Source organism: Condylostylus longicornis, unplaced genomic scaffold (genome assembly GCF_029603195.1).
Source record: "Condylostylus longicornis isolate FDR11 unplaced genomic scaffold, ASM2960319v2 ptg000020l, whole genome shotgun sequence".
Taxonomy (NCBI): domain Eukaryota; kingdom Metazoa; phylum Arthropoda; class Insecta; order Diptera; family Dolichopodidae; genus Condylostylus; species Condylostylus longicornis.
Genome location: NW_026577989.1, coordinates 2,710,793 through 2,930,853, shown reverse-complemented (window position 1 = coordinate 2,930,853; position 220,061 = coordinate 2,710,793). Strand labels below are relative to the sequence as shown.

Sequence of the window (220,061 nt, the reverse complement as noted above, 5' to 3'; positions counted from 1 at the left end):
GAGATATCAAATAATTGTGATTTTGCTCAAAAATATTATTTATACGTTTAAATGTATATATTGTAAATTTTGACAACAAAAATAATGTACGATATAAATTGAGTTAACATCATTTTATTAGAATGACAAAATTGTTGTAAATGTCATATTCTCGTAAACATTATGACATATAGTTGTCAATGAGTGCATTATTTGACAATTAAAGAATAATAATATAATGTTGTCATTTATTTCGAAGAAACTAAGAAGAAATAAATTTTTAATTTGTATAATTAAAGAAAATAAATTTATAAATTTTATTTACGATATAAGAAAATTTATTGAAAGAAATTTGCATTATTTTATTTTCACTTGTAAGTATGTACATATATATTTCAATTTTGGACTGAAATTTAAATTTTTCAATAAAATATCTCAATTTTTAATATTTTTCTCTCAAATGTTTATGATTTCCATCATTTGTCGTACTAGTAATATATTATTAAAAAATTAAACAAATATTTTCGGTATATATGTAGATTTTTATGAAATTTAAAATAGTAAAAAAGGAATTTCAATAATTTTAAAAATGAAGTAAGTGGGTACAATATTTATTTTTATAATTATTTAATTTCATATTTAACTACAAATTAAAAAAATCAAGTTTTCATATTCAAATAAAAATATTTACTTTAAAATTGAAAACATCGGCACAGTATAAATGCAAATTGTATGCCTATATGATTAATTGTTGCAAAAATTAAATACATAGTGTTGTATTCGGACTATGTATTTAAATTGCGCATCTAGTACATATGTCCGAGCTACGGACAACACGCCGCCCCAATTAAAATATTTAAAATATTTAATTGATAATTAAAATATTGGAAATTTTTCATTTAATTTTTTTTTATATTATTTAATTTATTAAATTTTTAATACATATAAAATGTGTTCTATATTATAACGTCATTAGCTCTATGGAACAATTTAGGACAAAATAAATATTTCGTATAACAATAAATTCTCCAATCCAATTTATAAAATATACGCTTATAATAAAATTAAAATGTCATTGAAAAAAATAAAAGCCTATTTAATATTTTATAAAAATTGATAAAGAAAACACTAATAATTTTTTTTGGTGAAATTTAAATAAAAATAGGTCTTTCTTATAATTTAATAGCAAATAATTATTAAATAAGTTTTTTTGTATAATATAAAGTCTTCTTAATAAAATAAAATATAAATAAATTTAAATGTAATACCTTTTTTGGTAAGAATTAAAATATAAAAATTTTATTGTAATAAATATTGATCTCGAATCAAATATTATTTAGATAATATGTATATTTTAGCTATAAAATTTATTAAATGTTCTGTTTTCCGATTTGCTTTACAATCATTTTTTTTATAACTAAATAAAATCTATCTATAATAATTTGTAATTTATAATTGAGGCGATCAGCCTATTAGTTTCCTACCTGCAAAAATACAATTTCGAGTATATTGCGATTGAAATGTTGAAAAAATGAACTTATGTTAAAATAGAGTTAAAAGAGAAGTAAATTAAGCAGCTATTTTGAAAATATGGAACAATTCTTTAGGCCATATTACATTTCTATTAAACATAGTAACTCTTTGATATGCCCCTAATGTCCTGAGCGCCTTAATTATACTTCAAATTTTTCAAAATCAAAATATAATAAGCATAAAATCTAAATAAAAAATATTTTCCGTTAATAAGTCCAAATATAATATTAAAATTTTACTATATACCTTGCAATACTGTACCTATGTGTGAGTTTATATAATGTTCAAAAATATTTCAATTTAAAACAGGGTTTTTTTCATAACAATTTTCTATATATTATAATAATACCTATACATATTCAAACATATCTAATTCTTCAAACATGCCTCTATAATGTCTTTAATATAAACAATATTTTATATAATACCGATTATAAAATATTTGAAATTTAATATATTTGACATTTTATGTATAACCTTCAAAAGTCAATTTTATATTAATTTTCTGGAAAATACACATATATATATATATATATATATATATATATATATATATATATATATATTTATACTATAGATTATATAACATTAAAATATAAAAATAAAATGATATATGTATTGTCAACCTTTCTTGAAAAAGGACTTATTCTTCCATAATAAATAATATATATATGTATACGTATATATATAATATATAAATATATTATATACATATATATATATAATATATATATATATATATATATATATATATATATATATATATATATATATGTACGAGTATATATCCATATATATAATTTAGGATTATAAATTATGAACGTATTTAATTGAAAACAGAATTAGTTTTTAATTTAAAAAATCATATAAAAAACTAAAAAAACAATGATGGATACTAAAAAAAAAAATATAATTGACTGTTATAATCAAAATTCATCATTAAATTAAAAATATATAAAATAAATACATACTTAAATAATATAGAAAATTAATAAATAAATTATATTTACATAATATATTATATATATTATATATATAGATATATATATATATATAGATATATTATATATATATATATTATAGATGAAATTGTATTTATATAATATACGCAGATAAAAATTGAAATATTTAATTAATATATACTTATACTTACATAATATAACATATACATACATTTATAGTATTAATATTATATTAAGATATTAAAAATTAAATAATATTCAAAATTAAATTTGAATAAGTTCTAAATGAAAACTTTAAGGGAAAAATAATAAAATGTGACTTTAAAATATTAATATATATATATAATTTATTTAATATATTTTTAATATTTCAATAATAATATAAGCATAATATAACAATTATATAAGTAGAAATTGTTCAATATCACATACAATACAAAAATTTTTACCTATAATATATAAATATCCAAAATATATAAATATAAATATACATAGATTTTATCGGACATTATATAATATAAACTTTTTAATTAAAATCTGATGTTAATTTGATCACGTTTTTTAAATTCCATTCAAACAAAATTTGATATCAAACCACGGTTCATACATGTATATGTATATCAGACTTCAATAAATTTCAACAATTAATTAATAACATTGTTATAAACTAATATTCAATGGAATATTTATTATTTTGTGTGTTATATACATGGATCTACAATATGATATATATATACACAAAAGGATTAGTTCCAACACGATTTACACATCAAACATAATTCATAAAGTAAGTTTAATTTGATTGAAATTTGATGATTGTTTTGAGTTATAATCGCTCGTAAACCGGATTTTGTTTGATAGAAAAAAAATTAACCGGCATCCAATTGTATAAAAATGAACAGTGTTTGATATCTAAACTTTACCTTACAACGTATCTTATATGTACATATATAAAAATTTATGAGTTTCATATAATAGTTTCAGTAATAATATGTTTTTTTTAATTCAAATCAGCTTATATAAAAATAAGTATTATCAGCCTTAAGATTAATTGTTTGAATTTAATTTCAGAACTGTGTAGCATTAAGGAAAATGCAACTCAAATAAAATTATTTTGAATTACGAATACTAGTAGTATTCGTATTGACGTATTACACTATTTATAATCAAAGTTTATTTTCTATGTATGTACAATTGGGGACTGCTATACTATAACATAGAAATATTTGTAATATAAAACAAAATATGCATATATAACATAAGCTTGCCATATAGCGTGTATAAATTTTCTTCATAAATATTTTATTTAATTTAGGAAATTATTTAAAATTCCTTTTATTTATTCTATTTTAATTACTTTCCTTATTGCGTACAAATATTCATATATTCTTTATTAATGATAGTGTTCCTTGATTTCCTGGATTAATCACATTTGTATGAAGGAAATTAGCAAATTAATTTTTAATATTTTGTTTTAGTATACAATTTTCACATCTTCTTGTATTCGAAATTTTGCATAAACTATGGATTATATCATTTAAATTGAAAATCTTATATGATTGACAATGATTCATTGTATAATTAAAATAATTAATTCTTAGGTAAAGGTATTTCTATCATTATCCTTTTTTATTCATACCTATAGTTTATGATAACTTATATGTATGTTATTTCTATACTGTACCAAAAAAATAAGATTCAAAAGTTGTGGGTGCCTTGATATAGGCAAAAAATTTTTATATTTCTTTTAATTTAAACTGTTATACTTATTATATTTAAATTTCTTCTCGTATTTTCTCAATAATTACATAATTCTTATGTTGAAAATAAATTTATGACGCAAAGTTTCTGTTCTCGAAAATGCTATTGATATTTAATTATACTATTTAAAAAAAAAGATCAAAATAAATTCAGATTAAATTTAAAAGGAAATATTATATTTCTTTTGTTATATTTAAAATGGCTCTTTTATTTATAACACTTGAAATATTAAAAATCTAATTGCTTATATAAGGTTTTGTAATATGATATAAATAAAATATTAGTATATACAGTATAAAATAATTTTGATTATCACAAATTATCTTAATTTTATGGAAGGCTTTTCCTTGAATTACAGCAATATAGTTATTAAAATTTGTTTTCGAGGACAGCTACTCTCTCTAAAATTTTTCTCATTATTCAATATTTTTATACACGCCTACGTTTCTATTATGTAATCTGAAACTTAGAAAACCTAAAGAGTTATACTCTTATTATTTATTATTATAATATGAACTATACTTTAAAATTATATAACATTCATATTTATAAAACATAAATTTTAAAACACACATATGCACACGTGTTGATGGTTTATTTTGAAAGTGACTTAAATCCATTTTATGTAAAATAAAATATTATACACCGTTTATGTTTAGAGTAACTAAAACTTTAGGAAACTTGACTGAGAATAATACTAGATCATTATTCTTTGAGAATAAATCGATTTTGAAATGAAAATTGGACTTAGATCACTTTCAAAATAAGTAATATGTTATTGTTATATTGATATATACATACTTGATATATGCATTATCCTGTATAACAGATTATATATTTAATAATTCAAATATACAAATATACTTATAAAATATCAATAATTAATATTAGTTCTTTTCATCTCTGCAATAAACAAAGAAGAAAGCAAAAATTTTATTTACAAAATACAAAAAAAAACTAAATTATAATTATACATACAAATGTACATATGTACTTGAATATAAAAAATATTTACATACAATAATTAAGATGAAAAAAGAAAATAAATAAAAATCAACAAAAAGCATCAATATATTAGTAGTTTAATAAAATTATATAGTAAAACTGTAAAATAAGTAGAATATCGGCCTAAAATTCTGTAGGTGTTAAAACCGTATTTTATAATTTTTTAAATTCTATTTTTAAAAATTTTATAAAACAAAATTTCTTTAATTCATTTTCTAATCTTAATCAATAAAATTAATTAATTATTTCTTAAATAATTAAATAAATAATAATTTTAAATTATATAAAATAAAACTGAGTGTGAGGCTTAATTTTTTTTTTTTGATATTTTAAATTAATTTTAATTTTCATAAAATTTTCAATTTCATTTTTATTTATTGATTTAAATAAAATTTCTAATAAATATGCCATATATGTATGAGACAGTAGCTTCGATCAGTTTGGGCGGTTTTACTTTATTTTAGAATTTTTCCTTTCATTATGCAGCAAAAAGGGCAAGCGATTATCCGATATAATTCATTCGTTGTAAAATCGCTAAATTAATACAGCTGTTGTGAATATTTCAATATGGTGTTGACTACTTTATAATAAATGACAAAAAATATTTGGAAAAAACTTTTGATTTCATAAAGATTTAATCAAATAAATTTTCAAACCATCAAAATATAGAAAAAATTGGACAACTTTTCAAGAAAAGATTTCAAGAAAATCACAAGAAAATATCTTAAAAAATAAATATTGCTAATGAATGGCATACACTTTGCCACTTTGCCAATAACAGTATTTTCGATTACTTTTATTTTAACACATAGAGGGCTCTTAATGCGTTAAACTATTGTACTATTCAATATTTTTCTCAACAATATTTGTATAAAATATCTGAAAATTAAATAAGATGGAAGTTATTACCCTCAACAACATATATGGAAAGTTTATTAAAATTTACTCTACTAACGCTTATATTCAATAAATTGACTTCTAATACCAGCTATCGCCTTAACAAAAAATAAAATAAAATTAAATAAAAATGAAAAAATTCTCGCCTCCATTTTGAATTTTTTCATTTTTTTTTTTCAAAACACATATGTACATATAATAAATAAATAAATAATTTACAAATAAATGAAATAAAAAACAAATTCTATAATAAATGGAAATTATAATTAAATTAAGAATAACATTGTAGAATATCAAATAAAATTTAGCTATAATAATAATTAATTATTAGTTATTTTGTACACTATAAGTATAAAATGTTTATAAATTTAAAACGTAATATTATGGAAGTACTTGTTTGTATGTCAAAATTCTAAATATTATGTTTGAAAATTATTATTTATTTAATATGAAATATAAAATTATTATTATATAATTATTAAGGAAAAAACTGATTTTGAACACTTATCTCATATACGAGTATTATTCTCTAAAATCTCATATTACATATTTTAAATTCTTCTTGTCACTGTACAGTAACTTAAAATATATTTTATGTAATAATATTGTATGTGCAATTCTTTGTATAATTTTATTTTATTTAACTGTATCATTCGATGTTGTTGAATTATATAAATTTGCTATTTGAGAATAATGCCATACTACAAATTCATAATATTCAAAAATTCTTTACATAAAACAGAAACTATAAATTCTTGAAATCGAGAACGTATAAGTGCATATCCAAACACAATATAAGTGCAAAATCTATTCAAGTTGTGACATTTTATTTGTAAAATGTATTCAAAATCATTGTTTGTCAAATATTTTCATTTCAAAATAAATATTATGTGAACAATATACATATGTATAAAAACTTTTAAGAGTGACTAAATTCAAAAATTCAAGCTTCAGTTTTGGTACTATGACATCTATTGAAGTATTTCTGTATTAGTACTGGGTAGATTTTATACATAATGAAAAAGTGCTCGCATACATATACGAATACAAATATTCATTTATTCTCATCAATGTTCGTGACATAAAATTTGTTAAATACAAAATTTATTAAATATATGAGCATATTCTATATTAATATTATTATGAATGCAATAAATTGCAAACAAATTCACACATATATTTTGCATTTTTATGCATGTATAACAAATTTCTCGACTCCCATCGATTTTACTTATCCGTTCTCAATTATATTGTAATTTGTATTATTATAAATTTTAATTCATATTATTTAATAAATATTTGAATATTTTGTTTATAACATACATAAACATAGGAAATATTCCGTATTGTCAAAAACAAAGTTTTCAAATCGAGTTTAAGCTGTATACTTAAATCCAAAACTGCAATGGTACTGCATAGTCAAACAAAATCAAAGGGTTTTTTTTTTTTACATTTCACGATACAAATTTTAATTGACATTATCATTTCTAGATATAATTTTTATAAAATTCTATTTATTGCATTTATTTGCCATTATCTTTAAAATTACTAGCTAATTATTGCCAGTTCGGTTACAACAAATTTCAATGCAAAAACTCATAAATTAGCGTTATATCAATTGGAATATTAAATAACACGCCGTCAAAATTTTTTCAAAATTCACAATATTTTCGTTTTTCGTTTTTATACAATTTAAAAAGTTCAATATTGTAAAAATTTTTTAAAAATGCAATACGGAACATGATTGATCATCAAAGATATTGCGTTGCTTTTCACAATACGGAATAATGGCATATTCTTTTAATATCATTATTGTGAATTTTTTTTTTTCATTTATGAAAATATAAATTTTGCATAATTTCTACATGAAATATTTTCAATAATAATTGCACATTATACATAATTAACTTATATTTAATAAAATTTCATTTAATGCTATATTTAAAAAAAACAACTATTTAATATAACTATCTCTTAAAATTCATAATATTTTTATATTCAATGAAAGACAATCATTATAAAATGAAAAAAAAAACACAAAATTGTGTAAATATTATTTAATATTTTCTTCTATACATTCATACATACTTATATATATATATATATATATATATATAAATAAATATATATATATATATATATATAATATATATACATATATATAATATATATACAAGCTATGTTATATTATCAATTCATATATTAATAATTAAATTCTTATTAAATATTTATATAAAAGAAAAACTATTTAATATTGAATTTTATTTAATAAAATAAAAATTCCATTTGAGTATGCAAAAAAAAAATTTAAAGTAATTAAAATTATATGTAAAAAAAATAAAAAAAATTAATGAAAATTTTTTGATTTAATGAAACAAAAAGAGAAAATATGGTTTTTGTGTTAAAACTTAAGGATCATATCTTTAAAATATTTATTCATATATAGAAATTAAATAAAATATTGTAATTATATTAATATAATTGAAAATTTAATATAAAAAAGAAAACAGAAAATAAATAAAATATTTACATACACAAAATGAATATAGAAAAAAATTAATAATTAAAAAAACCTTATATCTGAAATTCACAATGATGAATTTCATTGGACAAAAATATATACAAATATAATTAATTTCATTATTTACATAATATGCATAAACATTATGTATTAAATATTAAAGTATTATATATACATATATACTTCCAAAAAAAGAAATGAGAAATAATTTGGAAAAAGTAAATTGATATACATAGCTATAAAAAAAAAAATAAGGAAATTATATTTATATAACTATAAGCTTCCAAAATATAAAAACAAATTGAAACAAAAAAAAAAACAAAATTTATAAATGTAGTTTGTTTTTATTACATATATACTTATATAATTTTTAATACACGTATAGATATATAGGAACTGAATTTAATATAGACTAGTGAATTCGCACATGGACATTAAAATCTAATAAATGGTACGTATTTTTTTTGGCCAAAAGTATAAAACTAATTCGGCATTGGATATATTTTCCCGGAAAAATTACAATCATAAAAATTACAATAGGACGTACACAAATAAAATGCCAAATATTTCAATAATATTATTATTTATTTGATTAAATATGCCTCACGTTCGAATATTGTTTACAATATTTTATAGATTTTAGAGATTTTCATATACAAAATATTACAAAATTATAAACAGATGGCAATATTCAATATATTTTTTTGGACAATTTTCGTAAAAGCAAAAAAAAAGTTTATATAATTTAACTGTGTGACACAAAATAACAAATATTGCGGATAATTAAGGAATGTTTATGAACAAACTTTGCAACATTTGTTTATGAGCACGAATGTAGCACAGTTTTTACTATATTATGTATCACCATGCACTGCGATCATTGAAAGGCTTAATATTATAAAGGAAGAATATATTTTAAAATAAGTGTTAAATATTCGCAAATAACTATTGTTTTTCCTCTATTTGCCCTATACATTGCTTCAGTCGTTTAGATATTATTATTCGTAAGGTGTGTACACAAGTCCCAAAACTTTTTTGATTATAATCCCCTCTATTATGTATATCGGTATCGGCCGATAAACGATAATTTATCGGCAAAATTTTGTGTTTGTATTACCAACATTGTTTATCGGTAAATTTTATCGGAGTCGGGAAAGCTTTTTTTCCCTGTATAGGAAACGTATTAGCTGATATTATGAAAACGATAAATAGTCGGGTTTTCACCGATTTAAAAGCGGGTACAAATTTTTAGACGACAGATTTTTTTTTTGTAAAATCTTCATTTTATCAAGGAAACTGGTGTAATAATTGCTTTTTTAAAATGTAAGCATTTTTTCTAAATTATTTTCTTTCAAAATGTTATTCATATATTTTATTTAGGAGTAAAATCGTAAGCAACAAAAAACAAATTGCGCGGTTAGTAGAAAAAATGGAAGAGGACTTAAACCTGGCAAGGAATGATAATCTGAAATTCTGGATAAACCTAAAAAATGTGTACATATTATATAAATAATAAAATAAAATAGGTACATAAACATACAATTTGTTGTCTGAATCCAATGGATTAGTTGAATCTCTTATATGTCGTCTTTGAATAGCTTGCGTTTCTTCACCTACCGTTTCTTCACTTTCAAAATATAATGCACGCGACATTTTCCCGATATATGTATATTTTTATTTTACAAATTTAACAGAAAATAATTTGCTTACAACAACTTTTTAGCACATCAAAACCAAATTCAAAATAGTTTTAAAAATTTTTTGAAAATAACTTTTGAAAGAAAACAAATGTCATTAGAAAAAAAAAACTTTTTCTCCAATTTACAAAAACAAAAATTTGTATGACAAAGCTTCTTTTAATCGGTTGACATATTTTTATCGGTATCGGTTCATAATACAGAAGAAACCTAGAACCGATTAGAACTGCCGATAATATATCGGCCGATACCGATGTTCATAATAGAGGGGAATATAAAAATATCTACGGGTTTTAAAATGATTGCTTCGATAAAATTTATTCTAAAGTATTTTAAAAGATTTTACAAAATGTTAAGTATTATAAAACCTTCAAAATGAGAACACATTGCCTCTATTTCTTACAAATGAGAACACGTTGCCTCCATTTCTAGAACATAGATATTGATTAAAATATTTGACAAATAAACAAATTTGCGAATTTTAGTTCATTGCTGTCAAATTGTTATCTCAAATTTTTTAAGTTGCTCTATTAGAATTGCTGTTTACATGGACAAAACTATCATTTTTGTACACTATCATTGAGTATCCAATGTATTACTAAAATGAAACAAAGTGTATTACAAATATTTAAGAAAAAATTGAAAAGGTAAACAAATTTTTAATATTAAAACTTAATCCAATAATTCATTCCGGTATGCTGTTAATATTTTTCTGAAAAAAAAAATATTAATAAAAAATTTTTTTCTATAAAAAGATTAAAAAATAAATTATTTTATTTATTTAAAAAAGAATTTAACCAAAGCAAGAAAAAAAACATTTAATATAATAATTTACCAAAATAATTTAAATCCTTATACCTTTACAGAAAAAAAAAATATTAGAAAAGTTTTCCAATTTTTATTAATCCTTAAAGAATGAAAATCAATAAATTCTTAGCAATAAGAGCACTAAACAAAGACTTTCTAAATAAATTTTAAAAGTTCGAAAAAAAAAACTTTATTTTATATTTTTCACTTTAATAATTTCAATAATTATTTTATTTTATATAAATATTTATAAAGCATATATCCTGAAACGAACTACATATACATATACAGAGGATTTCCTGAAAAGATTAAGTTTTAAGAAGCTTTAAATTTTAAAAATTTACAAAATTTTTGTGATGAATTAAAAGAATTTTATATGAATATTTTTTTTGTATTTTAATTGAATTAAAACTACTTTTGTTATATAGTAAATAGATTATTAAAATATTATAATATTAGAAAAAAATCTGTAGTAACTAAATTTCTAACAAAATTTGAGAATTCTCACGGATGTTTTCTTAAATTAATTAAAAAGAATAGTAAATATTAAATCAACACCGCCTATCACCGATTTTTGACGGATAGAAAATTTATAAACAATCACTGTGCTTTTCATGTTTTATTTTGTATAAATAAAACTTTAGATGTCTTTTGAATCGTCACGGAAGTGATTTCCGAAAATGGGGGTTTTCGTTTACTCAGTTCTAGAATAGTTCTAACTTGTAGTACGTTCGAAAATTCATGCTACATACTCTGAAAATATAGATCGTTCGGAAATTACTTGCTGCAATAAAGTGCATTCGGAAATTCAATCTGCTTTTAAGAAATGTTAGAAATGTAGCGCAGACCTTTAATATTAATTTTGTTGCTGCTTCATGAATTTTTTTTTTTTAATTTAAAATACAAAAAAAATTTTTAATTTCAAAATGTCCTATTCAGATATTAAAGGGTTATTAAAGTAAGTTTTCTATAAGTTTTCAAATCTTGTTAAAATTTCCTTATTTTGCAGCGAATTGGGAGACGAAAAGTATTGGGATACAATTTCATAAGCAATGTCATTTTTGTTATTTTCGAACGAAAGATTATTTAGAAGTTTCAGAATTTGTAGACTGCGTAAAAAAAAAAAGCTTAGCTAAAGTTTTTGCATACTATTTAACGCTGCAATTTAAAAATTTTAGTTCTAATGTAGAACTTTCAGCGCAGCGTGCATAAACGAAAACCTCCAATGTTTGTGAATAAAAGCTGTAAATAATTTTTAAAAGTTTTTTTTTTTTCTTAAAACCTACCACATTTTAAAAGTTTTGTTGAAGTACTTTTTTCAATTCTCCAAACTCACAGAGCCGGTTGCGAAAAATTAACCTTCAATTCTAAAAAAAAATACATTTAAAAGAAATTTAGAAGCATTCTTAAAGAAATGTTGCTCTTATTTGCGCTGCATATGAGAAATGAGTTAAATATGTTTTTCCGTGTACAATGAGGAGTGATGAAACGTCTCGGTGAAAAATTAAAGTCTATTTTCCCTGTAATGAAAGTTTGCTCCGTGCTTTTAATTAAGTTGGTCATCTTGGTCATCAATAAAAATTTTTTAACATGAAATTTTCAACTTTTTTTTCTGGGTGAATAAATTCCTAAATAAAAATAGCTTAGAAACATTTTGTTTGCACAATATTGCATACGTTTCAGGCGCAATATTAATTGTCCCTTAACTGGATAGTGCATACATCATTTATTCTTTAAAACGAATTTAAAAATGAATTAAAAAAATTGAATAAAAAAACAAATTCATTTAAAAAATAATAATTACTCTTTTCCTTTTTCCGACACTCTACCTAATGTGTATACTTACTCAGTACAAGTATGAATGGGTTATTCAAAAAAATTTCTTGTATGAATGTTATGTGCGGTTTTAATTTCTTCAATTATGGCTGTTTTGTTAAAATTCATTTAAAATTTTTATAAAGTTTATAAGCTATAATATATTTAAAAATTTTATATTTCAAAAAATTCTTCATAGCTAGCTAATATTAACATTTAAATCTGTTTTTATAGAATTGATGAATAAATTTTTGAAAAAATATTTTGTTATAAAATTACTCGTAAAATGTGGAATATAAAATTTAATTATATATGAAATTTTTTATTATGCGAAGTATATGAGTTTGTTATAAAATGTTAATTTTAGAAGATCGTCATCTTAAATCTTTAAAAAAAAACAAAATAATTAAGATAAAAGCCTATAAGTATGCAATATGCATAAAATATACTTTAAGATAAAGCAAATTTTAAATATTATCCTCATTAATATCATCTTTAATGGCCGAGATTTAGAATGAAAATAATCAACATCAAAAGTAAAGTTCTTACACTTTTTATAACTTGTTGCTTTTATATAAGAACCTAATATTTTTATATTGTCTGTAAAAATCTACTAATTTTCTTACGTGTGCTGTTCTAAGTCAATTCTCTTTAAAAACGTAAAAATGTAATAAATTAAGACATGAAAAATTATTTATGTATGCAATTTACAAAATACAAGTATACATGTGTACATGAATATTAATACATAATGTACATACGTAATTATTTATACACACACACATATATGTAATTCAATATAAAATTCATTTAAAAACATATTAACTGGCTTTTACGCAATATTTGTTAACTTTCTTAATTGTTTATAGTTGTTTCTTTTTTTTTTTTTTTGCTCTAAATGAATTTAATCTCTCTCTATATGAAAGTAAAAGTTTTAATTTCTTTCCATATATTAAATGAAATTAGTATACAGGGCCGGATTAATAATAAATTTTTTGACGATGACTCAAAATTTAATATTTGTTTTGTATAGACGGAAAAAAATTTAAAAAATTGACACTACCACTTTTATATACGTAAGAAACTGAACACAAAACGACTCGACTATTAGTTGGTACAACTTAAAAGAAATCTTGCACCTGTGTAGTGTGCCAAACGCCATCTCAGGCATTAGGAATGGTTTTTGTCATATTACATCAGAATAATTACCATAAGGTTGTAGGTGATATTTCGGAGTTGTTTCATATTTCACATGTATAATTATGGGGTAGAGAGAAATACAAACATTGTTTACCCACCCAACCATGGTAAAATCAATTATATCGGGGCAGGAGCTAATAATAATTATTTGATTCTCATTCGAGCTAAAAACAATGGAGAAATTTTTGAGAAACCATATTAGAAATTGAGGCTAGCGTTACATGTATACATATTTCGTTTAATTATTAAGTCTCTGTACATCTATTAAGAATACATTAATATCATAAGCATATGTGATATAAAAATATATACAAAATAACTGTTTTATCCTAGACATAATTTTATTGATGACAACTATTTAGTTATGTACATACATACATACAGGTGTAAATAATATAATATTACCTAAATGATACCTAATCTTAATATTAAATTTCAACATAATATTCATGGTTCACCACTAATATAAGGTTAAAACGTAAAAATAACAAAAAAAAAAAAGACAAAAAATAAAAAATAGAAATAGAGAAAAGAAAAAAACTTTTCTCTGTTATTTTCTCTCTCTCTCTTGCCTTTATTTTGTTGTAATTCTCATTTAAAATCAAGTTTTTGAGTAAAAGCAGAGTAACATCAAAAAATCAACAGGAGATTTGATAATATTTAGGTAAATCCCTTTGTATACTGTTATTATATTGTGACAGTTTATTTCCTTGTTAGTGTCCTTTATATAATATGTACTTATATTAACACCAACGGCATATCTAGTTTACGTATATATTGTTTAAATAAATTATATTTTACCCAAATAAAAAAGAAAAAAAAAAAAAAAATCCTTTGATTTTTAAGGTCTATGAAAATTTTTTTGCTTCTAGGTAATGAAAATTTACAAAGCAAAGAATACAAAATAAAACTAACGAAAAGAAGAATGAAAAAATAAAGGAACAGAAAAAAAAAAGGATTTCTAATTAGGTAATAACTGTCTGAACAAAAAAAAAAAAAAAAAATAACCGAGAAAATACAAAAATTTAATTTAGTAATTAAGTTTTTATATTTTAAGAGTTGTGGTTTAAATGAAAGTTATTATTTTTATTATTATGTTTTCATTTTTCTTTTAATTTCGTTTTTATTATTACCCTTTTTATAATAAAATATAATTATTATTCCATATATACATTTATAAAATTTTTCTACTTTACGAGTATTTCAAAAAAAAATTAAAAGAAAATTTGTTGGTGTATTTCTCGAATCTCATATAATAATTTAAAAATAAAATTAATTTGAAAAAGTGAGAAAATTATTATGAAAAGAAAATGTAATTGAATAAATTCATGAAATGATATAGAGATTTAGGTTTATTGCAGTGCCTATTACGTGTAAGTAATTTAATACTACATTTTTTAATAAATTTGAGGATATTTCACGCGTTTGTTAATAAATTATAAAAATACCCTATTATTAATAATACCCTATTATTATTATTATTACCCTATTATTAATTATTAAAAAAGTACCCTGTAAATAATTTATTTTAGATTTTAAAAAAATTCGACACTGTTTTATTTATTAAATAAATATTAGGTTTGTATGAGAGTAGAGATAAAATTTATCAAATAAATTTAAATATACAAAATTTCTTGTTCTGTACATAATTGAGAAGTAATAGATGGACGATGGTATGTGCACGTGATGAGCAAAAGTACAATAAAAATTTATTGTATTTCAAATGAAGCAATAGTAGGGAGGAGACATTTTAAAAATCATAATTACTTTCATACTCTGCACCTTAGTTATAAATATACTAACTTTATGGTATAGAGAATTTATAACCACTTGCAGGATTCTTCAGCAGTATTTATACTTGGTATAATAGTATTCATACTTGGCATTCATACTTATATATTATTGCTTGACAAAAAATTCTGATTTGTCTTAATAATGCAAACACAACCAAATTTAAAAAAAACTTTTAGAAATTTTTTCTTTCTTGCTAAAATTTTCTTTTATTGTAATTAGATTAATTCGAACAATGGGCAATCGGGTAGCTGCAATACATGTAAATGTGCCCAATTACATTTTATATATATATGTTGAAAATTTTAATGGAGTAGCTCAATTGGCTCGGATAGCTGCCCTACAACCTCAAAAGCTAATATTTTAAATGTTTGTAAAAACAATAATAATGCTATAAAGCCCCCGAGAAGTTTATTATTAAATTTAAATCAAAATTTTTTTTTAAAAATAATTTTATATTTAAATTATTGTTTTAAATTTAAAATTCACTTTATAGATTTATTTTAGGTTTTTATTTAATTTTTATTTGATTTTTAATCAATTTAAAAAATATTTTAAAAATAAATGAATTAATTGCAGTGCAAAATTCAAGATCGTTTATGTGCTTGGGAGTGTATTTATAAAATAAATGAAAAATTATTTTGATAATTAAAAAATACCAAAAAAAAAGACATATAACATATAAGAAGAGAAAATTCAAAAGAGAATTTTTAAAAAATGTGTATTTTTTGCTTTCTTTATCCTTTCGCAGTTTTCATTGAATTGAACAATATAAAAGAGATATATGAATCTTTTGTTGAATAATTTCGATTACAGTTGATATTACATATGTGAAAAAAATTTATTTCTTTTTTTTGGTTTCCTTCTAGATCAAATAATCACCAATTCTTTCAAGTATACACACAGTAAATCTGATGAGCTACTCAATTTTTTATATCATGTTATGCAAAGAAAATTATAAAATAAAATTGAAACACATATTGTTACACATTTTTTTAAAATGTTAAATTTACGTTATTAGAATGCAAATGATGTACAAAAAGGATTAACTGTAGCAATGCCACAGACTATGTATGTTATTTATAGACTATACATATCGTCGGTGCTTATGGAAGAGCAAGAAAATTGCTTTTTCGTGAGTTTTGTTTTACGTATACAGAAAAATTCGGAAAAATAATGTTGTAAATCTTATACGTCTCTGTAAACTGACATTATTGTGTATATTTTCAAATGCGTTTTTCTCGAAACATAAAAAAAGTTGTTTTGTGACTCTTCCATAATGCCGACGATATATATGCTATATGTGTTAATATGGAATAAACCTAAAGGTATCTACCGCAAAATGGATTCATCGCATAAAATTCACATATGTATTATGTAAATTAAGTAATCTAATATAAAGTCCTTTTTAATTTTGAAGATGCGCTCGTATATTATTGAGGCTCACGAAAAAATTTCCTTAATAAAAAATTTTCTTACGTATAGTAAACAGATTTAAGAATATCTACTCTAACAAGTCGGAGAATATCTACTTTCTGCTGCCGCAGTCCTAAAAGAATTTTACATAAAATTTTATAATTTTTAAAAGTCATTTTAAAAATTATTTATTATTTAATTTTCAAATGTCAAAAATTAATGCAAATTAGAACAGATTTCACCCTTACCAGCCCTTACGTATTTCCCTTGCAATAATGAGAAATTCAATATAAAAAAATGTTTTCTAATATTTTCTTATTTAAATTTTTTTAAAAATTTTGCCGAATTATATTTCCCCATAATATTTTACAAAAATAACTTTGTTTTAATAAAATATAACAATGAAATTTTAATAAAATATGACAATTTTGTCAAAAATGGTGAAAACAAATTCTGAGTGAATTTGCAGTGAAAGCAAAATGAAATGAAAATATTTGACATTTGAACTAAATGGTTACGAGTGTTGTTATATACTTATTTATTTTTCGATAAGAATTTTAAAATTGATAACAGATTGAATATCAAATTTTTTTTCAAAATCAAGAGCTCAATTGGATTAATTTTATAATTCTTGGATTAATATTTTGTTTTTTTTATTTTTTTTTTTTTTTTAGAGAATCAATGACCACCAGCAATCAACTTATCAACAAAAAAATTGAGGTTATATTACTAATATTAAAATCAATTAATAAAATTCTGTTGATTAAAGTTTATTTTTTAATAATTATTCTTTTATTTTTGCCTCTTGTACTTTTTTGTATATATATATATATATAAATTATAATCTTATCATAATCCACGCATAATATACACATAAATTTTATTTTTAGTACTTAATGTTTTTATTTATTTTTATAGTACTAAGTAACAATAATCATTTTTAATTTTATGCATTTGAAATTCATATACAAGTTTTTAAATCCTATATACAAAATTCTGTTCTTTTTCAAGGATTAATAAAATTTGTTACTCTTTAAACTTTTTATACTGATATTAAAAAGTTCCACTCATTGCATCTAAAACACAACATTGCATTGAATACGGCAGGAATGAAAATTAAAACTTTTTCATTATTATCCAATTATAATAGTGTTTTATAGAATTGTTAAATTATAAAATTATAACTATTAAAATTAAAAAAATAACAAAAAACCTTCATAACATTATTATGGTTAGCAGATGTTTCGCTTATATAATTAGATAAAAATTTAATATCCAATGATTGTTATGCTTAAATGCAAATGATATAAATTTTAAAAAAATTCATAAAAATTTTATAATTAAATCAGATTTTATGCACTTCACATATTATTCTGAAAATTTTATTCTTTCATCAAAATCCTCTCGTCCAATATGTATGCAAGTATATTCTATTCACTTCTGCATATATCCATATTTGTTATTCACTTCAAAATTAATGATGAAGAAAAAACAGAAACCATTCTTTTCATTTCAACAACTTTTTCTACTACTTTAAAAATGGAACAGTAGCACCTTGTTTACACAGTAATTCAAAAACTTTTTCATTTTCAATATCCATATTATTATGTATATCTATATCGGAACGACTTCTATCAATATCATTATTAAAATTTTTACTATTACGTTTCAAATTCGATATAATTGTAGTAAAAGTTTCATTTGTTATATTTAAAATTGGTGAATTTAATTTTAAACCATGACTATATGAATTAGATCTTGGTATTCCATAACAATTTGTATCATTGAAAATATTTGATGTATTAATTGATAATTTTAATGTTGAATTACATGAATTTGCTCTTAATCTTGGACTATCATCATTAATAACATTTAGACTGTAAATTAGAATAATGAAAAATAAAATTTATTTAAATAATTATTAAAAAATTCGAAAATATTATAATTATTAATTTAATTTTAAAATTGAAATCATTCCAAATTACAAATTATGTATGACTTACAAATTAGATGACATTTCAGATGATGACGAATTACACATTTTAATTATGACAATTTTTAATTTATAATTTTATGTAATATTTTTTTTTCTTCCTATTCGTACTGAATTTAATATTATAATAACTATTCTAAAATCTAAATTTCTTCTTTTATACTATAAACCTTGTATTGATTGTGTACCTATATAATATAAATCGATTCAAATAGTTCAATTTTACATATAAAGTAACACTATAATAGTTCTATAGCTTATATTCTTACATATAATGAGAGAGAGAGTACGAACAAGCTAGGAAATTTATAAAACGAATGCGAAATGAAAGAAAAAAAAAACTTAGAATAAGTTTATAAAATAATCTCAAAACAAAATAAAATTTAGCTAACTTAAAATAGTTTTTAATAAGCAGGTTTCTTCCAATCTACAAGTATAATAGTTTATAAAAAAAAAAAATTATATTATTAGTACCCCACATTGCAATTGAATGCTATTTTTGTTTATTTAAAAAATTTTCAATACAAGTTTTTATTAATGGAGAAAATATTATAAAAATTGTCAATATGTTTTGTAATAGTTTGTGAAGGTCAAGACTTTCAATGTAAATTATTATGTGGTATGTATATTGTGATTTTATTATTGATTAAAAAATATTTACCTATAATAATTTATTTGTTGTTTACTTATTTAAAATTAATTATCAAATCTAGAATTAAAACAAAATAGTTCTATTTAATTTAATTAAAACAAAACAGTGTCTAATCGACTCTGATTCTACTCTGATTATAATTATGGCATATTTCAATTTATTATAATATATTTGAGTAGACGCTCTCTTAATAACAACATATTTCTCGTATTTATTGAGTGCAATTTATTTTGACTTCTCGTCTTTTAATAAAATTTCGAAAATTTAAATCTTACATCGCTCATATCTGATACAATTACAGATATAGAATTCCGGAATGTCAAATATTAATCATAATTTTAATATAATATTTTTCTTAAACGGCAAATCTAAAATATTTAAAATTTTAATATAATATGTTAAATTCTCATATTATAAGAGTATAGTATTAGAACAAAATTAAGTTCTCCCTCGTTTCTCTTTACTATTGTCGGTTTGCAGAAAATTTTTCGAAAATTTTTCGATACTTCAAAATATTATTGTCGAAAACTAAATTGAAATTTTTTATTCAAAATTTTATTTTTGAAGAATTCCACTTAAATATATGCTACAATATTCGATTATAAGTGAATAATTGTTATATAAAATGTAATTTTCATTATAAAAGTGATAATTTTAGACTCAAATTTTTCAAATGAAATATTTTAATAAACAAAATATTGATTTGTTCAACACTATATGGTAGTTCTGTACTCAATCTACTTGGCTATGTCTCATAATTCACAAAATTCAAAACAATTTTTCTTTCATATTGGGCTTCATATATTATGACAACTTTTAGTCTGTGATGAGTACAAAATTGTGCATAACCGATATAAACAACATGCCAAAACGTTTTATAAGAGTTTTTTTATAATTTTGGATTATGTAGATTGTAAACTGTTATATGGAATTATTTAATATAATCCTCTATTTCTGTCTTATTGTTTTCTTATCATTATATACAACTACTGTACTTATGCTATATTAAATCATTTTGTTTTAGTTGACCTATATTTTTTTTCACTCATAATTATTATCAGTCAAAGTATGCAAAATATATATGTATACGCAATATATAATAATGACTTTGAGATGACGTAGATGATCAATGTTTATAAACAAAATAATTAATATTGAACGTACGTTCATAAACGACAAAAAAACAAAAGCATATAAAAAACTTCGTGTGTTCTAGAATGCTATGATTTGTTTCTTTTCACGTAAATATTTATATTTTATATATTCGTTAATTTAATTTTATTACATTTTATAAAATATATTTTATATTTTTAATCTTACTTTTCTATTTTTATAATATAAAATTTTTCACATATTAATTCTAATTTATTTTTTAAGTATAAGTAAATATTATAAATTTCGAAAAAAATTTTCCATTAACAGTTTTAATTTTAAAATGGTTTAGATTAAAAATTTAGATTGATTTGCGTCAATGGAAAGAATCAATATTGAGGATGATGCCCTAATTATAAAAATTAACTCATATTTACATATATATACATATATATTTAAATAATAGAAATTTTAAATACTTTACGAGTATAAAAATTTTTTAAAATTTAAATAAAATAATCTCAATTTCTGTCGGCAAGGTGGCGATAATAAATAACAAATTTTGGCTTCATGAGTTATGACAATTTTAAGAGAACTATTAAATAAGAGTAAACAGAATAGAGAATCGAAATTTTTACAAGAACAGCGTTCGATTATTCAAATTTAATTTAAAATGAATTTGAAAATTGAGAAAAATAAAGGGGCAAGTAAATGAGCCCTATTTTAAATTTTTGATGCAGTTTTTGTAAATATAATACAGTAATTTCTGAAACATTTTTTAAATTCAACGCTATGTTGTTAATGTTATATTAAATGTTTAATAAATGTAATCCAAAAAACTTTTAAAAGAAAGCTGTATACAATATGAATCTGATATCGTAAATAATTAATGCTTCTAAATTATTGTCGTTAATTGTTAATTTTTCTCAGTTCCAAATATTTGTTAGAACCCACGTTAATTCTAAAAAAATTTGTATGCCAATTTTTTGAATATACAAATTATTAATTAAATTATGATCATTTTAGCTAATTTATCTATTAAAAATTGTGCTCTGCACACTATTAATAAAATTCTTTTCTTATTACTAAAGCAATGTTTCCCTTTTTTAAATTTAAATTTATTATATCTAGTATATCCATTATCCAGTATAGCAAACTAAATTGTAAATATTTACAATATTTCCACTAGTATATGGATGATTGATTCTATTGAATTATTTCATAGTATAATCGAATTATATTCTATTGACCGTAAATTACCAATTAAAATCATTTTATAGATTGTTAAAATATCAAGTGAAATTCTATAAACATGTAAATTACCTACAAATTTGTTTCCTATTAAAACCATTAAAATTTTTACCAAAATAAACTTTTATATAAACAGTAAATATTTTTGCAATATTATCAAATACTTATTAAATTCATTTATTCCGAAAAAAAAATTCATTTAATTTTTTTTTTAACACCTAATTATCGTAAATTATTGTTTACATATTAATTAAGATCAGAATTCATTGAACCATATAAAAGCAAAATTAATTTCCTCGGAATATTATTTTATGTATATATACATATGTACATATAAGTATACATTATATAATATTATATATTTTCGTTTCTCTTTTTTTGTTATACATCCTAACAAACAAATTTGACTAAAAATGATAGGAAGAATGATGAGCAAAAAAAATTGAAAGTTCAAAATGTCAAACATTCGCACAATAAATTAAATATAAAAGTCATTTACATATACATACATACATATTATATATGGTTTCATTTTTTGCTCTTATGAATTTGTTTCTTGTTTTTTTTTTTTAATTTGTTTTGATTATCCTTTTTTATAACTTTATAATTTAATGTCGTTAACTTTACTACTTAAATATTTACTACTTTTTTTCCATTTTTGCTTTGCTATTAACATGGATTGAATTTTAACTATTTTTTTTTTCATACTATTTATAATTTATTCAGTATTTATTTAAAAAAAAACACACACACACAAACATAGAAACAATGAAAATCAATAAGTTTATGTTGAAAACTCTAAGGTCATTAATGTGAAACTTAAATTCAGCGATTAATTGTTAAAATGTCGTTTTTATTCCGAATGATGAAAACAACTATTGTGGGAGAGAAATAAAAGTTAAGGCAATTATATATTATGTTTAAGAAAATTCAAGAAAAACCTTATTCATTATAATAAAAATCCACCAATTGAGATACAAAACAGACTGTTAGAAGAATGTAAAATTAATATTGAAGAAAATCTTTATAAATTTCGAATATAAATAAATTAAATAAATTTCGTTAAAATTGCATATTTCTAGGCAAATCATGAAATATTTTTTTTTTGTGTTTTCGTTACACTTTATATGAAATAACTGTTGTATAGCCCATATTACCTTCATTTGCACAAACAACAGCAGTAGGCATGTTTTTCTCTGCAAATCTAAAAATTAGGCAATAAGAAGCGTTTAGGAAAAGAATTCTTCAGACTATTGAAAGTAGACAATTTCTCTTCCCTTACAAATGTTACTCTCTTCATTCAAAACAAAAAGAGCTGATAATTCATCCGATTCACCAAAGAAAAACTCTTCCAATACACTACTTTCTGTTTCCCATTAAGATCTTATACTTATACAGAATAAGTTGTAGATGAGAACGACCGTACTCTGTTATAGTATATCGTAGTATAGCATGTACTAGAATTTGAGAATTTTATAACAAACCAAGCCACAGTATGGAAATTATCTACTTACTTTGCAATTACTTCGCATTTTCGTGTGGACTGAGTGCTTTTAATACCTATATGTGCCACTTGCCATCACTCTTACTCACAGTATATCGCCTCTTCTTTTATTTTAATTTTTTTTATAATATATTTTGATTACTTTAATTTTGAGTGAGTGCATTGTCCATTCATCCGATGACACATTAGTTACAGTTCTTTGGCACTCATATATTAGCTCTTTCTATTTTTCTATGTAAGAAGAATGAACAAAATGAAAATATTTTGAATATTAATATAATCAAAATAAAATTTATTATCGATAAAGTATTATAAAATGTTATTTAATTTTTTAACATATCACAAAATTTAAACCATATATGAAAACACAGGCATTGTTACCAAAACAAAAAAACCACAAGTAAATAAGAACAAGAAACAGCAGAATTATATACACACATATATGAATGTATAATTTTATGTAAATATAAGAAAACAAGAATAACATTATGTAGAAAAGCTGAAAAAGAAATTATTATTATAAACATTTTTATAAAACCAAAAAAAAAGGGGGGCACACGCTTAAATAATAACAAAAATGTTGCGATTCTTTATCTCTTTCTTCTTTGAGAGAATTAAATTCGAGCTTTATTCATTTTATATATATATGTATGTAAGTATTTGAAAATAACAAGATCATATAATTTTGGGTTTTTTTTTACATAAATATTTAAATATTGGTTTAATAATACAACATTTATAAATTAACAGTATACTTATGTATATATATAATGTATAAATCAATTTCTGTATATATATCCATATACATTTTTATTTAATTACTAAACATTTACTTTGCAGTAGGTTTATATGTGTATACACACATAATATATGTACATAATTGAAATTAAGAAAAATAAAATAGAAATAAAAAAACGAAATAAATTACAAAGAAAATTAGATAAGAATACCTAAATTTTTGTGATTAATAATAACCACCTTATTGGCCACAGCACACTATATATAAAGACAATAATAAAATATTTAAACATTCTTAAAAATCACTTCCAAGGAACAACATTATTTTTAAAATTTCAAAAATATAATAAAAATTAAAGAAATTTTAAAAATAAACAAATTTCCTATATCAAATTCTAAAATTAATTGAAATTATAAAAATGGTGTCATTTGGTGAAATTTCAACAAAATTGTAAGTATATATATATATTAATTTAAATATTTTTATCAATTCCAAATTGTTGTTAAGAGCCACAATATAAGTCAAGCAGCTAAATATACTCGTAAACTAAAATTAAAATTTTATTTATTTCTTTATAGATTTTCTTATGACAATAATAAATGTCAAAATTATAATCAGCGTCGTAACAGTATTATATTGACAAGAAACAGTATTAATATGATAACATCAAATATAAAGGTTATTATTGATCAAAAAAATAATGAATTCAAGGACAACACAAATTATATTGGTTTGAAATCTTGTACAGCTGATAATCATAATGTTTTTAAATTACTTTGTGAACAAGGTACCACTGTTCCATTTGACAAATGAATTAAATAAATGGAAGATACAAAAAAAAAATAAAATATTAAACAAAAAAAATTTTAATTGAAATTTGGATATTTATGTATGTACATACGAGTATATACATAATAAAAATAAATAAGAGCTGGAAGATATAAAAATCAGATGATTTTTAAATAACGAAGATTAAATATACTTAATGGTTCAATAATTATAAGTAGATTTATGCTATATATCTAGAACAAAAATAAAAGTATATTTTACTGCAATATAAATACAGTAATCAAATTTTAAAGATACGAAATAAATAATTAAAATAAAAAAGTTCAAAATAATTTAAAAATTTCATTGACTTTTATTTATAAAATACAAAAAAAAAAATTAACAGAAATTAATTTATTTAATTTTATTATTTAATTATTGCTATGTAATGTAAATTTTTAATATAGTATTTGTTCCCATAATGATTACTCAAAATATTTGATTTAAATATAGACTTTTGCAATATACTCGCTTTAGTTTCTTTTAATCTTATAAATCTAGAGACTTGAAATCTAACTAAGACTATTATTTTTACCGTACACAATTTCATTAAAATCAGACAAGAAAAATAAAGTATCTGCCATACAAATCTTTAAAAAGGTGTCAATCAGAAAGCATTACAACTTTTATTCGAGAACTTTTTCAAGAACGGGAGTCCGAGTTTTATAAAACTCAGTTACGCCTTTAAAATTTTAATAATTTTCTGTTGTGAGAAAACGACATATTCAACATACCTTTTTAAAATCACCAAATTCATTAAAAATAACTTTGAATATCCAAGTGGTCTTTTTCATTGCTTTTCTTTGTCTGATTAAATTTTTACAATATTTGAATATTTGAATAGCGTTTGAACCTCAAAGATATCCTAGTGAAAGAAAAAGTTTACATTTATTTTAAAAATCTTATGTACAGTTTCATATTTTTAATATGTAAGCGCCAATTACTCTTATGAATAATAAACGACAATTATATTAAAATAATTCACTACATGAGATAGATTTGTTTTGAAAGCGGAATTTTTTTTATAAAAATCTATTATTTTTATTAATCTTTGAAATACTTTTAAGTAAACATTTTTAACAAATTCATCGAATTGGTATTAATTTTTTGCACTTCTCTCCAAACCTCTTTCTAATTGAAAATACGCAAGAGAAATTTAAAGAAATTTATTTACAAAATAAAAACCGGAAGGTAAAAAATTTACTACCACCTCGTCGATTAAAGGTTAAAATCTATTTGAGACTGATTGGACGAAAATTAATTTAAAGTATTGCGGGAACAACTAATCATCTTGATATTAAATTTTAATATCAACATGATTAACTAATTAAATTATAATATCAACATAATTTAAACTAATTGTATAACTCTAGTTTTGTCAAAATATACAATGAATCCGTTTCAAGACACAATGAAAACATCAATACTAATGCGTATCTCAACACTATTTAATTTAAAAGAGAGTTTTTTCATATGCTTATCATTCATGAATTCAATAAATTTTTCAACTACATTCGCAACGCAAGATTCTTCTTCTTGATATGATATAGGCAAATCCATTTACTCTTAAATATATTTAAATATTTAATAGCTCCAGTAAATTGTCATTCTCTGTATGTCTATGCTATAACAAAATCGATAGAAATATTTGCTTAAAAGAAATTTTAATTTTATTTTGAAAATAAATAAATTTCAGTTTTCTAACAACACTTTTAAAAGAGCTTGTGTTATATCAGTAGCTACTATTGTATTAGAACATATAAACACTTTAATTAGTGGCTTAAAAACTATATATGTATGTATATTCCAAAATGACGCAATATAGATGAACAAACAAAGCATGAATAATTAAAATAAATAAACACAATTGTTCTCAAGAGCGTCAGGAAAGTTGTTTTCACATAATATCAAATTGCTTGGTAAACAAAAAATGTATGTGTGTATAGAAATGTTGGTATTTTGTTGCAGAAAATAAAAATAATTTAAATTTAATTTTATAATAATATTTTGAATGGAATTTGCACTTTTATTATCATAACTTAATTCTAGATATTATACATTCTTAATATACGAGTATGTTAAACAGTTTAATACTTTGCTATTTCATACAATCATTGCATTACAATGTATAAAAAATTTAATAAATTATCAATTATAAAATTTAGTATAGGTACTTAAAAATAATATTTAAGAGAATTTCAATTTAATTTATAAGGCTTCCACTCTTCTTGAGAGAGCATTAAGTTGATCAAAAATTTCATATGGTAAATCATCAGCACTCATTTGATTATGAAAATATTTTTGAATATTTTTGATTTCTTCAATCCAAAAATCTTTTGGTATTGAAAATATTTCACTAATATTAACATTATATTCTAAATTATTTAAATTAAGACCATTTATAGTTGGAATTCTTCCAATTGCTGAATCTCTATAACATTCTTCACCATCAATTCGTCTTACAATCCAATCTAAAACTCTTGAATTTTCACCATATCCGGGCCACATAAATTTACCATCACTACCTTTTCTAAACCAATTAACATGGAAAATTTTTGGTACTTTTCCACGTTTCTCCATACTCAACCAATGTGACAGATAATGACCGAAATTATAACCAAAGAATGGACGCATTGCAAATGGATCATGCATTATTACTTTTCCTTGATGTTCAGCAGCAGCTGTTGCTTCACTACGCATACAAGCACCAATAAAAACACCATGTGTCCAATTATTTGCTTCATATACCAATGGAACACCAGCTGGTCGACGTCCACCAAATAGAATTGCACTTATTGGTACACCTTTTGGATCTTCCCATGCTGAATCAATTATTGGACAATTTGATGCTGGTGTACAAAAACGTGAATTTGGATGTGCAGCTGGTTTACCAGAATTTTTATTCCATTTTTTACCTAACCAATCTGTTATATCAATATTCTCATCAATTTCATTTTCCATTCCTTCCCAATAAACACCACCATCAGATGTAGAAGCAACATTTGTGAATATTGTATTTTTAAAGATTGATTGCATAGCAATTGGATTTGTTGAATTTGATGTACCTGGTGCAACACCAAAGAATCCATTTTCAGGATTGATTGCACGAAGTACTCCTTCGGAATCAAATTTCATCCAAGCAATATCATCACCAACACATTCTATTTTATAGCCTGGTAATGTTGGTGTCATCATTGCTAAATTTGTTTTACCACAAGCTGATGGAAATGCAGCAGTTATATATTTCTTTTCTCCTTTAGGATTTGTAATACCCATAATTAACATATGTTCAGCCAACCAACCTTCACGTTTAGCTATTGTACTACCAATTCTAAGTGCAAAACATTTCTTTCCCAATAATGAATTACCACCATAACCAGAACCATATGATACAATTAAATTTTCTGATGGTTTATGCAATATAATTGTACGTTCTGGATCACATGGCCATGATTCCATTTCAATAACACCATTTGCTGGTGATCCAACCGAATGCAAACATTTAACAAATTCACTATTGTTTCTTAAAGAATCTAATACCGGTTTTCCCATTCTAGTCATTATTCTCATTGAAGTAACAACATAAGCAGAATCAGTTATTTCAATACCAATTTTTGAAAGTGGTGAACCAACTGGCCCCATCGAATATGGTATAACATACATTGTACGACCTTTCATACAATTAGGAAATCTTAATCTTATTGCCATATTCATATCATCTGGTGATATCCAATTTCCTAAATTACCAGTTTCAAATAATTTATGAGTTGGAACAGCATCTTCTTTACGTTCTGTACAAATAAATGTTTTTGATTCAACACGTGCAACATCTCTTGGATTTGTTCTAGCCAACCAACAATTCTCATATTTTGGTAATGGTAATATAGTTCCATTTTCTTGTAATTTTTTTAATAATAAACGATTTTCACGTTCACTACCATCACATATATGTATATCATCTGGTTGACATAATAGAACAGCCTCTTCAATAAATGATTTAACTTCTGGTATTAAATCATTTGTTGTTCCATTGGTAACGATTACACCACGAATATGGTTTGTTAAACCGAAATCAGTTGGTGATTGATTACGTTTCTTTTCATAAATTGGAACGCTGTTAAAAAATAAAAAATTAAAAATGCAACTTTAATATTTTTGTTATAAAGAAATAAGCAAATTTCGAATTAATAAAATTAATATACTTACAAGGTTTGAATATTTTCATGAAATTCTGGCATTTTGTTGAGTTTAAATTTTATTTTTTTATAAAACTTTGCGATATTCTAGAATTTATTGAATTTTAAAAACTTGTTTAGAATTCTAACGAAATTCAATTTTTAATTTTTTTATTTAAAATTTTAATAATTATTTATTTATTGTGAAGCTTTATCAATATTCTTAAATTATTAACTTTAAATTTTTATTTTTGTTCCGCTATTTTGTCCCGTATAAAATATATTTCAATAATTTCAATTATTTCATTAGAAATATTAAAATTAATTTAAAAATTATTTTATTATAATATTATTGATTTAAAGCTCAAATATAAATGATTCTTAACAATTAGTTACTGGCCTTTTTATACCAAATATTCTAAGAATAAGACGCTTATTTTTCTTTCTTTTTTGTTTTGTTTTTCTTTCGCAAAAGAAAATTCTAAAACAAAATATTGAGGTATACAGGGAAAATAATTTTGTAAACATTCTTATCAATTAAGCGTTTCTAATAAAAATTTTTTCTTGTTTTGTATAAAAAAAATTTTAATGATAAGAGAAATTCGATGATGAAATAAAATTTTTAGTATTAGTATTAGTATTTTAGTATTAGTGCTAGTATTTTAGTATTAGTATTAATGTTCTTCTATACTTTTTAAAAATTGATAAAGAGGCTTGCCCAATTTTATAATCTAAAATTCTCCAAACTAACATTAAACGTTCTATAAAATGTTCATGTCATTGTAGATAATATTAAATTTTCTATTAATAAATTCGTTAGTAATTAATTTCGAATGTGTAGTGTCGTCATAACTGAACTTAGATTAAGTACTACACTATATTTTATGAACTTTGATTTTTTTTCCCATAAAATAGAGAATTATAAGTATAAATGTGAAAATATAAAGACAAAATTCCTAGAAGTGTTAAAATTTTAAGAAAAAAAAATTAATTTAAATTAACTATAATTTAAAAGTAACAACAACTTAATTTATTTAATAATTATACATTTGGATATACATACATTACATACATATGTAGTTCTAATATTCTAAATGTAAATAATTATGAAAAACAAATCAATTGTTTTCAAATTAAAAAAAAATAAATTTTTAAAAACGTGTAGAGCTATAAAGTTTATTGTTTTAAGCGTGTTCATTAAAAAAAAAAATCAATTAGAAACTAAAAAGAGTAAACAGTAAACAAATTGTTTATTATTTATTATAAGAAATTATCAATATTGAAGGCATAGTTTTTACAAGGACTTGCTATTTTCGTAAACACAATAAGCGCGTGTTATAGATTTCAAACGCATTTAAATTAAAGGTGCTGACTTAATTTGCTCATGCCTTACTTATACTATCAAATTTCTAAATAAATAATATTTTCTCGTATTTCTCGAATGTCCATTGATCATTTGATAAATCGAAATTTTCAAAAATAACATTTTCGGTAGATAATGAATAAGTTTTTTATAAACGCCCTCATAGTTCAAAAAATAGCTTTCAAACAATGATTTTGTTCTATAATATTGAAATACAGGTACAATATGATATGATATGAATTAAAAATTGCGTTCTATTTAATTTACCGGAAATGTTACTATTTAACTTTCTATATCTTCAATAGGTACTTCTTATAGAAAATTTAAACAATTCAAAAACACTTAAATATTTTGATAAGTATCAAATTTTAATTTCTTAAAATTTTCAAGTACCACTTTAATATTTGTATAAAAAAATTAATGTTCTATTACAAATTAAGGTATAGAGTTGTTGATAAACCGGTCGGATTATTGTAAAATATATTCGCATGCATTATTGTAATTTATGCAAAGGTGTTTTTTTTGAATAGTAACCAAAATATTGGTATTACCTGAAATAAAATGTGATAAAACTGTTGTTCAAGTTATACGCTAATATCATTATATAAGGAGTCATTTTTTTTTTATCCTATTTCGTTCCTAGGAGGAGCATAGGACTAGTGTATGATTATTGTAAATAACCATGAACCAGTTTCTGACTTCATTGAGTTTACTATAGGTAGATGACGAACCTACCGTAGTTTTTTTCTTTATACCGTATATAAGAGTCACTATTGACGACTCAAATACTTTTTACGAAACCCTATTACCATTTTTATTCAGCGGCTGCATTAAATTCAACACGTAATGTTAATATTTTCTAAAATTTGAATAAATAACTTTTGTATATCTAAAACAGCGGTTCAAAACACTGAACACGTAGTTTATTTGTTGAGTTATCGTGGGAATGTAAGAAAGATCAGCAGATATTACAGAATCGACTTAGAATCGTAATATATACTGGTACAAATTCTTTCTGAAACCGACTTTCTATTTAAATTAGAAATTTTAATGTCCCATAAATACTTTTACCTTTTACTGATCAACTCGCCAAATAAACCAATATTTAAAATTTAAATTATTATATAATATTCAAGTTCATAACATAAATTACTCTCACTCTACACCATGATTTCTACCAATAACTGTTTTCTTTCCTCTAAAATCACATTCAAAATTATTTTCAATTATCAATTACTAAAACTCCTTAAAAAAAAAGAAGAATTTTCACAAATATTTTTAATCCACTTTATTGTACATACATATGTATACGATTATGTGTGTACAGTTTTCATCCGTTTGCTCTTTAAATCAAAATACCAACAAATTTCACAGAACATAACACATAAAAGAGAAACTTTTTATTAAAATTTTTCTACGAATTCCTCGAAAAAAAAAAATCTAAATTCTAATCATAATTTGAATATTTTACAATATTATTCAATTTTAATTTTGCCCTAAATTGTTCAATCTCGCAAAAGGCAAAAATGAAATATAAATTCTATATTGAATAAACTAGGTTAACCCTAAGGATATTAATCTCTTCAATAAAGCTACTATTATTCAATATTTGGAATTTTTTTATCTTGTTATTCAAAGTGATGTTAGGCAGAAAAAAGGAACATATGTAAATGAAAAAAAAGGAGAAATCTAATGCAAACTATAGGATATCTTTAATATCTTACCTATAATACTAACTTTTCCGCCTTTAGATTCTTTCTAGTGCCTCTATACATCATCCATCTAATATTGTAAAATGACTTTCATTTAAGTGTCTAACATCATTCATTTATTATTGCAGTAATACTGTCGTTTATCGTAAAAGAACATTTAATTAGAAATGTTTACAAATACAAAGGCAGTATTCTAAGTACAGGGTGATTAAATTTAACTATAGCCGTCGAAATTTATATAATAAATTTAATTTTAAGTACCTACTATTTTAATCACATTTTCGGAAAATTTGATTTTAATAACATTATGTACAAAAATGAGTTTAATTTAATCTTTTTATCAAATTTTTAAATCTTATAAACTAAATATGACGCTTTTCATAACACTCATATACGAATTTTTCATACTATTATGATTACACAGAAAATAACACAGTAATCCTTGGAGTCTGTGAGTGATTTAAATATTTTATTCATCGCTTTTTTTGCTCAAAACTTTTCATTTTCATATTTCTGCTCTGTGGATAAAAGACTAAAATCAAATACAGTGGAAAAAAAAAACTTCTCTTTGTTTAGTACTGAATTGAGGTTATGAACTAAAAATAAAGTTGTGGGGGAAAAAATTTAAATATAAAAAAGGCGAACAAAAAAAATGTGAACTAATAATTGGAAAATTTGAAAAAAAAAATGAGCAAGCATATGTATACAAATAAATATATGGATGTATGCATTCTTGCAATTTTTGCAAATAAAAAAGCAAATTAATTGAAATACAAATTTACGAAAATTTTTATTCACATATGTATGTATGTGTTTTACAAGTAAGGAATCATAATATTTTAGACAATAAGCCATTAAAGCTACAATCTCTTTCTATTCAGAATTAAAAAACTTTTTACTTGGAATTTTGAAATTATGTTGATAATTTGTAATTAATTATTAAATATTCAACTCGCCAAAGAAAAAAAAATTAAATTCTAGCAAACTTGGATTTCCCATAAAGTGGGCGCATAACAGAATTTGGCAAAGTTATTGAGGGTATTCCTAATCCTTGCGCAAGTTATTTTAATTACTCAAATAGGACAAAAGAAAAATTAAAAAATTCAATAATTTAATTAAATTTTGTTTTATTTTTTTTATAAAAAAAAAATCTTATAAGCTTAAATCTAAATAAAGTCTTAAGTGTATTTGCATAATATACAAAAATTTTATATAAAAATAAAAAAAATTAACTATATATTAAAAATTTATTTATAAAGCTTCTATTCTTAAACCTAATTTTATTAATTCTTCATTAATTTCACTAGGCAAATCTGTATTAATTTGTTCATTAAAATATTTTTGAATATCTTTAATTTCTTGATTCCAAAAATCTTTTGGTATTGAAAATATTTCACTAATATTAACATTATATTCTAAATTATTTAAATTAAGACCATTTACAGTTGGAATTCTTCCAATTGCTGAATCTCTATAACATTCTTCACCATCAATTCGTCTTACAATCCAATCTAAAACTCTTGAATTTTCACCATATCCTGGCCACATAAATTTACCATCACTACCTTTTCTAAACCAATTAACATGGAAAATTTTTGGTACATTTCCACGTTGCTCCATACTTAACCAATGTGATAAATAATGACCGAAATTATAACCAAAGAATGGACGCATTGCAAATGGATCATGCATTATTACTTTTCCTTGATGTTCAGCAGCAGCTGTTGCTTCACTACGCATACAAGCACCAATAAAAACACCATGTGTCCAATTATTTGCTTCATATACCAATGGAACACCAGCTGGTCGACGTCCACCAAATAGAATTGCACTTATTGGTACACCTTTTGGATCTTCCCATGCTGAATCAATTATTGGACAATTTGATGCTGGTGTACAAAAACGTGAATTTGGATGTGCAGCTGGTTTACCAGAATTTTTATCCCATGGTTTACCTAACCAATCTGTTATTTCAATATTCTCATCAATTTCATTTTCCATTCCTTCCCAATAAACGCCACCATCAGATGTAGAAGCAACATTTGTGAATATTGTATTTTTAAAGATTGATTGCATAGCAATTGGATTTGTTGAATTTGATGTTCCTGGTGCAACACCAAAGAATCCATTTTCAGGATTTATGGCACGAAGTACTCCTTCGGAATCATATTTCATCCAAGCAATATCATCACCAACACATTCAATTTTATATCCAGGTAATGTTGGAGACATCATTGCTAAATTTGTTTTACCACAAGCTGACGGAAATGCAGCAGTTATATATTTCTTTTCTCCTTTAGGGTTTGTAATACCCATAATTAACATATGTTCAGCCAACCAACCTTCACGTTTAGCTATTGTACTACCAATTCTTAGAGCAAAACATTTCTTTCCTAATAATGAATTACCACCATAACCAGAACCATATGATACAATTAAATTTTCTGATGGTTTATGCAATATAATTGTGCGTTCTGGATCACATGGCCATGATTCCATTTCAATAATACCATTTAGCGGTTTACCAACAGAATGTAAACATTTTACAAATTCTCCATCATTTCTTAAGTGATCTAAGACTTCTTTTCCCATTCTAGTCATTATTCTCATTGAAGCAACAACATAAGCTGAATCAGTAATTTCAATACCAACTTTTGAAAGTGGTGAACCAACTGGCCCCATTGAAAATGGTACAATGTACATAGTACGGCCTCTCATACATGCAGGGAATCTATCTTGAACTGCTTTTTTCATATCTTCCGGAGAAATCCAATTTCCAAGAGTTCCTTTAACGCCATCTTGTGGTGTTGGAATTGTATCATTTATGAAATCAGTGCAAATAAAAGTTTTTGATTCTACACGTGCAACATCTCTTGGATTTGTTCTAGCTAACCAACAATTCTCATATTTTGGTAATGAAATAATTGTCTTTTGATCACATAATTCTTTAATCAAATAACGATTTTCACGTTCAGTTCCATCACAGATATGTACAGCATCTGGTTGACATAATAAAACAGCATCTTCTACGAAAGATTTAACTTCTGGAGTAAGATCATTTGCAGTTCCATTGGTGACGATTACACCACGAATATGGTTTGTTAAACCGAAATCAGTTGGTGATTGATTACGTTTCTTTTCATAAACTGGAGTTCTGTAAAATTAAAGAATTAAATTTAATTATTTTCGAATTTTTCTAATTTAATCTAAAATTTCTAAATTCTGAAATTTTACAAAATTTTTGTAATACTTACAAGTTTGAAACTTTCTCTATGAATTCAGGCATTTTAGAAATTTATTTGTTTTCTCGTCAAATTAAAATTCTTTAAAAAATTGTCTTTTTTTTTAAATTTGGAAATTTTTTTGAATTTCACTGTAGCTTCTACAACTTTGAGTAATTTCAAAAATTCAATATCCTTACTATTGAATTTTCACTTTAGTAATTTAATATTTCCTGTATTATTTCCTTTTCACTATTATTTCCACTAAGAAAAATTTTCTTTTCAAAATTTTTTATAATATTCAAATTCTTCAAATATTTTTTCGTTTTAATAATTTACGTAATTTCTCTTGTTGTTGTTGCTTACTATCCATACCTTGCTAGACGAATTGCTAATGATCTTTCCTAGTTGTATTTCAGTCTTTTTATACCAATTATCAGGCGATTAGTTGCTATACGAAAATAAAAATAAAAAATCGCTTTTTTTTTGCCATCATACTATCTATAAATTGTTCAATTGCCATTAGTATACGATCGTTTATACCATAATCCAAAAAACTTATCTACACACATACATATGTATGTATAATATAGGAACATAAATATAAGCTATAAACGAAACAAATTATCTACTACTAAAATAGAAGAACGAATTTGTTGGATGAAAGAAAAGAAGTGTAAGAAGAATGGAATATTCTTATAAAGAGAATAAGATAACGAACAATAACGTAGCATATTTTAGTAAAGCTACTATAAATTGTGACGTTTCTATATATACATTCATATATTATAATAGAAACATCAGAACAGATATCACCACGCGTTTTTCATTTCTATTCTTTACCAATAAATTGAACAAAAGCTCTTTTGGTTTTAGGGGGCTTGTCTTCTACTAGTACAATCACGAAACACAACGGCGTATTATCCATATAATATTATTTATATGTATAAATTGTGTGATATGTGTACATATATGTAACTTCAATTATATGGACATATTTAAAGATAATTATGTACATTTGTATGTACTACGTCGCCTATACAGTCGCAAAAATGAAATATAACGCAATTTTATATAAAAATTTTACGATCACTTTTAGAACATTTAAGAATCAACGAGAAAATATAAAACCAGTTTAGAGGTTACCAGTTTTATCTGTATTTTGTTTTCAATTTCAATTTTTATCTGACATATTATGTATTTACATACATATGTATGTTCGTTATGTTTTATACTTACTTTTGAAGATATATGTGTATTCAAAACTGTATATTTGCATTTACACAGAGACGAGAAGAAGTTGATATTTTTTAGAGAACAAAATGTTTTAATGCTTCCTTTTAAAAATGCAGTAATGATTTGTATTATGTATTTTCAATTTATATACATACATACATATTATGTATGTGTATTAAATTTTTGTATATAGCACAATAAAATTAAGCATTCTTTCTCAAATACAATGAAAATACTAGCTTTGAAAGAGTTATCAAAATTTTGACATTGGTGGTCAAAAACTTGAGGATATTTGGTAAACACAACTTGTAGAGTACGCATAACATACATATACAAATCCAAATATATCGGCTATAGAGTATCTAGTTCCGTAGACTACAAAGTTTTGTACTATTACGAATATAGTATAGATAACAGCGAATTCGATTACCCTATCATCGTTACAGTTTTGTAGGAGAAAGCTAGTTGATTACACTTGATTACACTACTTCGAACTGGTGAAGTAAGTACTGAAAATGCAAATAATATAGTGTAAGATAATTATGAAATTAATTTTATGCAACCTTTTTTGGACAACATGGCAATTTTTTATTGTTTTATTTATTTCAACCATTTTCCGGAGAGAAAATCAATCCACATCTTTGCAACTCTACATTGCTATATAGAAAAACAATTTTCAAATGTATGAAATTAACAAGAAAATTTAAGACATTAACCTTTTCACCTGGTCCATTTAACATGTTGATACATTTAACTATCGATTTTACTTTTTTATATACATATATATATATATATATACATACACATTCATATGGAGATACATAAATATTTTGAAATGCATTTCTATTTCAATTTAATTTTTTTTTTACTTTTATAAATTCATGACGTAAAACCGCAATTTTCTTTATTAATTTTTTAGCTATATTTTCCTATAGATTTTTGCCCCATATATGATACTAATGTTTTTTTTTTTGAAGTAAAAGATGAAAGAAAAAAAAATATCATCTCGAACATCATAGAAGATATTTACTATTCCATTTAGTTTGTAATTGGTATTGCACTTATTACGCAGAGAAACTCAATGATTACAGGTAATTTTAAAATAAAATCATGGTTTAAAATCATAGAATATTTATATAGAGTGAATTTTTCATAATATCCTGATTTTTAAAGGGTTCATTTCTGAAATTACCATATGATTTTAATAATTTAATTAAAAAATTATATGTTTGCCAATATAATTTAGCTTTGGAGTAAATTGTGGGCACAAAGAAAATATTAAAGTAAATGGCCCTTATAAAATTGTTATAAATGAAGATTACTAATTGCATAAGTATATATGTATGTACATATAGTAACTCTTTTTAATATATTATGATAAAATATTTACTGAAATTATAAATTTACTATGGATTTAAGGCTTTACCCAAGAAAATTGGCACATCTTTTAAGATTATTTCACTTCCGTCATAGCAACTATTCCATATGTTATGCATTAGATTCTGTTTCTTATTTAATAAAATACAACAAACAATAGTTAGCTTAAATTATTTTTGTAATATAGAATTTCAAACTAAAATTCTTTGCTTCAGTTTCCATTTTGGTGTAAAATATTTTTAAAATAAGCATTTCGGTTATGTACCTACGTCTATATTTTCTATAAAACCATATGCTTTCTGGTAATTGTTATTCACAAAAAACCTACTTATCAATTTCTGCATATACGAGTATGAATTTTAAATCCAATCAATCTTTATGCTACAATATTGACGGAGAACAAAATGTACATATACTCGCAAAAATTTTTACATTTTTCTGATAACATTCTATTCAAATATATTTGATAAATCCCTTAGAAATAACTCATAAGAATTTGGCACGTTATTTCGTAAGCTTAGAAAACAAAAATAATGCTATGGTCTGATAATTCATGACGTACACATAACGTTAACCAATAAAAATTTCACACTTTACAATTTCTCTCTAATTAAAATAGCAAAAAAAAAACAGAAAACAAATTTAATTTTGTGACTCTTAATTGACCGTAGGTACGAAAAAATTAGCTTCAGGAACGTTCTTTATTTTGATTCAGAGAGCATCAATCTTTAAATTTGTCTTTTTTTTTTATCAATTTTTGCTTTCAATACTTTTAATTAATATTTTTATAATTAATAATTGACGTCAATTCTATTGAAATGTGTGTAGTTACTAGTAATAGAAGAATAAAATTGTGATAATTTTTTCTAAAAAAAAATTTGAAAAATTTCATAAAATGTCACATAAGGGTCGCAAAATACCAAAAAATAATATCAGAATACCAAAAAATCAAAACAATTGAAATTCATTTGGTTGTGCATTAAATATTTTTTATATTCGAATGACTTACTAAATAAGTTATTAAATAAATAAATATGGAAGTAAATTATGGATATGGAAATTTTAAAACAAAAATTATATTATTTTTACCAGTTTTTTTAATCAGCAGCTCCACTCTTCATCTTTTATACGATACATAACTTAAAAACTTAATTTACAAAAAATTATAAAATTTGTGAATTATATTATTATTGTTACTTATTATTACATATGTATATACATACATGGGAATAGAAATGACAAATAACTATGTTATGGAATAAGGAAGGTTTTAAGTAGCACTACCAAAAGAGAAGATTTATATTTAAAATGAAGGTTTTTTGGTCATATTTTTTGTGCTAAACTTCATAATAAGATTTTTAAAATTCTTAAATTTTACATACAAAAAAATTTTCAAAATTAAGATTTTTTAAGTGCTATACTGATTTTATGGAAAAAAAAACATTTTGACAAAAAAGTCAATTTAATAGCCACTCATGGTAATACTACTTTCATGACAGCAAATTTTTAATATTCTCCGCTGCAATTTATTAATTCTATATTAATTAAGTTGTTGCACTAACTAAATGCTCATACGGCTTATTATATCATATGACATTGTGCACATCATTAATTATGTGGTGTGTAATTTGGTTCGAATTGAAATCGTGATATTTTGACTTCCTACTTTTTTCACTTGAACTTCAATTGAAGATCTGCGAATGGGTTCACGATGAAAACTTTTTTTTTATCGAATCTTCAAAATGAAGATTTTATTTTAACAAAATTAAGATATTTTAGACTATTTGGCAGTACTAGTTGTAAGTAGAAATAATATAGAAAAAAATACTCAATTAATCTTGTTTGTTCAGATTAAATCACAAAGCAAAATATAGTAATGATTTCAATCATAATCTTAAATTTTAGGTCTTGTAAAATATAAACACTAAAATTTTAAGCATATTGTCATGTTTACCTATCCTTGCAACCAATAGATGTGCATAATACTCGTATCTTTACTTTGCCCAGTTATTTAGGCTATATTAAATAAAAACTTTTAAAGTAAGTAAATAAAAATTTCACTTTTTCAAATTTTTTTTCTAAAAACTCTTTATAAAGTTCAATGTTATAATTAACTAAATAAAAGTGGGTAATTTTTATTTAAAACTTTTCAACTAGTATAATCTTCTCTGTATTCTAAGGAAAATATAAATCCCTAACACATTCATGAAAAATATGTGCACAAAACAACATGATTGTAATTATAATTACCTATACACTTCATTTAATAATTTTTTGTACTTTGTACTTAATCAATTTTTTGCTAATCATTATATTATAACTTTTTATCAAATTCATTTTATAGGTACTATCTAACAATTTATTATTTTCATTAGAATTATTAATTTCATTAAGGAATTGAAATCGAATCATAATATCAAATTTCCCCAAACAACGAACGAAGGCACGTCTATATTTTAAGTCATTATGTACATTATTATCTATTTACCTATAAACCTTAAAATATGTTTACTTAAAAATATTTTAATAATAATAATAATGACTCACAACTTACTTATTACATAGCAGGCATACTCAATACTCAATAACATTCAATTAAATTGTTGACTAATTGAAGAGATTGTCGATAAAAAAATCACGTTTTAAAGTCAACACTACAAAGTTTTTTTTTTTTATTTTTGTTAATTTAATTATGCAGTTAGTTGGACTTTATTCTTTACATGATCTAAATAATTATAACTTAGAACATTTATTGTTAGCGTAAAGGTATACTCACTAAGTACAAAGATTACTGAAACAATTGCACTTTTGAAAATAATCCCGTTTATTATAATTAAAGGAATTGCTTTGTTTTATTTTCCTTGAATTTGGAATACTGTTAGTATATTTAAACTTTATTAATTTAATTATTATCTACATTTTATTATTAAATATTTAAACTAAAACTAAATAACAATCTCTTGGAAAGTATTTTTCTAGTATTTAAGTTCAGGCTTCAAACTCCAATTTATGGCAAAAAAGTTGTTGTTTTTATTTTTTATTTTAACATTTATATTTTGACAGTCATTATGACATAAAAAATGTCATGCATTTTACATTATGACTTTTTATGCGGCAGCTTAAATATTTGCAATCAATCAAATTCTCATTTCTATTAGAAATGTTCAAAACTGAAAGAGATAATATTGTAATATTATAGAAATAATATTACTCCAGTGAGCGCTCAGGCAGATATACAACTTTTAGGTTTGCAACTGTTTGATTGCTTATTTGTATACCGTCGTACGTTTATATTCAAGCGCACATACAAATGCGACTGTATGATCGCATGCAATTAAGTAATCAAACAGTTTGTAATTTTTTACCATCTGATTGAAATTTAGTAATTTCATATAGTTTAATTGCTTAAGTCTGCCCCCAATTAATTTGCAATCAATCAGTAATTGCAAAATTAAAAATTGCATGTCTGCCTGAACTTTTACGGTCAGCTTTAAAATACAAATTTTCGATAACAAATAACTTGATACCAGCTGGTAAAAACTTGAAATTGTTTTGTCATACTCGTATAAAATAAAACATTAATTTCATTCTTTATTTACTAATTTATGTTCGTATTGTAATTAATTCTATCTGATCTACGTATATGTATGTACATATTTATTAATAATACAATATAAACATTGTCTGTATGTAATACAATAAATATTGTCGTTACTGTTACTTAATACTTACTTAAACAAAGAAATGAACTTTGTAATCACTGTAAATGACAAGGAATTTCCTTATAAAGTCTTGTAAAAATATCAAGTTGACATAGAAAATAAAAATTAAACAAACATTCACTTACTATGTATAAGGCATGTACATGCTTACATACATATATTTATTTTACTAAGTAATTGTTAAAATAGAATTTTTTTCTTTAACCTATTTTACCGATTTTAAGAATTTTTCCTTTATTACTTGCTGAGTATTATTGTAGAACAATTATTAAGTTGAACTTTGACAATTCTAGATCTTTATTAATGATAAATTATATTCAGTTAAATATTATATTTTGGATTAATGCCCTTTTATATGTATGTATGTGTACTTGTACTATAATTTGAAATCGTCTATTCTTCTTTTTTTAAAAAAAAAATAAGTCTTCCACATAATTCAAATATGTATGTATATGTGTCTACTATTTAGTCTAGAATTTAGAAAATATTTCTAGTATATTGTAGTTTGAATCGGCACCAAATAGTAATAATATTAAATTAGCATTGATATTTTAATGATAATGCAGAATCTGTTGTAATGTACAAATTATAATCTGTCTGGACAGAGGTAGTAAAAAATTTTAATGAAAAGCAACACAAAAAATTTTGCCTCATTTTATAATTATAAAAAATATATTATAACGCCTTTCAAATGTTATGTGTGGGTAGATTAATCTGAGCGAAACAAAATAAAACGTCTAAGGTACCAGTAATGACAGACGAAAAAGATATTAAACTGTATAAGTGTTATAGCTTACATTACGCTAAACATGTAACAGTACAATACATTTCTTAATTCAAGAAAATTTACAAAATTTTTATAAATTTTAATATTATAGCTCAATTCAAGAATAAAATAATTTTATATGCATAGTTTCCAAATTCTTATAGACATATTGCAGACTTCTGAATTTTTGGTAGGGAAAAACCATTATACAATTACAAAACTTTGCTAATATGGCTTGTTAAATTATTAAAAAAATTTAATAGAAGTGTATTCTATAAAGGTATGTTTTTTTAAATACATATCAGACATCACAATTGAGACACTCATCTACAAAATTATTTAAATTTTTTATTATCAGTATAAAAAAAACAATATAAGTCAGACATTATGAAAAAAAAAAATTAATTTAAAATCGTCAATATCATTATCACAAAAGTATTTTAAAAAATCTCGTTCCTTTTCCATATGATAGCATTTTTAAATAATCTATATAAATTTAAACTACAAAGAATAACGCTTCTTTTATTTGTATCAATTCATTTTTAATTTCTGGCGGCAAATCCTTTCCAAATTGTTCTTCAAAATATTTTTGGACTTCCTTGACTTCTACGAGCCAAAAGAATTTATCTAAAGTAAATAATTCCTTGAAATCTACTTTTTCTTTTAAGCCATCAGTTCTAATTGAGTCAATACGTGGCATTTTTCCAATAACAGTGTCAACATAACAATTTTCACCATCTATACGTCTTAAAATCCAGTCTAATACTCTTGAATTTTCACCAAAGCCTGGCCATAAAAATTTTCCATCTTCGCCTTTTCTAAACCAATTAACATGGAAAATTTTTGGTACTTTTCCACGTTTCTCCATACTTAACCAATGTGCTAAATAATGTCCAGCATTATAGCCAAAGAACGGTCGCATTGCAAATGGATCATGCATTATTACTTTGCCTTTGTGTTCAGCAGCAGCTGTTGCTTCACTCTTCATAGAAGCTCCAACGTATACTCCATGTTTCCAATTATGTGCTTCATAAACCAATGGTACTCCTTCAGGTCTCCTTCCTCCAAAAAGAATTGCACTTATCGGAACCCCTTCAGGATCTTCCCATGCTGAATCAATTATTGGACATTGAGAAGCAGGTGTACAAAAACGAGAATTCGGATGAGCTGCTGGTTTTCCAGAATTCGGATCCCAAGGTTGACCTAACCAATCTGTAACTTGAACATTTTCAATTTCTTTTTTATTCATTCCTTCCCAATAAACTCCTCCATCAGATGTAGAAGCAACGTTAGTGAAAATTGTGTTCTTAAAAATTGTCGCCATAGCAATTGGGTTTGTTTCTTTTGAAGTTCCTGGTGCTACACCAAAAAATCCATTTTCAGGGTTAATGGCACGAAGTACTCCTTCGGAATCAAATTTCATCCAAGCAATGTCATCACCAACACATTCAACTTTATATCCAGGTAATGTTGGAGTCATCATAGCTAAATTTGTTTTACCACATGCAGATGGGAATGCCGCAGCTATATATTTTTTTACACCTTTCGGATTAGTTATACCCAAAATCAACATATGTTCAGCCAACCAACCTTCACGCTGGGCTATTGTACTTCCAATTCTAAGAGCGAAACATTTTTTCCCTAATAAAGAGTTTCCACCATATCCAGAACCATAAGATGCAATAAAATTTTCTGAGGCTTTATGTAAAATAATTGTTCTTTCCGGATCGCATGGCCACGATGGCATATTCACTTCGCCATTTGATGGTACTCCAACAGAATGTAAACATTTTACAAATTCATCTTTTGATCTTAATTGTTCCCAAACTTTATTTCCAATTCGTGTCATAATTTTCATTGATTGCGCCACATATGGTGAATCTGTGATTTCAATACCAATTTTCGATAACGGTGACCCTACTGGACCCATCGAATATGGTATAACATACATTGTACGATTTTTCATACAACCTGGAAATCTTTCTGCGATTGCTTTATCCATATTTTCTTCAGATATCCAATTACCTAAGGAACCAGTAACACCCTCTTTAATCTTTGGAATGGCTTGACTTTTTCCTTCAGTGCAAATAAAAGTTTTTGATTCAACACGTGCTACATCTTTTGGATCAGTTCTAGCTAACCAACAATTTTCATATTTTGGTAATGGTGAAATAGTACCAGCTTCACTTAAAGTTTTTATGAGTAAATCATTTTCCGTGTCGCTTCCATCACAAATATGTACGTATTCAGGTAGACATAATGAAACGGATTCGTTGAGAAATTGTTTTGCATTCAATGTTAAATTATTAACATCACCATAAGATAAACTGACATGCCTTATTTGTGGTATTAAATGCTTGTACTGTAATTTATATGCAATACCAATCAGGTTTAATCTGTAAACAATTAAGATAGTGGCATTAGTTTATAATTGACAAATACATATTTATTTTAATTTTAATAATATTAATAGTTTGCTGTTTATTATTTAATCAATGTAAGTCGAAACTAGAGACAAGTGCTTTAATTTTCTTAAATCTGCTTTTATATACGTTATGTATATTGGACGAGATTTTATTAAACAAATTACTTAACGATTCAATTGAAAACTTAAACGAAAATTTTACTGATTTCAATATTTTCGGAATAGTTTTGCATATTTACCAACAAAGTAATGATAACCAACAAAAATATAGTGGCAATATTAAATATGTATTTAGAAATTGGAACTATTTTAAAAACCACTCAAGGTCAACTAGCCGGCAAAATATTTGATAATACAATTTTTTTTTAATATTACAAAATTTCAATATACGAATGGAAAATTTTTACTTTAGATTATTTTGTATCGCTTTATTTAATAAACTAATACAAAGAAAGCAAATTAATACTAATCTATACAAAATAAAATATAAACGCTATAGGAGAAGCATCTTTTACAGAAAATATGATGCAATTTTTCGTTATACATTTCATCATGCTTCTTATTTTTTATGGTATTTCTCTTCAACATGTAACACGAATTTTCTAATTTACATTTCTATCGTTCAGTGTCTTTCACAATTTCTGCTTTATTATGCACTTGCAGATCATTTCTATTATTTATGTATGAGTATAATATGTACATATGATAATATAATTGAGTGATCGCACTTGTGAGTATTAAAAATTTTCAATGAAATTGTGAATTAAACTGTGAAAAATTAATATTTATACCTACATCTATAAATACACTATAATGTTATATAGTTAACTTATGTTCTGACGCTCTGCAGAATTTTCAACATACAGATTATTGATGTACATTAAAGAAAAATAATTTCTTGGATAATTTATATTATTATAATAGAGCAAAACATTTTATGCTGATATTCGTATGTTTGTATAGATAATATGGCAAAGATATTTTACTTTTTTCTTAATTATACAGATTTGTAATTAAATTAAAATAATTTAATTACAATAGTGTTCCCACATGTATGTGTGTATGGTACATACACGTTTTATATCAATAAGAGATACATTATGTACTACTATTAACGCAAACATTGGAATTAAAAAGTAGGCAACTAATATTTATTTCAGTTGAAAAGTAAAATAACAAAAAACAAACATTGTTTTTTTAGAGAAACTTAAGACATTGAACTTTAAAAAATTTAAACTTTGACCTACACACAGCATAAAAATTTTACAAACTTTTGTGTTTGAATAAAACACGTTTGTATACAAAATAGAAAATAAGTTTGTAAAATATTTAAGAACGTACATACATACATATACATATATGAAAATGTTGATTAATTTCTGCTTTAGATTCCAATAAGTACAAGCAATACGTAAGAGAATCTTACTCTATGAATCTGAATGAGTAAATTCATCTGATATAAGACTCAGTGTAAAAAATTAAATACCAATTAGGAAAAATATTATTGAAAAAAATTATTTTCAAAATGTAGTGAAAATTGAAATTGTTTGAAATTTTTAGCGTGTCCCCCCAAAATATCCCAGAACTTTTATTACTGACCAAAAATGCCTTCTAAAAGGATAGGAATGGCAAATATTTGACATAAAAATAAAATGGCCTTACTTTAATGTCAAATTTAATTAAATAAAAATTGTTTTTATTATTCACATATAAATTTAAAATAATCACACTAATTTTATTTTAATAAAAATATATGTGAATGAAATTTTAAGAAAAAATTACGATGAAAGAACATTTTGTTTTTTTTTTTGTTATTTCTTCTTGTTAATAAAGAACAACGCGCGAAAATATCAAAAAATTCCTGTTCTTAGATAATAAATTATATTAACGTAAAATTTGGAACAAAGAGAAACAAAGAAATTTTAAAAATAGAAATTTAACAAATTTTTATATATTTTTTTTTCTTAATATTATTCTTATCTAACGAGAAATTCTGATCATAATATTGTATGCATAAATTATAATATGCTATACATTAAAATATAAACGAGAAAAAAAAACCAAAATAAACCATACATGACATATATATATTAACTATAATCATTCGCGACCTTGACTATATTTGTGTATACATACACATGCACTATATAAAAATTTAAAAGTAGCAAATCTAAGAATAATTATAAATGAATTTAAATATTTTAATTATAAAAAATTTCAATTATTCATATTATAGGTCAAGAAAGTCTACTAAGCCTAAATGATATTATATTTATATTCTATCTGTAATACGACTATTCAAATTATGTTCTATAAACTAATATTAGGTCATTTTAATGACAGAAAACATGTCTTACTAGTTTAATTTTCCATAAATACTAAACATAAATAAATAAAATAAATTACTTATAAATTAAATTTTTATGAAAAAAAAAAACGAAATATGATTGTGACATAAAATTAATTTGACTTTCTCGACAATATACTAAATGTCAAAATAATAACCTTACATATTTTAAATCTATCATATTCGTTTGTTCAAAGTCAATGTAAAAATTTAGTATTTCCTCAGTTTTTTTTGTCAAAGCTATTATATTACGCTTCAAACTACCTTAAATCGTTGGAACACTTCTTATGTACAGGATGTAAGAAACTTTATAACACAAAATGTAAAGTTTCTTACATCCTGTACATTTCCATGTAAAAATAAAAAGCTATTCACCAGAATTAATTACCGTAATTATTCATTTCAACTGTATGCAAAAAGTAGGCTTCAAATAAATAGACCTATTTAATATTTGCGTTTTAATATACCTTAACATTACCGGATTAGCTGAGTATAGTTTGCAAATGGAACTAATTAAACATATTGCTATAGTTTTGATAAAACGTATCCAGAAAAATTTTAGACAATCGGGAAAAATACGCAAAGCGTATTTTTTTGTTAAATTTGAAAAAAAATTAATTTTTAGACATGAGTGTACAATTAATAATATTGTTTTATTAAAAAAAAAATAACATGGTAATTAAACAAGATTTTAAAACGGTGTTTTTTTTTTTTTTTTTTGCGAATATTAAAGATGAAATATTCTAAATTTAGAACAAAAATTTATTCTTAAATCTAGTAAAGAATGATTTCAAAATGAATTACCAGAACATTATTAAAGAAATAAGGAAGTATTCTATGAAATTTAAACTATAATCTTACTGACATAAAAAAAATTTTCAATTATGAAACTGATTCTAGAATTTCAACAATCCTAATTATTCTATCGTATACATATATACTATCGTATATATACTTAATTTTAATTCAATTTTATAACTTGATATTCAATTTAAAGTTAATTATGATCCGCAATAAATATAGTTGATCCCCAATATATTCAATAAATTAATGTAACATATACAATTTTGCATACAATATTTTATATATATATATGTAGTATATTCTATATATATAATATATGTGCTGTATTTAGCTCTGTCAATTCTTTTTATGAACCAACAATATGTCATTTTTATTACTCACAAAAAAATTCTTAATCTTGTTTAAATTCTACTTTGTAATTTCGAAAATTCTCTCTGCACTCAATTTTTTTATAAGTGCTTAATAAATTTTAACCTTTCTGCAGGACACAAAAAACCTCTACTTAATTAAAAATTTTTATTTCTTTATTAATTTTATGATTTTAGAATAATAAACTTTTTTTTCACATATTTATAGTTTACTATGTTAGATAACAACTTTTTGCTTACCATTATTATATTAATGATTCAATATAAACATTCAAATTTTTCGGAAATCCGGTTTCCTTTATTTATAAAAATTCGAAATTGAAAGTCAAAATAGTTGATGATTTCTTAAAAATATTAAAGTAAAAATCCAAAAAATTATAAAACTTTTTAATTTTTTTTAAATTAATTTTCAAATACATTCGAAACACGCCTCCAAACTTGCCTCCGATTTTATAGCCAAAAAAAAAAAGAATAATAAAATAGAGTGCTTTCTTATAGAACAAAAACTTGTTCACCTTGGAAAATTCCTTGAAAAATTTCATATAACAAAAATATTTACTGCAAAAATTCCAATTTTATTATAAAGCAAAAATATATTTTCTAATGAAAATAAAATTAATATTTAAGTAATGTATATGAATACTAAAGTAATAATACATGGTGTTCCATTATTATTCTGAAGTTCGACCGACTTTTTTGAACTACAATATATTTTTATAATGGTTCATTCCCAATTTGAAGTTCGACCGACTTATGTCGCATTAATAATAAATTAGTAATAATTAATATTGCTCTCAAAGCAAAATGCGAATTGCACTATGTACTCAAACTTGTTTTCAATTTATTGTTTAAAAATCGCTTTTTATATTTTCGAAATTAACTTGTTTTAATTTGAATAACTCTTTATTATGAAAAACCATTCCGTTACAATTACAAAAGGGAAACAGTTGCTTTTATTCACTCATTATCCTTTAAATGACATTAAAATTTAATCATGAAATACTCTGCACGATTATTTTTATAATAAAGTAATAACACTTATAGCCAATAAGATAATTTATATACGATTAAAGTTTAAGTAAAGTCCAAAATTTATTTGAAATTAATATACAAAAATTTTATCACAAAGTCATAAATAAACAAGTAAACAAACAAGTAAATAAAATTATACAAGTAAACAATAATTGTATGTACGTATGTAAAATGGCAAAAAAAGTATGTGTATTAGGTGCACAATTAAGAGCAATTTTAAAATGATAAAAGATGATTAAAATATTTTGCAATTAATTAAATTTAAAATTTTATATAAACAGAAAATTTTCTTTTGATTTCAATAATTTTAAAAATCAATTTGTAGCAACACTTAAGTAAAAATAATATAAACAAATTATACAAACTCTCATACAAATAAATTTTTTCTAGAAATTTTAAGACAAAAAAATGCAATGTGGGTTTAAATCCTGACAATGTTCTAATTTAGAGGCCATACTAATAAGAAGTAATCCAGTATTTTATATGTTAATCCAGTACGATTCCCAATCAGTAAAATCATAATAAATTCAATTTTATGTGCTAAAAGTTTCGTGTAGGAAGTCATACTATTTGTTTATATCATATTCAGCTAGCATAATTTTCTATTTATTGAATATTTTATCTTCAAATATCCGAGAGCAGTGGCAAATTTACATTTTTTTTTAATATTAATCTTGAAATATTATCAATAGTAGCTAAAATATTAAATATTTTATCATTCTTAAATGATTTCATATAGTTAAGGATTTCTTTGATATTAACTTAATTAATGGGATTAATGATAGAAATTGAATATTCCTGATTCTATTCCAATTATTTTTTTTATCATTTTCATAATGTAAACAAAATTTTATTTTTTCTCTTCTGATTTTATTTATAATAACTTGTTGACAATATTGCTAATTAATTCTTTTGACATTGATAAGAGTTAATTTCATATATGTATGTATGTTTACTATATGTTTATATGTACATGAACATATACGTATATAATAAGTAATGTCAAATAAGAAATCAAATAACCAGAGGGCAAGATCCCCTATGAAGTTTTCAATATTTTTGTGTTTTTGATTTATTTTTAACTCCTATAGATACAAAGAAAATAGATTGTGTAGTTACAATGTGTATACCTACATAAGCATACATACATCACATATTTTTAAGTATAACATTTTGTATAAAAATTTTTATGATTTTGTTTTTTAATTAGTAATTATTTAATTTGAAATTCAAAAAAAAAAAACTCATTTTTTTTTTTAAATAAATTAATTAATTTTTTTTTTAAATAGTACTCGTATTATAAATTTATGACGTTCATTGACCGTTATTTGTTTTTTTTTTTTCTAAAATTAATTAACCGTAATAAATATTAAGAGAAAATATATACGTAGCTAACGCCATCTGTTTCCTTGATCTTCTGATTTAATTTGACTTTTACTTTCGTAACAGTTTGTAAAATCTAGAATTTTGCACGTAATTGTAATTACGGCAATATTATTTACGTACATATTTTCAAAAAATATTTCGCAAATATATGTACATAATTGCAGCATTTCTAATATATTGTTTCCTTAAACAACTTTCTTCTTAAAATATATATACGAACTTATAACTGTAATATATTATATTTGAGGGTCTCAGAAGCAGAGTGGCGTAAGCCATAAATAAAAAAAAATTTTTTTTGCTGCAATCGGTTATGTACATCTTTTAGAATCAGTATAATATTAGTTTCCAGTTTCGAAATAGTTTTCTTCCTATTTGTTTTTCACAAAAGTACTTTTGCTTTTATAAAAATTTTCTGATTTTTAAAAAGCAAAGTGACTAATCCACATTGTGGCTTACGCCACTCTGTTTCTGAGCCCCTCATTTTTATTTCTAAAAAATGCAGATCTATAGATAGGCATAGAGATGTAATATATTCTTGCATAGCATTAAGTTCTGCCGAAATCTAACAATTTTGTTTGTATCCGCCTTCCTTAGTGATAATTTGAAAATTTATTGATTAAATTTATTAAATATAGCGTCCTATTAATAATATTAAATATTATTCTGTATTAAATGGCGTCCTAGCGTCATTGAATTATAGACGCTAGGACTCCATTCTAGTAAAAATTCATTCTAATTTATTTAATGTAGGAAATTATTTAATAAATTAAGTAAATGATGTAATAATATGTAAAAAATTTCTTTTAAAATTTATTTTATAAAATTTTAATTTTTGTTCCATATATCATATTTAAAATCCAAATATCTTTAATATGATTATTTGTAATTTGCCCCGTAAATAAATGATTATCTAAAATTCTAAATAGTATATGTTAAATAAAACAATACCCAATATATTATATTATTATAATCTCGAATCGCTTAAAAAATTAAAAACCAAATCCGCTTTATTATTTTTACCTAAATTTTATTTGCTAATTTACTTTTCTTTTTATCTATTTTGATAATAAATTAATTAAGAGGGAATTCCATATAATCTTGTTATAGAATATGTACATATTTGTATATAATATAAGTACTTTTGTAAATAAATAATATAATATATGTATACGTAATATTGTATTTGTTATGACACATTTCATTCTTTATACATATGTATATTATGAAAAATAGAAATAAAATGTAACCTTTGAACAATATTATAATGTGAATATGTAAATATTTATTTTAATATCAATTAAATAATATTATGTTAAATGTTATTATTATTTTACAAATAAATATTATAGTTATTTGTTATAAAGTTAATTATATGATTAACTATTATAAGGAATATGTGTATATGTATGCATATGTAAATAAAATTCGAATTTAATTAGAATTCTGAATTACTTTATTGTAAATACTTTATATAATTTAATCTTTATAATGTTATAGAAATTAAGCGGTACTATTTGGCACATATGAATATAATAAGGGTTTGTCATTATTGTGTTAAGAATCTTTTTTGCTTAATTTCGATTGTAATTCCGTATAACTGATTTCTTTGTAATATTTTTTATAAGAGAATCATACAACATACATTATTTTAATTTTAGCTGGTAACATTCTTTCATATTTATAATTATAATCAAAATATTATACAAAATATTAATTAAATTATTTATAAATATTCCATTATTTTATAATAAGAAATGAAATATATCATATTTTATAACTTACACTGATTGATTCAATAATATTTTCTCATAAGTTTTTCTACATAAATTATTAAAATAACAAGAATTATTTTCTAAACTTTCTTTTATATTTCCATAGATATTAATAATGTGTTATATATGTATGTATGCATGTGCACAAGTCTATATATTGGGATTGTATAATATCATATGTGATAATATATTATATCTGTATCCGGCAATTATTTGGTTATATTATAAGGTAATTTGTTATATTTTTTTATTTTATAAAGCATCGTTGAAATTTTCTTTCTTGTTTGTATGCCACTGTGTTTATTAGTTTATCAATCAAATTTTATGCGAAGCTATCGCCATTTAAAAGATAAAACTAAACCAATTTTAAGGGGTGTAGGGCGGGGGCGAAAGCTTAGCAATATAAAAATAATTCGATTATACTTGCAAAAACTCTTTAAAGTGTTTAAATTGGATAGCACTGATCAACAGTACATTGAAATAGTAATAGAAATAAACTGAACAACGTGAATAACTAATATCAGTCGATAAGTCTCCTCCCGGAAAGAATATTAAATATTTGGTAAGAGACTACAGAAATATATAATACAAACTTCAAGGTATAGTATACGTAATGTTCATACATGTAGGTACTCTTAACGTTACTTTAAATAGTACACGCCTGTAATTATGCAAAAAACCAAATTATTTTAAATAACTAAAGTTTTTCCGTCTGATTTGTATTAACTAGGTCTAGTCTGATTTGTATTTTGACTAGTTATTAATTAAATAAAAAAGAAATTTTTTTTTGTAAGTATGCGATTACATAAGTATACAAATATGGACAAAACTCTTTTCGAAATTGTTTTTTGTTTATCACCAAAACTTCTTTTTTCCCTCATTCTGTATGATTGTTTAAATATAGTACTGCTTTGATAATATTTGCAATTATAGTATCTATCTGTAGAACCGGCGCCTTTATTTTTTTATTTTTATTAAATAATCTACATAAGCTAAATTCTTTGAATAAAATGTTATTTATATATATGTATGTACATGTATACATAACCAAATTTAAAGGCACAAAATAATAATAATAATACAAAAAAAAGTGTTAATTTTCATTTATTTATTTTTAAAATATTCATTCGTGTTTCAATATTTTTTAAGCTCTTGGTTTTTGAATATGCCAAAAAAACAACAATAATAATAATAAATAAACCGATAATAGAGTCGTAAAAACACATGATTATAAGAAATAAAAATAAAACAACGAAAAAAATAAAAAATGTGACGACAATTTTTTATTTTGTTATTATTTACTTTTAAAAACGGTAAGTCAGTAACCACCAGCAAAATTAATATTTTATAAATTTTGTTGCTATGCCAAAAACGTAAATTTTATTTCGTTCTCATTTGTATCTGCGTATCAGTTTTAAAATAGTTTTATATTTAGTAAAATTGAAGAATTATTTTTTTTTTTCAATTTGTTATAATGAGCGCCTATACATACACACATATATTTTCAGTACATGTGAACTTGTTAATTATTACTACTGCCCTATGCATTTATAAACCCTTAAATATGAATAACATTCTAGCCTGGTATCGAATAGTAAAAATGTTCAATATTAATATTCAAATCCTGCTTTCAAACTACTTTTTTAAAAATACTTAAAAATCAAAAACATAAAAGTGGGTAATGAAATTAAAATAAAGATAAACGAAAATATCTACTATGCATGTAAGAAGTAATTGAGTGATAAATGAATTAAATTTCAAAAAACGTCTAATGTACATCTATAGAAAGTATTATTTCTAGTTTGTTTCGATAGCGACATATGTACGTCAGAATAATACTATAATAGTATCTGCGTATATTAAATAATCGGATGTTTATATATGCCGCACGAGTCCTGGTTAATGCGTTCCATACTTTAATGTTGCGTATATATAAAGAAAATAAAATTTTGGCACAAACATTTCTTATTTTAATACGTTTCTCTCTTAAACTGCGTGAAAACTCTACGAATTTAAAAATATGTTTGTTTGTATGTATGTACATGTATAGAGACAATTCTTATCGATTTATTGATAAATCACAAAAGAATCAAACATATACATAAGTTTTGTTTTGATTTTTTATACACTTAAATTTTTTCCCTAAAACATTTTTCTTTCAGGATTAATCTTAATTTTGTGAATGCTTATTCGATTAAATGAGTAAACCACGTGAATAAAAATAGAATCTGAATTTATCCGGGAATTCTCTCTAACTATCAATTGCTTCAAGTGGCAATTAAGATAATATTATGACTAAAAAAATAAAATTACTACTCTTATTAGGCAACAGATTAATAATAAAATTTAGAATTTTATTTGTTTATCAAAATTTCAATTTAAATCTTTGATCCGATCGGATATATTTTATTAATAATCTACTATTTTCAAAAATTCTTTATTATGTTATACATACTTTAATTTAATACCATTCTTTAGATTTTTGGCTATTAAAATCGATAATATGAACAATTCATTAGTTTAAATCTTAATATTAAATGCAAAAAAGTATAAAATTTTCTAACAAATATCATTTACTTTTGAATTGTCATAAATCTTTTAAAACTTTGCTATAAAACTCAAACTCTAGGTACAAAATTTTAAATACTATCTACATACCTATACTTATACTTTGCATTACTTAAATAATACAATAAATAATTCTTAAATCAAAAGCTATAAATTATTGAATGTAAAAATTTCCAATAATAATTATTATTATAGTCCTTTAAGCCGTTATTGCTTTCTTACGAAAGAGCATATATACATACATACATGCATATATAAACTTATAATAAAAAAACACCAAATAATCAACTCTGCGTTCTCATTTTTACCTAAACAAAAATAATAATAAATATGTACAGTATGTACTCGTATATAAGGTAAGTAAGCGACGAGCGTTTCATAAAAATGATGATGAAATATCGCTTAAATTTAAAACATCAATTACCAAATACATAAGTATGTATATACAAAATTTAAATATAGTTATCAAAACAAAATATTTATTTACATGTAAAGTATTCATACACCTAAAATATATAAACAAATTGTATAAAAATATCTGCAATTTCATAGTATATTCGCCTACTTACATATACGTAATAATATGTATATTATTATGGAACAAGCATACGAGTATAACATTATCAGACTTATTAAAAACAAGTTTATTTTAGAACAACTGATTAAACTGTGAAAACATTGGAAAGAAAAAGCAAAAAAAACTCATTTTTTTCCTCGATTCAATTTTGTTTTATTTTTTTTATTTTGAAATTCTTTATTTAGCGTTCAATTTTGTTGTCAGGCTTTAAAATAAAATAAAATGTATTGGTGGTGTGCTTTAAAATACAATCTATACATATGCATTTTGTTTCCATCACACAATCATAATACAAAATTTTAATTCAAATAACAAAATTTGTAATATAAAATACAAAAACAAAACAAATAATGACGAGCCCCCCAAAACAATCGCACACATTGATCATTTTTAATATAATACCATCAAAAAACGAAAAACAATTTTTCTTATAACAAAGTTGCGATATTTTAGTCGCGTCGTCGTTCTACTCTAATTTTAGATTCAACAAAACAAGTTTTCTGAATAATATTTTTTTTTTTTTGCTTTTGTTAGATTTTTATAATAATACATACATATAAAAATATAGTTTAAAAAAAAAAAGCATTAACAGCCATTTAGTGATTGCATACAAATCTTATTTAAGAAAAAAAAAAGGAAAACCTACAAATATAAAAGCTAATTTTTGTCAGCTGGTTTTTTTGCTTTTATTTTTCATTGAATTTGTGCCAAATAGAATCAAAACTGATATTTACCTTCAAGTATATGCACATAAATATACGACACACGTATATATTTTTATTGAATAAAATTTTAATTTAAGGAAAATGTGAAAGATTACAAAATGTTTTGTTGAAATCATTCTGAAAATTTGAAGACAAGACAATTAGGTGACGTGTATAATGGCAAATAAGTTAATATTATGTTTACAAAAAAAAACACAATTGATCTGACTTTTTCTGCACTTTCATGACATAACTCGATACATTATTGACAGTATTTGTTGAATGAGTCATTCAAAATAGTTGTAAAATGTTCACATTTAAAATAGTACAACAAATAGAACAATTTATCAAGATTAGATAAAATTAATCAAATTAGATTAAAAATTTATCTATTAATTTAAATATCAAAAATTTGACGTTCTTTATGCATACGAATGTTAATTTTCTTGATGAAAATCTTTCTACCTACAGTAAAAAATTGCAGGTATGTAAAAGTTTCTTTCATTTCAGTACCATTTATGTAGGTGTATAACGTATGACATCCATAGATGGCGCTATGTATTTTGTCATATGGAAAATATTCTTAATTTTTAATTTGAAAAGCTATTAGTTTTTATTCCTTCATATTAGAATATTCATACAAACCAATGTAAATTCATTAAAATTTAATTATGATTATTTTTATTACACAATAATATTAAATTGTAAATTCTATTTTAATATAACATTACTAACCCCAAATATTTTGTTTACATTTTTAGTGTAATTTTCAATTTTAATTTCATACCATATGCTTCTTGATCAATACTTATGAACTAATTATTTTATGTACTAAGAAATTATTTTTACCACATTAGTGGTTTCAACTTAATTAATTAAATTTTAATATTATAAAAAAATTTTCAGAGAACATATAATAAAAAATAATTTAAACCGCAAAACATATTTATAATCAGATTGATGAAACTTTCAATCTACTTTCATATTCAATTACTCATATACACACCATGCTAATACTAATTTTCCTCATTTAATATCAAAAGTTATCAAAATGACTTCTTTTACTATTATAAATAATAGCTATAAAAATTTTATCCGAAAAATATCTGTTAAGGTTAACATGATATCAGTATGTTTAATATTTATATACGAAATAGTAATGTAAATATGTAATATTTTAGTAAATGCAAGAGTATTTAATTACAAATCTATAATTATAGATTTTATTTAATTAAATAATTTAACTGACTGATATATAAACAATAACCTTTTATATTGAATATTAGCGTTAAAATAAAACTGCATATATCAATATTATTATAATAATATTTTTAGAGTGAGAAGAATAAAACACTTGTTAAAATATCATTGACCGTACTACAAAGGTTTATAAAGTAGCACTTTTTTATTTTAACCGAAAAAGGGTTAAAATACTTATAAGATGTTAAAGACTAAAAAAATGAATAAGATATTATATAACATAAAAATATATTCGCCTTTAACAATATCTTGTTGCATACACTCAGGAGGAATATTATATGAATATTTTTAAATTATAAAAATAGGATAAAGATCAAATTATATTCGCAGTTAAGCCAAGTTATATTATGGAATAATAGTTTTTAACAAAGAATTCATTTCCTTTTACTTTTTCACAAAAAGTTTGATAACGTTCGTAATTTCTATGAAATAAGAGGGCCTATAAATAATGACATTTTACAGAAATTCGATGAAGATTTCCACAGAAAAAAAAAAAACGTTTCGTTATATCGTAAAAATCATGAAAAATTACAAATAATCCAATCACTTATGCATTTGAATAAAGTACGAGTATAAATGAGAAATTTGAACAAGAACAAAAACTAAAAAAAACAAAACTAATAATTGTTACAATGACATCTTTCGGGATTTCGTATAAACATTTATTATATGCATAATATCATTCAAAAGGAGCTTTTTCTTCCTTTTTTTTCTTTAATTATTTTAAGTTTATTATAATAGTTCAAGTTCAAGTTTAAGTTATACGAAGTTTTATACCATAATTTACCGTTACTTTTGAAAATTTAATTTTAGCTCCATCTGCCGGAAAAAAATTTAAAACAAACTTCATATTTGATAATACAATTAGAACTATTCAGTGAATTAAAAAACTTCAACAACAACAAAAATTCAAAAATTTCCAAAAACAATAAGATTTGTGCTGAACAAACTTTAATTTTTGAAATTCAAAGCTTTTTATAAAATTCATAAACTGATACAAAATTTTTTTAAAACGTTTACAAATTATTTCTAACAGGTATGTTCACTAGTTGTTATTGTTGTATATTATACATATAATATATATGTATTTAAAAATTCATGTGTGTATGTACGTGATTGTATACACGCGTGGTATACAAGCACTTAAAAATTTTATACAAAAAAAAAAGAACTGCTGATAAAATACTAGAATTAATCTGTAAGATTTTAAAATTTTGTTAATTTTTTGAAAGTTTTGAAAGAATGAAAGAAATTTAAGTTTTTGACAGAAAAAATACTGTTATCTGTGGATTTAAATTATTTTTTATCGCTATATTATATTTTACTTAATTGTTTTTGTTTTAAATTTGACGTAATGCGACGTCATTAATGCACTTTGACGCTAAATGACGTTCTTTGAATGCATTATGACGCTAAAGAATTCCTTTTCATCTAACAAAGTTAAATAACAAATTTTTATAAAAAAAAAAAATAGTAATAAAATAATTTTAAGTTTAAATTGCATTTTAAATTTCCGATACACAAAAATTTTAATTTAATGTTGCATGTTTATATTCTTCTTTATTATACATTTATACAAACAATAATATGCCTACATGTGTATGTAAGTGCATATTTTGTTACATAATAGCAATAATAAAATTTGATAATGGGAAAATAAAAAACTTTCTCCCCAAATGTTAAATAATATTATTATTCTCTTTTTATGTCCATTAATATTAATCTATTATATTTGATTACGAGTATAACTCACATTACACTGTTTATCTATCATATATATCATATATATTAAATTTATATGTTATATTTGTATTAATGTTGAGAAGCTACACTGCTACACATATGCATATTCAAATATCGACATTAAAATACTACTCGTATATATGAATCAAATTTCCTGTTCATCAAATTACCATAAGCTAACATAATACTGACACACAAACAAGCATAAAGTAATGAAAAATACTAGTATATAAAGCAAGATAAAAATAAATGAAAAAAAATAGGTCAACTTTAGGTCTTCTTTTAGAGATACTAATATACTAGATATGATAATATAAAAACCACCTTTATAAGAAATTGTTATATGTACGAGTATATAGGAATATACTGGTTTTCTTTTAATTTTTATTATATGTTTTTCAGGAAGAAACTCAAATATTGAAATATTCCATTGAATTGTTCTATAGTACATAAAACTTTTTAAATCCAAATCAACCTACGTTGTTGTTTTAAAAAGTTTCATATTGCGTTTTCAAATATTCAAAACTTAAAAATATCAAAGATTCAAGCAACTCTAAGATCTGACCAATGTATGTCCGTTACATTTGAACACCATTTAAGAGACAGCAAATTGAACTTTTATATGTGGCTCGACTTATTTCTTAATCGAATTTATTTCTCTAGGAGAAATAATTTTCCCCTGCTTTAAAAGTAATAGCCATAAAAATATCATTTCTTAATAACCACACACATTTTTTGAATTTCTCAAACGCAAAAATGTAGCGATTTCAACCGACACGCTGCATAATCAAACAATACAACGACAAAAACAATTCCTTTATTTCAAATCTTTGATATAATTTTTCTCTCACAGTATAAGACTTTTCTCTTAAGTTGTATAGAAATCTAAAATAAGCAGTTTCTCGACATAGATATATGATTTACTTCGTAAGAAGAAATTTTCTTTTCGTTTTCCTTTCAAATTACTTCCCCCAAAACAATTAAAATTTCAGTTCCCGATTTCTCATATTTCTGGAATTGTATAAGCTTTTCACAAATTTTATAAAAGCAAAATTGCTTAATTTATTAATTTATAGCTTAGTAAATTTCCATTAAAAAATATAATTGTTATATATGTACAGTGTGTTTGGCAAAATAATTCACCTAATTAGCCATCGAATTCGACCATCATATTAGCACATTTTTGAATTCTTGTTTATTCTCCAAAAAGTATGCAATAATTTTTTATTTCATAAAATAATTTTAATATATTATAAAGATTCCATTTTAAGTAGTAGATTATATTTTTTTAAAAATAATACATAAATATAAATAAAATTAGTTATGTTACGAGTAAAAGTATTTCAATAAACGAATTATCATTTAATATAAAATTTACTTTAAATTTCTTCTCTGTTTTATTTGTCTTTCATTAACGTTATAAATACACTATCAATAATATTTTAATTATCATTTATTGTATACGCTTCTCCATTATAAATTACAACATATGCGTATTAAATTATTTGAATATTTAAAAAAAAAAAAAACAAAAATTTAATAAACAGTGGTTATCGGTCTCAAGTCTACAAAAAAGTATTTACTTAAGTGTTTATTCGCACATTTTGCATGCAAGAATCTTTAACTTTTCTCAATTTTATTTGAAAGTTAATTTTATCTGGCAGATTCCAGAATCGTTATAGTTAATTCCGTAATCACAAAATATAATTAAGATAAAACTAACAAATTTTCGCATTTTTATGTTTATTAAAAATGTTATGTAAAATATTACAACACAAGTATAAATTTAAAAAAATCACATTTCCTTACCCTTTATAACCACGAACTATTGATGAAATCATCTTTATTTATTTATTCTTATATTTAAATTTATTATATAAAAGTACTATAGCAATAAATAATTAGTTCGATTTTACTACAATGTTTTCAAAATTAATAAAAATAAAATACAAAATTCAATTTCAATTCTAATCAATTTTTGTACTAATTTAGTCAGCTTCCCGTTTCTTAATTTATTTTAGTGTTTTTTTTTTTTTGATATTTTTCCAAAATGTTACCAACCGAATTGTTAATTCAACTAGATTAATAAAAAGAATAATATTTGATTTTTTTTTTTCAAATTATTTAAAAAGAAGAACACAGAATCATAATTAGTTATAATTGTGTTATCAAAATAACATCATTTATATAAAAATCTAATAGTATAAACAATAATAAATGAGATTATATGGTATGTATTTTAGAATAGTTAGAAAAATTTAAAAACAATGTAACAAATTTTAAATATAACAATATTCTAACAAAAAATAATGTTATCATGTTTACATGAGAAATTAAAAAATTCATTTAAAAAATTTAGAATTGTTCTATTTTTATATTATAATTGAGTTTATGTAATAATTAAATAATTTTAAAATAAAATATAACCATAACAAGTAAAAAATAATTTTAATAATTAATTTAATTTATGGTTAAATTTGTATTAAGATAACAATTACAGATTTAGCTGAAATTATAACAAATTCATGTGCCTTTTTACATATAGAACAATTGATCAGAATCGAATATAATATATGATTACTTAAATTCTTTAAGCATTTTTGAATAATTTTCAATTCAATTTAAATCCGCGACATTTAAACATTTAATTGAAATACATGTATTTATATGTGTACATATTTCATAAATCAAATTAAATTATTCGGGAGTTGTATACAATTTCAGTACAAAATTTGATATCAAAAAATTTAAAATAAATGATAACAATGTTTTTGTTTTTTGTTGATTTTCGAAACTATATATTCAATATTAAAGTGAAATTGTTGTTAGTATTCGCTGATATTATTTTATATTGGCTATAAAAAAAATATTTTGTCAAATTTATAAATTTTTTTTTCGTTCCCCTTTTCTATATTAATTTGTTTTTACATTTATTATACTGGCAATCCGCACAATTTTATATTGTTATTATAAAAATGTTTCTTAATATATTTTAAACTAAATTCAAAAAAAAAATTGAAATTATAGTTAAGAGCAACAAAAAAAAAAAGTAAATCGAACCGTAAAGCACTAGCTAGACAGTATTACTACCATCTCGTTTAACTTTCAATTTCATTTTAAAACAAAAAAGGGAACTAACGAAACAGACCTAAAAATATTTTTAATCTCGAAAAAAACAGAAGGAAAATAAAAATAATGAATACGAAGAATACTTGCACATACTTAACTAGTATTAAAAAGTAGAAATAAAAAAAAAAGAATAAAGAAAAGAGGAAAAGAAAAACAGACTCAAATATAATACTTTTTATAATATACCACATGATAAGGTATTGTTCTCCACATCATTCTTCTTTTAATAAAAACTTGTGTTTAAAAATAAAAAATTGTATAAAAAAAAAAAAAACAATTTTTGTTTTTAAACTTTTTAACCAAAAGCAATATGTTTTTCACAATAATAGTCAAATAAATTTATAAATTGTTATACACACAATAAAACAATTTTAGCATTAGAATCTTCCAATTAAATCTTAGAGTAAAACTTCATGAACTAGCCGCGATACTGTACTGCCATAGTTCTTTCTTTATGTTAAATTTTAAAGGTTATTAATAATAATTATTTATTGCTTATTTTTGTTAGTATTCATTTTCGAACATTTTGGTCATGTACATTTTATTTTTTAATATTGTACATACTTACTTATATTAAACTATATAATATTTAATATAATAATAATTATAAGATTTTGACCAGGTTTCGAACCCAAGACCCTTTAGATTAGAGGACCATTACCATTATCATTGCGCCCCATTGGACAGATCAGAAAAATAATTGAAATTACAGAAAGAGCGTGATAATAAGATTGTTTTGCATTTTTATTTTTAACATATTCTACGTGATTTTCTTTAGTTGTTAATGTCAAATATCTCAAAATAGAAATATAATAAAACATAAAGTAATAAAAAAAATTACATAAAAATTCTTATACAATATATATATATTTCGTAAGAACCATCCGTTTCGAAAAGTACATGATAAAATTGATTACCATATAACCTATGTACATTATGTATTCTCATGGTCAATTTAATCATAATACTTTCACAAATTGATCCAATACTTATTTGATAAACTCTCAAAATAAAACTCATTCATAGTAATGTCATACATAACATTTCTTAAAATAAAGTAAAATGGTCAAATCAAAAAGAAAAATATAAAACGAAAATACCATTACAAGAATTTTATATGAAAGAATTCACTTATTGTAGGTCTCAATTCAACTCTCAGTGAAAGAAATATTCTGCTTCATGAACTTGATATTAAAATATAGTTTAAACGTAGAAATATGTATATGTATATATTGCAACTATAACTATAGTAATTGTATTATCTACTTCATATACCTACTGTACGCATAAATTGAAATCTCTTATTTAATATTTCACTTTATATTATATTGTTCTAAAGTAATTTCTATTTATATTATATTGTTCTAAAGTAAGATTAGCGCAAGTTAATGCTTCTTCAAATATTAAATATGAATTAAAATTTAACTTGAATTATTTTAATACAAATATTGTAGCATCATTTCTTTTTAATTTATTCAAAATATCTTTATACTTACTTATGTAATTTATAAATTTAGAAACACTGCAATTATATTTAGTTTTAACATGCCATTACAAATTTCTTATTTAGTTTCAAATAAACTTCTTTTGCAAAAAAATTATACAAGAGTATAATATATGTATATAGTATTGTTCACGTTTTTTTAATGATATATATAAATCATATATATTAACTTCTGTAAATTGCAATCCAGACAAATGCATAATAACTATACCGTTTGGTTTAAGAAAAATATGTCTGATTTTGAACACTATAAACAAAATAATTGTTATTAAGTACTTAACTTACTTAAGAAACAGTAAATTTGACAACAATCATTTGTTCATGCTTAGTACTAACCACAATGGAAGCGTTATTCGACATGCGGTTGTCAATAAAAATTGGTGAAAACCGCATCGGATTCGAATTTATAATTTCAAAAATACGATGTTGGAGCTAAAAGGTTATTTTCATTCATATTTTTATAACGATAAGCATAAAATGCAATTACGTACGGTACAAAAATGCAATCCGCTACAATTTTGTTTTGCTAGAAGAACAATGCGGTCATTTTAAACAACAGAAACCATAATTTCTGACTGTCAATTTTTAAATTGCAAAAATTTAAAATTTTATATATTTGAGATGGCTAATTGATATAATTATTTCCTGAACGGTACAAAATAACTTGCCGGTTATTTTTACATTTTCATGCTGGCCTGAGGAAATTTCGTTTTTATTGAATGTACTACACACATGAATGCATAACATAATTTCTATTTGGAGCTCTCTGAACTTAAAACATTTTACAGTTTACGAAATTTAAATTTTATAGTAAAAAAAGCTCTAAACCTAAAATTATTTTCTATAAATTTCCGTCAATTGAAAAGCTTTAAGTTTTTATAATTTTATGACAACTTCAGATGTTTTCAAACATTGCTTAACTGTCAATTTGACATTCTCTTTCGAGTCAAAAACAACAAAAAAAAAAATATATTTGTTTACATTTGTAGTTCTGGTTTTCTGTGAATAAAATATATAGAAAATTTTTTTTGATTTCAAGTTCATATCTCTTTTTTAAAAGGCAAGGCAATCATTGTAAATTTTCTCTTTTCCAAATTAAAAAGCTTATCTTTGTAAAAAAAAAAACAAAATGGAAAAATAATAAACATACTTAATTTAAATTATTCTAGGTACATATTTACAAAAAAATCGCACCACACAACGTGATCATGAAAACCGCAAAATATGAAACATTGATGATTTTTAATAGTTTTCCATAAGGTGTGAACGTGCAAATACAATATCTCCTCAACTGCAATAACAAAAAACAAAACAAATAGTTTACAAATATGTAGTTATTTAATAATATTGGACTTAAAGAATGTTTAACTGATAAGCTGAACAAACCAAATATTCATTTGAGAATCATTATCGTGTGCTTGTTCTCTAAAGTGCTTTATGCCAATCAATGTAGTAATATAATAAAAAAATTAAATAACGAAAAATAAAAGCAAAAAGTATAAAAATCATTTGTGAGCGTAGATACAAATATTCATAAAGAAAAATAAGCTGAGTTCTCTTGAGAACAACCAGTCATCATATTCTAGTTGAACCGAATCAATATATGATTCTGGTTTTCTGACGGATTTTAGAATAATATTTTTGGAAGAACAATTTCAATTTTTTTCCGTTTTTTTTTTATTATTATTATTCTTAATTTCGCGATCATTGTCGCTGTCGACGGTCAAAATAATTTTCTCTATATAGCTTTATTTTCATTCTTCAAAGTTGATAAGGTGCATAAAAAAAAATTTTTTTTTTTTGGTTTTTTTTTTTTGAAAAAATAAATTACCTTAATATACATACGTAAAAATTGTAAATTATAAATTTTAAATAAGTTTATGACCTCTTGGAAAAAACAAATAAAAAATATAATTCTAAAATTTGTATGATAAAAAATCAAGGAGATTCAGAATAAGAAATTTAAAATAAAATAAAAAAAAAGAAGATGACTCAAACTGTGTTAGTTACCGGTGGTGCTGGTTATGTCGGGTCACATACTGCAGTTGAACTTTTAAATGCTGGATATAAAGTAATATGCCTAGATAATATGTGTAATGCTTTCAAAGAGTCAAATACAAAATTGCCAGAAGCATTAAAAAGGGTCGAAGAACTAACCGGAAAACAAATAAAATTCTATGAAGTTGACATCAGAGACAAAGATGCATTACGACATGTATTCGCTAAGGTAATATTATACTTGTAATACTTGTATAATTTTGATCATATAAATATATTTTTTTATTGTTTTTATATTGTGTGCTATTTGTATTCTCTTCTTTTTTTCTGATCATTTATTATTTTAAGATCAGAATTTATATTGATGATGCGATAATAATTATATCTACGTGGAAGTAAACATTTCAAAAACTTCAATTGAATGTACAATACAAAAGTAATAAACATGTGTAAATAACTATATGACGTACAAAAAATATTTTGTTCTATTTGTACGTGTGCTTGCTTTCGAATTTTAGAATTCTATACTTTTACATTACTTTTTATCAAAGCCAAAAAACAATTTCATAGATAGATTTTCTCTTTCCAATATGATTAAATCAAATAATTTTGGGTCAATATTTAAATTAGATACGTGATGCATATGAAATATTCAAAAGTTTTGTAATTATAATATGATTAAAAAGCTGAATAAATGTTTACTTTTATACAGTAAATATTTATTAGAAAAATCCGGCCTTATTTTTTAATAAATTAAACTTGTACCGAAATTCATTTTTTAACTTTTTAAACAAGTTTGTTTTCGAAATGAAAATTAATCTAAAAAATTATAATTATTATCGATTTAAAACAAGTAAACTTTTCTAATATAATATTCATTATTAAATAATAGTTAGTATTTGTTATCTTCAACTCATGATTATTGAAAAGAAACTTAGTTGTTTATTATATTTTTGAAAATTTTATGTAAGTGTGCCAGTTGAAAAGTAACTAGATATATTCTTATAATTGTGAAGATTTTGTAACATTACATAACAATTTTGTATGTAACCACAAATTAGATTAAATTTCATTGAATTTCTGATCCGGAAATTATTTTTTTGTTCCTAACAATATGGGTAGAACATTATATTTAATAGCTCATATTTTAATAATTTTAATTTAAAAATAGAGATTCAATTCAAATATTAATCAATAAATTGCTATTAAATTATGTTGATTCGCTGAATAATTTTTGAGTATTGTCTCTCTATTTTTGCTTTTTCTTTTTTTTATCTTCTTCTTTTTTTAAAAATAATTTTTCTGAATTTAGATAGTGACAATATAGTTACTTATGCTTTATTCAAAACTTGTTTAGTTATAAATTTAATCAGTTATTTTTTATAACCCAATTTGTAGAATTTCCTGTATCAGAAAAAGCTACGAGGAGTAAAATTTATTTTTATATATAATTTATCATTTTTTTTTTCACATTATCATGAGTATAGCGTTTTTTTTTTGTAACAAAAAATTATTGATAAAAGAATTATTTAATTATAAGTACGTTATAAAAATTAAAATAAAATCGTTTATAGCTTCGTGATTTCTATAATTTTTTGTTGCTATAATTTTTTTTTTCCTAAAAAAATTAATTTATTTAGTAGAAAAAAATAAAATGTTTAGAACTTTTCAATGGTATTTTATTATCAGTTGAATTCCCAAATCATTAAAGCTTATAATTTGTTATCTTTTAATATCTCATAACGTTTTAGGTCAAACTTGAGTTTTTTGATAAATAAAAAATGAAAATTTTACTGTGCTTTTTGATTACATACCTAGTTTTATAAAAAAAAAAAAAATATGTTTAAATATATTTATACAAATCAAGTACCTAGGTACATAAATTATATAAGAAGAGCATAATATAAGCAGTAAAATTCAATATTTCAGTCAAATGATTCAAGTGATCATGTTATGCTTGCAAATATTTAACTTTAAATCATATTCTGTATTCCTTATAATATTAAAAAAAAAATTGTTATCTTTAATTATTATGAATTCAATTTGACCTCAAAAACTAAAAAAGGCGACTGCGTTTTACTGTGCACTTTAAAAAGCCTTATTTCTTATCAGACATTTTGCGTTTTAAGTAAAAACTTTAGAATAAATTTTTATTTTGATTTATAGAATAACTATGTAAATTGTGAACTGAGATCTTGAGTAAAAAATTTTAATAAGAAAAAAATAAAAAAATGATAAATTCTCACTTATTACTATGAAAATTTGTAGGTATTCATTTTTGAGAGAATTAATCATTCAATAAAGGTAGACTATGTAATTTCAAAGCTTTTTTTTTAATATTCAAATAAAAATAAATTAAGTACAGTATAATTTTTTTGTTGAGGATGGCTCAAGGTCGTAATTATAATTAGGAAGATATAAGGTTTTTAAATATCTTTGTTTGAATTGATTGAGTTCAATAATCTTAAATAATAATAATTGTTAAATTTATTTAAAGTTAAGAAAATTTTGTTTTGGGTAAAAAAATAACACTATATTAAAATATTGAAGAAAAAAATCTCTATATTAAAATATATTTTTTTTTTCAAATTTTTTTTGTGTATTATGCTCAAGACATCTTAATTTTCATAATATATATTTTTCAATTATTTTAGGAAAAGGTTGACTGTGTTGCACACTTTGCGGCTTTAAAAGCTGTTGGTGAATCATGTAAACAACCCTTGACTTATTATCAAAACAATATTACTGGAACGAGTATCTTACTTGAAGTAATGGCTGAATATAATGTATTTCATTTCTTATACAGTTCAAGTGCAACAGTTTATGGTGAACCACAAAAATTACCATTAACTGAAGATCACCCAACAGGACAATGTACCAGTCCTTATGGTAAAAGTAAATATTTTACAGAAGAAATTTTAAAAGATCTTTGTATATCGGATCCAGTAAGTTTTATTTTTGATTTTTTTTTTATAAAAAGATATTAACTTAGGATTTTTAAATTAAAAATAATTTAAGAGATGGTCTGTAATTTCACTACGTTACTTTAATCCAGTTGGTGCACATCCAAGCGGTAAAATTGGTGAAGATCCAAATGGAGAACCAAACAATTTAATGCCATATATATCACAAGTAGCTGTTGGTAGAAGACCATTACTGAAAGTTTACGGAAGTGATTATCCAACTCCTGATGGTACTGGTGTCCGAGATTATATTCATATTGTTGATTTAGCTGAAGGTCATGTAAAAGCACTAGATAAATTAAAAACAAAAACAATCAAAGGCTTTGTTGCATACAATTTAGGTACAGGTAGCGGTTTTTCTGTACTTGAAATGGTGAATGCTTTCCAAAAGGCATCTAATCGCAAAATCAAATATGAATTAGCTCCCAGAAGACCTGGTATGTATTAAAATAACAATTTTATTTCTTTGTAATTTTTTTAATTTTTTTCATAAAACAAATATCTATGTATATATTATTTTAATACTCATATCTAAATTTTTGTTTTTCTTAAACTTGAATATTAATATTTTTTTTTTATTTTAGGTGATATTGCAACAAGCTATGCGGATGCAACGCTAGCAGCTAAAGAATTAGGCTGGACCGCTAAACGGGGTATTAACGAGATGTGTGAAGATACATGGAATTGGCAAAGTCAAAACCCCAATGGATTTAATTTAAATCACAAGTTATAATCTTATACATAATAGTTTTTTTTAATCCAACCTTCTATCTATGTGTTATATTATGATCTTCTTATCTTACGACCTACATGACCAAAATTTCCAATCAAAATACCTTATTATTATTATTATTATTATTATGGTTGTAAACTTTGAAATTTTATTAGTTTTTAAGTATGAATGTAATTTCAATATTGTTGAAAAAGTATTTTCGAAGGTATTACAATTATTATATTTATAAAGTTGTGACATTCCTAATTTCTCACAAGAAAAATTTCAATCAAAAAAATTTATCATCACTGACTTCAAAGAAGGAAAAGTTTCAAAGTTAACACCAATATTTAAAAAAAAAAAATAGTAGTTAACGAGAGAAAATTGTTAAAGTTATAGTCTAATAAAATTAAAATGTTATTACTTTCTTCGGGATCGCACATTTTAAATATTTAAAGTAATAACTCGCAAACATTTATATTTTTTATATAGTATGCATTTTTTCAATGAACTTGGAGGTATTTTTAAAATTTTGTTTTATATTTTTAATTGGAAGTATTAATTTTGTTTTATAAAAATCTTTGGGAAACTTTGTTAAAATCAACTCTTTTCCCTTAAAAGTATAAAACGAAATTATTCCGTTAAATAGTATAAAAATAAATAATTTACAATAGTGACAAAAACACACAAAATTAAGCAAATTATGCTTTGAAAAGTTCGAAAATTTAAAAAAAAGATTCAAATTTTTGAGTTTTCAATAAAATTTTTAATAGCTATTTGTATTGTTTAAAATGAAATCAAAACGAGAGTAACATTAAAAATCATTTTTACTTAAACTATAAATCTAACAATTTTCAAAGTTATTTTATTTTCCAAAACTTCCATACATTCTTTTAAAGAAACAAAAACCAAAGCATTTTATTTTAATTATTTAAAACATTTAATTCTATTTTAATAAAAAGAATAAAAATTATTTAGAATAATATCTTAGAAAATTTTAAATAATAAATAAAATTATTTAATAAATAATTTAAAAAATTTAAATATTTATTATCTTCTAAAATGAATGATGAATTTTTGGGTTTGCATTTGCACATTATATTTAGTATAAATAAGTTGAATTGTATTTTTTAATTTTCAGAATAGTTTAATATTTCAGATAAAATTTTCATTTTCAATTAAAATTTGATGCTTGTTGATTATCAATTTCATACAGAGCTATTCAATGTGCATCCCTTTTTTAGTTTTTAAATGAAAATTTCCATTGTTTATTTCTTTTTTTTTTTTGTTTTTTGAATACTTATAATATTTGAATATAAATATTTGATTATATATATTTTATAGTAAAAAAAAAATATACTTATTATTAAAATTAATTTTAAACATTAAATGTATTGTTATTTACGTGTCCTGTTCCTTATTATACAGAAAATTTTGTGTTTTTAAAAAACTTATATACATTTATTTTCACAATGTTTTTGTAAAATTTTTACATTGTAATCATAAAAGTTAAATTGTCTATTTAAATGTAAAATAATTTAGAAATAAATAATAAAAATAATTTATTTATAAAATATAAACAACAACAAATGTTTATTTATTAAAATTTAAAAAATTTTAAACAATGTTTAATAATAAAACTGTGACCAAAAATAGTGGTTTGTTCCCTCATTCATCGAAAAATTTTGATATACGGCCAATAATCATTTCAAAATGATCACGTTACATAAGACATTTTTAATTATTAGTTCCACGTTTCCATTTACATTTTAAAGCAAAATTTAAATATTTCAGCAAAATATAAATATTTATATTTATTACTTACGGTGGTTATATAATTTTATAAAATGAAATTACATATTATATCATAAGTGCAATGCTGATTGAAATGACTACGTCTACGAATAGTTATTTTTTGTTATACAATGTAAAATTTGAAGCTTAGTCAAATATTATAACAATATAGAACACAAGGATATACAAGTATAAAAAATCCTAAAAATTTTTACAACGTTTAATATTTTTAACGGTTTACTATTAAATAATTGTTATAGTAAAAGCCTTTTCCTTTTCATACGTATAAACACTATGTATAAGAGATAATAGGAGTGAAGTATAGATACGTATCAAACCTAAATGATTTAATGTGTTCTAACTATTCGTTTTTATATTTTATTGTCATATTGTATATTATTATTATTAGCTATAGTCATTAAAATATTGTTATTAAGCCTCAGACATAAGAAAAAAACTATTAGTTGATTTAGTTGAATAGTTTAATTTTAGTTTTTCCATACATAATATACAGTCTTCTATATAGTATGCATATAATCGTTAGTGTCCTTCGTCATAACAATCAAATGTTTTGAATAAAAATCATAAGTAAAAAATTTAATAGATAAAAAAACCACGGTAAGGAAAAAGCATAAAATGACCATTAGTATTGCGTGTCAATAATAAAAAAAATAATAAAAAAAAAATATGTACATACATAAATTATTTGTTTCGATTGGACAATAATTCTAGACAGATAGTTATAATGAATACGTACTTGCCTACATACATACATGTATGGTATTTTATATGTAAATAAATCTACTTTACGAGCTTAGAGCACAAAATAGAAGGGTTTAATTTTAAAGAATAAAAAGGGTTTAATTTTAAAAAATCTTTTTATTTCTAAAAAATATAAAGTTATTAAAAGAAAAGCATAGTAATTCCGATGCAAATTGCCATAAATAGGATATAATATGTATCCAACATAAAAAATTCCGAGATATGCTCTGTATAATACAATCTAGTTGTAGGATTTAAGAATATTATAATATTAATCCTAAAAATTGTACGCAGCAGTAATTGCCAGATTCATTTAAAAAAATTTATTTGTATACTTAAGTACTTTAGGAGAATAGCATAAACTTAACGAAAATTAAAACTAAATTTACAAATCAAATTAAAATAATTTTAGTAACTGATTTAAGAATCAAATAAAATAACAGTCAAACTTTCTAAAGATGGAGCTAGTATTTTATACGTATGAATTTTAAAAAATCCCTACAATATTTAACAGCATACTAAGCATATTATTATATTAGGTAAACGAATGTATGCATGTGTTTGAATTTATATTCTAATAAAAATACCAAAGGGACAGTTATTAATGTGTTGTGATCCTGAATAGTTCAGAAAAGGAAATATTTTAATTTTGAACTTTATTCATAACAGTATTATATAATCAATAAAATCTTATAATTTAAGACTTTATCTACAAAATTGTAATTATAAATTAAACAATAAAAATTTAAGGAAAATAAAATGAATATAATATGTCGCTGTTGTCTAAGGAAGAACTATACTGATAATGATGAAAATGGCACAACAATGATGCACAATATATTTGAAGAAAAAATCAATGAAAAATTAATTAGATTATTTAATATTAATATAAATATTAATGATTCATTACCTCATACTATATGCATTGAATGCAAAAACAAAGTTGAAGAATGTTATTCTTTTAAAATACTTTGTACAAATTCCGACCAAAAATTGCGTGCTCTTTGTCATTATCAAAATCAAAATAATGATTTTCAGCAATATCAACAGGAAGCTAACATTGAAATAACTTCCGATTTATTAAAAGACAAGACAAGAATTGACAATTCATCTTTAATTTTAACAGAAACTATTGATTCCTATTCAACAAGTTTATATGAATCATCATCAACATTGGTTAATAATAATGGTATTAAAAATAGTACGTCAGAAATTAATTTAAAAAATAATTATCAATATTGGGAAGAATTAGCCAATTCTTCAAAAGATTATGTAATTACTAATGATAAAACACTTATTGAAAATTTCTATGAAAACACTAACAAAACAGCAATCATCAAAAAATATAAATGTAAGATTTGTAATAAAATATTCTTAGATAATGATTTAATAGCACATCATATCGAAACAGTTCATATGCAATTTGAAAATATAAATGAAGCAAAAACTCAAAAATTTTGCAATAAAAATGAAAATCATAATGAATCTAATTTAATTAAAGTTCAAATAGAAAATTTCGATAATCAACCTGCAGTTAATGAACTGACCAATTGTTTAAATAACATATTCCAAGACGAAACAGTATCTCTTCAAACTGTTGAACTTGTGCAGTTGTATAACAGTTCTGAAAATAATGATCCTTTAAACACCAATGGTAATTTGAATGGCATCGTTTGCATAAAAAATTTGAATGAGATGACTATAGAAGAAGAAGATAACGGCAAAAACATAAATTTGGATGAATATTATTCTAACAATAATTGTAATTATAATGAAGAATGCGTAATTGCAACACAAGACAATAACTTTGAATTTGATAACACTATTTCAATAGATAAAAATGATTTGAATATAAATTTCATTGATGAAAATGATAAATTAAATTCAACAATTAACAATATTTCAAAAGATGTAATAATTAGAGATGAATTAAAATTTCAATGTGAAGTATGTAAAATTGAATTGAATAGTATGACTGCATGCCATGAACATATTAAAATAACTCACCCTTATATAACAAATAGATATTTGTGTAAATTTTGTTCAAAATCTTTTAAATCCGCTAGTAATCGTAATCAACACGAAAGACTTCATCGTGAAACGAAGGACTACCATTGTTTAGATTGTGATAAAGATTTTAAAACTGCATCTCAATATATTAACCATAAAAAAACTCACGCATTTCGATATGAATGCCGTGAATGCGATAAAGTTTATGTTTATGGACAATCGCTAAAACATCATTATAAAACTATCCATCCTGAATCTTATGAAAATATGATGAATACATGTTCCCTTAAACGAGGTTACGAATGCGAAATTTGTTCTAAAGTTTATGAAAGTCGTTTAAGTTTTTTGGCTCATAAAAGGTTTGACCATAACTGGGCAAAAATATTTAAATGCCGTGAGTCCAGTTGTAATAAAAAATTTTTTAACAAAGAACAATGTGATTTACATTATAAGAAAAAACATATTAAAGAGAAATCATTGAAATGCCAATACTGTAATAAATCCTTTTTTATGAAATGCCACTTATTGGTTCATGTTAAAAAACATACAAATGAAAAAAATTTTAAATGTGAATATTGTGGAAGAGGTAAGTATGTACGCATGCATGGCTTTGTCTATTCATTTTATAAAATAAATTTTTACATAAATATTTTATTTTTTTAAATTTAGTATGTATAATCAAGTACACAAGTATGTACATATATGTATGTATAATTAAAATTAGAAATTTGGATTAACAGAATTTCTAAATTTTTCTAATTTATTTAGGATTTATTCAAAAGATTCATCTAAAAACTCATTTGGCAAAACATACAGGCTTAAGGGAGTTCATCTGTACTCAGCAAAATTGTAATAAATCATTTACGTCATCAACATATTTAAAAAAGCACAAATTTATGGCCCATTCAGAGGGTTTAATGAAATTTAAGTGCAATATTTGCGGGGAAGGATTTCCAATGTTATTTGTTTTAAACAAGCATAAGAAAAAACACGAAAAATAAAACTTCAGGATTATGTACTTTTCCAAAAGAAAGCAGTTATTAACATTAATGTTCTCTTATGTGCTTATATAAATAAAACTCTTAAGAGTTAACAATCATATTCGGTACTTATCCTGTAATGTACTACGTATTAATGTGTTACTAATAAAGACAATCGATTTAAATTTAAAACATGTTATAATTAAAAAATAAAAATATATTTTAAAATATTCTGTAGGTGTAGAGTATTTTAAATAATTTTCTACCTGTTTATATTTGCATTTTCGTTTTAATTCCATATTTTGTATTTAGCAAAAACATTATGTACCCCAAAGCAAGATACAACATCTTCAAATTGACGTTTTAATCAGCATTGCTTTTTGAATATCAATTTGAGACTTTTTATATGTGAATTAAAATCAATGTTTTCAAATCTATTGTAAAGGTAAATTTTCAAGATTGCTTTATAGAAAATTTTTGTAATTTTTCTGCTTTTAACTCGTTCCTTTGATTACGTCATCCATCTGTTCTGCAGTTGCATGAAGAAATTTCCATTAAGTTAAAATTATTAGTGTAATAAGCACATTACTTATTAATTTCACAACTATGATGTTGTATTAGTAAATTCATAATATAATTAGTGTTATAGGCACAATACTTATTAATATGTATGCCTCTAAATTTCTTTTGATAAGTGAAATTTTTAATAAATAGTGTATATAATTATAATTACAATGAAAATTGTGTATATAATTATAATTACAATGACAATTGTGTATATAATTACAATGACAATTAGCAATTACTAATTTCAAACCAAATTTTATTAACGTAAATTTAAAAAAATTATTTTACATTTACATTTTTCAATGTTTGAGAAACAACATTTCCTTTTCCAGGTACATGTAATGGAGTTCCTTTAAAACAGGCCACTAAATCATTGTTAGTCATTAAATCTGGAGCACAGGTTTCAAAAATCTTTTTCTTTGGGTTTAACTGAGTATCAGGAGCTCTTTCATAGCCTTCACAATAAACTAAGTCTCCAGGTACAGCATTAGGAGGTGGACTTAAGACTTCTACTTTTTCAGGTGTTGATGCACACATTACCATTGCCTCAGAAGTAATTCCCCTCATTTTAGCTGGTTTCAAATTGCACAAAACAACAACCATTCGATTTTGCATTTCTTCTATCGGTACAAATTTCACTAAACCTGACACAACGGTTCTTGGTTGAGGTTCTCCAACATCAATTTTTTCTAAATATAAACTATCTGCGTCTGGGTGTTTTGAAACCTCCACAATTTTTCCAACTCGGAAATCTAAACGTCCAACATCTATTGGTGCCTCAGCAGGCGGATTAGACTCATTTTTTACTGGTTTTTCTTTCTTTTGTTTCTTTTCTTTTTGGGGCTTCTCGTCTTGTTTTGTTTCTGCTTTAGCTAAAGTTTGGCTTGCATCAGAATCATTATTAACAGTAGTACTTAAATGCACAACCGGTTCTACTGATTGATACGGGATTGGTATTTGCTTTTTACCATTTTTAATTTCCAAAGCAATCAACTGAGATTTCGCTATATCTATTTGACTTGTTAAAGCAATATTTTCGGCTAACAAATCGCGTTTTTTTTTCGCTATCAGCTCAGATCGAATTGAATTAAGCTTGGGAATGAAAAGAATTTACCGCAGTCATTTAAAAATTTACGATAAGAAGTTATAATTGCTTACCTCTTCTTTTAAAGAATTTAGCAATTCCTCTGCTGTCTTGTTGTTTGAAATTATTTTTGGTAAGCTCATTTTTATGCTTGAAGTTAAACGTGAGTTAATTATTCGACTAAAACCAAACTCTAAACCGAGAAGTACTGACATTTACAATCAGAATATTTGTACATTTATGAATGAAATGAAATTTACGTGAAAATCCACACTCTTCAAATAATTTTTTCTCAGCTGATTTCTGTTGTTCACAATAGAAACTTTATAAAAATTTGTTTTAACAATGTTCAATGTAGTTAACAATAGGTCTTCTTGGTATAAAACTTGAAAAAGCTTTAAAAAGGTAGGAATGTAATGTTACTTGAAGCAAAAAGAAAAAAAATATGTACAACAGGACAAACTCAATAAGTAAATACACTTTCAAATTACACAATTTTAACAATTTTCAATCAATACTATATCTAACTCACACATAGAGTAAATTGAAACTTAACTATACAGTAGTGGAAGCCCATTAGTGTTGTATACCCTTCTTATCAGAAAAGTTAAACATCAGAAAAGTTAAACATCTTTTTTTAAACGAGGTTGAAACCTTAGTAATAGTAAGGTCATCATTGCCAACCAGCATTAAGAAATACTGGACGAATTAAGAAATGTAGAAGAAAATTTAGATGTTATTTCAGTCTTTTCCGTTATATCAATATTTTATAGTTTAATTTTTAAGAATCATTGTGAATGAGCTTATTATAATCGAGTCTTCTTCTTTTATTCCTGTCAAGTAACATAAAAATAATTTGTTGAACTGAAAAGGGGATTTCTCAAATAAAAATAAAGAAAACAATTATAGATTTCAGATATGACGAATAATAGTGAAGAAGACATGGAACAGAATAAAACGATTGATTTAACTGTTGGAGATGTTGAGTGTCCGGTTTGTTTGCAAACTGCCGTGCACCCAACGAAATTACCTTGTGGGCATATTTTCTGTTTCTTATGTTTAAAAGGGGTAGTAATTATAAGCCATCGTTGTGCTTTATGTAGAAGAGAAACTTCTAAGGAATCCATTGACAATCCGCAATTAGTTTATGGAAAGGGCAGTGTTAAAAATTCGAAACCTCTGGAAGATGGATATCAATGGTTCTACGAAGGTAGAAATGGTTGGTGGCAATACGATGAAAGAACAAGCAATGAAATTGAAAATGCGTATAAGTCTAATAACAAATCATGTACTATTTTTGTGGCTGGTTTCATTTACATAGTTGATTTTGATACAATGATGCAACGTAGACAAAACGATCCAGCAAAAAAACGAGGCGTTAAAAGGGACTTAGCAGTTGTTCCAAAAAAAGGTGTTGCAGGAATCCGTTTAGAAGAGAATCTTATTTCAAAAGGAAACAATTCTTCTAATACTGTGACAAATACAGGTCTAGCAAATCCACCACCACCTCCGCCGTCATCACCACCAACAATAACATCAGCACCTTCAACATCATCAATACTTCAATTACTTCCAAGAACATTCTCTTTTAGCGGAATTATTGATTTAACAAGAAATCGAAATAATGGCTCAATTAATACTCAACCAGGCACCAGTAATGTCAATAGCATCCGTAATTTTAATTTTGTAAATGCTGCTACTACTACAACGACTCCTACAACACCTACTGACCAAAATGTTAGTACAATTTCTTTAAATACGTCTTCAGATGATCAAAATGATATCGATTTTGACAGCGAAGCCGCTCAATCAAGGACTGTATCCAATTATATAGAACAACTACGACTTATTCAACGAAATGTTCATCAAATAACTGATGATAGTGACAGTGATCATGTTTAAAAAACAATTTAGATAAGTACATTATTTTGTGGAACAATACATATTGCAGAGATATTTTAATCAAAATCAGCTATAGTTCAAAACGCAAATAAACGAATTGAATACTAAATTTAATAAGTAGCATGTATGTATATGAAATTGCAGAAATGAAAGACTACAAAATCCTTTAGACAAATAAGAAAAAATTAATAATATTCATATATGTACGTACATATATATGTAGATTAATTATACAAAAATTTCCGAAATTCCTTTAAAAAAATGCAGTAACTAAACAATTCCTTCAGAAAATTTGGTCAAATATTCCTAACTGTTCAATATTATATTGTGTAATGGGAAAAAATATGTGATTTAAAAAATATTGAACAAATTAGTTAGTTAAACTTGAAAGGACATATTGAACATTTAAATGGTGTTGTATGTACTTATTAGGCATATATACAGAAATATATATATACATATTTTGTTAATTGCAGTTACATACTTACCTACATATATTGAAATTGTAAATAGCTGATAAAATATACAAAAAAAAAAAACAAAAACATAAATAAAAATGTGATAGAAGAAAAGATATTCAAATATAGTTTTCTTGAATATTTCTTTCATCATCATAAAATGAAAAATATTTAATTTTGCAATACATAACTTTTATATTTATCATTGTATTTTTAATTTGTTATTCATTACATTAGTATTTTCACACAAAGATTTATTTATTTTTTACATTTCATTATTATAAATTGAAAAAACATATAAATTATATTAAAATAAGTTTAAAAGATTTTCTATCGATCAAGCTAAAAAAAATATGTGGATATAAGTATAATTTTAAATTTCGTTTGATAAAAATGTATTTTATGTGCAAAGTAAATTTTATTACCGCTTATTTTTAACACGAATATTATTTATTTTATGTTTATAAGATTTAAAAATGGGGAATTCCTGAAATTGAATATTGGGCTGGTACATACATATACGTATGTAATTATGTTTGTAGGTGATATACATTTGTACATATGTATATGCTTACGTAGGTATACATATGGTAGATAAATAGAGGCATGTACCCACTATACTTATCAAAAAAATAATAAACTAAAGCCAATGGGAATCAACCGAATTTATGATACGATAATGATTAACTGAAAGCATAATGAAATGATGGGCAATAAATTGAAATAAGCCTATTTAAATTTTTTTTTAAGCGAAGTTTAGTTTTTTTTTTTTTACAAATACACACGTCACAGATTGTTAAGTAAAGAATAACTTTTAAACAAATTTTAAAATATGTATATATAAACATTTTTTATTTTCAAATAAAAAACATTTCCAAATTCAAATGCAGGTATATACTCTAAAACTTATGTGAATTTTTTTTCTGAATTTTTGCAAATTAACATTTGTTTATGTTTCAATTTTTGTAACCAATAATAGTTATTTGTAATTTGTATATACTTACATTGGTTTCTTTATCTGGATCCAACATAATATCGTATAAGAAAAGAGAAACAAGATTTTATGTTAACATATTTTAATAGAGTTTTATTTTTTTACATTTTAAGACATATTTAATTACCTATACTGATAAACTCATAATCAAATATATTTTTTATAAATCTTTAAAATATATTAATTTTTTAAATAATCTTGAATTTTTCTTTTACATTATAGATGAATGTTATAAATGCAATAAAATACTTTGATTGATTTATAAGTGTATTAAAGAACTGCATGGATGAAAACTATTTTGTTTTTGAAAAAAAAAGAGAAACTATATAATATGCTTATAAAACGTTATTGATTGAAATAATTGAATATTATTCCTAATTTAACGTTTTTAATTAACTTATTTTTTATAATTAAAATAAATAACAATAGATACCTATCTACCAACCTATCTAAGCAATGAAAGAAGGTAGGTATGTACCTATTATAATTTTAATGTAGTTTAATATATATATATAGACAAAATATTATGCAATTGAGTAATTAAAAACTATTATTAATTAAAAAACAATATACTAAAATAATAATTGTACTGTAATTTGTTTGTATTTCAAAAATATTGTAATTTTAAATCTTAAAAACAATATTAGAAATAATATAGATTTTAATCATCCGTGCTGTTCTTATATTTTATTAATTTTATATTATTATCAATTTTATTGTAATTATATAGAGGAAATAAAATGTATTACAAAAATATATTGCTTTCAAAGAATTTCGCATGTTAATTTTCCTTATATTTCTAACAATAATTATTATATTTAAATTTATAAAATATTAAGCAGCAATAAGTGTTTACAATAATTAAACATTATTTAAATAAAATTAATGAATTTTAGATAATTAATATATTTTTTTTTTTTTGTTTCTTTTTTTCTACGTCAATATACTTAAAACAATTCAACAATTTAATTTTTTTTTTTTATTTTTTCTTATTCTCAACCTTTATTCTTTGCAAAATTTTTTTCAAAGAAAAAAATAAAATATTGTGATGTTAATAAATTTATGTATATATTCAATCAAATTTAATAACAATAAAACTATTTACAATTAATTATATGCATGTTAAATAATTCTGCAGATATATATGAATATTGCATGACCTTCTAAATATTTTATTAAAAACAAAAAAACTAAGAGCTTACATACATAAATATTTAAGACGTTAAAAGTGTAGATGAAATAAAAAATAATTTTAGTGAAAATCCTTAGTGTATCACACATATCTTATGATAATATTCATATTTTACTAAAATAAATTAAATGAATCTATAGTCAATCGTATGATAAAATGTTTTAATTTTATTCTTTTTATTTTATGGAATTAAAATTTTAATTATTTATCTGAAAAATGAAATTTGATATTAAAAATTGCATCGACCATCATGTTACTTGCAATCTTTTAAAATGCGTTACTATATTTACAGCCTCAAAATTTGTTTTATTTTTTTTCTGGCAAGCACTTAGTAAAAGTAACACGATTTACATTACATTATAAATTTTCTTATAATTTTTTTGCATATTTATTTAAAATATGTATTATTTCCATAACAATATTTTATTTTTTCAAAAACAGAGACAGCTAAATAACTTCGATTAAGAAAAAAGAAATTATTAAAACTTATTTCAAAACTATTTAGAGATTTAGTGATTTTTATATTTGTTTTCATTAAAGCAGAATAAAGTTTTACCAAGCGTATTAATATTTTTAATTAAACTGAAACTGTCAAAATTGCATATTCTTTTAACAATCATGTATTATTATATATTTTATTTTCAATAATTTTAACTGATTCACATATAGATGCAATGTTTATCTGATATAATGTTTTTCTATATTTAATTTTCGGATATATTGCAGTTAGATATTAATATTTTTTAAAGTAAGATCAATAGAGCTTTTAATCAAATAATTTTGCTGTTTTGAGAAAATAGAACAAAGTTGTTAAACATATTGTATACTACAATTACTGAATCATTACTGAATCATTACTATATAATTCGTTGTAAAAGAAAACGTAAAGAATTTTAAATAAAAAAAAAATTTTCGCATGATTTTTCTAATTAGATTAGTTTTTTTTTTTAGGAATTTTAAATAAAAGTGTGTAAACTATAAAATTTAAATAAGCAATAAATCTTATCGAAAAGAGAGCTAAAAAATTTGACTAATTTCTTATAAATAAGATAAATTGCTTTTATTTTAATAATTAAGCTACACATAATATTAAAATACAATGTGATTTCGTGCTAAATTTGTAAAATCACTTCTTAACCATTTAGACATAAAAATTTTACAACGATCATCACGCATTCCAGGTGTGTATTTCCCTTTAAGTAATATATTACCAAAAATTGTAGCTAAAACAAATATAATTAATGATTATTTTAATTTTTGCATTAAATCTAATATTTCCTACCAATATCTCCGGCAATAACCATTTTTTGTTCAATGAGCTCTCTTAAAAACATACTGATATGTAAAAATACATTTTTACGGGGTGTTGAAAGTTTATTCAGGATAATAATACAACATTCAAAGTTTTCTTCATTCATAAAGGCTTCCTCATATGGGTATAATAGAGGTTTTTCCGGTGATTCTAATATCATTAGCAATGCTTCAGCGGTTGTCGGAAGAGTTCCAGCTTAAATAATAAACCAAATTGTAAAAAAAAAAATGATGAAAACTATTAAATTGAAATGATGAACTTTATACATACGAAATTCTAATGTTGACCATGTGTCTAACCAATCTCTAATTTCATTTATATTAGGACTTAAATAATATTTTCTATCAATGGTAAATAATGGTAAAGGTACATTCTTGTAGTTATTATACAAATTATCAATCAAAAGAAATATTTCCCTCGGCATTGTTACTTTACATTGGGATGATTCAACTGAATTTTCCTAAAATCAACAAGTTTTTCATAACAATGGTAGTATGGTATAAATACATTGATTTCTTATTAACATGTTAATTTTCTTACAATTTCCATCAATTCCTTAAAAGTATATTCAGCGATTGGGCGTTCAATTCGGCACAAAGTTTCAACAGAAAAACCAAAACAACTTGCTTTATACTCTCCCATAATTGTAATGAAAATATCACGACCATCTTCAACATGCAGTACTAATATGTCTAGCGGTATTTTACCCACACTATTTTTTTGTTTATTATGAAGATGATTTACAAATCGAGAATCCACTGTTAATTTTATACGTATGCTTAAACTTGTACCTATATAATTGCAATAAAAATTTCAATAAATATAAATTAATCAACTAAACAGACAGAAAAAAAAAACCTGTTATCAGATGCCCCTTTTGTGGTTCAACCGTTAACCAATCTTCACAAATTTTTTTCTTATCTACTTCACTTTTTGGTTTAAATGAAAACTTGACCGGTAAGTGACAATTATTTGCTACTGTGAAATCGCGTATCATCGGTTCATTGAATGTTACAATATCAAAATCAATATCAGTCTTTTCTACAGTTATTTGTGGTTGATTATCATTTTCATATTTATCAACTCGCTTCAATACTTCTTCATGAATACGTTTGTATTTCTTTTCATCTTTTGTTTTAATCTGCAAATTTTTATGAATATTATAATTTAAACATTGTAAAAATGACAAAGATTTACCCCTGTGGAGAAAATCGCGTAAACCGGTTTATGGTCGCTCATACGAATTTCCATCACACTGTTATAAATCAGTTGCTCTATTTTGTCCCCTTTCCACAGTATTCGATCACACCAAGCCGGGGCACGATTTTTTTCACTGCTATCCCAATTATCTGTTCCCGGATCATATTTATAAGTAGGCCGAAAATTAATTTTTCCTTCTGTGAAACCTTTGAAAACGTTATATTCTGCCATTTCTCTTCGTAGTTGATCAAATTTGAATAAGGAAGTATTGTCATTATAATTTAATGCTATGCCAGTATATTCCGTTATGCGGTAATTAAGATCGCCAATCCAAAATATATGACTAAAAAGAATATTGAATGAAATAAGTGATAAGCATGTACATATAGAGCATACTCATGATCCTCAATTGACTTCTTTGTACCATCATGTTCTGAAAATAGACAGTAACGCATTATTTCTGAATAGTCTCGATTTCGACGTTCAATTTCATTCATGTGAGCGGCCAAATGAGAATTTACAAAACAAATTCTAGCTTCATTCAATGTCAAGCTAACTGCAACACCACCTTTGTTTCCCATAAAATTTAAAGCTCCAGTACCGACACTTTGAGTAGAATATCTTATAACATTTTGTCTTAGTTCTTTTTTCACAAAAATTGATAGCATCATTCCTACCAAACGTACAGATGTTAACTCTTCGTATTGGGCATCTGAATGTAAATTATCTTTGAATTTTCGACTAAAAATATGAGTAAAATGAATAAAAAGTACAAAAATTATGTTATGAATTTTACATCCAGATAGGATCAGGTCGGCTCTCACTAAAAGTGACAGCTTTAGGCGACAGATCCATTTCCTGTAAAGCTACAGCGTAGATATCTGGTGCTAGATCAGTTGCTGCTAACCACGCCTTTAAGGGATCATCATTACATGGTTGCCCATTTATATTCCATGTGGCACAATATATCCTTTAAAAATAGTTTTAATTACAAATGATTTAAGTTTTTAAAATATTTAAGTGTCACCTATAATTTTTAAAAACTATGTATTCATGTTCATGTTTTTTTAGTTCATCTTGAAATTTGGATTCGCCTTTTTTTAACGGTTTTGAACCATCGGCAATATATCTGTCGATAGCTGTGTAATCTTGAGTTCTATACGATTCAAGCCAAGAAAAACTGATTGTTTGCGGTTCCGAATTAGATATTGCACCCACGGTTGTTGGTGATAAAACAACCCCTGTTGTAGCAGCATTATTCATTATTTCTTTTTGTTTTCTACTTTTATAATCTAACTGAGCACTTTGTACTTTTGAATAAAATAAATTAAAAACATCCATACTAGTTATATAATAACTAAACTTCGCTCTACTACATGTTGTCACAAGCTCAAATTGTAAATTTGAAATTTTACCTTTAACATCTAAAAATTTTCTAGTTTAGTAAAATGTGGTACAATAAAAGATGTATATGTATATAAAATTTAACCTGTAATTAATTGAAAATCATCGTTAATTGCGTATATACAATCAATAGTTAAATCAGAAAATGTACGAGGTGGTAGTCTTGTAGTTGCAAATGAAAATATTCCGTAAGTACCAGTTGAGGAGACAAGAGCGAGTAATCTATCAGCCATTTCATTAGCAATCACTTGATAAGCGTCCAAGGCCTACAACAAATGAAAGATAAAAGTTTATTTATGTTTTAAGAAAGTTAATTGCAATTTTATTTACAGCTAATACAATTTCTCCCCGTTTAAATTTTTCCTGTAAGACTTCCATAGTCAAATCCATAAATTTATTATCTAGCTTATTAGAAGCTCCAGATATTGCATTAGGTATATTTGTTTTATTTAGAGTATCTGAAAAATACGATTCATCAACTTCAGTAGCCGAAGTAGTAAAAAATGTTGCTCCTTTTGTTTTCTCCATTATATCGATCAAAATTTCTAAAACAAAGTAAAATATTTTTAATATAAAACTTGTCATCAACTAAATATTTTTATTTATATCTAATTTCCATCTCACCTTGAATTTTTTTTTGTTTTGTTCTACAATTTCACTAATTTAATTTCGAATCTGTTTGTTTTGATATGATAGGTGTCATCATATTTCAAGCTCCCAAATACATTTAATTTTTAATAAAAATTTATTTTTTCTTCTTTCTTGTTTCGTTCTTTATCTTCCTTTATTCCAAAAAGATAATTTTGGCAATTTTAGTTTTAGTTAATTTTAGTTACGAAAAATAATCTAATTCTATAAAAGCGATTGTTCACTAATTTGACGTCAAAATTAAAATCGACACCTTCAGTTTTTTCGAGTCTCAAAAATAGGTTTACAATTTTGTTATAGGTACGTTAGTGTTATAAGTCTGTGCGTGCACACTTGTAAAACGACAACTAAAAATGAAAACCAGCCGTTCAAACTCAGAACAAAGATATAGTGCACATTATAACAATTAATAAATTATTTAAAAATTATAAGCCTACGTCAATTAAATTTTAGATATCAACAAACAAATACTCTAAAGTTATTTTGTAGTGTATACATAATTATGTAGTCCATGAAAACATATTCTGTTTTTTTAATTATATAAAAACAGAATATTTTGTGAAATTGCTAATTAATTTTAGATCACTCGTGGATTAATTTTAGATCTTTTCGTTTAAATATCTCTATTAAGTGAAATTACTGCTTGAAAAATAAATGTGTCAAGCTAATATTGGTGGAAATTATTTTATTCACGGTATTTGATCAGCCTAATTAGAAAAAAGCAGTTTTGTATTCGACACTCGCTTTATTTAAAAAGTCAAAGCAATTGTAGGAAGTACAAAAACAAATGTAAAATGACATTGACAAATTAGTTTTACAATTGAAGTGGAACAGTATTTTTAATTCTATTTTATTTTTACATTCAAAGGTTATCTACAGTTTCTTTTTTTCTATCTACCTATACAGACCTATCATAATTAATTTTTAAATAAATATTTACAAAATGAGTGACGACAGTTCAGAAGAAGATTTTGGATTTGACTGGGTCCCATATAGTCAAAGAAAAGAATGGGCAGATGTTGTTCCTTTAAAGCAAGATGATGGTGACAACCCAGTTGTTATGATAGCGTATAGTGATCGCTTTAGAGATGTTCACGATTATTTTAGAGCCATCCTTACATCTGGTGAAAAATCAGAAAGAGCTTTGAATTTAACAAAAGATGCTCTTAAATTAAATGCGGCAAATTACACAGTTTGGCAATATAGGCGAGATATTTTGAAGTATTTGCAGTATGACTTAAATGTTGAATTAAATTATGTAGAAGATGTAATAAGACAAAATCCAAAAAATTACCAGGTATGGCATCATCGTCGCGTCATAGTTGAATGGTTAGGTGATGCTTCGAATGAGTTAGCATTAACAGAAACTATTTTAAACATGGATGCAAAAAATTATCATGCTTGGCAGCATCGCCAGTGGGCAATAAAAACTTTCGATTTGTATGAAAACGAATTAACATTTGTAGATCGTCTTATTTCTGAAGATATACGAAATAATTCAGCATGGAATCAAAGATTTTTTGTGCTGAAGCATTTGGGTTTAACACCAGAGACAATAGAACGTGAAATAATGTATACAAGGAATCGAATACAGATTGTGAAAAATAATGAAAGCTCATGGAACTACTTAAGAGGCATATTAAAACATAACAATGGAAAGCTAAATGAATACCCCGAAGTTATAGAATTCTGTGAAGAACTTTTCAACAATCAAGTTAAGTCACCGTACCTATTAGCATTTTTAATTGATTTGTACATTGAAAAATATTCTGAGGATGAAGAAAAAAGTTCCGCTGATGCCGATAAAGTCTTGGACTTATGCCATATAATGGCTACACAATACGACATTATAAGAAAAAAATATTGGGAATATATAGCAGGAAAATTTAAAAAAGAATTTAAAATAGATGCGTAGTGTTAATAAGGAATAAAGTAAATCAAAACTTAAAATGAATTTTATTAGATTGTGTGATATGAATTATCAAAGTTTATATGTAAATTTATAATTTTAATATCTTATTTGTATATCATTTAAATAGATTTATCATCACAGATAAAATTCTTATGATAACAAGTATTTTTTTAATTAAAACAATATCATTTTAAATATAAAATTCATATACGTGCTATTATAACAACAATAATTGGATTTAAATCAGATCTTTATCGTATATTTGCTTTCTTATTTCTATAGAAAAACCAAAATCTTTATGCAAAGCAGTCTTTAAAATAATCGTTTGTTCGACTACTTTTTGTAACTATCAAATCATTTTGAGTTTTAATTTTGCTTCCTTCCGAGTTAATTGAAATAAGTAGGATGGTCGCCAGGGTTGCTTTTTTTTAATTTTCCATAATAAACAGATTTTGAATGTAATACCACCAAATTATTATTATTGGGTAAAAAAGTTACACAAGCGTTTTCAAGTGAAATTAATCGTGTTAATACCTCACAAGTTCATTTTTGTAATCTATGTATATATCTTTATTAGCACTATATTATTATTTAATTTTTGTGTAGCGAGGAAAGTTATTATGTATTTTATTTTCCTATATTTCGATAATTTTTTTCATTATTGTAAAGGCTATTTTATTATTTTTCTGACTAACATTTTTTACTAAACATTATTATGATTGTACGTAAGCAATCCATACGTTAACAATTTGTCGAATTTGGTTCTCTCAGTATTGAATGATTTAATGAACAGTATTGCATGATTTTATTTGATATTAAAAAACTTTGTCAATATATTTAGTTAATATTGAAATTGTAAAAATTTGTTTTTATAAAAATTCAAAGATGGAGAAAAAAAAGAAAATGATATTACTACGTTTGTATCTTGTCAATGATTCTACTTAACCTTTCTTTTAATATTGAACAACTAAACCTAATGATTTGATTGTTACTTGACCTTTTGTCTTATTATTATTTAAATACTACAGCTTACGTGATGTAAGATCACGTCAACGTATTTGCCAATATCCAATGAAATATGTTTTGCCATATTATGGAAATAACTGCAAAAGTAAAGTATAGTGACAACGGCAGCTCTGTTTATTATTTTTAATTCACAATAGAATTAGATGAGAAGCATTGTTACGTCATCCATGACAATTAACAATTTTTTTGACATATTTGATTGAATTAAACTTCACTTTGTACATTTATAAAAATAAAATTTTATTAGTCAAGCTCGAGATTTCTTTGGATATATAAATGATTGTCGCGGTATATTCAAGACATAAATTTATAAATACATATAGTGGTTTTCATGTAAAAATAAATAAATTTAATAAGTTCTATACATAAAAATATAAAATTCTAATTGAAATTTAAAAAAAGAAATTAAAAGTTCTTCTAAGAGAAAAAATACAATTTAAAATAAAAATTTATGTTCAAAGTGACGTCACTTTTTGGTGATTGTCGTCTCTAATGTTTGGAATGGAATTCTCTAGTTTTGCAAAATATTTTTTAACTTCAAGGTTAAATGAATTTTTGTAAATGTATTTATAATCATAAATTTAAAAAAAAATATACTTATTTAATCGTAATATATTCTATTTCTAAATAAAGAAAATTTTGACAACTTCTTACAAGTAAATTTGTAAAAAAGTTAAATTAGAAAGATACATAGGTAATATACATGTATTATGTATTTATAACTACCTACGCAGTGAGTTTACAAATTTTCGAGACTACACAATAACTTTATGGTACTAATAACAAAAAAAATTGAAATAAAATTTAAACTCATTATAAATACATATTTATAATAATGTAAAATTTAAAATTAGTAATAAAAGTAAAATGTATTAAAAAAATTTAATGCGGTAAAAAATTGAAAAATCTATAAGATAATTGAGTAAATTTAAAAAAATATTTTTAGTATCAGCTGTGAGATAGGTCAACCAAGTACCTACGTAGTTCTAAATTATATAAGTGTATCATTAATTTATATATTTGTAGAATTATTAAACGCTCATTCATACGAAATATCCTACAAGCTTAATATGTATAAGAAATTTTAATAACAAATTAAAATTTTTCTTTGAATATTGTGAATAGTTTCATGATTTTGCATTTGTCGTTTGATTGTATTTACGAACGCTTTTAAAACGCAAATAGTACGCTATTTTTTTTTTTTTTTGATTTTTTAAAAAATTAAAAATAATATTCGATTAAAAAATTAAAATTTTATACCCAACTAATACAAAAGTAATAAAATATGGGAAGTGTTTGGAAACGCCTTCAAAGAGTTAATAAGCGTGCCGCTAAATTTCAGTTTACTGCCTCATATCATGAATTGAGAGTGGAAACAACAGCAAAATGGTAATTATTCAATTAAATATATTATATAAGTTATATTATATAAATACTTTATATACTTTTAAACAATATTATTCTGATGTGGTCGTTGAATGTTAGTTCATAACATACATAGATACTTATATATTTAATATTTAATACAAAAAATTGATTAGGTAGGTATATAAAATTGATAAGATAATTTACACCTTACGTGTTAGGCATATAAAATACCTTATTAAATTAGGTTTAAATACCTTATTAACTTAATATTTAAATTTATTATAATAAATAATTTGATAATCTAGTAAATTTAAGTAAGATAAGTTTAATTACTTATTTTCTTAATTTACCTTATTTTGAATTATAAGCCATTTAGTTTGTTTAGTTTGTTTTTTTCATAGTTACTTGAATAGAAAGAATTGCATTAATTGTCTTTAACCATCAATGAAATTGCTCAAACATCTAATAAGAGGTACACCTTCCTAACTAACTGATCTTTCAAACAAATAATCGAAAGTAGTTTTCTTGAGTTGATCATTATGGAATTTGTAATACATACTTAACTAACTAATTAGTTAAGTAACGTAATAGTTTAATATACTTAATTAACCTACCTACCTACTTGTACTTACTTTTATAATAATTATTAGCTGAGCACAAATATCATCTAATTAAATAAATTTATGGTAGTTCGATATTTTTATTCGAGTATTTATATATATATATTTATATCATAATATTGATTAAATAATATAAAAATATAGATAGATAGGTATATAGATACTCACTTATATAAAATTTAATATAACCTAATATAATCTTTTCATTACTACCCCTAGTAAGTGTTACTTCGCTAATATAATTAGGTAAAATAGATATTTATGCTTAAGTATCTAGTGTAAGTATTTAGTGTATTCAATTTTTTCGGATTCTTAATCTTATAAAGTATATGAAAAATAATGCAAGTATTTACTTATATACTTCTTTAATCTTTTTACAAAAATCCTTAATATTAAAAACTTTCTTTAGAATGGTTATCTTAAATTTTTGTGGTCTGTATAAATAGCACAGGTACTATTTACTAGAGTTTTTAAATAAAATATAACAATGAGTTTCTACTAAATTAAGTATTTCAATTCACATTAAAGTTTTCTCGGGATAAATTTTAAAATAAAAGTTCTAACTTTATGAATTGAAGATCCATAAATTATTTTCCATTATTAATTGATCAGCAATAAAATGTACTTAAGTATATAAGTATAACATATCTTTTTTGTGAGTAAATTTACCTCACAAGACGTTTTTGATCTTGAATAAAAATTTGGGCACCTACTTACCTAGGTGAATAAAAAAGTTATTTTGCTTAATAATTTAAGTTAATTATTTTTCATTGTTTAAGTATACCGCTTTTAAACATCCACTTAGAATTTTGTTTCGGTATAATTAAATAATGAATTTCTGAAGTTAAAATATCAAATTTTCATTTCTATTTAGTTTAAAATATTTGTTTAATGCATAATAAAGTAAATGAATGAGTTTATGATAAAAAACAAAACAATATTCTTACATTTAAAATGCAAAACAAGTTTTTGTTAATTAATAAAATTTACATACTTACTTACTTTCAATTAAATTTTTATATAAGTACTTAATAGAATATTTATTTGAAAACTCATAAAAGCGCTTACATTAACTACATTCAAATAGTTATGAATTTTTGGATATAGTTTTGCCGTTATTTGTCATGTATTACTTATTTACCGAGTAGACTTAGAGTATTGTAGAACAAAAACATGGGCATAAACTCTAACGTTATGGGGCGATTTTTAAAATATTTATAACCTTATTGTTCTGTGCAATGTAGTCGCTTTTATTAAACATTAAAGATTAAATAATAAAATATAATTTATTTATATTAACTTATAACTCCTGTATGTTCATAAAATCTAATTTTATTTATTAAAAATTGAAACAATAACTCAGACTAGTCAACTTATTCAGAAAAGAAAACCCTGAAACTACAGCTTATGTGTACTTATTTAGGTATAGAAGTACTCATAAAGTCATAATTGTATGTAAACACCTACCTACATAAGTATACATATGTATGTAAATTTTTTCACACTACAAGGAAATAAAAATCGCTTTAAGATCTTTCATAAATGAACGAGACTATAAATGAAAAAAAAAATGAGCTCCAAGAAATAAGTAATTAAAAAGCGTAACTAACTAGTTATTATCCTTTGTTTACATATGAATAGAGTGAGTGAAACTCAATTTAATATAATTTATATACCTATACTGATCTACGTGTATGTAATGTAAGTACATTTATTTGTATAATTTTTATGTGAATACTATTAAATATACTTGCCCATATGCATACTTTGAATATATAATTGTAGTTGAACTTATAGTATATAAAAATACAAATTTGTAATAATAAAGTATAATTCTTATTTTAGTTATTTCTTAATTCGCATAAGTACGTATGTGTGTATTATATGAACAATAAAAACTATTTATTATTTTAGGTTATTCACAGGCATTTAAGTATGTACCCTGTTTATAATAAAAAACGGTAACAAAGACAACGGTTTTTTAATTTTTATTTTATTCTTTATTTATTTTTTTTTTTTGGAAAATTGTTGAAGCGTTAACTACTTATACTGCTTTATTATATAACTAAGTATTTAAATATTTTATATATGCAAAAATTTTAGATACCGGTGTTATAAGCATAATTTTTTAATTAAAATAAAATTTTGTCAGGATTTTCCACTAAGTATATATACTTACGAGTATATACATATGTATAGCGTATTATAAAAAAATATAAGTATAAATATATAAAATTACTCAGAAAGCAAGTCATTGTCCTTAACCTTGAGATATTGTAGTACATAGATTTGAGATATACTCACTTACTTGTTAAAAAAAATAAGTAAGTAAGTATATAAAATTTTAATAATATTAAATTGAATTATTTACAATAAAGGTTCATAATTCATATTTGAATTTTTAGTGTACAATATTAAATGTGGGTAGGTACCTACCTACATACATACATATATACAATAAATTATAAGTATATGGCGTTAATGGAATAGATATGTGGACAAAAAAAGGTTATTGTATTAATTAAATTAAATTCGGAATTTTTTTTACGTAGACATAAACTATAACTTACTTTCAAATATTTTAGGCTAGGTACTTTAGTGAGTTCATAATAAATAAGTATTAAAAATATTAATTGCCTTTTTACATTAAAAAAGCTCAATTACAATATTTGATTTACTTACTTAAGTTATTTATATTTATTTTAGTGAGTCGAAATATAAGATCTTAAAAATATTTTAGATTTAGAAATTTTCAAACTCTACTAATTCACTTAATTAGCTAAAGAAGTTCAAAGTGGAAATTCTTCCGTACAAAATATATATAGTTTAAATGAGCTACGCCATACAATTTGGTATAGGCTGCTTAGCAGATTCGCTTTTACAAAAATAATTTTGAAGTGTGGTAATTTGGTCCTGCAGTTATAACAGCAAGAAAATATGCAATAAGAGATATGCATATAATATATGCATGTATGTAACTGCACTAAATTTTAGAAATAAATGTCATTCGAAATTTTTTGTATTTTTATTTAAAATTCAAAATTTCCTCGTATTGATAGTATTGTTGCAATGCAATATATTTCCCTTGCTCAATAAAATTTCCCAATTTTTTTTTCTTTTTTTTCAAAAATTGAGTAATTGTTTTGATAAATTTTAATAAGTTACGAGTATACTCAAATCTTTTCCTTTTGAACGTGTTAACCAAAAAAACAAAATGTTGTATAAAGTTGTCAAATTATGTAACAATTTTTTCTCAGCGAAAATGAAACCTAATAAGAAAACGGCACTCTTTATTGGATTAAAAATTGATATTAAAATATTTTTTTGGTATACTATTTACTTACTGAGCAGAGTTTATAGAAGCACAAATATTTTCTTAATATTTGAGTCATAAAATATTTTTACATTTAAGTATGTCAAATAATCGACTAGGTGTATACTTACTTATTTTAATTAATTAAAAAATTAGACCAGTAATTTAAGTAAAAATTTTATGGCTTATCAATTTTCATTAAAATTCGCATTTGTTTTTTAATTAAGTAAGTACCCAAGTAATTACCTACAGAATTAAAGAAAATTTATGTACATAAGAACACTAATTTATTTTATACTATATCGTAAGCAAAACCGAAGAAGGTGTTCTAAGCAATTCGTAGTACAGGTACCTAAATGTCAATAAGTATACGTATAAAAGCTTATTGATCGAGTATAAGAATAAATATTGTACTCATACTAAAATAAATAATTTTTTTTTTAATTTTTTTTTAAATTATAAAAAAAAACCGAAACTTTCTGTTATAATATAAGTTTAATTAACGTTTATTAATGTATAACTAAATTTCATTCGCTTGCAATCAATTCAATTCTCATTCCATTCCATTAAAATCCAATTAAAAAATATACCGTTGAACATAGGATTTTTTAATTTTTGTATCCTCAAAAAAACAAAATTTTTAACCTTTTTCTCTTTTGTTACAAATCCAAACGTACGTTACATCTATTTATATATACTTACTTACATATAATCATATTTATGAAACTGTAAATTAATGAAAAATATTTTCATTTCTCTTTCATAATAGCAATGCCTTAATGTTTGCTCAAAAATCCATTAAGGGTTCATAAATTTCTATTTAAATTGACTTAATTTTGATAATGTACGATATAAAAAGTAAAGAATACAAAAATTCAGTTTATATTTCAATTTATTTCTTAGGGATTTCTTTGATTTTACTTTTATACCTACTATTTACCACTATACGAATATAAAAAGGATATTTTATATATTCTTTGGCTCCATCCAGGGCCACGGTCAAAAATAAGTAATGCCTTTTATATTTAAATTTTAACTTTCTTTTAAGTACTTACGCCAAAAAGAAAAAGAAATAATTTGTTGGTATTCGTAATTTTAGTACCAATATAAATATAACAATTTGATTATTAGAATTGTAAAATAAGACATTTACTAAGTAATATAAGAATTTATTGAATTTAGTAAGTGTGTTGGAATTTCAAGTACATTAGAAAATACTTATTTTATTAAAATATAAGTAAGTAATTGAAATTAATAGAATTCGTAGATGAAATTACTTATGCACTCTCACTTATCTATCGAAAAACGATGTAATACTTACTGGAACATTTTGCAACTAATGAAACTTTATAATATATAAAATCTAATTTTCTTGTTAATCTAGAAGGGATAGAGACTTTTTTGAGCAAATACTTATAATATACTTACCAAATAATGTATATGGAAATAACAATGGCGTACTATACAGTGTATCTTATGCGTATTGAAAAAATTTTGTTATTAATTAAGTTTTCTCGGTAAGCAGGAGCACATTGCAACATTTTTAAGGGAAACTTTGAAATATTTAATTACTTATAATTAAAAAAAAATATTTTTTAATACTTCACCTACTTATAAATAAGTAACTAGCAACTACTAACAATAATTAACTTGATATTCCCATTTTACCAAAATTTTTAAAGTTTGCATTTTAGCCAAAATCTTTATGTATACTTTTTTGAATAAATACACGATGTGAAATTTTGAAACGAAAAATTCTCTTTCAAGCATTTGACAAATTTTCGGGGGTTTTCTTTGTTTAATACATACATAAGTATTCATATATTTTACATACTTATTTAATATAAGTTGTAAGTATATATTGTATATTAGTATGTAAGTTTATGTACCAAGCTTTGTACAAAATTAAGAATATCAAAAAATAATTTTTAAATCACATATTTATTTATTTTGTTTTTTCGCCTTAATTTTGTACACTAATAAAAAATTAAAAATATTGCGATAATTTCAGGGTATAAACAAAAATAAGAAAATTATATTTAAAAAAAACCATTCAAAGACTAGGTAATAGAAAAGAAAGAAAAAACTCACACAGAAAAAGCAAATCGAAACAAAATTAAAAAATCGTCGCAAAATTTTGTTGAAGTAGAAGGGGGTTTTGTGGGAATGAATGAACAAAAATAAATAAAAATGTTCACAATAAATTTCTTTGTTTATATTTGCATTTTTCTCTATGGTAACGCATGGTTAAATTCAATTCATTTTCTAAACTCACCCTAACTCTCCTTCTTTTTGGTTTTTTTTTAACAAATAAACTAGTTAGATACTTATGTATGTATAAATATTAGAGTGGAGCGTTTTTATTTGCATTTCGTGTTTGTCAAACACGGGGAATTCCGAATTTTTGTGCAGTATGGTCTAAAAAAAAAATAATTTTGAAATTTTTAAATTTAAAATAAACAAAAATTTTTCATTGTTTGACTAAAAAGTAGTGAGGAGAAAAGACACTGCCCGACCAAAGAGTGTGGTCAAGTGGTTCAATGGATTTTGAGTCAACGAGTTTAATTTATATTTTAGCAGAGTATGTACATATGTACATATATGTATATAAATTCCTGAAAGTGAAAATATTAAAATTAAAGGCAAAAGACAACTGCGAGTCATGTGAACACTTGCAAAATACATTATTCTTAGGACCTAGTAAATTTAGTCTTTTCTCGAACCATAAATGATTTTACGAAAACAAATTTTTCGCGTTTTTCCTAATATGAGATATACATACACACATACAAATTGTGTATGTTTAATAATTATAATATGAAAATTTCTTCATGTATTTTTTTAAAATATGTATGTAGAAGTTCTTATTGTTGTCTACTGAGTATACTAAAATTTTCCTACACAACAGTATTGTATATATATATATGTATGTATGAATAAGTGCTTACCGCATTTCTCCATAACTCTACTCAAGTATGAAATTGTATACAAATAATCAGTAAAAAGTTCAATTTTTTTGGATTAAAATTGAAAAAAAAAAGTAAATAATAATAGAACCTAAAATAATAATATCAAAATCAAGGTTAAGTCGAAAGTATATAAGTACATATAGATTTATATGTAAGTATGCACATATATTTTTGAAATTATGCAAAAATAAAATTTTTTGCTTATAATAAATTGCGGTTTAACTCACAATCGCAACAACAAAATACTTACATACATATTTATAGAAAAAAAAACAGAAAAAAAAAATTGATAGTTCTTTTGACCTTCGAGCTTAAATTATTCCTTGATTCTTGTTAAATATTTCCGATTCAAATTCATATTTTGTTTGTACTTTGGGAAATTTTTTTTTTAAATAATTTCCTTTTATAAGTATATACAATAATTTATTTATTTATTTATTAGCAAAATATGTAATTTTGTCTTATACTTTTGTAGGAATTTTGTATCTAAGTAGGTATTTTATATTAAGAATGTGAGCCCTTATTTATTATTTATATTCAATTAAAAATTAATGCAAATGCACAGATGTTTTTTCAAATTACAAGAGCATAAATTTGATTTTTTTTTCTTTGATTGAAAGAATTTATAAACAACAAGTAGAATATTTAGGCGAAGATGAAATATTTGAATTTTTATATTTTCAACAATGATTGATTAGAAATCAATTAATATTGTCCTTACTCCTTGGGTTAATAAATAACTAGTAATTATGATATATACATATGGGCATATACGTATTTCAATTAAATCAGAGTTTTAAAATTATGGATTTAAAAGTGAGGAAAAAATTTTGATTTATAATTTTATCGTGTTAGCATCTTTTAATTTTTGTTTTTAAAATTTAATTTTGTAGGCACTGCAATATAGGTCTTTCTTTCGAAATTCAAATTATATAAAATTTTATGATTCTTTTTTAAGTTTATAATAGTTACTGAACTGAAATAATCTTTTTTTTTGTTTTCGCGGAAAAATTCGGAAAAATTCTGAGAAAAAGCGGAAAAATTGTGATAAAATTCTCAAGAATTCAAGAAAATTTTCTTTCTGTTTTAAAATTGGTATATGTTTAGTTCGAAAACAGCCCTTAATATGAAGTATTCTATTTCCTAATAGATGGCAGTCACACATTAATTTTTATTTTTTAATAGAAACATTTAATTGTGAACAGTTTATTTATTCAAAGGTGGGTCCTATCGTTCCAACTACTTTTTATCAGTATTAAGATTATGTTCTACATATTTATTAAAGATTCTATTTTTGAATTAGTATTAAAAACTTACATAAATCCAAATTTCTGTGTTTCATATAAAAACTTACGATTTCCCAACCAAATATTTTGTTTTTTAAAACATTTTAACTTTTAATAAGTAAACGGGATTTAATAATAAAATTAATTATTTAAGGATGAGCACTCTAACACAATATTTAACGTTTATTTGAATTTTTTTTTAATTTATCACTCATTCTAGAATTTTTTACTTTTTAACAAAAGTTAATATTGTGTTTTTATCGTGGTTATCAGGTTTCTTAATCTGGCTTTTTATTACATTTACATTCATGTAGTCTTTTATAATTAAATAAAAAAAAAACAATAAAATTTCTGTGTTCTTCTTACATTTATGTCCTTTTTACATGCAATTTGATTAAATGTAAATTATTTTCTCGTTCTTGTTTTTTTTGTATTTAATTATTTTAAAATTTCTCACTTTATTAATCAAAAGAATGGAATTTAAAAAAAAAAAAAGAAGAAGGTTTTTTTGCTTTTTTCCTTTTAGATTCCTTTTTTAATTACTTTTTATCACGTTTAATGTGATATTATTTTTCTTTGAACTTTTTCTTGCTGTTCTTCTCTTTCTTTTATTTTTTCTTTTTTCTTTAAAGTTAGCTTCATAATTTAAAAGTTGAATGCACTGATTCTCTATTCTATTTAAGCAAGTATAATCCTTTTTTAGGATTTTTTTGATTCTTATGATTTCAAACCAGTGATTTTTGTGTAATAACAAAAAAACATACACAAATATACACACATTTATTCATTTATATAGGTACTTTTATTGGAAAACTATAATACTTATGAATGATTTTCTCAATAATACCACAAGGATTTCTTGTTTTTGTTTTCTATTGTAAATATTAAGAGTAAAATATATGAATGCACATTATCATATATTAGAGGTCCATATCCTTTATGATAAGATTTTGAAAAATTCTTTAGGGAAATATGAGATCTGAGGGAACAAAATAAAGAAAAACTAACTAACTATACTTGTAAATTTAGTATATAAGTGATTTTGAGGGATAAGGGGATAAAAAACGGGTATTATATAGAATCAATAGATTTTTTCAATGGTAAATGCGATGTCTGTTAAGGAAGAAGTTAGTTATCATTTTCACTTTATTCTTCTTTTTTTTTTTATTATTATACTTTAAAAGAGGTAATAAAGGATATTTTCCAAAGTGCTATATATATATATATGAATGATATTTATCAGCATTACATACATAATAAATATATATATATATTTACTTCAATGCATATACTTATAAACATAAAATTAAAAATGAAAAAAAATAAAAATGAAAAATTTCAGGATAAAATAAAAAAAAAAATGAAGGAAAAATAAATTCCTTTTATGTAGTATTTTTAAGAATATTAAGATTATATTGGAAAATATTTGAAAAAAAAAAATGATCATAAAAATAAAATTTATGTTCAATGTTCACTCCTTTTTTCCTTTCGTTTGTTTTTTTTCTTGTAGAAGCTTTAATTTATTGGTAGTATAAATAAATAATTTTTAGGATTTTACAATCATATGTACAACTTAGGCAATTTTTGTTTTTTTGTTATATTTTCATATTTACATTAATAACACTATAATTCAATTATGTAATTTATGGTACTTACTTAAATATAGAAGTATATAGTGATTGTTTTAGTTATTTTACGTCCAATAAGTCAAATAATTTCCGGCTGCTTTCCCCTTGCAATCTTATTATAGCATACATATATGAATTTACTTTTAATTCCAAATTGTGCATATGGGTTGTACACAATGATAAAATCTTGTAACTCGTTATAAAAGGAATGGATTTTTAGCTGAAATAAATAATCAAAAAATTATATAGATTTTTAAGGGAACTGAGTGGGGCAGAAGTATTCCCCGGGCCATCGCAGCCATTCGCGACTTATTGTAGCCTCACAAAATTACATATAACTTATATATGCGTATAATATGTATGTGTACTCATATAAATGTATGTTTTAAAAAATGTAAATGAAAATTAAATTTTATTATCATTTTTTTATCATAAATTTCTTGTTAGAATCAAAAGAAATACGAGTAAATGAAAAATTCGAATAATTTGCAATTTCATGTATAAATTAAATGAATGAAAATGATCCTTTCATTTTAAAATTTAATAATATTGGAAAAGAAGTCAAATATATTTTTATTATGTATTATTCACTGTTATTCAGCATTAAATGGAATTATAATTTTAAATTAATTTTTTTATTGGTTGTACTTGATATTTTACTATTTTTGAATATTAATAAAGTTTTGCGAGTTTTTATTGTAATAACGAAAAATATTTTGTATTTCATTTAAAGTATGTCTTAAAAGTCTTTGAATCCGAAATATTTCGGATTACAAGCCCTTTTACAATATCAAATTATACGAGTATATCAAATTCGCCAAATACAATATTAAGAAAACCAATTAAAATTTGCGAAAAATTACCTTCTTGCTTTTATCACTTAATGAAATTCTAAATGCTTTTGAATATTACAGGTATAGTAAGAAGAGGCTTGGAGATATTCTAAATATTTTAAAATAAGTATTTAAGGTAAAGTAAGGTAATTTCGTCAGTGCATTTAATTTCGTCATAGGTCGCACTTCCTTCACATATTTGTCAAATATTTGGAAACCCCATCTATTTTCAATAAACTTTAAACATTTTTGTTTTTAAATATACTTGAAGTGAGAAGATTCGTTCTTAAATTTTAAAAAATTAGAATAAATTAATTTTAAAAGACATTCTTAATTACTGAAAAAAATACCGGGGCAATTTTTTGCTTTTTCTTAGTGTTTTCATTAAGAAAAGTAAAAAGTTTCTTAAGGGTATATCTGTTGAAATATGTGTAATTTCTTACATATTTGCTTATATTTAGACAAATTAAACTTAAAAAAACATTATTAATAAGAAAAAAATTGAAAAAGTGAAATATTAAAAAATAAAAGTTAAGTGACGAAATTACCAACCAAATTTTTTGGAGTTGGAGATTATTTCGTCAGAATGACAAAATTGAGTGGTTTATTAAAACGTTTTAAAATATGAATATTTACTTTTGAAACTTAAAATATTAAAAAAAATTTAATGCAGAACTTTTATTTACAGTGTTTCTAGCCAAAATATAAAATTTCGTCAGTTATATTTTATTCAGGCATCACCGATACAATCTATTTTAATAGTAACGAAAAATGTAGATTGGCAAAGTTTTTCTACAAATAATGATAAAAACACGAGAAAAACGGAAATTGAAATGTTAAATTTGACAAATATAACAGTTCTGTACAATATCTAAAAAAACTATTAAATTTAAAACTAATTTTTACTAAAATTTTATTTACAATCATATTTTGTGAGGCGGCGGAATGTAATACTTAAATAGGGTGCTGACGAAATTAAAATTTTACATAGTTTTTGAATTGTTCAAATTTTGTCATGCTTTTTTTTCAAAATTGTTACCGGATAGTTATTAATTATGATATACACAGTTTAAATTTGCATTATTTTTTATTTTAGTCCAATGAACTGTATTAAAACCTAGTTTTTTTTTGCCATGACGAAATTAGCAACTCCACATGACGAAATTAAAAACTCAAAGATTTTGCTGACGAAATTACATGACTTTTAGAGATATTTTAAAATTTAAAAAAATATAATAATTCACAAAGTAACTGTCTGAAAATGTTAAAAATAATTTTGTCAACGTTCCAAACTAACAAAAAATGATACTTTTATTGAACACATATTAACTCTTCGAAATACATCGTTAAAAAACCGAAAAAGTCCCTTAACATGACGAAATTACCTTACTTTACCTTATATTTTCAAAAAATTGACTTATTTCACACCAATTTTGTATAAGTAAAGTACCGCTATATGATATTTTTGGAACAAAAAATTAATAAACCTGGATTGAAAAACATGTATTTTTCAACTATGTTTATAAATATTTAACCATCATGCCATTATTTCGAGGCCAAAACCACCTTATTCAGAAAATTGATTCACAATTACCGTCCTGAAAGTTTTATTGCTTCCCTTTTCATTGTGTGTAGTTTCTATATTTTATTATTTTTCCCAAATTAACGGGATTATTTGGTTTTCTTAATGTAGAGGGCAAAAAATTATCCGCTTTATATTTAATATAATAAAAACAAAAATTTTAATACACCTAAAAGTATGCAATTTTTTGAAGGATTCAATTATTTAAGAAAACTTTCATAAACGTAAAAATTGATTCAATTCTTTCAATTTTTTTTTTGAAAATAGCAAAACTAATTTAAAAGAAAATAAGTACCTGCCTGTACACATAAACCAAAAATAGCAATTTTTATGTCATTAAAATTCAAACAAAATAACTTTTTATAAATAAAGCCAATAAGTAGGCAATTTAATTTTTCATCACGTCAAATGCATTTTTCATTAAAACAAAATATATTTATAAGTAGTAAACAAAAAACAAAAAAAAAAAGAAATAAAAAATGAAGAGAATTTATGACAACACTTTTTTTTTTATTACCAACTTTGTTGTGTTTCATGTTTGAAAATTTATATGGAACTCATAGCTGAAACGAACAAATTAAATGGTATCGAAAAATAATAAAAACGGAAACATCAAGAGTAAAAAAAAAACAAGTATGTGATTTCAAAGTTGTGATTGAGTAAAGAAACTCTATGCCTTTTTTTTCGAATTTCCTTTAATGTTTTTGGATTTTGTTTTCCTTATAACTTTGAAAGTTTTGAAAATAGCTGTATAAAGAAAAACCAAAAAATAAAAAATCTACGATTTCGTTTCGAAATCAAAGTAAAATATTTTTATTTTTTGAACCAAAATATATGAAAAATAATCTCTGGTCTATAAGTATGTGTATATGTATATGAAAAATGATGTAAGGAATTTAAGTACAAAGCAATTTGGAAAAAATATTTTTTTCCTTATAGATGATGCGGTTTTAACCTGGTTTGAATGGTTGAATTGAAATGGATATGTTGCCCATTTCTCTAGTAAGTTTCATGCTCATGTAGTTTAATAAGTGAGTTCAATAAGAATTTCTAAGTTAAATAAGCGAGTTTTTCCATATAATTTTCTTTTTGGAATTAAAGTTTTTGGGATTCTATCGATTTTTAATTATAAAATTAAGTAATTTTTCTCTTTTAATAAAAAATTTAGTAGTTGTATTGATGACAAATATTTGAAATACTTGTAGCATTGTTCCTTTTACAATTTTTTCAATCACATTTTCCAATTATTGACAATTGACAAATTTAAAGCCACAGTAAATCAATAATATACTCGTACATTGCACCTTATAACTTGTATTTAAATATTGTACAAGTCTTAATAATAATACGGACTTTAATTTTACATACGACGTCTTAATTTATGACTTATGTACTTAGTTATTGATTATGTAAGTCGCGAGGTATTTTATTTTTTTTTAAATATTATTTAATTATTCTTAAATTTGTCATATTCCAAATCAAAATGTAGGCCCGGAATAAATTCTTTAATTAAATAATTGTGATGCAATATTAAATATTGTATAGGATGTCTTAAATTCTCTTATCTAAAATTTTAACAATATTGTGTGTTTCTTTTTAAAAAAATTTGTTGATCTACTAAAGTAATAAAACTAAGAAAACATAAAATATGCATATTAGATGAAAATATTTTATATAATATGCTCTTTTCATATCCCTATCAGAAAATGCTTTGATTTTAAATAAGAAATTTATTTTTATTATACTATTTTACTCTTATAACCATGAATGTCATATATTTGTACCTATATATTTGTATATGTTCCGTTACCTTTTGCAGCATGTCCATAAATAAGTACTACAGGATTTTTATTTCTTTGCAATTTAATTGTGATCATTCAGTTAAAAATATAGTGTAGTGGCTGTACTTTTGACAAAGTATATGCAAAAATGAAGTTTTCACACTTAATTTATTTGAAATTTATTTTTAATTCGAAGTCAAATTATACAAATTCACCTATAAATGGAATGTGATTATAAAAACTTCGTGATACATTTTGTATATCGTGATATAACAATTTGTTTCACTATATTCAATTTAACACTATATTCAGTAAAAATTTTTGAAGATGCCTGCGAAGTATTTAACTGACTTTTATTAAACATTTAAAGATGCACATATTTACTTATAAATGTATATATATATATATATATATATATATGTATATGTACATAATGTATTAGATAAAGTATAAGATGGGGTGAAGATTAGTTCAAATTTTTTTGATGATTTTTATTTATTTAAGTTTGTTTCTTTTTTTAATACATAAATATAACAGTATACATAATACATATACATATGTACCTATATATTATATACAGTGGTCTTAAAATATTCAGAAGGTGTGGAAATTCTCATGTGACTCTTCTCTTTGATTTTATTTATTTATTTTATTATATACTTATTTATTTTTTTTACTTTTTTCCAAAGGATATTTTGTACATGTACAGCAAAACAAACATAAAATGTACGCATACATATATATACATTTATGGGAAAAGAAAATTGTTCAACTCATAAATTTTTATATGATTTCAGATTTAAAATAAATTTCAAGAATATCAGAGAAAAGAAGCCAATACAAAAAAAATAAATTTAAAAAACTTTTATAATTTATATTGAAATTTGAAATTTTGACAAGAATAAATTATAAATATTTTGTATAAATTTTTTTTCAAAAAAAAAAAAATCTTCAAGAGACTAATAAATTCTCTAAACAAAGAGTTTCAATAAAAATAAAAAATTTTTTGAAATTCAAGCAAAAACTGTGTAAGATAAGAATAATCGAAATTAGTATTATTATTGACATTAAATGTAATTTAATTTTAATAGAAGATTGTTAGAATTTCAAAACTTTTATAATAATTTTAGTTGCATATAGACCATGTATATAATTATACTCCAGTCTAATAACCTATAAATCTACAATTCCAATTAGTACAATAACAATAACCAAAATTTTTAAAATATGGTACTCTTTTTCATAAAATGTAAAGGGTTTCGTTTCCACTGTCATGTTATTCTAAACTTTAAATGTTATTTAACAATTTTAATATCCTTTTTCAACAATGAAATAGAGACATTTTTTTCTTATTCTTATCTTGATTACCCATCTGAACAAACCTTTTATCTTAACTAATTTTTTTTTTTTTGTTTTTCATGTTGTAAATGAAATGAAATTTCCTTTTAAGATGATATTTTTTGTGGAGCAAAAAAATTCAACGTTAAAAATTTTAGTGTTTCCCTTAATATTTTAATTTGATAATAGAATCGTATTACGATAACTTATGTTTCTCTTTTCAGAGTTCCTCTAACCTTTTTGGAAAAATTTTTAATAAATAAATAAAACATTTATGCTCGTATTATAAATTTTTCAGGCATTTATATATACTTTAGTATATATGTACATGAGTATTTTAAATTTATTTTGAAATCCGATTACTTTAAAATTGTTTTATATTGTTTATTCATTTATCTTTCAAATTGTTTGTTATTGTTTATTGGAATTGCACTTCCTTTGGGAAATCAAAATGACGCAGAAATTAAATTCAAAAATTGAATTTTTGTAGTTCTAACATAAGTTTCTTGGTGTGCAGCGTTCTGGGTCGAGTTCAGATTCGAAATAAGGTACGTTCGGATTAGGGTTTCATCCGTGTTCGGTTTTGAGTTCAAGCTGAAATTGTGATTTCCGATTTCGCACAATATAATTAAAGTAAAAACCTTTAATTATAAAGCGTTTACTCATAAACTACAGAAAATTTTTATTTAAAACAAAATTAAGAATTGAAAAATTTGGTTTGCCGACAAAATCATTTTACTTAAAATTATATTTTAAAAAAATATTCTTTTATAAGTACTCGAATGTTATTAAGTTGTTGTAAATTATAATTATTTATTGGACTGTCTAATATTAAAATAACTAATATTAATTTTTTATTTTATTTACAAAATAATTGTTATTTTATTTAAGTAAATCAATTATACAAATATTTATTTGAAAATTATTTTTTTTCATCTCATATATAATTTCGTTAATATTAAGTAATTTTTTGCTTTCAATAAAAATAGATGTACGCCCAAAAGTCATTTAATATTATAAGTATGGATGGGTTTATTTTATTATTTTATTATATACTTAAGTAGATAATATATAAATCAAGAATCATAATAGACTTTCTGACTATTTCATTTGATTTAATTTTATTCATATTCGCCTTTGCCGCTTTTGAAATGCTTTGTAATTTTGAGATATTTTTATTTCGCCTACATTTTTGATTTTTTATGTCTGTTTTTTGTTTTTTCCTTCTAATGTATAATTTTAAATATATGTTATATACTGATTACTTCTTTATTTCATTTTATCTAAATTATAATTTTTTTTTTCTATTTTTTTTTTTTACGCATAACGCACATACACAAAAATAAAAGTGAAAAAAAAAAATTACAGAGAAGACATGAATAAGTATATTAAGTTAAAAGAATTATTTATCCTTTAGCTTGTTTTTGCAGTTGTTTCCATTTTCATTCATTTAATTCAAGGATATACATATACAAGTCTACTTCTACATACATATACATATATTACACAATTTTGTAAAGTTATAATATACAATATAGTTATTGTGAGTGTATATATAAAATAGATTTGAATAGGGCACTGACAGGGCAGCATATACTTATATCATCTAATTGTATATATATAGATACATGTATATATATTGTGTATATAATTTGATAAACATTCAGTCGTTACCACACAGTCCTCATAGAAATTGTTTTTAACAATTCATATAATGACGGTCATATCTTGTAAAAGATAAATAAAATTTATTATAGCAGAATAAATAAAATCGTTTATATATATACAGTATAACAGTTACGGTATTGTAATATACATATGAGTATATATGTAGTTTTATAAGTAACTATAAATTTAAAATATTGAATTAACGGTATAAATAATAGAAAATAGAATAAAAATTTATTCGAAATGTATATTGGAATATCTTTATAGATAAAGGATGCAAAAATAACTATATTAAATAGAATAAAATGAGCATGAAATGAAATTAAATAACAATATAGAGAATTTTCTCATTTTATTATTTAATGGATTTTTTTTTTTAAATATATATGTATATTTATATGTATAAGCATGTAAACGAAAATACGTCAATTTATTTGTTTTATTATATATTTTTGAGTAATTGGTTTTTTGCCCTAAAGTATGCAATTTTTTTTATATTTTTCATTGAGAATTATTCATTTGAAGAGAAGAATATAATGTTTTCCAAGAAAATTTTATTTTCAAGAAATACAAAAATAATGGATTATGGAAAGGGGAAAAAAATTTTATTTTCTTAAGTTGCTAAAGCTTGAATTATTTAATTATGATTATATAATATAAAAATATGCTTGAGCTATTTTATTTTTTAAAGGTAATTAAATTATTAAGATTGATTTATTTTATTTTTGAAATTTCTTTGAAAATCAGTGAAAAAGAAGAAGAAAAGGAACAAAATTAATTTTATTTCTGAAAATTTTCATTGTTGTTAAGAAATTTTTCTCATTTAAACAAATAACTAATTATTTACATTATAATTTGTATTGTAACGTGTGCTAGGTTAGAACGTTTGTTTTATTATATACAAATGATTTTATCTTGATTTTATTGAATTATAATCAATTAGGTGATTTTTATCAGAATTTAAATTTATAACCTTAAAAGTATTTCAAAAACATTTAACTCATTTCATTAATTTGAAAATTAAGACATAATACTCAATACTTAAATATTAAAGTTTTCAATTCCTTTTATTAACTTAAGCACATTTTTCTCTTGATATGTCATTCTTAATATAAATTATAATAAGAAATTTAAAATTTAATCGAGTGAAACGAGCAAGCATATCCGCTAACATCGCAATCAGCAGAGCATCATCGAATCGTTAACTAACATTATCTCATAAAACCCAATTGTGATTGCCCATCAGATTCCGATCGCTCATCACAGATTGTCTATTTTTAAAGTCTTTCTTCATCTATTTCCATTCTTAATAATAGTCTTCTTCCAAATATATTTTCCAAAGGATTTTGAAGAGTACAAATCTAAGTTATTAATATTCATAAATCTATTCATACTTATAAATAAGTTATTAATTTTAATTATTGTTTTTTAACAGAAAATTTATAGGCTATTAATATTTTTAATTACTCATCTGCGACTTCCTTATAAGAGATTGTTTTAAATAATAGATACATATATGTATAGTCCCTGCATGTTTCTATACGTAACTGTGTATTTGTATGTCAGAAATATTAGAAAACAAAATTAATTTTGATTTTATGTATTTTGCAATTCATTTATGTTTTCCTCTATTTATAGTTTACTCAAGTGGAACATAGTTAAGGATTAATAATTTTGTTTAATTTTACATTATCTTTATATTTAAAGACTATATAAACTGTATATATGTAAAACTAAACTATTTCATCATTTCATCATTTAAAATAAGTTTTAATTTACGTAAAATACCTATACATATGTAAATATATTTCTTTTTAATTATGTAGGCAAGTACAGCTTGTAAAATACTTCCAAAAATGGCTATCATATACATTTCTTCTTACATTGTATTTAGTTGATTAAAATTTTGTACTCATTTAAAAAAAAAATCTCATTCATTGCGTATCTCTAATGACACTTCAACAATTTTGTTTTCTATTTTGTAAGTATTTTCATACATATCTCATTTAAACATCACATTATTCTCTTTCTCTTTAACATGAATATAGAACTGCAATATATTCGTCTTATCTCATTAAAAATAATTATTGTGCTCAAAATTTCGTATTCATATAGGTATGCTCTTTTATTTTTTTTTTTAATTTTCCTAATCGATTACAATGTTGTGTTATGTAATTCGCATGCAAGTTGCTATTATAAAGAAAACAAATCTCACTGTACTATATTATGCTTTTATTAATAGTTATGCATTATTTACATTTATATTAATTACTTGCATGCATTAATTATCTTTTAAAATTCAATACTCATTTTAAATAAAATTCTCACATTATATATACATAAGTGTAAAGTACTTTATATGTACCTATATGCTGATAATATTGAAAAATAAGACATTATTATTGAAAAAGAAAAAGAAAACAAAGAAAAGAAATGCTCTCATACTCTTATTTAAGTACTTTCTTATACTTATTCATTGTGTTTTTGAAACAAAGAGAATGTTATAAAAAAAAAAAAACATAAAAACAAACCAACATATTTTTGTTTTGTTTTTTTCTTCAAGGATTCACGATAATGGATATTTGAAAATAAATATATATATATATGTATGTATATGAGTAAAAGTAAAGGATAATGTAATGAAAAAGAAAAAAGAAAGGGAAAAAATATTTTTTTTCTTAAATATTCAAAAAACAAAAAAAAAAAAGAGAAAAGAAAAACGATAACAAAATATTAATGCTTTTCAAGTATCCTTTTCCTTGTATTTTATAATTTTTTTTTTTACTCGTATTTATTTCCATTTTCGTTTTTATTTTCTATAACAATTATTGTGTTATGTAAAATAACTAGTTGAGATTTATAGTCCGTAAAAATATAGGAAGTTAAACTAAAGAATTTCCTTTTATAATATTATACATAATATATACATATACTTATACGGATGATGATGAGTAAACAAAGTATAAATGTAAAAATAAAAGAAAAACATAAAATAATTCAAAATAATATGACAGAAAAAGAGAAATGAGGTTAAATTTTACAAAATGATAAGTAGAGCAAAATATTTACCTAAAAAAGCAAAAAAATAATTTCAAATTAAAAAAAAGAAAAACAAAAAAGATGTCGGAAGAGTTGATATACTCTTTTTTTATTCATCTGATTTCTTTATACTTACTCAATGATTTACTTTTTTTAATTATAAAATTCTCAGTATAATAAAAAAACTATAATTTATTTCAAAGTTTCAGGCTATACCTATAAGAGAAGGAATTTGTTATTAGCTTTTGTGAAGTGCGTATAAGTATTGAAAAGACACTAAAGATAAATAACTTTACTCTTGTTTGCATTAATGATGCTTTAAGAATATTGCAGTTTTTGTAAATGAAATATATAAATACATGTGCTTTATCTAACAATATTTCTGAAGAACTACGACAACAACTGTCATAAATATAAGTATATAAATTTGTTGAAGTTTAATATTTCTATTATAAATTCCTGAGAATTATTTTGATTTCTTTCAGATCAGGACCATAACTATAAGTATTTCTTTTTAAATTCTTTAAAAAACATTTTGTTCTACGGTATACTAATGATAAAAAATATATTGGTATTTAAATAATGTTTTTTCTTTCTAATATTCTATAGCAATTTTGATTTTAGTGCACAAATAATTAAAAATTCTTTAATATAACAAAAAAAAAAAAATTAATTTCAAAGAAATTTCAATTATATCAATGCTATTCTATTAATTATTATATGAAAAATATTGCAAACTTTTATTGGAACATTGAAATATAAAAATGTTATACAAATTGTAATATAGCATTTAGTTCAAAATAGTATATAGAAATAAGGCAGTAATTATCTATATACAAAAAAAAAAAAAAAACAAAAATCTCATTATGTTAACCCCAATCGGCAAAAGACACACAATTTTTATTTTTATACAAAAATATATTTTTCATATTAAACACATACAAAGAAGCGTCCTCGTTATTTATTTTATTGTATATATATTAAAATATTGTCCTTTTTTACAAATACAAAACTGTCCCTGAAAGGATATAATGAAAGGATAAAAGAAAACTTTACTCTTGAGTGTAGTTTGTTGCAACTAAAAGCGTTTTCTTTTTATTTATTTCTCTTTCCCTTTTATGTTGCTCATGTATATGTATTGGTTCGCCTTTTTATTTGTTTATGATTTTGTTCTCATACCAACGATATTGTGACAAAAAAAAAAACATGTAAAATGTCTAAAGAATTGAAAATTATTTTGTTATTTTTTTTTTGTTTTATTTGTCTTGGTTTTTTGTTTTACTGTAATCAATAACTGTATTCTTTTGTTTGCTTAAAGAGTTTTTCCGTCTCTTAAAAGAAATATATGAAAATGAAAAACTTAGTCTAAGTATATAAAGTTTTATTTCAAAACAATTAATTAAGAAATTGTATACGAAAATTTAATGAAATGTTAAAATACTTGTATTATTAACTTTGATTATGTTATCCAATATTTTATTTTAAGTACAATTTATTAAAAATTTTAGCACACTGTTGTCCAGATAATCAATTATAAAAATTCAAGGCTAAGTTGGAAAATTTTATTAATATTCAAGTTAAAACCGCACACTTATGGTTTTATTGATGGAGGCAATACAGTTAAAAAAAGTTATGAAAAAAAATATTAAATTAAAATGTTTATTGTTATGTTTATTATGTGTATGTGTCCAGTTCTGATGTTTATTAATGTCTTATAATTTTTTGTACATAAAAATCAGAAATTAATACCCTTAGAAATATTGTTAATAATTACTATTAAGTTCTAGTTACGAACTTAAATCAAATTTCGTTCAAAATTCGTTGCATAATAAATAAAATATACAGAAAATATTTAATATACTTACTTCTTTGCACATAAAGATAATAAAAGAGATTTGTATATTATGCAAAGAGGTGATTGTAAGAGGTCGGGCGAAATGTATGATGTATTACAAGGGAAATATGATCATAAATGGGAATTTTTACGAATTATGGTTCGGAACCAAAATATAAAGTAAAAACTGTAGAGTTGGACATGTTTATCGCAGAAAATTCAACTATATTAGTTAAATTTGATACAATTAGAAATCAAGAGTTATAATAAATCCAATAATGTATAAAAAATAATTACTTACTTACATGTTGTAAATTTTCTTGAATTCAAATTTTATACTAATTAATACAGTACACAATTCAGGATATAATTTATAATTGGTGATTGTGCATATAAGTACAATTTTGATGTCACGGAATAACTAAATAAATAAATTTAAATATTTTATGTAAATATCAAGGACAAAATAGTTTATTTTAAAATTTTATTGTATAATTTAATCCTTTTAGTTTCATTTTATACTCTCTAAATTTGCTCATATTTATAGTTATTTCTATAGATTTCAAGTGACACAAGAATTATACTTTATTGCTATGTTGTTAATTCTCTTAGTGTAGTGTAAAACTATACTACGAGTTTATTACATTGTTTCTTTTTTGTGTCTACCAAATTTTTATTTAAGTGGTTTTGGTTGTGGGTCAGAAATTTATTGTAACTGTAATTATAGGTAGTATTTTTTGTAATCTCGTTTTGTTTTTGAAATTTTACAACTCAAAATTGATCAATTTCACTCGTTATTTAATTTTCATTTCGAAAAAATTTTTTTATGTATTTAAAAGTTATATAAATTTACGACATAATAAGTTTTATAAATAAAAAAAAAATTTATTGATTTCTTTATAACACGCAGACTTTTAGTCGCTTATAGTTTTTGCTATACACTTCAATTTTTATAGTTTGTATAATTAAAATATTCTGTCGTTATTAAAGTTTGTTTGTTTTTATTAAACATAAACCTGTATTTATTTAGGATCCTCTCTGAAAATGTAAACAATATAAACTTACATATATGTATGTATGTATATTTTTTGTAGATTATTCAAAAGTATGAAATTTTTAATATTAAGAATATTTTTTAATACGAACAAATGAATTATAAAAGGATCAACAGGTCAATTAATTGATTGATTTTTAATTCAACAAAATGGGAAAAGACTGATAGAGAGAAAGAGAATGACAGACAACACAATAATAACTCAATACTTAGTGTTATCAAATTTACAATACTCTTCTCAACTTATCGTTATTTCTGTTAATTTAAATTCTGGTATACTTACATAACTTAAAAAAAAATAACAGTGATAAGTTTAAAGAAAAATATTTAATGGTTTTTACTGAAAATCCCAAGAGCTACACACATATTTAATAAAAGTATCACACCTTTTTGAATATTGTTTTTTTTTTTTTTCATTTTATAATTGAGTGGATGGAGAAGAGGTGTGTGTTGTTTTATTACCAATCGATGATAATATTAAAAGAATTAAAAGCTATTAACACGATTAGGCTATATTGATATTTTTAATGTACACACGTACAATATAACTACTTATATACATAAATACTTTAAATTTAAAGTGTTGAGTTCCTAGTATTTAAAATAATTTGTTGAATATATTTCAGGATATTTTTTTGTTTTAGTCTTAATTCATTTCATTAACTATTTCTTATTTTAATTAAAAAATAGTCGTTCCCTATTGTCAAATTAATAGAAGTACGGATATCAATTTATAAACGATTTTTGAGAAATGGCGAATAAACTCATTATTACTTGCTCATGAAAGTTAATGATTATGGTTTTTAGGTAATAATTCTATGTGAAATTTGATAGATTTTATAAAACATTTTTAACTCTACTAAACTGCAAATCTATGAAATCCTTTTAAAATAGTATTAAGTATCTCCTATATTTTTTTGAAGACTTCCCACCTTTTCTAGACTATATCACTTCTTATATTTTATCACACATGCATTGATATTTTTTCAAATGAAAATTCATTTTTTCTAGTAACAAGTTTGTAATATATTAAGTCATGAAGTGATACGCCTGCAATTTTTTATAGATGTCATTAGCAGAGTTTTTGGTTTTTCATTTGCGATTTGCATTTAACTTTTTAAAATCTCATGAAGAAATGCAATATTCTAATAATAAATTTTGCATACTTATAAGTAAATTTTATTTTTTGTGCATGTACAAATTTTCGAAATTCTTATTAATTCTAAAAATTGTTATAAAATATTTAATTTAAAATTTTCAGGGGAAAACATTTTTAGTCAAATTATTTATAGAAAAAAGAAAATTCAAAAGTGAAATTTTGTTTTAAAAAAAAAAATAAACAATTATTTTAAAACATAAAGTAAACAAAAATAGATTTTTGATTTTACTTAGTTACAATTTTTGTGTAATTGAAATATACGAGTACGAAGTTCTTCTAATATAATTATATCTACGTATATGTGTATACTAATGGGTAATTGGTACTTCTTACCTTAGAAATTTTCACGTTCTAAAATATTCTTTTAAGTATATATATTTTTTTTTCTAAAGAAATTTATCCCACACAATATTCAAATTTTATACATATTTTATTGAAAAAGGGAATTTTAAGGAATTCGTTGCTATTGGTAAATGTAAAATACTTTTCATTGTGTAATATTAACAAAATTATGAGAGCATGACAGCATTATTTTAAGATTGCAATAATAATATAATTGTATTGGGAGTGTAATTTTAATTACATAATAAAAGTAATTTTATTTCAAAGAATAAAACTTCAAAGTAATTGAACAATACAGATTTAACAAATGAAAATTCGAATTTCTCCAATTAAATTACTACTTCCAATGTTGTATAATAACTGGAATTTCATTGCCGTGTTACAAACTAAGTGGAAATTTTCATATACACACTGTTACTTGCATGTGCATATATACAATTTACATTTATTTATATATATAAATAGATTCTCAAAAATATGAAATAAAAATAAAATCTAAGTATAAGAAAATTTTGTGGGAAATTTTCTATTTTAAAAATTAATTGCGACTGCAAGTATAAATTATATATTTGTGAGTTTTACGCTTAAATAACTAAATATATATACACAAATATTTATACGTAAATAAGATTTCACTTCAATCAATAAAATGAAACGAAATAAGAAAAGTGCCAAAAATAAATTGAATTCATCATAGCGAAAAAAAAAAATTTTATTCTATTTTTACATAAAAATTAAAGTACTTAAAAAAAAAATTTTTATTTTATTATAATTATCTTTATTATATTTACTTTATTTACTTGTGTATTTATTTCGAAAACTGTTATATAAAATAAAAATATCATAAGTCAAAAAATACGACGGAAAATACAAAAAAAAAAATGAATTTTCACTCGTATATACCTTTTCTCTTATAAGCTTTTACTTTATTTAATGGTAAATGTCATGCAATATACAAAAATATACATTTAGTTTTTAAGTGTATATTGCATAATATTTATTATTGTGGGATGTGTTAATGTAAATACTTTAATGTACATAAATATACAATCCTTCATAAATTTGTCAAGGAAAATTTGTCAATTTTTAAAGGTTACATATTTTATTTTTAATATCATATTTTCGGATTTTATCGAAAATTTATTTTTGGATAAAAGTTTAAATCAGAATTGTTATTTACCTACTTAAGAATTTTATATGATTTGATTAGCTTTTCGTGTAAGTTTGAAATAGTAAAATCAATGAATTATGTTTGATTTAAAACAATCATTCTCAATTTTAGAAATATTCTCAAATTTTATGTTAACGTTAGAATTCTTGTATATGTATATGCACTTTATAATTGTACTATAGCTGATTAAATTTTCTTTAAAAATCCAGAAACAAAATTATAATTTATTTTCGAATTTTAATGTCTAAATATACCAAACATGTGCCCTTTAGTATTAAACTGCAATAATCTTAAATTAAATATTAAATAAGTAAGTATAAAAATTTAATTGTAACTCAAACGGAAGTAAGTTTAACATACAATTTTGTTGAACTTCGTTTGTCAAATTGAACAAAAATTAAAACTCAGGCAGACATACGAGTTGTGCGCACATTTAAGCAACTGATAAACTGTTGCGTCAATTCAAATCGATTGCCTTAACTAAAAAGTGTAAAAAATTACAAGCTGTTTGATTATAAACCTATGAAATACAAATAAGCATTCAAGCAGTTGCAAAATTAAAAATTGCATGTTTGTCTTCTTAAGATTTATGAAATACAATTTTTGATTTATTAATTATTAAAAACGATTAGAGTAAGTAGTGTTTTCTTATTTTCTCCAACATTACTATAGATTTAAAAAATACAATCATCATTTTACTTTTTTCATTATTTCAAATTTTTTCTTTTAAGTCTTTCAATTATACTTATTTTTTTTTATAAATTGGAGTAATTTAATATACAGCTTATTGTAGAGTTCAAAATACACAATAAAGGCTGAGATCATACTAAAAATTTAATAGCATAGACGAAAGACGCAAATTAATTCTCTTTATATAAAAAAAAAAAACATAAATTAAAGCCCTGGAATTGGATTAGATAATTCTTGAATCAAATCGACTAATCACAATAGTTTGATGATTCAAAATATGAAAACAAAGAGAACAACAAACATTTTTGTTTTAATTTTAATGACGTTATAATATACGTTTTGTGGCAGAGCGAAATAAAATCGTAGTAAATTTAATTATTTGCAAAATTTTTAATATAGTATGGTGAATTTAAATTTAATATTTTATTGTTTTCTCTTTTGTTTTTGTAATTTCGGTGAAATTATACTCGTAATTGAAAATTTTATATTAGAGTATAAAATGATCATTGTTATTATATTTGTTTCTTAAAATGCTAATAAATTTCATGTGAAATCGTAATAATATTATTATTGTTATACTACATATAGGTGACTAAAAAGCTGTTATTACCAAATATTAAAGGAATATAAATTATGAAATGTGTGTAATTCATTAATTCCGTTCTCTAAATTTAACAAAATTTGACATGCCATTCTTTGTTATACAAAATTAAAATTTTGTATAACAAATAAAAACCTATAAAAATTGTTATACATGTATAAGTTGAAATATAGACAAGAAATATGTACTTAAATTGTATTTAATAAATTAGTCCAGTTTTGAAGTTAAGTTTAAGATTTCGTATGATATAGCGGTAGCTCTTATTTTGCTTTTAGAATTTAAAATAATATGTAAATGTAACGATGTTGGCCATATTGCGTATAATGTTCAAAAAGCTCTTAATAAGTTTATTAATTTAGAAATACTGATCAGTTCAAATATTGGAGTCATTGGTTTTGTTGCTACACTCTCGCAATTTTTTTTCTCTGATAATAATTCACCTAACTGATTCTTACAAGGAATTCACTTATATATTTCACAGCTCTTATCACTCCGAGGCAACAATAGCATTCCGACTTTGAATTGTTCTTTCAGTCTATGCGCAAATACATCAAAGAGGAGTGCCTTAATTTCATTGCCTGATAGCACCAATTTAGGAATAAATTTCTTACAATTCTCTTATTTCTTATTATTCTCTTATTGAAATATTAATGATATTTTTATATTTATTATCAAGTTATTTAATTAATTATAATCTAAAAATTCACTAAAATAAATAAATATGTTATAAGTATTATGCATATAAAGGTTCCTTGGAATTCTAAGTTAACTTTTAGATATCCTTTTTTTATACAAAGTAAATAATGAACCTTATAAGAATTTTACTTTATGTTTGTTTTTAGTTTATGTACATATATATATATATATATATGTATATGTATGTATGTAAAATGTATGTAGTTAAAATAAATAAATTTATGAAAAATAAAATGAAAAAGCGAATGTCTGTAAAATAAATTTAGTTTTATTAATTATGACCTTCAATTTATTGACATTTTATTATATAACATTATACATATATGAAGTGTTCAGTATATTTATGAATATTTTTATGACAAATAAGTATGTCAAAAAGAAAATTTTATAAATTCGGATAATTATTCGAAACTCGATACTATTTCAGAAGCTCATGGAAGCTTCATTCTTTCAGTCTGTTTCGGAAATATCATCAAAATCTGTTCGCTTTGCATATGACCTTTCATGTTTATAATTTTAATATTTGAATAAATTAGAATAAGTAAATGTATTTTTCTTTAAATATTTACTTGTAATACAAATTTTTGTAATTTTATTCGGTGAATACCGTACTTGACATATTTCATATGACACAACTGTACTAAATTCCAATTTCTTTTCTTTATATTTTTTAATGAAAGTGATATTTCATAGTTTATTATGTCAAGTTACTTATTCCAAAAAATTGTATATTAAAAATTGAAATTGATATTTAATATTAAGTATTCTTTTTTTTGTTTTTGTTTAAAAAATAGGAATTAATTACAATAAAATTTAAAAAATGTGAAAATTGTGTCAAAACCATATCAAATCTGGTAATACTTATAAATCCAATTTGGTGCTGATTACCTTGAAAATTATAATAAAAAAAATAAATTTATTATACTCGTATTATATTCTTCGAATTATATAATTAATTATAAATTATTTTACGGAATTTATATAATAATTTTTGTTATTAAAATATCTGAGATTATTACAATGATTTTGCATTAAGTTTAGTTATTTTTGTAAAAAGAGGAAAATTAATTAAACACCTTGAAAATATGATTTATTCTGAATTAATAATAGCCGTATAAATTAAACCATATTATAATTTGAGCATGATAAAATATGATAAAAGGTGATAAAGGAAAAACAATCGACAGATTTCCGATTTACATTGGTTAATAAATAATTCTTTATTTTCCAAAATGCTTAAAACAACTTCAAATTATGCTTATGGAAAACTGAAATTTTATATCAGGTTATGCAAAAAATGCGTTGCAAAAACGAAGTAATTTTACCACATAAATGAATTATGGCAAAAATTAAATTATGGTTAATAAAAATAAATTACAAACTCATCTTCTTAATTTAGTTCATCGCTTCAAATATAGAACAATTTTTTAATTGTTCTCGGAGTTTATACTTAATTAAAAAAATTTTAAGCTTAAAAAGCCTTATAACGCTATTCTACACTATCGTAAAAAGGCATTTTTTTTTATCATACTTCACTCCTAGGAGGAGCATAGGTCAGGTGTATGTTTATTCTAAATAACCATGAACCAGTTTCTGACGTCATTGGGTTTACTGGGTAGGTGACGAACCTACCACAGTTAGTATGAAGGTATATAAGTTTATAAATTGAAAAAATTTATGCTGAAGTGTTAGAAACTCTTCTATTTCCTAAATTAAAGAAAATACTAATTATTAAATATATCATGTTGCTTTTAATTTTTGTTAAGAAATGGATCGATGGCAATATTTGTACATTTGTTAATTGAAATTCATCCACGGATTCAAAAACAACAAATGCATTTTAAATATTTTTTTTAAATTCATAATACGAGTACTCCATTAAGTACCACAGATTTTGTATAACATTGAAAAGAATAATATAGCATTTTGCTAGCAATTAAAAATTTTAAAAGAAAATATCCTACAGCAAAAAAAAAAAAATTAATAATATTTTTTTCATCAAAGAAAGAATTAAAAACTTTTTCTTTTATATTATTTAAGATTGTGTGAGAATGAGTATTTAAATGTTATAAGATTAAATATTTTTTTTAATGTCAGGATATTGTGAAAAAATATTAAAATAATTTCATTTGAACTATAAGGACCTTTAATAATACTTTTTTTATTTGTGAAATTAAAAAAGTTCATTAAACTCGCAATTTGTTCAGAATTTTAAAATTTTTCTTGTTTATTTAAATAATTTTTAATTAGAAATGGTTTTTTTTTTGTGTTCAGTATAATATTCTAGCTAGATTGTAGAAATTGAGATGATAACGTGCCATCATTCACATAAAACATTGTTCTTTGCACTCTGCCTAAAGCTCTTCAAACTCTTATGGGGTTTATACTCACAACAAATAAATAGCCCAAGTGTTTTCATTGTATTACAAAATTTTTTTATTATTTTATACTTACCATATTGTCACAAATATTAAAATACATAAAATTATTATTCTTTTGAAATTCCCAATAAGTATAATAGTTAAACAAGTATACTTTAATTGGCAAATTGTTTGTTTTCCAACAAATTTGCGTTCTGATACTGAAAATTATTTCAAATTTATTATAATGAAATTACTTTTATTATTGTGAATATTATTTATAATTCATTATAATATTGACAATTCACAATAATTTATTATAAATAATATTAACAAATCACAGTCACAATTCATATTTTTTTTTTCAATTTTATTGTTATTATTGTACATTATTTATTAAGTTTGTTTACAAGCAATTCATTTTGCTTGATTTTTGAATGAATCTTTTGATTTATATATGTATATAGCTCTCAAACAAAATAATATATCTTGTCTTAAAAAAATAAATATATGTATGTATGTACATATGTATATGCACGTATTATTTAATGATGTAGAAAATTTGTTCATTCAATAAATTCTAGAAGAGAAAAAATTTTATAAAAAAGTATGTATACACATACATACATACTTGAATGTTTTATGTTTTATCTGTGTAATGCAACACTTTCCGGAATAATATTTAAAATAAATTATTACTTTTAAAATATGTATCACCTAATTTTTATGGCCCTCCATCAAAAGAAAAAAAACAGAAAAACGAAGAACTAAATCGAATAAATTACAGATCTAAATTTTTTTTTTACGCAGCATCTTCGCAACAAAAATGTTGTAACTCAAAAAATTCAATTTTCAAAGTTTCGAGGCTGTTTAAAAAATTTAAATACTTGCCAATCAAATGTAACTACTGGCATATATAAAATATAGGCATAGGTTTAAAATCAACCGTTCACGAAAATTGTTTTAAATTTATATTCCCGGTTAATTTGTATAAATGTAAAGTGTGTTACGTAGCAAAACAGGAAGCATTTTTTTATAGGTCTCTGGAAATTGATGTTTTTTTGAGTTATTGTCCTTTTGTCGTAGGAATGCAATATGTAAAACAGAAATACCGCTTTTATACTTACGTTACGGATAAATTTAGTTATGAGTTTTTTTTTTTTTGTTTTACTATAATATCATTAACAGAAACAGACATTTGAACTTCTTCAATAAAGAATGCTGAATTCTAACGCATGCCAACGCAATTTAAAGATAATTATTATGAAAATAAAATGAAAAAAAAAAAAAAACAAAAGTGGATGATGAAAAAAAATGTTTTTCTTATGAACACAAGGAAGCAACAGTACCAAAAAAAAAAATAATAAGTATGTATAAATAAAATTTATCTTCCTGATTTTTTCTCTTTTACAACTCTTACGTTTTCCTTGAGTACAAATTTATATAAGTATATGTACACTTTGTATCTACATAATGTATAGGAAATATAATATGTATATATATGCAATAGATAGTAAATTAAAATAAATAACAACGCATTCAGCCACCACGCCACACAGATGCATATTCAACTAAGTGATGCTGTAAATGAGGAGAGAAGAATATTTTAATTTTAAATTTTTTTTTTTCGTTTCTTTTGTTTGTGATTTATTTTAGGTCGTTTGCTTAAAAATTAGTGAATGAACCATCAATTCTAAGGCATTTCCAACTGAAGGAAATATTTTGTTGTTTTTTTTTTTTGTTTGTAAAATAAAAGGAATGTTTTCTGTAATTTCCGTCTTTTCTATACTTTATGTGTACAATATCTACATTCATATATGTAAGTATATGTATATATACATATGTATATAATATAGCAAAAAAGATGTATTTGTGTATTAGCGCTTAAAGACACATTTTGCTTTTTTGAAGTTGCTCGCAAAATATCCCACAATATAAAATTATATGTATATATACATACAAATACCTTTTACATACTTTACATATCTGCATATCTTATGTATGTATACACTTGTATTTGCACATAATGTATACGAACTTTAGTCGAAATATACAATATTATTGTGTAATATGCAGTGTCATTAAAGTATCGTAATTGTTCATCGTACAATGTTCATTTTATGCCATTCGAGAAAATTAAAAAAAAAAAAATAAAAAAAAAAAAACCTTTAAGAACATCATCTGCAGTCTGCTATGTCAAGAATTTATACAAAAAAAAAAACTTTGTTACATATGTTCGTACGAAAAATGTGTTTCTATATACATACATACTAATGTAAACATACTTATTCACAAATAATAAAATTAATGTTATACTTTATATGTTTAAAAACTAAGGTACCCTGTTGTGAACATTTCAATTAGTATGAAGGTTTTATTTATATATTTATATACAAATTGTTCGATTCGTAATACTTGTAATAAATAAAGTAGTAATTATTATGTATACAAATTCTTTATAATAAATTTTTTTTTTGGATCAAAGAAATTTTAAAAAACATTATTAAATACAAATCTGTATTTTTTTAAAAAATAATAGGGAAAATACAAGTTTCATTTAAATAGTCGGCTGTAGTTTAACATACTTATACACAGTGCAATACACATGTAGTTTAAACGAAGTATAAATATTATTAATAAATGAAGAAAGTATCATAAAACACAAAAATACTGTGAAAGGGCCCAAATGATATTCGACTATCGCACAAAATTTTTGTACACGTTCTCAAGAGAATGTACATTTACAATATGGCAAAAAATTTAAACAATGGGAGTTGTCCTATGCTGAATTAAAAAAAAAAACCCAAATTTTTTTCCAAAAATTAAGTGCATACGTAACAGCTTCTAATCGTTTATTCAATAATTAAAAATTGTGTTCGCTATAAGTACTGTTTCGTTTAGTATTTTATTCAAATGCTGCGAATAAACTTTTATAAATAGTTTAATGCTTTTAATAAAAAAAACAGGGAATAAATTAATTAAAATGATCTGATGAAACTATATAAATTTATCAAACGTCATACCAATAGGTACCACCCTCTCAGACAAGAAATTTAAACAGCATGTTTTCAAAAATTTGAAAAAAACAAATACGCATTTAGAGCAAACATAAGTTTTCATTCAAATTCTATACCGATTTGAAGGGTCTTAAAATTTTCGAGTAAATTTTTTTTCTTATTCTGATTGTTTCTTAAATAAAATGCAACACTTAAAATTAAAAACAAAATAAAATAAAATTATTTTTAAAAATTGTTGACAAATTCGTAGCCAATTTGGCGACATTTTCCATTATTTATGAATATTTTTTTTAAGATTTAATTATTTTCATTTTAATGTTATTTCCTTTTTGTTTATATAGAAAATATTTTTAGATACACTTATTGTTAATTATGTAGTTGAAGAGATTTTTTTTGATAAATAATTGTCACACCTACAAAATATGCCATTAATCTTATTCTAAAAATTACAATTAAAAAAATATAGAAATATGAGGATAATGTACTAATTGTATAACATTGTGAAATATTTTGTCTATATAAAATTATGCCACATTCTTTATAATTCTCAAATACCGTTAGAATAAGTATGAAAAATGACCTTTAAAGTATTTATAAAACATTTTTTTAGATATCAATCTTAATAAATGTCAATGTTAATATAACAGAGTACATATAGTACTAATGATAAAGTACAGAGGCATGATTTTATAAGGGATAATGCCGTATGATCTAAGCTTATGTTCATAACGGCAATTTGAATTCTCTTTTCCAGTCAATTGGCCTATTTACACGTGTATACATTGAACGCATGTATATCGTTTAATTTGTGTTTCTCACACTCTTTCTTCTACAAATTAATTTTATTTTTATAAGAAAGACGGTGTTAGAAACATGAAAGGAGGGTTGTCCACACTTGTGAATAAACCCAATTTCATTCACATAGCAAAGAAATTTCAATATGAATTTAAAACTCTGAGTAATTGTATACTTAATTTTAAAAATTCAAGATCATGAATTTGTTAACAATGTATACTTGCACACTTCCTTTATAAGTTGTACTATTTTCAAAAACCTTTTCAAATGTCATGAGAATATTTTTGTTTTTTTTTTTCTATTTATCTTCTATACTTAATTCTGAATTACAATTTTATTTTTAATTTTTTTTTAATTTTCATTCAAATATTCCATTTTATTTATTTTTTATTCAAATTTTTTTTTAATAAGGTGTTGTGTGTATACGAGTATATAGCGGTACAAATAATAATAAAAAGTAATTTTAATTTATAATTTTTTTTTTTTTTGCAAAAATTTTTCTCAATATACTCGAATTTATTCATTAATTTAAAATTTTTTCAACTTAATTGCGCTTTTCAATGCCATACTTTGTAAAAGTATTTCATCTTTCGATATTGTTTACTTCATAGTTCAGACAAAATGACCGGTGCCATTTTTCAACGAAACAAAAAAAAAAAAAACAATAAAACCTTGCCAAATGACCGTGAAAAATAAGAAAATCTTCGTAATTAATAAATAAATGAAAGAGATAACAAGATTGATAATATGAGAGTAAAAAAAAGAAAAGAATTAAAAGCTTCAGTATCTTATATTTTTGAATTAGTTCATTAAATATGTATGTATGTATGTATATTCGTATAAAAATCCACATTTATGTAGGTATGTGCGAGTATTTGTAAAAACAACATAAACATTTTAATATTATTTCGTACGTTTATTTTTATTTTGACGCGATTTTTTTCTACACAAAATTGAAAGAAAAAAACAATTTTGTTATAATGATGTTGATCATCAATAAATAAGATCAGTCATATTGTTGATTTATTTGCGCAGTGTAAAAATATGTTTTAAGGACCATATCGTCAACAATAATAAAATGTCCAAGTAAAAATATCATCAGCATTAGGCGATTTTTTTGTTTGACAATCAGCACGTGATTAGTTACGGATGTCAAAACTACTTAGTTTAAATTACTATTTCACTATACGGAGAAATACGGAGTGGCATAACACTTCTTATTTGTGTATTAATAATTTGTCAACAGATATTAATTAAGAATTTGAGCACATTTTATACCTTACTTCTTAGGGAAGCGTATATTAAATTTAGTATGGTGTATGGAACCACTTAAAAGTGTTGTCTTCGGTTGCGGTATGATGAAATAAAAAATGTCCGTCCGTCTATCCATCATAGGATAATTCAAAAACGGAAAAACGCCAAAGGCCGCCAAAATAATACGCAAAATAAAGTAATTCGAGTAGATGCCATTCAAATCAAAAATGTTATTTTAAATATTCCAGAAACCTAGATATTGTAGTTTTGTTAACGTGTGCCCAATTATACATATGTTACATGAATCCTGAAAGTTTTAATAAAATGTTTTGCTTCTAGCAGCTGCCATACAATCGGCGACGTCATAAAATCAATAAGCTAAAAATGTACCACTTGCACTTATAAGTCTTACAATGATCGTCAATAGCTCTGAAGGCGAAAGCTTCTGCGAAAAGAAGGACAAAGGTTGCCAATGCTGAGGAAATTCTGGGTTTGTTTGACAGAGCATGGTGCCGAAAAATTTTCAATCGCCTTACTCTTATTTTTCGAAGGAAAAATACGCGGCATCTGGTCACGACAAGTATGTAGTCAATATATACTTAATAGATATAGTCAATATACAGACCTTCGCAAAAGGTTACTCCCCTTCCAGTACATGACATAGGAATATACGATAAAAATTTATTCAAATTAAATGAAAATATAAACATATATATACATGTGATTATTTTAGGAAAAGTTTCAAAAAATTTAAAATTTTAAGAAAAAAATTTGATTACGACTCTGTCATCGATTGTGACACCCTTTATGTCCTTGAATAAACTCCCATCTCCCGTATAATTCCTATGAGAACTGCTTTCATTGACGGTCGCTGGGTTTGATCATTGACGACGTCAGCCGGTTTGACTCTATTGATTGATCATGGTTTTGCCATTCACATGTAATACAAAAATTGCTTGCAAAGACATTTAACGACCACCTTTCCAGTCTATTTGCATAAACCTAATATTCACACCTATCGATAACCTAAGTAATCCGAGAACCAGGGAAAGCAAGCAAATTATGAAAAAATATGAACATTGAATAGAATTTACTTAATTAACCTAACATGTCTAAACTAAACGCTACACAATCTTTAATTTATATCGATATTAAAGAATCAACCACGTTCAACTTCTTGCTCTTTAAATTTTAATACTAAATTCAATCTGGATGTCGTTCTTATTTTAAATAATTTGGAATTTTCCATACACTGGCTAAATATGTATATACATATATAGGTATCGAACATTTGTACAAATATATAGCTGTTGTATATTCTGATTTTATTAGGAAAATATTTGAATTTCACTATTATCATACATCGTTAATTAACAATCGGAATGATTTTAATTTTCACAATTTCATATAATATGTAAATATAGAAAGGAATAAATAATGAAATTTTATGTACATATAAATAATAGTATGTATGTATGTAAGCCAATTTAATATAATGCTTATGCATGTTAGTATAGGCATAACAATCAAATTTTATGAACTTTACAAAGTTGACACTTTTCAAGGGTTGTTGTTTACACAAAATAATTACTTGTACAAAATATATAAAAATTTACATACTTATAGGCTTACTTGTTTTGATTACATGAAATTCGAGTTTATCATTAAGTTTAACTGTTTTTAAAATTTGTTTTTATAGTTTTCTTATTATATAGTACATAACACGCAAACATATACACTTATGTATGAACTTTCGTGTTTACATACTTGAGTTTTATTGAATTTAACCTACCATAACCATATCTATACTTACATAATGTGAGTATTTTTTTTTTTTTTTTTTGTGGAAATTATCATTATAATTTTAATTTCATTTGTTTTTCTTTTTGTTGATTTTTTGGTAATGATAAAATGTAAAATTAAGGTTTTTGAACTCTTTTTCTTGTTTTCTTTTGTTTCCGAAATCTGGTTAATAACTATAGTGTTTATAATTTATTCATATAAGACAAAATATAAAAAAGTTTTGATATCACCTGCTTTACTTTATTTAAAATGTTGCTACGGAAGAATAAACGCGAAATGTTTTATTATAAGTATTTGTACATAATAAGAAGCGTATGTGTAGTTTATTGCCAAAAAATATTGAAGGTTCTTTTACTTATACAAAAATAAACTAAAATTTTATGATAAAACTAAAAATAGAAGAGGAAAATTTCAGAAGTGAAATTTTTGTTATAATAATAACGTTAATGAAAAATCATTAATTAATTGAATAATTTTATTTATTGCATTTATTGAAATAATTCCAATATTGCTGTGTAATGAGTCACAATAGAAAAACCAGAAATAAGTATAAGTAATTATTAATAAAATTTTTGATTTTGAAAAATTAACTACATTAATATTGTTAGAATAATCGGTTCTACAAGTATATACTAGCTATCCGTTTAGAAATTTAAAGTTTAAAAGCCCTTCATACTTATGTCAATTTTTATTGAATAAATCGGCGAATTCCTTTAATTTTTTTTAAAAGAAATTTCATAACGAAATTGGTTTTGAAAATCTTGAATCCGATATAACAATAATCTTATTTTTAAATTTGATTCTGCTTTGGCATTTACTACTAAATTTTTAATTAAATTTAAAAAAATATGCTAACTATTGCACCACAGAGCACAAGAAAATTTTTTTAGGCATTGTTTTGTCCCCCCTGTATAATTTCTAACACTATAAATTTTAAATTTATTCTAACAGTACATTCTTGAATTCAACCAAATGCATCACATATAGGAAATGTAATAAGTTTTTTCTTTAAAGGTTTAACATTTCCCATCTCCTATCCCTAAATATATGAAACATAATCACAAGGCACATTACACATATTATTAGTTGAAAACATCACTGAAATGTATTTATATTAGATTTTTGTTTGTTAACATGCTGATTATTTTACTCAAATTACATTAAAAAAGTCAAGTAAGCGATAATTTTAAAATTACACTTTTTTGTTTTCTAAAATTTTCATCAACGCAGTAGCATAAAAATATTAACATAGGCGTGTAACTAAAAAGAGGTAAAGTGTACGTGGTTTGTTACGGTATGAATTTTTAAAAAATTTTCCTTTACCATGTAATATTAATATTTTTTTGCCCTCTATATTTTATTTTATAAAAATTACGCATTAAGTAATAATAATTCACATGTTATAGTTCAAAATGATGATAAAAATTCTAACCAACCACTGTTCAAATAAAAAAACTGATCCAGTTTCATAACTTTCTTCTTCATTATTATGAGGACAAAATATACCTATGTACACTAACTTGTACAGTTATAACAACAAATTTTAATGAAATTGTCATACATATAACACATATATACAAATAGTTGAATTTTTATTTATATAAAAAATTTCAAAATTCTTGTAAGGTTTTTTTTTATATTAAGGTTTCATCCTTGAATAGAATAAAAATGTGATATTGCATGCATAATAATATAACACGAACAGAGAAACTTGATTGTGTCCTTTTTCAAAAATTTTTCTTTATAAACATGCACAGCACCCTTGTATACATAAACCTCCTTTTTCAAATCTAATTTAACAAATTTTTATTATATAAGAAATATTTGACAAATTATTAATTTTATTATTATTAGATTTTTTTTTCGTGCAAGATGTTCAATTTTTCGATCAATTCAAAAATATTTGTTAAAAAATTCACAAAAAATTATTTTTTTTTTCAATAAATTATATAGATTTAATTCATGTATGTATGTGCTTGCCATGTGATTTAATATGAAAAATAAAATAATTTTCATTGAATCCTTTTCAAAAATAGGAGTGAATGAGATAGAGAAAAATTATATATAAGAAAAATTTATTATGGATTCGAAATAACAAAAAAAAAAATATGAAAAAATAAGGATTCTGCACTCGTGTACTCGTATACATATATAAATTAAAAAAATGTAGAGCAGAACAACGTGAATGCGCTTTTGACCTAATTTTTTAGAAAAAAACATCCTTTTCACATACATTGCTAATTTTTGTTATTTTTAATTGTAATTATACCTTTAGTGCGGTAATTTTTTTTTTGTATGCATATTTTGTTGGTAATTCTCATGTATTTATAAAGCTAGATAACCTATGTATGCAATCACAATGTTTAACTTTTCAAAGAAAATTCAAATAAGTGTCCTTTTAACAATCTTTAAATAAAAATTTAAATCACTTTCGAAGAGAAATCACAAAACTGCTCTGTATCAACAATTAAACATCTTTATAAATGTGCTCTGAAACTTTTGTAAAAACAATGATATTTGAGGTAATAAAAAATTGTTGCATAACTTAAGGCGTTATTTTCATAATGGTTTCAGAAATGCTTTTTTTTTTGTAATTAAAAACTCATGTAATTTTGTAAATAAAAACTTGGACATAAATATTTTAAGCTATTTACGAAAAAAAAAATTTAAACTTAAAGAACGAATTAAAAATTCGTATGCAATTATACTGTAAATTAACTGTTATAATTTATTTTTTGAAACAAATTACTCTGAACGGTTCAATTATGAGCCCGTCCCGTTTTCAGCCGGAGTACTGACAATTATACTTTTAAAATTGTTCATCATAACTGTAATCGGGTGATTTAATAAAATCAATCTACTTAATGAAAAAATTTCACGTACCTCCAAAAATAAATGTTCGCATAATTAAAATCCAATGCAAAATTTTTATGATCATGTTCACCCTATACAGTATGAAGCATCCAATGAAGTTTTCTCTAAATAAAATCGATTTAATTAATTTTTTGATCTTCATTATCAATTTATATAACATTGAACTCGCATATCAGCCTGGCTTTTTTCGTCGGATTTCTTGTAGAGGAGTTTACATTTCCTTGTTTATATGTTTTCTAGGCTAACAGATTCGTACAAACATGGTATATAGGAAATGTTTGTTGCATGTAAAAGTTTAATAGTTTTGCCTCGACATACTCAGTTAATGTTCGATTTATATACAAATACATTAGTATATGTGTGCATGTGTATACATTTGAGTGCGCACACTTTATATAGAAAAAAAAAAGAAAAATTAGGGCAAGTTTTATGAATTTCTTTGATTTTTGATTTTGTAAAATTTTGTATACATATAAATTTTCCTTTTGACCTTTATTTTACAAGGATTTAAAGTACATAATTTACTTATGTACATAAAATATAATTTAGCAAAATATAACATAATATTATATACTTACATAGTCAATTTTATTTATTTTTTATTGATCCTATTTATTAAATAAATTTGAAAATGTGGGTCAAAAACTCAAATATTAAAATATAAAATTAAATTATATACAAAATATAATTTTTAGTTTTTTTTTTTTAACAATTTTAAAATAGAAAATTTTTTTGATTTTTTAAAATATTTGTCTGTTTGTTTTTTTCTTGTAGGCGTCCAACAAATTTATCTGTAGTATGGACAAGGCGTTCAAGACGTGTTGCATCAGTACCATTAGCATGGGAACCTGATATGATGAGTCCATTAATTGGTCATGTATCATGGCCAGTACCAGATAATCATGCAATTACAGTTACTTTATTTAAAGATCCAAGAACACATGAATTAGAAGATAAGGATTGGACTTTTGTTATAGAGGATGTAAGTATATTATGGACTCATAAAGAAAAAATTAACAATTATGCACAATTTATTTATATTTAAATAATAATACAATGAAATTTATCGGAGAGAAGAAACGAAATTTAATTTTATGAATTTTATTTAAAATAATCTTTTAAAGAAAAGGGAAAATAACCAAAAGAATTTCTGATAATTTCTAAAAGAAATTTTAAAATAGATTTAAAATGGTTTTTTTTCTAGTTTTTTTTTTATTTTTTAAAGAAATTTATCATTATTATTGCACACAGAACCATAAATGGGAATTTTTATGACTAAAGCATTATTTAAGATAAAAATTAAGAACAATGTTTTTGGAATCAAATGACAAACATTAATGATAACAAAATTTTTGAAATGCATCAACATTTTGTTAGGCAACATATAAAGAAAAAAGTAAATTGCAATATTAAAATTTAAAATGTGAGCCTAACTTGTTGTTACTATTTAATTAACTGAAATTTATATGTACATAAAACCATTTTCCGCACCTAGATTTGTTATTGAATTACAAAATAATCCGGCTTCTCTTCTTGACGGAATTTTTATTTATACGCACAAATTCTTTTCATTTATTGATAATTTAATATTATTGAAAATTTAATTTCCAGTAAGTTTATGAGTATATAAATTCAATTTTCAAAACAATAGTTAATAAAACCCATGCTTCTTTTCTGAAATATAGAAGTCAAATTTGGTCGCCTAAATATTATCGTGATTAGATTTGAAGTATTTCATAAAATAATATTTTTTTTCACATTTTCATTATGTTTACTTGGCATGATTTGTTAAATAAATTTGTTAAAATCGACTTAATACTGTTATACACTTAAATATTTTAAAAGCCTAGTAAATTTTTGCAAATGTTTTCATTCATACTAGAATTTAACACATTGATGCTAAGGGAAAAAAAATACAGTCTTTTATATAGATTCTCTTACTTAAATGAAACCATGAATAACCATGAATTCGCTACTGAGAATCCTGAATTAAATTTTACATACATATACAAATCAAAACCATTCTATCTCATATAGATACAGTATTACGTGCGAACATTGTATAGAATAAATTCATTTTGTACTCATGTATATACGAAAAATTGAATTACCAAAAATAATCTAATGAAACAGAAACCACATAGTAATTTCAACCTGCCAAGTATAGCAAATTTTACTTCATAAATTTTTTGTAAATCTTGTTAAAAAGTAACATCTGTTTAGAAAAAATTTTTTTAACAAAAATTTTCCTTTTAATAATTTATTCAATAAAGAACAATTAATTCTCTTTGAGCTTAGATTTCAAAGCGGCCCTATAATCAAATAAGCCACAAATCAGTGCTCTTGTTTTCAGGAAAAAATTAATTTTTGTATATAAAACGTTGCTGTTTTAACGAAAATAAAAAGAAAAAAACACAAGAGAAAAATAAAGTTGTTCTTTATTTTTTTTTTGTATTTTTTTTTACAGTTTCCGTTCTACATTAACATATTTATTAAAAATTTAACATTCACTGTTGATTTCATCAACATTTTCATCAACAACAGCAGTAACAGCTTCATCGACATTTTTAGTATTGAAATATGTGTAAGAAGAAAAATGAATAAATTTAAAAAAAAATAATTTGATACTCAGATGTTGGATGAATGGATTTATGAATAGAATAGGTTATAAAAATCGGTGTGTTATTTATACAGGAAAATTCTCGACATAAAATTATCAATTTCGTTATTCACATTCAATACACAATCATGAATAATATCATTTACATACCCATATATTTTAAATCCAGATTAACTTACTTTTTGTGGTTGTTTTGATACTGTATAATGACAAAAGTATATAGTAACAAAACTGAAAAGCTGAAATTGAGCATAATATATGTATACCATTACTAAGCATTTAGATACATAAATGGTGAAATAAAATAAAAGAATGGTAACTTCAGTGCGTAATTTTCCGGATTGTTTCAATTTAATATTTTCTATAATTTTTCTTAAATTAATGTCCAATAATAATTAACAAAGATTTAAAATTTCTTCCCCAAGTATTTTCACGAAGGAAACAATGAAAAACTTCATCCTTTCGCTAATTGTGGGCGTTGGGGCGAACATGAATTTTATACCATCTGTTAATAAACACGATCAAATTTTTTTTAAAATGAAAACTTTAATATTTACGCATTTTTCTTTTAATTGACATCCTTTCGGATTTAAGATGGAAATACAGGAAATATACATATAGCAAAATATAAGTGTGTGCTCAAAAGCTTAATAATTAATTAATATTCACAAAAGACACAAGCCAGTTTTAAGCAGAAATTCATCAATAAAGCCAACAGCGCTTTTTGTAATTTCAAAACTAAAAAACTATATCCGAAATTTGAAATCGCCCTGAATGAATTTGTTCGTTTCGATTAACGTCCCGAAAAAATCCTCAGATTCAAACCAAATCTCAAGTGATTTCTTGTGCTAAGCTCTCAAGATGGAGATCAATATAAATACCCGGAATTCATCAGGAATACGATGTTCTCATCTCAATTTTTAGTCTTATCTAATCTAGTATGTAATTCTTTTTACCACACTTATCTCAAAAATGATATTCTTGACATAACATTTTTCATAATAACAAAAAAATTCGTTTAGACAAAGTAGTCGGGAATCTATGGTAAAAATATTTTTATAATGTAATGCATTTTAATATCTTACTATGAAATGTGTGTGCATATAGTTCTGAACGATCATGTAGAAAGAGAAGTTTGAAATTTATGGTTTTTATTTTTTTTTTTTTAATCTTTACTCATATACACTTATCATGGTTTATTGTATGCTTATCGTAATATGTGTTTATTGTAATATACATATACATAAATTAACATATTTATGTGTATGTACAAAAAATTATGCTTAATAATTAATATTGAAATCGTCTATTTATAAGGGTAATTTGAGATACATATATTATTTTAGTGGGGATTTACTTTATATATTTTTTCTTATTTTTTTTTTTTTTTTGAAAAATATTGAATTTTGTAATTTTATATGTGGTAAGGTGTAATATACAAGTTTATAATTGAAATATTTTTGGTAGTTATTGATTTTACGATATAATTAGAACGAAAGCAATATTTGATTAAAAGGAATTTGGTGTAACGTTTATGATTCATTGTAATTCTGAGATCTCGTTGTTTATCAGTATATACATTTCAGAGACTCTCTTTGTAAAATCCGTAAGTTCAAACTGGCTTAAACATTTATTTAAAAATAAAATATTATTGTAAATAGTCGACTAAAATCCCATTGTCAGGAATCACTTGAACTTTCAATATTACTCGTCAAGATTAAATCATTCTCTCTTCTCTCTTTCGATTAAGCCTTATTTGAATTGAAAGTGAAAGTGCCTATTTTTATATATAAGTTAAACATCATTTTGAAGCTAATTAAACTTCAGTTTCCTACAAAAAGCAAAAAATATTCGGACAATATATCAGTGTTTAATTGAATAAAATTTTAAAGTTAAAACAAAACTGTTTATTTGAGCGTTTTATATTTACCACTTTATACATACTTCGCAATTTATTTATAATATTAAAATAATAATTGCATTAAAAGTTCATATTAAAAGATTAAAAAGTTCATATTGAATAACAATGGAAATTAATAAAATTAATCTTTGTTTGTATTTTTTTTTATATTACAAAAAATTTTCTATTTAATACAAATCAATTAAAATATAGTTATATATGTATACATATATGCATATATATATTTATAATAAAGTTTTAATTTAATTTTCTGTTATTATTTTATTATTATTTATTCATATAAGTAATATATTATAAAATTTATGAAATTGTTAGACTTAAAAGAATTAATTTGAATATAGGAATCGATTAAAGCTTTGTTAATAATTTAAAATGTGGCGCCTTTATATATTGAAAATAATTATTGTTTTGTATTTGAAATCGTCACTCGTTACATGCAGTCTTTTATATCAATTAATTCAATTTTATGGTCATTATAGCCTTATAGGTACTTTTAAAATCTAATAACGTAAGCGCAAAAATAATGTGCTCAAACCAGTTGTAAAATAGTTGATTGAAGATTTTTTTTCGAATTATAGGAATGTAAAAAAAAAAATATATGTAAAATTCTAGAATTCCATCCGCAGAAATACATTTACCGTTTATTTACAAAATTGTTGATAAAAAAGCCGAGTTTATTCAAAATTTGTAAACATTTGATTGTTTATTAAAATTTTACTATTTATTACTACTAAAATTATTTCATATTTTCAAAAACATCTTACATATGCATATTTATATTTATTCTCAATCAGTGAGAATATAATTTTTAATACATCTATATTAAAATTATATTTGAGAGAATTTTCAAGGTATACTTATAGATAGTGATGTAATTTTATACTAAAAGTAATGTTTAAAAGTAAATATATTTTTAGAAATTAATTTAATTATATTTAATTAGAATGTAATTATAATTTTAACATATACAAATATAAAAAGTTGTTTTTTTTTCCAGCATAGTTATTGGTTGGATATCGTATACTATCAAGTACATGCACACTTAAAAAAATTTTTTATATGTATATGTGTGTATATGACTGTGAATGCATATATATGACTGAAATTTCAGTATTTTAACCTAGGCGGTTTACCGCGACAATTTTTACTTAAAAACAACATATTTTTTTTTCTTTTTGGTTTGTTTCTCCTTCAAATACTAGAATTTGATATTTTTCATTTAAATTTGTAAATTTTGAATAGCCTAAATATATGTATTAATTATAATATAAATTTTAAATAATATTTCATATACTCAATTGCATTACAAAATTTAGTAAAGTTTTTGAAGTTATGAGATGATACGAATACTGAAGAATATTATTAATGATTAATGAAGAATATATAATGCAAGTCGGTTAATCAAATTCAAAAGCCTAAGAATCAAAATGTTTCTAAAAATAAATTCATAGTTATTGCATTTATAATTGCATCTTATTACTAGTAGAACTCTACATAATGTTAAAATTAATATTTATTTCTACAAATATAAATGACCTTCAAATTGAACTGTTCCATTAAAATGAATTTATTGAAGCCATGAACTTTTTGTTTTTGAAGTGATAAGAGATTGTTTTTTTTTGTTATCTCTTAAATATTAATCTTTATAGTAGCCAATTTTTAACTATATATTTGATACGGTTTTAAGAATGATCTACTACATTGTTTTTCCAAAAATTAAATTTTTGCTTAGTTTGAAATTCTTAATAATTTTAATGTTATTAGGTTTGTATGCAATTCTTTTAGTAGAAAAATTATAGAAAAATTATTAAAAAATATAAAATATTTGAATTAAAGTAAAAGTTAAAAATAAATTTTTCATAACAAAACTTTTCCAAAATGACTTAAGTTTGTTTAAAATTAAAATTTAGTTGTTAAAAAAAAAAAATAACTACAAAGAATAACTTTAGTATGTGGATACAAAAAACTACATGATGCTAATTAATAAAAATGTTGCTGAAACAAAATATGTACTCTATTTTCAATAAACTACAGTTGGCATAGACTACAATAAATTATTCATAATAATTAAAAAAACAAAAATCAAATTTTTAAAATGTCATGGACATAACATTTTTTTTTCTTTGCCTTTTGAATCAATTAAATATTGTCATTCAAACAAGTAATAGAGCAGTTGATCCATCATTTAATGTGGTTTATTATCATGGCTATCACAGTTGATTAAAATAGTAATTTTTGTGATTATAATAATGTGTAGCATTTGATAATGAATATGAAATTATGTTGTATACATCTTCTATGTATAATATAAGTACATTTTATGTAATATGCACGATACGAACATATGAGATATGCATATTTGAACTAAAGAGATATGTTTGATTAAAAAAGTTCTCATGGCACTGTTAATTTCAATCTTACAATATTTTGTTATCGCAGCAAGTACTTTTACTGTATTGCTGAAGAATACATTATCTATTATTATCGCATAAAATAAGTTGATTTTATATTATTATTACTTAAAAAGAGAAAGAATAATAATTTCTTTGAAATATTGTTGGCTTGGCATAATTGTTAAAATATATGTGAGCGTTATGGACGTTGAATTAATTTTTAAATATTGTAATTAATATTGATATTATCTATTATTATGGGATATAGTATTTTATTTATGTGTGAGTAATGAATGAATTTTTTTTTTTTGATTTGAATAGTAAAATAAAATAAAAAACAATTATTGCGGTAAATTTATGTGAATTTTGAGTATAAAATTTTTGGATAATAAAATTATTAACAAAAACCAAATGGTCAAAGTCCTTTAAACAACTTGACTAATTTTTCATTTTTTTATTTTTTTTATTGTGTTTATGAACTTGTAATGATTGAATGAAAAAAAATGACTAGCTACATACGCTTTTACATACGTACATACATTGCTTTGAAATTGAATAGAAAATACAAATTTGTATACAAAATAATAAAATATTTTTATATACCAAATTTATTTCCAGAAGCATTTAGTTTTTTGCCTCATTTTTATTTATTATTTACGTTTATATAATAAGCTCTTGGTCCAATTTGTATTTATTTCAAAATAAGAAGTGGTAAATTAAAATTAAAGTTGTAAAATTTTAGTTTCGTTTTAAAAAAGTCTATTAGTTTTGAAATTAATTTAAAAAAATTTTTTAAAATATTAACTAAATAATTAAAATTTAACTTATGAATGAAGTTTGGAAAGAGAAATTTTAGCAAGAAATATGAAATATAATTATTTAAGAATATTTATTAATTAATTTTCTTAGTTGCAATTTTAAATGACAAGAAATGATAAATGAGAATATAATCATTTGGATATTTAATAATAGAAATAAAAAGGAATTTATTCAGAAATATTGGAAAATTCTGAATTTTTGTTATCCCCATTATTGAATTATTGATAGCCTCAATTGTATTTTATTATAAGTATTGTTGTATCAGCATATTATGCAAGATACCTACACAAAAAAATTTTGTTCTAATTTTGTATTGCTGTCGGAATCTTTTCTTCGATCATATTTAAATTTTGAATACTATTTCTTTTTCAATGTAAACATGTAGATTTTATTTACAGCATATATCACATAGCATATTATATACGTATATGTAGTAATAAATAAATTTGTAAAGTGAATCAAAATTCATTAGTCTAATCATAGTTTTTATTTAGCTTAGCGTTCAGTAAAGATAAAGGAATTTAAAAAGTGCTTATTAATATAAATAAATAGAAAATGTTGTTATATGAAAATTGTAAATCAAAATAAAATAAAATTGTATAATATGCACATGTATTATTACCGTTAATTGTGTGCATAAATAATAATTTATTGTTTAGGTTTTCTTAAACATTCTTGTCTATGTATTCGATTTTATTTGAAGTAAAAAAATTAAACTTTTAAATTAAAATGTGTTCGAACCAATGCACATACATATTTACAAATTGATTAATTTTATTTTAATATTTATGAAGTTTGTTAATAATTTAGGTAATACGAGTATAAAGTAAAAATTACGAATTTTTAATATTAATATGTAATTAAAATATATTCATAAAATTGTAATTTTGAATGCGAGTCTTGCAGTATATCGAATTTAACTTAAGTTACGTATACCTACATAACGTAAGTCAAAAACGAAAAGTTGGAAAGCTAGATAAAGAAAATTATGAAAACCATTAAATTTTTTTTATATTTTCTTAAAATGAACAAATCTACATTATAACCGATTGCTCATTCTACATGTATACGTATATACTGTCGTTATTGTCTTCAAAATTCATTCAATATTAAGTCGTTATTGGCCTTAAAAATACAACCATTTTTTATTGTTAATAAATAGATTTATAAATAATTAAATATAATTTTTTAACTATGTATGTATGTATGTGTATCTCTCGAAGTTAAGTACAAATAGAATCGCAGCTTTAAATTTATTTCAATAATCATAAATGACAATCTAATAAAAAATTTTTGCATTTAATTTACATAGCGCAATCATTTATTGAATTTAATTTAAATATTCTGCGTTTTATTATAAAAACATGTTTTGTAAACAAACTCTCGTATTTTATATTGAAATCTAAGTAATATATGTATGTATGTAATTTGTGTAAAAAAATTACATACTCGTATATGCATATAAATATTTTATCAGGGAGCAGAAAATGTAATTGAAATTTTCTCTACTATCAACACTTTTAATTTCAATTAATTTAGAAAGATTAACATAATTATATTACAGTAAACAATTGTTATATACATATACGGAATGTATTTACATATATGTATGTATGTACATATAAATATATGCATAAATATTACTAGTAAATTTTATATATAAATAAAATTCAATTCAATGAGCAATTAGGTAAAGAAAAGCATGTGCTTAACAACAATCACATTTTATATCTTGTAAACATAGAGAATATATAAAATATTGCTGTTGTTGCACCATATACCTACCATACTCTAAGATTAAAAACGTGAATTACTTTTCCTATTTTTTTTTATTTTATTTAGATCATAAAAAAAAATGAATCGTTAATTTATGTGGTTTGATGTTTGCTGTCATAGCATAAAAGGGAAATTGGAAAATTTTTACAATAAATATTTTTAGCTTCTATTTTCTATTTTAAAAGTAGGTTTTAAATTATATTGCTTTGCCTTCATTTATCTGTTATATATATCGTACACCATATAGTACAAATCTATACGTTCAATTATGTGCTCTTCTATATACATATACATATATGTATTTCTGGGTATGTAACGATAAACGAATATTATATTGGTAAATATTCAATAAAGACTGAAATAACGTATCTACAGTAAATGCATATACAGTTTTTAAAATTGTATGAAAAGAAAGCAATATTTTTTGATTTAATATATTGATAAATTGACAAGTGAAAAGTCAATACCTGCAGAATAAATAGTAAAGCTTTTAAAATCATAAATTTTCTTGATCAATTTTCTTATTTTTATATACATATATACCAGAACATGGAAGCCTATTTATTTTACTACATTTGTTTATTTGACAATACAAATAAAATCGAAGAATATTTTTTAACCCTTACACCACAACTATTATTTTATTGTTATCCATAATTAAAAAATCTCATATAATACATAAAGTATTAATTTTCAATTAAGGGTACCGTATTGTAACAAAAGTCCTAAAGAGTTAAATATAAATAATATAATTGAGATATAACAGTTTAGCGAACAGTATGCAATTAATCAGTAATGCGAATTAAATAATTTTTAAATTAAAGGCTTTTAAGATTTTTCTTTAGAAAACAATTTTATTTTAATTTAATTGTAATTAATTTATTTAAATTGTAGATCTATAATAAATATATGTGTGCAATACATTTTAAGTGAATTTCCACTCAATTATTTCAATGATTTCCTTCCTTTTCGTTATTTTATGGTGTTTTTTTTTTCTTTTCAAAAAAGGTGAAATTTTAATTTATTTTTATAATTATTTTTTTATATGAATTAACGATATATTTGCTTTCTTTGTTTTTTTTTTTACTGTAAACTGGTCATTACAAGAATTACCAGTTAACTACTATGTATAAATATAAAAGGAAGAAAAAAAAAAGTTCAAGGATTAACTGAATCATACAAATATGGTAATAATTCAAACCCCGTGGAATACATAATATATGTATATATGTACATAAAAATATAACGAATTAAAAAAGTTTTTTCATATATGTATATAATAATGGGTGATTTTTTTAAGAGTTTAGTTTTCAAATTTAAAAATAAAATCTAACAATTAAATTGAAAATTTGTTGAATTTTTGACCAATCAATTTGTTTTTAAAAATTATGACTTGATGTCACATGTCATAACATGATTTATCGTGTTTTGGCAGCTGGTTCCTTTAAATGACCATTTTTTCCACATTTCCGCCGGAATATCATTTGATTACTTGTTAAATATTCTAATTTTTTATTAAATTATATGTTCAATATTCTAGTTTTATACATTTACATATGATACTATAGAGACGTCTAAAACGTCATATTGTTGTTATTGACCTCACATTTAATAATTTAAAATTTGGGATGTATTTTTCGAGCATCCTTTTTTTCTGTGGTTAAATGACAAATCAAATAGAGTTGACTATATGTTGATAACTGTAACAAATCAAACATAGATTGTCAAACATATATAAAAAAAACGAGAAACTAAATAGTATAAAAAATCACCCGTTACTTATGCAATATATTTTTTTAAATTTTTTATGTATTTTATTTTTTTTTTTTTTAGATGTACAGTAGTCATCATCATATACTAATAAAAATCGATTTCAAAATGGAATTCCATTTTGAAATATGAAAAATAAAATTGAAAATTGTTGTGCACTCTTAAAACATGCACGATTAAATATTTTTTGTAGCACGTAAACATAAGGTTTATGTTTTTACTTTGGTTATTCAATTTTCAAAAGTATCTATATATATATATATATGCATTTTAGTGAATTATGCGTGTATGTATAAAATTATGTCTAGATAAAAATATATTCAGGTGCTCATTGTCCATTTAAAGGTATCGCGTGATTTCCAAGCACTTATTTCTCTTAATATTAACAATAACAAGGCGCAGTTATAATATGTATACATACATACATATTCATACATATGGATTTATGTACATTAGTAAAATGTTTTAGAATTTATTAGTTTGTATGTGTTAATTAGAGTTCAAAAAAGGACTTCGGGTTTATTCCAATCGATTTGAAAGTTTTTTGTTGTTTATTTTCGTCCTCGCAATATTCTCTTTTGTTCTTATTATAATTGTACAAGGCTAAAACCTTCAGACCTTTTTATTTTTAAATTTGGTGGTGTTTTTTTTTTTTTTTGAATAATTTTTGGGGAATTTTGTTGAGTCTGAAATATTAGTAGAGGAGGAAATTAATTTTACTATGAATATTTATATATGCATAGAGAGCTATGTATATACATACTTATTTTAAAATTATACATCTATGAGGTTTTTTAAAATTAAATAATGAAAATTTTCCTAAGAACAATTATAGATGGTTGTTTTTCTTAATAAATACAATAACAAAGATAATAATTACTACAATTAATTTTGAAATACAATACAATGTCATTATAAATTTCAAAAATTTTCCATAATTTAAAATAAAAAATATTAATTTTTTTTTTTAAATTTGGTCATGTTTTTTTTAACCTTGTGAGGCTCCGGAATGCCAGAAAATGGCAGCTTTAATTTCTAAAAGTCTTAATATTAAGAACTATATGAGAACATTTTTTTAATTGGAAGAATTTTTCAAATGACCCTTGTATGCTTTAATATACATATTTGAGTTTTTATCAATGAAATATAATTATGTATTTAAAAAAAAAAATTAAATTCAAAAAGATAAAAGAAAAACTTCATTATTTTGTTTTCATTTTCAATTCATTGTTGCATATAAAATCGAAAAAAAATCCAGTTTTCAATCAGGTTCTTTCATATAAATAGCATTTTATATACGGTGGTCTGAATTATTCAGAAGAACGATTATTATATTTTATCAGATATGGTATATTTTCAAAGCAACTCCCACATTTATGTATACATATACGTACATACATGCATTCATAGAAAAATGTGAAAATAACAATAAGGTAATATTAAAATTGTCCAGGTCGAAGGACTGGTCTTTTGTATTTAATATTTTAATCATGTTACTTTCAATTCAATATTATTAATGTAGTACGATGACTTCACCGATTTATACGAGCTATAATGAAACTTTATACTTCATTTCACACCATATTTTCAAAAAAGAAATGTAAAGTTTTCAACGCGTTTCCATCCAATTTAAAACGACATTGGTTAATTCATTTTACAAAATTCAATGAATTTGAGAGTAAAATGAAATTACAATTTGGTTATTTATGTTTGTGGAAATTTATTTCAATATAAATTATTCGCAAATATTAATGTTCTAATTTTACACCGGAAAATAGTTTCTTTAGTTGCTTGTTGAGATTGTTTCTATAAAAAGACATCAAATTATTTAAACTGCACAAACCGTTCTAGTTTTGTATTCTCTGAATTATAAAAAACTAAATATGATATTTTTCTTCCGAAAAAATGCATTTAAGCCTCTTATCATTAAAAATTCCATTAAGAGCTGTAAACATTAAAGGACTTATTATTTACATTCAAAAATTTTAATAAAAAAAATTGAAAAAAAAAAAAAGAGTAGAAACAAATTATGTTTGTTGAATGATGTCCTCTTTCTCATTTAGCACATGTCCTTATTATAATTTCTTTTTTTTTTTCTTTTCTATTAAACACTTGTCCTTATTTTCTTTTAATATAAAACGAGGAAGCTATTATGTCTCTTCTTATTAAAAATTAAGTGTCACCATTCTAATTAAAATCATGCAAAATAAAATATTTTTCGTTATCCTCTTATGGAAAATTGCATAAACGGATGAAATGGATAAATTTATACATATTTTTCGTACAATTTCAATGATTAAGTTTAACATTATTGAAATTTGTTCGTACGTCAATTATGCTTTTGTAATAAAAAGTAATTATGTAAAGTAAGTAACTAAAAAGTGAGTTTCCACAAAAAAAAATCTATAAAAGTTCGTTTCTTGCTCAGTTTGATTCTTAATTTATAATTAACTATAATTACATTATTTAATTAACATTTAAATATAGCAAACATTTTAAAAAATTTCAAAATTTTAAAATTTAATTTTAATTCTTTTTTTTTTTTCTTTTAAGATCACACAAATGGGCAAAAAGCGGGTCTTAGCCTCAGCTAGTATTAATATGAGAAAATATGCTAGTATAGAATCAACACAACAAAGTTTTACATTAAATTTGAAACCTTCATCGAGGAAAATTACTTCAGCTAATTTAGAATTAACAATAAGTTGTGTATTTTTAAGAGAAGGAAAAGCAACGTAAGTTATCCGAATTTTCATTTTTTCAAAAAAACAAAAAAAGATATTCTTTAACATTCTATTCAAATTTTAGAGACGAAGACATGCAAAGTGTAATATCTATGATGTCTGTTAATAATAATTGTGATGTAGCACCATTAGATGATCTTGAAGATATACCTGATTTAGAAAGTGATATATCTGATCATGTATTCGATTTTACACAACAACTTGAACAATTAACAAATAGTTTGAATGGTCCAATTGATTTACCAACACCAATGAGTGTTCCATCATTATCAGAAGATCCAACACCTCTAGCTGAAAGTAATAATGTAGGTTTTGAATTAGAATTAGATAAAAGTTCACCAAAACAACAGCAAAAACAAAGACAACAGCAACAACAACATCAATCTGAGTTGATAGAACAACAAAAAAATCAACAAAAAATACAAAAACAACAGCAATTATACCATCAGCAAGAGCATCAAAAATCATCAAATACTTTAAATCCAGATCAAAACATAAATCAACAGCAGCAATTATTAATTACACCAGTCAATACAAAACCACCTGATGAACTAGATAAAGTTAATACACCGATAATAAATACAGAACTAATTGAAGACTCTAAATTAAATAACAAATTTAAGAGTAAAGAACCAGTTAATTCATCATCTATTGTAAAAGATGTGAAAATTCCAGATGATAAAATTGAAGTGATTGTTAATGAAACTAAGAATTCTGATAATAAAAAATGTTCAGAAATTCAAATTAATTTAATAACCAGTGATAAACCTAGTCCTGTAATTGTTACTACAAATTCTACTAATATTACGAATCCTAAAATAATTAATAATTCTAATCCTCCTAATTCAGAAAATATAACAGAAAACCGTAAACAATCAATTCCTGAAGCTCGTGATACAAAACGATCTGAATTATTACCATTGAATTTACGAAAAAGTTATGAAAATACTGAAATTAATAATAAAGTAGTTGAAAAAATTAATTTAAAAGAGAGAACACCTGGTCAAGATTTATTGGAATGGTGTAAAGATGTAACCAAAGATTATCCTAATGTTAAAGTAACTAATTTAACAACAAGTTGGAGAAATGGAATGGCATTTTGTGCAATAATTCATCATTTTGAGCCGGAATTAATGTAAGTTTTATTTGTTTTATTATTTTTATGAAATTTTTCATTGTACTGATTTATATACATGTATATATATATATATGCTCAATTAATTCGTTGCTTCAATATATTTATTGTTTTCAAATAAATAAACATAAAATTTTTTATTTTACAATAATGCAATATATTACGAAGGATATTTAAGTATATATATTTTTATGTAATTATATTTATTTTACAGAGATATGTCGAAGCTTTCAACGCATGATGTCGTAGGTAATTGTCGTATTGCATTTGACGTTGCAGAAAAATTAGGTATACCACGCGTTATTGAACCTCGTGATATGAGTTTGTTAGCAGTACCAGATAAATTAGCTGTTATGACATATTTACATCAATTAAGAGCTCATTTCACTGGCAAACAATTACAAATCGAACAAATTGGTAAGGCGCCATACCCAATTAAAATTTTATCTTTTTTTAATTTTTTTTTTTCTTTTTGCTTTTAATTCATGTTTTCAATATAAAAACCAAATATTGATTAATTTGCACGTACTAAATCTTTTTTTTTTCAATTTTGATTTTAGGTCAAACATCAGATGAATCAAGTTATGTTATTGGAAATTATAAAACTGATAATTTATCACAAAATATTTTAAATTTGAATATGAATCATTTAAAAATGCATTTTCAACATAATTCATTAGATGAAATTGTTCAAGTTGGTGAAAATGGTGATAATAAATCACCAACATCTAAAAAAGATGTAAAGAATTTAATATTATCTGGTTCCAAGAATTTATTGGTAAAAGTTTTATCACCAACAAAAGACAAAAATGCCACGAATGCCTTGCATCAACAACATCTACATAATCAAGTAAATCAACAACAGCAACATCAGTCTCAAAATAATCGTAATTCTGCAACAATAAATAATACAGGGACAGCAATTCCGGCCAATAATAACGATATAAATAATAAAAACAAACCAATTTTAATGACAAGACGACAATTAACGGATCCGTTTGGTAGCGATGATGAAGATGATAAGAAGGAAAAGATTATTACAAAAGAATATGGACAAATTGACAATCAGAAAATTAATTCAGAGAATTCATCGGAAATTGTAAACCCACAGTTAGATCCTCTAACAGCAAATGTAAGTCAAAAACAAAATCTAATGCTTTGGTTAACTAAGCTTGGAAGATCAAAAGAAATAATTTTTGAGTTTTAAAACAAAAAAAACTAAGAGCTTATTGAATAATAAAAATAAAGTTGGATATGTTATGTATGTTTGTTCAAAAAAAGAATTTTGTGATTGTTGAAAATAGAAGGAAAAAATAAAAAAAGTCAAATTCTAAGCAGAATAATTAATGTTTCATAAAGCATATCCAATTTATTTTTTAAATAAGAAATCATAAAAATTTCATTCCATCTTATTCTAGGTCAATTTCTTTTTCAATTCGCATAAATACAATTTGCAGAAAAAGCATTATACACATATATTATTAAAAAATTAAACTTTAAAAAATTAAATAAATAAATATCCATTCAATAATTACAATATTTCGGAAGTGTACAAAAAAAGTATGCAATCAATTCTTCTGCAATCAGTTTATTGCGAATTGAAATATCAACTTCATTTCATTCAAAGTGCAAGTTTTACATTTTTCATTTTCAGTTTGTATTTTTCGTTTTCTTGTTGATTTCTTCAAAATTTATTTTATGATCCCATATCTTTCTAGCTTACTTGTTTTAATTATCTTTGCTTTAATATTTTCCGTTGAAAATTTGTTTTTTTGATTTTTGGTTTGAAAAATTTAAAACAAAATTTTAGAAATTACTTTTGCGACATAAAGAAATGACTGAAAAAGCCAAAGTAATGATGGAAAAATTAAGAATTTCCCAAGAAAATGGAAAAAATGACAACGATGTAAGTAAAAAGAAATAAAAACTTCAGTATGAAGTATGTATGTATTTGACAAAAACCAAAACAAGAAAAATGTCATAATTCTAATTTATTTTAATCTTTTTAAATCCTAGTAAAAAATTATTGAAGGCTCATGATACATTAAATTGTTTCTTAACATTCATAATTTTGGAATTGTGTATGTTACAACTACAAAAATTAGCAAATATTTTTTTGTTTTTGATCCGTAATTATTTTCAAGTTAACAAATCTAGTTTTGAGTTCGATTAATTGTAAATATTGAATTTTGATATTATTTTTGTTTTGGTATGTAAAAATTTTCTTAAAGCTTTACAACTTATAAGTTTTCAATTAATTTATGTTTGTTTGCCTTTTTATTTCTTTTTTTGTTTATGTTTTGTTACTTTCTTGTACGATTTTCTTATTTTTTTTTAATACATTTCATTGACTATTATTAACAATATTTTGTTCTTATTATTAAACAATATTTCAGCATTCTTATTTTATTTGATATCTATTGTAGGAGGAACGGCAACAAAGATTACGAGAACATGCTCGGCGATTGATAGCTGAAACACGTCTAAAATCTCACAGTTTAGATAGCCCAACTTCACCGATTAAACAACGACCAGTATTGTCACCAGAACGTACTATTTCACCTATAAATGTTACTGAAGGATTTGTGTTTAATCAAATAAATGGAGTTGGTAGTCAACATAACTCACCACAAAAATCGCCAACAAAACGTATTACACCACCTCGAGACGGTAGTGTTGGCAGTCAATATTCAATAGAAGTTAACAACAAACATTTAATAAACGATGACAACTCGAAATTAAGCCCTAGTCTTAAATTAAATAACAATAGTAATAATAATGAATTGCAACATAACAACAGTCCCTTACAATCATTTAATTCTATACTAGATAGGATTTCACCAAAGAATGAAAAAAGAGTATGTCTTAATATATATTTTGTAATATCAATAACATTTGAATATATTATAATGCATGCATACGTCTACAAAATTTTTGTTTCTTAAAAACGTAAATATATGTACGGTATCTCTTTCTTTTTAGGGTGATAAACTTTCATACATAGAGAGCGAATTAGAAGCTTTAGAACGTGAACAAGAAGCAATTGATCAAAAAGCTAGTAGTTTAGAAAAGAAATTACGTGCTGTGATGGGTGATGGAAATTCAAGTAATAAAAATTATTCAAAATATTTTTTAAAATTATTGCGTCCTGGTAGTAGTTCAAATAGTGTTGGTGGTGGTGGTAGTTCTAGTTGTGTTAAACCAAAATATAATAATAGTAACGATAATAGTAATAGTTTAAATAATAGTGAAAATAATTATTATAATAACGATGATAATACTGATGTTGATATTGATATTTCGAATTCAGAAGATGATGATGATGATGAATATGGTAGTGGTTATCATACAGCTAGGAATAGTCGCGCGTCAATATTTGATGAATATTCTAGTGATTCAATGTTTTTAAGTAGACGTCGTAAATCAAGAAGTCGTTCAAAATGTGGTCAGTAGTTTAAACTGTCACTTTCTTAAAAAAAAAAGAATTAAATGCATTTTGACTAGCTTAAATATTGCAATAACATTTACAATTTTTTGATGCAACTGAGAATTAAAAAAAGTTTCTAAAATAATTTATTAAACTTTTATTGCTTTAATTCAACTTTTGCTTTTTTTTTTAATTATTATTAAAAGAAAATATTTTTTTTCGACACGTTTCGTTAAAGAAAGATAGAATAAATCCGATGTAGAAAAATGTTATAATTATTACAACATTTATTTATAATATTATGATTATTTCAACATTAATAAATTATTTGAAAAACTGATATTTGAACAAAATCCGTCATTTTGCCACTTATTTGGTCTTTATTTGCAGATTACTAAATTCTAATGTGGTCTTTATTTGCATATTAAAAAATTCTTATAATAATGAATAATAATAAGTAGTCATTCTTAAAATGTAACCTAATTCATATATTTAAATTATAAAGAGTCAATTCTTTAAGTAAATAGGCTATAACAAGAAGAAACAATTTTTAAATTATCAATATCAATAGAATATAAATTAATGTTAAAAAAAATTTGCAATCAAGCTGTTAAAATATTATCATCATTATGGTATTTGAATGAAACCTCTTTAATTCAAGTGATGTAAATTAAAAATTTTCAATATCATATTGTAGACTAAATAATTCATTACATTATGTATTCAAATTTTTTATTCAAGTGTATTCAAATCAAGAAATTCATTTCAAATTATTTTCATATATATTGGATTAAGCTTCAAATTCATAATGTTAACTTTTATGAGAGAAGTTTCGTATGGCAATGGGCTTATTCTATCTACTAAAATTTGTTATCCAACTTTTTATCAAAAAAAGTTTTTTTTTTAACAATTCTTAAATAACACCAAAAATTACTTAAAGAAAGCTGTTGTATACAGTATCAAAAAAGTAAATTAAAATTTCCAAATTCATACCTTATAATGAAATCTTTCTTTTATGTATTTAAATACTTCATGCACATTTTAGATTATTTTATTTATTTAATAATATTGTTACAACACTGAAATTATATTTGTTGATTATTGCAAAGTTTTTTATTACAAATGTTGAGTAAGTTATCATTATAAGCATTCGATAGGAATGAAATCGGTTAACATGTTCTTTAATTATATCATTAATGAAAATTATTTAATTGTAAAGTCTTAAAATTTTCGAATTATTTTTGTGCATAATTAATGATTAATAATATATTTGGAAATTTTACTTTGATTTTAATTCAATAACATCTAATTATTTAATTCTAAATATATTTAATTTAAGGAATTAATTTTTAAGACAAATTAGAGTATATAGTTTTTGTAGATTTGCTTTAACCATTTCAAAATCATCCTTCCATTATTTCATTTAATTTTAATTTGGACATAAAAAATTATGATTTTTCGGTGATAGTTCTTCTCATTTTTAATTGTGATATTTTAGATTGTTCATTGCAGCAATTCATTGCAATTATAATTCTATACAAAGTATAAGCACAATACTTGTACGTTAACTCAAATATTTTTCATATTAAATTGAAAGTATTAAAATTGTTATTTGTAAAAAAACTCAAGATTTTCATGTAGAACTTTAGTATAACTTTTGGGGATCCTTTTAATATCGCTAAATGGAAATTTAATTATGCAATATAATTTTGTTATATGTAAGCTTTTTTCTTTACCATTTCAATTCATGTTGAATTTAATGGTAATATTCTATTGTATGGGCTTTTTAATATTTTCATTAATTATTTAATATCATTGAATATGTGGGATCATAATAGTTTCATTTTATCCCGGAATACCTTAAACGCTTGCTTGGACTAAATTTTTATATGGTGATGCTAATATCAAAACTGAAAGATGCTTAAAGCTAAATTATATAAAAATTAATATAATGAAAACATTTTCAAAAGTAAATAACTGTTACGCTCAAATATCTACAATCTATATTTATTTTAATGTTTGACAAAAACAAGACAAATAAACCTATTACTTTTACTTTTAAATGAACTTTTATGAGACCAAATCAATTATGTATATAAACAAGTTAAACAGTTTCAAAGTGTTCTGTGATCCATAGAAGAACATATACATGTAGAACGATCAAACATTTTTAAACAATATGCCATCCATTTTATAATTTTAGTCAATATTTGATAATTCTTTGTCCTCCTTAGATTCAAATTAAAATACATTAGGAAGAAAAAATTTGTAGATATGATAAAAAGCTGATTGTAGATATTAATTGTATTCTGGAATAACCAATATTTTAAATATATTGTCATACTAAAAAACTCAAATTAAGAACCAAACATTCATCTGTATTTGTTTTGAATGTGAGATATTCATTTATTTTTAATTTATAATTTAGCTTTAAGTGAGGAAATGGGGAATGTGTTTATAATTTTAATCCATACATTTGAAATGATGCAAATATTTATTTTAGCTATTTTCTCCAACGGAAAATTGATGATGGTTAATACTGGCAGTGCGTACGATCCAAAAGAACCAATAGGTATTTTAAAAGTTCTTATTATGTTTGAAACGGATGTATTCTAAGTTTTATTTAAGGTTTTAAGAGAAATATTCTTTAATTTGCTAGATTTCACAAAATTTATATTATGTAAATTTTGAAATAAAATAAATCTCTACGTAGATATTAGGTTTGTTAGGTCAAATGTACATTATTACATATTTGATTAAAAAATTCATTTTGATATTATTTTATCGAGTCATGTAGTATGTATGCATTCAATATATTTATTCATAAGAAGTGATATTTTGATAAAGAGAATCCAGTTAAAAATCTTTTGAAAAAATCTTTTGTATTAATAGTAAAAATAAAAATCAACTATACACTGTATTTTAGCTATTACTAATTAAAAATTTGCAAATACATATATGTACTTTTATGTTTTTTTTTTTTTTGAAAGTATTAAATAACTTAGCCATTTATGTAATTTAAAAATTATATAAATTTCCGGTTACATTTACCAATTTAATGTAGTAATATAAAAAACTTGATACATTGTACTTATTTAATTTATTATAATTATATTGCATTTTCTGGCCAAGTTTTTTAATATTTTAAGAATTATTATAATATAATTTATCTTATTAATTTGAATCAATTTTTAATTGATATTGTTATTTTTGTTAGAAGAGGAAGAATCAGAGGAACAACTTTTATCACAATGGTTTACATTGGTGAACAAAAAGAACGCCTTATTGCGAAGACAAATGCAATTGAATATTTTGTAATTTAAATAAAAAAAATCTATTTAAGTTTTCCAATATTTTCATGAAATTATTTTATTGTTGTACTCTATAGAGAACAAGAAAATGATTTGGAACGTAAATATGAGTTGCTTAATCAAGAACTACGTGCTGCATTATCTGTTGAGGATTGGCGTAAATCGGAAGCACAACGTAAACGAGAAGACTTATTACTTGAAGAATTAGTAGAGATTGTAAATAAACGTGATCAGTTGGTGCAACATTTACATAGTCAAGAAAAAGCGTAAGTCATTATCTTCATATTATACTTACTACATTATTACTAAAAAAAAACATTTATAAATTTGGTTTTAGAATCGAGGATGACGATAAAATTGAGCGCGAATTGGAAAATGTTGATATTAGTGGCAAAGACAAATGTATTTTGCAATAAGTTTTTATACGTTCGTCAAAAATATACAAATGGAAGGAAATGACTGGAAGGATTTCAAAATTTAAATGCAAAACTATTGAATTCTACTTAAAAATTAATTTGATGAAACTGTAAAAACTACAGTAATTTAAGAAAAAAAAAAGACTTTTTTTAATTTTTAAATGAGCTCAGACTTATTTCAACTATAGCTACTTTTATTTTGAAATATTTTTTTTATAGTTATTGAAAAATATTTCAAAATACAAATTTGTCTAAATAAACAAACATAACATAATATTTTTTAATAAAATTGCTAAACTGCTTTATAACGAAGAAACTTTCAGTTAATTTAGTTTAATTTTCTTTTGCATAGCACAACCATTATTGGTATTAGAAATATGTACTAGCTGTGTATCAGATGTGATTTATTTGAGTTAAGATTCTTTTCTAAGCTTCTTTTATTAATTTTTTACTTCTATTTCAATTTGAAAAGTAATTATGTTGCATTATAAAATTTCATTGCTTGGTACAAAAGAAATTTATTGCGTCAATCGTTAAAATTCTCGTTTCTTTTCTATAATATTGGGAAAAATTAATAAAATTTTAAATTTTTATTCATAATTTTAAACAATAAATAGATTAATTCTATGAATATTCAGAAATTTATGGCTAAGATAATACATTTAACTAAAATTTTTTTTAACTATTTTCAATATTTTAGTATCCTAACTCAAATATATCAAATTTTTTACACAGTTTTATATAAAATATTATTTTTTATGAATAAAATTAAAATGAAAGTAAATAAAAAAAAAATTTTGATAAAAATTCTAATAAAAATAAAATTAGCTATGATATTTATTAAAAAAGTAAAATTGAACATATTTTTGGAAATAAAAATGATAAAAAATTTATAAATACAATATTTAAAAAAATTACGTCCGTTAGAATTTAAGAAAAACACAAGTTTGACAACACTATTAAAAATTTGGAATTTAATTTTTATTGCAAATTGTTTTTATGTAATGTTATTATATAATTATTTATTTAATTTAATTAAATACTCCCCTCAGTGCCATTCAAATTATGTTTTATTTTTTTAATAAATTTTTGATCAATACCATAACCCTAATTACATAAAAATTTTTATTTAAAATAATTATTATTTCGTTGAAATGAAGTTAAAAAATATTTTGTGAATAAATTTAATACTTTCAATATTTAATTTTATTAGTTAGACGAAAAAAAAAAATCATATTACAGTCATGTTGAACACAATTTGCTAATAAAGTAAATAAATTTTAAGTAGTTTATAATATTTACAATATTTAATAGGTGCTACAGTGTTTCGATATTGATTGTAATACTTTGTGCTAGTTTGTGCTATTTCCTTATATTATCAAAAAAGCATCAAGACAGTACTCAATCTCTTATAAAATTTCATTTCAACAAGTTTACCTATTTCAAATCGTTACTGTCTAGAACAACTTATTGTATTTTTGTATTAGTTAAAAAATGCTTTACGTTTTAATATTAAGAAAAAATTTTGGAGCACGTTACTATAAAATATTAGACAAATTCAAATAACACTATTAATTATCAAATTTGATAATGATATACAAGTGAATAGTGAAATTTGACAACGAAATCAACAAATAGCGCTTCTTATGCGTTAGGATTACAAAATTTTGTTATTTATTTAATATAAATGTTTTCAAAAGCATTCAAACAAATTTATGCAGTGCATATTTCAAATAAAAATTGATCTAATTCAAGTATCTAAAAGTTTATTTAAATTTTTTCATGTGAAAATGATATAAATTAGGGACTACTTTTATTTTTAATTTGAAATACAGAAAAATAATTTAAAAAAAAAAAAATTTGCGAACAAATTAATTTTGTATTTTCATATGGTTTTGAAAAGCTTTAAAATAATTTTTTTTTAGTTAATTATATTAAAATCAGAATAGGATCTTGGAATTATATGTATAAATTTTGTAATTAATTATAATTTAAACTTTTTAGTATGTATTTAGTTATTTTTTAGTACATTTAATTGAATATATTTTTAATTTATTTATAAAATGAAGTAAATAGTTCAATATAAAGAATTGTAAACTTTATTGAGGATATTTTTTTGAGCTACACTTTTTTAATATAATATTTTAAATATATATTAAATAATAGTGTTAAATTGGAAAAGTAAAATATTATACAAATATTTTTAAAGAAAAATATATAATAACGAAGAATAAAATTGTAATCTGAAAAATTTAATATTTTCGGGTTCAACCAATTTCGAAAGTAGTTTTATATAAAGATATTTAAAAGTTTAATCATATAATTTTGAACGTTATCGTACCGATGAAATTTTTTATAATTTTGTATGGTAGTAAAATGTATTGAATGAAAATGGTGAAAACGACTTTTTTTTTAATAATTTACGCGAATTTTCAAAATTTTTGTGCATCTTTCAATATTTCGCACTAGAATTTGAAACATTAATAAATTCCTAATTATTTTTATTAATAAGTAAACGTTTCTAAAGTATATCCAAATCATTATAGTATTGCTCAAAAAAATTTCCTTTTTTAATAAAAAAAAATATTAAAATAAAGTCTAAATTTTATGTATAGCTTTATATTTTGAATGTTGAAATAAAAATATCAATATCTCAATAAAACATTACTGCGTTATATGTTTTCGTTCTTTGTTTGTTTAATTTTTTTTTTTTTTTCAAAATTAAGATTAATTTTCTATAGGTTATGTATTGGCATTTTTTATAAAAAAAAAATATATTAATCTTTTTTTTCAATATATTTTAATGTTTCTGTGTAACCTATTTTTTAGGATTTAATCTAATTGACTCAATTTTAAATTTCTTTTTCAATTTTCGAAATGGAAAAAATTGCATTAGAATTTACGTCAATGCAGTGTTCAAAAATGAACTTGACAAAAAAAAATTGTAATAGAAATCTACAATAAAAAATAATAAAATAAATTCAAAATAAATTTAAAAATTAAAAATGCGTAAGTAAAAATATTTTATTGATTGTTTACAGTAAATACTTTTATATTGGAATTAGGATATTTCCGAAACATGCTTGTACTATGGAATAAGATTTACTTTTTTGTGACAAAGAAAATTCGTAGTATGGCAGTATTAAATAAATTCAGAAAAAATGATATGTGCGTTAATCATTTTAATCATATTAATTATTTAAAAATAAAGTTTGTTTAACGTTTGATCTTTGTATATACATATAAATCATATATACTGCAATACAGATCCTAACCTTATCTAATCAAAGTGTTGAATCTTTACAATGAATATTATTAAATTAAACTAAACATCTATTTTGTGTTTTGTTTATAAAGCATCATAAAATATTGTGCGCTCTATTGAAAACTAAATTAAATTTTTAATCTTCTGTCATTAATGATGGATTAACTATTCTTACACAATATAAAAGAAATTGCAAAATGAGCATTACTTTGATGTCCATTAATTTCACATTACAGATATTGTTTTAATATTTCAAAACTCTTCAAGCTTCTTAAGACTTCTATTTTTCACGAAAATTAATGGCTTGGGAAACGTTGAAATTAAAGATTCTTGTGGATCATATAAATTTATATTATTAAATTTAAAGCAAGGTTGGCTGAAATGACAAAAGAAAACTAAAAATGATTTTAAAAAATCTTTATATTTCATGGAAGATGCTATTTGCCATGTACTTATTTAGCAACTTTTAAATGCACCTAGTGAAAAGATAAGCTATTTACAAGATTATTTTAGGTAAATGTATTATAATAATAAAAAGCTAACTACTGTATACCACCAGTTAAGGTAAGTGCATTTCAGATAAATTTGCTTATAAAATAGAATATGTCACTTTTAAAGAAAAACATTATTGAAACATTTAATTAGAATAAAAAAAATTTAAAAGAACTTGATAAGTTTCTGTTTTGCTCAGTTTGGATATTTGTTTTATAAAATGATATACATATAACTACTTTTATTTAGAGTATCTGTTTGAACAATGATTTTTTTTTTAGACTTTCGAAAACGAAAAATAGTATCACATAACGCAATTATTAAAAGTGTTAGACTTTTAAGAGAAGAAACAGTCATAGGTTATGTTAAAAATTTGTTCCATTTTTATAAAATACAACTGTATATAATTTTTTAGAGAGAAAATTCAAATAACTAAAAAAACTCTCTTTTATGTTTGCTTACCTCAATATATAAATTAAGTTTGAGAAAATATTGTTAAAAGAAAATTGAAAAAAAAGCGGTTACTAGCGTAGCGACCATACAACAATATTATTTTGTAATAAAGTTGTTTGCTAGTTATATAGAGAACGGTAATTAATAAAAATTGAAAAGCAAATGGGAAAAAAAAGTTCATTTTAAGTAGGTATTTGTTTTTTTTTTTTTTTGTTCTTTTAGCTTATGTATGAAAAAACCTAAGTTAAATTTTTATGTTTTAGTTTAGTTCGAAATTCGTAACTAGTTGGTTGTTTTTTTTCTTTTAATTCGCTTTAATCGGTTTTAAGGTACGTTTCGTTCCTTTTATAAAATTATATTTTAATATTTTGTATATAAAAATAATATTAAGTATTGATTAGATTTGATGATGTGTTGCTATAATAATGCATCAAATTAGTGATTTTTTATATTTATATGTGAAATTATAAAACAAAAAACAGGATAAATATTAAATTGTGGGAAAATTTTTAATAAAATATTAAAATTATTAAATAAATAGAAAAATCAATACAATATATTTATTCATACTTTATTCATAAACTAGTGTGTTATGCATTCATATATACTATACATATTTACTATGTTCATATTTACTATGTGTACCAACGGATGAACATAATAATATAAACTTAAATTGTTTATAAAAATTTCTATGCCAATCTTTGTAGCATACAATATTCATATTGTATACAAAAAAATGCATTTTATTAAATTATAAATTTTTTTAATGAAAAGAATATTATGTTTCTACTTATGTTTTCTCTCATAAATTATTTATAATTTTAAGTGATCATTTTTCACTGTACAAGTTCAAATTATTTACAATGACTCATTAGAAGCTTTGTTTAATAATTGTATTTTTTTTTCTAAAATAAATTCTTTTCTCCATTGAGTTCTTTGTAGACATGTGATGTGCGTACAATTTACATATATATAGTTGATATTGTGATAAATATACGTACAATTATTGCATATTCCGTACATTTTAAAGAGATTTATTTTACAGAACTATAGAGTACAGTTTTACAAAAACTAAAATATCGAAAACAATTTTAATCGTTCAAAATTATAAGTTTAATATTTATTAATTCTTTATTTAAACACAGGGTACCTATATGCATTACCATTGAATTTTGAAAATTTTTATTGAAAAGTCGAAATTTTTTCATATCATATTGTGGTAGGCACCTACATATTGCTGAACTTCTTGTATGTTACGTGTACTTTTCCATTGAAATGCATCTTCATTAATCTGAAAGAATAAATTATGAAATATATATGTATTTAAATAATATTTAATATGTATTAAATACCTACCATTTAATAAAGATGACTAGAAATACAATTTTTCTAATCGCTTAATATTGTTATTTTTAGTTTTACAAAAAACAAACAAAAATTAAAAGAATGATGTACAAATTCTTGGGTCTTTTGGCTGTTATTTCAGTTTGCAGTGCAACCATTAAGGTAAGTTTTATCAAATATATGTGATTTTATAAGAAACATAAAAATGATTTGAAAATAGTCAAATGTTTGGCAGGAAGAACGTTGTAAACTATAATTTCTCAAAATTTTCAATTTGCACAAAAAAGTTTTTTTTTTTTTCAATTTCATCAGTTGAAGCTTGCGCCCCACATCTTAAAATTAATAATGAATTTATGAACGAATTTATTGTGAATATTAGTAATTTTATACGTTCTTTCGAAGATATTAGAAATTTATAATATCTATGGTTCTACATTATTTAATGGTGAACCATTACTTAAGTACATATCTGTTTTATTTTAATATTTTCAATACGATTCTTAATGCCTTACTACATTGTATCTAATGGAATAAAACAGAAATTTTTAATGTCTCATCATAAAAAATTATAATGACAACTTAAAAATATTGAATATCGAATTTTTTTTTTAAATAAATACATACACGTATTATATACATATAATATATATAAGTAAGTATGTTAAGAGTACACCTGTGCTGATTCGTTTTTATTATATATTAAGTCAAACCGGATTGCATTTTAATTTATATATTGTTAAATTTGAATTTGATTATCCTAAAGTAAATTGTATTTAATGAAAAATCTTCTATAATATTCTTGTTTAATATATCATGACGGTAGTTAAATTGTAATTACTTATAATGATTATGTGATGGGAAATTTATTTAGAATACATGTACAGTACCGCAGTCAAAAAATTTATAATTTTACATTTTCTGTTTTAAATTTAATGAAATTTGATATTGCAATATAAACTACGAATTTTAAAATTTTGTTAATTTTTAATGTGTAAGGTATATTTTTAATATTTATCGAAATCTTTTAAAAATGTTTCATATATGTACATATTTTAATTTGAATTTTAAAGTTTTGTATAGAAAATTAAGTTTTTAAGACAAAATTTTAGATAGACCTAGTACCTAGGCTCTCAATTTATGAAAATTTGATTACTTTTTTAGTAATGATAACAATACTTATATAATATATGTATTTTATTTTCATAAACTTACCAAATTTATTAGTAATTAATACCACATTAATAAATGTGGTAAATTTTATGATTCATTGTGCGTGGTGGTATAAAACAATTGCGACATTTTCGAATTTTAAATTCAAATTAATATTCCAAGAAGCTCAAACATATAATTGTGAACATCTACCTACAGTAAACTAAAAACTATTAATAAATTTTTTTTAATAAAAATTATTTTTTTCCATTTCATGAAATTAAATCAAAAAACAAAGTTATAGAGTAAAACTCACCTACGACTTCCATACTAAATTTTTCATTCAATTCAAATGGAAAATATTATTTTAAAAGTAAAAACAACATAAAAAAAATAAAATGAAATTAATTAATCATTCAATATAAAAAAAAAAAGTAGCAATAAAATAAAGAAAACCAAAAAATATAAAAAAATAAATTTTTAATCTCTTCATTGCTATCGAGAAATTTTATCAGATTGATCAGATTACTTAACTTGTCATCTGTAATTTTACTTCATCTATGGTTTTGTTTTTTTTTTCTCAAAAACCATTTTATGATTTTACTTTTCTCCCACCAGAGAAAAATTTCTTAAATATTGCAATAACAAAGTGTAATGAAATAATTGACATAATTGACTTTTTCATAACACGAAATTGATAGATGTATTTATAATTTGATAGGATCAAAACCAATCTGAAAAATTAATCATTAATACCCTTGAAAAAATAAGTTAAATTAAATTTAGTGTTTCCATTTTATTCTTTAAGTTTACAATATTTTTCAAGTAATTTTTTCATAATTTTACTCCAATAATTTTATTTGAACCTTCATTCTTTTATTATAAGTACATATGTATGTATTTATCTAGTATGTATGTAAATAATTTAAGTTTTTTTATTCTCACCTTTAGTTTGGAGCATTTCAACTTATTATTGTCTATCATCGTGAGTTAAATTTTTACGAACATTCAATTCTTTTTCTAACTTTCAAAGTTTAGTGTAAGAACTTTGAGAAGACGGAAATATAAAAGAAAAAAACAGTTTTTAAAATGGCAAAACTGATAAAAACTATGGAAAAAAATTGAAATTTAATAAATTTTCAATACTAAAATAGATTTTCAAGTTATAGCTTTTCCCTACTCAACCATAGTTTCATTGCGGGTATACTTAAATTTGGTAATAAATTTTAAGTAAATAATATTTCTCCATATATGTAGAAAATTAATTAAGCTAAAGGTACATATACATATATGTGTATATTTCGATTTATTCGAATAGATATATAGGCGTTTAACAGAATACACATTACCAAACAAAGTTAAATACAGATTAGTTTCCCTTTGAGTACAAATATACAAAGCTTGTTTTCCGTAAAAGCCGAAATTTTATACAAGATATTATTGTAACACTGTTCCCACTTTATATTGCAACACCAAAATTTCACGAAATTTGATTATTCGGTTGATTCAAAGAAATTGATTTAATATTTTTTTTATTATACTTACAAGTTTCATTAACGAAAATAATTTACGAATTAAAGTAATAAATTTTATACAATATGTGAACTAGATATATACAAGTTGTAGACATTTTTGATGAGTTTTTAATAGTTCATTAAAAAAAATCAAGTACATGTGTATGTGTTTAAGTATGTGAAACGCATATATGTGAGCCATTAAGCAATATTGTGTTTCTTACTTTCAATTGAAAATATTTTTTTATTTCAAATAATAAAATTTTGTTTGTCATGTACTCTGACCTTCATATTGGTAGTTAGTTTTTTTGTTTATGAAAATTCGAAGCTCTTTTGCCAATAACAAAAAAAAAAAATTTAACTTTGATCATTGCTATTATTGATGTTATTTTATCATCATCATAAAATCAAAAGTTGACTCATTTAATTTAAATATATAGAGATTTAGTATCCTCCTTATTAGTTAAAAATATATATTTTTAATATTATTACATAACAATATAAATGTTTATGTACCGAAATATATATACATACATACATATATCATACATTCGATGCTTGTATATAGGTATGTGAATACACATATGACATAGGGCATAATGACATGAGTATAGTACCTATTAATTAAAATTATTGCTTACAATGAAAATTCACATAAAATTTTTAATATATTTACATTGTTTTATTTTTAGATTTTTTGTTTTGTTAAATTTGTAAATTTTAAAAAGTACCTTTTATCGAATAATCTCAGTTTACTACGGTACTATTATTTAAAATTAATACTAACTCTAGTGCTAGAATTCAAATTGGGATTATGTTGATCATAATAAACTCAAATAATTTCATACATGTATGGATATTATATAATTTTTTTCCTAAAAATTAAAATTCTATATCTACATAAATTCTAAAAATTACAATTAATATTCGTAGTGACATATTATTTTTCATTAGATTATTAGATCTGTTGAACCCACTTATACCTGAAAAAGAAATATGTATGTATATAAGTGTTCAAATTTCAGAATAAGAAATGGAAACGTAATTTTTTATACTTACATACATATCGTCGGTTCAATGCTGAAGTGACCACAAATACGTCATGTTTTACATTTCAAGTAAATCGAGTTTAAAGATTGAAATTACATTATTTTTTAACTAAGCGATACAAGTTTTTTATATTATACTCGTGCTCGTAAGAACGTGCCTCAAACCCTAAGAAGGTGTTGCTAATTCCAAAAATCCCAAAATGGCATATGGATCACATCAACATTGGAGCAACGATACATAAATTTTTTGAAATTGTAATGTAAATTGAACTTTATCCAACTACAATTTTGTTATGTTCGTAAATTTGTATGTACATATCCATTTGTATATCATTCAAATTTTAATTGAAACTAATTAATCAAATTTATTGCCAAAGTTCGGTCGTTTATTTCGTATTAACTTTTTAATGAACTTCATTACAAAAAAAAAAAAAAAAAACCTGCAAAAAATATAAAATACTCTTTTAGTTACGAAGATTTGTCTTAGATTTGTTAGTGTGAAGAATCAAGAGATGTGAAGAAATGTTATATATAGTGAATCATCCCCAATAAATATCACATGTTGTGTTCAATGAAGTTTTAATATAATTGAAAATAATGCATATGATCTTCAAAAATTATTACCAAATTTAATATAAAAGATGAGGTCAAAAAATATTGCATGACAATATAATAAAACTGCGTTTTAAATTAAATTATGAAAACTTATGAAATGATGAAAGCAAAAAGGTTTTAGCATGTCATGCGTTATTATTGTAGGAATTGCCGTCTAAACGAAATTTTAAAGCAGTAATTTTGTTTCTCAATTTAAAAACTTTAATTTTTTATGATTTTCTACACAGCACTTTTCTATTAAATTTTTATATTCACATGCTGTCATGCACCACACTTACATTTTGTACAAAGACAAAAAGAATCCGAAATGTTCCTATGTATATATTTATCTAAGCTATTGGAATTTTAATTATGATCTTCGTGAACGGATAACTAAATTTTTGTTAATTAAGAGTGAAAAAAAAAAAAACTTTCTTTTTTAATTTTTTTGTTTTTCAAAAATTTCATTTTGAATTAATTTATAATATAAAAACTTTCCAAAATGACAACTTTTGTTGAATTTATTATTATTGAACACCTGAATAATAATAGCAATAACAACAATAATGATAATATCAATAGTAAAACGGAGAAAATAAGAGTAAAATTTTAATCTCATTTAAAGTTATTCACCGGGTCAATTTATTGTTACGTACATAAATGTATATTGGTATATGCCACATTGAAATATTTCTGTTATTAAGTTTTTCTTATATTATATATTATTCATGTACTTATATATAAAAGTGAATTATTGAGTTCAACTTTAAGCACACATAATTTCCAGCGATAGTTTTTTTTTTCGATTTAATCAAAAGTAAAAGGAATTAAAAAATTCATGTATAATTAATGCTTTAATTTATATACTATACAAGTAACAAATTCTAATAAACATATTATTTATTTTTATATACATATACATTTATGTATATAAGTAGAAAAATTAAAAGTCTTTTTCTTCCCAACTTTATGTTACTATATATATTAAAACGCTAGCTACCGTTTTATACCGTTCTAAATTTTGTAAGAAAATAAAATGAAATAAGAAAAAGGCACAGCAGGTTTTTTGGTTTTTTTTTATTTTTGTATACCATATTTGCCACACCTAACAACTTTTTCAAAATCCAACAATAATTTTTAAAATATTATTAAATTTCAATTGAATTCTATGCTTTACCTACATACTAACCTAAAGCAATAAAATCCGAATACTTTTATAGTGATGCTTATAAAAAGAACTTCAAAATTGAAATTCAAGTGTATTTCAGCAACTTTTATGATTTTTAAATACACAAGATTTTCATTAATAATTCATTGTACCTATATATGTATATACGTGCATACATGTTATAAGTTGTTTCTTGATTGGTTTTACTTTTGATATTATTTAGTTACATGATTTTTTGTATAGGTATACATTCAGCTAAATATATACATATAATACAAACATGTGTACAAACTAATTTATGTATAATAGATTACTGCACATAATATTAAAATTATTCACCGTTGTAAAGGTGCACCCCATACAGTAAAGGTGCATTATTGTAGAACAAAATTTTACAATATATAATAATAATATTGGATGTGTGTACATATAAACTATTATAATTGTTTTCTGTATATATATATTTTGTATTTTTACTAAATATGAGTATATGTAGTACATTATATATGCATTTATGTACTAAGATATTTATTCGATATTTATATATAAGTAGTTGGTAAAGTCATAATTTAGTGAGGCATAAAAAACGTATGACATATACTTATATAATACACAAGCATACAAATGCTGTGGTTATGTAAATTTTCATAAATAAGAATTTAGTATAAATAATTATACAGTATACTAAAATGCTTACGTCATTATAATAATATCTTAAAAAAAATTAAGAAAGATGTATTTACATACGTATAAACATATTTTATGATATGAATGAGATTGTATGGCATTACCGAATGTAAGGTAAATTGTCACGTTATTGGCAATATTAAAAATTTGTTTTTTGTGTTGTTTTAATAGCTTTTCGCAAATGATGAATTATTATGTTTTTGTTTTATTATTTCATTTAAGTATACACATTCATATATAAATGTATATATACTTTAAGTGTTATACTGTAAATTGAATAAATAACCTTCGTTTTTTTTTTATTATTCCATAACTCGTTTTTCTAAGACAATTCGAGATTTGAAAATAAATTTGAAATGAACCTATAATTCAATTTTTTTTTCCAGCGATTTTTCTTATTTTATTTTTTTGTGTTGTAAAATAGTTAAACCAGAAAATTAATGTTTTTCTATGTTTTGTGAATAAGCCGGAGTATATATGTGAATATATAGTATTAGTATAGATTTTTAAGCATAATTTTTGTTTTGTAAACATAGATTATATTTTTTGGAAATTTTTTTCTTATAAGCGTTTTATTGTTGTAATTATATATGGAACAAAATTTCCCATGCCTAGATTATACCTATTCAGGTTTCATTGCATTATATTTTTATAATTCAATAGGTATGTAGGTAAATTTTGAAAATTATGCCTTCGGGTGTCTTTTATTTACATTTTTAAATTCAGTAAATATACATCAGTTTCTAAAAAAAAGAAAAAATATTCATTTATTGTTACTTATACACTCATATATACAGTGATGTATGCATACTTTTGTAGTAATGAAGTTTGAGCTTAAGTTTTAATAAAATTATTTACCAAATGTGTAATTAAGCGTAGCTATGACCGGATCTCCCTATAATATGCTAATGAATTTGAAATTTAAGGCACTCATAGTAATATTATAACGTCTTGAATGTTGCCATTCTTCGTTAAATAACTTTTATTTAAAAAATTTTCCGGATTCTTAAATATATTTTTTTATTCCGATATATTTCAGCTTTCGGCTTTGTAAGAACATATTATTATTGAATCAAATCGGTAATCATAATTGCAAAATTTTAAATTTAAATTGTTTTGTTTGTACTCGTATAACTTTTTCATGTTTGTTAAATGATACCTTCACAAACTTTAATAGCTAACGCAAATAAATTAATTTCCATTAATTTGTGAAATAGTTTCATTTTGCAAAATAGTCTGGCTATTATTATATATGTATACAAAATGTTTTAATGGTTGCATTGTGTTGTAATTCAAATGTAATCCCATATAACAATTTTGTAAATTTTCTAATCCTAACTGAATAGTGTTGCAATTCTAATCAAAATACTTTCATATTTCAAAAATTCTATTCAATTTAATAGAACAAGACTGATTTTACGTTAGCCAAACTAATATTAAAAATTGAGTTAAGTTTGAAGAGCACAGCACATACTGTAATGTATAAATTAATTTTTTTTTTTTTTTTCACTTTTTGTTTTTTAAATTTCATATTCAAATTAGGTCTATAACATTTTGAAAATGCTGCACGAAAATACAAAACAAATTAATAATAAACATATAATCTATGCATGTATGTGTGTATGCATACCATTAATGGAAATAAAAATGTAAAATGTGTGTATGTAAATATACCGTTACTGCAGTTCACTAATTTAATTTTCATGATGCGATTTAAAGTAAAATTGATTTTTAAATAACTGTAATAGGTACAAAATATGAATGAAACTTATATTTAAAAGAAAGTTAAAGAAGTAATAAAGGTATTCGATTACTGGTGTATATTTTCGATATATGTATGCATGTATACATAGGCGTATGTATTAAATTATATAGTGAATGTTAAGTGTACGCTTTCATGTAAATTAAAATTTGACATTTGATTGGGTAGGAATTGCTGTTAAAATACCAAGTGAAGTGTAAAACATTGTAAAAATTTTTTTTTTGTGTTAAATTTAATGTTTCACTCTCAATATGAAGTAACCTCTTTGATTTTCGTTTTTATTATTTTTAATACCATAGCCTTTGATTTTTTCTTAGTTATTTTTGATTTAATTTGAAGTTGTTATACAACAACAACAATATCATACCACAAACAATCGATGCGTTAGTTATTTTTTTTCTTTAATGCCTTTTTATTTAACAGCAGGTCATAACCTTCGAGTTCATTGACACTTTTTATTTCTATTGTTGTTTACTCTGTAACTTTAAAAAAAAAACTTTTAAGCTTCAAATTATTTCTAATTTAAAAATAAAGTTAAAAATTAGGGTTAATGTACAAAACATAAATGTATGAAAATTACCTGTAGATATGTATGTATATAAAAAGTACATAATAGATACGAGTACATATATATTTATATTATGTACATAGGTATGTCATGAATATTTTATTTTTAATTTTTTTATTTTTTAACACTTACCAATTTTAATTTAACTACAATTTCATATCATAGAATACAATGGGGTCTAATTAGGAAAATTTTTATATTGTGTAAAAAGGCAACAAAAATCTCCCTACCTTTTAAGAGATTGAAAGAGAGAAAGAGAGGAACGCAAAAACAAAAAAAAAAACACAACGCATAAGGAAAATGTTATTGTGGTAATTCTTGTTTCACAATAAATCAAATTGTTGGTTTTAATATTTTTCTTAGAGCTTTTTCTCTTAAGCAAAATTGTAATATTATTACATGCGGTCCATTATAAACAATGATGTAGGTGATGTGATGGCACCGAATTTTGTCGGATGTCGAGTTTTTAGTGGGAACGCACTAAATCCATAGTAGGAAAGCAAAAATAATATACTTTTAGAAAGATGTCAGTTTGTCGGTTTGTATGTGCAAGCGTATATCTCGGCTGAACCGATTTTGATAAAATTTTATATGTAAATTTATTTTGGCTATGTCACGGATTCTAAGATCAGGGCTCGGAAATCAAATTGGTGGCCAATTTTACATTTTTTACCATATCTACGGAACGGATTGATGGAATTTCTTGAAATTTGATATTTCAGTTGTAGTTCTTACTGAGATTTATTGGTGAGGGATTCGGGTGGAACAAAATGAAATTCTATTAAGAGACAAATTTACACTTTTCTAGTTAAGTTAGCTAAAAGCTTGCAAACTTACTTAAAATTGAAAGGAAGTGTTAAAAATGCATTTTCATAATTTTCTTGTAACACTTTTACTAAGCTAGACAATATATATTGCGGTCGGTTATGTGCTGATCACATTAGATTTTTTATTTTAGATTTTGATCGCAAACTAATCAATTCCAATTTGATATTGAAAAAAGAAAAACAAAAATTTAAAAAAAAAAAAAATATAATGCTTATTATGAAAATGCAATTATGAAACGAAGTAGAATACAGAACAGCAAGAATGAATAAGGCAAGGTATAAAGTAATAGAAACAAACTTAAAATTTAAACAGTGGAAATTTTTGTCAAAATTATTTTTGATATGAGAAAATTTTTAAATTAAATTGTTTATTATGTTCTTCCTCTTCTTATTATGTACTTGCATAAACTGGTATAACAGAATGGTAGAAGAGTAAAGACCTTTATAATTTAAGAGTAAATAGCATCTATAATATGAACTAGTTAATTGCTTGTACGCTCCAAGTACATAATACCAAGTAGTTTAATTATGTATTTATAATTATTAATATATGTAGGTAACAGTTTTTCGAACTAATTACACTGATGAGAGAGTAATTATAGTATTTTTTTGTTAATAATATAAAATAAAAATGAAATTTGAGAGAATTTTGTTCTAAATAATATTGAATCTTTATGGATAATTTGTATTGAGTACATTGCATTTTCACAAAAAATTTTATAAGTAGAAATAAAAATGATAATTTATTAAATAATAAAAATTAATATAGAGTTTCCATCCTTGAAAATTAGTTATACAATATGTACATATGTACATACATGTATTCATAATGAGCAAAACATGAGAGTATAAAAAATGTTTTTGAAAAATATTGCCTAATTTTAGTACGATTTATATGGTAGTTCAAGTATCATTGCTAAATTTATAATTATACTCGTACTTTATATACATATAAACAATATAAAATCAAAGAAAACAAAAAATTAAAATTAAATTTTAGTTAATAATAAAGGTTAAATGGCACGTGATATTGTGATATTTTTCATATTTCGAATGTTTTACCCCACGATATTAGTTTAATATTAATAAAGGTTTTAATACATTTCACGTGAAAGATCACAGACAATTACAAATAAAATTATTACTAAATATATGCAAATCAGTGTGGTACTATAAGAGAAAGATATGTCAGCTAATTATTTTCAAATGATTCAGAACTTAAAATCTTATTAAAGAGAAATGTGATCAAATTTATTTGATCATTGCATTTTATTGGTCATTTTAGGTGAAATGTATTTAAAATTATGGTGATTTATTGCGGCATTCCTACAAAATATATAACAGATATATAATATTACCAAATTTAATTACCAAATTTAATTACCAAATTAAATAATCAAATCATAGTTTTAAAGTACAGTCATAATATACAATATTGGAAGAAAAACAGAAATAAAATTTTGTAATTTTCCATAATTATTTCATTTTGGGTACATGTATACCCAATACCCATATTAATTTTAAATAGTCATTGAAAAAAAAAACAACACAGGTATTCATAAATAACTACATATATTAAAAAAAAATTAACAATTTTAAATTTAATTGAGTGTAAATTGGTTTTCAAAAGAAAAGATATAAAATTTTCGCTAATTATTGTAAATTTTTGCGTATTTTTTTTTTTTTTTTGTTAAAAAATTATTTGTCTCACATGTATATGACACATTATGACTCAAATTTAATATTTATATACATTATATACTCGTATATATGTGCAAATGTACACATTAGTGCAATTTTATTTTCTCCATTTTAAAGAAAACAATTGAATAAATAAATTTTATTATTTGTACATAATGTATTTAATGTCAATTTAAAATGCATGTGTATGTAAATATATTTGTAGAAATTGTATAACACTTACAAAATGTATTCACCATAAAGCACAAAAACAAATATTTAAAAATTAAATTTGTTGGCTCTATTTTAGTGAAATATTGGACAAATGATAAAAGAAAAAACAAAAATTTTGTGTCTATAAAAAAATTTACAAAAAAAAAAAATGAATTTATTAGATATTTCTCTTATATGATAATTAAATGTTAATTTTTGTTTATAAATTCCAGGATCTAATCATTTATGTAAACTTTTAATCAACAAAAATCGAAATCATCTAATTGGCTACAAAATATACGAAAAGAATTTTTTTTTTTGCTAAAAAAATATTTTTATAATTTGGACAGCAAGAAAAGAGAACAACATGACATAATTTTTATTACAAAATCAATTTTTATTCAAAATATTTTAGAATTTTATTTAAAACCTTATTTTTTGTTTTTATTTAATATAAATGGAAAAGGTTTTTGTTTTAAAGGAATTTAACTTAGGATTACGTCACCATCATCGCATAAAATCAAAAGTTAAAATTTGAAACTTAATTTTTGTTTTCATCTTCTTTATGCTTTGCAAGAACTTTTATGAGATTTTACTCTTCTTTTTGTTTTTTTTTTTCTACAAAATTTGGATAATCCAAAATATTTGAAATGATCTATGCTGTGCGTACGTATTTGCTATTTGTATAGAGTTGTATACAATGAACAACCTTTGCGAGAACTGCAGTATGCACGTTTCATGGAAATTACAGTAAAAATTATATTTTAATATTCAATATTAGTCTAAAAAGTACATTACATATTTTTAACAGAATTGTTATTTAAATGACATTTAGTATCAAAATATTTAAGTTTAGTATCAAATATTTCAAATTTAAATTTTTGATCAAATTCTTGGTCAATCACAATCATTATATCAAAACAAATGAGCCTCCTATAGAGCCCGACTATAATACTTTATTCAATTCAAGCTTATATTTTCTTACATTTGGCCAAACTATTTGAATAAAATCATATTTTTTAAAGTCCCACTTGAAAATTGCAAATTCAACTGCACTTATATCAGATTTTGGAAAATTTCTATAGAATTATAATTGTAGTATATTAGAACTAATAAACAAGACCTTGAATTCTTCCCTTTAATAAAAAAATTTTCAATTTCTTAAAAATTTAAATAAGTTCAATACTTTTTTTTTAATGATTTCTCGATTATTCGTGGCACAAACTGAATTCATTTAAAATTTTAAATTGCCCAATGATTTTAATTTCATTGTTCAAGTTTTTTGTATAAAATTTTTCTTTGGTTCTTAACCGGTTAGAAAATGATAGTAAGTATATTGAAAAAATAATTCTGGCAAAAAAAAAACCTAAATATATATATATATACATATTTACACACATATGTACATTACTATACACATATATTTATTTAAGATAAAAAAAAAACTACCAATTTATTTGAGAATTTCAAATAAAAAAAAAAATTTTTTTCTACCAAATTCTCGTCACGTTTAAATCCTTTGCTTATTATGTTATTTCTTTTTCTGCGAAAGTCTTTTTGACTTTATTAGAAAATATTCTCATATATAAACAAGTCAAATAGCCAGCCTTCTTCTTAGAAGAACCGAAATAATCATAATCTATATATATATAAAATTAAAACTGGTTTCTTTTTTGTGATAATTTTTATAAAAAAATAAAAAAAATTTACATAATTTTTATATTGCCATTTTCTACCAATATAATTATAAAAGAAGCTTGACGTCAGTAATTTTTACTTGACCAAATAAATCCAGGTAAAAGTGGTTTGTTGATTTTATATACATATATACATAATAAGGGTTCTCTGGGAAATAAGTGTAAAAAAATTTTCCATTCTTAACCAAATATCTTAAATTATGCCGCGCCAAAATAATAAGAAACTAAAAATTAGCTAAAATACACAGCAGATACGAAAGGTACATATAACACACAGCAGATAAATGTGCATTCAAAAGTCATATAGTGGGTGTTCGATGTTCATGTCAAATCAAAGAAATTCTGCAGAAAATCTTAAGTTAAAATGATATAAAATTTATACTGAAATTTAAATAAATTTCTGATTAGTTCGATATTAGTTGTCAATTTTTTGAAAGCTTGTTGGCAACTAATGTCACACTCACTTTCTAATAAATTCCAAGAAAGTTTAAATTTATTTCTAATAAATTTAACAAATTCACAGATTTTCTTAAGAAATAAGAACTAACGAAATTATTTAGCGAAATTTAGAACAGTTGACAAGTATAATGACGTTTTTATTGGGCTGGACATTAATAGTTCATATATATAAACAAATCTGAAACTCTTATTTTTTAATATTTCAATTTTTATAATATTATGGTCTAACAATTATTCTAATTTATATAATTACAGGTTAAAATAGATGTTTATTATGAATCATTATGCCCGGATAGTGCTGCATTTATAACCGAACAATTATATCCCGTTGTTAAAGAAGATCTAAAAAATTATGTTGATATTAATTGGATACCATTTGGCAAATCAACCGTAAATACACAAAAATTAAAATAATTTTTTTTTTTTTTTTCTATAATTTGTTCAATAATATTTTCGATTTATTTTTATTTTTTTTTTTTTTTTTTTAGTTTGAAACTCGTGGCTCTGAAGTTTTATTTGAATGTCATCATGGTCCAAATGAATGTTATGGCAATAAAGTACATTCATGTGCTATTGATAATATACAAGCAAATTCATATGAAATTGAACATACAAAAGCTTCATTACAATTAGATTTTATAAATTGTTTAATGAAAATTGGTAAAAATTTCCCAGATAATAAATATCCAGGTGAAAAATGTGCACGTGAAAATCATATTAATAATTGGGAAAATATTCAACAATGTGCTAATAGTACAGAAGGTAGTCAATTATTAAAAAAGAATGGTGAACGTACTATGGAATTTCAGAATCCATTAAAGAGTGTACCAACAATTGTTTTTTCAGAGGTAATCATATTGAAATAGCCATTTAGAAGTAGCACAGTTTTAGACTTTTGTCACTTATACTTTATTCTTATCTGCTCTGTAAATTAATTAAATTAAATAAATTACGAACTTTGTTAAAAATTGTTCAACCACTCGAACTATTTAATACATTTTTTTTTCTTATTTTCTTTTAGCAATATGATGATGATCGTCAAAGAAAAGCTTTAACAAATTTCCGTGGATTTTTATGTCAATATATTGCACAATCACAACCATCACCAAGAGTTTGCCAAGGAATTAACAGTTCTGGAAAAAATTATATTGCACCAATTTTAATTGTATTAGGTTCAGCTATATCAAGATTATTTTAATTATTGATTATCAATTATTATATTTGTATAAAATGTAATTTAGAGTAGCGATCAAGAAGTAAATAATAATTTTAAAATTTTGTAATAAAACAAACAACTTCCATTCAAAACTCCGTCCAGCAAAAAAATAAAAATAATTCAAAAGAAAGTTAACAAAAAAAAAAAAAGAATTAAAATGTTTTCAATTTTTGAACATAAATTTTATAAAATAAATTGTAGGTTATTATAAGTGTATAAGAAAATTTTTAATAATATAAAAATAAAATTTCAAAAATAATTTTATCGAAAAATAAAAACCAAAATTAATGATATTTTAACAAAAAAAAAACGAAAAAACCTCCTTAAATGTTACTTAAATGTCTTCTGCTTTCTAAATTATAGGGATTATCAAAATTTAATTGGTATGATTATAATTATAAGAATTTTATGAAATATTTTTATTAATATGTAAAATTACATTTATTATTATAAGTACATTATGTAAGTACTATTGTATGTATTTTTGAAATGCAAATTTCCGAAGGTTAAACATTAAAATTTTTTTTTTTTAATTTTAACCATTGCAGCGTTACTAAAGTTTTTACATTAATATACACAAATACATATATATTTTTTTTTTTGTTGAAATAAAAATCAAATATTTTGATAAAACAAATCCGTTTTTATAATTTAAAGAATTTTTTATTGTCCTAAAGTTGAATGTATAACAAACGCGATAGAACCAAAAATAAATTTTATTCAAAATTTATAAATTTCGAATTGTTATTCAGATTTGTCAAACAAGAAAATTACTCATATTTTAATTATTCAATATTTAATTATTCAAATTTCTGAAAAAATTCCAAATTTCAAAATGTAAATGATGCAAAAATAAAAATCTACTCCTTTCTTGGACCATATTGTCATAAATATGCTTTGTAACTATTAGACTGACCGCCTGATAAGGGAATAATGTTTACCGTCTTTCATTTAATATTTCGATTATTCTCAAAATTTTGAGAAATTTCCCAATATTTGTAATTATTTCACTTTTACTTTATTTAAATTAGTTTCTTAATAAATCGGCTGCCCGATAGGGTATTTTTGAAAATGCAACTTTTAATTTTTAAATCCTTTACATTTAATTTGTACATGAAGCTTTAAAAGCTTTACAATTCTAAACTTAAAAAAATTGCATTTTCGAAAATACCTAAAGTTTATTCAATCTAAAATACCTAATTTTATCATAATTTAAATAAAATGAATAACGGAAAATCGTATAACAATTCTATTTAACCGTTATATTTTGATTTAAAGTTTAAAAGAAAAAGCTTTTGTAACGTTTAAAGCAAGAAGCTAATAACAACAATATAGAAATGAAGGGTGCCGTTCATAAATTGTTGAAAACTTTTAAAGTAAAAAGCTTTTTATAGTTTGTTTTATTACAATGGCAACTCTAGCAAATTTTGAAAATGTTTAAGAGTATTGCCAAATATATTAAAATTTACTTATGAGTATTAAACTTTATAGAATAAAGTAAAAGAATAAGAATTTTTCTTCTATAATTTATGAATAATGGTGTTAAAATCAATTATAAGAGGGAGAATTGTTGTTATTCATAATTACAAAATGTAAAAAATAAAATAAATTTTGTACTTCGTAAGTAGATTAAAAGTTATCAACTAATTTTAATTCAACAAAAGGAGTCTATGTGAATAGAGATCTAGCTTACTCAATTTTACGACTCAAATTAATTATGTATAATTTTTCAATGAAAAATTTTAAATTTACATTTTTATACGTGCAGAATAAAATTGATTTAAGGTAATCTCGTTATATTTTCTTGCTTTTATGTATTCTGAAGGGTTGATAAAAACAAAACAAAAACTAAGAAACTAATTTTAAATTAAAGTTTAATTTAAAAAAAAATTTTTTAAAGTCTTATCATTCATTTTTAATATAATATCGCTTTAGAATTTTTCTGTTAACAATTACATTATATAATAATTGTATAAAAGTTGTAATTTTATAATATTACAAAAATTTAAAATATTATTTAATAATGTGTATAATATGTATGTATATTTAATCTTCATATAATTGTAGTTTTGTTTCATAAACTTTTTTTTATTCATAAATTTTATCACTCAAGCGTTATTTTTTGACTAAAAACTTTTTTTTTTTTTGTTTCATTTTCTTAATATAACAATTAGCAAAGTTAATTCACAAAAAAAAATTAATATATATTTTTATATTATTTAATTTAGTATATACATTATTTAATTGTATATTAAATTAAATAATGACGTTATTTCCGAAAAACTACCTAAATCTGTGAAAAAACCACGTTACTTTTTTAGTATTATTATTAAAATGGATATAATTTTACATTTACATATAAAATTCAATTTGAAAATTGAATAATGTTGTACAACTTGTATTTGAATTGTCCTCATTTAATAAAATTTTCATTTACAAATTAACGTAGTTTCGATTATTAATTAAGGTAGCTTTTCAGAATGATTAGCTTAATATAAAAGTACATCATATGTATTATAAAACCAACAAAATATGCAAAAAAAAAAAAAATAATAGAATTATGGATCTGGTTTTTCATGTAACCATGGACGAAATATGGGTAATGTTGATGGATAATGAGTATCCGGTTTTAATACAGAGTCAGGCCATGTATTTGAAACATCATGATTATCAGTTCGAAATGGATATGTAGCTAAAACAATTGGCAATTGCAATTTAATTTCTTTTTCTAATGATTTTGGTTCTACAATAAAGAACACATCATATTGTATTTTAATTAAATGGCAACCACGTAAATTTGTTGGCGGTAATGGTGGTACATATAAACTTTCATTACGCCATTCATCTTTCTCTCCAGAACGTATTTTTCCTCTTGCAATTTCAGCTAATGCCCGTTTTTCTACTTGAATACATTTTCCTCTAGCCAAATATTCAATTGTTTCAGTTAATGCTGCTTTTGTTCGTTTTATAACAACATTACTGTTGTTTTTAACATATGCTGTAATTGATATACTTTCTCCTGGCACATAACCACCCTTATCAAGTGATACTCGACATTTAACACTACCACCACCAACACAAGCAACTCCCAATTTATGTTCAACTTCACAACTAAAAGGATGCTACAAACAAAAAATATATATGCATTAAAAAATTAATATATGTTAATAATTAATAAATTAAGAATATTATTTCTTACTGATAATATCGGCTTTTCTAAATTCAAATCAATTGGATTCATAACAATGAAAACTTGATGATTTTTATGAATAAGACCATTTGGTTCGCGTAAAGCTGCTTTACAATAATATTGTATCCAACCATAACGACCTAAAAATGTTGATGGTAATCCAACTGGTAAACCTAATTTAAATGGAAAACTATGAATTCCTGGTGATAGAACAGCTGGACCTTGATCAATATCACCAAATAATTTCATACGAAAATCAATATAATTTTCTTTATCATATGTTCTTTCTTGTCTTGATGAACCAACTCGAACAACACCTTCACCAACAACATGAAAATGTAAACCTAAAGCTGGAGTATCATCTTGCAATTCAAGTAAAACACGACCCGATAAAAATTGACCAGGAAAATAAAGTAATGATGTATTATCAAAAATTATTAAAAACTTCAAGAGTTTACGAGGCATTTTTCACTGTTTTAAGTAATGTGTATAGAATTTTAAATTTTCTGTAACAAAAAAGAAATTTTATTTTAAAATTTGTTTATAAAATCTTTTAATTATATAATTTAGCTATTTTACTTGTTTAATTTTATTTTAAGCATACAAAGTTTCCACATCAAGAAATGTTTTCCTAAAAGTATGCAATTTTCGATTTAGTATCATTAGAAAAAGAATTACTCTTGGATCCTTATTAATATTATGTTTTCTTTCCTTAATAGGTTTCCTTTCTATACATAAGAATTTCGGGTCTGAACATAACAATAGCATGTGGTAAAAAATAATCAAAGCTATATATAAAAGTATTTTCGGTATGATAATTGAAATTTAATAGACTTGGAAAATTACTACTAAGCAGTCACAAGAATTTTTTAGTGATTACAACGTTATATTGCACTACAAAATTAGACTTTTTTACACCTATGAATAAATATTTTTAAAATCTAAATATTTTGTTTATATAACCTTGTATAAAAATATCAGTATTATTGTGCAATAAGAGATTTTTCAATTGTATTTCATAGCAAAATAAAAAACTTTCCGATATTTCAAGAGTATGCTTAAATAACATATTACGATAACTTATACGCATAATGTAATTTTATCTCCGTATATACCGAAATCTATATTAATTAATAATGCACATAATAATATTATGATCACATTATTTTTCTTCAAATATATATATTATATAACATGTGATTTATTATTAACACATAATATACCTATATTAGAATTATATAAGAAATACAAAAGCAGTGTTTCCATAATACAATAAATATTGAATACAGTGCTTCTTTAACTGTCAATCAAATAGATTTAAATTTTTTTTCTTGTATATAAATAGGAAATTTTTTTTTTTAAATCAAGTTTTGGAATCCAAATTTGAAATATTGAAAATACATATATGAATATACTTAAATTATGTTGTGTTGAAGATTCGAAAGAATTATTTAATTTTTAATTATTTTCTTTCTTTTATTCTTATTCATTCTAATAAATTATAATGTGTGTACATATAATATATATATATATATATATTAAAATATAAATCCAAAGAACACACCTGGCTGGGCCTATAGGCATACATAATAGTAATAATATATATGTACAAGTAAATAGAATAGAAGTAACTATATATTATGTATATAAAATTTTTAAAACTTAAAAAGCAAAAAATGTGTGTAGGGGGCGTTGTCAAGGTTTCCAACAATGTTTTCAATATGCTTTAATCATCATCTTGACAAATTTTAAATCAGTTAAATTTTAATATTTTCCATTATTGTAATTTTTTTTTGTTGAAATGTAACAAAATTTAAATAAAAAATAATTATTTATTTATATCTAAATAAATAAATTAAATATGCATATAAAATTATAATAAATTATTCAATCTTTTTTTTAGATCACTTTTTATGTACACTTTTTAGATCACTTATAGAGAATCAACTATTTTAGTAAAATTATTTACAAAAAAATAAGAAAATATTGAATAATTTATCGTTTTAATCTTATTTTATTTAAAAAAAAAAAAATTCATTAGCATTGAAATATACGAACATACATGTATACACATAATTTTTGTTTGTGTTAAGATCTGATGACTATTTTTAGTTGATTGATTACATTACTTTTGTGTACATACAAATAATCATATATTTTGCAATTATCATTCAAAGCAGGTATAAAATGATCCCTTATATAATTATATCTCACCTTCACAATTTTTTATTTTCTTTTTTTCTCTCTATTTTTTATTTTTTATTTTATTGTTTATTTTTATTTGTTTTTCCTTTTATTAACTTGTACTGTTGCATTCAATTTGATTGTTTAACATTATTACAATTGTAATTTAATTTTTAAAAAATTACATTTAATTCTACTACATACATACATAATAATAAAAATAATACAAAACGATTTGAAATTAATTAATTCTTCTAAAAATTAAAAATAATTTTATTTAATTTTTTCTTATTGAACTGCCATTATAATTTATTGCATATTAAATTCAAAAAAAAAAAAAAAAATAAAAAAAAAAATTAAAATTATAAATAAATTCGTATTTTATTTTTAGTCATAAATTATAGAGTGCTTCTTCTAAACTAAATCATTTGAGTATATTGTATAAATGTTAATATCAAGAAATTTATTTAAAAAAAAAATTGAGATTTATTAAAGAGAGAAAAGAATCTCTTGAGAAAATAATCAAATACACAATGACAGTAACTCATTACTTTACTATTACAATACTATACTATACAGCGCTGCCAAAAAATGTAGATTTATCTTCAAAATTAAGGTATTTTGGTCATTTTATTTTTGTGTGCAAAACTTCAAAATAAGATATGTATTTAAAATTTTTAAATTTTACATGCAAAAATATCTTCAAAATTAAGGTTTTTTAACGTTACTGAAGTTTTTCAGATTTGGAATTTTTTTTATACATTTTTCCATATTTTCCAAAGTTTGCAAACAAACGTTTTGACCAAAAATAGAATTTAATACTCAACGTATGGTAACGCTACTTTCAAGACAGTTAATGGGCTTGATGCATTAAGGGCTTATGACATCTCATATCAATTTACATGTCAGTAGTTTCTCTTTTTGGCGTCTAATTGGGTTCCAATTGAAATCGTGCTACTTTGGCTTCCTACTTCTTTCAATTAAACTTCAATTAAAGATCTTTTATCGTTCATCAAGATTTTTTTTCTAATTAAGTCTTCAAAATGAAAGATTTTTTTTTTTCAAAAAATGAAAATATTTGGGCTAATCTATATGGCAGCACTGATTACATAGTATAGTCTTTTATACATTATAATGAAAGAAAAACAGTAAGTAGAAAGAGAGAGAGAGAGAAGGAGAGTAAGAATCCAAAATATTTGGAGTAAAAATGTAACCATAACCGAATATAGAATTATGTTTTGTATTTTTTTGTTTTTATTTTTTCTTTATTTATATACATATACAAATTTATAGGTAAACAGGTAAAACAGGTAAAATATATTATATAAATGCCATATTTGTAGACAAAATTATATTATATTAATATGATGATAATATAATATTACGTATATATATACATATATGAATTGAATATAAAATTTTATATTTGATTTAGCGAGAATAAAATTATTATACAATTTTTGTCAGAATTAGAAAACAATTTTCAATTTTATTTTACGTATACTTTTACAAATAAATGATGGGTTTTATTAAAGAAATATAGGTGAGATAATAGGATTAGATTGGAAAGATTAGAAAGTCAATTAATTTCAATTAGAAAAACGTACTTTATTTTGCCAATCAGCAGAGACTTACCAAAATTTCTTTAATTTTAAAATAATTTCGGCTCAATAAACGGTAGAACGAAAAAAAAATATTTTGAGCCATTTTATATGTTATTTATGACAAAATTGTCCGCAACTCGTCCCGATTATTGTTTCATTCATTTCATTCTCCCCTGCAAAAGGGTTCCAAACCAGATTACCATTCCATCACAGTCTTTGGAATTTTTTGACTGTCATAGCTTTCACTTTACATCTTAATAGACCACGAGAAATCTCATAGGTTTAACACGTCTTTCGATGTCGATCCAGACTTTGCATCGTACTCCATTTTACGATACAAGTGTTTGTGTGCATCTATGTACTTAAAATAAAAAAAAAAATGTATTAATAAACCTAAAACTTACAGTATTTATAGAGTCTTTTTAACCAGTTAAACCAGGTTAATGAAATACGAATTATATAATAAACGAACCTTATATAAACAAGTTGTAAACATCTGCTTTTAAATTATTATTAAAATTTTTATAGTAGTACTCCCTCATTTTGTTATCTCATAGTTTTTTTTTCTTGTTTTGTTTTCTTTATACACTTTTTTTTTTCAATTTTATATATTTATGTATATGTATATGTGTTGGTATTGCTCCAAACAAATTATTTTTCTCTCTCTCATTTTTATAAGATATAATTGCCGTGTACCTTTTAGCTATAATAATGGTAATGGAGTGGCAATGTTGCTTATGATCCGAAAAAATTTAAGTTAAAGTTATACGTAAATATTTTGAAAAAAAAAAAAATTTTAATGTTACGCTTCATGAATTTGTTATTGTATTTTATGTTTTTTTTATTTATTATATTAATAAAAAAACAAGAAAAAGAAAAATAACAAAGCAATATTCTCATAAAGAGAATTTTTATTTTAATTTAATTTTTAATAATAATCATTATACTTTATAAAATATTGTATGTATGTATGTATGTGTACTAATATATTAAGTAACTCTAACTTACATTAGTATACATTTTAGTTTATGTGTAGTAAATTTAAATTAAATGATGTTAGGCGGTGGTATATTGTAGGTTTAAATATATTAATCATACTTATGCTTAGATTATGATTATATCTATATCTTAGATTTTTATTTTCTATATAACTATTCATTAATTTATGATTATTATTTTTATGATTTAGTCTATATATGTTTGTATTTTGTTATGTATAATTTTTTTTTATCAAATAATCACTTGTATACAAAATACACAAATATTTAATTTTTCATGCATTTTAATTATTTAGTGATGGGTAATATGTTATATTGTATATATACAGAGCGTTCAATGTCACAATATTAAAATATACAAGAAAAATTTAATGTGAGAGAAGCAATGAACTTTCTGCTAATAGACACTATTATTATGTTTTTTTTTTTGTCTATTATGAAATGATATGTACTTAGATATACAAATACATAATATGTATATTTATTTATATATATGAAAATTTTAGAGAATTTTTTACACTTTAACTATATTCGTATATTATAATTTGATAATATACAGCTACGGAATAAGTTGTAAATTATTATTATTACAAAAAAAAAATTTAAGAGTGAAATTAGATATTTGATGAAAAATTAAAAGTGACCAGCTGATTTAAGATATTTCTTGTATTTTTGAATATCAACAAGTTTTATGTTTTTGTTTTTATATTTATAAATAGAATTTTACATTCTCTTTCTGATTAATTTGATATTTTCTTTACAATTAAAGAATCGATACATTCTGTTACCATGAAATATATATAATATAAATATGTCATATACAAATGAAATAAGATATTTATGGTAACTGGTTTTGAAAAAAATTAAAATCTTAAATTTGAACAGTTTTAATTTTTCATTTTTTTTTATACTTGCAATTGTTTCTTATTTGGTTAAACTACAGCATGTTCTTAGCAATTTTATGTAAATGTGCTGTATTTTTCAGTGTTCTTCAACTTGTTAAAAAAATTAAATTTATTATGGTATATAATATAGAATTCGATTGATGCAGTATAATCACATTTGAAATAAGAATCAATGATATTGTGAAATTTGAAACTGAATAATATTATTTTTTAATTATAATCTTAAAATAATTTGTAAATATTTGATAAATTGCACATTGTGCTTGAGATTTTTTTTTTAAAATTTAACAATTAGTATAATGAAAAAGATTCTCACTTAAGTCTTTTATATATTATAGGTGATTTTCTGTTTTGGTATTTTTAAATGAAAGAAAATTAAAACTAGTAAAAACGTTTCAGTATACCGACCGAATTATACCCTGCACAACAGCAGTGTGAGTTTAAAATTTGTTTTTGAAATATCTAGAATTAGCTCTCATTGTTATATACCAAGTATTCGAACCTGACAAACCACTCTATAGAAACTGCATGGATATGTCTGACCTAAAATTGGACACATAACAGTTTTGTGTCTATTACTTTTTTGAATATTTTAAATTAGATTTTGGAGTTCCATGGCAGGTACTCAAAAATGTTAGGCCTTTCCATCAAAACTTCAGGGATATGTGTGGGTTGATATTGGTAACACGATTGCCGAGTTTTATGAAACTAACTCTATTATTTTCCAAAATCATTCAAATTTGCTTTTGGGGTTGTATGGCAGCCACCCAAACCTGTCATGCCATTCCACCAAAACTTCAGGGATATATGTGAGCTATAATTGGACTTGGTGAGCTAGGTCTACCAAATTTAGTGAATGTGACTTTATTATTTTTCCAAACATTTAAAATTGTTTTTTGCAGTTGTTTGGCAGCTACCTGAACCCGTTGTCCAAATTGGCCCAATTACAATAGTAGCCGTCGTTTGCGCAAAAGAAGCAGCTTGTGAAAGTTTGGTGCCGATTTCGTACGATCTGACGGACGGACATGTCTAAATTAATGCAGAATTTTACGCTGAGCAAAAACATATGTCCATATCGGAAACGACTCCTTCAAGTGGTTTCAAATTCAATACCAAAGTAAATATACCCTAGACGAAGTGCAGGTTATAAAAAGAAGAACAAAAATGAAATTTTCTCTTTTTATTGCTGATTTTAAAGTTAACCCTTTATTAATATATTAATAAAGACTAATTTCTTCACATATAATTTTCTTGAAGGGATCCTATATTCTTGACAAACTGTAGTATTGTAGACATTGCAAGGTAAAGGGGAGTGTTCAGACAAAACCGGCTTTTAGATTGTAAAAGACGGCTAAAATGCTGGTGCTTCAGAGATTGTAACCCTCTGCTCATTATAAAAAAAAAATACTAAATTATTCTTGTATTAGCAAAATAAATGGAGACTTATGAATTTCAGAATTTCACGAAAAGGTATAAAGTGTTAGTTTGAACTAGAGGTACAAAAGAGTTAAATCAAATGAGCAATAAAAAAGAGTGCGATAGTAAAATATTTTATGTTAATTTTTATTATAAAAAAGAATAATTACTTCGTAAAATTATTTACGTATTTTTCTTTTTTTAACTAAAATTAAATAGAAAACTTTAAATTTAATGTGTATACTTTGAGCTGACATAAAATTAAATATTCGTTTAATTATAGTTTTTTTTTTTGCAATGTATAAGACATACAATGATACAATAAGAAGAATATTATAAGAAAGTTTTTAAACAATGGTATAATAACAATAATTATAATAATTGACGTATTTAATAAAATTTTATTAGAATGGACAGATTATATAACTCCTTATATAAACCATATTTAATAATTATTAGTTCATATTAAAACAATTTTCTCAAACGAATAGAGCTTTTGAGGTATTTTGTTAGTTGTTTCCATGGTTCTACTTCCACACTCTTATATATTCAATATTAATGTACTTACAATATATATATATATACTGATAAAAATATTACGTTTTTTTATAATAAAAAAGATGAATTTGTTGCCATATTTGGTATCAAAATCTTCTTGATTGGAAGAAAATTTGCCTTTGTTTTTGTTGAAAATTTATACACCTGAAATAAATTTTGTTTTATATAAATAAATACATTATTATTTTCATTATACCAAATTTCCCAATTTTTTATCAAAATTTCTCATTTTCTTACTCATTTGATTCAAAATATCTACAAAATATATTTAAATAAGAGATCAGTTCAAATATGAGTAAAGAAAGAAGATTGTGAACAAACTCAGCTGACATAACACATCATCACGGGACCCCTAGGCGCACCAACTAAACACGCCCTTACCTAACCCAGTACAACTAATATTAATTGCAAATTTTTTTATGTTTTATTTATTATTTTTATTTTTCTATTTTTTTTATTTTTATACAATTTCATTTTTATTTTTTTTTTTTATATAACAACAGGTTGGAAAAAAAAATTCAAAATTTTTATTTTTATTTTAAAAATTTCTTTTTTTTCTTTTTACATACATATACATTCTTTTATATTTATATATAACTTTTCTTTTTATATACTTAAAATTACAAAATGTTTTTTTTCTTTTAGATTTTATTTACTAAATTTTTATATGTACAAAAAATTTATTTCAATTTTTTTTTAATTCAAATTTTCTAATTATCGTAAATTTTCTTATATCAAATTTATTATTTTTTTTTTTTTTTATTTAAAATGTTAACAATATTATCAATTATCGTAATATCGTAATATTTTTATAATGTTTTTGATATTTTGAAAAGAATACCGTATTGCATTTGTTTAATTTTTTTTTTAATATTTTTCTTGTATTTTACATTTAATTTTTTATTTTCAAATTGAATTATTACGATTTTTATTTTAACAATTCTAAAATATTTTAATATTATCTAACAATTTTCTTTTATTATAATTTATATAATTTTATTAAGTTATTTTTTTAATTAAATTTTATCCAAAAACGAAAAAAAAAAAATAGTTTTTTTTAGAATCATTTTCATTTTTAAGGTTTCCTTTTTAATGGTAATATTTTTATTAAATTTTATTTAAAAATTTTATTTCTATTTATATACAAAATTTTAGTGTATAGTTGTTTGTGTTTCAATTTAAAAGTTTTCATTATTCTTTTTTACTATTTAATATAGTTTTTGGTCAGAAACTATTCTACTAATTAAATAATATTTATTATATTAGAATGTTGCCTTTATTTAAAAATTTATTTTTTATTTTATTTTCGTCATACGAGTATTTAATAAATTTTGTATTTTATTTTTGTTTTACATTAAATTTGAAATGTTTTAATGTGTAGTTAAGTAAAGGGTTTTGCTTCAAGAATGAAATTTTAAAATATTTGTTAGAATAATTTACTTGCAATTGAAATTTCAAAAATTCTAAATTCCAAATTCTTTGGTATTAAAAATATTTCTTTTATTGCAAATTATTATAAAAATAATATTAACAGTTGGAAGAAACATTAAGAGATTTACTTTGACTAAATTTTTCCAGATAATAGATAAAACTTTATGAAATTAGTATATCAAATAAAATGAAAAACTGAAAATTTTTACTTAGTCGTAAATTGACTTAGATACCACAGATTTGTTAGAATGTGAAATAAAAAACTGCAAAATTTGACTTAAATTTGGTATTATTAAAAACTAGTTAAAATATAAACTGAAAAATTTTAAAATTCGACTTAGGCTGTTTTTGTATCACCATAGATTTGTTAGTTAAATTAATCATTCTAATTATGGAAGTACAATAAAATTTTTGAATTTATAGAAACAAACAAATATAGAAATAGTAAATTATTATTGTATAATTTAACAGATCAGAAACCAGACAAATAAATCTTCGCTATTTAAAAAGATTTGTCAAAAAAAAAAAATACTATCCATAATTTTTTTTTAAATCTCGATAATATTTTCAATGAAATTGTGAAGTTGTTTAAAGGTTTCTCTTATATAAATTTAATTAAAATGCAAAAGTTTACTTATATAAATTTTTTCTTTTGAATTAATTTATGTATTTTATTCGTGATATGTGTTGATAAACTGTAAATGGAAGAATTGTTATCTATTATTTTTTGTTCTCGAAATCTCATTGGAAGATTCATTTTTAATGTTGAGAAGCACTGGTTATATTGTAAATAATACGTATATAATATGAATTGTGAACATTAATTATTTTGAGTTTTTCCATTAACTATCAAATGTTGTAAAGTTAAGGCACTACATTTATTATTTGGACGGACCAATTAACTATTAAAATGAATTGTACAGTCGGTTTTATTTTAGTTTCATTGTTTCTGTTCACCAGTGTTTCTTTAATAACAAAATTTAATATTTAATTAACGGAAGCAAATTAATTTTTATTATAATGGAAGTTATATGTATATGTAACTGTTAAGACTGCGGAAGTTCAAATGGAAGAACATTTTTTTCCAAAATTTAAAAAATTAATTAATTTTTTTCCATATTGTAGTCAAATTTTCCTTGCTGTATTTTAATCGCAGCGATATTACCGTGTACTCGCTCAAATTTTGTTCAATATGTGTCTTTTATGATGCAAGTTTCTTTTTCATCATCGTAATAATATAATTGTCATTTCAAATTGCTATTAGACATTTTAAGATTTACCAGCTTCAACATCTTTATCTGTATTTCCAGGAGCTGTAGTAGCACCAACTTTTGTTGTATTGGCTGTTTGAACTGCTTCTGCAGCTGCTGCAGCTGCGGCTGCTGCTTGTCGTTGTTCCTCTTCAAGTTCTAATTTTTCAACTTTTCTTATTTTTTGAAGTTTTTCTAATAGATTTTTAATAAAAAATTAAGAAAAAATAAAATAAATTTAGTATTATAAAAAAAAATTAAATTTCCAAATTAATCTTAATAATAAAATAAATATTTACTTACTTGCGGTTTTCATCATAATTGTACCCCACCATATGGACCAACCCCATCCAACAAAACAAAATAGGACGCAAAAGAATTGTGCCACACCAACAAAACAGTTAATAACAAATGATCCAATACGTGCTTTTGCACTATCGTACTGTGAGAAGCGTGGTATTCCAAAACAAAGGCAAAAGAATCCCGACAGTATTGTACCTTAAATGTTAAATTATAGTTATTAAAAATTGTAAGTGAAAAACAAATATTGCTTTTATAATACCTAAGCCAGGAATAATGATATTGCATCCTGTACAAAAATATGCTAAATAAATTGGTAAAACTGGAATTGCACCTTTCATTTTTGAACTGTATTCAACTAAATCATTATGAAGTTTCGGTCTTGTATCCTTGAATAAAAATGATATTTTTATAAAATGTGGTAAGGGTTTTTATAGGAATATGAGACTAAAAAAAAATTATTTATTTATTGCGTTAATATAGTGATTTTGTATTTTTTTTTCTATTCTGGTAACTATGGGATGATATTCCCAAAGTTTTGGGGTGAAAAGAACGCAAACAAATAGGAAAAAAATAAATAAAGAGTGCGTGGGTATTAGTGACGTATTGAAAATAAATAATTTTGTGTTAATTTGATATCTTCCCTCTTTTTTTTTGTAAATCGAAAATTTAATCAGGGTCGTAGCTCAGTTATTCTTTTACACTCGAAGTACTCCTCACAGGCACTGCCAAACTTTGGTGTTGTACTCGAAGTGTGCCTCTCAGGCACCACCAACAATATGCTGCACTAAATTTCAAACTGTTTGAATTCACAGTTAAACTTTAGTTGCAAGTGGTCCGCAGATAAATATGAACATTACAAAATGTTCATATTGTGACAATAATAAAAAAGTTTTAAAAATATATTGCCATTTTTAATTTTATGTAATTTTTACCTTTAAATAACTGATATATTACATAAGTATATAAAGCCCAAAAGTACAAGCTGCAAAAATCTTTAGCCGAAATAAAGTTCGAGTGTAAAAGGTTAATAAAATTTTCTTTGTTTTAAGATTTTTATAGCCTTAATTTTTAACACAATACAAGAATGGAATCAATTTTTTATTCTTCTTTTTTAAAGTTTTGATTTCTTAATGTTGTTTTCAATGTTTCTTCTTAATAGGATCATATCTTCATTGAAAAACATTCATGAATTGAAATCAAAAGGAATTATGCAAATTGGCAAAGTATGTTTTTGTAATTATAAAAACAATTTCGCTTCAACCCTGACAATTTATACGCTAAAAATATTAATAAATTCGAAGGCTTTTCCGGAAATCATAAAATTTTGCTATTATTTTCTGTTGATGAATATAAATGTCAAGGAATTTTCTATTGATTTCTGAATATACACATACATAGGCATTATCGACAAAATTATTAAAGTTTCATTGAACTTTTGTAATTCTGTTTTGATATTTTTCTGTAGCAAAATCAAATTAATCAAAACGGTAAATAATCTACCTCTGGAGGATTTGTTGGTACCAGACTTTGTTTTCGACTTGTAATGCTAGCTTTTCGTACCGGTTCCTTTTTCTTCCAAAATTTTAATTTATTCATTATTCTTTGACAGCGCCTAAAATTTTTATAAAATAAAATATTTATTATAAATTCTTTTTATTTAAGGATGCATACGTTTGTGGTGGTCCATGTGGTTCACTTAATATACTTTCTCTTCTTTGTGATGCTCTTGGAGGTGCTTGCCAAGCTGGTACTCCCGGCTTTTTAACCTTTTTCTTACATGGTATACAACAACAACATTTAACGGTTTCCATTTCTGTACCATCTGTTGTTGTTTCGATTTTATTTGCTGGTCGACAACAGAACATTTTACGTAAACACATTGTACATTTACCATTTTTTGGTTCTGTCATATCTCTTCTTATATGTTTTGATTGAACTTCTGATTCTTCGGCTATTGTTTCCATACGTCCAGCTTTGATTGGTGGTTGAGATTTTTTTCTATTACAACATTTCATACGTTTCCAACAACTTTGTTTTTGTGTTTTTTCATTAACCTCTTTAACGATGACAGCTGCCTTTTCCGATGTTGTATCATGTTTCTTTTTACAACATTTTGATGTATTACATCTACAGCGACGGCATGGCATACATAAACGTGTACAACATCGACAACATTTTGATTTTCCACAGCAACCAGTTGTTTCTTCGTCTGAGCCAGTAAGAAGTTCTTGACTTCCTTGCGGGCTACAATTAAAATTGAAACATAAAAGGAAAAAAAAGGGAGAAAGAAAAAAAAAAACAAAAATAACGGAAAATTTTTATAAAAAGAAAATTAAAATTAAATTATTTTTTATATAATAAAAAATTGTAAACTGTTCTAAAATTGATTTTCTTAATTGACAAAATTTAATTTTTAATCAGTTTACTTTTTACTAAAAATACAAAATTTTGCAAATCAGAATTTAAAAAATTTATTAGATTGAACAAAATTAATTGCAGCTCGAAAAACAAAATTAAGTAACGAATATGATTTGTCGGCAAAAAAAGTGGCAGTTGCTGCAACAAAACCTGAAATTTCATGCGTTCTTCGTTAAGTTTGCCAACGTTAAATCAACTTAGTTTAGTTTGTCACTTTCCTGCTGAGAGACTGCTTCTAAATAATTAATATTTTTCAAAAGATATTGTTCAGAATATGTTCAATGAGCAATTAAATTTAGGTTTTGGGCCTGTCAATTGCCCGCCGAGGTCATAAAATTTAACTTTCCTAAATTATTTCCTGTTGATGAGATTTTTTTGTTGAGGTTTCTTGATTTTGTAACTTTGGAAAACAGTGAGCCTTAAGTGAACATTTCGAGTAGATCCCCCTAAACGTAGTTGCAATCGTAACATATACACGAAATTATTTGGAAAGCAAGTCACAACTAATATAGTTTATCGATTTAATTAAAAATTATATTGAAATTCGAAATATTTCTGCATTTTTCTTCGAATTTAATAATTGATTTTTTTTTTTAATTTATAGTTAATAGAGGAAAGAAGTAGTTTTCATAAGAAACAATTAAAATTTTCACCTTCTTGGTATTCAAACATTACCTTAATGAATGAAATTTAATACTGTTATTATTGTTCATAAAATTATTTAAATTTAATACAATTAACACTTCTTTATTCACTACAAAAAAATTAGATAATTTACAATAAGTTTTTAGTTTTTTTTTTCTAATTATTCTTTAATTGTTTTGTGCCTTTCTCAAGTTTATTTTTTTCCTAATATTCACTTTATTTAAAAACTCAATTTAAATAATTCCATATTCAATTTCAAAGAAATTATAAAAACATATTTTTAAAACTTTTCATTATTAATTCACAGGGAAGACTGCAAGAACTATGAAGGATTGCAAAGTTGCAGTTAAACTTAAGTTGAAAAAAAAAACCCAATTTTTTTTTTCTTTTGTTTCTTAATTTTTTATATTTTCCATGAATCATCACATTTTCATTACCTCAATAACAGCCTATATGTAAATTTTCACACATTTATAAGGGTATAACTACAGCGGGTACTGTGTATGCATAATAATGGCCAAATAATTTCAATTTAGTAAAAGTAATACCGTAAAATATTTTTTTTTTCTGAAGGCATTTCAATAAATATACATTTTATTAAAATTTTATATACGGCACACGCCAATGCTGAAAAATCTATTTAACCCTTTAGTAACTGTTTTTCTTATTTTAAAACTTATAATTGACGTTAAATATTGACGTAAATTTTCTTAGTATGTCTTTAACTAGAAAATTCTGCCGTCGCTAGATAATAGTCAAATAAAATAATGGTTATTGGTAGACTGCAATCAACTACAATTAAAGAATCGGACAACAAAAATTTCATTGGAAGAAACTCAAGGATTTGTGTGACAGTGTACGAATTTTTCATATAATACTTTTATTTTTTATTATTAAATTAAATATACCGTAAAAATTCATAAATTGACAAATGTACATATTATACTGAGCAATTATTAACAGAATAAGCAAAACAAGAAGACTCCAATTCAACAACACTTGATCAAATAATGCATATTTATCAAAAGAAATCGGAATTTAAGGGTTAAATTATATGAATTTTGAAATTAAAAGAGCAAAAATATTAAGTATTATAAAAACATTAAGAAATGCCGATAATATTATAAAAATGGAAATTATTGTTAAATTTTATTACCTTCAAAGTCTGCTCATACTTTTTTATATTATTGGAATTTCAAAAAATTTTCACTACTTTTACATTATTTTATCGCATACACATATTCACACACAACGTGTACATATTATATGTAGTCATAATATCCTGCACGATTCATAGTATTTTTTTTTTACTCTTTTCTGATTATCTGATTGTAAAGTTTAAGGAATGTCCTTGACTGTATAATAACGAAAAACACAAAAAAAAAATTTAACAATTGTTTCATGTTCTCTATATCCTTTATAATAATTGTCCACTGTATGTACTTTATGAGTATTGCAATTCTATACATTTCCCTATGAAATATACAAGGGCATAAAATTAAAAACAAAATTTATTTCTTGTTTGGATATATCGAGAAATTGTACCGAAAACATATTAGAATTTTATGATTTGAATGAAGGTCACATCGATAATATTGAATTCTATTGAAGGTTTTAAATATTCAAGGTTTTTTTATGTAAGAAGACCATAAAGATATAAAAAATGTTTAATTACTCTAAGTATACAATAAGTTAAGTCTAAGGTTAGAAGTTAAAATGTTAATTTTGAAAAGTAGAAACTAAAAATTTCAATTCATTTCGTTTCTTTAACTTTACAAGTTTTACGAGAGTCTTATATACCTTAGACTAAATTAAGTACAGTCTAAACAAATGAACAGCTCAAAAGTATTGCAATCAATTCCAATCTGTTCGTTCAAACGAATCAAATCATAATTAATTAATTTAATGAACTTATGCTGACATTAAATGAGAATGTAAATGAAAGTTTTCGCTCACTTTTTTTACACGTAGAATTTAATTTGACAATTTTTTTTTTTAAATAATTCGCATAAAATTTTATATGTGATTTCAAGGAATTTAACAACAATGTTAATGAAAATTTTTATATTAAATGAAATTCAAAGAATTTTAATTTTTATTTTAAATAATTGAAATATTTATTGTGATTTATGTAAAACGAACTTTTTAATATTGAGTGATTTTTTAGTTATTTCATTTTTCTTATTTTTATTTTTGACAATCTACTTGTCATTTGTTACAGTTAAAGTCTACTCAAATTGGTTTGGCATTTTACCAAAGAAAGACTGAAATCCGAACGACAGTTTATGAAATTATTAATATATTTATAAATATGAATTATGAAGATATATTTAATAAGCTATACTCATTTTAGATTTTGGATATTATTTCATTGGCCGCCAACAGGTTTCAATTAGCGTTCAAGTTATTCCTTTGAAAAGCAATACTGAATGTAATGTATCGAACGAAATTTGCAAAAAATTACTTCAAAATCGGATCCTTCGAGAGAATCGACATTTTGCTGTGATCGACATTGATATATGTAATACTTCTACTATCAATTCATCGGCTCAATTAATAAAAATTTCATGTAAATTTAAAATTTTTGCTATATGTTTTTCTATAAATTTAAAACACAAAAAAATCACCCTATATAAGATTATATGCATGGACGATGTGAACATAATATTGAACGTATGTATAAACGTATGTATAAACGGAAATGTTTGATTACCGTGATCATAAACCACTTCGTTTTTTTTTTTGCAATTAATTTGTAAAGTACAATTGAATATTTGCCAAGAATTCTGACGTAATATGAATTTCAACTTCTTTTTTATAACCATTTAATATTAGTTATTATACATTTATAAAATGAATTTTCCAATATTATTATTAAAAAATCAAAATTTTTAGAAGAAAACCACTCCTTCAATCAGGAAGTCATTATTTATTTTTTAATGATAATCGAAGAAATTATGGGACTAGAATGAATTGCAAAAATATCAATATTGAAATTTAATTAAATTTTATTATATATTCAATATTGTATGGAACAATAAATTGGAGTTGTAGTCTTCAATGTATTCTAAATTAATCTTAAGTATGTTAAAATTTATGGGCTTTAATATAAAAAAATTTTAGTATTATAATTATTACGAGATTTTACTAAAGAAAATTATAACAAGCATAGACGTCAACCCGGTTTTTTTATTTTATTTTAAAAAAGAAAAATCTGATAAGCTTGTATAACACAATACAAATTTCCATTTTAAGCGATAAAGCTTATTGGTATAACAAATTATAATTTATAACAAATTTATAAATTATTTCAAATTTAATTATTTAAATTTAAATATTAATTTTTAGGTTATCAAAAATGCAAATATATTAAAAATGTGGACACGTGCATAACTCAAATTTGTTTCTAAGAATACCACAATGTATAATTAAATTGTATAATATTGTGATTAAAAAAAAAATACTGACCGAATAAGTTTACATGACATTTTTTATAAATTATAACAATAACAACTTGTATACCGTAAATTGCTCTGAAATATTTAATTTGGTAAATTGACGGCCGTTAGAACTAGAACTGCCTAATTCAAAATTAATAGTTTCGAGTGAATGTTTAAAATCTTGCTGGGCTTGGAATATCTACATATTATAAACTTTTCTTTATAATTTTTTTTAAATACTGATTGCTTCAGAATTTAAATTTATTCAAATTACTTAAGATTATTAATATAAATATAGAGGGTTCGAATATCATATTATCTCGATTTTGTGTTAAAATGACTTAAAGGTAGTTTTGCCTTATTGCTACAAAATTTTATGCATTTAATAAATATAAATTTATTAGTCAATTAGAGATTAAGAAGCTGAGAAATGAAAAATTTTTGATTAATACAAGTAGGTGTAGATAAAATCCAGTAAAGGGTTGAACAGAGCGTACTTAACCTACAGAATTATAATTTTCAGAGTTTGAATTCAACTGGAAACTTAAATACATACTTTAAATGTGATTCTGTATTTCGTAATATGCATTCGAAAGCAACAATTATTTAAATGTCAGGAGTGACAACTATTTATGTGTTTGAAATATCCAAAATATTAAATTTTCCTTATCTTTATAATTGTTCATGTCGCATTCTACTAAATTTTTTTTATTTTCATAATTTTGTATTTTAGCAATAAAATATTCCATATTGTCTTAGTTCGACAGTAAGAATAGATGAACCCATTTATAAGCTGAAAAAAAAATTAATGACTAGGTTTGATTCATTTAGAATTACTACAATATTCCGATAAAAATCAAGTCTTTTAAAAATTTCGAAAGAAAGAATTTAAAACAAAAAAAAACTTGCCATGAGCTTCATAATTTATATTTTCAAAGAACCATAATTTGTCGACCACTGTTACTACACAAATTAAAAAATATACTCTTTTGTTGCTTTGGACATTCTTTCGATAATTATAATATACTTGCACATATACTATTATCCTTACCCTATACTCATACAAAAATATAAAAAAAAATCAACTTTCGACCTAATTCACTAAAATGGCATGACATTATTTTTTTTTTATATTAAATTATTAAACACATAGTACCTAGTTTATTAAATTCAAAAAAAAAATATAAAATTAAATGCAGTGAGTTAATTATTGCGTGTTATTAATTAAAAACAAAAAATGAATTAATTATTCCTTACATATATATAGGAGAAAACGAAAAGTGTATGATATCCTGAGAATAAAGGGTTTAAGGAAAATTAATTATAAACGATTTCTTCTTTGTAAAATTAAAAAATTCATAAAAAGTTTTATGATAAATTTTGTAAAAAAAAAATAAACGTAATGAATAATGCATAAAACAAAATTATTGAAATTCTTAAAAGAGCAAAAAATTCATGCATATAAAAATGTAAGAATTAATTTACATGCAATTTTAATGTTAAAAGAACAAAACCCGAATAAAAGTGAGATTAAAGAAAAATTCAAATAAATGGGTAACAGGTTTAAACAAAATGTAATTTTAGTTCAAACTTAATTAAGTCGTTTAATTACAAAACAAAAAAAAAAATGGAAAAAATAATAAAATTCTTGGAATTTAAAAAATTCTCGAAACAATGTTGCATTCTATTAAAAATTTATTTAAAATACCCAAACTATTTCGCGATTAATTTCTATACGTTATGTATTTTAGCAGTACTGTTAAGGGTAGTACTGTTTTGTACAGTAACGCAGAAATTTTCGTAAACTAAGTTATTCTTGTAATTGAATCGCAAAATTCCCTTTACAAAGTGAATTAAGTGCAAAATTAAATTATTTTTCTACCTAAAATTATTTGTAATTTTGAAATAGAATTTAAATTTCTTATATGCATTTATCTATAGTTCTGAAACCAATATTTTGAAATAGTGCAGTACATTAATTCTATTTTAGGAGTTTATTAAAAATTTCATGGAAAACATAAATTAAAATTTAAAACTTAAAAATAAAAGTCAAAATAAGCTTAAAAAATTTGAAGTTAAAATTTAAAATTTTACAAATAAGTCATTTGATTCCGAAATCTGAACAGATTAAAACAAAGAAGATTTTCAAATCATATTTAATAATTCGCCTGCCTTACACAGGCACAAAATTATACCTAAAATTTCAAAAAGAAAAAAATCAGTTGAAATCGACTGTAAGCGCCTGTAACTCTAAACCTCTTGAGCTGTGAACATCGTCTCCATACAAGGGCCTGTACAGTGGTAAATAACAGTGCACTTTGATACGAAACTCGGTATATAACTTGAACTCTATAACAACCTCAAAAAATTATGTAATACAATATTAATACTAGTTAAATAGAGCTAGACATTTATAAGAAATAGCGAATTTTTAAAATGCCTTACATTTTAATTTAAACCAACAAAAATTATTTTTACTACATTAAATTTTTTATTTATACTAACGGTACACCTTGTCCAAATAATAAACATATATGATATTGTGTATGTACTTTAACTTTCTTTACAAATAAAATGTGTAAAGGCATATAAAGCAGTAAAAAAAAAAATACTCAAAAGTCCTTAGACTTATTAATATTATAGTATTTCTTTTATCTTAGAAATTTAATAATTAACAAGGACACTTTCTAACCACATTTTTTAATTTAATATGTATACGATTACTTAAAAATTAACCCACAATATAAAAAAAAAAAACATTTACATATAATAAAAACAAAAATTAAATAATATTTTTATTGTACTCGGACCCGTATTACATCATTTTTAATTAAACAATGAAATTGAGAACTAGAATAAGTATAACAGAAAAAGTCTTCAATGGCAGACACCTGAATGGTGAAATATTTGTTTTGTTGTTTTCAAATATTGAGAAAACACCAAAAACTATTTGTTGTTTTTTGCTGTTTTCATTATAAATGTCCTTGTACAAGTATTGTCATTATTTGGCCACGCGAGACTCTTATATATCTTTAACAGTATACTAAATCTATAAAACAAAAAAAAAATAAAAAAACAAAACTGCTTAATCATCGGAACTTTCAGTCATGTCTCTTTATACCAATGGTTTTAATGGAAAAAAGAAAACAATTTTATAATTAACTTTAAGGATATTAAATTAATAGGTTTTTCAGGATAATAATATCCTTTTATATAAAATTTTTATTTTCGTTTTATTTTTTTGTTGTATTTGAAAATTCATTCAAACAATGTAGCAAATTTTTTGTGTTGCCATGATTTAATTGTGGTAAGCTTAAAATATAAGATTTTTTAATATTGATAAAAAAAAATCATTATGCGTGGACACAATACTGAAGAAGTATAACAAAAAAAATCGGAAGTGTTGACCTAAAATTCCATTTTAAAATGACTATATAGGATACAAGAAGAAATAAAGGTAACGAGGTGAATGTTATTTAGTACAAAAAAAAATTAAGTAATTTTAAGATTATTTTTTATTTACTTAGAATATTTAAAGTAGACTGAAAGGGGAATGAAAGATTTCTACTTATAAAATGTTATTGAATAAATTAGTTTAATTAAAGAAGAAGAAAAGGAGATGAAACCTGGAATTTCAGATAAGAATTTGATAAAATTAGAAAAAATTTTATACTATTTTAATTATTAACTCATAGGATTTTTTTTTCGGAAATGTTCGGAAAAATATAAGAAATAAAACGAAGAGTTAAGCTGAGAAGAAATATTTTATATCAAATTTTTCAATTCTTCAATTCTACTTTTATAATTTCTAAATTCAAGAATTTTATAACGCACAAGATTATGGAAAACCCCAAAAACCTCATATACCAAATTTAATTACATATATAACGTATATACAGTTTTCTCATTTAATTTTTCAAATGACGCAATAATGAAAGATCTTCGATTAAAATTGGCAAGTACAAAAAATTTTATTTTAAGCACATTTCTTCTTTGAACTCATATAGTTTAAATTAACCACATAAATTTAACCTTAGAATTGTGAAAATTATTTAAGTTCAGTATTATCGATTTAGCTAGTATTTTAATGGTTAAAAATATTTCTTTATTAGCAAATAATCAGTATGAAAAAAACAAAATATTAAAACTAATTGCGAATAATTTACACGCGATTTTTTTCTTGTTTTGTTTTTTTTTTTGTACATTATGGTACATAGAATTTTTTGGGAAACGGAAACATAAATATGGTATAGAATATGTTATACATATTTACCATAGAGAAAAAAAATACTTATAAAAGCACAGAAATTAGAAAGCAAATGTGAAATAATAATTTTTTTAATAGAATTTTTGGGAGAAAAATAATATAATGTATGTATATATGAATTTTATGATGGACAATAAAAGAACAAGAAAATTACAAATATTTTATACAAGGTCAATTATTTTTGAATATATGACTATTTAATATTAAAAATATTGTTGGTAACTGAAATTTGTATATTAAAAAATTTATAATGAAAGCTAATAAATAATTTACAATTTGGTATATCACCCACTAAGAAGAAGTATTACAAAACAATTCTTGCACAGTGCAAGAATTTTTTAATAAATTTCAATTATACATATTCAGTCATAATAAAATGGGAAACTATTACGCGTGAGTTAAAAATCATGTAATAAAAATAATTTATTAAACTAAATAATTAATTTTAGGCACACTACAATACCTAATTTTTCTTTTAATTACACTTATGTAAATTATTTTCATTTTAATTTCAAGTTTAGGTCATTAACTTAAAATAGTTTTATAGTAACGATTATTTATAATAATTTAACAGTTTCTCGCCATATTTATTAACCCTTGGAGAGGTGTAGTGAAACTGTGTTCAAATATTACAATATTCAATTTTTCTCATATGTTTTATTTTGTAATAAACAGAGTATCCAATACAACACCCGGAGCAAAGTGATAGAATGCTTCTAGTGGAACTTTTTGCTTGTTGGGGCCTCCTTTTCGAGTTACAAGGTCTCAAAGTTGGAATTTTTAAAAACATTCTAATATTTACATTTTTGAAATTTCAGGAATAATATGCCTATCAGACAAAGACTTGAAGTCAAAACATTAAAAAAATAACTAGAACAAAGTCAAAATTTTAAAAATTTTGTCAAATTGTCTAAAATCAAAAAAAAAACCAAATTTTATAAGCCTTATTATTCAGATTTATAGATTATTGATATGTGACTTTTCTTTTTAAAATGAAAGTCATTTGGCGCTCACATTCATTTCACTATTTCTAAAAATTTAAATAATGTTGTTAGTACAAGTGAAAATTTAAAATCAAATTTAAAAAGCTTTTTTACAATAAATTATAATCAAAGTTATTTTGACCATTCTTCATATTTTATTACACCCAAAATGCAATTAACAATCATTCAAAACAAAATATTATGAAAATTAAAAGGGTTAAATATTTCCTTAAATTATACTGAAGTGCATTTACCGTGATTACTATTCTTGTTACTAAGTACTAATTTACTAAAATATTGTACTTAAACAAATTACGCATTAATATAAATGGAGGTCCTTGACAAATTTTTTTTCGGTAAATCAAACACTTTTAATTTACGTTTGCATTATTTTTTGATTTTTCAATTTTAAAAGTGTTGTGAAACATAAAAAATGGAATGCACGGCGGTCATTTATACGGCGGTCATTTATAGCTAAATATTTTCAATTAATTTATTTTAATTTCATATAATATTTCAGAAAAAAATTAATTTACCTGTAAAAGAATTTGTCTGAATTTCCAAAATCATTTGGTAAATCGATATTAAAAACAACTGAATTTTTTCGATCTTTTTTTAAATTTCCACTTTTTTGTATCATGATTTTTAAATTCTCCTTATAGTTCCCTTCTTTAATTTTATTTTTTATTTTCCGATTAATAAATTTCCTTAATAACGAAATAAAACACCACATTCACAAAAAAAAAATGATTTTTTTCTTGATTTACTTCAAGATGTTTTAATTTTCGTACAAATATCGAATTTAAGAATGAATTTTAAAAAAATATTTTCAAAAATTCTCGATTCCCGATAACTTTTGTTATCTCCTTTAATATTATATTTTGTCTATTTCTAATTCCTTATAATAAAAATCAAAATATTATTTAAAATTTTTACCGCTTATAAAATTTTTTTTAATGTTACCGTTAACAATGTCCAGTAATAACTGGCATAAAATAATAAAGAAGAATCGAAAATTTATATGAAAAATCATTTTATTTTTGTTGTACAAAATTAAATTGTATATCGAAAGAAAGTATGAGAAGGCAAGAGAACACGAAAAAAAATAACGGTACGATAAAAGAAAAATTAATTCAATAAAATTGAAAATTATTTGATGGAATGCGAATAGGAGGTTTAACCACTCTATAATATAAAGAGGACGTTTTCGTATGTACATGAGTAGTAAAAGTTTGCATGCAAATAACTGTTTTCCTTTATGGTTTGAGTCAATCAAATTGTAAATTATTGTAAAAAAGTAAAAAATGTATGTATATGTACGGCTCAATGTCTATATAGCTATATATATATATATATATATAGCTCAACGTCTACGGTTTATTATTTTACTTTTTGTTTCTTTGAATAATTTAGTGGACATGAAGAATTTTATAGCATTTTTAAGATTCGATATAACAGGTTTCATTTCTCGAAATATTATAAATCGAAACACAAAGACTCTAATATACAAGAATTTCAATTGTGTTCTTTCTTCTTACTTTGCTTTTAAATGTTTTTAGTCTTCTTATTAAACTAATTATTGGCAATGGAACCGTATATACAAGAGAAAAACTTTTATATAAGTAGATATAAGTAAATATATTATCTACTTATTTAAAAGTTTTTCTCAATGACAATTCTTTTGCAAGGACATTTTATATAAATTATTTTATAAGCTACTCCAAAGAGTAGCTTTATTTCAAATATAGCCTGGAATTTCTGTTATCCGTCTTTTCAAATGTTCATTTTATTGATGTTATTATAATAAACTGAAATATTTGAATAAATTATAAATTTAATTAGGTTGACCCCCATAGACCTATTAAGCGAATAAAGAAATATAACAGATTGTGTTATAAATTAATTAATTTTCAATGTCGTACCAAATATGCGTATAAATACAAAGTACTTAAACTGCACTAATAGCACTTATCCAATAAATTACTAAATTTACTTAGTAAATTTTCATCCATTCAATTGCACTTACTACCTCCCACTTTCAGTAATTGAAATAAATAATAATGACAGGAAAATAATTGACTCGTATCACCCCTTATTTAGAATTAATATAATCTGTTCACTAAAAGAAAATTTTACAATTTTTTATAAAATTTAAAAATTAGTCCAAATGTATAGAAAATTGTAGATACGTAACAATTTTATGAATAACATATTTCTGGGGGATTATGGAAAAGGGAGAAACATAAAACTACCCTTTAACAGAAATCAAATATTAAAAATTTTTCTAAGTCCACATTATCGTAATCTTACATAAAGCGAGTGGGTCAAATATATAAGTATGTTTATTGTTGAATAAGTTAATGTAAAGAAATATTTTTCTATTGTTATTATGCCGTGATAGGAAGTTTCGCAGTCATAAATTTTTGCCTTTTTTACTTACTTATACAATAACTATAAAATATTTTGTATGATGGTTTGGATTGTATGGTCAATATTAAAAAAAAGTTAAAGTTTTAGTGAATTTAATACTTCCCTGCCATTACAAGTATAAATATATTATTCATATATATTGTGTTAAAGTATTGCAAAATGAAAATGGTATAGGGACTACAAATTGTTTGTATTTACCACAATAACAAAAACTTTTATCGCTTAACAAAAAAAAAACTATTGCAAAATTGGAGGTATGAGACCTTCATCAAAATGAATGAATGAATGAATACCTTTCGGTATTTTGGAGGAGAAGAAGAAGGTTGGAATTTTTCATATTCATGTAAATGTTGTGGAACATATAAAAACAAAAGAAAAAATAAAGTGAAAAGTTAAAATTGTGGATAACTTTGAAAAATATTTTTACTTGTTATTAACATTCATTTTATGTATATTGAATACACTTATAACGAACACTACAGTGCATGTAAAAATTTTTTGGATTAGGATTGAGAAGGAAAACTTTTATGAACCAAATAAAAATATCGAGATTTTATATCGACTAAAAAATTTTTGTAATAATGTAAAAATAATTCATTAGCTGTCTATTTTCATTTTGGTAATTCAAAATGTTTTACTTTACTATAAAACGTTGAAAAGTTGGACGTTAATGTTCATTCAATTTCCCATATAATGAAGCGATAAAAATCTCGCGAAATCATTAAATAATCAAATAAACTTTTACTATTCTTTAGTCTTAATACTACAACATAATTATAAAACTTTCATATTTTTACTTACCCCTTGTTATTGTTATCTTTTTCATTTTTGTCAGATTCACCATTTCCTCCGCCGCCACTTCTCTCAGTGTGAATAGCACTCATATCTGAACTTTTCGCACCTTTTTTCCCCTTGTTTGTTAAACCTTGACTTCCTTCCTCCAATGTTTGAATTGTTCCTGATTCGTCTAGTACCTGTTGAATGTCAGAAGAATTCTGCAAATTGGCACTTTCACATTCTACATCTGGTAACACTGAAATTGCACGAACACTAACCCTTTCATCATCCTTGTGCTTTCCACTTCCACTTTGGTGACCATTTGATCCTCCGTTCACATCACCAGCTTTACTCGGATGTAATGTATTTTCTGCAGATTTTCCCTTAACGATAACGGATACATTCGGTTCAATTGGTTGTGTAGGCGGTGCAGGAGACACGTTACTGTGACTATTGGTTGCATTTCCATTTTTTGATAATGTTGGATTTTCTATCACAGTTTTCAGACTATCAGATTTATCAAAAGGAGCCTCTGTTCCAGATGACGTTGCGAATTTTGCATCTGTTACTCCGACCTTACTCATATCATTTTCCAAGCTTTTAAGATCTGTCAGGTTTTCATGGATTGTTTTTTGAATTTCATCTGTTGCTTCAGCAACAGTTTTTTGTATATTTTCCAGGGTTTTTGTTGACTTTTCTAAAATTGCCAGAGGAACATCATCAATTTTTGTTTCTGAGCTCACAAGTTGACCACTGCTATTTATTTTGTTTAAAAGAGCGTGATTTGTCACGGCAGTTGTAATTTGTACCGGCTGAGCTGCAATAGCTGCAGTAGTCATTGAAACAACATTTGCTTTTGTCAGTGGGATCAGCTTACCATCAGTATCCATAGTCGTTCCATCATTAGATTTCGTACTATCTGAACTATTTACTGTATCTACCTTAGTTATTTCTGTTTTTTCATTTTTAGAACTGGTGTTTTTTTCTAACTTGCTACTTAAATTACTATCAGTACGTTTTTTAAGAAGATTTGAAGGCTCCCTTTTCATTTTCCCAGAAGTTGCTTCAATTTTTGGATTTGATGGTTCTTTTTTAATATTGCTTGGTGGATTTTTCTTCATTAAATCCTTTTGGGTATTACTTGGCGGCCCTTTTTTTAAACTCATTCGTGAAGGTTCCCGTTTTAAATTTGAGGTTTCTCTTTTCAAATTAGATGTTTCTCTTTTTATACTTGTTGTTGTTTCTTTCTTAATGTTAGATGTTTCTCGTTTTAAATTGGAAGTTCCACGCTTTAAGCTACTGGCTTCACGCTTTAGTGTTGGCTCACCCTCTTTTCTTTTGATTGAGGATCCTCTTTTTGAACTAATATCAGAATTTTTACTATTCACTGAATTTTTGGCACTTTTATTATCATTTTTGCGAATACTTGACCTTTTTGGCGATTCTCGGCGTACGGATTTTTTGGGAGATCTGGATCTACTTGTTGATGTTGTAGTTTTCGATTTCGTACTTTGACTTCGCTTGTCAGGAGATTTTGTTCGACCTCGACTTCTACTTCTAGTTGTCGGTTTAGGTGGACTAATAGATTTCCGTCTGGTCTTTTGTGGACTAGGACTTCGACTTTTAGTTTTTGAATTTGCGTTTTTTTTGCTTGAATTTTGTTTTGGTGGGCTACTTTTACGATTTTTAGGAGGACTTAAACTTATTCTGGAATTCGATCTAGAGCGGTTGCTCGGTATGGAAGTTTCTTTATGAGTACTACTAGCCCTTGATCCAGTTCTCGAAGTTGCTCTGGATGGTTGTCTAGAAGTTGGTCGGGAATTGCTTCGTGACTGAGGTTTTGAAGAAGGTTGTGAACCGCCCCTAGAATTAGATTTTGAAGTATGTTTTGATGGTGACAATGAAGCAGCTCTAGAATTAGGTCTGGATGTAGGAGCGAACTCCTTCATTGGCGAACCCGATCTAGAGTTTGATAATGAAGGACCTCTAGAATTTGATCTAGAGCCGGGTTGCGATTGGGCCCGCATGTGAATTCTAGATTCAGACCTGGTTATTACATCGGATCCGTTACGAATTGGTATTCTTGTTAAAGGATCCATCTTTGTGTCTCGAAAATTTAAACCACTTGCAATGAATCTCTCTGAACTCTCTATTTCTTCCGGACTCAATGGATCATCCTTATTAGGAGTACCAATAATGGGTGATAAAGATGTGGGTTTGGCCACCTTCCTCTGGGACTTCGACATTCTATTTGTTCGGTTAACAATTGAATCTGAGCGAGGTCTCAGTAGATTTGGTTGACTTTGAAAAATTGATTTTCTACGACCCATTTTATTATTTATTGTTCCATATGAAGACGTTCGCTTAGCTGTAAAATTTCTCATGGGTGATGTAGGATTTCGTCTATAACTGAAATCTGAAGTAGTTACCGAAGTTAAATTTGAACTTCTTCGGTCTGAACTTATAGAACTTCGAGGTTCCGTCTGACTAGAGCTCCTTCGATCAAAGAATGTTGGAGATACAGATCTGCCTCTTCTTTTTGTCTTTTTATTTGGTGGGGATATAGAAGCTCTTCTTTGTGGAGATATGGACTTGCCACGTCTCTCAGATAAATTAATCATGCTTCTAGGAACCCAATTCGAATTTACCTTAGGAATTCGAGATGGAGAATTCCCCGCACTGTTTATTATCCGCAATAAGCCTCGTTCTCTACTTGTTGGATTTTGAATGGCATAGAATGGGCGATTATAACCAGCGGCACTTATGCTACGATTTTCATAGAAATTATCCTCTGTTTTGTTAAAGCGCTTCGAAGGGGTTCTTGGTATAAAATTAGGTAGTGGAGGTAACTTCGTTGGGAGTGCTTCAAAACTTCTTACTCGGTTGTTTTGAGTTGCAGTAGATGGCATTCCTGAAAAGGGCATTCCAGGCTGTTTTTGTTGCAATATACCTTTGGGTGCTCCGTTGAACGGATGAAATGATTTCGAAAAATTTATACCGGAAGACATGTTGAATTGCACAGATGGCCTTGGTGACTCTACTACTTGTTGTTGATTATAGACGCCAGTTATTTGAGGCAGTCTTAGTTGATGGGATGACATAGATCGTTGTGATAAATTTTGGCCAACTGTGCTAGATCGGCGATTATTTTCTTTATAAATACGTGCAGATAAAGCTGCTCTATCATCCTTTGTTGTTATTTTCTGAGAAGTATGACGCTTTGGACTCGGAATTTTTGAAGCGGGCTCTGGTTTGTCTTTAATAATGGTGAATGATGGCTTCTTGTGTGATCGGGGAGCATTAATCCTAAAATTAAATTTTAAAACTTTTGTAAAAAACAGTCATTAAAATAAAATGAAAAAAAAACCTACCTAAAATCAGCACCAGTACAAATTGCGTTGGTCATTATCACAGGAGAAATTTCCCTTTTACCAAGAGAGGTTATACCTGTCGGTGGGAGCCCTTTCGGAATAGGCTCGGTGATATTTAGAGGCTTATGTAAAGAATCAGGTAAAGCGGGTTTAGAAATATCATATTTTGAGGACTCCAGTGGCACATCTGTTGTTATTTTGTTTGGCGTTGGTGTCGGAACTGGTATCTGAGTTGGTGTGTACTCCGGTTGAATTCGTATATTTGGCAATGGCTCTATGTAACTAGATCGTACATCGACAGGTTTTTCACCATCACTACAGGATCCTCCAGAATCATTAAATAATGTGGCGACAGGTGATTCATGACGAATTTGTTGTCGATTAATTGAAATTACATTCTTCGAACTCGGTCTTAATTTTGGAATTTTTGTAAATTCTTGGTAATCCGGTTTAAACCAATCGTTGCTAGATAAGGATTCATTAGAATATTGTCGTAAATTCTTATTAACCGAAATTTGATCAGCTGAAAATATTCTTGGTGGTTCAACTATCATTTCTCTAGTATCTCTAAAAAGACAACCAAAAATTTTACATTGTTTAAAAATAAAAAAAAAATTATAATTAAAGCATATACTTAAAGTTTTCAAAACTATCATGAAAATCTTCTGAAAATTCAGACAGTCTTCTTGCTTTATCATCGGTATTTCTATTTACATCTAAATAACTTGAATCTACAAAATCAACAATATCACTAGGATTACTTGACAGTCTTTGTTCATAATTCTCTAAATTAGTATAACGAGGGCTTGTTCTATTGTCAGAACTAGAATCACTTTCTGGTAAAATTTGTATATCAGGACCAGTATTTCGAAATAAACTACCAGGATTAGTTTGATGAATAACACCCGGATCGAATGTTTTACCTCTAATATTTCCCGAAATTGCACGAATCCCTGTTTCTTCATCATGTTTCATTTCACCATAAATATTAGATTTCGGAAAATCTTCAAGTAAACTGGCTGCATTTGAATTAGAACGAAAACCTCGATATAAATTTCGATCTAAATTTTCAAGAAATTCTTCCTGTGGTGGGTATTGAACTGGATCACCAAATAAACTTACATTTTGATTGTCAAAGTATTGGTTATTATTGATGTTATTATTTATATTATTATTGGCAGCATTTCTGGTTCTGGTTGCTGATGATGGTGACATATTTTGATAATCGCCGTAATGTTTTAATGAAATCGTTGATGGAAGAGGTGATTTTTTCATGATATGTTAGGGTATTTGGAAAATTTTGTTGTTTATTTTTTATTATTTTTTTTCTTCTTAAATCCTTAAAAAGTATGTTGTTTTAAAAATTTCTGTATGCCTTTCTGTGCTAAGATGATTTTCGATGATGAAACAATTTGTGTTTAAATTTAAAACACCTAAAAAACACATTATAATTAGAGTATTTCAGGAGTAAATAATTTATTAAAATACAATAATTCACAGTTAATATAACAAAAACACTTTATTTAAAAAAGGATAGATGTCACTTTTCTTACCTGCCGGCTATTAAATCCTCTATAGTTTTTATTTTTAACCGGCTACATCTAGCCACAATAATTTTATACATCGAGTTATTATATTTAAAGAAAGGTTTGCCATATGTAGAAATTTGCATAAATATTTTTGTAACATTTGTCTGTTTGATGATGCTACAAAGTGTACTACAATTTAAAATTGACGATATTACAAAGTATACTTTGTATCCTAAATGTTGTTTTTTTTTCGTTCTATTTTTTTTTTTTTTATTTTATAGAAACTAGTGCTGCATGAAGAAAATTTAAATTATTACAGAAAAAACATTTTCTTATTTTAAAAATGAAAATCGTTTATAACTTATAACTGTTACATTACCATTTTATGTGTTATACGACGTACAAAGAAGTCTAGATGTGTGCACCTTTACATTGGACGTAGATGTTAATGAATACATAAGTTGCACATGTGTCTGTGAAACGTTATAGAATGCAGCAGTACTGTTTACTTTTTTATTCAAACATATTTCTTTTTTTTTTTTTGTTTTCATTTAATCATTGAATGTAACGATAATAATAATTGTAGTGCATTGATAATTGTGTTTACAACAGTAGTTTATTTAAATAATAATTGGTGAAACGAAAACAGCAACATTAATTGCAATACCACAGGTCATTTAGTTAAAGAAATTTTCTCTTTTACACATAAATGAGAATAGAGCCGTGTACACTTTTATAATTTTCTTCTATTTCTGCATTGAATTTTTTTAATTTTTGTTTTTGTAAGTACTTTTTTTTATGGGGATATTTTTTTCTCCTTATTAATATAGAAGACATCAAAATTGCTTCTTAAATTAACATTGCGCGCTTTTTTCTTGTTTTCTTGCCGTTTGTATGCTTTTCTATATAGTTTTGATTAGTTCAACGCCTTATGATGTACTGGCTATTATTTCTTATGTGTCCATTATACATGTGGCCCACTTGATCATATATTTCTTGTCATGAATGTAGAACAAAAAGGAAATGTAAAAATATTATAAAACGTTATAGAAAAGCAACGGTTTAATATAATATAACGGCTTATTTTTTTTCTCTCTTCTTTTACACTATATTCGCTTATTTATTTTAGTTTTTCTTTTTATTTTGTTCATTTACATTATGCTTGTAGTGGTTATTTTTCTATATTATGTATTAAATAAATGTCCCTGATGGCGATATACACACATGTTTAAAAGAATTTTTTGTTGTGAAGATTTGAGATTTCAACTGTAAAAAAAAGTAAAAGAAAAATTATTTGAAAAAAAAATCAATAAATAAATACATATAAGATTTTATATAAGTAAAAAAATGAAAAATTTTTTAAGCCCATTTATTAGATATATGTACGTTAATAATGTTTTTTGATAAAATGTATACGAACAATGTTTCAATAAAAAGTTTCAGCAACAAAGTTGTTCGTAAGCTACTTTTACGCACAGTATCTAAGTCTATCAAAAAATTTGTTTCAATTACAATGTTTACTAAATTTTTTTCATTCTTTAAGTTTTTATATACTTAAATAAATTAACAAAAAGATTTATTATGCTAACATAATTTATTTCATAATAAAATTTAAAAGAAATTGCATATTTATGGGATCTACTTATATAGCAATAGGTATACTTTTTGATTAAGGGTGTTTAAATTGTATATATAGCGTTTAAATTATTCAAATTGCACACATATTGCACTAAATTAAAGAGAGCTCTTTAAGTTATTTGAAAAAAAAACCGCATTACGGCTTCTCGAAGAAATTAAGGCAGGAATTTTGGAATTGTTCAAATATACATAAATATATAAAACAAATTCCTTTTTCTGACATATAAGTAATCTAGACGCCAACAGCAAGTCAGCCTTGCTTAAAATAATTATACCAATTTATTGTTTTAGTAAAATCACCAGTAAGACAAATATAATTAAATACTTAATTGTTATCATTTTATTTTAGATTATTATGCACAAACTATTTAGTAAATAAGGCAACAAATATGACAATTGAATTTCAGAATAAAAATTGTGAAGAATTATGTCAAAAATATAAAAAGTGTATGCAGCAATTGAGAATAGAAATAATAAAAAGAAATTGCATAAAAGGATGACAATAGATTTGCATTACACTATCGAACGGAATTAAAAATATTTAATAAAATTACAAATTGCTTTCAAAATTGGATTAACACTCAATTGAATTAATATTTAAAAAAGATATAAATTATAAATTACATTAAGAAATCTATTTTTTATTTATACTAGAACAAATTAACTACACCAAAAATTAATTACTTAAAATTGATTATATTAAATCTATATTTTGGGTACATTTTTATAATCAAATTATTATCAAATTCAATATCTCACTAAAAATTTAATATGTTAATAAAAATATACGTTAAACAGTTTTTAAATTATTTAGGAAATGTAATAATTACTCTGTTTTTGATTTTTGTTAAAAATATGGTTCTTTAACACTTCACTGTAGGTAAAAGGGCATTTAAAAATTAATAATGCAAATATTTTCACTATCGGTTCATTTTCTCACCATTAATATCCATCGCGTTCAGATCATTGATTTCTTATTTCAATTTGCTTCCAATCAAATCATGGATTTAGAAAAAATTTTTTTTAAATAAATTTTAAATTGTTAATTTGACAATTTTTAATTTTAAATAAATTAATTAAATAAATTGACTTTAATCAATATTTAAAATTATTATTAATTAATTTTTAATTTTATTTTTGATTTTATTTCTTCGCTTTCTTCTCGGAACTTGCGTTATATTATGTATTTCCTGTCAAAAATGCACCGTAAGACTGAATTATCGTATATTATTTAACTAATCTTTAAAGAAAAAAGTATAAGAAAAAATAAAACAGTTTTATTATACAAAATAATTGATCAACAAGTAAATCAATGCAAATGCATTAGTGCATATTAAAAAAATATATATTTTAATACATATTAGGCATATATAAATATATATATATATATATAAATGAAGATATCTTATGATTATACCACAAAATTATAAACAATAAGTTGCAAACTTTAGTAAAAAAAAATAACTCAAATGGAACACTTGTTAAACAATTTCTTATAAAGTTTTAATTTTGTTGTTATTTTTTTTTTTTTTCATAATTTGAATTGGAAATTGCAATTTCTTTTTTATTTTAAAGATAATACAAGTATGAAGTAATTTTAATAAAAAAAAAAACTTTAAAAATAAATAAAAAATTAAGAAAGTAGGCACGCAATAATTAAATTGAAAATAATATAAAGTGTAAAAGTTATATATGAGATATGGAAGAGTTATCAATTAATTAGAAGGTAACTATTTTTAATTTAAGTGAATATAATGTACCCACATTCAAACCTAAGATTCAAACCTTATTGTTTGAAAAGAAAGTCAATAGAATATAAGCTGCTGCTTTCTCTTTCTAATAATTTGAATTTTGAAGAATATCAAATTTTTGAAGAGAATGTATCGAATGAATTTGAAATTCAAGAAAATGTTCAAATCTTGTGAATTCAGGACCGAATCTATTTCAAAACACAAAATTTCTTGCTCAAAATATCAAATACAGAACATATAAGGCTATGGATATGTTTATTATACTAAATGAGAATTACTGTTATATCTTTATGTAATATTCTCAATTGAACATATTAGAGTTTACTTTATTAAGTTTCTCAAAATTTTACCTTAAAAAACGTTATTACAATTTCATAACTCTATACATACTTGAATAAATTACACATTATTTTATAAAACAATAATTATTGTTTTATGAAAATTATTATATCGAACTGATACAAAATTTATGATTTAAAATAAAGTTAATAATCCAAACAAAAGCGTATAATACAATAAACTTTTATAATTTATTAATTAATAATTATGCAGAAGTTTGTTGTTTTTTATAATAGCAGAGAGCTCAAAAAAAAAATAGATAAAATGTTCAACAAATTAATATTTAAATTATTTTCAACATTAATACTGAAATTTTAATTAGTTCATATGTGATTTGATACGGGGGTGAATTATAGATGTAATGAAATTTCCGCTAATGAAATAAGGTAGATACATTATTATCACAAATCGAACTAGTATGTAGTATGGAGCAAGCCGTAACCAAACATGAATATATACGCAGGTATGAATAGTACACAAAAAAATATATTACAAAATTCGATTCTAATGCACAAATTTAATTTGCAGTGAATCTAAAAATTAAACAATATAGAAGAAAGTGTTCAAAAGATAAATTCCAAAATTTATTAATAAATTCTGTGTATAGAGTTAAAATACCAACTGGCTCCCCTTTATTTTAAATAACAATATGAATTACACTATATGCAACGAAAATTTTACATGCTCCAGAAACTACTATACAGTGTAGGCCTTGCTACCTTATATCTGTTATATATCACTGTATAGGCCTTAATGATTGGTCACTTTCAACTTATTTTTTTAGTTTTTTCAAATATCATTCTCATGACTATTCTGTTCAGATGTCGGAATCACATAACTTTAAAGGTCGAAAAATTTAAAATTATATTTTTTCGTTTTAAAAAGAAACCGTTAATTTTCAAGACATACGTCAAGGTGAAGTAATATCGCAGCTTTCTCTAATTATAACTTTGTTAGCTAATAATCACTTTGTTAGCTAAGCTTTAATTCGGTATATGAGCTATCTTCGTACCTGTTATGATTGAAAAGACTTCGAGAAAAATAAAGTAATGCATTCAATTTTAACATTCAGAGATCTAAATTTGTTTTGTGCATTCTAGAAATTTAATTTTATTTCATTTGATAAAAGTTCCAAAAAGCGTAAAAAAAATGAAAAATTAGTTTCGAGTTAAAGATATTAAAATTAATACCGTTTTAAAATAACTATTTAAAAAAAAAATAATTTACAATTATTACAATTATTTTGCAACAATTAAATAAATTGATAGCTTAAGACAAATGTTTTTGTGGCAGAAGAAATCTTCATTTAGTTATGAAAATATTTAACGATCACGAAGCAGATTATTGTGATATTAGTATGAAAAGCCTAAACTTGTGAAAGTTTGTATATAAATTTGAAAAATTTGTTTTGCTGCCTAATGAATAATGAAATAGTTTAATTGAGTATTTTTAAGTATTCCATAATTTTTAAATATTTATTGTTATTCCGGTTAAGTTAATAATGGAAATGAATATGTTAGAAAAAGATAAATTAAATGGATTAGATAATTTAATTATAAGTTTTTGCTTTTAAAGAATTATAAATAAAGAGAGGAAACCCCAAGAAACGAATCTAGTAGTAAATAAACAATATTTTGAAAGGAATATTTTTTTTTTAATTTTTTCTTCTTTTGAACTAGGCAATGAAGGTATACACATTGAGCCATTAAGCATAAAGATATTGTTGGCTATTTTCTACACTATACTTTCAGGACCAAAATAATATAAATTGCAAAATAAGTCAATTATCATTTAAATTATACAACGGCCAAAACCCATATAGCTACGTTATTTAACTACCCATGTTTGATCCATATCGCTTAAATATTGTATATTTCCCTATAATTTTAATAGTTTCAAAAGAACTTCTTTAAGGGAAATATAATTTTTTAAATAAGTATATTCAATAATACTATAAACCGAACTCTAAATTTGTTCATTATTTCACCATTATTCTTACTGATTCAGATGTTCAAATTTCAACTAAAAAAAGTCAAATTTCATAAATTTACCTAAATTTTGAGCTATAACAAGGATCAGTAACAAAAACTTAACATTTTTTAATTAATAAATTGCATACAATTTCCCGTATACCTATATACAAAATACAAAAATAAAAGCTATGAGAATATACAAGACTTTAGCAGTTCTTTAATCAAAATAATTCGTCAACTTCTACGAGTAATACTTTTAGTGATAACGTGAATTAATCATCACACAGATTAAAAAACTCAATTAAAATAAAATTACGTCAAATTTATGTACATTCTCACATACTTATTTATAGAAATAGTGTACATATGTATTTGCTTGTCATGTGTGAACTAAAAAATTTTTGAAATTTTTGGAAGACTTATTTATGTCCAATCATAATATTTTTACTGAAATTTCATATAATTTAAAATTCAATTATCTATAAAAGAGTTAAGGTCAAAATCTATTCACATATAGCGAAAAAACGATAAGTATAGCGAATAAACAAACGATAAGTAAGAATATTTATTTATACGCATTTATAGGCATATAAATAAATTAAGTACCTCTGAATCTCATTTTTAATTATTCAAAAGATTTTTTATTAAAAATTAAGATTAGTCAATTTCGGAGTCTTTACACGAGTACTCAATAAATATTCGAAATTTATTTGAATTAATTTTAAAAACAAAAATAATGTTAAAAATTAAAATAATTTTCTGCTTTTTAATTTTAATTGTAATTAATACAATACACGGAAATGAAATTTTTTCATATGATATTATAAAATTATTTAAAATTGAAAATTATAAAAATCAAAATAATATTGATGGTGAATATTACAATATAGGAAAGAATTATAACAAAAAAAATTTAACATTAAATTTTGATGAAATTATTAAAAATGATGAAGAAATTAAATTTGAAATAATTTTTCGTTTAAATTTTGAAAAGAAGAATATGGGTTTTACGCCCATATTAATAAACGACAATAATGGAAAAGAGTTAAAATTGAAAGTTACAAGTTTCTCATTTGATAGAACTGAAATAGATCTAGAAATTATTGAAGTAAATGGATTATACAAAAATTTTTATTTTGATCAAAATGATAGTGTAAGTGTTTTCAAGCCAAATTTAATAAGATCTAAAATTATAATTGTGATTTATTCAATTACAAAGTTCTAGTGTAATGTCTAGTGTAATGTAAAAATTAGTACTGCGGAATAAACTAAAAAAATTTTCGATCCTTGTTTAGGTATTTGCTTTTGATTTAACAAATTTACTCTTGATATTTGGTTTGAGTTTCATGATTCGACAATTCACCGATTACTTCGTGTATTAATGGCTTCATATCCCTACTTTTAAGTAGAGATAAGAAGCTCTTATTTAAGTTTTGAGTGAAAATTTTCTAATTATAGTCTAAGAAAATTTCTTAGAATTGCAAGGTTGTCTCCGATAGGACTGATCAAGATGATATATACTTTCTTGTAAAGAAAACTGAGAAGAAGAGGGGTAAAGATGAGTGGAAACTGAATAGTATATTGACAGGTCTAACAATGGCAAAACAGTTTGTGTTGGGATATTTCAAGCACCCAACAATTTTGTAAATAAGGTGTTGGGTGGTGGAAGGGAGGAGAGAGGGAGAGGGAACATTAACATTAAAAGAAAAGGAATTCAATTGAGAGTTTTCGTGTCGATTCGGTTATTGTTATTGAATGTTTGTTTGAAATAATATAAAAAACTAAAACCAATTATTAAACAAGGAAATATTATTAATATTTTAAATATAATTTTAGAAAATTTTTAAAGATGGACTTTGGCATAAATTGAAAGTTACATTTTCCAAAGAATATACAAAAATTACGCTGGACTGTAATGAAATTTTCAACACTAATAATACTTCTGAGGAAATAGATTTCATATTGGGTTTCTTTGATGGATCTAAACAAATACAATATGTTCTCCCTTCTTCTCATTACAATCCAAAAACGAATTTTTTTTCTAAGGTAAATTATTTGAGTTTTTATAGAAATCTAAAATATACAATATGATTTATAAAAATTTTAGATAGATTTAAAAAAATATGAAATTACAAAAAAAAAAATATTCGATGAGCAAAGTTTGTGTCCCGAACTATCAAAACTAAATAAAAATGTGTCATCATATGTTTACGAATTAACTTCAGTTTTTGGAAAAAAATATCAAAAGAATGACACCGATTCTAATCAGTATTTTTATCGGTTCAATGAACCGATTATTGAACAAAATATTAGAATTCCAAAATCATTTCTGCAAAGTGATAATTTAAAAAACTTTACAATTGATATTATATTTCGGCACAAAGGAAATATCGAAGGACAAATGTGTTTATTTCATTTGAAAAATTATGGTGAAGGTGAAACTCATTCAATTAATATAAATTCTGGTAAAATTTTCACATTTATACGAACGGGAAAATATAATTTTCAATTAGAACACATTAGAGCAATTATTGAAGATATTAATGTAAGTGTTATAAATTTATATTTAATAATTTAACGCGTTTTTTTTTAATTATGGGCACAATATTTTAATTATTTCAGGTATATGATGGAAATTGGCACCAGCTTCAGATTGAAATCATTGAAAGTAGAATAAGAGCAGATTATTCATTTTCTACTTTTTATAATATTGGACAGTATAAATTTTATTTAGATTGTAATTTTATTGGAGAAGATGTAATGTCTCCATTGCAATTTCTTACAACAGAACAAATTGGAACATTTTTCAAGAATAATCTTGCTAATAATGTAACAGATGTAAGTAAACAGCTAATTTCGATTTATTGTTTCTCTTTAAACAAGTTTTCTTTCTTTAACTATCACAAGCATGCACGAATTTTAAATGCTACTCCTCTTTATTTTCAGTTTGATGTCTCTTTAATGCGAATTAGAGAAAATAATGACAATGTGCCTTGTGAAAACTGGAATTTAAATTAGTGATTCAATTCTGAGAAAAGGAGAGAATTTTAGCAAAAATGACTTTATTTAAAATTAAGAAAAATAAATGAAAAATTTTTTAGAATTAATTTATATTTCGGGTACTTTTCGTCTTGCTTGTGTGTTCATTGTCTTAACGTAACATTCATCACACTTTGATAAATTCGAAATTATTAAATAATTCGAAATTCGAATCCGTAATTATACCTTTTCGTATATATACATTTTTAGGTGAGTTTGTGCGAAAATTGTGAAACATCTGTCAACTTTATGCTTCTAACAGACTAAGACGTAAAATATGATCAAGTTATAATTACGAATACGGATCCATGTTAAGGAGAAGTTAGTAACCAATTGTTCACTATAAGTGAATAAAGTCAGTAAAAATTTAAGACTTTTAAAAAAATTTTTTAAATTAAAATATACAAGTGCATGGGAACTTCCCAAATAAAATAATATTCTGCTACAATTAACGTATATAAACAACTAACTTATATACATACACTGTGAATTTACAATATGTGATTATAAATTCCCTTATTATATAAAAATATATTCAAATATACTCGTATACTAATATATCTTTTTAGCCATTTAGAATTAGCATAAACTTAATTAATATTCAATTAAATTCATGTTAAAAATGTTTCATGTGCAATGTTCATACAACCTTTAACTCGATAATTACTCAATTCTTTAAGAATTTTTGTTATATTTTTAATCTCACTTATTTACATATGTTCCTATATATATATTATTTTATATTTTACTTTTGACATAATATGGTGCATATTTGTTTATAATAGAAAATTATTTAAAATATTCGAAAAAATATTTATAAGTTGAAGAAGAATTTAAACTCGAGGGTATTGATTAAAATTTGATTGCCAGAAATCGGTATAAATGCATCGTTTTCGATTAAATGGGTTTTTTTAAATCACTTAACCAGTAATCACGATCTTGATATTAGGGTCGTTATTAGGCGATTTCATGACAGGACGCTACAGTCTTAAGAGGTACAATCTGTAATCAACAGTCTTAAATCTACTGGGTCGAGAATATAAACACGGCAATATTACAATTCTTACAGATTCATGGATATTTTTGCGCCTGTACTTAGACAAGATGAAGAATCCTGAATGCAGAGGTATTGCCACGAAATCAAGGAATGTAAAATTTAATATCAATTAGAATGGCATAATTCAACCTGAAGTAGTCGAGTACTGTGAGATAGTTTTTGTTTAAGCAGATTCATATAAATCTCTATAGATTCCACCAAATGTGAATAAAAACCAAAGAAAAAGGGCAGAACAAAACTTCAAAAAGTTCATTGTGAGAAAAACCTTTATGGCAGATTCATGTTGTATATATAGAAAGCCTCGCCGGTATAATATTTAATATTTTTCAGAATTCAGTCGAAAAGTTTATGGAAACCAAAACTAACATTGTTTATATAAGAAAAATTTCTACAATACCACATTCTTCACAAAATATATTTATAATGTCGTTTTAGATTTTTAGAGTATAACAGTTACAGGAAAATAAACTTAAAATTTTACTAAAAAAAAAAAATTGTAATACTTAAGAGGTTTTATCGCTTTTTCTTCATAGTTATTTCAATTTAAATTCATTAACCAAGAATATAAATTAAATAAAAATTTATTTTCAAAAAATAAATGCATTAAAATAGAAAATGATATGCAATTATTCTCTATATTTATTATACGATTTTTGCATGTAAATACACAAACATTTATTAAGGCTTTCTGACGCCATTCAACATTTAGTTGCTTACCGATTTGCTGGTTAATTTACTCTTTTTTCGAAAAACGATTCGAATGCTTCTTTTTCAAAAATGATTATTAATAATTATTGACGTTTATTATTATTATAACAATAAATGTCAATGATTGTTAATAATGGGGCGGGATTACGTGAAACTTTAGATGTCAAGTTTTTTGGGGAGGACGCACTTTTCCATAGTAGGGAAGCGTAAGCAAACTATTAAAAGAATTAACTTATAAATTTTTAACAATTAAATTATAAATTTTTTAGGAATATCAGGATCCGGAAACCATGATAGGGGTCTATTTTACATTTTTTATCATATCTCAGAAACTAATTGACGGAATTTGCTAAAATCTAATATTTGTGTTTTGTTTTCAGGGAAACCGAATGTCATAAAGGGAAACTCTACTAAGAGTCAAATTCACATTATTACCGTTGAATAAACTTAAAATTTGAAAGAAGCGCAATTTCATAACTTTTTTTATTAAGTGCCTTCCAGTATCTAATTCTATTTCTCTCTAAAACTGTTTGAATAAGTCATTTTCATCTAAGAATTCAAAATAAATTTAGTTAAATGAGATTTATTATAAATTTTACGTAAGCCTCATTGAAAACTTAAAATATTTTTTTGCAAGTTGCCTAATTTTTTAATATTTTTGTTTTTTCATACTGCTTAAATAACACTAACCATAAGATAACAATACTTTCATTTTTAATAAAAATATATGAAAAAATAAACACCTTCAGAAAAATTATTTTGTTTGAAAAAAAAAGGATATAAATGAAAAGAGGTTAAAAAATGCGCGTGCAGAAATGCAACAATGCACTTTTGGCTAAATCCTTTAAAATTTCATATACATACAATGTAAATAATTGTTAAAATACTTGTTTTCTTTAAATTTTTATGCATTGAAATTATTTTTGTATTTTTTTAACTTTTTTTTTTTTAATTTTTCTTCTTTATTTTAACGCTATTCTTATGCCATATACAAAATATTAAGAGGACATCCAAAAAGCCATAACGTGTGTTGTTGTTGCTGTTATTGTATTTGGAGTACAAACTAAAAATAAACTTAAAATTTTATATTAAAAAAAAATTAATTTTTTTGTTTTATTTTTTATTTGTGGTTGTTGAAACTTTATAAATAAAATGTTTTATAGTTAATTTTGCATTTATATAGGTTATAGATCAAAAATTCGAAAGTCATAATGCAAAAATATATTTACATACATGGGAATAAATTATTTATTGGTGGTAAAATATTTGATTGTTAAAAAAGGTGGGGAATCGAGGTCTATACTTGTAATCGAATAAAATAAAACGCTGTAAATTAAATAGAAAATATTCTGTAGGTTTTTACCAAAAAATTAAGACTTTTTACTATAAAAAAATATTAAGTAAAAATTTAGTTGAATTATTTATAATTTTAATGCATTTCAATTTTATAATATGCATGGAAAATATATATGAAGAATATTACCCCTAGAATATTCTAGGGGTAAGTACGAATATCATATTTCATTAATTGTGATATTTCACTATATCGTAGCTCTTTTATAACAGCTACATTATAAAGGACAATACTGTTAATCAATAATTTATCAAACAAATTTCAGAAAGCCGAAACATATTGAGATCTCGAGATACATAGGCCGAAAGTCAAATCAATTCATGCGATATTGGATTCGGCTCAAATTAATAGCACCATAAATCCATATGTGCAAACAAATACGGGAATATATGTATAATTGTTATTTGTTTACTTTCCTCTTTAATAGAAAATAAATTAACAAAATTTTGGTAGCTCATAAGATATTATATATGCTTTCATTATTGTTATATACATAAAATTTTATAAATTTTAAGAAACAAAAAATTATGGTTTAACCTAATTCGAACTTTTAAAAATTTATTTTACAAATTTAAAATTAGGTAAATTCCTACAAATCTTCGCCCAACTTAGCCATTTAGAATTAAATTAACTATATTTAATTAGGTACTTTTTTTTTCTATTTGTATAATGAAATTAAAATTTTTTTCTTACAATTATTATTAACAGCATATGTGAGTGAAAATATTTATTTAAATTAATTAAAGTAGTTAAGTCTTAATTAAGAACAAAAAATGCTTTAACTTTAAAATTTATTATACTACAATATCATATATATGTAAATATATATGTACATATACAAATATATATATATATATATGTAAAAATATTAAAATAATTACGCGATTATTATCAAAAACAGAAAAAAAAAAAGAAAAATTTCAATAGCTTTTAATTAAAATGAAAATATGGAGTTGAAATGACCATATCATAAATTCGTGTTCTACTTTATTTTAAATGTTTATAACATTATAAATATAAATTTTGTTTTCTTTTTTTCGAAAAAAATACATTCATACATATATATATTTCTTACATATACATACATACATTCATAAAAAAACAGTCTTCATTTCTAAAACCTAAAGGTCATGATTTCTTTTTTCATTTCATATTAAAGTTTTATGTGCGTCTATACATATATATATATAAATAAATATAACAATGTACCCATATATAATAAAAAAACATGAAACTAACTAGAGCAAATCTTTTATTGTTCCACAGCATGAAAATAAAAATTTAATTAACCAAAATAAGAAAAAAAAAAAAATAAAAATAAACACTGTTTGTATTTTCTAAAATATTTTCCTATTAAAACAAAACAAAATCAAAAAATAAGTCCGAAAAAAAAAGGAAATTTAG

General features: G+C 23.4%; 14 protein-coding genes across 18 annotated transcripts; 6 read left to right on the top strand and 8 right to left on the bottom strand.

The window, feature by feature from the left end:
* Positions 1-18,079: 18,079 nt before the first annotated feature.
* Positions 18,080-19,488, bottom strand: LOC129606696 (uncharacterized). The gene is made up of 2 exons (XM_055517162.1): positions 19,388-19,488; positions 18,080-19,261 (listed from the first exon to the last, which is right to left on the bottom strand). The coding sequence occupies exons 1-2, from the start codon at positions 19,423-19,425 to the stop codon at positions 18,913-18,915; spliced, it is 387 nt and encodes a 128-aa protein (XP_055373137.1). The 5' UTR covers positions 19,426-19,488; the 3' UTR covers positions 18,080-18,912.
* Positions 19,489-27,511: 8,023 nt separating this feature from the next.
* On the bottom strand, positions 27,512-29,872 carry LOC129606664 (phosphoenolpyruvate carboxykinase [GTP]-like). The gene is made up of 2 exons (XM_055517094.1): positions 29,650-29,872; positions 27,512-29,557 (listed from the first exon to the last, which is right to left on the bottom strand). The coding sequence occupies exons 1-2, from the start codon at positions 29,679-29,681 to the stop codon at positions 27,652-27,654; spliced, it is 1,938 nt and encodes a 645-aa protein (XP_055373069.1). The 5' UTR covers positions 29,682-29,872; the 3' UTR covers positions 27,512-27,651.
* A 4,049-nt stretch (positions 29,873-33,921) lies between these two features.
* Positions 33,922-36,296, bottom strand: LOC129606666 (phosphoenolpyruvate carboxykinase [GTP]-like). The gene is made up of 2 exons (XM_055517096.1): positions 35,948-36,296; positions 33,922-35,847 (listed from the first exon to the last, which is right to left on the bottom strand). The coding sequence occupies exons 1-2, from the start codon at positions 35,977-35,979 to the stop codon at positions 33,945-33,947; spliced, it is 1,935 nt and encodes a 644-aa protein (XP_055373071.1). The 5' UTR covers positions 35,980-36,296; the 3' UTR covers positions 33,922-33,944.
* Positions 36,297-43,353: 7,057 nt separating this feature from the next.
* On the bottom strand, positions 43,354-62,068 carry LOC129606671 (phosphoenolpyruvate carboxykinase [GTP]-like). Its single transcript, XM_055517102.1, has 2 exons — positions 61,811-62,068; positions 43,354-45,411 (listed from the first exon to the last, which is right to left on the bottom strand). Exons 1-2 carry the CDS (start codon positions 61,840-61,842, stop codon positions 43,512-43,514), a joined length of 1,932 nt encoding a protein of 643 aa, XP_055373077.1. The 5' UTR covers positions 61,843-62,068; the 3' UTR covers positions 43,354-43,511.
* A 3,761-nt stretch (positions 62,069-65,829) lies between these two features.
* Positions 65,830-70,845, top strand: LOC129606656 (UDP-glucose 4-epimerase). Its single transcript, XM_055517084.1, has 4 exons — positions 65,830-66,861; positions 69,287-69,577; positions 69,651-70,032; positions 70,180-70,845. The coding sequence occupies exons 1-4, from the start codon at positions 66,622-66,624 to the stop codon at positions 70,326-70,328; spliced, it is 1,062 nt and encodes a 353-aa protein (XP_055373059.1). The 5' UTR covers positions 65,830-66,621; the 3' UTR covers positions 70,329-70,845.
* Positions 70,846-73,321: 2,476 nt separating this feature from the next.
* Positions 73,322-75,874, top strand: LOC129606646 (zinc finger protein 723-like). Its single transcript, XM_055517060.1, has 5 exons — positions 73,322-73,330; positions 73,914-74,064; positions 74,365-74,476; positions 74,930-75,459; positions 75,642-75,874. The coding sequence occupies exons 1-5, from the start codon at positions 73,322-73,324 to the stop codon at positions 75,872-75,874; spliced, it is 1,035 nt and encodes a 344-aa protein (XP_055373035.1).
* A 781-nt stretch (positions 75,875-76,655) lies between these two features.
* On the bottom strand, positions 76,656-77,784 carry LOC129606692 (aminoacyl tRNA synthase complex-interacting multifunctional protein 1). Its single transcript, XM_055517157.1, has 2 exons — positions 77,579-77,784; positions 76,656-77,512 (listed from the first exon to the last, which is right to left on the bottom strand). Exons 1-2 carry the CDS (start codon positions 77,717-77,719, stop codon positions 76,700-76,702), a joined length of 954 nt encoding a protein of 317 aa, XP_055373132.1. The 5' UTR covers positions 77,720-77,784; the 3' UTR covers positions 76,656-76,699.
* A 572-nt stretch (positions 77,785-78,356) lies between these two features.
* Positions 78,357-79,957, top strand: LOC129606684 (E3 ubiquitin-protein ligase rnf146). Its single transcript, XM_055517120.1, has one exon. The coding sequence runs from the start codon at positions 78,423-78,425 to the stop codon at positions 79,404-79,406; it is 984 nt and encodes a 327-aa protein (XP_055373095.1). The 5' UTR covers positions 78,357-78,422; the 3' UTR covers positions 79,407-79,957.
* A 3,127-nt stretch (positions 79,958-83,084) lies between these two features.
* On the bottom strand, positions 83,085-86,855 carry LOC129606659 (type II inositol 1,4,5-trisphosphate 5-phosphatase). Its single transcript, XM_055517086.1, has 12 exons — positions 86,591-86,855; positions 86,297-86,511; positions 86,052-86,232; positions 85,590-85,986; positions 85,359-85,532; positions 84,959-85,303; positions 84,560-84,905; positions 84,221-84,503; positions 83,903-84,153; positions 83,633-83,822; positions 83,333-83,557; positions 83,085-83,273 (listed from the first exon to the last, which is right to left on the bottom strand). Exons 2-12 carry the CDS (start codon positions 86,492-86,494, stop codon positions 83,140-83,142), a joined length of 2,724 nt encoding a protein of 907 aa, XP_055373061.1. The 5' UTR covers positions 86,495-86,511; positions 86,591-86,855; the 3' UTR covers positions 83,085-83,139.
* Positions 86,856-87,439: 584 nt separating this feature from the next.
* LOC129606689 (protein farnesyltransferase/geranylgeranyltransferase type-1 subunit alpha) lies at positions 87,440-88,674 on the top strand. Its single transcript, XM_055517152.1, has one exon. It carries the CDS (start codon positions 87,558-87,560, stop codon positions 88,527-88,529), a length of 972 nt encoding a protein of 323 aa, XP_055373127.1. The 5' UTR covers positions 87,440-87,557; the 3' UTR covers positions 88,530-88,674.
* Positions 88,675-89,821: 1,147 nt separating this feature from the next.
* On the top strand, positions 89,822-153,516 carry LOC129606650 (EH domain-binding protein 1). 4 transcript variants are annotated; one of them, XM_055517072.1, is made up of 13 exons: positions 89,822-90,941; positions 131,402-131,609; positions 144,480-144,661; positions 144,735-145,805; positions 146,020-146,222; positions 146,366-146,937; positions 147,616-147,711; positions 148,232-148,663; positions 148,788-148,911; positions 151,736-151,804; positions 152,450-152,546; positions 152,621-152,809; positions 152,881-153,516. In XM_055517072.1, the coding sequence occupies exons 1-13, from the start codon at positions 90,838-90,840 to the stop codon at positions 152,957-152,959; spliced, it is 3,426 nt and encodes a 1,141-aa protein (XP_055373047.1). In that variant the 5' UTR covers positions 89,822-90,837; the 3' UTR covers positions 152,960-153,516. The 4 variants fall into 4 exon arrangements, with proteins under 4 accessions (XP_055373047.1, XP_055373048.1, XP_055373045.1 ...); XM_055517073.1 differs by lacking the exon at positions 151,736-151,804; XM_055517070.1 differs by lacking the exon at positions 151,736-151,804 and having other exon boundaries at positions 148,788-149,250.
* A 3,817-nt stretch (positions 153,517-157,333) lies between these two features.
* Positions 157,334-173,709, top strand: LOC129606662 (GILT-like protein 1). Of its 2 annotated transcripts, none has more exons than XM_055517092.1 (5): positions 157,334-157,355; positions 158,589-158,678; positions 172,139-172,273; positions 172,372-172,731; positions 172,905-173,709. In XM_055517092.1, exons 2-5 carry the CDS (start codon positions 158,619-158,621, stop codon positions 173,079-173,081), a joined length of 732 nt encoding a protein of 243 aa, XP_055373067.1. In that variant the 5' UTR covers positions 157,334-157,355; positions 158,589-158,618; the 3' UTR covers positions 173,082-173,709. The 2 variants fall into 2 exon arrangements, with proteins under 2 accessions (XP_055373067.1, XP_055373066.1); XM_055517091.1 differs by lacking the exon at positions 157,334-157,355 and adding an exon at positions 157,427-157,498 and having other exon boundaries at positions 172,905-173,708.
* A 1,423-nt stretch (positions 173,710-175,132) lies between these two features.
* Positions 175,133-178,758, bottom strand: LOC129606673 (arrestin domain-containing protein 17). Its single transcript, XM_055517104.1, has 3 exons — positions 178,504-178,758; positions 176,299-176,795; positions 175,133-176,221 (listed from the first exon to the last, which is right to left on the bottom strand). Exons 2-3 carry the CDS (start codon positions 176,752-176,754, stop codon positions 175,658-175,660), a joined length of 1,020 nt encoding a protein of 339 aa, XP_055373079.1. The 5' UTR covers positions 176,755-176,795; positions 178,504-178,758; the 3' UTR covers positions 175,133-175,657.
* Positions 178,759-186,109: 7,351 nt separating this feature from the next.
* On the bottom strand, positions 186,110-208,053 carry LOC129606645 (protein stum). The gene is made up of 11 exons (XM_055517059.1): positions 207,178-208,053; positions 206,823-207,088; positions 205,904-206,702; positions 205,270-205,836; positions 205,062-205,204; positions 201,923-205,025; positions 188,610-189,182; positions 188,439-188,550; positions 187,198-187,324; positions 186,939-187,133; positions 186,110-186,830 (listed from the first exon to the last, which is right to left on the bottom strand). Exons 3-11 carry the CDS (start codon positions 206,542-206,544, stop codon positions 186,655-186,657), a joined length of 5,637 nt encoding a protein of 1,878 aa, XP_055373034.1. The 5' UTR covers positions 206,545-206,702; positions 206,823-207,088; positions 207,178-208,053; the 3' UTR covers positions 186,110-186,654.
* Between the last annotated feature and the right edge of the window lie 12,008 nt (positions 208,054-220,061).

Bases quoted from the DNA above. Each gene is read 5' to 3' on its own strand.
- LOC129606696 (XM_055517162.1), bottom strand. From the start codon at position 19,425: ATGTGTAATTCGTCATCATCTGAAATGTCATCTAATTT. The intron at 19,262-19,387 runs GTAAGTCATACA...TCTAATTTACAG, and splicing joins TCTGAAATGTCATCTAATTT to TCTAAATGTTATTAATGATG.
- LOC129606664 (XM_055517094.1), bottom strand. From the start codon at position 29,681: ATGCCAGAATTTCATGAAAATATTCAAACCTT. The intron at 29,558-29,649 runs GTAAGTATATTA...ATTTTTTAACAG, and splicing joins CATGAAAATATTCAAACCTT to CGTTCCAATTTATGAAAAGA.
- LOC129606666 (XM_055517096.1), bottom strand. From the start codon at position 35,979: ATGCCTGAATTCATAGAGAAAGTTTCAAACTT. The intron at 35,848-35,947 runs GTAAGTATTACA...TTAATTTTACAG, and splicing joins ATAGAGAAAGTTTCAAACTT to AACTCCAGTTTATGAAAAGA.
- LOC129606671 (XM_055517102.1), bottom strand. From the start codon at position 61,842: ATGATTTCATCAATAGTTCGTGGTTATAAAGG. The intron at 45,412-61,810 runs GTAAGGAAATGT...AATTGTTTACAG, and splicing joins ATAGTTCGTGGTTATAAAGG to ATTAAACCTGATTGGTATTG.
- LOC129606656 (XM_055517084.1), top strand. From the start codon at position 66,622: ATGACTCAAACTGTGTTAGTTACCGGTGGTGCTGGTTATGTCGGGTCA. The intron at 66,862-69,286 runs GTAATATTATAC...CAATTATTTTAG, and splicing joins TACGACATGTATTCGCTAAG to GAAAAGGTTGACTGTGTTGC. The intron at 69,578-69,650 runs GTAAGTTTTATT...AAATAATTTAAG, and splicing joins ATCTTTGTATATCGGATCCA to AGATGGTCTGTAATTTCACT.
- LOC129606646 (XM_055517060.1), top strand. The intron at 74,477-74,929 runs GTATAACAGTTC...TAAATCCGCTAG, and splicing joins ACTGTTGAACTTGTGCAGTT to TAATCGTAATCAACACGAAA. The intron at 75,460-75,641 runs GTAAGTATGTAC...TAATTTATTTAG, and splicing joins ATGTGAATATTGTGGAAGAG to GATTTATTCAAAAGATTCAT.
- LOC129606692 (XM_055517157.1), bottom strand. From the start codon at position 77,719: ATGTCAGTACTTCTCGGTTTAGAGTTTGGTTTTAGTCGAATAATTAAC. The intron at 77,513-77,578 runs GTAAGCAATTAT...TTCATTCCCAAG, and splicing joins TAAATTCTTTAAAAGAAGAG to CTTAATTCAATTCGATCTGA.
- LOC129606684 (XM_055517120.1), top strand. From the start codon at position 78,423: ATGACGAATAATAGTGAAGAAGACATGGAACAGAATAAAACGATTGAT.
- LOC129606659 (XM_055517086.1), bottom strand. From the start codon at position 86,494: ATGGAGAAAACAAAAGGAGCAACATTTTTTACTACTTCGGCTACTGAA. The intron at 84,154-84,220 runs GTTTTTTTTTTC...GCAATTATATAG, and splicing joins AAAGGGGCATCTGATAACAG to GTACAAGTTTAAGCATACGT. The intron at 83,558-83,632 runs GTATGTATAAAG...TTATTATTTAAG, and splicing joins ATGGTCAACATTAGAATTTC to CTGGAACTCTTCCGACAACC.
- LOC129606689 (XM_055517152.1), top strand. From the start codon at position 87,558: ATGAGTGACGACAGTTCAGAAGAAGATTTTGGATTTGACTGGGTCCCA.
- LOC129606650 (XM_055517070.1), top strand. From the start codon at position 90,838: ATGGGAAGTGTTTGGAAACGCCTTCAAAGAGTTAATAAGCGTGCCGCT. The intron at 146,938-147,615 runs GTAAGTCAAAAA...ACAAAATTTTAG, and splicing joins TAGATCCTCTAACAGCAAAT to AAATTACTTTTGCGACATAA. The intron at 152,547-152,620 runs GTAATTTAAATA...TGTACTCTATAG, and splicing joins CAAATGCAATTGAATATTTT to AGAACAAGAAAATGATTTGG.
- LOC129606662 (XM_055517092.1), top strand. From the start codon at position 158,619: ATGATGTACAAATTCTTGGGTCTTTTGGCTGTTATTTCAGTTTGCAGT. The intron at 172,274-172,371 runs GTAAATACACAA...TTTTTTTTTTAG, and splicing joins TACCATTTGGCAAATCAACC to TTTGAAACTCGTGGCTCTGA. The intron at 172,732-172,904 runs GTAATCATATTG...ATTTTCTTTTAG, and splicing joins CAACAATTGTTTTTTCAGAG to CAATATGATGATGATCGTCA.
- LOC129606673 (XM_055517104.1), bottom strand. From the start codon at position 176,754: ATGCCTCGTAAACTCTTGAAGTTTTTAATAATTTTTGATAATACATCA. The intron at 176,222-176,298 runs GTAAGAAATAAT...TTTTGTTTGTAG, and splicing joins TAGAAAAGCCGATATTATCA to CATCCTTTTAGTTGTGAAGT.
- LOC129606645 (XM_055517059.1), bottom strand. From the start codon at position 206,544: ATGAAAAAATCACCTCTTCCATCAACGATTTCATTAAAACATTACGGC. The intron at 205,837-205,903 runs GTATATGCTTTA...TTGTCTTTTTAG, and splicing joins GATAGTTTTGAAAACTTTAA to AGATACTAGAGAAATGATAG. The intron at 187,134-187,197 runs GTATTATAAAAG...TTAACATTTAAG, and splicing joins TATCATTATTCCTGGCTTAG to GTACAATACTGTCGGGATTC.